The sequence below is a fragment of the Sapajus apella genome, unplaced genomic scaffold, assembly GCF_009761245.1.
Source record: "Sapajus apella isolate SASKATOON/1434 unplaced genomic scaffold, GSC_monkey_1.0 scaffold38, whole genome shotgun sequence".
Lineage (NCBI taxonomy): Eukaryota > Metazoa > Chordata > Mammalia > Primates > Cebidae > Sapajus > Sapajus apella.
The window spans coordinates 17,728,996-17,955,695 of NW_022436978.1; the positions used below are offsets into that span (position 1 = coordinate 17,728,996).

Here is a 226,700-nt window from a genome sequence, read left to right on the forward strand (position 1 = left end):
TCTGTCACCCAGGCTGGAGTGTAGTGGTGTGATCTTGGCTCACTGCAACCTCTACCTCCCTGGTTCAAGCAATTCCCCCACTTCAACCTCCCGTGCAGCTGGAAATACAGGTGTGCACCACCACGCCCAGCTAATTTTTTTCTTTATTCATTTTTAGTAGAGACGGGGTTTCACCATGTTGGTCAGGCTGGTCTCGAACTCTTGACCTCGTGATCTGCCCAATTTGGCCTCCCAAAGTGCTGGGATTACAGGCATGAGCCACCGTGCCCGGCCTACTCTAAGAGTAGGCTTTTATTTTTTCTTGAGGATTGCAGCCCATGATACACTTCTAAGTTGCCTTAGGGAGTGCTCCCCTAAGATTCTATATTCTAAACCATCCCAGGTTTCCTTGAACAGAGTATTTATAAATTTAAGTACGTTTTATAAGCTTGAATTAAACCTATATTGCAATTCTAGCAAAATGGTTTCCATGAAATGTGTGCCACCACGCCTGGCTAATTTTTTGTATTTGTAGTAGAGATGGGATTTCACCATATTAGCCAGGATGGTCTCCATCTCCTGACTTTGTGATCCACCCTCCTTGGCCTCCTAAAGTGCTGGGATTATAGGCGTGAGCCACTGTGCCTGGCCATAATTATAAATTTTTAAGTCAGACAGCATCTCCTTCCAACCCCTGGATTATTTTAGCCCCTGTTTTCCAGTAATGCTGTGTCCTTCTCGAGGCACAGCTACAAATACTATACATAATATAGTAGGTACTGATAAACCAAATGGTTTTAGAAAAGAGTCTATTAATATTTTATTTCCAGTAAATCTGTCTCAAGGTCCTCATTATTTCATTGGCCTTGTAGACAGCAGCAGCACACTAGACCTTAGGAATTAACAGCTTTTAAGCTGTGTTTTGAGCTGGGCATGGTGGCTCATGCCTGTGATCCCAGTACTTTGGGAGGCTAAGGCAGGAGGATTGCTTGAACCCAGGAGTCTGAGACCAGCCCAGGCAACAAGACAAAACATTATCTCCACAAAAAATATAAAAATTAGCTGGGTGTGATGGTGTGTGCCTGTATTCCTAGCTACTAGGGAGGCTAAGGTGGAATGATCACTTGAGCCCAGGAGGTTGAGGCTGCAGTGAGCCATGATTTTGCTGCTGCACTACAGGCTCAGTAACACAGCAAGACCCTATCTCAAAAAATAAAAAATATAAACTCTGTTTTGAGAAGCTCTAGTATTCTATGCTGCAGTTCCCAACCTTTCTGGCACCAGGGACCAGTTTCATGGAAGACAATTTTTCCACAGGTCTGGGTTGGGGGCTGGTGGAGATGGCATGATTTGGGGATGAAACTGTTCCACCTCAGATCATCAGGCATTAGATTCTCATAAGAAGCCGCAACCTAGAAATCCCTCGTACATGCAGTTCATGCTCCTATGAGAATCTATTGCGCACTGATCTGACAGAAGGTGGAGTTGAGGCAGTAAAACTCGCTCAGTGCAATTAGGCTCCTAACAGAACACTGACTGGTACCTATCTGCAGCCCTGGGGGGTTGGAGACCCCTGTTCTGTAGTAGAGAGGTTTGAAGAAACCCCTGTGGGGAAAGAGAGGAAGGAGGACTAATAAGAGGCTGATCAGACCGGGCGCGGTGGCTCACGCCTGTAATCCCAGCACTTTGGGAGGTCGAGGCCGGTGGATCACGAGGTCAAGAGATCAAGACCATCCTGGTCAACATGGTGAAACCCCGTCTCTACTAAAAATACAAAAAATTAGCTGGGCATGGCGGCGCATGCCTGTAATCCCAGATACTCAGGAGGCTGAGGCAGGAGAATTGCCTGAACCCGGGAGGCGGAGGTTGCGGTGAGCCGAGATCGCGCCATTGCACTCCAGCCTGGGTAACAAGAGCAAAACTCCGTCTCAAAAAAAAAAAAAAAAAAAAGAGGCTGATCAAAAGGGGTCCTGGTCAACATTTCCTTTTCAACTAGAGCTTTTTTATATTGGTGGTATTTAGCTGTCTCCATAGGAGGACCTATGAGACAGCAATCTTTTTTTTAATTTTTATTTATTTACTTAATTTTTGAGACGGAGTCTTGCTCTGTTGCCCAGGCTGCAGTGCAGTGGTGCAATCTCGGCTCCGTGCCACCTCTGCCTCCTAGGTTCAAGTGATTCTCCTGCCTCAGACTCCCAGTAGCTGCCATCATGCCCGGCTAATTTTTTGTGTTTTAAGTGGAGACGGGTTTCACCGTATTGGCCAGGATGGTCTCAATCTCCTAACCTCATGATCCGCCCACCTGGGCATCCCAAAGTGTTGGGATTACAGGCGTGAGCCACCGCACCCGGCCCAACAATCTTTTTAGAAGGGAGTGCTAGGAGATCAAAGACATGTGCAAAAGCGAGTATGCTGCTTTTACTTGTTCATTAATTTGAGGTGGTTTTGGAGAAGCAGATGGAGACAGGGGTAGGGGGAAACTAAAGACTCCAAGATAATCTTTGGTATAACTGCTTTATTTTCATCTGTTATGTAATAAATTTTTATATAAGATATGACTTTTTAAAAGATAGTATACAGGTTGAACTTTCCAAATCTTAAAATCTGAAATCCAAAATGCTCCAAATCTGAAACTTTGAGTGATGACATCAATGCTCAAAGGAAGTGCTCACTGGAATGATTCAAATTTCAGATTTTTTGATTTGGGATGCTCAACTAATACAATGAAAATACTCCAAAATATGAAAAAAAAATCCAAAATATTTGGCTCGTTTTGCAGTGGCTCATGCCTGTAATCCCAGCACCTTGGGAGGCTGAGGCAGGCAGACCACTTGAGCCCAGGAGTTCAAGACCAGCCTGGGCAATATGGAGAAATCCCAACTCTACAAAAAATGCTAAATTAGCCAGGCGTCGTAGTGTGCACCTGTGGCCATGGGTACTTGGGAGGCTGATGTAGGGGGACAGTTTGGGTCCAGGAGGTCAAGGCTGCAGTGAGTAGTGATGGCGTCACTATATTCTAGCCAGGGCAACAGAATGAGAACCTTAAAAAAAAAAAAAAAAAAAAAAAAAACCACCAAAATCAGAAACAGTTTTGGTCCCAAGCATTTTGGAAACTCCACCTGTAGTTGCTTTTAAAGTTTGGAAACTGCTAGGTGTGGTGGCTCATGCCTATAATCCCAGCACTCTGGAAGGCTGAGGGGGAGGATCACTTGAGCTCAAGAGTCGGAGGCCAGCCTGGCCAACATGGTGAAACCCCATCTCTACTAAAAATACAAAAATATGGGCATGGTGGCGCGCACCTGTAATCCCAGCTACTCAAGTGGCTGAGGCAGGAGAACAGCTTGAACCCAGGAGGCAGAGGTTGCAGTGAACTGAGATGATGCCACTGCATTCCAGTCTGGGTGACAGAGTGAGAGACCCTGTTTCAAAAAGAAAAAAAAAAAAGTTTGATTCTCAGGTTCCTAAGGAAAGTAAATGGTTCAGAACCCAAATAATGTATTGTTTATAAGAATCAATAGCTGCAGTCAAGAATAGTTTTCTTTAAAAATGTTAGTTTATCTACTTATTTAAAATAAAAAAGAGAAAGTAACAACACTTTGGACAAATATATTTCTGCCTGACTGGCAAAGTTAGTAAAAAGAAAACAAACTGCGTGGCTTAGAAGCTGGCCTGTCTATATCTGATGTAACTCCTTTATTTTCCAATGCTTCTTAGAATTTGGACTCCAGTGGTGCATGAGAAGACAAATGTGCTACACTGCCATGAATTTCAAATTAGGAGAACAAAATATCCATTCAAAAGTACAGTGTCATTTTGTTTATGTCTTTGGTTTATCTACTGAGGTTAGAAATGGAAGGAAATATAATTTGAATCCAAAATACCCAGAGGGAGAGTAAAATAAAAAATTCAGCTGTGGTATTTACTTTGGAAATGTACCAGCAATAGTAATAAAAAGTGGTTTCTCTTACTTTACCAAGGAGGACGGCCATTTTGTGACGCCATCTGCCTTTATTGAGAGAGGCAACTCTGATCCAAATATTTAACTGTGAGTTATAAATCCAGACATCACGGCTGTTGATTCTTCCACCTTTAAATGCAAAACAATGCACACACAATAACTTATCACGATATAGCTGTCACCAAGAGATCTATGCCACCAAGGCATAGGTAAAGATAACATGGCATTCATCTAATTCAAGAATTTGAGAATTCAGCTCAACAAGTAAAACAAAAACCTCTTGAAGTTTAATGGAAATAATTCTACAGAGTAAATTTAAACTTTGCCAATTGTTATCTTGGTAAGTGATAATTATAGATCCAAAATAATAAAATACAGGATGTGAATTTTATTATAAAAGATTGTTAATTTAAGAGTAAGAGTAACATAAAAGATTGTTAATTTAAGAGTAAGACATCAGAAGCACCCAAATAATGGTATTATTCTAAAAGTATTTTTTTTAAATCACCCATTTTTCAAAAAGCATATTATTATAAAGTATGTATTGTTATATTTATCAGTGTGTATAATATATATAATAATCTGCAAAGCTGATAAAATTATTTTACCAATTAATAGACTTCCCACCATAGATACTATAGTTATACTTTGTATAAGTCTGTCATTTTATTGTCTGCCTAATTTTAAAGGTAACATATGACATATCATAAATAAGTTCAAGTTAAGAATTTTAAAGCAAATCTTATTTCATAAACTTTGGGCAGAATTTCAGAAAACACGGGTGAATTAGAGATGCTTAATTCTATGAGTACTTCTGACTTTGCAAAGTAAAGAGGTAAAGTTTAAAAAATTATAGCATATTCTACACCCATTCAGAGCATTTAAAATGTGACATAATTAAAAGCATTTTCTGGTGGATGTTTTGTAAATCATTTTATGTCATCTTCTACCTTTTTTTATTTTTTTATTTTTTATTTTTTGAGACAGGGTCTCACTCTGTTGCCAGGCTGGAGTGCAGTGGCCCAATCTCGGCTCACTGCAACCTCCACCTCCTGGGTTCAAGCGATTCTCTTGCCTCAGCCTCCCAAGTAGCTGGGACTATAAGCACCCCTCACCATACCCGGCTAATTTTTGTATTTTTTAGTAGACCTGGGGTTTCACCATGTTGGCCAGGATGGTCTCCATCTCCTGACCTGGTGATCAGCCCACCTCGGCCTCCCAAAGTGCGGGGATTACAGGCATGAGCCACCGTGCCCAGCCTTGTACCTGTTTTTAAGAGCAAAAAGTCATTCTTGCTTTCATTTGTTATAAACTAATCTCCCTAAAGTGCAAGTATTCACATTCCACTATTTTAAGACACTGTCATTGTTTAAAATAACAAAGCTGTGTCCAAATTAAAAGTAGCTACTTTAATAATTACCTGAAACAAGAATGTCATTTCTTAGAGCACAGACTGCATACTCTGATTTGGTAAATTCTGGAAGCTTAGCCAACGACTTCCATTCTCCTGTTACAGGATCATAGCACTCAGTATATGGAAGATTAAATCCTCCAACTCGCTCACATCCTCCAACGACAACTATTACCTCAGAATAGCCAGTGGACCTAAAATAATAATTATTAGAGTACGGAAATAATATTACATTAAAATACACTCAAGATTTCTTCTTAAAACTCTAAAATCAAACCATATAATATTACAAACAGGGAAGTTTCTTCTCTGTGCATGTGCCAAACAGTACAGGCTGGAAATTACTTACTTTGAGAACATTTACAGTGGATCTAGTGATATCATTATTCTACAGAAAATTTCTATTGGTATTTTTTTCTATTGGTTTTGACCTGAAAATTGAAAAGCAGTCCTCTCTGATCTAATCCAATCAGAGCCCTGGTAATATTAGGGATGACTTTCAAATGCAGTTTTACAGTGATTCAGATATGCATAACCATACAAGGTAAAATAATGTATTTTTTCTAAATGTAGGAAAATTGATGCTTTTTCATCTGCTTGCTAATTCTAAAAAAACTAATTCATAGTATAATCCAACTATCCTTTAAATAAATAAGTATATGTACTTGTTCAGAAATTAATTTTTGGGCCGGGCGCGGTGGCTCAAGCCTGTAATCCCAGCACTGTGGGAGGCCGAGGCGGGTGGATCACGAGGTCAAGAGATCGAGACCATCCTGGTCAACATGGTGAAACCTCGTCTCTACTAAAAATACAAAAAATTAGCTGGGCATGGTGGCGTGTGCCTGTAATCCCAGCGACTCAGGAGGCTGAGGCAGGAGAATTGCCTGAACCCGGGAGGCGGAGGTTGCGGTGAGCCGAGATCGCGCCATTGCACTCCAGCCTGGGTAACAAGAGCGAAACTCCGTCTCAAAAAAAACAAAAAAAAAAAAAAAAAAGAAATTAATTTTTAAAATACCAAGTCAAGTAAATTAAGGTAATCCAACTCAAATGTTGGACAGTCACTAAAAAGACTAACAGAGTTTATAACAAAGAATGTTAAAGGAGAAAAGCAAGATGAAAAATCGTACATTAGGTATGTTCAATACTGTCTAAAAAACGTGTCCAGAAAGAATACACCAAAATGTTAAAGATAGTTGTCTCTGAATTGTGTGGCTCCCCCATTTCTATCATTTCCAAACCAATAATGAGCCTGAGCTATTTTTAGAATGCAAAACAGCTTTTAACACCACTAAAGGAATTCTAATGTTTAGGTTAATCACTGGCTTCTCTGATTTTGTAGTTCAAATTTAAAATAAGAGACAGGAATAACCAAAAGCTTATCCACAATTTTTTTGTTTGTTTACAATGTTCAATTGATAGTTTAGGAATTTTAAAATTCTTTAGCTTTTATATTTTTCACAAACACAATCTAAATATTTTATAGTTACAGCTTATGGTTGCTACAAGTCAAGTCTCACAAAGAAAAATGCCAATGATCCTTCTTCTCTTACTTAAATATAGAGGGAAAAAAAACCCACATCAGGACAGTGATTTGTAGTTTTAGTCTGTGTGCTGTTACGCAATTACAGTAGGAAAAAACAAGCAATACTGGTCATGTCTCTTTTAACAGAGTTATTTTAGCTACATTTACTCAGAGCTATGTCAACTAACTGAATTGTTTACCTATTCTATACCAGGCATACTTTTTTCATTATAAAAACAGAAATACATTTGGGAGAAAAGAATTTTCTCCATACATGCAATAAAAACTACTTTTAGGAATCCAGGAAATTATGTAACTTTTACCTAGTATTTAGTAAAACATTAACAGAAGGACCTAAATGTTATCAGTAATATTGACTATTTTCCAAGTAATTCCAAAATAAAAATATTAAAAATAAAGAAGAGCACAGCCCCAGATACTTTAGTAGTATAACTACTGACTTATCATTTTTTCCATAGAAGTATCATTTCTTAAGACACACTTAAAATCTAAGACAAATCCTCAAAAAAGGTGGTAATCCTCAAAGTCTTACTTTTTGATCAATCAAAACAAACATTGCTAGTCACTGAAGTTGAATCACTTCTAACTGTCCTAACATAAAATCCAGAGTAATGATTATATATCGTAGGATTCTGTTTTATCCTATCCTTATTGCACTTTACGTGTTTTATACTTTCCCTTTGCTTGAACGTGCTTGCCTTTTTCAAGGCTTCTTAACCCAACAGACATAGATTATCTGTTTTTGTACTTTGAAACAGAAAGGGAAAACAGCACGAAAAGCTAATTGCTAGGACATTTAGTCCCAATAAATAAAGGGTAACTTCAATGTCTACTAGAACGTGAATTTATCTGAAAGAATTAGCAAGCTGGCAGTTTTGCCTGTATTAAATATCCTATTTGCAACCAAATGGCTTTTAGCTTAATTAGATATATCTGATATTCTCATCAGATAAAAGCACTATTTCTTGAGCTTGGAGAAATACTTATCTCAGGTAGAGAGCTGATGGCCTTAAAGGAAATATGTTACTCCAGCTGATAAGGGCAAGTAAAACAAAATGGCAGGAAGATGCTAGTGCAGCATAAACAAAATGCTGGATACCCATGTAATCTACTTCCAGAGTGAATGTCATGTCCCTCTACTTCATTAATTCCTTTTTTTTTTTTAATAGAGACAGGGTCTTACTCTGTTGCCAAGGCTGGAGTGCAGTGGTAAGATCATGGCTCACTGCAACTCCAACTCCTGGCTGCAGTGATTCTCTCACCTCAGCCTCCCAAGTAGTTGGGACTACAGGCGCATGCCACCACATCCAGTGAATTACATTTAATCCAGTGAATTAATTTTTTTTTTTTTTTTTTGTAGAGACAGGGTCTCACAATGTTGCCGAGGCTGGTCTCAAACTGATGCACTCAAGCCATTCTCCTGCCTTGGCCACACAAAGCACGAAGATTACAGGCATGAGTCACCGTGCCCAGCTTCATTAATTCTTTAGGAAAACTGATTTTCTGCTATGATGCAATAATAATTATTTGTTACTTTAGTATTAATTCTCACCATTTGCTTCTATTAAAGTGTGAGAACCAAATTATCCTTTTTACAATGGTAATACATTTTTTAAAAAATCATCTTCTATTATCATTAGAGAAAATACCAAATTAAAAGTTCATAGTCTTTTATTCATGTTAAAGATAAAATAATTATAAATCCACAGGATAGGGCTGGGCACAGTGGCTCACGCCTGTAATCCCAGCACTTTGGAGGCCGAGGTGGGCAGATCATGAGGTCAAGAGTTCGACATCAGCCTGGCCAACCTGGTGAACCCTTGTCTCTACTAAGAATACAAAAATTAGCCCGGCATGGTGGTGGGTGCCTCTAATCACAGCTACTTGGGAGGCTGAGGCAGGAGAATTGCTTGAACCCAGGAGGTGGAGGTTGCAGTGAACTGAGATTGCGCCACTGCAGTCCAACCTGGGTGACAGAGCAAGACTCCATCTAAAAAAAAAATCCACAGGATTTTCTAAACCAAATTTTAAAATGTAATAATTAGTGGATTTAGTTTAAAAATCTCAAAAGGTGAAATCAAGGAATTGCTGGCTGAAATAACAGATCTACTTATAGTTAATGCCAAATATGCTAGACATGTGGACAGCGACAAAAAGAAAAAAAGGGTTGAAAAGTGATCGTGGCTAATGAGAACATCTGATATATATTTTAAAACATATACAAAAGGAAAGGAAGTGTTTCATGCAGTAAGAAATTGGAAAGGAGAAGGGAGAGATATTATTGATAGTCTGTTCACCATTCTAAAACCCAGAAATACCTGAAAATGAAACCATCAAACCAAAATAATGAACTAAAATAGACATGAGACTTTAAGCCTTCAAGAGACAGAATGGTTCTCTAGTCTGTAAGACATGCCAGTTACCAAACACAATGTATTAATTTAGCTAAAGAAGAAACTATGTATCAAAAGAAGGGATTGGTCAGTTGTAGAAGCAATAAATAAATGAAGAAGTCAATCAAAGAGTAGATGATAACCATAGAGGCAAACATTTGCTGTGCCCATTCAAGTTCTTATCTAAGGGAGAGACAATCCAAGCTAGGCTACCTTGAATATTATTGGTTTTTTGACAGGAGTATTTTCATGGTGGGTGAGACTTCCTCAAACTATACTAGCTGAGGGACTTCAGTAAACTCTGTTTGAATTCCATGCTTGCCAAATGACCTTTGAAAACTTTGGCTTCCCATGTAGTGACTTGTCCATAGTAAGAGAATATCACTGGGAAGATTGACTTAAAATATATAGCCTGCTTGTTAATTCCATTTCTTACTGCAAACAGATATATATAGACTAGGAGATGAGTTAACGGGTCTGTCATACTTAATGTTAAATCTGCCTCTAATAGTCTGATCCAGTCTTATTGTATAAAAAGAAAAAGTTCCTGAGCCTAGAGGAATCACCAGATCATGGTGAATTTACCAATATAAGTGACCCCCTTAGATGCTTGTACCAGCCACAAGCCTTAGAGCTTTTAACCTTGGTGAGGACACAGGTATCAATTTGTGTGGTAAGGCTTCCACCTGAAGCTGTAGTGGGTGGGACCGCTTCTATAAGAAAATGAGTGTACTGACCAAAAGACTCAAATGCCAACTTTTCAAATTAGCAATTATGTAAGAATGTATCATCAGAAACTAATCATAGACATGCTGAAATATGTAGCCACAAAGATGCTCATCTTACTTAATGGTAAAAACTTAAAAACAAATGTTGGAGTGGGTGGGTTACAGAATATTGTAGTAGACTTCATGTCATGGAAAGACATTTACTACATAGTAACCAGTAAAAAGAGTCTATATAGATTACAACCCCGTAAATAAAATAATAAATTCACATAGAAAAAAAGAATATACTTTGGTAGGCTAAAACAGGAGGAGGATCGCTTGAGCCAAGGGGTTTGAGACCAGCCTGAGTGACAGAGTGAGATCCTGTCTCTATAAAAAATACAAAAATTAGTCAGGCATGGTGGTGTGTGCCTATAGACCCGGTTACTCAGGAGGCGGGGGTGGAAAAATGCTGGAGCCAGGGAGGTCTAAGCTGCAATGAGCCATGATGGCGCCACTGCACTCTAGCCTGGGTAACAGAGGTAGACCCTGTCTCAACAACAAGAAGAGAAACGCGAAAGGTTTACAATGTTACCTCTTCAAGGTGAAAATACGGGTAGTATTTTTTGCTTCTTCCATTCTCTAAATTTTCTCCAATTAATATATAAATTACTCCTTCCCCACTCTCCCACAAGTTAAGAAAGAACAAAAGAAAAAACACACACACACCTTAGTATTAATGGTTACTTCTGGGCATCTCCTCAACCTAGCACGGGATGGGATTTTCAGTGACCACATTTCTGCCACATGATTCTGCTCCCATAACAATAGGTAAATATCCAGAAAATGTTGTCTGGCTAAGTTAGAGATTATGTCTCCCCAAAGGAAAGAGAGATTCATTCTCTCTGGCTGCCTGAACCTGAAATATGTCAACCCCAAACCCATGAGTGACCATATTCTGCCAGACTAATGGGAGAGAATGAGGCAGACACACAGAGAAAAGCAGAGGCAAGAGGTACGGAGAAGGCACGGGTTGGTTTCTGACAGCTTTTTAGTAGCCTGTCCTAGTTTTCTTTGAGGTTGCATTGAATTTCTGCTCTTAGGTTCTACAAGACACTGATTCTTGAATCTTTTTTGTTGTTGTTGAGATGGAGTCTCACTCTGTTGCCCAGGCTGGAGTGCAGTGGCACGATCTTGCAATCTCCGCCTCCAGGGTTCAAGCCATTCTCCTGCCTCAACCTCTAGAGCAGCTGGGATTATAGGCATAAGCCACAATGCCCAGCTAATTTTTGTATTTTTAGTAGAGACAGGGTTTCACCATGTTGGCCAGGCTGGATCAAACTCCTGACCTCAAGTGATCCACCCACCTCGGCCTCCCAAAGTGCTGGGATTACAGGTGTGAGACACCGTATCCAGCCTTCAGTATCCTTTTCATAAATTTCCCCTTTATGCTTGAGCTGGTGAGTTTGTTTCCATTTGCAATCAGAATTTGGATACCTTAGAGTTCAACGGATTGCAGATAAAACCAACAACCTACAAATGGCTTTCTAACTCAGGAAAAGATGCTGAATCTTCTACACTTAAAAAAAAAAAATGCACACTTTGGGAGACCAAGGTGGGAGGATCACTTGAGCCCAGGAGTTTGAGACCAGCATGGGCAACAAAGTGAGACCCTGTCTCTATAAAAAATAAATAATTAGTATGGTGATCCACGCCTGTAGTTCCAGCTACTCAGGAGGCTGAGGCAGGTAGGTTGCTGGAGTCTGAGAGATCGAGGCTGTAGTGAGCTACATTTCCGTCACTACACTCTAGCTTGGATGACCAGAGTGAGAACCTGATTAAAAAAAAAAAAGGAAGAAAGAAAAAGAGAGAAAGAGAGAGAGAAAGAAAAGAAAAAAGGAAAGGAAAGGAAGGTGGGTGAGAATTATAAGATACCCTCATTTTGACTTTCCAGAGTAGCAAAGATTTACAAAAACTAATATTAACAAACTACACTGGCAAAGAAGTGCAGAAATAGGCACTTTCATATTTTTGTTGAAGTATAAATTGAAAAGCAATTTTTATAATACCTGTAGAGATTAAAAATGCACATATCCTATGACTGAGCAATTATACTTCTAGTAATTCAAACTATAACAGTATGTGTATACAAAGACAATGTACAAGAACATTCACTGAGTATCATTTGCAATGGCAAAAAAAGTGAATTAGAAGCAACCTCTATCCATAAGGAGATGGATTAAATAAATTATGGTATATCCATAAATAGGACACTATGTAGCTCTTTCAAAAGAACAAGTTTGAAATTTTCTACAATAGTATTAATAATGAGATCTCTATATGATGATATAGAACAATTTCCAAGATACTTTTAAGTAGGAAAGGCAAGGTGCAGAAATGTGAGTGCTATACCCTACTATCTGTGTAAAAGAAGTAGGGAGGCATACACATACAACTATACAAAGAATATTTCTTTTTTTTTTTTTTGAGATGAAGTCTCGCTCCGTCGCCCAGGCTGGAGTGCAATGGTGCAATCTCAGCTCACTGCAACCTGTATCCTGGGTTCAAGTGATTCTCCAGCCTCAGCCTCCCCAGGTGCCCTCCACCACACCCAGCTAATTTTTGTATTTCGGTAGAGATGGGTTTTCACCATGTTGGCTAGGCTGGTCTTGAACTCCCGACCTCATGATGTGCCCACCTCAGCCTCCCAAAGTGCTGGGATTACAGGCGTAAGCCACCGCATCAGACCAAAACACTATTCCTTAAGAAAAGAATATATTTAGAACTCCCTTGGTCTTCTCATTTGTTTTCAACAGGAACTTCAGCCTTGCCCTCAATATGGCAATTAGATTCCTAGATTTATTATACAGTAACTGATTATCAGGTAAGAGATAGTAGAAAATATTAGAAGAGACAAGTACTTAATTAATGGCTGATTCCAACCTCAAAATTATGAACTTATGAAGTCTTAGCTGTCTCTATTGCTCAGTGGAGTTTGGCAAAGGGCATCAGTTTTTTTCATAGACATGAACAACTAGCCATGTATGGTCAATATATCAGAAGACACTTGCCCAGTTTAATACCATCCATGTTTCCTCTTGGGAACCTCATTTTGTAGGCAGCCCAGGCCTACAAAAATGGAAAACTAGCATCTATCAGGGGAAATGACTTTTTCCAGGGAATCATTATGGTCGGTAGTAACGACGTGGATCAAGACAGGATGCAAAAGCAGCAGCATCAGAACCACACTGCCAAGCAATCGTGAGTTTAAAAGTCTGGTATTTAGGCTGGTATGGGAAATATGGAAATCAGTATTTAGAGAAAAGCAGGGGCAAGAAACGGTAATTAGGTGTACTAGAGAGCAGAATCAGATTGTTAAACAATAGTCAGGAATGTGAAACATCAGTCAGAGGCCATAAATATCATAGTTGGTTCATGAGTTGGGATGAGGGTGGGGCAGAGAGGCCCATCACAAGCAGAAAAGTAAGTTCCTTTTCTCCAGATGAACAGGGTTGAAGCCTAGCACTTGGCATACTGAGATGGTACATAAAAGTAACTCAAAGATTTATTAGGTGAAATTTAAGACCTGCTTAAGTTAGCTACCATATTAATTCTCTATAGAGTTCAAAAGTACTCCTGAGCCCAAATATGCATATACGTATTAATATGAACTCTTTTTACCTCAAATGTTTTCCACACTAAGATTAAATTTTTGACCTAGAAACAAGTTTCCAAATCATGCTGGGGACTCAGGAAGAGGGCCAAAGGAAGAGAGGAGGAAAGAGAGGAAATTAAGAATGCTAAGGGCAGCCTGGCATAGTGACTCATGCCTGCAATCCTAGCACTTTGGGAAGCTGAGGTGGGAGGATCTCTTGAGCCCAGGAGTCAGGGACCAGCCTGAGCAATATGGGAAACCTCATTTCTACAAAAAATAAGCCGGGGATGGTGATGCATGCCTGTAGTCCCAGCTACTTGGGAGCCTTAGGTGGAAGAATCACCCAAGCCTAGGAAGTGGAGGCAGCAGTGAGCCATGATGGTGCCACTACACTCCAGTCTGGGTGACAGAGTGAGACCCTGTCTCAGAAAAAAAAAAAAGCTAAGGGTACTCTGAATAAAGGCAGAGGATGTAGTGTAGTCTTATATAGTGTGATTATTTTTGAAGAGTGTCTATTTTAAAATTTTTAATTAATGAATTTTTTTTGAGTCAGGGTATTGCTCTGCTGCCCAGGCTAGAATGCAGTGGCCTGCTCACCGTAACCTCAAAATCCTAGGCTCAAGTAATCCTCCTGCCTCAGCCTCCCAAGTAGTTGGGACTACAGGTGCATGCCACAATGCCTGGCTAGCTTTTATTTTTTCTGTATTAACAGAGTGTCATTATGTCGCCCAAGCTGGTCTTGAACTTTTGGGCCAAGTAATCCTTGTGCCTCAGACTCCCAAAGTGCTTGATTACACGTGTGAGCCACTGCGCCTGGCCTACAACCACTGTTTCTATGCTTTACTCCTTCTGTGATTAGTCTCTACTATTTTTTCCACACATCTAAGGGTTTACAACTGGCAGGGCGGATTATCAAAGCTTTCATGCTCTTAAATTGGCCTATTCCTCTTTCTGGGAAAATACCACCACACTGTTTTTAATATGAGTTTTCGGGCTTTCTCTGTCATCTAAGAGACATGTGAGTATACAGGGAGAATTTCTATGATGGGTTGAGCTCTAGACAATACTTGGCACAGAACAGATATTAAAGGACCACTGGCTGATATGGAGAGTATAACTTAACTGTACATTGGAGGGATTAGACTGCCACCACCCTAAACCAGAGTTCATCTCTGCATCAGTAATGGTGGGACACCCAGATACGCTGTGACTCCTAATCTGATGCAATATAATATACACATTACATAGGATTAATTCTAGCTATAAATATTTAACTTATATTCATCAAACTGAAGCTCGTGGAGCCAACTTCCAGTTTGCAGGAAACACAGCTAAATGATGCCAGAAGGAAGCAATGAGACTGATCCAAAAGGTAGAATATTTTTCTGGACAATTTCCCCATTGACAAATCAGAATCATGAAAAAGAAACTGTTTTGAAGTAAAAGAGATTTCATAGAAATAACCGGATATAATGAGTAATCCCAGACTGGATCCAGGCCTATTAAAGTGCAGTTTGGAAGACTGGGGGGGTCTGAAAACGGATTGGGTATTAGATGCGATGAATTATCATTAAGTGTGCTAATGTTATTTTGCCTGTTATTTTGAAAAGATGCACAGTCAAGTAAAAAACACATGTAAAAATTTAAAAAGAAATATACACCTATAATAAAAAATAAATAAAACATATAAAATTTGAAAAAGAAATATGAATGAATGAAAGAGAAGATTCTGGGCTGGTTTGGTAGTCAACAGCATGCATGGTAATTAAAACCATGAAAATAGATGAGATAAGGTCACCTAGGCAAGTACATAAGGGAAGACAAAGAGATGTGAATCATGCAGATAATATTTCAGACTAGATGTAGGAGTAAGAACAATTAAGTTGAAAAAGAGTAACTAGAGAAATAGGAGGACCATGAGGGAAATGGCATTCTAGAAGCCAATGGAGGTACTTCAAGATGTATAAGGCAACTAATAACATCAAATTCGAAAGAGCTCAAGCTGGATAAAGACTGAAGAGAGGCCAGCAAATAACAAATAGAAGGTCAGTGATGACCTGATTGAGAGGAGTTTCAGTAGAGGTGACTGGAGCAGAAGTCAGAGGAATGAACTGCTGTTGAAGAAGTGGAGACATCACTCCTCTTTCAAAGAAGTTTGGAGTTTCTCAGAAAGACGAGAACCTGTACAAATAATACACATTGTTCAGATAATGAAATTCCTAGTGATTAATGCTAACATGCAGTAACAGATAAGTGAAAGATAGATCTAAGGGACAGAAGGTGATGGCAGAGTTATAAAATAAAGGATCCCTCATGTAATGCCCACATAAAATAAATATCTGCTCTTATATTTTTAAGTCTGTAAATTCAGTTATCTATAGTTTGATTTTTATACTTGTCTCCTAAAGAAAGGTGATACTGCAATTTATAAACAGATGTTTCACTGTGGAAATAGATTTGTTCCCTGAAAAACCGGGTATAAAATACATTTTCGGAAATCAAATAATTCAGTAAATTAGGACAAGTGCCTCTTTAAAGGAGTGATGGATCCCTTAGGCTGCAATCTGATTGCATTCAGGTTATGTCTTTACAAAGATTAGTAAGAAATGACTTATCTTGATTTTACAACATATAATCCTTGGTTCCTACTCTGCAGGCTGCGTGTTACTAGCCCCACCTGACCTCAGGCCATTTTGTCTGTTACAGGGGCATTTGTCTTGGAAAAAGGAGTGATTTTTCCTTTAGAGGGATACTGTGTGTCCACAAAGTTCTTGAAGAGCTAATAATCACACAGCTCTGAAGCTGTTTAGTTTTCTTAATTAAGCTCAGCTCAGGGTCTTAATGATCCTTAAAGAAAAAAAAAAAAGAACTTAAAATCAGTATATTTATAGATGGAGATTTTATGTTTTCTGTCCTTTGTTAAAAGACTAGGAATAAAAATGTTTTACATATTTATTTCTTTTAAAACAATTAATTTTAACTAAAGTCAACTAACTTTGAAGAAAAAAAGTCCTCTTACGTTTACAAATAAATATTATGTTTTTTGTAATAATAGTTATCCAACAGTATAGTTTATAGAAAGTTCAGACTTTCAGGTACTGGAGTTTTCTTAAAGTGGGGCAGGCCTACATTATACTGTATAAATAATAATAGCTAAAAATAATAATAGCTAATAATCATTAAGCACTTTCAGTGTGCCAAGCATTATGCTGGTGGGTAAGAATTATCACATTTAATAGTTTCAGTGGCAAAATCTGTGATATAAATAGTTTATCATCATTCTCATTTTATGTATGAGGAAATATATTAAATCTTACTATATTGAAACTAGTATAAATTTTAAAAACAAGCTATCTCACAATATGCTGAATTTTAATCACATTCCAAAAAAATGATTGATAGTCAAAATTTAAGGTAAAAATGTGGTTTGTGAGCTATGCTATAGTAAATTTACAGAAAAAAATGGAGATGGCTTAATAATAAACCAATAAACTAATAAAAATACTAATATCACAACAATGTGAATATACTCAACATTACTGAACTGTATAATTAAAAATGATTAAGACAGTAAAATTTGTTATTTTTTACCACAATTTAAAAAAAATCAACACCATCATTACCTTTGTTAGAAAAATATTAAAAGGATAATTTACTGTAATATTTCTCAACAGGCATTTTTTGCTTATTCACAATAAAGTACAATTAACAGTATTCCTTCCACTATTAAGGCATGAAAATTATTTTTCTATAGTTTATGAATTTAAATCTATAGGTGTCTTATAGAAATAATATAAGAAGGCACAAATATACTACACTATTTAACTGCATTCTACCCCCAAACACATTTTCCAAATTCTCTGTAATGGCAATTTTCACATTCAGAAAAAATATTTTAAAATTGAGATTGACATTAAATATAGTAACTGTGGCAATTAAATAAGATTTGAGGCCTGGATTTTACATTTGAGAATTCATTCAATGTATACCAGCTCATTTACTTCACCTCTATATTTCATGCTTCTGTGTTAGGACAAAGGTCAGTCTACAGATGTGCAAACATGTTTTTTTTTTAGGGGGGGGGGACAGACTTTCACCCTGTTGCCCAGGCTGGAAAGCAGTAAGAGCATGGCTCGCAGCAGCCTCAAACTCCTGGGCTCAAGCAATCCTCCCACCTCAGCCTCCCGAGGAACTGGGACTACAGGTACGTGCCACCATGCCTGGCTAATTATTTTTAGTAGAGATGAGGTGTTGCTATGGTGCCCAGGCTAGTCTTGAACTCCTGAGCTCAAGTACTCTACCACTTTGGCCTCCTAAAGTACTGGGATTACAGGTGTGAGCCCCTGTGCCCAGGAGCAAATTGATTTTTTAAGTAGAGGCAGTCTAAGAGGGCCTACTAAAGTCTTAGCTACCCTGTATCCAAAGACTCTTTGGAAAGAAAAGTGAAATGGTTTGGGGCCCTACAAAAGTTAGGAGAAATTTGTAGAAACATGTTGAGATATGCACAGTTGCAAAGACCCTTTGCTACACTGTTTGATAGCACAGAACGACAATAACAAAAAAAATGCTACTGTTGAATGTAGAATTCATTAGGAGACATTTACACAATCCAAAATAAATCTAAAATTATATAAAGCCACAGGTAGACAGTGCATACTACATTGAGATTGTATTCAGGAGGTTTAAAGATGTATTAAAAACTTTTGCTAACGATATTTGAAAACAGTCTTCTCACCTGCGTGGCCTTGTCCTTGGGGACATCATTTCATTCCCAAGTATGTGGTACCGCCTTGCTTCATGCAACAACTGATAACACTCGGGAGAATTCTGGATCAATTGGTCCACTTCAACTGTTTGAACAAAGTAGTTGGGATGCAGCAGAGGGAGTCTCACATGTGTCAGGAGCTCATGTAACAGTGGTCTTCTCAGATCAACGGCACGATAGACCCAACGCATGACGGCTTCAAAAACCATCTCCTCTTTACCAATAACAAGTTCATCACTACAAATATAATCAATAAGTTCATCTTTGTCAAGCTCAAGAAATTCTTCATGCTGCGACACATCCTCAAAAGTCTGTAATGCAAAAGTTTTGCATTTTGTGAAGAGTGTTTTGAGAGAATGGGTATCAGCAAAGCGCTGGATTCCTAAGCAATTACAAGGATCAAGCTGCTCCTCTAAAAACTTGGCACATGCATCACGGAGAACACTAATCTGAAAGAGGCTCGATGTCTCAAAGAGATATTGTACATTCTCTGTAGTGATCTTCACTTTTCCAGTATAAACATACTGCAAAAAACATTCCATAGCTTCAGCTAAAATACCATTGATCTCAACCAACATTTCTCGGCTTTCCCTGTGGTCGTTACAAAACATAGCTCTGAAGTAGCTACTACAGGCTGAGAGCACAGCTCTATGGCAAGGAAACTCTTTTCCTTCCACACAAATGATAACATCTGTGAATAAGCGGCTATCTCGAAATTCATTAAATATCTGGAGTATGTTTTCAGCATGGGATGATCCTGAAGAGAAGTCAAAAAACTCATGACCTGTCAGAGATTTGGGGTCCATTTCAAAAACTTTACGCTTCGTTGCTGGGGAATCACGCACCCCAAGATCCTCTCTGTTTAGTCTGCGTCCCAATATTAGTACCATTGTTACATCAGTTGACTATATAATTGTTGAGAAATGACTGTTAGGGATCTTCTTTATATGGCTAAAAGTAAAAAACCAAAGGAAAACATTTCAATGTGCAAAAAATTCAGTATTCAAATTGCAAAATTTCATTTTGATAGAAACACTACAACAAAATCACATAATCAATATATTTCACATAGGTACACAGCACTATCTCATGTTAATAAAAACTGATAAAAATTCGCATTTGTACAACTAGAACATCAGGGGTAATTTGCAATAGTACTCCTTAAGCTCCCCTTTTTTAGCTGAAAGGACAGGGTCTCACTCTGTCACCAAGGTTGGAGTAAAGCGACATGATCATAGCTCATTGTAACCTCAGACTCCTAGGCTCAAGTGATTTTCCTGCCTCAGCTGTGAAAAGCTGTGAGTAGCTGTGACTATGTGTGCATACCACCATGCCTGGCTATTTTTTTTTACTTTTTGTAGAGATGGGATCTTGAACTCCTAGCCTCAAGGGATTCTCTCACCTCAGCCTCTCAAAGTAATGAGCCACCATGGCTGGCCAAATAATTATTATCTTAATAAATAATTCCTAGAGAGAAATTTAGCTGTATCTATCAATACTCTTTAAAGATATGTATATTGTTTGACCAGCAAGTCTATTTTTTTTTTTTAGCACTCTCTCCTAAGGAAATAATCAGAATTATGTGGCAAGGTTGATCTATACAGATGCCCAATGTCGTATTAATACAAAATACTAAAAGCAACCTAAATGCCCTATAGGAGGGGACTGGTTAAACCACAGTACATCTTCTGGATAGAACACAGTTTATGCAGTCATTAAAAATTATATAGATTATTTAATGACATGGGGAAGTAGTAACCACACAGTAAGTGAAAAAGCAGATCACAAAACATATGCCAACAGAAAAAAATAATGTATCGGTGAATCTAGGGATAAGATGTACATATGCCAAAATGTCACGTGATTTATTTATCTTCATTTTCCACCAAAATTTCTATTATAAAATGTAGTATTCATTTAAAAAATGTTCATGCATGTTATCTAGGTCCCGTTCCCTTTCACATCCCAAAACCCCCTCAAAAATGACTAACAGCAAGTAACTGATGAATAGAGGCACTCAGCTATAGCCATCAATTCTCTCTTTCTCTGCACCTTCTTTTGGAGACAAGGTCTCACTCTGTCACCCAGGTTGGAGTACAATGGCGCGATCCTGGCTCACTGCAACCTCCAGCTCCTGGGTTCAATTGATTCTCCTGTCTCAGCCTCCTGAGTAGCTGGGACTACAGGCGCGCACCACCACGCCCAGCTAATTTTTGCATTTTTGGTAGAGATGGGGTTTTGTCATGTTGCCCAGGCTGGTCTTAAACTCCTGGCCTCAAGGGATCTGCCTACCTTGGCCTCCCAGAGTGCTGGGATTATAGGCATAAGCCACGGCGTCTCGTGCAATTCTCTCTAACATTAATTTTAAGGTGATTCTTCTTCTCTCTTTCCACATCTCCAGAAGTTGATAAGTGATTCAGAATGTGTGAGTAGTTGGTTTAAGACCACTCATAGTAACTCTCATCTATTGCCACACCCTGAAAATTTCACACACATCCCTTCTAACATACCCAGCTTCTTGAAATATTTCAGGTCAGACATTCAGGCCTGAGTATGGCAGCAAAAAGAAAGCAACTAAAGGATATCAGAGACAATGTAATCCAAAAAGTCAGATGCCGTCCTACATTTGCAAGCCACAAATAAAACTGAGACTTGAAAGTTAACAATCTTAAGACTATATTTTGTGTACCCTGTCACATATTAAATTGTACCCCACTTTTTAAGTCAAGTGACACAAAGAGAACTAAAATATGTACTATCAAAATCAAAAAGCAACTCATTATCTGATATACGGCAGTCTCTTCTTTTTCATGTTCTTATTTATCTCCATCCTCTCCTTAATCACTGTAATGCCCCACATATCCTAGCTCCAATACTCACTAGATACTTCCAACTTTCATGAATTCTCTCACTGAATTTACTTAATATTGTAGCTTCTACCATCATCATCATCAACAAATATTTATTATATGCCCACTATTGTCAAGCTACTATACTAGGCCTAGGGTTTACAGAGATGTAAGATGTAAGATACTGCTACGGGAGTTTTTTGTTTTTGCTTTTTTGAGACAGGATCTCCTTTTGTCACCCAGGCTAGATTGGAGTGCAGTGGCATGACCTTGACTCACTGCAACCTCTGCCTCCCGGGTTCAAGCAATTCTTGTGTCTCTGGGATTACAGGTACATGCCACCATGCCTGGCTAATTTTTATATATTTTTTAGTAGAGACAGGTTTTGCCGTGTTGGCTAGGCTGGTCTTGAACTCCTATGCTCAAGAGATTCTCCCGCCTCGGCCTCCCAAAGTGCTGGGATTGAAGGCATGTCACTCCGCCCAGCCTGTTTTGTTTTGTTTTGAGACGGAGTCTTGCTCTGTCGCCAGGCTAGAGTGCAGTAGCGTGATCTTGGCTCACTGCAACCTCCACTTCCCGGGTTCAAGAGATTCCCCTGCCTCAGCCTCCTGGGACTATAGGCATGTGCCACCATGCCTGGATAATTTTTTGTATTTTAGTAGAGATGGGGTTTCACCATATTGGCCAGGATGGTCTCGATCTCTTGACCTCATGATCCGCCCACCTCGGCCTCCCTAAGTGCTGGGATTACAAGTGGGAGCCACTGTTCCCGGCTATTTTTTTATTAAATAGAGTTGCAAAAAACATATTCAAACAAGATAAATAATAACATAAGGCAGCACGGACAATATGTCACATAGGTACACACAGCCTAGTTCCTCCTTAAACGTCTATTACATTTTAAAAAATCTCTTCCAATCTATTAGCACTTAACCTTCCTGAAGTCTAGGTGATAAGATTTTCTCTGGGCAGATGTACACCAGGTTATTCTGATCATTCGGGGAAAATACCTGGCTCTAACAACATCTGAAGGACACCTAAATGCTTGCATGCTATCCAGGACATTTTCTGTTTCTCTGTCTATCCCCGAGTTGTGCAGGTAAAGTCAAAAAAATCCAAGCAATTTTATCAGTCAAATGGAAGAAAGACTAAAGTAAAATAAATATTATTTTCAATTGAAATCACTAGGGTGGAGAGTCAAAGGCACTATGTTGATATCTTTTTCGGTTTTTGTTTTTTTCAGATGGAGTCTTGCCCAGGCTGGACTGTAGTGGCACAATCTTGGCTCATTGCAACCTCTACCTCCCAGTTTCAAGCTATTCTGCCTCAGCTGTCTGAGTAGCTGGGACTACAGACACACGCCACCATGCCTGGCTAATGTTTGTATTTTTAGAAGAGATGGGGTTTCACTATGTTGGCCAGGCTCGTCTCGAACTCCTGACCTCAAGTGAGCCCACCTGCCTCAGCCTGCCAAAGGTTGGGATTACAGGCGTGAGCCACCACGCCCAGCCACTCTCATTTGTAAGTTAAAAAAAGAAATCAGAAAATTTCAAATGTGCAAATATCCATGCATTTTCTAAACACATAACAAAGCTTTGTGATGTAATACAATAGTTAACGGCAATGGAAGTTCATGGAGAAGGCCTATTTAAATGAACACACATAAAGGTAAAGGTAACATATGACAAGGCTCACTAATGGCTGGTTTTGGAATAAATGTCAACAAAGTAACTCCCACAAACTTAGGAAAATTAGTTTCTCTTAAATTTGAGAAAATATTTTCTGCTACATATATGTTATGGTCCAAACAAGTTAGATGTTTGACTTTAATCCAATTACGTTTTGCAGATTTTAGGTAACAGAGTTGCCTGAGAAGAAAATAAAAGCTCTATTTCCTTTTGTTAATTTTAATACCTAAATGAATAAAAATATATCAGAGTTTAAAATATTTTATTAGTTTTCAGTTTTATTATCACTCACTAAAAAAAGGGATTTCTTCCCATCTCTTTTAAGACTTTTCTGATTACTCAGAGAAGTCATATTTGCCTCATTACTGATCATCCAGCTTGGGTCAGAGTGCCCATGTATATGTGTGCGTGCCTGGATGCATGCACACACACAGCTTCACATTTAAAACTCCATTTATAATGCACAGAATGACTTTCAAATTCCAGGCTCCCACACGCGAACAGCAGCATCTCTAACAAATACGCTTTTAATTTGAAGTTATCTCAATAACAGTTCTATAAACAGAAATCTATCCCCCATGGCAAGATAGACCACTACTGTGCCTGAATGTCAATTTTTTGTTGTTTTTCAAACTTCAGAAAGTTCAATGTATGTAATATCACAAGTACTTAAAAAACGGAACATTTCAATTATGATAAACTGTGACGACATGGACTATAACTCATATTTTAATCTTAATGTCTTACTAATCTAGATTCAAATTATGGTTGAATTAGCCACAAGTCAGGTACCCAAATCAAAAACCGGCTTATCTAATTTAAATTCTATTATTCATTCTGGCTTATCTAATTTAAATTCTTATTACATATCAGGTTCAAAAAATTCACACAAGTGGTTGTGACTTTGACTAGTGATACAATTATTGGTATTAACAATGACAAAAATTATGAGGTTCTTCCTGCATACATTTTCATTTTCTCAATGTTTAAATGAAAATTTGTTCAGAATACAAAACAAAATAGCACATTGTAAGAACTAAGAATTTCCCTTTGGTTAGAATGGACAAGTAGGAAAACATATATGAAAGTATACTTCGTTTTCTGTATTCAATGATCTTACTCTGTCTAGTATTTGTTAGATAAATTTGGGGATTGTAAGTTAAGTATTAATATAAAGTTGATTAAACTTTGTATTGATACAAATTAATCTTTGTATCAACTGATCAATTAACTTTGTATCAATATCAAGTTTCTGCCCCTATTTTCAGAGTTTGCTCCTTGATTTGTTTACTGACCAAAGAGGTCTTCCTCTCCACTACTTTTACCCCATAAAAAATGGGAAATCCTGGATTAGAACGCCTATAAAATCACTTTGTATTACACAGTCTTCAAGAGCAATGAGATATTTGTTCACTGCTCTGTATGTAAGAGAGACTCTCTCTTGCATCTTTCCAAACAGCCTTAGCCTGCTGCCTCCTGGCTGGGCATCTTGACTTTCTCTGGACTGAGAACTCTCCCATTACCAGTCTCCACAAGTGCACCAAATGTAAACATTTCCTATGTGTAAGTGATTTGCACCAGGGCATCTTAGGAGTGTGAGACGCATTCAGGATATATCTTTTGGGCTTCCAGATGTAAATTACTAGCTTTTGCCTTCCCATTTTATACAATCAAGTGTTTTATTTTAATCAGTAATGGTTAAAAATGTAAACAAAAATGGTATCATATCTCAAAGTACAGTGTCTAACATAGGTTCAAGATTGATCAAAATGAACTCATAATGCATAATCAAGCAAACAAAATACAGATTGAACCATTATAACATTTTTGCAAAGATCACAGTAGAATTATTCCTATCAGGAAAAAGTAAACTAAGCAGGAATTTCTAGACAAAATAAGTAGGAAAAGGTTCTTTCCAAAGGAACATAATGACTGAAACCTATATCTACATGAGTTAATGGATGTAAGTTGAACAGACAGGAATGAGGCTCTCAGGAAGAAGGCACAGAAAAGAGCAGGTGAATATTTAGTAACAGAAATGATTGTCACACTGCTGTCTTTTGTATTGTGCCTTGTTCCTCTGACTGGTTTAAGTGATCCCTGGTTAAAGAAAGGAAAACGGTTTAAATTCTGTAATAACAATGTTTAGATACTTTATAAATACTATAAATATACCTTTTTAGCATTTGCTTGATTAAAGCACCAGTCAAAATATGTGTGTTGTTTTAATTTCCACACCTAAAATAAAGGAAGAATAGCAACACGTACATCAGATAGTTGTCAGTTCATGTACAGCTGGCATTATTCACTAACATACTAAACAAAGTTTTTAGCAAATTCTAGTTTCTGACTGGAAGTTCATTTTTGTACAAAAAATAATTAGTGAACAACATCTCCTTAAAGCAAATTAACAATTTAATATTATTTCACATAACTAGTTTTCTTATTTATCAACTTCCTTACTTGACAATTTTATCCTGCAGTAAGATTTCTTGAGTGAAAAATGAGTAAAAGAAAATTCATGTTAATAGCAAGCTAATGGTAGCACGGATAAAACATATACTCTGTGATAATTCTGCATTGGATATTTGAAGAGTATCTGGAAATTGATGTTTCATCCAAGTTTGGGGCCATTAAATAATTCTAAGAGTTGGTCTATCAATGTTAGCAAAAATAAACCAGTTAAGTCCCTATGTATTAGCTAACAATGGAATCCGTTTGAGAAAAATTTCAAGAATTCTGGGTAATTCAGAAAAAAGTCTATTTAAAAAAATCCTTATGTAGATTTTCTACATAAAATCTCAAGCTTAGCAAATAATTATTTTTACCTTTTAATATATAAATGGATATTTCTTCTGCCTGGAATCTTATAGAAACTGAATCCTCATAGAAACCAACTAATGTGGCACAATTCCTTTTTTTTTTTTTTGTGGAAGGGGAGAAGAGGAATGCTTAAGAGAAAATACCAAAACCTTGAGCTGTGTACAGAATAGCAATAGTATTTAAACACAAGTGGTTCTGGTTTCTAGCCCAGATATCTTTAAATAGAACTTGTAAATTCTTAACAAGTTGAGACAAATTCAAACGTTGATTCCAAAACCAAATAGAAACGACTTTTTTTTTGAAGTATGCACACAAATACATCTGTATACCCTGACTGTGTTAGGATCATGAAGTGAGTGCTATCTGTGTTTCCTTACTTTCAGGAGTGATCCTAACTTGTATGTGCCCTCAGTAAAAAAATTTTGCAACTAGGGCAAATTTGGGAATTGTTACTCCTAGCTAAGTAAGTCTTCCTTCCCAATGGACAATAAGATAATGAATCAATGTAGGGATTCAGGTCAATTCATGAAACATTTATAAAGAGCCTAGTCTATGTCTGTCACTGGATGGCAAATACTGGATTCAGATCCAATTTTAGACTCTGTGGTGTTGGCTAAGAGTAGAGTCAAACAAGAACCCCAAGATTGGTGCTAAAATAGACTCAAATTCTCAGCAGGTGCAGATTGGAATAGAGCCTGTCATAACCGATCTGTTCTAGAATTATACCTTATGGGGTAGAAAGCATAAGGCAATTCAACTGGGCATTTTCTATGGATTTTTAGGTATTACCCACCTAATTGATAAGGAAGGGTAAGGGATGAGAGAGAGAGGGTACAAAGGCTAAAGGAGATGTGTAATATCAGAATTAATCTACAGTGTGAGTGTACCGAAAAAAGCTTATGTTTCCTCTAGAATGCAGAAATTCTAGACGAAGAGGTTACTCACAGCCTTAAAGACAGTATGGATTAATGAGGGGCTTCTAAAATCTATATCAGAAAATGAAGGAACCAACAACATCCTGACTGGCAAGGCCCTACGACCTATAGTAGTGAACTGCTGCATGCTATGCTCTACACTCCTCCACCTTCTCAAGTTTAACCCTGAAAGACCACAGCAGACAAGAACGGGGAACCAAGAGGTTTATCTTGAAAAATATGTAGTAACTCAAAAGAAGGAAAGTCAGAAAATAATTGCTATAAATATTTTATTTTTAAAATAACCAGAAAATTATATTTAATAAGGTACTATACAAAACCAAGCAATTTTTATACATTTCAGATATTTTCACCGTATAGTATCAAAAGCTAATTTATTTGATGATCACTTTTTAAAAATTACAAACTTGCACTACTGAAATTTCAGTTTAAAGCATTACTCTGCAGCAGTGGTTCCTGAACCATGTTTTACCAATGAAATGTTTAAAGTCCAGTCTTCAAGCTATTTTCAATATTTCCAATTTCTTAATGGAACCACCAAGACCATATTTACCCAGCACCACAAGATAACAGAAACCAGCTCGGCACGGTGGCTCACACCTGCAATCCCAGCACTTCGGGAGGCCGAGGCAGGCAGATCATGAGGGTCAGGAGTTCAAGACCAGCCTGGCCAATGTAGTGAAATCCGGCTTCTATTAAAAACCCAAAATAATTACCCAGGCGTGGTGGTAGGCACCTGTAATCCCAGCTCTGGAGGCTGAGGTTGCAGTGAGCCGAGATGGCGCCACTGTACTCCAGCCTGGGTGGACAGCTCGAGATCCTGTCTCAAAAAAAAGAGATAACAGAGACCAACGAAAATCTTGAGTTTCTTTGGCTAGAATGATAGCAGCTAGTGGTTCTCCCATGTTTACTAGAACCTCAAATGGGCGATACACTATATGACTTTGCTTGATGAGAAAGAAAGAAAACAGATAGCTGTTGATGACAAATTTAGGAGAGCTTAAACAATGTGTCAGACTAAACAATATGATTCTTTAACGAAAAAAGAAGACCATTGTCTTTTAAATTACAGGAAAAAAATAAAACTGAATTTCTCCATCCCTAGACTTAAAACTTCTGGCTACTGATAATCCCCAACCCTAAAGGAAGAAAAAAACTTGCAAACCATCAGACAACACCTGGTATACCAAGCTGCCACGCTGAGTCTACCCATGCTTCTGACTAGACTTGATATATAAACTTAATGTTGTCTGGTTTTATCTTGCTAACATGTTTCTTTTAGGTATTTAATGCATTGTTTTATTTTACAATCAAAATACCTATAGAGTTATGATATAGCTATGTTTTCTGTTAGCAAAATGGTTTTGGTTTTTTATTTTTTTAAACGATTTTTATTTTTTTTTGAGATGCAGTCTTGCTCTGTTGCCCAGGCTGGAGTGCAGTGACACAACTTCTGCTCACTGCAACTGCGTCTCCCGGGTTCAAGTGATTCTCCTGCCTCAGCCTCCCAAGTAGATGGGATTACAGGAGTGTGCCACCACACCCAACTAATATCTTTTGTAATTTTTTTTTTAGTAGATATGTGGTTCCACTATGTTGGCCAGGCTGGTGTCAAGCTCCTGACCTCATGATCCACCTACCTCGGCCTCCCAAAGTGCTGGGATTACAAGCCTGAGTCACCGCGTCCAGCCAGGTTTTGGTTTTTTAATTAAAATTAAATCTGTAAGGATGCCAGCAAGGCACTTGAACAAATTTGAGATCTAGTATTTTACATGACTTTTCTATGAATAAAAGCACATAGTCAGTGGTTTATATTTACCTTAGTGGTGACAGGAATTATTTACTGATTATTAACTTTTAGAAACCTCAGTAAAGAGTAAAGCCCACTTTTTTTTTTTGAGACAGAGACGGAGTTTCGTTCCTATTGCCCAGGCTGGAGTGCAATGGTGTAATCTTGGCTCACTGCAACCTCTGCCTCCAGGGTTCAAGCAATTCTCCTGCCTCAGGCTTCCAAGTAGCTGGGATTACAGGCACCTGCCTACACATCTGGCTAATTTTTGTATTTTTAGTAGAGACAGGGTTTCACCATGTTGGCCAGGCTGGTCTTGAACCCCTGACCTCAGGTGATCCACCCGCCTCGGCCTCCCAAAGTGCAGGGGTTACTCATGCGAACCTCTGTGTCAGGCCAAAGCCCACTTTTAAAACATCAGTTTAGTAGTCTTTAAGATGTGCCAAATGTTGAAAAATTTTAACTCCGGGATGAATATAGGCAGAGTGCCAAACTCTTCAATTTAAAAGAGTCTGCTTAGCTATTGTTTTATTGTGTTTTGAGACAAGGTCTCACTATGTTGCCCAGTCTGGTCTCAAACTCCATGGCTCAAGAATTTTCCTGTCTCAGCCTCTGAAGTAGCTAGGATGACAGGCAAGCGCTTAATGTGTTTTTAATAGGAGAAAGAATAGGGGCTTTTAAATGTCAGCAGTTGTCAAGTGGCTACATACTCTCTAGTTGTTTTAGTCACACCAGAAATAAACTCATACAAAAAAGTATTTTTTATATGTATACTTGTGAGGATATTTACTTTCATTTTTCCATTATACAGTCCACACCCAAATATTTATTGAAAAATGTACCCCAAATTTCTAGAGAAAAGTATAGACAAAAATTTTGGTCACTTATTTAATAAATAGTATTTATTTTTCACAGGCTTCACCTTTAGGTTTTAATGAAATGGCAGAAAAACAAGGAAGTTAAAAAAAAAAGTTATTGAAGAAGCATAAAGGTTTAACAACTTGGACAAACATCAGGCAAGTTTAAGTGAAGCTTGTAGTCAAAATATTATTTCTTCTTCCTGTTTAGAGACTTAAGCTGCTGGCTTTCTTTGAATAAGCAAGCCTTACTGAGTGATGGTTTTATTTTTTCAAAAGGTTAGACGGTCGCATTTGATTTAGACACATTAAATACCCTCAATGCACAAGTAATGAAGCGCCTCTGATCACAGGGGCTACTCATTCCAGTAGCTGGAATTTCAAAAATATATTAAGAATGCATTACCAATAGGAACTGTTCATATTTAATTCCTGCTTCACCCAGGGGAGCTCAAGCTTCCTTCTACAAAAATGTAAGTCTTTGCTGATTCCAGCACTTTGGGAGGCTGAGGCGGGTGGATCACCTCAGGTCAGGACTTTCGGGACCAGCCTGGCCATCATGATGAAACCTCTTCTCAATTAGCCAGGCATGGTGGCAGGCGCCTGTAATCCCAGTTACTCGGAAAACTGAGGTGGGAGAATCGCTGGAACCTGGGAGGCGGAGACTGCAGTGAGCAGAGATGGCCTGGGTGACAGAGAGAGACCACTCCACTCCAGCTGGGTTGACAGAGTGAGACCCTGTCTCAAAAACAAAACAAAACAAGTGTATCAAGTCTTGGGTAATCCTACATCTGCAGGAATTCTACATCTGCCGGAGAAGAAAATCTGACAAAACGCAAATACTCTCTTAAGAGATTAGAAAAACCATTTCCAACACACTATGGCTAAAAATGATTGGTCTTGAAGATTTTATTATTGTCACCTTAATTTACAATTTTAAAACGACACAGTCGCATCCCACTTCTCAAACATTTTCAATTACCACGGGAATTAAAACATAGAAGTGTGTGACCTAGAATCCCGCAAACAAGGAAAATAACTCATCCAAGACGAGTATGGAGGGATCTTTACCTTTTAGGGGAGTATCTTCAAACTATCTTTTTTAAATAGTAGAAATTTGCTTTTAAATCTCAGCCAAAGACAGGCAGATTTTAAATGTATTTTACTACCCTAATAAAAACCAACCTCTTAGCTGGTGGATCCAGTCTATCGCTGCAAATTCAAAGACTTGATGTTTGAAAAGCTGCCCAGAAGTGCAAGTGATTCATCATTACAGTCCACTAAAATCAACTGTGAACAGTTACTGCTTCAGGGGTGACCGTGAGGCCCAGTAACACAGGGCACTGTGGTCTATATTTAGCTATCTAAACACGTTTACACAACTGGCAACAACGAATTCGCATGACTTCCTGCGCACCACCGCGGCAGACAACGCCACACTAGTTAAAGGGTGTTAATTGGCAGGGCTCGGTGGCTCACGCCAGTAATCCCAGCACTTTGGGAGACCGAGGCGGGTGGATCACCTGAGTTCAGGAGTTCAAGCAGTCTGCCTAAAGTGGTGAAACCCCGTCTCTACTAAAAATCCAAAAAATTAGCCGGGCGTGGTGGCGCGCGCCTGTAATCCCAGCTACTCCGGAGGCTGAGGCAGGAGAACTGCTTGAACCCGGGAGGAGCAGGTTGCAGTGAGCCGAGATCGCGTCATTGCACTCCAGCTTGGACAACAAGAGCGACACTCCGTCTCAAAACAAAACAAAAAAAAGGGTGTTAATTTTCCGGTCCTCGGAGGGCGGGCCACGGTTGCCGACCGCTGCGAACCCAGAACTGCCTGCAGGATCAGGCAGCAGCAGCCACCGCGGCCACCGAGGCTCCCAGCCGCCCCCAGCCGGGGCGAGAGCGCGCGCCTCCGGGACCCGCGCCGCGGGGCTCCACTCGGGCCGCAGATGCAAGAGCAGCGAGAGCGCGCGTCCTACAGATCACCTTCAAGGGGGCGGGAAGAACGGCCCCGGGCGGGCCCACCTAGTGACAAGACGTCTGCCAATAAAAACTCGAATTCGCTCTCGGGTCCCGCCCACAAGCAGCCGCAGGTGCCCAATCCCCGCCGCGCTAACAGTCTTCGCCCCGGGTGTCCAGAACATGGGGGCGGGTCCATTAGGGACTAAATTAAGAAACCAAGGCCTGGAGTGGTAAGAAGGTGGGGAGGTGAGGCGGGGACTGCGCCCGCGGAACGCCCGCTCCCCCGCCCGCCCCGGCTCCCCTGGGACGGCCGCAGCGGGCCGGGTGTCGCGATCGTGGTAAACAAAGGCTGGCGGGGGACGGGGGCGGGGGTAACGGTCAGGTGACAGCGCGGAGAGCATTTCGCAATCGCTTTAATGGGGCTTCGCTGGCCCGCGGCCCTGGGGACCCCAGCTTGACCCCGCCATTCCTCCCGGGGACAGAACCAACGGTCGTCCCACGGAACAGGAAGGCTGGATCCGAGGCGGTCGCACTCCCCCGCGCTTCCTGAAATAAAAAGCGGCGCCCCGTTCGCAGCCCGGCGGCAACAAGCAGGACCCGTCCGCCCAGCCGCGTCGCCCCGCGGCGACCAGGCCACCGCAGCTGCGGCCACCCCTAGTCCCGGCGGCCACCCGCTCCCACCCCGCCCCCGCCAGGCCGCGCCAGCCGCGCCGCGGTTCCGGGCCGTGGTGCAGGAAGCGCGGGCGCCCTCCCTCAGGGCTGTCGCCGACAAGCGGGGCAGGAAGACCCCCAGGTGAGCCCCGGAGGCCCCTCGCCTCAGAAAAGGGTCCCGCAGCGCAGCGGCAGCCTCTCCGCACACCGCCCGTCTGGCTCCGAGAGGCCGGCCGCCGCTGGCTGCCCTCCCGCGGACACCCCCTGTCAGGACCGCTGCCGCCCCTCCGCCCCGAGGACTCGGGCTCTGGCCGGTTCCGGAGCTGCCACCCCCGGTACCTCTCGGCGAAGGCTGGAAGCGGCCAGCAGCGGCGAACCCCGCGTTCCCTCAGCGGCCGGCGGCGCAGCGCACTCCCCGCGCCGGCGTCTGCTGCAGCCACCAGCCTCCGCGGCAGCTCACAACAAAGGAAACATGTGACCGTCAGGGCCAAAACACTGAGCGTCACCGACCCCTGGCCAATCCGGGTGGGCGTCCTCCGCCGCGGGGCACCCCGGGAGTTGTAGTTCCCGCTTCCCGGGGGCCTCCGGGGCCACCTGGGGGTTCCGCCATGGGGATGGGTGTCGGGCGCCCAGGAGGACGAGACCCACTCCAAGGGCTTCTGACGCAAAAACACCTGGTTTTAGGTAGAGACAGTTAAAGAAATGCATCTTGTATAAGGACCCGAGTGAGAAGCCAGAGTCGTTTGTTTCTTGCCCTCAAAGGCCCCTGCCACGTCCCAAGGAAAAAGCCCGCGACCAGCTTGGGTCCAGGCTTAGAGATCTTTTTATTTGACCCTTTGATATACAATCGGAAATCAGGCTTGAGGGTCTGAAGGGTGAAAGAGATGAAAACCCTAGTTCCTTGAAGGAGCAAGGAAAACCATCTCTTTTTTTTTAAAAAAATCTGTTACTGGTATCAAATCCTAGGTAACCTTTTTACGTTAAACGCACAGGCACGTGGACCAAAGCTGTCACAAATCCGTTTTCCAAGGTAGACGGAGTCCCTAAATGACATTATTTTGTCTTTTTGTGTCTGCAAGTTTTTTGTTTTGTTTTGCTTGAGACAGAGTCTCGCTCTGTTGCTCAGGCTGGAGTGCAATGGCGCGATCTCGGCTCATTGCAACCTCTGCCTCCTAGGTTCAAGCGATTCTCCTGCCAGCCTCCCCAGTAGCTGGGATTACGGGCGCCCAGAACCTGTAATCTCAGCTTTTTTATAATATAATTTTAAAAATTTGAACCCGGGAGGAGCAGGTCAATTATAAAAAATTATATATTTTTTAGTAGAGACGAGTTGGCCAGGCGGGTCTTGAACTCCTGGCCTTAAGTGATCTGCCCACCTCAGCCTCTCAAAGTGCTGGGATTACAGGCGTGAGTCACTGCGCCCAGCCTGCAAATACTCTTTTAAAGGATGAGTATGCCTCCTGATTTTGCAGCCATTTAACTAGTTTTTGGTTTCTGATACCAAATTTAAAAATCTGTATTTTCTATATGTCGTGAATACAATCATGCCTCTATTAAATAAGGGTTGTGTTCCAATGACCAAAAGTGGAAACAATATGGAAGACCTATATACAGGCCTTTTAAACATGCTTTTTAGGCCTCTTTTCCATCTCTTATTCAATTATTTGAGCTATTTCTTCTGGTATTTATATATTTCCAAATAATGTATGACTATTTCCCACTAAGGAAGCTATCTTTCTCATAATCTGGTTAAATCATTACTGTTCATGCTAATGAGACTATGTATTTATTATTCATTGTTGAAACAAATCGTATACAATTTCCTATCTTGTATGGTTTTTGGTTTTCCTTGGAGTTTTAATAATTGCCCTCTTTCTTTCCTTATTTTATTTTTGAGATGGAGTCTTGCTCTGTTGCCCAGGCTAGGGTGTGGTGGCACAATCTCAGCTCACTGCAACCTCTGCTTCCCGGGTTCAAGTAATTCTCTTGCCTCAGCTTCCTGAGTAGCTGGGATTACAGGCGCATGCCACCACACCCAGCTAATTTTTGTATTTTTAGTAGAGACTAGGTTTCGCCATGTTGGTCAGGCTCGTCTCGAACTACTGACCTCGTGATCCACCCGCCTCAGCCTCCCAAAGTGCTGGGATTACAGGCAGGAGCTGCTGCACCCAGCCCTCTTTGTTTATTTTATTTTGTATCTATTACAATGTCATCTCAATTTCTCTAAAACAATAAAATGCTTTCAATACAACTCCATACAATCAAACCCATCAGACAATCCATCGTGTGTGTGTGTGTGTGTGTGTGTGTGTGTGTGTGTGTGTGTGTACTTTTTTTCTTAGAGTCATTGGTCCTTAGGTCCTTTTTGGGAAGCTTGCTTCTCTGTCTTGGATCTTCCTTTCTCCAGCATCTAGCATTATCTTCTGTGATTTCTAGTGTTGCCTCATATTTTGGTAGAGCACATTCCTCTTAAATAGCTTCCTGAGAAAAGGTCCACGAGAAGTAAATCTTTTTGAATTTTTCATGTTTAAAAATATCATTGCTCTACTTTTACCTTTGAATGATGATGTTGCCTAGGTATACAATCTAGATTATAAATTATGTTTATTCAGGATTTCAAAGATACTGCTTAATTAACACCTTGATTCCGGTATTGCTGTCAAGAAGTACAATGCCATTCTTATACTGATCTTTTGTATTTGTTGATGTCTGCTTAATAATTCCCAGACCTCAGGGGGTAACTGCTGAATAGGTTCACGTGGTCTTCTCTTAGCCGCTCCTTCACTTATGAGCACCCCGGATTCACGGATTAGCCTTCTTCAGTTTTGTTATACCTTGTGGTTTAAGACAATTTCTGGACTTTGGAACTTTTATTTATTTATTTATAATTTGTTTTTATTTTTGAGACAGAGTCTCGCTCTGTCACCCAGGCTGGAGTGCAGTGGCAGTCTTGGCTCACTGCAACCTCTGCCTCCTGGGTTCAGTAATTCTCCTGTCTCAGCCTCCTGAGTACCTGGGACTACAGGTGACCACCACCACACCCAGCTAATTTTTCTATTTTTAGTAGAGATGGGGTTTCACCATATCGGTCAGGCTGGTCTCGAACTCCTGACCTCAGGTGATCTGCCTGCCTCCCCATTCACTAAGCTAGCTCTAGCTCCTTCTTCTGGGAGGCAGCTTGGGAGCTCTTCTGGGGAACTCTCCTTTTCCCCCTTATCCCCCCGGGCTAAGTATCTTCCTTCTATCTTCCCGTAGTAGCCTGTCCTTACACAGATCACACTCATTGTTCGAGTGTATTGTATGGTACGGTACGGTAAGGTACGGTACTGTACTGTACTGTACTGTATTGTATTGTATTATTTTTTAGAGACAGGTTCTTGGTGTCTTACCCAGGCTGGGGTGCAGTGCCATGATCTTGGCTCACTGAAGCCTTGAACTCCTAGGCTCAAGAGATCCTCCTCTCTCAGCTTCCTGAATAGCTAGAACTACAAGTGCATGCCACTTTGCTTAGATAATTTTTAATTTTTTTAAAAAGATGGGGAGTCTTGCCATGTTCCCAGACTGGTCTCAAACTCCTGGCCTCAAGTGAACCTCCTCCCTCAGCCTTCCAAAGTGTTGGGATTACAGGTGTGAACCACCTTGCCCAGCCTGTCCAGGTTTATTTATGTGCCTTTCCCAACTGAGTACCCTTTGAGGTCAGGGATCATCTTATTCATTTTGTATCCCAGTGCACCTAACAGGTGTTCAATATGTATCTGTTAACTGATGCAATGATCCCTACTTCTTAAAGGGACCTGAGATACAGAAAAAGTGCCAGTAGACCCTTTGGGATCAGCTTGGAGCCCACTTACATGCTGAGGTCCTCAGATTCTCTTGGGGAGAGTGCAGGATCATCAAACACAACGCTGACAGAGGGAGGGAGAGGGCCCCAATAGGCAGCCTTGGAGACAGGAGGACCTGGGGCACACGCAGAGCCTATCCAGTGGGTGGGGGCGCCTCAGGCACCCAGAATATGGGTGGTCCTGGCATTGGTGGAGGGCCCTGGGGTGATGCCTATCCTACAGTTCAGTCAGTGTGGTTGGGTAGCAACCTTTTCCTCAGCTGCAGCTGGAACAGAATCAGAGCTGTCAAGTCCAGAGCGAATCTGCTGAAATTGAGTGAGATGAAGCCATCATGTGATGTATTTTGTGCATTGTTTACAACCCAAGTCTGCCTGGAGGTAGACAGCTGGAGTCAAGGGAACTAGAAGGTCTTCAGACCTATTTCCTCTCCTTTCAGGGATAGAGGGTATCATGCCATATTGAGTCTTCTTGCAAACCTCTGAGAGTCGTCCTTGTTTTGCTCTCCATAGCATCCATGACAGCCCTTAAGATTTGAAGGTGGCCGGGCCGGACGCGGTGGCTCGTGCCTATAATTCCAGCACTTTGGGAGGCTGAGGCAGGTGGATCACGAGGTCAAGAGATTGAGACCATCCTGGCCAACACGGTGAAACCCTGTCTCTACTAAAGATACAAAAAATTAGCCGGGCGTGGTGGCTCGTGCCTGTATTCCCAGCTACTCAGGAAGCTGAGGCAGGAGAATTGCTTGAACCTGGGAGGCAGAGGTTGCAGTGAGCCGAGATTGTGCCATTGGACTTCAGCCTGGTGACAGAGTGAGACTCTGTCACAAAATAAACAAAAAAAAATTATTTGAAGGTGGCCAAGCATCCCTAGTTCCAGCCACTCATTTCTTCCCCATGCAGTGATCTCAGCCATTTCCTAGACATCCCATATACTTGCAGACCTCGCTGCCTCCCCTCTTGGCCTCCAGCTCTTGGGGTCTCCCCTATCCCAATTGTAGTAGAAACGCTGGTCATCCTTTAAGGCCCATCTCTGGTGCCACCTCTTTGGTGGGGTCTTCTCTGATTCACTCCTCTCTCCCTGACTTGCTACGAAGCAGTGTACACCTTCCAGTCCTTTAGAACGTGACACCTGTGCTGTTTTCACCCAGGGTCCTTTCACGAGCTACAGGGTCAGCGCTTTGAGCTCCTTTCCCATAACAAATCCCAGTCAAAAAGCGCTGGTGAATAGAGATTGTACTGAAGGCTTCACGAAGAGAATTGTAAGGTGTATCATGCCACAGAACTCCGCAGCAATCCCGCCTCTGCTCCCTCACCTCGGGGCCCCTCCTTCCCCACTGATCCCCTCTCTCCGGGCCTCTCTCCAGCCACACACTTGGGTTTCCTCCCTTTGCGTGATCTCTGCCACCTTCTTCCCAGACACACTCCCTCCTCCCATCTCTGCTTCTGGAATATGTATTTTCACCCTCATCACCTTGCAAACAAGAGAGCTCCCCTCTTCAGAAGACAGAGAACATCGTAAATAAATGATCCCTGTCCACCCCCCCCACCCCGTTTTCCTTCGACCATGTTTAACATCTCAGCAAGCCTGCTATACAATACTCCCCTCTCCAGAGTGTTGAGTGAAGGGGAAAGCAAACACACTATTTACTCAGGCACCTGGGCCTCTGAGGTCTTGAGGGCCACACCCCTCCCTGCCTCCCTTCTTCTCTGGTGAGGTCAGGTGATGCATTTCTGAAGCCCTGTTGGATGAAGAGGTCTGACCCTCCCTAGCTATTTAGATACCAAGAAAAATTTGAATTGCCCTTCTGGGGCCCCACTCCCACTCCAGCCCAGCCACTCATGGGCCCCTCTAGGCAAAGCTTGTGATCAGAGATACCAGCATTAAATTTCAAGAAGGAAAGACATAGCTGGAAATTTTGCTTTGAGATCTGGGTAAAAAGGAAATCTGCCGCCTGGAAGGCGAGCCCCCCCTACTCCTTCACGGAGCCTTTTCCCTCATGGGTGCCATCTGCCTCATGGTGTCCTTCGTCACAGTTGAAGGAAGAAGTGGGCCTTTCCATCTCATGGGAAGTGGAGGGAAGTAGCAATCCTTGGTTTGTTCCTAAAACTGTCCTTTGCAGGTTGAAGTTGATGAGGTGCCAGGCGATCGGTGCCTGCGTGGCCTCAGGATTTTCTTTGTGACCAAACCTACCCAGATGCAGATAAGGTGGTGGTCATCACCAGCCGCCCCGGGTTCTGACTTCAGAGGGGTCAGGCACACCTGCATGCTTCCTCCACTGTGACGCCAGGCCTAGCTACACCCTTTTATTCTGCCCTGCGGACATCTGCTTTCATCTCCCTGTAGAGTGCCTGCTGTTGCCTGCATGACATTTAGGAGGCATGTACTAATGTGAACTGATTTTTCTGTGCTGTGCCTGGCACTGCTCTCCTTCCAAGTGCTTGGAGTTTCTGAGAGTGTGTCTGGTCCACCTGTGGTCTTGGTTGCCTGGGCAGCCCTCCCGGGAATCCTGCAGTGGGTATGAAGATATCCAAGGGTATCTGCAGTAGACCTCGTCTTCTGTTCTTGAAAGACCCCATCCAGTTTCTTAACAAATCAACTGTTAAGGCTGAAACAACAGTCTCTGGCCCAGGAATGATCAACGTAGTAATCTCACCTGAGGCTGTGCTCGTCGGAGGCTCCCTCTGAAGCACCCATTCAGAACAATGCGACCGCCCGAAAGCTGCAGTGCAGATCACAGAGCAGTTTCCACATACTGATAGTCCAGGGACTAAGCTCAGCAATGGGACACTCATATCCTCTCTCTCCCTATAAAGACTTAAAATTTCAATGTTCCCAGTTTAGCTTTAAAGTTGAAGAGCATCGTTTCAAAATGTACACTTACTTCTGGTAGCTATACGTCTTCGAGTAAATGAATCTTTTTCAGCCTCAGTTTTCTCATCTCTAAAATGGGATAAAAATGCTTCATAGAATTGTTATGAGGATTAAATGAGAAAAACTGTGTATACATACCATGCTTGGGATATAACAAATGCTCAATAACAGCCAGAATTGTTGTGGTTGTTACCTTCTCCTCCACCAATTCTGTGTCCCCTAGGATTTGTCCTTTGCTTTAAGAACAGGAGAGGTAAAGAAGGAAAGAAATGAAAAGTAGAAGAATACGTAACCTCTATGATACACATTTGAAAAACAACCCTGGAGAAATGAAATGATTTTAAAACCTAGAAACCAAAGCCAGCTTTTCCAAACGCCCATCCAGGATTCTATCCTCTAAAGATTGTCAACCAAGTGGAGTGAAGCAATCTGCCTCTGTTCTTGAAATACATACACTCAAAGGCCAAATAACTGAGCTTAAACTTCATTGCCTCTGGGTTGCCGAACAAGAATTGAGGAATGAGGAGTCATGGACTGATGAAACCTACATTTCTTTCACTAACCTTTTGACATCAAAAAGACAGAGAGAGAAGAAAAGAAAAAACAACTATGTGCATATTGTACTATTCAAAAATTTTAAGAACATTAATGATTTGTGATCGAAATGAGCACCTGTGTTCGCTATTACACAGCCTCTTTTGCTTCCAGCCCCGGAGTGCTCAGAGACTGGCCTAGTAAACAAGGAGGCCTCCCAGGTCACCAGCACACAGGGACAGAGCCTCTTGACCCCGCTTGTGACAGCGTCGCAAGCACATGCCTGACATACTTTGGAAGGCCTGCCTGGTTCTATTGCTGGTACGTGAAAGTTTTGCTCCAGCAGCAAATCTCTAAATTTAGATGCTTTTCAGGATGAACTCTGAGTGATCTTTGTCCCGAAGACTAGTGAGAAGTTGGAGGGCACTTTGCTTTCATGTATTAATTCAAATGCCAGAGTCGATAGTTTATAGTGCAAGACTTGTGAAGGTTACCGTATTAATGGAAAATCAAACAAACAAGATTTCTGCTTTATAGTTCTCACAAAAATTTTACCCTGGTTTTGTTTTATTTGATGTGAGTTAGCAAAGTCTTACCATGATCTCTTATTATAATATGGTAATACTTTGCAAAGTCAAGTGAAATAAAAACAAACCCAAAAGTTCTTTTCCTATTAACTCTATGGAAGTGTCTCAGATTAATACAATTTAGGAATTTTACCTCTAATATAAATGTCTTGATGCATGAAATTTGCCATTTTGATTGAAGAAAAGATACTTTCCCAATAAATTCAGAAGAAATTAAAGACAGAACCTTTAAGGAATGCTGCATATACTTTAGCAAAGAACTGGCTCCAGGCAAGGCCAGCTCCACCAGTGTGTCTTTATGGAGAGTCAAGAATATACCTTTGGGGCCGGGTGCAGCAGCTCACACCTGTAACCCCAGCACTTTGGGAGACTGAGGTGGGTGACCTGAGGTCAGGAGTTCAAGACTAGCCTGGCCAACATGGTGAAATCCTGTCTCTACTAAAAATACAAAAATTAGCCAGGGGTAGTGGCGTGCTCCTGTAGTCCCAGCACAGGGAAGCCTGAGGCAGGAGAACCACTTGAACCTGGAGGTGGAGGTTGCAGTGAGCCAAGATCACACATTGCACTCCAGCCTGGGCAACAGAGCGAGACTCTGTCTCAAAACCAAGGGAAAAAAAAAAAAAGAAATAAAAAGAATAATTCAGATCCTGGCTCTGTTAAGGTAATGTTGGGTGGTTTATTTAACTGCTTTGATTCTTGGCTTGTTTGTCTGAAAATAGAATCTAGTAACACCTTCTTATTGTAAGAATTAAATGATAGCTTATTAAAAAAGAGCACCTAGCTCTCAATAAATGGTACGAATTATTCAGTGAAGACGTAATGGTGAGTGTAACTCCATCAGAATGTAATGGTTAAGTGCTATTGTGACAGGCCCTAACACTGCATTGACATAGCCTAGCAAAGGAAGTTTCTTATCAGAGAACATTATGGAGTAATGGAAGAAGATACACAGAAGAAGAGAGGGTCTCTGGGGAGCCCCACCAGAACTTTCTCAGCCACTCAGATACCCTGGACAAATCACCTAATTCCCTTGGTTCCTAGTTTTGTCATATGTAAAAGGAGCACTGTTCCTTGCACCTGAGAGAGTCTCAGGCTAAACTGCTTCCAAAGGTCTGTGAGATTTTGGAAGTACTGGGTACTTATAAAGTACTGCTTTATAACCTCTCTTGGCAGATATTCAACACTTCGTTCAACTACCCCATTGGTTTTAAATACTGATGTTGGTGGTTTTTTTTCTCTCTATTTTGGTAGAGAAAACTAGCCTCGCTCTGTCACCCAGGCTGAATGCAGTGGCGCAATCTTGGCTCACTGCAACCTCTACCTCCTGGGTTCAAGTGATTCTCCTGCCTCAGCCTCCCAAGTAGCTGGGACTACGGGCGCCTGCCACCATACCCAGCTAATTTTTGTATTTTTATTAGAGACAGGGTTTTGCCATGTTGGTCAAGCCGATCTCGAACTCCTGACCTCAGGTAATCCACCCATCTTGGCCTCCCAAAGTGCTGGGATTACAGGCATGAGCCACTGTGCCCCACCCAGTCCTGGGTAGGAACTTTGGTGGAAAAGTTATTTTGGTCCATGAAACACCCAATTCAGGACATACCTGGGGGCACATGAATTCTTTGGGAAGGAATAAGGTGGACATCAGAGGTTACAAATGACCAGAAATCGGGTTCCAGTTCGGGAAGTGAAAAGCCAGCTTTCTAGGTAATGGGAGATGGGGAGGACATAGCTTCTTACTTTAGGATCAAACTGAATGAAGCCGGTTCCTACCGCGAACCTTTACAACAGCTCTGCCACTCCTTAAGTAATGCTGTCCCCAAAGGCCTTCCAAGCTGGGTCCTGGGGGAGCACCTCTTCCTATGCAGATCCTATTGCTCAGGGACAGCCCTGAGCCAACCTGCCTCGCTCCAAGCCATCCCACTCCTGTAGCCAACTGAAGTTTGCCCTGCTCACCACCCTTTTGGTGGGACACTTTGCCTCCCCCAGTTCTGCCCCTAGCTTTTTCTATTTTTAGCTTCCAACTCTGGGACGTTTTAGAATAAACAATCACATGCACTATGACATTTGTGACATTGCTGGCTTGTGCATGCTCCCTGCTGTCTTCTCATTAATTATCCCTTGCTCTAAAAAGAAGAAATTAATAGTTTTTAAAGTCCCTTTCCCCTCAATTTGAAAGTATTACACAACAGTTGTAGAAAAATCTGTAAAGCATAAAGAAGAAATTGGGTATCATCTATGATTTTCTGAGCCAAAGTCACCTACCATTCAGTCCTTTATATCCATATTTCTAGTTTTGCATATTTGAGCTTATGCTACACGTATAAAATAAACCCAGGTCAGTATTTAGTATGTGGTTTTCTGTTCCCTTCTCTCTGGTCTGTCTGGATCGGCTGCCTCTTCCCAGTTCCAACAACATCGATCTGCAGTTTGGAGCTAGCTTCTATCAGCATGTTATTAGCAAATATTGAGATAAATGAGGGGTTTCATATGCTAAAAAAAAAGTCCTTCTCCAAGTTGAAGATGGTTTAGGCTTGTCAACTCTGCCGATATGATTCCTAGGATAACTTTATTTTTGCTGTTTTTAAAATTTCTTTTTTATTTTTTTATTTTTAGAGACGGGGGTCTCACTACGTTGCCTAGGCTGGAGTGCAGTGGCTATTCACAGGCGCGATCCCACTACTGATCAGCATGGGATTTTGACCTGCTCTGTTTCTGACCTGGGCCGGTTCACCCCTTCTTAGGCAACCTGGTGGTCCCCCGCTCCCGGGAGGTCACCATATCGATGCTGAACTTAGTGCGGACACCTGATTGGCATAGCGCACTATAGCCCAGAACTCCTGGACTCAAGCGATCCTCCAGCCTCAGCCTCCCAAGTAGCTGGGACTACAGGCACACGCCACCACGCCCGGCTAAAATTTCTTAATATATAATTGCTTCTGGTGTTCCCCTACATTTTCATTTTTATATTCCCCTTTTTTCCTTTTTTATGAAAGAGAGATCTGTAATAACATTAAAATAAATATTTCATTAAATATTATTCATAATGACAGTGCTATCTATTTAAGTATTTCACATATATTTTTCAGAGGGTCAGAACTTGTCTACATACTGCTTTATGTTGTTGTTTTTTCATTTAAGACTGCTAGGAACGTTTTTCATGTTTTATTAGGTCCACCCAATCATCCCATTTCCTTGACCTCACATTGATAATAACGGTAATGGCCCACATTTCCTGAGCGCCATCGTAGGTGCTTAAATGCTTTACCTGTATTATCTTAATCTCCGCACAACACCATGAGGTAGTGACTACTGTTAGCTGCCCCCAGTTGACAAACAGAAAAACTGAGAGTTGGAATCCTTAACTAGCTTGCCCACAAAGTTGAAGTTAGGAAGTCTGACTCTAGATTTGGTGATTTCTCTAATCCAGTATAGAGTTCTGTTTGCTTTACAACGTCCCTTGGTAGATATTCTACACTTCATTCAACTACTCAAGTGGTTTTAGATACTGATGTTGGTGTTTTCTTCTCTATTTTGATAACTCTGCAAGGGACATTTACGTGCACACACATAGTTTTGTTGCTTCCAGTGCCGGATTTTCTTTTCTTTTTCTTTCTCTTTCTTTCTTTTTTTATTTTTTTATTTTTGAAACAGAGTCTTACTCTATCACCCAGACTGGAGTGCAGTGGTGCCGTCTCGGCTCCCTGCAACCTTCGCCTCCCGGGTTCAAGTGATTCTTCTACCTCAGCTTCCCAAGTAGCTGGGACTACAGGTGCACACCACCACACCTGGCTAGTTTTTGTATTTTTAGTAGAGACGGGGTTTCACCATGTTGGCCAGACTGGTCTCAAACTCCTGGCCTCAAGAGATCCACCTGCCTTGGCCTCCCAAAGTGCTAGGATTACAGGCATGAGCCACCACGCCTGACCCCAATGCTTGATTTTTTTCATGGTCAATTCTAGGAAACGGAAAGGGAGAAACATTTTTTTCAAAGGTTTTATTTTTATTTTATTTTATTTTGAGACAGAGTCTTGCTCTGTCACCAGGCTGGAGTGCAGTGGCACAATCTCAGCTCACTGAACCTCTACCTCCGGAGTTCAAGAGATTCTCCTGCCTCAGCCTCCTGACTAGCTGCTGTTTATAGGCGTGTGCCACCATGCCTGGCTAATTTTTGTATCTTTTGTAGAGACGGGGTTTCGCCATTTTGGTCAGGATGGTCTCGATCTCTTGACCTCGTGATCCACCCGCCTCGGCCTCCCAAAGTGCTGGGATTACAGGTGTGAGCCACCGCGCCTAGCCTCAAAGGTTTTATTCTGAAGGACTTTATTGAATGAACCAATGGGAGAAGACGAAGAGAATTTAGCTCTTTTTCCATAGGCTGGCTTCCTGAGCTCCACACTATGGAGTTAGGGGAGGGAAGGAGAGGCACTGAGGAATAGGGTCCCTTCTGGGCTGCTTGGGGCCTCTCCCATTATGGAATAGCCCTGCTGTCATAACATTTACCACAGGTTTTGTAACTTATTTCATTATGTTACCCACACTTAAATAAAAGGACTGTTTTTCTTCTTTGTACCCTAGGGCTTAACATAATGTGCAGCTCATAATGGGTGCTTAATAGATGCTTGTTGAATGAAGAATGAAGGGTGGAGAAAGACCTCTTTTAACTGTGAACTCTCATTTTCAATCAGGTCAACTGTGATAGGAGCAATACTTAGCTGGGGTGTGTAAGCATGTCTTTTTATTCGGATGCTTTGGCAGCTTGGGGTCTTGTGGATTCCCAAAGGAACTCCATATCGGGGTTAGGGACTTCTTAAGAGATAGCAGTCAACTTGCCCAGGAGCACGCCTTTCGTACGCAAACCAACCAATCCAAGACCGTACTGTTGCAGTGTTGCTAATGTATTCAGATGTGACAGCTTTTTGTTGTTTGAGATAATACCTGGAATTTTTTGTTTTATGTTTAAGATGATTAAGAAGCTTAGACACAAGGGTGGGGTTGGAGTTAAAGTTTAGTAAGTGAAAGAGGAAAGCTTTGTGCAGCAGAGAGGGGGGCACACTGTGTTTATGCCCACAAAGGAGAAGAAACTTTTTCAGGGGAGCCTACTGATTATACAAAGGGCTTTCCAAAACCCCTTCCTTTGCTGTCTACCTAAAGCAAACTAGCTAACTCCTCTCAATACCAGCCACGTCCCTTACGAGAGCTAGGTAACAGGCAAGTCAGGACAACCCTCACGTTCTAGAGCCCACTGAAATTGTTCAAACTAGCCGACCCTAAGCCTGCTTGCCCTGCCTTGCCCATGCCGTCCTGTGAGTACCATGATACAAGCTCTTGCCTGTATTTTCCCTTTGCTCCCACCGGCTCGTGACCAACCCTGGCACTTCCCCATGTGGCCTTGCCTGGCATGGTGTGGCCTCTTAGGAACTGTGAGTAATGACCTTTTTTTTTTTGGTGGATTGCAGGTTTTCCTGGGTGAATTTTTTCTTTTCTTTTCTTTTCTTTTTTTCTTTTCTTTTCTTCTTTTCTTTTCTTTTCTTTTGAGACGGAGTCTCTCTCTGTCGCCAGGCTGCAGTGAGTGGTGCAATCTTGGCTCACTGCAACCTCTGCCTCCCAGGTTCAAGCAATTCTCCTGCCTCAGCCTCCCAAGTAGCTGGGACTACAGGCTCCCACCACGCCCAGCTAATTTTTGTATTTTTAGTAGGGGTGGGGTTTTACTATGTTGGCCAGAATGGTCTCCATCTCTTGACCTTGTGATCCACCTGCCTTGGACTCCCAAAGTGCTGGGATTACAGGTGTGAGCCACCACACCTGGCCTATTTTCTTAAATTTTTTTAAAATTTTGATTTTAAGTTCTGAAATACATGTGCAGAATGTGCAGGTTTGTTACCTAGGTATACATGTGGCATGGTGGTTTGCTGCACCTGTCAGCCCATCATCTAGTTTTGAAGCCCCGCATGCATTAGGTATTTGTCCTAATGCTCTCCCTCCCCTTGCCACCTTCCCCCCAACAGGCCCCGGTGTGTGATGTTCCCCTCCCTGTGTCCATGTGTTCTCATTGACAAACTATCTTTTTGATGGCAGTCATTTCATCCACTGGCCTCACTGTACCTGAATTATGACAATAAAACCTATTATTTTTTGAGACAGAGTCTTGCTCTGTCACTCAGGCTGGAGTGCAATGGTATAATCTTGGCTCACTGCAACCTCTATCTCCTGGATTCAAGCAATTCTCCTGCCTCAGCCTCCCCAGTAGCTGGGACTGCAGGCATGCACCACCACGCCCAGCTAATTTTTGTATTTTTAGTAGTGATGGGGTTTCACCATGTTGGCCAGGCTGGTCTCAAACTCCTGACCTCATTATCTGCCCAACTCGGCCTCCCAAAGTGCTGGGATTACAAGCGTGAGCCACCTTGCCCAACCCAAAACCATTTTTTTTTTTTTTTTTTGAGACGGAGTTTCGCTCTTGTTACCCAGGCTGGAGTGCAATGGCGCGATCTCGGCTCACCACAACCTCCGCCTCCCGGGTTCAGGCAATTCTCCTGCCTCAGCCTCCTGAGTAGCTGGGACTACAGGCATGTGCCACCATGCCCAGCTAATTTTTTGTATTTTTAGTAGAGACAGGGTCTCACCATGTTGACCAGGATGGTCTCGATCTCTTGACCTCGTGATCCACCCACCTCGGCCTCCCAAAGTGCCGGGATTACAGGCGTGAGCCACCGTGCCCGGCCCCCAAAATCATTTTTTAAAGCAGAGTGCTACAGTTGACAGTGACTGAGGTGGCGGTGTGTAAAACATTGTGACAATGTAGGGGAACATTGCAGTAGGCTTGCAAGATGTAAGTGACAGTCACAGCAGCGTTATCTAACAGAGTATAATGTTAACAGCCCGGGAGACAGCACCATAATTATGATCATTAATAGCAATTCATCTTATAAGCGTAAGGCTTATTGCTTCACAGAACGGTTTACGCATGTTATCTACTTTGTTTCTCACACGATGTGCTTTTAGATAAGATTATTATTCTGTCTGATGATAGAATGGGAGAGGCCTTCTAGTGGGTTCATAGGACCAGAAATAAAGTTGGAGATCACCTGATCCAATCTTCTCAGAATACAATTGAGGGAGCTGAGGCCCAGTGAGTGGAAGGGAGTCTGGCTTTGTCTGACCCCATCTCTCCTGGCTGTGTTCACAGACGGTCTCTGTTGATTAAGCACAACCTGATTAAGGAGCCATCTCATAGCTTGGCAGGAGGTAGCGCTCCAGCAGCTAGGGGTTTTGAGGCCAGTCCTTCAGGCTTCTTTCCCTCTGAAGTCTGGCTGATGCCCCTCGGTTACCACCCAAGGTCCACCATCTCTGGCTTGGGCCCAGGCTAAGCCAAGACCCCAGGCTGGGTCCTTTCACATCTGCTCACAACACTTTACAACAACAGCGCCTCTCATAGTCCCTGTGACAGTGACTGAGAAGGACCTGGCCCTCCTGCAGGGTAATTGCCTTTACGTCCTTGGGATGCCAGGCTAGTCTGGCATTAGGGACCCAGGCAGGAGATCCAGGTCACATGTGGTTTCATGGCAGTGGTTTGCTTACAAGTCATTTCCATTCCATAAGCCAGTTCAGAGTGGAACTAGATGCAACACCAGGGATAGGAGACCTGAATTACTCCAGATGCCTCAAATTGCCTGAAAATGAAATTCGCCTTTGAGCCTAATGGTAGGTGGAATTTGCCACCTAAGGCATTGGAGATAAAGTTTAAAGTCCTCTGGGCAGGGAGCTGGCAGTGCTGCTGGAGACATTTCCCTCTGATTTCACAAGCACCCACACATATGAAAGAACCACTGGGAGCTGGGGCATTTAAGGCACAACTGATGGATCTGACTCTATTCAGAATCCAAGAGCTTCCATTTGAGACAACATTTAATGGTAACAGCAAAGCTTGGTGACAAAAGAAGGTGGCCAGTGCAGTCAAAGAGACAGAAACAGCAACAAATAAAAAGCACTTGAATTGTCTGAGCTAGTTTCTGCATTATGAACTATGGCCAGGACCAAGTCAAACTCCTGCTGATGCCGCCACCAGTAATAAAATCTGACCGCTTCCTCTGGATCACCACTTTCACCAACAAAACATCGTGCTGTACGCGTGCTGAGGACAGGGCCCAGAGCTGCAGTGACAGTGCTGGCTTGTGGGAGCTCCAATCTGAGAGGTGGTGGCTAGCAGGGTAGAGACCAGGGAGGGAGGCAGGAGCATGGTGGCCAATGGCTGGGTCACCAACCGGCTCAAACAGGATCCGGGTGGACTGTGGGCATAAAGAACTATCAGATCAGTTAACGACAGAAGGAAACTGCGTTTTCTGATTTACAAAGTAATCCTGAACTGGGGAAGGGGGTAAGGCAGAAATGAACGCTGCGGGTCCGAGACAGCACCAGGAAAGTTCCGAATTCCCCTGACAGGAGCTCACAGCCCAGTGGCCTTGGATCTGGGATGGCTCAGGTTTTTAAAAATAAAATTCTAAATCAAATTTTGTGGATAGCTTCACCTGCAAGATGGTCTTTCTAGGCTTTCAACGGACCAGGTCTCTCAGGGAAGCCCAACGCCCACCTCCGTCCTTAGTTCCCAGAGGTCCAATGTCCGTGACAGGTGGCAGTGCTGTGGCATTGGGCACGGGGGATATATCTGAGCCTCAGTGATATTCTTTGAATTTTTCCTTCAGGATCCTGCCTCCCACTTCCCGGGATGAGAGCAAGGGGTGGGATTATAGAGAAATACATAGCAGTATGAGTAATTGGAATAAGCCACCCACGATCCCTCTAGAGGCAACCACTCTGCTCCTTCATCTGTGACATGAACGTAGTTCTTATAAAGGATTGAGAGAGAAGCTATTTTAACATTCGGCGTATTCCTTTTTTTTTTCCTTTTGAGACAGAGTCTTACTCTGTCACCCAGGCTGAAGTACAGTGGCGTGATCTCTGCTTACTGTAACCTCTGCATCCTGGGTTCAAGTGATTCTCCTGCCTCAGCCTCCCCAGTGGCTGGGATTACAGGTGGATGCCATTACCACCATGCCCACATAATTTTTGTATTTTTAGTAGAGACAGGGTTTCACTATGTTGGCCAAGCTGGTCTTGAACTTTTGGCCTCAAGTGATCTGTCTGCCTCTGCCTCCCAAAGTGCTGGGATTACAGGTGTGAGCCACCGCACACTTGGCCCCTTTCTTTTATAAGCATTTAAACATGATTAGAATCACAACGTATGGTAATTTTCATATCTTTTTTCTTAATAATTATCATTTACCGTTCTTGTAATCACAAAAATACTGTGTGTGTGTGTGTGTGTGTGTGTGTGTGTGTGTGTCCCAATGAAAGCTCACTGGCAAAAGACATAGTGGGCTGGGTTTTTCCTGTGGGTGGCAGCTTGCTGACCTCAGGTGTAGAGAGTGCACTGCGCTCAGCCCCATCCTGGTACAGAACAAGGGGCAGCATTGATAAACCATGATTCACAGCAATGAAAACAATGCTCCCTCCTCTGGGATGCAGAGGTGAATTGGTCACATCTGTACCTGCCAGAAACTCACCATCTAGGACGTGCAGGGTGCTGCGGGGCAAGCGGCTGAGAGGTGAGATTGACACATCACTGCTTTCTGCTTAAATCTGTTTAAGCCCCATTCAATTTGGAGTCCCCTGGACTCAGAGTTAATCCCTAACAGAGGGCTCAATTCCCTGAGAGAGGAAAGCTAGGACTTTAACTCCTAACTGCGATTGCCCAGGAAGCCCCAGTAGAGGTGGCTAAGTTTTGCCCTCTGCCTCACAGGCTGGACTAATCCGGACCTCAGCCAGTCCAATTGACCTGAATGACAGTCACTATCGCTTTACCGAGGTGGCTGGAGTTTTCCGTCTTCTAAAATCAACACCCCTGTTCAATCACCTTGAGGTAGTTTCTTGAGTATTCTCTTAAGGATGGAGACCAAAGTGGCTGTGTGAAGCTGCCACGTTTCTGTTAGGTTCCATCTGAGGAGGGTAAACAGGAGAAAGTACACCTTTCAAATGTTTTTTTTTTTTTTTTTTTTTTTTTTGAGACGGAGTCTCGCTCTTGTTACCCAGGCTGGAGTGCAATGGCACGATCTCGGCTCACTGCAACCTCCGCCTCCTGGGTTCAGGCAATTCTCCTGCCTCAGCCTCCTGAGTAGCTGGGATTACAGGCATGCGCCACCATGCCCAGCTAATTTTTTGTATTTTTAGTAGAGACGGGGTTTCACTGTGTTGACCAGGATGGTCTTGATCTCTTGACCTCGTGATCCACCCGCCTCGGCCTCCCAAAGTGCTGGGATTACAGGCTTGAGCCACCGCGCCCGGCCACCTTTCAAATGTTAATCAGGTGCTGTAAACAGCAGTCGACCTCTCATTTACAACGGCAAAACACTTTATTTTAGCAACTTTCTTATGTAAGGAAAAAAGAGGATTTTGATGGTTAATGCTACATTTTAAACACATTATCTCCACAGCGACTATCTTAAGAAATAATAGTTTTTGCACTTGTGTCCGCCTTTTTTCTTGAATTGGCCTGTCCTCTAACCAAACTGACCGGCAGGGAGTGCAGAAGTTGGACAAGATAGTCGGCGTATCTCTGTGGCTGGGGTGGAGGGACCGACTTGTCCAAGAAAATATTCTTTTGTTCTGAGTCAGAAGAGGGACGAGAAGGAGGAACACCAGAAATCCCAGAAATCTCTTCACTCCTGGGCACATATGAATGGTCGGAAGTGGATGGGCATGCTGTCTATAGAGGTTGCCTTCTGGATGTATGCTTGGATTTCCTGGGCACTTTTATTCCACATAAATTACCCGTAGTTATGGGAGATGTAGAGCTGCGGTCCGTCCTTGGGAGATTATTCTCTTTCTGTAAGAATATTTGGGATATTGTCAGAGTGGGACTTTCTACTTCTCCTGTGGGAATGGTGATGAGATCTAGATCCCCTCCCTTCACAATGGTACACCCAGGTCTTGTCACTCACAGGACACTGCCTGAACTTGATGTTGTAGTTTCCATTGTCAGTGACATCAGCTGACCTTCTGAGGTCTGGACTGAGACTTGGATTGCCTGAGTCCTGGCAGATGTACCAGTTTTTCTTCAGGCATGATTTTTTTCTAGACAAAATTCTGAACTTGGACACTTTAAGGACTCTGCAGTTTGATGCAGCAGAGTTCAAAGTTTCCATACTGCTGATTTGCTCACAATCTTCTGCCTCCGTTTTTTTCAGAGTTTGCAGAGAATATAAGGATGACCTCAGCTTGCTTCATCCATCCACTGAAGCTACTGTGATGTTGGACAAAGCCAAAGAATCCACAGAATCTTGAGCATGTTGCTCTGGTTTCAAGTCCGACAAAAACCCCAGGGGATTTTCCTACGCCTGTGTCTGATCATTAGCATACCCTGAAGGCCCATGGTCCAGATCCAATTTCTGGAGCCTTCTACTGCTTGCAGGGCCTGGGTGGTTGCCGTGAGCAGAAACACTGTTCGTCTTGTGCCCAGTCCATATCAGGTCAGTAACTTTTACTTGCAAGACTGCTTTAGCTTGTTCTTATTTTCAAACATGCTATCAGATACCCAATGCTGATTGGCTGGAATATCCCTCTCACCGGGCTGCTGCTGAAGATGCTTTTATCACCAAATTTGAGGAAGAACTATGTCATGTAATCTTCGCGCCCACCCCATCCTTCAGGGTCTTCTAGGGATTAACGCTCTGCTCCGTCTTTCCAAAATTCTTCATTGATAAAAATGTTCCTTGCCTGGAGAGACTCAGATTATCCAATTTCTGAGAAAGGGTGTCATCAGCATCACCTGAAAGGCCAGAACACTTGTGGTTCAAAGCAGGGCACAAGAGGAGAGACTGTCTACACTGATCTGCTGACCACCTGCTTTTGTCCATTCAGATACTTTTTCTGGTGTTTCTTGATCAAGCTGATCGAAATGCATAACTGGAAGAATTAGAGGCATGGATGTCTTTACTGAGGCTGCATATTTTTGAGTAATAAATCTGACTTTGGGGAAGAAGAGACATACAACAAGAAGGATTTATGCTAGGCACGAGAAAAGCATGCTTCTGCAGCACACCAGCACTTCCCATCATAGGTCATCTGCACACGGTCAACACTAATATGTTCCAATATGTTCCCACAGATTGCATAGCACTCTGCGTAGACAGGCTCAAAATGGCCACAGCAGAATGGGTGGCCATCCTTCGTAACATACCTTGTCTTTTGGGGACCATTTCACGCTCTAGGCAGCGGAAGAGTTTCATGTGCCAATGGTGACTCTCAGTTTCTGTGCAAACATCAACAAAATTATCTCAGCGTATGCTGAGCATCAGGGTTTGAGCAATTCAGCATGGTGCCTGCCACAGTGAATTTTTTCATCCTGATAAAAATCGACGAGGTTGACCAGCAGCTCTTTATATGTGAACCAGACAAAACAGAATAGCACCAGCACACCCCAGGGCCCGCTCGAGGGCAAGCACTGCAATTTTACCTCCGTTGATCTTCAACCCACGTTGCGCACACACAGCACACAATACTGCTCTAGACAAAAGTTTAACCATGCCTCTTCCGAGTGCTTCTTTCTGCTGCTAAGCACTGACCGCTTGGAATTTTTCTCATCTTCATTCACTGACAATACTATACCTTATTATCATGTGGTGGCAACTGGTTTACAAGCCCTTTATCAGATGTTTCTCTCCAGGGATGTTAATATAAGGACATTTCCTCTGATAAGCAAGCAACAGAGAGCTGGATCTGTTCTGGTCTAAGGCTCAGGGGACCTCGGAGTACTCCTCCCATGCACAGCTGGAATCATTATCTGATAGGGAACATCTCTCATACCTAAAGGCAAATTTGCTCATTTCGGGCTCCATCTCCAAAGGCATAATAATAAAGTCAAAAAGTCAGTTTTTCGGTCACGGGACATCAAACGATGGCTGCTCGCTCGGCATGCTCCATTCCCCGGAGTCTTAGTGAGGGGAGCTGCTGAAATGCCTTCACTTCTTTATCTTGAGCTGTTTTTCCTGGAAGCAGCGGGCTGCCATAGAAAACTCACTGGGTTCTGGAGTCAGAGAGAACTGGGTTCAAATCCCAGTTCTGGTACTTACTAGTTGAGTGAGGTTGGGCAAGCTCTGCAACCTCTCAGAACCTCAACTTCCGTATTTGTGAAATGGATATGACATTAATAATATAGCTGTAGTAAGGATTAGATAAGAGAAACAATGCGAAGCATAGGGCTGGTGTATACTCTGTTTTTTCCTGTTCTATTTTTCTGTTAAACAAGAATCGAACTAGGTCTGGTGTTGCCATCTCTGACAGGCACTAGGATCACCATTCTCATATTTGGAGTATAGCTTGGACAAGACCACATTCTCTCCGTGCCTTTGTACATGTTCCTCAGTCCAGAGTCATGATTCTCAAACTTTATCATTCATCAGAATCACCTGTAAGATTTGCTAAAACTCGCATTTCTGGAACCCACATCTAGAAGTTCTGACTGTAGGTCTGGGGAAGGGTCTGAGAATTTGCATTTCTTTCTTTTCCTTTTTTTTTTTTTTTTGAGACAGAGTCTTGCTCTGTTGCCTTGGCTGGAGTGCAGCGGCATGATCTTGGCTCACTGCAACCTCTGCCTCCCAGGTTCATACGATTCTCCTGCCTCAGCCTCCTGAGTAGCTGGGATTACAGGCACATGCCACGACACCCGGCTAACTTTTTGTTTTTCTGGTAGAGATGGGATTTCACCATGTTAGCCAGGATGGTCTTGATCCCCTGACCTCATGATCCGCCTGCCTCCACCTCCCAAAGTGCTGGGATTACAGGCATGAGCCACCACATCCAGCTGAAAATGGGATCTTGATTCAATTCATTTGTCCTTTTGGATGAAAATGGATGAAGGTCAGTCTTCTGTAATTGCTTCCCACTGACAATGGGGCAGTGGTGGTTCTGTGGGTCTTGGCCTCTTGTTAGCTGTCAGTGCAGGAGGGTGACTGTGAGTCAGTGAAAGTAGTATCTAGCCAGGTCCGAGGGAAATGGGCAGGGTTTCGGCTCCTTCCTGTCCCACTGATGGGCGGTCTAAGGGTCCCCTATAGAATGGTGGCTCTGGAATATTGAGAGGATGATATTCCTTACTGAGAATTGTCTGGAGCTTGGTGGCCTGAAGGTGAGAGGAGAGACAAATTGGGTTGTTAGAATTAGAAGAATGTTAAATCAAGATAAGAAGGTGAGGTCAGCTTCAAAAATTCTGAGGCTGCTGACATGCCCAGGTAACTGGTGGCTATAGTCATGCTTGCTAAGACTTGGGTGCATGGGGCTGAGGTAGCTAAATCTTAAAGTATGAAGTATGTTCAGGTGCAGACTTTAATATACTATGCCTGGAAAATAAATAAATTTAGTATTAAAATGCTTTAATATTACTGCTTGGTCTTTTGGCTAAGATCCAGTGCAAGATGCTTGAATAGCTTGTAATTCCAGCTAATGGAGAGCCTGAGGCTGGGGATCGCTTGAAGCCAGGAATTCAAGACCAGCCTGGGCAACACAAGGAGACGCTGTCCTAGCTACTCAGGAGGCTGAGATGGAAGGATCACTTGATCTCAGGATTTCAGTTCTGTAGTGAGCCATGAGTGCCACAGCCTGGGTGGCAGTGAGATCTTGTCTCTAAAGATAAATACATAAATGAAAATTAAAATATGTTTTAATACGAAATCATTAACATTTTCAGGCATGATTTAGTAGTTTGGATTACTGTCTTAAGTGAAAAAAATCTCATTTCTAATGTTTCCAGGTAAGTGCAGAGATTTTTTAAAGTGACTATATATTGTTTGTTTCTTTTTACTTATACACAATCGGAATTTTAGCCAAAACTACATTGGTAGAAAATGTTGTTATTGAACCAAACTGGGGCCGGCTTGCTGGACACAGTAAGGCCAAAACATCCATGCTGAGGTTTGCAGTGAGAGAAAAGAAGGAGTTTATTTGCAGGGTGCCAAGCAAAGAGAAGTGAGTAGTTTATGCTGCAGACCCAAGCCCCCAGGTGGCTCATAGGTAAAGGTTAAAGGTAGGGAGGCAGAGGTTACAGGCAAATTCATCAATCCATACAGGCTATACATTGGTTTGGCCTGAAAGGGAAGGATATCTTGAAGCCGGGGCTTACAGGTCACAGGTAGGTTCAAAGATTTTTCTGATTTGTGATTGGTTAATGTATTAGTCTGTTCTTGCTCTGCTATCAAGAAATGCCTGAGACTGGGTAACTTATAAGAAAAGAGGTTTCCCTGGCTCATGGTTCCATGAGCTGTACACGTAGCATGGCTGGGGAGGCCTCAGGACACTTACAGTCGCGGTAGAAAATGAAGGGAAGCAGGCACATCTTACATAGCTGGTGCAGGAGCCGGAGAGGGGGGCGGGGAGGCGCTGCCCCATTGCTAAATGAGCTCTCATGAGAACTCACTACTCACTATCACGAGAACAGTACCTAGGCGCTGGTGCTAACCCACTCAGGAGAACTCTGCCCCCATGATCTAATCACCTCCCACCAGGCCCACCTCCAATACCATGAATTACAATTCCACATGACATTTGGTTGGGATACAGATCCAAACCATATAAATTAAGGGTATGCTAAAAATTTGGGATCAGCAGAAAAGGCTGTTAGCACTGGCTTGTGGTGTGACCTCCACCAGCACCCTGAGGAAGAAATTTAGAACAAAGAAGGGGCGTTGGAGTTCAGTCCTCATTTACCCCTTGTCTGAGGTTCACATGTCAGTGGATCTATTAGGTGGGGGGGTCAACGTTTCTGAACAAAACTCAGGGACGTATGTTAAGATGTTTCAAACACCGCATGTTCTCACTCATAGGTGGGTGTTGAACAATGAGAACACATGGACACAGGGAGGGGAACACCACACACTGGGGTCTGTTGGGGGGAAATAGGGGAGGGACAGCGGGGGGTGGGGGATGGGGAGTTGGGGAGAGAGAGCATGGGGAGAAATGCCAGATATAGGTGAAGGGGAGGAAGGCAGCAAATCACACTGCCATGTGTGTACCTATGCAACAATCTTGCATGTTCTTCACATGTACCCCAAAACCTAAAATGCAATAAATAAATAATAAATAAATAAAATATATTTCTGTTGGAAAGCAAACATTCTCATGACTCTAACTTACTTGGTTACTGTTTTAATCTACCGTTACCTTCTTATTAATTTGCTCATTTACTTTTCAGCGTCAGCTAGGTGCCTGGAATTTTCCTTAAAGAAACTCAAGATTTTTCTTCATTTCCATGCTTGAGGGGCCCACAGTCCCCTATGAGGGGTCTCCACTCCGTTTCAATGTCATAAAACAAGGCTTGGTGCATCAGTTTGAATTTAACCAACAGAGGGAGCCAGTTTTAGATGTTTAAAATATTTTGGTCAATGTAATGTTTTAGTTAACGAATTGTTGAAATTTCATAAGGAAATGAAACTCAGTTGTCTGGCTTTTACCAGGTGTTTCTATTTGAGTGTACATAATTGTACCTCACAGCGTGGGTGCTAAACAGTTTCGGCTAAATACCTTCTTGTACTGCTACATGAGGAGGGGAAGTGAAATATGGAACAAATCGTGACTCTGGACAGGAAGTAATAGAAAGGCAAATCAACATGGTTCTTGACCCGGTCCTTTGCACTGTTGTCATGGTTCTACTGGAAATGCTTCACGGCAATGCCTTTGTAGATCATTATTTAGATGTGCAGTAAATATGTTGTCTGATATAGCTCATGCCCCAGCGGAGACTGAATGTTTCTGTTCCCCTGGGGAGAGACCTTGTACCCTGAGTTAATTTGCATGTGAATTCAAGTGGCTAGGAAAGTGGGAGAGCTGCTGACTCAAGTCAAACTTCCCATCTTTGGGCGAGAGGGTTAATATTCCGACAGGCATAGATGTATATATTTTTTTGTGCAATCATAATTGGGAAGTAGAATGGTAAGGGGAGGGTTAAGTGAAAACAAACTTCATTAGGCTGAGCTGGTCTGCAGCCCCACGCGAAGTGGGGCTTGGGACAGGTGCGCTTGGAAGGCAGACCGAATAACTGCAAGCTAGATGCTTGGATAATCTGTATTTCTTTGCGCGGGGAAGTCACAATTTATAAGATTGGGCATTTCTTAAAAAAAGCCTCAAGAGAATAAAAAGCTGGGCTCCTGTCAGCCCTCTGGAGCAGGGGTTATCCTGGAGATGTAGCTCGGCCCTGCAGGGAGCAGCTACTGCCTCTTCTCCAAAGAAAGAGCTCAGAGATGGCTGGAGGGATTCCGTCCACAGGTCACCGGGGACGAGCTTGCAAGCAGTGGTAGTCACAATGGTGTGAAAACTGGCAGCTCTTCCTTGTAGGGGCATCAGCAGGATCAGTGCAGAAAACTCCAGGAAAGGATGACCAGGCTTGGTGGCTCACACCTGTATCCCAGCACTTCAAGAGGCCAAGGTGGACGGATCACTTGAGGTCAGGAATTCAAGCAGCCAACACGGTGAAAATCTGCCTCTACTAAAAATACAAAAATTAGCCCGGCACGGCGGCGGGCCCCTGGAAACCAGCTACTCAGGAGGCTGAGGCAGGAGAATCACTTGAACTTGGAAGCGGGAGGTTGCAGTGAGCCAAGATCTCGCCATTGCACTCCAGCCTGGGTGACCAGCCAGACTCGGCCTCAAAACAAAACAAAAAAAGAAGACTCCAGGAAAGGCTTTGCACTTTCAGTGAGCGGCAAGAGGACGCTTTTTCCTGCGGCTGTGTCCTCTCCCGCTTCTGTGGGCTCCTTCCCCCTTCCTAAAACCTGGCTGCTGTATCTCTCGTCTTTAGAAAAGCCTTCACTAGCGCCCTCGCGTCCCTCCAGGCGACAGACCATGTCTCTGTCCCTCTTTCCAGAAAACCAACTCAGAAGAATTGCCCTGCCTGCACTTCTTTACCTCCCTGCAGCCTACTCGTTATCTGCGGGTGCTTCTGGCGTTACAGAGAACTCTGAATCAACTGCGGAAAGGAAGATGGGGAATTCATTGGCTCAAGTGACAAGAAGTCCACAGGTGGGGCAGGCTCCAGACGTGGGCTCTGGCAATTCTCTTGACTCCGCCCTCCTCTAATGGGGTTGCCCTTATCCTCAGGCTTGTGCCAAGATGGTTTCCACAGAACTAGGGGTCACAGGCAGAAATGACAATAACCGATAGAAGGGCAGAGATCTTGTGTCTCTTTCGAGACCTCCGGCCGGGCACCGTAGCTCATGCCTGTAATCACAGCACTTTGGGAGGCTGAGGCGGGTGGATCACCTGAGGTCAGGAGTTCCAGACCAGTCTGGCAAACATGGAGAAACCCCATCTCTACTAAAAATACAAAAATTAGCCGGGCATCATGGTGCCTGCCTGTAATCTCAGCTACTCAGGAGGCTGAGGCAGGAGAATTGCTTAAACCTGGGAGGTGGAGGTTGCTGTGAGCCAAGATTGCGCCACTGCACTCCAGCCTGGGCAACAGGGCGAGACTCTGTCTCAAAAAAAAAAAAAAAAAGAGAGAGAGAGAGCTCTACAGAAATCCTTCAACAGACATCCCCTCACATCTTGTTGACCAGAATGGCAGGATGGTACCACATGGCCACTGCCAAAGAAAAGTGGATCCCAGTGTTTGGTTTAAGCCAGTTAGGATTTACACTGGAGCTGGCAGTAGGGATTCTTTTTGCAAGGAAAAAGGGATGAACAGATTCTGGGAAGTACCTAACATTGCATATACCTTTTGTTCCCAACACTACATTGAAATGGAACTGCACAAGTCTTCAAATCCAGTGGGCATTTCTTCTTCTTCTTCTTTTTTTTTTTTTTTTTTTTTGAGGCAGAGTCTCAGTCTGTCTCCCAGGCTGGAGTGCAGTGGCACAATCTTGGCTCACTGCAGCCTCTGCCTCCCGGGTTCAAGCAATTCTCTTGCCTCAGCCTCCTGAGTAGCTGGGATTACAGGCACCCACCACCACGCCTGGCTAATTTTTGTATTGTTAGCAGAGACGGGGTTTCTCCATGTTGGTCAGGCTGGTCTCGAACTCCTGACCTCAGGTGATCTGCCCATCTCAGCCTCCCAAAGTGCTGGGATTACAGGCGTGAGCCACCGCGCCTGGCCAGTCACCTTCAATTTTGTTCAAGGGGCAGGGAATAACTAGTTCCATGGAGGGGGTGGTTTGAACAGGTAGCGGAGGAAAAGAATCAAGTGCTTTTCTGATTACATTGCATGCTTCCCTCTTGCTCCATGTACTATTAAAACCCATGATTTCTTCTTCTAGCCGACCTCTGAATGAACTTACGCACCAAGTCCTGCCCTGGGTCTTCTCTCTTTTTCCATTTCATAGCTTTAACTTCTTCTTACGTGGGTGACTTCCAAACGTGTACCTTTAGCCCAAATATTTCCTCTGGGTCCCAGAATCATGACCGATTGCCACCAAGAGCTCTACATGGATATCTAATGGCATCTTCATACGCCCACACTTCCCTGCCCCATCTTCACCACCTGTTTTTTTGCAATTCTTTCCATATAATTTGTTAATTTATAGCATAAAGAGCATAATCTTCCAAACAGTTGCTTAAACCTAAAGGAATCATTTTAGATTTCTCCCTTGTCCTTCCCCGCTGCATTCAGCTCATGACCAAGTCTTGCCAATTCTACCTGAAGAATATGTCCCAAATGCATCCTCTTCCTGCCATCTCTGCGGTCACTCCCCAGTCCAAGGCACCATAATCTTTTGCCTGGACTGCAGTCAGACCTTCCTATCTGGTCTCCCTTCTCCCACTTCCCTCCCTGTTTCGTCTGTTTTCTACATCACAAGAGTTAATTATTATTTTTTTTTTGAGATGGAGTCTCCCTCTGTCGTCCAAGCTGGAGTGCAGTGGCGCAATCTTGGCTCACTGCAACCTCTGCCTCCCAAGTTCAAGAGATTCTCCTGCCTCAGCCTCCCCGAGTAGCCGGGACTCCAGGCTCATGCCACCACGCCCAGCTATCTTTTTTTTGTATTTTTAGTAAAGACGAGGTTTCACCATGTTGGCCAGGCTGGTCTCAAACTCTTGACCTCAGGTGATCCGCTGGCCTTGGCCTCCCAAAGTGCTAGGATTACAGGCATGAGCCATAGTGCCCAGTCATGAGTGGATTTTTAAACATTTAAATCTAATCAGGTATGTCACTGCCCTACTTAAATCTTCTATAATTTTTCTTCATGTAGAATAAACTTCAAACTACTAACCATGACCTACAAAGCCTCCACAGCCTAGCCCCGTCTTCCCCTTTCGTTCCATTGACCTCTCTCTCTTGCTCACTCAGCTGCAACTGCTTTTGCTGGACTGTCCCAGTTTCTTGCCTACTTTCTGTTCTCCCTGCCTAGAATATTCTTCTACTGACTCTAGAAGCCTGGGTCTTTCTCAACCTTCAGATCTCAGCTCAAATATCACCTTCTTGAGGAGGCTTTTTCTGAGCAAGCGTTCTTTCCTCTTTTCTTTTTTTCTTAGAGACAGCGCTCTGCTCTGTCACCCTGGCTGGAGTTCAGCACACCATCATAGCTCATCGCATCCTTGAAGCCCCAGGCCTCCTACCTCAGCTTCCCAAGTAGCTGGGGCTACAGGTGCACACCATCATGCCTGGCTAATTTTTCTTATATTTTTGTAGAGACGGCACCTTGCTATGGTGTCCAGGCTGGTGGTGAACTCCTGGCCTCAAGTGATCTCCCTGTCTTTGGCTTCCCAAAATGCTGACATTACAGGCATAAGCCAGCTTGTCTGGCCCTGAGCACTCTTTCTAAAGCAGGTTCTCCTGCACCCTCTGTTACTCTCTATCTGATCACTATATTTCTTTTGTCCATTGCACTAGTCAAACATTTAAATTATCTTACTACTTGTTTAATTATTTTATTGTCTATCTTTTTTACCACAATATAAATTTCATTGAGATAGGGACCTTTCCGTCCTATTCACACAAGTATTCTTGGCACCTAGAATAGTATCTGGCAGATAGTAGGTGCTCAATAAATACTCAGTGACCAAATGAATGAAAGGGGCAATATCCAACCACGTGTAAGAGTCCTCTGGAGGAACCATGTAGGCCAAGTTAGGCGAGCCCAGAGTGAAACCACAAAAAGCTTGTTCAGGGAGAGGATGTTGCTTCAAAGTGTGGTTTCCTCCAACTGAGTGAGCCACTGCCCTGCACTACGATGTTACCTGGGAAGAGAAGGACAGGGGAATGTTCAGGGTCAGGGGAAGCTAGATGTTAACAGAGATTCATTTTGTTTTCTTTTGAGTTAGAAGATAAAAGATAAGAAAACTTCTCAAGGCGTGGGCAGCCCGTCTCCAAGAAAATCCTGCTAGAATGGCAAGAAGGGCAATACTTTAAGCATGTCACCCTTTGATGGCCATACAGAGTGACAATCCATTCCATGCAGAGGACCCAGGTGGAGACCTTCCTCCTTGTGATCAGAGCATGTACCTACACTGGAGCCCTCAAGACCTCCAAAGGCTGAACATGTCTAGTGTACACCCAACTAATAGAAGATCCAAGGTGACTTGGATGAGGTGCTGTGAGTCACAGAAGCAATGAGAAATTTGGGGATATCATAGTGTGTTTGTAACCCACATTCCCTCCTTCACAAGCAAATTCAAATTGTAAATAGCAATAGATGCCAAGGACCATTTGATCAATGTGCTATGATGGAAAACACATGGGCTTTGGGGGTCAGACACCTGGGCTCAGATTTAATCTCTGTAACGTATAGCGTAATGATCTCGGGAAATTTGTTTAACCTCTCTGAACCTTAATCTACATCTATGACAAAATTACCCTTTTGGAAAGCTGTTTGGATTCTGTGGTTTGAGACGTGGAAAGTACCCAACAAATAGTGGTATGATCATTAAGGTGGCAGATTTTTGGCTTTCAGCTCAGCATGCTAAGACACTTCATAGGCATAATAAAATGCAAATTCTGCCTCACTGTTCTCTCCCTATCTCTGTAAACCTTAGAGGATTTGAGCTTTGTAAAGAAACCAAATAGTTTAAAAGAAAATGTTTAATTTCAAGTGAATTTTGGTAAAGGTTGATATCCAATGTGTCAGTTTGAGTTGGGCTTTGTTACTCAATGCAGCAGGAATCCTAATACCACATATAATGCAACGCTGGACCATGGCGGCAGCCCTCTCACGGATGGTTGCTGTTATGACTGTTGCCTGGGCCCATGAAGTCCACGAAGATCCTACCACCAGCCTCACGGGGGGCATTCCTGAAACTCAGTCCAACTGTCCTTAAAATATTTGCTATTGGTTCTATCCATAGAGTACACCTGTTTCTACTTCCCTGTCTTATTCATCAAGTCAGCCATTGATCCATTCATTATGTCCCAAACTCGGAAAAAGAGTTTCCCGCTAGTGAAATCATCAGATAACAAGAGACACAGGGGTTCTTCAATATCCCCAAAAGAGCCTTCAGTCGAAGCCAACGGGGAGTGAGACGGGGGATCTGGCGTTGGTGCTCTATGAGGGAAGCCTTGCTCTGTCCCTGCGGTTAGCATTCTCTTACCTTTGGACAGTGCTTAGCCAGGCTGTTCCTGTCTGTTGTTGACAGCTAATGGTCTTTTACAGGCCTGAGCTGATTCATGTCCTGCCTGACCCTGACTGATTCTCACATCAGCCTCCTGGACTCGTCTGTCCTTGGCCTAACTTTAACTATTCAGTAACAGCTGCTGCCTCCTTCTCAGCCCCAAGCTGGGCCTGGCTTCCAGCTGGCTTGGTGAGAACAGGCCTCCAGCGGGGCTGGAAGATAGATTCTGTGTGTCTTTGCAGAGGAGTGTTTTCCCTGATAGCATATCCCCTTGGAGTGGCAGAGAGTTACTTTTCTGCAATCCCTGCCATTCGCAGAAGAGTTGTCTGTGATCTGCGCTCGCTATTGCCAGAGAAGGCCGGAGAAGCAGGGTTTATCACATAAGGAAAGTGGCCTTGGATGTGAATCACCCTCATCCGGCAGCGAACCAAAAACACCACTCATTCTGCCTCTCCTGAGAACCAGAGCCATGGAATTACAAACTGCATTAATGTGCTAGAAAAATACCCCAGCAGAGGCTTCAGGGCAGGGAGTGACTGGGGTCAGCCCCATGTCGTGAGTCAGGTCTCAGTCGGCAAGGCTGAAGTCTCTTCTTTCAGCAGGCTGTGGGTCCAGTAATGCTGGGAATGTGCCTCCATGGTGTCAAGAAGGTGGGGCGAGGGACTCAGGGAGGAGTGAGTGCTCCTGGGCCTGGGACTGAGCATTCCAGGTGGCCCGGTGCCATTCTCAGGACTGGAGATAGTTCTACTTGCAGGAGTGGAGCCAGGGTACAAGGATCACGGTCAGGTCAGACGGGGGAGGGCTGTTTGCTTGAAGCAACCTGATGCCACGTGGCCAGGGTGGGGAGCCGAAATCACCCCCAAAACAAGCAGCGTAAGCAGAATGGAAGAAAGTGTGAGGAATGGCCGCAGAGGCTGGTTCCACAGGAAGGTTGTGGACAGCAAATCTGTGAGGGGTTTCCTCCCCGGTGGGGCTGGTGTGACTCTGGGGACGGGTGTGAGGGTTTAAAGTAGCTGCACAGGGCACAGCTGGAAGGTTGAGCCTGGAACCCGGTGGCAGGGGACTCCCTCAGTTTCCTAGGGCTGTGGCAGCGTAGGGTTGGTCCAATTCCTGGCATAGCCTGCTGCTCTGACTGCAAAACTGTCTTCTATGGGTCTGTAGGATTTTTTTTATGGTGAAAAGATATGCATATATTTAGAATTAGCCAGCTGGACTCAGTTTAGATGATCCCAATTTTGTTGGCAATATCCAAAGCAACGTGATCAGGAGCCAGGGGAACATATGCCTTCTTCTCTCCATCAGGCTGAATTAGGGTGTCGACTGTGGCCACATCAATGTCACAGAGCTTCTGCACAGCCTGTTTGATCTGGTGCTTGTTGGCTTTAACATCCACAATGAACACAAGTGTGTTGTTGTCTTCTATCTTCTTCATGGCAGACTCTGTGGTCAAGCTTGTTTCTCCTGGGGGCGCTCTTCCGAGGATATTTGGGCTGCCTCCGGAGTCGCAGTGTCTTGGGCCGCCGGAAGGTGGGTGACGTGCGGATCTTCTTTTTTTTGTGGCTGTGGACACCTTTCAACACTGCCTTCTTGGCCTTTAAAGCCTTCGCTTTGGCTTCGGCTTCAGAAGGGGCAGGAGCTTCCTTCTTCGCTTTTGGCACCATCTTGCCGATTTTTTTTTCTTTTTTTTCAAGATGGAGTCTTACTCTGTTTCCCACGCTGGAGTGCAATGGCGCAATCTCGACTCACCGCAACCTCCGCCTCCTCAGTTCAGGCAGTTCTCCTGCCTCAGCCTCCTGAGTAGCTGGGACTACAGGTGCATGCCACCATGCCCAGCTAATTTTTGTATTTTTAGTAGAAACAGGGTTTCACCGTGTTGGCCAGGATGGTCTCGATCTCTTGACCTCATGATCCACCCGCCTCAGCCTCCCAAAGTGCTGGGATTAGAGGCGTGAGCCACCGCACCAGGCCTGATTTTTTTTTATTTCCGTGATCTGTGATAATGAGGTGTGGACTATTCTCATCCCAAACGTACCTATGAAATTTGCAAGCCTATATAAACAACCACCCCGACGTTTTAGGTGCTTTTCTCAGGTCCAAGATGAAGGCTTTGGTGTCTCACCCATGCTGAGCTCTGGGCTGTCACAAGATGCACACTTGCTCGATTGTAGGGAGTCTCCGTCCTCCTTCTCAAGATCAGCTACGGCCCTGCAATCTCCTGATCCACAAGTTAGGGGGCGATCGTTGCTGTCTGTCTTCGTCTTTTCTTTATATCGATCCGTGATGCCCTTCTCAAATATTTTTTGTCATGCCATCTAATCGTTTTGTTGTCTACCAGCAGAAAATAAAACCTTAAATGTTTTTTAAATGTGATTTTGTGTGTGTGTGTGAACAGAGGAAATCAGAGAGAGCTGTGATAAACTTGAGAAAGACAACAACATTTTGAGGAATATCTGACCATTGGCTGAATTTGAACAATAATAATGTGATGGAAATAGCAGCCAAGAGGGCTCCAGTCCTATCTGAGCCTCCAGTTAACAGCATGACCCCTGAAATCACTCAGCCTCCCTGGGCCCCATCTGTCAAATGAAATAGTGACTAGGTCACGGCTTCTCAAGTTGTATCATGCACACAAATTACTGGGCTTTGTTAAAATGCAGATTCTGATTCAGGGGGTCTGAGATCTGTCCTGAGACTCCGCATCCCAGATAATGCTGTTGCTGCTGGTCAGACTTGCCTAGCAAGGGCTTAGAGGACCTCCAAGTAGTTCTCAATCCTAGACATACATCAGTATCTCCTTGGGAGTTCTAAAAGTACCAAGACAAAACACACTTGCCCAGGTCCTACTTCCAGACAGAAGGATATCAGAAGGATATAATTGGTTTGGGATGGGATCCAGGCATCATTCTCTTTATGGAAGTTCTGACCAGGCACCGTGGCTCAAGCCCGTAATCCCAGCACTTTGGGAGGCCAAGGTGGGTGGATCACCTGAGGTCAGGAGTTCGAGACCAGCTTGGCCAACACGGTAAAACCCCATCTCTACTAAAAATACGAACATTTGCTGGGTGTGGTGGTGTGCACCTACAATCCCAGCTACTCGGGGGGCTGAGGCAGGAGAATTGCTTGAGCCCGGGAGGCAGAGGTTGAAGTGAGCTGAGATTGCACCACTGCACTCCAGCCTGGGTGACAGAGCAAGACTCCGTCTCCAAAAAAAAGAAAGTTCTTCAGGTGATTTTAACATGCTGTCCAAGGTTGAATATTACTATGCTGAGCTCTAGGAGTCTATGAACACATGTAAATGCACATACACATGTATGCATACATATACATATGTGCATATATGTGTATGAATGTGTACATACATACACACATGAAAAATGAGTGTTTAATTTTTTTTCAGAGAATGTAGAAAATTAGAATCTGCTCTCTTTTGGCTTTTGATGTGTGGGGAGGGAGGGCAGAGAAGGATCAGAGGAAAGGACAAAATTACTGTCCAGCCATAAAGGACACAAGGGTGACAACGCCAGCCACTTGCCCTGCTTGTAAACCACCCAGTGTCCAGATGGCAGAGCTCCTGAGACAGGCTGACACAGAGCTTGTCAACCAAATGGGGTCTGTCACACCTTGGGCTGCCTGGTCTGACCAGGATTTTAAACTAAAACCCTTTCTGTTTTTATTTATATTTTTATTTTTTTGAGATGGAGTCTCACTCTGTTGCCCAGGCTGGAGTGCGGGCATGATCTCAGCTCACTGCAACCTGCCTGGGCCTCCCAAAGTGCCTGGATTACAGGCGTGAGCCCCTGCCCCGGCCCCCTTTCTGTTTTAAACCTAATAGCTAGCACTGTAAACCAGTCGGGCCAAACCGCTGCCAGTTTGTAATTTCAGCAGCTTATTCTAAGCTTGGAAAAGTTGAGGGCACTTACCAGTCACCTGCAACAGAAAGGCTGGGCAAGGGGAAGGTTTCCATTGTTGATTGAAGGTGAAGATTTTGCCCGAATTTCATTGTATCATTCATCAGTAAAGCAAAAGCAAAGAGTCAACGGCTCTTCGAAATGGCAGCTGTCTTCCGGGAAGACAGCCATTAGAGAAAAACCGCTGTGAAGTCAAGGCGTCTCCTTGAAGGCCAGCCCGGGTGACCCGGACGGAGGAGCTGAGTGGCTCATCTGAAATCCTCAGGCAAGTGTGCAGTTGAGGGTTGGTGGTGACTGAAAAGAGAGGAGAGGAGAAGGAGGGAGAGAGACCAGCAAGGCCCGGGGCCCCAGGCCAGGGATGGGTGGTGAGGGATGCCCACTTCCGGATGTTTTTGCAAAAGGACTTTTGAGAACGAGTCATCTCAGGAGTGTCCGAGGGGGTGCGGGGCAGCTCCGTCTGTCTCTTGCAGCAGCAATCTGCAAGTGAAAGGGCTGGTGCTGCTGTTTACAATAGCAAAGACCTGGAACCAACCCAAATGCCCATCGACGATAGACTGGACAGGGAAAATGTGGCACATATGCACCATGGAATATTATGCAGCCATAAAAAACGATGAGTTTGTGTCCTTTGTAGGGACATGGATGAACCTGGAAACCATCATTCTCAGCAAACTGACAGAAGAGCAGAAGATCAAACACCACATGTTCTCACTCATAGGCGGGTGTTGAACAATGAGAACACATTGACACAGGGAGGGGAGCACTACACGCTGGGGTCTGTTGGGGGGAAATGGGGGAGGGACGGGGGGTGGGGAGGTGGGGAGAGATAGCATGGGGAGAAATGCCAGATATAGGTGAAGGGGAGGAAGGCAGCAAATCACACTGCCACGTGTGTACCTATGCAACAATCTTGCATGTTCTTCACATGTACCCCAAAACCGAAAATGCAATAAAATAAATAAATGGGAAAAAAAAAAAAAAAGAAATGGCTGGTGCTGGAATAACACCAGCACCAAGATAAAGGAACAACCCCAGGGCAGAATGGAGAGCCCCAGTGCGGGGTAGGTCGGGAACAGCTGAAGAACGTGTGCGCAGTCCTCCCTGCCCTGTCCCGGCTGCAGGAATCTCAGGAAGAGCCCTGGACTTTCCACAGGACACAGGGTTGGGATGGGAAACTCTCTTATCTAGACCTTAAAGGAGCAGGGCTGCTCCAGCTGACACAGGCCATATTTCAAGTCAGGTTTATTGAATGATGTGATGGAGGAAATGCTTAAGATACTGCATTTTCCTTCTGCCTGCCCTCTGACCCATTGCCAGTTCATGGACACGTGGAAGTAGTTGAACTCAAAGTGTGTAAGAATAGCTTATTTTAACATAGCGAGTGACCAGCATGAGGGGACTTGTTGACCTGCTTCTTGAGAAAAGGGACTTCTTGGGAACATAAGTCTAAGGCACTCAAAGGTCAGTAGACTGCATTTCCTTAGCGATAGAACCTTGGGAAGTTTTCGGAACGCTGAGCTTGATACTTATCCAGTGAGGCGCAGGGCCTCGGTTTCACACCGCCCCACTGGAGGCGCTGCTCATCTTCCACTTCTGGACTGCCGAGAGCTCGGTGAATCACAGGTTTTGAAGAGTCACAGAGTTATTTGGAGGAAATAAGTTGCCATCTTGGAAGAAGTTTCAGGAGTTTGAATCATGCTTAGGTTTCTGCGGCTGCTGCCGGAATCTTAGGAAATGATTTCCATACAGCTCAATAATTTCCCAGAAAGCTGGCTTCCCTAGTTCTGAGTGTTAATTTACAACACCTGCAATGTAACTGCACGGATGGATTTTGCGCCCAGTGAGTGGGCCTGGGAGTGGGTAGCAGCTCTGCTAAGGGGCTGCACGGAATTCAAATCTGCCCACTGAGCTGTGAACCTTTGACTGGGCTGCATCCTGGGGAAGGAAGGGGTGGCTTTTTCTAACACACCAACCCCATGGTCCCTCTCCCAAATTTGCCCAAGGGTGGCATCTAAGCAGGCAATTGAAGGACCTTAGTAAATGATGCCACAGGAGGGTGGGTATCGCTGTCTCCCTTTGGCCATCGTCACATGATAATGGGGGTGGGAAGGCCCTAAGCAGCTACTCACATAGAGGGAGGCCAAAGAAAACTTGGACGTACCTTCATGTGGACCCCTCGGGATTGATCAGTTCTCAGCGGCTCTGGGAAAATTGAAATATTTTGGCAGATGTTATTTAACTTTGGAGGGCAAATTCCCAGCTGTTTCTGACTTAGCATGTGCTTACCTTATCAATGTATTACATTTTCAAAGATAAAAATGTATTATTGTGCCTTTGGGAGGCAGAGGTGGGTGAATGACCCGAGGTCAGGAGTTCGAAACCAGTCTGGCCAACATGGTGAAACCCCGCCTCACTAAAAATACAAAAATTAGCCACACCTGTAGTCCCAGCAACACAGGAGGCTAAGGAAGGAGAATCGCTTGAACCTGGGAGTCGGAGGTTGCAGTGAGCTGAGATTGTGCCACTGCACTCCAGCTTGGGCAACAGACCGAGACTCTATTTAAAAAAAAAAAAAAAGTATTATGCCCATGAGGCAGTCTCAGCGTCTCTGGGGCTTTAAAGGTGAGTAGGTGCCAGTGGACATTGGACTCTAAGCTCCGCAAAGGTACGGGCCTGGCTCTATCGTGCTGTACCGTAGTATACCGGGAGTATGCACTCAACACGTATCTTTTGAATGGAAATAGGTACAAATGGGGCCCCGTAGAGGTGGATCTGAGCGGAGAAGAGAAGGAAAACTTCATATAGTCACTGACCAGAGAGAAAACCACATCTATTTGGGGCACATATAAAAGCCCTTCTTAAAAAGAACTTTTCAGGGGCTGGGTCAAGTGTAAGTAGTGGAGCTAAGACTCAATAAGATTTTGTAAAATTACGTGTTGATATGTTCACAAGTAAGTATCACAGTGACTGTATTGATGATCGAGTTGCCTGAGAAACGTGTCCAGGGCATCCACTCTTTTCGTTATCAGATTTTGTTGAGCATCTACTATATGCCAGACACTGTGCCTGATGCTGGGGAGAAACACATGTCCAAGACACAGCTCTGCCCTCACATTGCACTTGGTAGTAGTAGGGGAATGGCCACTCCAACAGATATTTCCAGTGGAGTGTCAAGTGCCATGACAGAGAAGCTCAGGGTTCTGTGTGAGCAAATGGGAAACATGCCTCACCCATCCTGAAAGGGGTAAGGGAGGCGAGCTTCCTGGAGGAAGTGGCCTTCTTGAATCTACCTCAATAGATAAGGTTACTTTGGGTTGGGTGGGTTGTGACTCTCCTGTTCTTCCAGCCTCCAAAGGCACAGTCCTGCTCAAAGTTGTCCAGGGCTCCAACACCCCTACCTCCACAGAAAATAGCTCACACCCAGGAAAGTCCTACACCTGAGCGAACTCTGTCACCCTCCTCCCCAGACGCTGCTGCTCAACCCACCGTGCAGAAGACTAGAATTTCATTTAAATCTCTGTCTTCCAACAAAGGCCAAAATTTGTGAAGAAGAGGTCTGTGTGTAGGGCTCTCTGAATTAAAAGTAATCACTCATTACAGTGTTCTACCTATAATTTTTCTCACTCTGATGCTGCCACATTCTCAGATTAGGAAACCTGATTTCACATTGTGGAGCTTACCGTTTTGCTTTGAAGAAATAAAAATGTAAATAATTGGTGTTCCAGTCTGCAGTGCTCAGTTTTGTGAAGAGTAATAAGACAAGCAACACGTTACAAAAAAAAAATGGGACCCTTGGCTGGGCGTGGTGGCTCATGCCCGCAATCCCAGCACTTTGAAAGGCCGAGGTGGGTGGATCATGAGGTCAGGAGATCGAGACCATCCTGGCCAACATGGTGAAACCCTGTATCTACTAAAATTCAAAAAACTAGCCAGTCATGGTGGCACATGCCTATAGTCCCAGCTACTCGGGAGGCTGAGGCAGGGGAATTGCTTGAATCTGGGAGGCCGAGTTGCAGTGAGCTGAGATCGCACCACTGCACTCCAGCCTGCTGACACAGCAAGACTCCGACTCAAAAAAAAAAAAAAAAAAAAAAAGGAAAAGGTGGGGGGACTCTCTATTCCGGTTGGTGGTAGCAAACTAAAGAATAAAAATTTGGTTTGGGTTTAGAAAGTACCCGCCAATTGAATAACAATTGTTTTTTTTTGTTTGTTTGTTTTGTCTTTTTTTTTTTTTTTTTTTAGTTTTGCTCTAGACGGGGTTTCGCTCTTTTTACCCAGGCTGGAGTGCAATGGCGCGATCTCGGCTCACTGCAACCTCCGCCTCCTGGGTTCAGGCAGTTCTCCTGCCTCAGCCTCCTGAGTAGCTGGGATTACAGGCACGCGCCACCATGCCCAGCTAATTTTTTGTATTTTTAGTAGAGACAGGGTTTCACCATGATGACCAGGATGGTCTCGATCTCTAGACCTCGTGATCCACCCGCCTCGGCCTCCCAAAGTGCTGGGATTACAATTTGTTTTGTTTTTTTTAAAAAACTAATCAAATGAGAAAAGCCACAATTGTTTCATTTCAAATTGAGCGAGAGTACATACACAATTGCCTATTGGGTGTACCCACATCCTGTTCTCACTTAGGATGAATTTTGGGGAAGAATAAATTTAAATGTATTAGTTATTAAAATGGAGGCTAATAATATCCAGACAACAGGTGGTACTCAAAGCACTTATTGGCTGGTTTATGGAGAGCTCTGCACCTTAGACAGGAGGACCTTGGTCACTAGTTAAGGGGGAAGCAGACGTGACGGCTTGTAGAGAATCCAGTTACCTCTGGTTCTTCCCCATCGCGATCACCCCATACACTTCAGACTCAACCCATCAAAACCTAAACCCGTATCTCCTTCCCCAAACTTGCTCTGCCTCCTGCACCCTCGTCCCAGTAAAGGATATCACCATCTGTCCAATACCCAAAGCAGAACTTGGATGTTTCCGTGACTTCTCTCTTTTTCCTACCTTGCCCCTAGCTCTCCAGGTTCCTCATTGACTGAATCCTGTCGGCTCCACCTTTTAAAGATTTCTTGAACCCGTTCACTTTTCTCCATCCCCTCAGCCTCTTCCCTGCTTCGGACCTCTGTCTTCTCTCATCTGTGGACAGAGGAAGCAGCTTTCTGATTTCCTCACCGCTTGTCTTACCTCACTTCAAGCCAAGGATCTTAAATGTACATTTGATTGTCACTAGTTTTTTTTTTTGAGATAGAGCCTCACTCTGTCTCACAGGCTGGAGTGCAGTGGCACGATCTTGGCTCACTGAAATCTCTGCCTCCTGGGTTCAAGTGATTCTCCTGCCTCAGCCTCCCAAGTAGCTGGGATTACAGGCACCTGCCACCATGCCCAGCTAATTTTTGTATTTTAAGTAGAGACGGGGTTTCACCATGTTGGTCAGACTAGTCTTGAACGCCTGGCCTTGTGATCCATCCACCTCGGCCTCCCAAAGTACTAGGATTACAGGCGTGAGCCACGGTGCCCAGCCTCACTGGCTTTCTTAAAGACCAGTGCCCTACACTGCCCTCCAGTTCATGCCCAGGATCCTCCAGCTCACATGTCCCTTCGGGAACTGGCCCTGGGGCCCTCTCCAGTTTTATCTGCTGGCCACCCCAACCTCCACGCCACAGTCAGCTGTCTTTAGTTCTCTGGATGCTCCTCCTACCCTCTTGCCTCCAGGTTTTTCTTTTTCTTTCCTGTTGGTCCCTTTGTTTAGAATGTGTGTCTTTCAGCTTTCAACTTCCACGTAACTTCCTCTGGCTTCCTCAAGTCCAGTCAGGTTCCCCGATTACAGGCTCCCGGAGCATCTGGTGTGTCCTCCATCACAGCCCTCACCCTGCAGCATCTCTGCTGCCTAAGTCCACAGAGAGATGATGAGACGCTCGAAGGTAGGGCTGTGACTGTCTCAGTGTTATGTCTCCAGCAATTGCCATATATATGGCTGGTACTCAATAAGTATTTGTCTATAATTGAGAGTCTGTAATGGATGATTGCCCTCAGAAAGATTTGGTAGCAAATATATTATGATTAAAATAATTTTTAAGCCGGGCGTGGTGGCTCACGCCTGTAATCTCAGCACTTTGGGAGGCTGAGGCGGGCAGATCAAGAGGTCAGGGGTTTGAGACCAGCCTGACCAACATGGTGAAACCCGGTCTTTACCTAAAAATACAAAAATTAGCCAGGCATGGTGGTGCACACCTATAATCCCAGCTAGTTGGGAGGCTGAGGCAGGAGAATTGCTTGAACCTGGGAGGCAGAGGTTGTGTGAGCCGAGAGCGTGCCATTGTAGTCCAGCCTGGCGACAGATCGAGACTCCATCTCAAAAAAAAAGAATTTTTAAAGGATTTTTTTTCCAACTTCATCTCTCTTCGTGTTTGCAATTTCATCCTGAAAATGCTGTAAAGTTTTGACAAGGCGTGCATGCATGGGCTTGCCTGGTGTGACAGAAACAGCTCCAGACCTGGAATTTGAACAATGGCCATTTGTTGAAGTCTCACTCTGCGCCAGGCTACGTCCCAAACTCATTACATACGTCACCTCCTTTAGTCCTCTCACAGCTCTGTGGGACAGCTGCTCATCTTCATTTAGCAGACAGGAAACAGAGGCGCAGGACTCAGCCCTCCACTCAGATCCCTGCTCTGCCGCGTGCTGGCTGCAGGACTTGGGTGAACAACCGCGCCTTCATTTCCTGAGCTATAAACTAGAGGGACGACTGGCTGAGTCTTTGACCCGCACATTTTGTTTTCTTACATCACGTCCATATCACACACGCATGTTACATGCTGGCCTTTCCTAGGTCAATTTTGAAGCCACTGATAACGCTCCTGTGACCTGCCGCACAGCGATGTTCAGCCTGCCAGCCACTGGTTCAGCTTCAGCAGTGTATGCAGCGTGTGTGTTCAATTATTTAAATGATTGACTGCACCTTGCCCATATTATATTATAAAAACGTGTGTAATGGAAATAAAATTCTGATACTAGCAATTAATGAGAATAACTAGCGATTATTGAGCACCGTGCCAGCTATGAAACCCTTGCCTCTCAGCTTCAAACTCTTGTCTCCCACTCTTGTCTATTTGGCTGTGACTCTGCAAAGTACGTTTTTCCTTTGTCCCCTTCTTCCTGTTAGGTGCTATTAATAAAGGCCATTATCGGGAGATGGCAGGACCGGAGGAGAAAGAAGGAACTGTTTCCCGCTGGCTTTCCATTATTTCGGGTTGATTTCCTGTGCCTGTCACCATCATCCAGCAATGCTGCTGCTCCCCTCTTGCAGAAGCAGTTCAGTCCAGCTGGCGGTTTTTCCGACGGGCACAGCCAGCCTCGCTGCGTCTCTGGAGAGATGGCTGACAGCCAGCCGGCACCTCATCCTCAGAAGTCTCCGTCTCAGACCCACGGGACTCGCTTCTGAGCTTCTAAGTCTTAACGGCAACCTCTTCCCTTTGTTCCCGCAGCCCTCCAAGCTGCTTCCTGCAGTTCTTACCTCTGGGATAGCTCATTGTTCTCTTTTTGCCTTTTCAGTTACATCGTTAGCAATTCATTACCTCGTTAAGCATTCTCTGTATTAAATTCTCTCTGTATTAGATTCTCTCTGTTAAAACAACTGATCAGTTTTCATCTCCTAATTGGACTCTGACTGACATAATCATTTATCCAATTCACTTAGTTCTAACACTAATCCTAAGAAATAGCATATATCTATCTATTGTAATTTTTAAAAATTTAAGTCACTATTATTATTATATTTGTACAAGTAGGAAACTGAAGGACACAGTGGTTGGGCAACCAGCTGCAGTTTACACAGCCAGGAAGCAGCACAGCTTGGCTTTGAGTCCATGCAGGCTAGTCCAGGGCGCTCCATCTTAAACAGTGAGACAGCGGTTCTCAACTTTAGTGAGCATTAGAATCACCTGGATGTCTTCTTGTCTTTCCTGTCTTACTTTTCTTTTTTTGATGGCGTCTCCCTCTGTTGTCCAGGTTACAGTGCAGTGGCATGATCTGGGCTCACTTCAACCTCCGCCTCCCGGGTTCAAGCGATTCTCCGGCCTCAGCCTCCCAAGTAGCTGGGATTACAGGCACCTGCCAGCACACCTGGCTAATTTTTGCATTTTGGTAGAGACGGGGTTTCACCATGTTGGCCAGGCTGGTCTTGAGCTCCCGACCTCAGGTGATCTGCCTGCCCCAGTCTCCCAGAGTGCTGGGATTACAGGCGTGAGCCACTGCGCCCTGGCCTGAATGGTTTCTTAAAACTTGAGTTTCTGGGTTTCATCCCCAGAGTTTCTGATTCAGTGGGACTGGAGTGGGGTCCGAGAATTTGCATTTTTAACAAGCTCGCAGGTGATGCTCCTCTCAGGAGCAATTTGAGGACTGTTGCACCGGGCTACAGGTATCAGGTTCAATGCAACAAGACAAAGATGGAAACAAGCAGGCTAGACCTTGTGACTATCTCATCCTCGGTGTAAGTTTACTGGACTTAAATCTGTCAAGCGTATATTATAAAGGAAAAGAAGTAAATGTTTAACTGAAGAGTTTGTCAGTCCTGTGAGCCAGGTACCATTACCATCAATGTTATGTTACAAATGAGAAAATGGAGACACAGAAAGTTTAAATAACTTGTCCAAGATCACGTAACTAGTAAATGATAAAGACGAGATTCTAACTCAGGCTGTCTGACCCCAAGCACCTTCTCTTAGCAATTGCACTGTGCTAATTCTCGTAGGAGTGAGAAATAACAGTGTGTCTCTGGGGGAAAAGACCCAACTTGTTTTTTATTTTTAGAGATGGGGTCTCGTTTTGACACCCAGGATGGCGCACAGTGGCGTGATCATAACTCACTGCTGCCTCAAACTCCTGGGCTCAAGGGATGCTCTCGCCTCAGCCTCCTGAGTACTTGGGACTGCAGGTGCCTGCCACTGGGCCTGACTAATATTTTTATGTTTTGTAGAAATGGAGTCTCACTTGGTTGCCAAGGTTGGTCTCCAACTCCTGGGCTCAAGCGGTCCTCCTGCCTTGGCCTCCCAAAGTGCTGGGATTACAGGTGTGAGCCATCACACCCAGCGGGACACAATTTATAATACTAGGATCGTCCTGGGAAAGGTTGCTGCTTTCCTCTGCGGACCAGCTTCACCAGTAGAGGGTCACTCAATGCATCCTCCACTGGGGAACTTTGGGGCAGCCCAACTCAGCAGCGCCCTGCAAACTGTGTCTGCAGCTGTGAGTGCAGTCCTGCCCTGTGGCAGGTGAGTGGACCACTGGAGAGTTCCACAGAGACCCTTCCGGCATAGCCTTCTCTAGACGGAAGTAGGTACCTCTCCTCTGGTGCTAGTAGCACTCGTAAATTTAACACAATTTAGACAAAGACCATCAGTTCTAAGCAAACTGAAAGTTGTAGCTTTTGTTTTCTTATTTGAATGTACATTAGACATAAGTCCATTTGCTGAGGGTTTGATTTTTTTTTTTTTGAGACGGAGTCTTGCTCTGTTGCCCAGGCTGGAGTGCAATGGCTCAATCTCGGCTCACCACAACCTCTGCCTCCCAGGTTCAAGCAATCCTCCTGCCTTACCCTCCCGATTAGCTGGGAAAACGGGTGCCCGCCACCACGCCCGGCTAATTTTGTATTTTTAGTAGAGACTGGGTTTCTCCATGTTGGTCAGGCTGGCCTCAAACTCCCGACCTCAGGTGATCCACCTGCCTTAGCCTTCCAAAGTGCTGGGATTACAGGCGTGAGCCACTGTGTCTGGCCTGAGTGTTTGATTTTAAGAAAAAGAACTAAATTGAAGACTAGCATAAAATGCTGAAAATATATAATTAAAGATTGGGTCTAGGCCGAGCACGGTGGCTCACGCCTGTAATCCAAGCACTTTGGGAGGCTGAGGCAGGAGGATCACCTGACGTCAGGAGTTTGAGACCAGCCTGGCCAACATAATGAAACCCCATCTCTACTAAAAATACAAAAATTAGCTGGGTGTGGCAGTGCACGCCTGAAGTCCCAGCTACTTGGGAGGCTGAGGCAGGAGAATTGCTTGAACCCAGGAGGCGGAGGTTGCAGTGAGCCAAGAGTGCCATTGCCCCCCAGCCTGGGCAACAAGAGCAAAACTTCGTCTAAAAAAAAAAAACAAAAAAAAAGATTGGGTCTAAAAGGCTTCGTACAATTTAGGACACTTTATTTTCTCCTAGTAGTCTGGATGTTCCACGTTCTATGAGAGTTTTTCTGCTCACAGGTTGGGTGTAAGAGGCTGGAAGCGCTTTGAGAGCAGGGCTATTCACCTGTACATCCCCTTGTGTCTAGCACTGTGGCTGGCGCATGCTTGACATTTGATAAATATTGTTTAAACTTCAATTCTGGAAAGGGACCAGCTTGAAAGTCTTCTTTGTTCATATTCTCTTGGACATGGTGATGACTCAGAACAAAGCCCACAGAGAAAGGGGTGGCCTGGTGAAAGGGGTGCACTTTGTCCAATTTAGACATAGAAATGACTTTCCGTTAAAGTGGGTTATTTTGAGAAGGTTAGAAATGATTTACATGTCAGGCAGTCGGTAGCCAAAATGGTTTTCATCATGTCTGGAGGAAATGTATGTCTCCGTTCTTCTTTGCCTAGGGTTTGAAACTGTGGTGATACATTAATAGTTGCTATTTATTTAGCACTGCTGTATGTCAGGTGCAGCACTAAGAACTTTCCATAATGAGCTGTCATTTAACAGCCATGACAGTGTGATGAGATAAGTAGCCCATTTTATAGATGAACAAACTGAGGGTCCAAAAATGTAAGCAAATTCCCCAAGGCCTCGCTCTGGTAGATGCTGCGTGTGGTGTTCAAATTCAGGCCTGTCTGACCCTAGAGTCTGTGTCCTTCTGGTGGCCATCGACCTGCCTTCCTGGTTCTCACGTGGAGCCCCAGGACCCCTAAAATACGGTGATGGGTCCTCTGGCTCTCTCCATGCTAGGATTTGCTCCCAAGTCTGAGCACTCAAAATCCCAGTGATCTCTCTGAGAACGTGACGGCTAAATTTTTCAGTCTCCAGTTTTGAATCTGATGTGTTACCGTCACCTTCCCATACCACGCTGAAGTAGCACTTTGCAAAGTGACTGGCGGTGGGACGGTCAGAAGTGACAGGGGGCTTTCAGTCCTGCCACGCTCAATTTCTCTTGCCATATTTACACCTGGAAGGATTAGCGTGATGATAAACTACATTATGGATAAGTCATTTTGGCTACTTAGGCATCTTTGAATAACGTTTTCTCATACATGCTGTCTACAACGCTGAGCAGCAGTGCTGTTAACCCTAACTGGGGCTTGTCTAAAAATCTTCCTTTTTTTTTTTGAGATGGAGTTTTGCTCGTGTTGCCCAGGCTGGAGTGCAATGGCACAATCTTGGCTCACTGCAACCTCCGCCTTCCAGGTTCAAGCGATTCTCCTGCCTCAGCCTCCCGAGTAGCTGGGATTACAGACGTCTGCCACCATGCCCACCTAGTTTTTGTATTTTTAGTAGAGACGAGGTTTTACCATGTTGGCCATGCTGGTCTTGAACTCCTGATCTCGAGATCTGCCCACCTCAGCCTCCCAAAGTGCTGGGATTACAGGCGTGCACCACTGCTCCTAGCCTAAAAGCCTTTCTTAAATGGCTTTGGAATGTGTTAAAATGCTTCTACATATTTTTTTTCAGAATTATAAAACATCAGAGCTACTGTGTCATATTTATTATATCAGGTTTCAAGATGTTAAGTCTAGAAGAACTTTGGTTAATTCAGCGATCTCTGCATGATGTAGATGTTACTCCCATGGAAATATTCGAAAGCTTTCCTTGAAATGGAGAGTGAAAAAGCTGATTTTATTAACCTAGTAGTTTCCTCATTTTCTCCTCTCTCATCTAAAAGTATATTAAAATTCTGTAGCTTGAGATTTCAGACAGACTCGAACAGATTTCTTTGCTCTAGATGAAGTGTCTTAAAGATGGAAAGGCCGCTGACTGCTTCACAATGAGACTGACTAGAGGTCCCTGGCCTCTAACTTCCTGCCCTGTGCGATACCTTGGTCTCGTCCTTAGCTGATCAGGTTCACAACATGAATTCTTATTGCACCGGCGCACCCAGAGGTGACCATCACTTGGAGGGATTCAGTACTCAGTTGGAGGTCGTTGTAAGATCGAGTTCTTGGGGAAGCAGTGACAGTGGGTGTAGGTAGCAGTGGCATCCAGTGACCCGTACCAGCAGGGTCAGTGGTGCAAACTGCAGCATCTCATATTGGGGTGTGATGAAAGTGGTATCCTCGCCAGGCAAGTCCTTGAGAGTGATTTTGAGCCTTGTTCTTGGCCGCGTCTTTCAAGTCTAGTTCTTTCTCCATGCTGAATTTTTTGTGAGACCCCCATGTGATCCCTCAAGTGGACGGGTGCAGTGGCTCACGCCTGCCCTCCCAGCACTTTGGGAGGTCGAGGCAGGTGGATTACCTGAGGTCAGGAGTGCGAGACCAGCCTGACCAACATGATGAAACCCTGTCTGTACTAAAAATACAAAATTAGCTGGGCGTGCTGGCACGCACCTGTAGCCCCAGCTACTCAGGAGGCTGAGGCACAAGAATCACTTGAACCCGGGAGGTGGAGGTTGCAGTGAGCCGAGATGGCACCATTGCACTCCAGCCTGGGCAACAAGAGTGAAATTCTGTCTCAAAAAAAATTAAATAAATAAATAAAATAATACTATAATGAGATCCCATCTATTCTTTGCTTGATGTCTCTTTTTTTATTTTTTAATAAAATATGTCCTTTTGTTGAACTGCTAAAAGGTAAATGGCAGACGTTGTGATGCGTCACTGCTAAAAGAGCATGCATCTCCTGGGAACATCCTCTGGCATGATCACAATGCCATGATCACGTTCAAGGAACAACCTTGACACAACGTCACCGAATATAGTGTTCATATTCAAATTTCCCTTCTTTCCCCAAAATGTCCTTCAGGGCTACTTTTTGGGGACAATGTAATCAACCTTTTAATATCACTTTTATAGCAGATTAATTCACACATAAATTGAAAATGTCTTAGATGGCTTCAAATATCCCAGTACTCAACTTTCATTCATATTCAATGGTAAGTGCAGACCCACATTCAATACGCTTCATCTTAGGATATTTTGAAACACACACCTGACATAAATACTTTTGGGACTCTGGAACACCCCTTGCCTAGTATTTGCAATATGTTAAACCTAGAATGAAAATTCTTTTTCTTGGAGTGAAATTATGTTCTTTGCAGCAATGCGGGTGCAGCTGGAAGCCATTATCCTAAGTGATTAGTGCAGAAAAAAAACCAAATACTGCACATTCTCACTTACAAGAGGGAGCTAAGCACGGAGAGCACATGGACATAAAGATGGGAAGAAGAGGCTCTGGGATTACTTGAGGAGGGAGGGGATCTGTGGGCTGAAGAGTAGGTATTGGGTCCTACGGTCATGACCTGGGTGATCAGCTCATCATATTCCAAACCCAACGTCACACAGTATACCCATGTAACATACCTGCACATGTACTCTCTGAATCTAAAATAATAATTGAGCCGGGGGCAGTGGCTCACGCCTGTAATCCCAACACTTTGGGAGGCCGAGGTGGGCAGATCACAAGGTAAGGAGTTCAAGACCAACATGGTGAAACCCCATCCCTACTAAAAATACAAAAAATTAGCTGGGTGTGGTGGTGGATGCCTGTAATCCCAGCTACTCAGGAGGCTGAGGCAGGAGAATCACTTGAACCTGGGAGGTGGAGCTTGCAGTGAGCTGAGATCTCACCACTGCACTCCAGCCTGGGTGACAGAGTGAGACTCTATCTCAAAAAATAAATACATAAATAAAAGTCGAAATTATTTTTTTAAAAAGAAAGAAAGGTACTTTTCTTTAGCTGATTTTTTTAATTAAAAAAAAGAAACCAACATTTTAAAGTGCAGGGATTGGCAGCGTTAGATTACATACACATTGTTATGCAGCTGGTCTCCAAAACTTTTTTCTTTTTCTTTGTCTCTCTCCCTCTCTTTTTGAGACAGGGTCTCCCTCTCTCACCCAGTCTGGAATAGCTGCAGTGGTGCGATCACAGCTCACTGCCGCCTTGACCTCCCAGGCTCGAGCGATCCTCCTGCTTCAGCCTCCCCAGTAGTTGGGACCATGGGTGCACGCCATCACACCCTGCTGACTTTTTTATTTTTTGTAGAGACGAGGTCTCACTATGTTGCCCAGGCTAGTCTTGGGAACTCTTGAGGTGAAGTGGTCTTCCTGCCTTGGCCTCCCAAAGTGCTGGGATTACAGGCATAAGCCACCGAGTCTAGCCCAAAACATTTTTCATCTTGCAAAACTGAAACTCTGTACAAGCTTAAGACCCATCTACATCTTTTCAGAAATAAAAAAAAAATTGAAACTCTGTACCCATTAAACAATACCCATTTCCCCTTCCTTCCAGCCCTGCAGCCACCGTTCTTTCTGTCTCTATGAATTTGAGAACCCTAGGTCCTTCACATTAGTAGAATTATGCAGCATTTGTCCTTTTGTGTCTGGCTTATTTCACTTAGCATAATGTCCTTCAGGTTCATTACGTTGTAGAATGTGTCAGAATTTTCTTTCTTTTCTTAGAACCTGGAAAGGAATCCACATGCCCACAGTGAACTCATTTTTGACAAAGTCTCCAAAAACATATATACAGTGGGGAAAAGAGCGTCTCTTCAGTACATGGTGCTGGGAAAACTGGATATCCATAGGCAGAAGAAGGAAAGCGGACCCCTAGTATCTTGCCATATAAGAAAATCAAATCAAAGTGGATTAAAGGCTTACGTCTAAGATCTCAAGCTGTGAAACTACTACAAGGAAACATTGGGGGAAAATCTCCAGGACATTGGTCTGGGCAAAGATTTCTTGAGCAATGCCCCACAAGCACAGGCAACCGAAGTAAAAATGGAAAAATGGGATACCGTCGAGTGAAAAAGCTTCTGCACAGCAAAGGAAACAATCAGCAGAGTGAAGAGGCAACCCGCAGAATGGGAGGAAATATTTGCAAACTCCCCATCTGACAAGGAATGAATAACCACAATATATCAGGAGCTCAAACAACCCTATAGGAAAAAGTCTAATAATCACATCAAAAGCGGGCCAAAGATTAAAATAATAATTTCTCAAAAGAAGACATACAAATGACAAACTGGCATAGGAAAAGGTGCTCAGCATCACTGATCATCAGAAAAATGCAAATCAAAACTACGGTGAGATATCATCTCACCCCAGCTAAGATGGTTTATATCCAAAAGGCGATAAGAAATGCTGGTGAGGGACCAGGTGCAGTGGCTCACGCCTGTAATCCCAGCACTGTGGGAGGCCGAGGCAGGTGGATCACTTGAGATCAGGAGCTCAAGACCAGCTTGACCAACATAGTGAAACCCTGTCTCCACTAAAAATATAAAAATTAGCCGGGCATGGTGGCGCATGCCTGTAGTTCCAGCTACTCGGAGGGCTGAGGCAGGACAATTGCATGAACCTGGGAGGTGGAGGTCGCAGTGAGCTGAGATCATGCCACTGCACTCCAGCCTGGGTGACAGAGCAAGCCTCCGTCTCAAAAAGAAAAAAGAAAAAGAAATATTGGTGAGGATGTGGAGAAAAGGGAACCCTTGTACACTGTTGGTGGGAATGTAAATTAGTACAACCACTATGGAAAACAGTTTGGAGGTTCCTCAAAAAGCTAAAAATTGAGTTACCATAGGATCCAGCAAGCCCGCTGCTGGGTGCGTACCCAAAAGAAAGGAAAGCAGTACATTGAAGGGATAGCTGCAATCCTGTGTTTGTTGCAGCACTGTTGACAACAGCTAAGATTTGGACGCAACCTGTGTCTATCGACAGATAAATACATAAAGAAAAGGTGGTACATATACACAATGAACTGCTATTCAGTCATAAAAAAGAATGGGATCCAGTCATCTGCCACAACCTGGATGGAACTGGAGATCATTATGTTAAGTGAAATAAGCCAGGCTCAGAAAGACAAATATCACATGTTCTCACTTATCTGTGGGATTCAAAAATCAAAACAAGGCCGGGCGCGGTGGCTCACATCTGTAATACCAGGTAGAGAAATCCCATCTCTACTAAAATTACAAAATTTAGCTGGGCGTGGTGGCACATGCCTGTGATCCCAGCTACTCGGGAGGCTGAGGCAGGAGAATCACCTGGATCTGGGAGGCGGAGGCTGCGGTGACGGAGATCGCACCACTGCACTCCAGTGTAGCCTCTCCCACAGTGGGGCTTTGCCCGTGCTGCGACCTCTGCCTGGACAACTCTTCCCTGCTGTTCATGTGGGTGGTGTGTATTCACCCATCATATCTGGGTCATCAGACAGGCCTCCGCTGATCTCTGACCACGTCAGATTGGCCCTGATAAAGGTCCTTCAGCAAGTGCAGCTGCCTTAGAGCATTTAGAATGATTGCAATGTGTGAGCTTCTTTCTTAGTGTTGCTCTCCCTCACTGGACTGCATGCTCCTTGAGGGTAGGAACTATGTTACTTTTTGTTCATCATTGTATCTGCAGAACAGATTTTTGTACACTGTTCTATCATTAAGTATTTGATGAATGAGCGAAGGCCTTTCCTTCTGGTCTTTATCATACATATATATATATACATATACAGAAACACACTCACTCATATTTGCAAAACTGGCAACATAATGTACATTACTTTTTGTTTTTGAGATGGCGTGTCACCCTATCACCCAGGGTTTACTGCAACCTCCACCTCCCGGGTTCAAGCAATTCTCTTGCTTCAGCCTTCTGAGTAGCTGAGATTACAGATGCCCACCACCACACCTAGCTAATTTTCAAAATTTTTAGTAGAGATGGAGTTTCACCATCTTGGCCAGGTTGGTCCTGACTTCCTGACTTCAAGTGACCCGCTTGCCTCAGCCTCCCAAAGTGCTGGGATTACAGGTGTGAGCCACCGCACCCGGCCACGATGTACATTGCTTTTTTATAGCTTTCCTCCCCTTAGCAATAAGTGAACATTGGGGGGCTGTCCTTATTGACAAAATCCACGTTTTAGAATTTTGCAGTTTCCCGTTTATTCTTTGACTATTCATTTGCAAGTACACTTCAGATTTGGATACGGATAGCAGATCTCAATTAGCACTGGCTGCGGCTGTGACATCTGACCCTTTTCTAGGGCCCATCTTGCTCCTGGCTACAGCTCTGGTCTGTGGAGGACAGGCGCGCAGAGGACAGTGTGTGGGGTCAGATGGATGAACTTCACACCACTGCTCTGCTTCTGTTCCAGGGAGCCACATTTGGATGAAAGGAACAGTCTCAATCAAGCCACTTTGAGAAAAGTGGGCGCCAGGCAGAAATCTGTCTAAAGTCTACGAGCTGAACCCTAGCTGGAGCAGGAGCGTGGGTCCAGAACCACGGTGGCCTCAGGACTTCATCAGCAGGAGCCCATCATCTTTCTTCCACCCAGCTCAGGGGCACCTGTCTCCGCCACTTCCTGCATGCTGGCAGTCTCCTTGTTATGCCTTCTGGGTTCCTCTGCTTCCTAACAGTTTCTGCTTATTGGAAGTTTGGCTTGCACAGGGCTTTAGCTTGTCATGGCTCTGACTCTGTCTTGTGGATCTTGATGAATCCTTTTGCCTCCTGTTTCTGCTGCCAAATGGCAAACGCTGTGCTCCTTATTTCAAATTTCACAGAGACAGAGGGAGGCAGAGAAAAAGAGAGCGAGAGAGAAAGTCCAATGATTCTATCTGATTTTTTTTTTTTGAGACTGGGTCTTGCTCTGTTGCCCAGTCTAGCGTGCAGTGGTATCTGATCATGGCTCACTGTAGCCTCCACCTCCCAGGCTCGAGAGACCCTGCCGCCTGAGCCTTCTGAGGAGCTGGAGGCATAGGCGTGCACAACCACACCCAGCTACTAAAAAAATTTTTTTATAGAGCCATGGCCTCCCTATTTTGTCCAGGGTGGTCTTGAACTCCTTGGCACAAGCTGTCCACCTGCCTTGGCCTCCCAAACTGCTGGGATTACAGGCACGAGGCACCAGGTAAGGCCGTATCTGATATGTCTGAGCCAGCTGTGCGTGTCCGTGAACTAACCCCTGTACTTGGCTGTCTTTGGGTGGGGCACTCACTCTAGTTCAATTAATAAGAGGAAACGACTGAGTCGTGTGGCACTGAAAAATGGCTTTCTGGGCGATAGAGGATGTGGGCTGGTAACTTTTCATTAAATAGGACATGGGCAGCCAAGTACTACTACTGACTTACCTGGTATACCTGTGTGACCTGGGACAGAACAGCCAACTTCAGCTGTAAGCCTTGGTTTCCCCAGTTGTAAAAAGAGGAAAGTCATCTATTTTATCAAGTTATCAGGATAAAAGGAAATAAAATGAGGAAGGTTACACAGAAAACTTAATAACAGCTCGATAAATGGTGCTCTTAGTACTAGCATCATCTGTAAAAATTTTTTTTTTCAAAATGCCTCTCTAATTCAGGCTCCTTATGGGAACATTTTCCAAGATGGAGAAATCCTTCTATGGATCGTTATGACTCTGGACAGAATAACGTTTCTGATGCAGAGGGTGGGGTGACAGAAATCTTTATTTCCCTGGGGAGGTGGCGGTGTATGCGCCCGTCTACACTGACTATGTGAAGTTGATCCAAGATAACATGGGAAAACAGACGGCCTGTAGATACCAACAAAGGGCATTGAAGGGTTTTTTGGTCTGAAGCCAGAAGCCCGATTTAGAATGAAATGTACACACTTTTTTTCCACAGGAGGGTTTGCATAAAAATAGCTAATTCTTACGTAGTGCTTAACACATGCCAGCCATTGTTCCAAAGGCTTCACGAACTTCCTCATTTCTGCAACACATTGAGGTGGATACTATTATTACTTCCAATTTGTGGGTATATGGAACAGAGGCATTGGCCTGGTTTTTTTTTTGAGACGGAGTTTCGCTCTTGTTGCCCAGGCTGGAATGCAGTGGCGTGATCTCGGCTCATTGCAACCTCCATCTCCCAGGTTCAAGTGATTCTCCTGCCTCAACCTCCCAAGTAGCTGGGATTACAGGCATGTGCCACACGCCCAGCTAATTTTGTATTTTAGTAGAGACGGGATTTCTCCATGTTGGTCAGGCTGGTCTCAAACTCCCGACGTCAGGGGATCCACCTGCCTCGGCTTCCCAAAGTGCTGGGGTTATAGATGTGAGCCTCCGTGCCCGGCCGGTATTGATCTGGTTTTAAAACCCTTTCGAGAAACCATCATCAACCGACCTTATGCTCGTCTGCGGTCCTCGGTTCTCCAGCACCATGGCTTGTGTTGCTGTTCCTCCAGGACTGGAGTCTTGCCTTGCTCCTCCCCCTTCCTCCCAGAGACAAGGTTCTTCCATGAACTCCAAACCGGAGGGCTAGTCCCCTTAGGGCTGCCACCAGGCCCCTTAATAACTTGGGCAAGCCTGGCCAAGAGGCGAACCAGGACACACGCCATGCTGGGACGGCAAGTGTGAGGCCACATGGGATGGTCCAAAAGTTAATATCTGTCGGGAAATCCCTGTATGAGAAAACTAGATTTGCCCCAGGGCAGGTATAGAAGCTGGAAGGTGCCACGCTGGGCTGTAGAAGTGGCTTCATTTTTACTTTATTTTTTTTGCCCACTGTGGCTGCTGGGAGCAGATGTGGCTTCTGTCGTGAGTGTTTGGAGGTGAGGGCCACAGTGGGGGCTGCAGAGGAAGGGTGGTGCAGTGGTTAGTTAGCATGTGGGCCTGGCAGATGAGCGTCACAATGCTGCTCTGCCTCTGCTTTGGGGAAGCTCATCTGCATGTAAGGAGCAGAGACACAATCAGTCTAGCTCACAGAAAGGGGGTCAGGCAGGATCTCTCTGAAATCCAAGAGTAGAGCCTGAACTGGAGCTAGGGGGTGGCGCACATCCACGGAGGCCCCAGGACCTTGGCAATCTAAAAAGGGGGGTGGGTCACAGTGGGGCGATAGTGAATGTTCAACAGCTGACTCTCAAGGTCAAAGCCCTGATATGTAGCATTTATCAATTTCTAGGGTGTAAATATCCCTATCATGGCCAATTTCAAGGACAAGGTCCTGATGTGTAGCATTTATCAATTTCTATGGTGTAAATATTCCTATCATGGCTAATTTCAAGGACAAAGCCCTGATGTGTAGCATTTCTCCTTCGCCTTCTCCTTCTCCTTCTTCTCTTTTTCGAGGCTGGGTCTTGCTCTGTTGTCCAGGCTGGAGAGCAGTGGTGTGATCTTGGCTCACTGCAGCCTCCACCTCCAGGGTTCCAGTGATTCCCCTGACTCAGCCTCCCGAGTAGCTGGGACTACAGGCACGCACCACCACGTTCAGCTAATTTTTTTGTGTTTTTAGGAGTGATAGGGTTTTACCGTGTTGGCCAGGCTGGTCTTGAACTCCTAACCTCAAGTGATCTGCCTGCCTCAGCCTTCCAAAGTGCTGTGATTACAGGCGTGAGCTACAGCGCACGGTCTCAATCAATCCTACCTCAGCCTCCCATGTAGCTGGAACTACAGGCACGTGCCACTATGCCCTGATAAGTTTTGTATTTTTGGCAGAGACAGGCTTTCGTCATATTGCTCAGGCTGATCTCGAACTCCTGAGCTCAAGTGATCTGCCCGCCTCAGCCTCCCAAAGTGCTGGGATTACAGGTGTGAGTCACCGCTCCCGGCCTTACTTCCACCAATTTGTGGGCATTGTTTTGAGGAGAGGTTGCTCAGAACCACCTGGAAGGGTTCTTGGGAACGCCTGGCTTTCCGTAAGATCAGGGCTGCGGGGCACATGCCAGGGTGACACTCAGGGACCAGGCTGGGTGGTCCCGAATAGAAAGTTTAAAAAATTATAACTCATATATGACAAGCCTTTCACTCTGCTGGCTAGGAACATTATGCTATGGAAAGTGTATGTTGTATGCAGAATTTATAAGAGGAAATAAAGCCTTAACACTGATCTTTTAAGAAGGACCCCCTCTGGATTAAGTTATAAAACCCTTGGCCGGGCACGGTGGCTCACGCCTGTAATCTCAGCACTTTGGGAGGCCAAGAGGGGTGAATCACCTGAGGTTAGGAGTTCAAGACCAGCCTGGCCAACATGGTGAAATCTTGTCTTTTTTTAAATAAAAAAAAAAATAGAAAACCCTCAGCCTCAGCTCTGGGCTCTGCTTTGTTCTTGGATTTTGATGTTTGGCCTCACCGCTTAGATCAGCCTTGCCTTTCGCCTCGGGCGCCTTTCCAGCTTCCTGTTTGGGATTCAGGCAGACCCCATGTCATTGTTTTGGATGAAAGCATTTATCTTTCATGATTATTATGACAGGATGTGCTGGCAAGAGGAGTTGGCCTGAGGAGCCTAGGGCCAGCCACTTGATGGGCAGGGCCTGGGGGCGCTGGGCACCCTGGAATCAGGCAGAGGGAGAGGCCAGGTCAGCGGTGTCTGCAGGATGCGTGGTCGGGAGAGGCCGGCGCACTCTACCTGGGAGCTGAGGAGCCTCAGAGGAGCCCTGCCCTGAGTTGAAAGCTGTAGCTTCTCTGTTTTCTGGGCCCTCAGGTATTAACCAGAACCAGAAAGAGGCCACAGGATGGCAGGCAAAGCTGCTCTTGTCCAAGGCTTGGGTGGACGTTTCATCTGCCTCACATTTACCAGGAAGACACAAAGCCCTGAGGGGGCCACTTCAGCACGGGGCGGGGCTCAGCACCGGCTCAGGACCTGGGGTCTGGAACTGTGGTCCCATTCAGCTGCCAACTGGCAAAGCCCTGGCATCAGTCCAGGCTGACTGTTATTGTTATGCTCGTTGCTACCATTTTGTTGTCAAATAAAACATGGAAAATGATAGAAACCCATGCACAGTTTAGTGAATTAGTATAAGGCACACAATACCTCTGTAAACGCCACTAAGCCCAAGAAATTGAACTTTGCCAACCACCCCAAATCTCTTTCCTGCGTCCCTGCCCAAACACAGCCCGGCGAAGGAACGTGTTTGCTGTGCTCCATCCAGATGTTGGCTTGGGATGTATTTAGTTGGAGGATGTCTCAAATGCCAGACCCTCAAGTTAAGTCAGCAGCTGGTTACCAGTATTGATCTCGTTCTTGTAGCACAGAGCCTGGAGGTAAGCCGAGTTATCCAAGCCTACGGATAATCCAAGTTATCTCTAGGCTTTGTGCTGTAATAATTAGATAAATATTGGTTTCCTATTTGTTTAAACATCATTGCAACCATCAGAAACATTAAGAAAAGATGGCTATTTCCCAGAACACAGAAGAAGAGGCAAAGATATATTAGGAAAAGTAAACACAAAGACAGCAGGAGTGGTGAGACACACTACAGACAAATAAGAAAACCATTTAAAGAAAAAAATTAACACGATAAAAAGGGCCATTTAATACTAACAAAAGGTACAATCGATAGCAAGGATAAAACAACACAGCACTTTTTGTTTTGTTTTGTTTTGTTTTGAGACAGAGTTTTGCTCTTGTTGCCCGGGCTGGTGAGCAATGGCACGATCTCTGCTCAACACGGCCTCTGCCTCCCAGTTCAAGAGATTCTCCTGCCTCAGCCTCCCGAGTAGCTGGGATCACAGGCATGCGCCACCAAGCCTGGCTCATTTTTTTTTTTTTTTTTGTATTTTTAGTAGAGACAGGGTCTCTCCATGTTGATCTGGCTGGTCTCAATCTCCCGACCTCAGGTGATCCACCCGCTGTGGCCTCCCAAAGTGATAGGATTGCAGGCCTGAGCCACCATGCCCGGCCAGCAAAGCAGTACTTTGAACACAGATTCAGAGCATTAAAATATATACAGCAGAGGAGAGTGACCAGGGAGAAGGTTGGACGGCTATGCACAGGAGCAAGGTCACAGCAGCTGCGGCTGGGGTGAGGCGTGGGGTCTGTGTTGGTCCTTCATGTTTCGGTGAGGCCCCCTTAGCCAAGCAGAAGGCCACCAGCTGGACTAAGTGGGCATCCTGGGGCCCAGCTCCGACGTATGCGAAAATCCTAGACGGTGTTGCATTCCCGCCTTGTTCCTCTCACCCTCTATCCCGTCTTACCTAGTTCTCCTTCATTCACCTGGCTTCATCTCTACTTCACCTTGACACTGAAGTCTGACGACTGGAGCCTCCATAGTTGTCCTGAACACAGCTCAACGGATGGCTTTTTTTTTTTTTTTTTTTTGAGACAGGGTCTTGTCCTGTTGCCCAGGCTGGAATGCAGTGGTGAGAACATGGCTCACTGCAGCCTCTACCTCCTGGGCTCAAGCAGTCCTCCTGCCTCAGCCTTCCAAGTAGCTGGGACTACAGATGCATGCCGTCACATCTGACTAATTTTTTTAATTTATATTTTTTTTGTAGAGATGGGGTTTCGTCATGTTGCTCTGGCTGGTCTGGAACTTCTCGGCTCAAGGGATTTTCTTGCCTCGGTCTCCCCAGTGCTGGGATTACAGACACAGCCACCACACCTGGCCTAAGCATGTGAGTTCTGGAAGCTGACCTTGGCCATCTGCCAGGTCTCAATTTAAATTCATGACTATTAATCTCCAAAGGGCTGAGAAAGAAAAGGTCAGGTCGGAAAGTAAAAATCTGCCCTCCCATTCATCAGGCTAGGAAGCCAGACAGGGATGAAATGTTGAAAAGAAAGAAACAACCTTTCTTCAAGCGACTCCTTGCAACTATAAATATGTCATCAGAATATCCTTCTTTGAGTGACTACTTATTCTTACTGAGAAACATGTTTTCTAAAAATCGCATCAGAAATTTTGCCACTGGATCAGTGAGAATGAGACATCTCAGCCGTCTGGAAGATCCAGATCACTTTGACACTGGGACGCAGTCTCAATTTCCAACTCAGATACGGGGCTTCTGAATACGACATTCCATATTTATCTCAATTTTGTAGTTTCCAGGGAGAAAAGACTCTGGGTCCACTTTAAAGTCTATTCCTAATGTTTATCCTTTTACATATGGTCCCACTGAGCTTTGAGCCTATCTTGATACCATTCGTTTAAATTTAACCTAAACTTGGGGCAGGTGTGGCGGCTCATGCCTGTAGTCCTAGCACTTTGGGAGGCCGAGGCGGTGGATCACTTGAGCCCAGCAGTTTGAGACCAATCTGGCCAACATGTCAAAAGCCCCGTCTCTACTAAAAATACCAAAAATTAGCCAGGTGTGGTGGTGCTTGCCTGTAGTCCCAGCTACTTGGGAGGCTGAGGCAGGAGAAGCCTTTGGACTCAATTCTTACCCCAGTCTCCCCTCCCGCTGGGTTCTCAGGCCTTTGGCCTTGGACTGAGAGTTACACCATCTTCCCTGGTTCTGAGGCCTTTGGACTTGAACTGAGCCCTCCGGGGCCTGTCATGCGACTTCTCAGCCTCCATGATCGTGTGAGCAGTTCCCCTAATAATTTTCCTCTGCTGTCTCTCCCCAGGTATCCTTTTGGTTCTGTCTCTCTGGAGAACGCTAACTAATACGCTCCTATAAATTCCCCAGGATATCATGAGATTTTAATAATGACAGTAGCCTGGGAGGCGGAGGTTACAGCGAGCTGAGATCAGGCCACTGTACTCCAGATTGGGTGACAGAGCAAGACTCTGTCAAAAAACAAAACAAAACAAAACAGAAAACCTAAACTCCAAATTTTCTTGTAATTTTTATTAGAGTAAAATAAACGTACAAATGCATTTGGAAAGAACTGGTCCTTTTAGTAATATTTAGGCTTTCCATAAAGGAGCTTGGTATATTTGTTTAAGTTTTCTTTCACATCTCTTAGTGGAGTTTGACAGTTTTCTCTATGTTGCTGGTTGCGGTGATCCCTAGGCATTGACATCTGTTTTATTACCATCATGAATGGTATTACTTTCCCGTGGCATTTTCTCACTGACTATGGCTGGTATATGGGCTCTCAAAATGGCACTGTGTTGCAGTTGCTGGGGTCTTCGGGGTGAGTAGGACCCAGTACCAACCCCCTTGCTGCAACAGTGCAGTTGTGTGGACTCCAGGCTCCGTATCGGTTCCCCATATCAGGCTCACGGCCTGTGGGAGCTAAGGAGCTCCCTTGTGGCTAGAATCAAGAGCATCCAGGGTGGGGATGTGGACTGCTAGGGGACCTGCTGCTCACCTTTTCTCCACAATGGAGAGTCCGTCTTGGCTCTGAGCCAGTCTCAGGCAGCAAGGCCATCTGCTTTACTTCCCAGCTGTTTTCTTTGCCTGCCTCTATGGGTCTCTGTTGATTTCTTGGGGAATTCCAGTGCTCTCTCTTAGAGACATCATTCAGTGTGTGGTTATCTGCTTACTGGTTTGGTTGTTCTTTGTGGAGGAGGTAAGTGTTGGGCACTTCTAGTCAGCTATCTTGATGACTCTTCCTCCTTGGCTTCTTAGCATGTGAGATTCCTGTTGGTTTAAACGACTTTTGATGGGCTATTCCATTACGAAAGCAAAAGACATGTTAATTGATACAGCTGTGGATAAAGGACGAGTTGGGGTAATATCAAAGATCTTGATTGTAGGAGTAATGATCCATGGAGCAGAACTGAAATTCCTGGAGGGGGCTTCAGTCTCCACTGAGCAGGTTGGAGAAAAAGGCTGAGACTGTTGATTGGGAGGACTGGTGGTGCTCCCAACCCCTGGAGGTGGATGAGAGCAGCACCATACTGAATCAGCCGTTTCCACGACCTGATCTGCCCTGCCAATACGTGCGGTCTGTCAGGTTTCTTTATATGCTCCGTTGTAAGCTTACGGGACTACAATTTTATATGCAGTCCATTACCGACTGAAATATCATTGTGCTAGACATGACTGTACTTGTGACGGTTAATTTTAGATGTCAAGTTTACTGGGCTAAGAAATACCTAGCAACCTGGGAAAGCGCTTGTGTTGGGCGTGTCTGTGAGGTTGTTTCCAGGACAGCTTAGTGTGTGAGCCTGAGTGGACTCGGTAGAGAAGATTCACTCTCAGTGTGGGTGGGCACCGTCCAGCCAGCCAGGGGCCCGGAGAAAACAAAAACAGAGGAAAGCTGAATGTCTCTGCCTCCAGGAGCTGCACACAGTCATCTGCTGCACTGAGCAACAGAATTCCAGGATCCCCCGCCTTGGGACTCAAGATGTACCCCAGTCTCCCCTCCCCCTGGGCTCTCAGGCCTTTGACCTTGGACTGAGAGTTACACCATCTTCCCTGGTTCTGAGGCCTTTGGACTTGAACTGAGCCCTCCGGGGCCTGTCATGCGACTTCTCAGCCTCCATGATCATGTGAGCGGTTCCCCCAATAATTTTCCTCTGCTGTCTCTCCCAGGTATCCTTTTGGTTCTGTCTCTCTGGAGAACGCTAACTAATACGCTCCTATAAATTCCCCAGGATATCATGAGATTTTAATAATGACGGTAATTACTACTTAACTGAGACCTGCAGAGGTAATAAAAAGACTTCAGGATCCCCCATTAGACGCATGGTCAGTGGACGCTGGGCTAGTTTGAGACTTGCTGGGGCAACTAAGTGTGGACCTACCTTGACTCGTCTTCTGAGAAGATGCTGGTGATGGAGTTTCAGAAATCATTTCTTTTGTGTCCCCAAAGCATATCTGAAACAATAGACTTTTTTTTTTAGATGGAGTTTTGCTCTTGTTGCCCAGGCTGGAGTGCAAAGGCATGATCTCAGCTCACTGCAACCTCCGCCTCCCAGGTTTAAGCAATTCTCCTGCCTCAGCCTCCTAGTAGCTGGGATTACAGGCATGCGCCACCATGCCTGGCTAATTTTTGTATATTTTTAGTAGAGCAGGGGTTTCTCCATGTTGGTCAGGCTAGTCTTGAACTCCCAACCTCAGGCGATCCACCCACCTTGGCCTCCCAAGTGCTGGGATTACAGGTGTGAGCCACTGTGCCTGGCCTAGACATTTTTCTGTGGGGAGAAGACATTCATGTTTGCCATGACATTGATTTTCCCTGAGCAGGGAGGAGGAGGAAGGTGCATGATCGGCAGTGCTGCGGGAAATGAGACTGCTAGGGATAAGTGGGGCTTTCCAAGGTGTGCAAAGGGCAGGGGTTGGATCATTGGGGGGTTTCAGACCCCTGGGAGGATTATGGAATGTCTCCTGTCCATCCCCTCATTGATGACTTGGGTTATGGAAGCACCACGGGTGGGCATGTCCTAGCCACCAACGGAGGCTTTCTGCTCACGGATGTGAGGTGGGAGATGCACCAAAATAAACACACGGCACTCACAGGGGACTCAAAGAGGCCACTCCTCCTCCAGAGCCCCCTCCCACATGCCTATTCTAAGTCATTTCTAACCCTGTGATTATTCACAGAAAGAAGAAGAATAGAAGTTGCTGGCATTTGTAGTAACAGGATGAGAAAGTGCGAGACTTCCTGTTATGCGTGTGTGACAGCTGCTGCTAAGTGGGGGGCCCTGCACAGGAAATCCGCTCAGCTTCTGCAATGGGGCCTGCCTGACACTTGGGCGCTCCTTCAGAATCCATGTTGACGGCAGGACAAAGGGGCGCCTGGACCATGGGTGACGTGGTAGAGAAGAGTTTGGAAGGGCCCCTGGCGCCTTCTGCAGATGAGCCCTCCCGGAAGAGGGGAGACTTGGTGGAGATCTTAAATGGGGAAAAGGTAAAATTTGATGACGCGGGACTCTCCTTAATTCTTCAGAATGGCCTGGAGACTCTGCGAATGGAAAACGCGCTGACAGACGTCATCCTCTGTGTGGACATTCAGGAATTCTCCTGCCACCGCGTGGTGCTTGCCGCGGCCAGCAACTATTTCAGGTTAGCACGCCTAGGACTGGAGTCAAACTGGGTGCAAGGAAGGGGCAAGGAAGAGCTGTGTTAGCGTGAGAACCCACTCTTAAATAGCTGGCCGTGATATTTATGGCTTACACATATATTTTTTTTTTTTTTTTTTTTTGGCTTACACATATATTAAGGCTTGTGTGTTTACTTAAAATATAAGAATGGACACAATCACACTTTAAATTTTTAGGATTCAGGCCACATTAAAAGAGAGACTGGCATCATTTAAAAAGCAATATTTATGTTTTACGGTAACCCTTCTGTGTATATTTCCTTGTTCCAAAGGATGGAAAATCCCTGAAGTCAGGGATTTTTCCCCTTGGTCTGACTAATGTGTTGGAAGCATAGTGTCATCTTCGTTAATCAACAGACATAGAGAAAAAGGATGTGGCCCTCTCTTGGAGTTATCAAAGGACTTGTTACAAATTAGGGGCTTCTGTGTGCACAGGCAGAGTGCAGAAAGGGAAAGCAGTTACAACGATGCTTTAGATGCGAGAGACCTCCAGCTGCAATAAACTGGTGGCCTCACAGTGGGAAGACCTGGAGTCAGGAGACCCGGTTCCTTCTCAACAGTGAAACTTTAGGCAAGGCACAGTGCTCTGACTGGTTCGTCATCTGTAAGGTGAGGACAGTGGTGATCACCTCTCAGCATTGTCATCATTAAACAAGAGCACAGAAGGGGGCTTACCCAGTATCTAGCCTATAGGAAGTAGATGCTCAATGTATCTTCCTTGGAATTCTTTTCCTGATTCTGCTTGGTTCAGCTAAGAACGATTTATTGAGAGTTTCGCATGAGCACGTCCCCGGGGTAGGAATTTTATAGTACCAGGAGCCCGGTGAACGCTTCTGGATCCAGTGTTCTCCATGTCAGCACGGACACGGGGAAGCAGCCTGCAAGGGCAATGTGGATAAGGAAGAAGGCATTTTGGTAACTTGAAAAGAAATACCCTTATAATTCTTCTTAATGAGGTTCTGCTTAGCTCTTGATTCTGGCTGAGGAAATTGAAAGCCATTGGCCTATGAAAGTATTATGGAAGGTGTTCTCTTTCTTTTTTTTTTTTTTTTCCTGAGGTGCCTGGGGAAAAACCTTTCTTTGTAACTCCCAGAGCAGGATCGGCGGTTGTGGCAGGACTGATGAGGTCTCCGGTGCTGATAAGGCCAGGAGACAGCTGGCTTTGGGGAAAGCAGTGGCTGCTGTATGCCAGACAGACATAGTTACCTGATTTTATTTTTATAACAGCATGATGAAGGTGGCTGATATCTTCTTTCACAAATGAGGACATGAAAGCTCAGCATTACATAGCCAGTCATTGCTGGAGCAGGGATGGGGTACATTCTGGAAATCCTTGTTACTGCAATGCAAGCTGCCACCAGGTTTGGGGTTTCATTCTGCGGGAAGTGTGTAAAATGTAAAGCGTCAACACAGCCATCAAAATGGGTTGATAGAAACACCTTGCTTTCTCCGCCAGCCTCAATCACATGCTTTACGTTGATTACGGCCCTTTAAGGAGTGAGTAAAGTCAGGTTAGTTCAATGCCCTGGGTACTCGCATTTAGGTTTATTCTTTTGTATTCCTTGCTATCGTGAAATGCATACCTGGTAGCAGTTTTGTGGGTTGGCCTGGCTGTGGACCAGGTCCGCTGGCTGTGGGGCCTTGAGTTCATCACTGGCCTTCTCTGGTCCTCGGTTTTCTCATTCTAAACGGGTATTTGGGCTCAGGTCCTTTAAGCCCTGCTGATCTATGGTTCTTAGGAGTCTCTGCCAGTCATCAGAGGAGGCGATAGCAGTGAGAAGCTCAGAACTCGCGGGCGTAGGTATCTCCTGCGTATGCGGAGCCTCTCCCAAACTGCCTGAGCATGAGAGGAAATTCCTTCAATTCTTCTCCTCAGAGCAGTGACTTTTGCCTCTTCTCTTGAGATTTCCAACGTGACTTTCCTTCCACAATGAGTACAGTCCTGGAGACAGGATTCTTTCTTCCGGTGCTACTATTAATATCAGCTCCTGTGTGTGGAGCGCTTATGGTGGGCCAGGCCCTGTAGCTTCCGTGTCACACACACTAGTCCACTCCATCCCCACAGCAACCCGACGAGGCCGGGAGTCTCATCCCCATCCTACAGATGAGGAGCCGAGGGCCAGAGTGTCACGGTGAATCAAAAAGTAGCCAGCCGGGCGCGGTGGCTCAAGCCTGTAATCCCAGCACTTTGGGAGGCCGAGGCAGGTGGATCACGAGGTCAAGAGATCGAGACCATCCTGGTCAACATGGTGAAACCCCGTCTCTACTGAAAATATAAAACATTAGCTGGGCATGGTGGCGCATGCCTGTAATCCCAGCTACTCAGGAGGTTGAGGCAGGAGAATTGCCTGAGCCCAGGAGGCGGAGGTTGTGGTGAGCCGAGATCGCGCCATTGCACTCCAGCCTGGGTAACAAGAGTGAAACTCCGTCTCAAAAAAAAAAAAAAAAAAAAAAAAAAAGTAGCCAAGCTGGGGTCTAGACCTTGGGCTGACGTTAAATCGGATGCGGTCTCACTGCCTCTCTTGCTTTGTGTCTAAGGTTTCAAAAGGGGTTCTTCTTATGCTCAGGTTTAGGAAGGTCAGGGAGTCTGCTCTATTTGGGAGGCTCTTTTCTTTTCTTTTCTTTTTGAGATGGAGTTTCATTCTGTCACCAGGCTGGAGCGCAGTGACGCGATCTTAGCTCCCTGCAACCGCTGCCTCTGGGAGACTTTTGATATAGCTCTCTGTGCTTCCGAAAGCCTGGAAGCCGGTTGTAAAATTATGTCATTTTTTTTCCTTTATTCATTGAGAAAATAAATGCTTTCCACTAAGGGACTGAGCATACTTTATCAAACACTTCCCCATTGACAGACATTTGGATCATTTCTAATCTACATTCTGCTATGATAAACCATGTTGTAATGAATGACCTTAAACGTAAGTCCTTTTCCTGTGCATGTCCTGAAGAGGATTTGCTGAGTCAAATGTATCTTCTGTCTTAGTGATTATTGCATCTTCTCCTTGATAGGGGTTGAATCATGTTGCATTCCCCACAGCCTTACCAAAAGAGGGGGTCATCCAACTGCTGAATTTTTACCAATCTGATAAACGACAAAGAATATCTCAATTTAGCTTGAATTTGTGTTTTTCTTTCTTTTTTTTTGTTTTCGGGCTAGAATGCAGTCTAAAAATGGGTATGCCTATAATTGTGTTTAATAATAGAGACATGAAAAAAAATAAAACAATGAGGGAAGAAAATAACTAACAAGCAGCCAATCAATATTTCATTTAAACCTGTAAATAGGTGTGATGTGGTACCGATAAGAGTGTATATTTTGTGTATTTAAAGTGGAGAGTTCAATAAATGTGAATTAAGTTTACTTGTTCCGGATCTGAGTTCAAGTCCTAGATATCGATGTTAACTTTCTGTCTCACTGATCTGTCTAATATTGATGTTGAAGTCTCCCACTATTATTGTGTGGGAGTCTAAGTCTCTTTTCTTGTTTTTAGGTAGATCAAACGTCTCTTCATATGTTTAAGGGTCAGCTGCTGTTCTTTTTTTGTGAACTGTCTCTTCATTGCCTTTCCATTTTTCATGTATATTTTTTATTACAGATATGTGTGAGCCACCGCGCCCAGCAAGGCTGCCATTTTCAACTTCTATTTGTTTCTCCTGGCATCAGGTCTACATTTCTACAAAATACGCTGATACTGCTCTTTCTTGATTTTTCCGTGTTAGACATCGTTTATTGATTTCAGATGACGATTTAGCATCTCTGCCTAACCCTCTCGCCATATGCTTTCCTTCCATGTAATCTTTCAACATAATGTTACCACGACACGCGTTTCCATGATTATATTCATGAAAACATTGTTCTCTGTTGAGCCCAATTGCTCAATGATGACACTTCCTTTCCTGTAAATCTTTTTGTCTTTCCTGAAGTTATTAATTCACTCAAATGAAAAATCTGCTTTGTCTTTGGGGTGTCTTTTGTTCACAGAAATCTTTTATGTGGTCCAGTGCTTCAGAGAATCTGCCAGTTCCATTTTCCTCGGGATCTTCCTCCCTTGCACCGTCTGACACGTGTTCCCTGGATTTGCAGGCTGGCCAGGACTCAGCTACTTCTCCATCATTCCCGTGGCTGTCTGCTGTGCTGAATAGAGCCTTCTCCCATCAACCCCTGTCTTGTTTTCTGGCTTATGCTCTTACCCCGATAAGCACATTCTCCAATAACTTCCTAGGAAACGGTGCATTGGAAGTAAATTTTTAAGGCCTTGCATATTTTTTTTTTTTTTGAGACAGGGTCTCACTCTGTTGCCCATGCTGGAGCATGTATCTTGATCATGGCTCACTGCAGCGTGGAAGTGAGCCACCCCCCACCCTGCCCCTCGAGTAGCTGGGACCAAGGCATGTACCACCACGCCTGGCTAATTTTTGTATTTTTTTTTAGTAGGACGCGGTTTCACTATGTTGGCCGGGCTGGTCTCGAACTCTTGACCTCAGGTGATCCACCTGCCTCAGTCTCCCGAAGTGCTGGGATTACAGGCATGAGTCACCCTGCCCGGCTTTTTTTTTTTTTCAAACATTTAAAACATTTTGATATTTCTCAGTGATGTGCCTTGGAGGTATGTGTGTGTATGTGTGTGTGTATGTGTGTATGTTTGTGTGTGTGTGCATGTGTATGTGTATATGTTTGTGCCTGCGTGTGTGTGTATGTGTGTGTTTGTGTGTGTGTATGTGTGTACGTGTGTGTATATATGTGTGCGTGTGTGTGTATGTGTGTATGTTTGTGTATGTGTGTATGTGCCTGCGTGTGTATGTGTGTGTATGTGCGTGTGTGTGTGTATGTGTGTGTTTTACTCCAACCATTATGCTATGCATTTGATGAAATCTTTTGATCTGGAGAGTCACAGCCTTTAATTCTAAACATGTCCTCATATTACTCCCTGGTAATTACATAGTCACTTTTTCCTTGTTCTCTATTTCTGGATCACTTAGTACATGTGGCCTTCTAGAACAGTCCTCCAGCCTTCTCATCTTCTCTCTCCTGTTGTCCATCCTCTTGTCTTTCTGTTTTACTTTCTGGAAGGTTCTTCTCAATTTTATCTTCCAACCTGTTGAGAATCTCAGTTTCTGATTTCCAAGATTTTTTTCTTATTTTATTTGTGAAGCTTCATTTTTATAACATCCTGTTCTTATTTCATGCAGGTCATAATTTTGCTTGATCTCTTTGACGTTTATATTTTTTAAAAACTCTCTTCTGCTTTTGTTTGCTTGTTTTTGTTTGTTTCCACTGTATTTATTTTTTTCTTTGTTTTAGTCTCTTTTATTTTATTTTATTTATTTATTTCCTGGAGACAAGGTCTATCTATGTTGCCCAGATGGTCTCAAACTCCTGGGCTCAAGGGATCCTCCTGACTCAGCCCCCCAAAGTGCTAGGATGGCAGGCATGAGCCACCATACCTGGCCTCTGTCTTTTATTTTACAGGCTATCCTTAAATATCTGGTAGTCTTTAGGTATCTTTCATATTTAAGAGTCAAGCACTAAAGCCAAATGGTTTCTGGCGGGGGATGGGGTGAAGGCTTTGCAATGGGGTCACTGGATACTGAGCTCACTTTGTTATTGGAAATTCACAGATGCCGGTATTTTCAGGTCTTTGCCTTGGTACCTTTCAGTATTTCCTTGGGTCTTATTTTCTTCTTGTTCTCTTGTGTATGATAACCCCTGATTTTTGCAAAGACCTACTTCATTAAAGAACAAGGAAAATGCAGAGGAAGTTTGTGGAAATAGCTATTGTTACCCAGTGACGATTCAGTTTTTTGTTAGTTAGAGAGACAATGAAACCAATGCCCTGTGTCATTTTTTACATGAGGGAGAAAACCTGTTTGGCCACTGGTCATCCTGTTGTCTCTGCCACAAACTACCTCAATCCCCAACCACACACACAGAAAAAGCAGTTTCAAGCATGTATTTGTGGTGTCAGAGGACTATGGCATGGGACTATGTCAACCTAGAAATGTCACCATGGTGGCCGTAAACAGGAGAGGGCTATCTTAGTAACTCAGACAATGCATTTCCCTTTGGGGGCTTATTTAAAAGTCTTGAGTGGAATGAGGGGGTTAGGAAAAATGTACAGCTGACACTGAGAAAAGGATGAGGGTTAACAAAGCTTAAAGAGTCATCCAAAACACGTTTAAATGTCAAACAGCCAACGTCAAGGTATTCAAGTATTTTCACAGCAGAAAAATTGAGGAAAGCATCAATTTAGCATTCATTATATATTTATATATATATATACACACACACACACACACACATATATACACATATATGTATATATATAATGAGTGTTAAATGTTATATATATATGTATATGTGTGTGTATATATATATATATTTAAGTTTATTTATATATTATTTTTTTTTGAGATGGAGTCTTGTTCTCTTGCCCAGGCTGGAGTGCAATGGCGTGATCTTGGCTTACTGCAACCTTACCTCCCAGGTTAAAGCGATTCTCCAGAGTAGCTGCTACAATTACAGGTGTGTGCCACCATGCCTAGCTAATTTTTGTATTTTCAATAGAGACAGGGTTTTATCATGTTGGTCAGCCTGGTCTCGAACTCCTGACCTCGTGATCCACCTGCCTCGGCCTCCTAAAGTGTTGGCATTACAGGCATGAACCACTGTGCCCGGCCCGTAATATATTTTCAAATTTTATAAGACTTCTCATGTCTCTTAGAAGTCTACTAAGAAAATGCCCTTTGTGTAATGCCTTAGGCATGTGCCCAAATCAAAGTCATTGGAGGAGATTGTGCATACTACACACCGAACCTTGCTTCCCAATGATCTCCATCTAAACCACTGGTTCTCACCATTTGGGGAGCCCAACTCGCTGTAAGCTGTGGTACACTCCATAAGTGACAGTGACCTGTGAGGGCAGCCGTGCTGCCATTCCCAGGGCTAGCAGAGGGAGGGAGTCATAGTGATGAAGGAAGGGGTTATCAGGCTTTTCTCTGTCCTGTCTCATGATGGGCCCTTCCTACATCCATAGAAAAGCTTCCAGGCGAGGCTGAGCCAACAGCAGGCTCCTTTGTTGATGCTGGTGCCTGGAAACCTTGTCTGGACTCTTAGCCCTGTCTTGTACCCCAGTCTTTAGGTCTGGTTCCTTGAGGCTATACTGAGAGGACTTTGCCCACCAGCTACAAAAATCAACATGAGGCCAGGAACGGGAAGGGTATTGTGAGCAAAAACTATGTACTTGTTAATCATTATTATATATTAACCAGTTTCCAGATGGCAGAAAGTGGGGCAAGAGACTTCTCTTAATCCAGGTGTAGATGTTATAATCCTGAGATTTTTCTCCATAATGGGGTAAGATGTCAGAAAAGAGCCAGCAAGTCCAGGTGATAGAATAAAAATGCCAAAAACATATACACCATCAAATACTATGCAGCCATAAAAAGGAATAAGATCATGTCCTTTGCAGGGACATGGATGAAGCTGGAAACCATCATTCTCAGCAAACTAACACAGGAACAGAAAACCAAACACCACATGTTCTCACTCATAAGTGGGAGTTGAACAATGAGAACACATGGACACAGGGAGGGGAACATCACACACTGGGGACTGTCGAGGGGTGGGGGTCAAGGGGAGGAAGAGCATTAGGAGAAATACCTAATGCATGTGGGGCTTAAAACCTAGATGACGGGTTGACAGGTGCGGCAAACCACCATGGCACATGTATACATACGTAACAAACTTGTACATTCTGCACATGTATTCTGGAACTTAAAGTAAAATTAAAAAATTTTTAAAAAAGTGCCAAGAAAAACAAGAAGGAGTTAAGGCCATGTAGGTCTGGATTAGAATCTGGCTAAGAGCAAATGTGTTGAGGATTGCTGCTGCCGCAGCGGGTACACTGTGAACTCAGGTGAAGCTGATGATTCTAACACCAGGGTCAGGCCTTGCATTTTCCACCTTTAATGGTTTCCAATATTGTGGATCAGAACCAATATGATGGTGAGTATTTCAGATTACATGTCTATAATCCCTTATCTGCAGTTCCAAAATTCCCAAAGTGCTGATAAATGAAAAGTTCTTCATAAGTTATTTCATGGCCAAATCCAATGTGAATGGCACTCATTAGGTCGGGACACCTGTCCTGAACTGGGGTGAAGCTACTTTCAGGGTCTTTATTGATTCCACTTAGGGCTACTATTCGTGTACTCACTGCTGAAGTACTAAGGCATTCAAGAGTGCTGGAGGTGCTATAGAATATTTAAGATATGATAATATCCAAAGAATTCTGAATCCCAAAGCACATCCAGCTACCAGATTTTTGGGTGAGGGATTATGGGACTTTCCGATAATGTTAACGGTTTTCATTTTGGTGTTATTTGTCTAGTGTTCTCACATGCATATCTTTCCATACTTGTAAACATAGTTTACATGCAATTTTGCATCTTGCTTCACTCCCTTTTTTCATTATAATATTTTTCCAATGGTGCTCCATACTTTTCATAATTACTGTTTATTATATTGCTACCAGTTTCAACAGAGGCATACTATGAAAATCATTCTCACTGTGGACATTTAGGTTGCTTCCAGTATTTTGTTGTTTTAAGTGATGTGGTAATCGTTGTATTAAGCATTTTTCTCAGTTTGGAATATGGATGGCGAACACTTTTTCAGGCACTTTGCTGGATTCTTTCTATTTCATTCAATCTTCATAATATCAAGTAGATAGCAAGGTGTCCATTTCATCTTTGGGGGAACTCACTTTAATGGGAAGAATCGTTTTCCCATGGTCTCTAAACTGAAAACAGGCCTCTTCATAGGGAACAAAAATGTGGCTAACAGGGCATTTCCTATGACCCCTAAGCTCCCCAAGACCTTTTGCTAGTGTAGGCTACATAAGCTGAAAATGAGGAGGAAATGTAAGTCAGAGTCTCCATGCGCTCATACACACAGACACAGGCAGGATACTGTTTGAATGTTCATTCCAATTTATGTCCAGGGGCTGAGCTGACAGACCCCTGTGGCAGCACGGACCCGTCATGCCATAGGACATCAGTCTGGATCAAAGGGTTAAAAAAGAAATTAGGAAGCAGGGTCAGGGTGTGCAAGGCGAAAAGATAGTGTGCTCTGAAAATACAGGGCCTCAGGAACCTATGCGACATCACTGTGGCTAGAACCAGAAAACTGCTTGGTACCGCAAAAACAATTTATGGTACTGGGCGCGGTGGCTCATGCCTGTAATCCCAGCACTTTGGGAGGCCGAGGTTGGCGGATCACCTGAGGTCAAGAGTTCAAGACCAGCCTGGCCAACATGATGAAACCCCATTTCTACTAAAAAATACAAAAATTGTCTGGGCGTGGTGGTAAGCGCCTGTAGTCCCAGCTACTTGCGAGGCTGAGGCAGGAGAATGGCTTGAACTTGGGAAGTGGAGGTTGCAGTCCAGCCTAGGTGACAGAGCGAAACTGTCTCAATAAAAAAACAAAATAAAAAAAGGAAAGAAAGAGAGAGAAAAAACTTCCAGCACTGAAATTTAAGTCCAGATTCTGCCAGTTACTGGCTCTGTAAATCTTGGAGGAATTGCTTGGCTTCTCTGAGGCTCAACACCAACATCTACAATAGAGTGAGGCGAACAGTTTATGTCCACTGGTCCCAGCGAGTTGTGAAATGCACATAGTAAAATGGATTCACTTATTAATTTGTTTGCCTCAACACTTTATGCATGGTAATAAATCAGATTTCTTAGTTCTGAGAAACATAAATAAACTCTGGCTTATTTGAGAAGAGGAATTTATGTAAATGATAGTAGGAACTCACAAAATCCCCGCAGAAGTTTGGAGAACCAAACCCAGAAGGCAAACAGGTGCAAGGGAGGCCAGACAGGGGCCAGGACCGCAGCCTGAAGCCACCCAGGACGCATGTGGGGAGGACTTCCTGCTGCTGTGCAATGCTGGGGCCACAGCTGCACAGATGCAGCCACAGGCCCTGCTGTCGAGGCTGTCTCTGGAGGCTGGAGGCTGCTGCTGCTTGTCCCGCCTCCACCCAAGCAGGCTCTCCTCCATCCGGGCTTCTGGTATCACTGGCCTCCAATTCAAAACTATTTGCTAGGCCTGCAACAGGTGCAGAATAGATGTTAACGTATCATGAAAACTACCCAGTTATGAAGGAATTCCATGACCCTTGTCACGTAGGCATCAGAAATATGGATCCTGAGACCCAACTAGGCAAGAAGGTAATTATTGGCGCTTTCACTCCCCTGCTCCCTGCAAGACTTTGAGTAGCCCTGGATACACCCTTGGATGCTTTCTGTGGTCTGGCACAGAGACCACAGAGGGCATGTGTGGCGTGAAGGCATCATCTGGCATGGGTGGACTAAAACCAGGTTGAAAATGGAAGCCCTGCGAAGGCAGTGACCACCTTATTGTTCTCCTTGGTGCCATTGCAATGGCTGGCATTCAGCAGACGCCCTGTAAAGGGCTTAAGTGAATGAAAACTTGGATCCAGTCACTGATGAAGCATCCTGGCTGGAGCAGGAAGTCCTCACAGAGCTGGGCGGGAAGCTGTTGTGCAACTTCAGAAAAGGGAAAAGAAAGATGATAAAATGTGGGTATTACGGGAAAAACGGGAAGGAGCAGTTACAAAACCCAAAATGCCTCAGAATATTATGGATTCAACAGGTTGCTCATGTGACCACCTGCATATAGATGTGCCATGCAATGTAACTCTTGCAGTCCTTTTTCTTTTGCACTGGGAGTAGGAAGGGGGTTCTGCATCAGGGCAGAAGTGCGATCAGGTACTCTGATTTTTCAAGGAATTGTCTCTGTCACCCCTACCCCTGGTGTCTACAGCATGGGGATCTTCTTTCAATCAAGATTCGAAATCTATTCTTTAATTTTAAATGACCTTCTATGGCGCTCCCAGCTAAAACAAAACAAAGAAGTAGTGTCATCACTCATAGCTCAAGTTGTGAGCTTCATCCCTGCTCAAATCCATGGATATGCAATTGTCCCTTCGTGAAAATGTTTTTTTCCGGACAAGATTCTAACACGGTAAACACCAAACGGTCCATGAGGAGAGCTGGCCACCTGCAGAGCATTTGTGTTTTTGGTAAAACATCCATCTGTGCTGCTGCATCTGCCTTTAACGGTGAGCATTCTTTTGGTTTCAAGGGATAGGAAATCAAGTCAATCTGCTTCGGCAGAGAGAAGGGTCTTGGGTCACATTACCAAATCACAGGAAGGGCTGGGATGCAGCCTAGCCCAGGGGGGGAGAGGACCCAGGCCTTGGCATGCCGTCGGGCACTCTTTCCCCACCCCTCACTTGACTTCTCTCTCAGGCTGGATTTCTCAGGTTGGCTTCTGCCACACTGTTGAGGGTTTGCCTGTTGGCTGCTGTGGGACTCCTAGCATTGGCTCTGGCGGGAAAACGAGGGACTTCCTCCACGTGGCTTGAAAAAGCCCCCTACGAAAGATTCTGATTGGCTCAGCTCCATTCAGTCACCCAATCCTAGGCCAATCACTGTGCCAGGGAGGTGGGGCACAATGATCAGCCCAGCCTAGGTTTGAAGTCCACCCTTGGCCGGAGAGTTGTGCGCGTGCGAGCGTGCGTGCGTGCGTGCGTGCGTGCGTGCGTGCGTGCGTGCGTGCGTGACGGAGAGCGAGACCGAAGGCGGACACAGAGACAGACAGAAGACAGCGGGCGGAGAGGTCTGTAATGACGTGAGCGCTCCGGCCCGAACCACATGATTTGAGTGGGGCCTGGGTGGGGCGATTTCTGGCAATAGGCTGATTTACTCAGCCTCAGGGCTTTTTCCTGTGTTACACTTCCGTCATGTTATCCCAGAGCCTTTAGTAGTAAAGTCTCGTTACACTTTTATTTTATTTTATTTTGAGACGGTCTCACTCTGTTGCCCAGGCTGGAGTATAGTGGCGTGATCATGGCTCACTACAGCCTTGACCTCCCAGGCTCAAGTGATCCTTGAAAGATAAAGTCCGCTAAAGAGGGGTAACAAACACTGCTTTACTTTCTTATCAGCCAATTTCGCCTTCGCGTTGGCTGTCAGGAAGCTCCGTGCACTAATTTTCCTTAGCCTGGGTTTCAGTGACATAGTCTCCTGCGACTTTAATTTCTTAATTCTTGTCTTTTTTTTTTTTTTTTTTTTTTTTTTTGAGACGGAGTTTCGCTCTTGTTACCCAGGCTGGAGTGCAATGGCGCGATCTCGGCTCACCGCAACCTCCGCCTCCTGGGTTCAGGCATTTCTCCTGCCTCAGCCTCCTGAGTAGCTGGGATACAGGCACGCACCACCATGCCCAGCTAATTTTTTGTATTTTTAGTAGAGACGGGGTTTCACCATGTTGACCAGGATGGTCTCGATCTCTTGACCTCGTGATCCACCCGCCTCGGCCTCCCAAAGTGCTGGGATTACAGGCTTGAGCCACCGCACCCGGCCTAATTCTTGTCTTCTTATTTTCGCTGTTACTGTTTTGTGTTTTATGATACCTCTGCGTCTTTTGTATAAGCCTTCTTAAATTCTTTTGGTGAGGTCATCTCCGTATAAAGACAAGTCTCCTTTGCTGTGAATGAATATCATTTAGGCAACCTACCTGCCCTCTGCCAGCTGTAAAGGCCAGCATTCTTTTATTGTATTTAACTTCTATGGAAAACTTGAAGGCCACAATAATTACAAGAGTGCTGATACTGCTATGGCTTTAAAATAAAATTAAACCAAACTAACAGGTTGCATCATGGCCCCTTCTGAGGAGACTCTCTGGGATCTATGGTAAATAATAGACACTCTGCAGGTTTGTGCATAATGATTCAGGTCCAGGGTCAAGTGAGACCTTATTGGATTGAAAGATTATGTGTCTTCTAGAGTAAGCTCAGGTTTTCGGAGGGCTGAGTGTCAAGGTGTTTTGGTGTTGGGGGAATTATGGGAGGGGCAGAGGTCCAGTGGATAATTCCTGGAAGGTGGAATTTTACTGTGTTTTTGTGTATAGCGGGCACAATACAAAAAATAGAACAGAAGAGAACAGAGATTAGGGAAAGTTAGGAAAGTGTCAGGTGACTAGCAGTGTCTTCAAAACTTGGGATAGCAGGCTGGGTTGGCAGATGGTATCTGTCTCATTTGCAGGTGGGCCTGGAGTTGGAGGGGGAGAGAATTCTTAGTAAATGCTATGAAAATCCTCCTTCCTCCCATGCTCCTCCAGTGTGCCACCGATGATTAGCAGGCCTTCAGTTCAGAAACACTGTGTAGTATTCTCTCTTTTTTTTTGAAACGGAGTCTCGCTTGTTGCCCAGGCTGGAGTGCAGTGGCATGATCTTGGCTCATTGCAACCTCCATCTCTTGGGTTCAAGTGATTCTCCTGCTTCAGCCTCCTGAGTAGCTGGGATTTCAGGCCACCACACCCAGCTAGTTTTTGTATTTTTAGTAGAGATGGGGGTTTTGCCATGTTGGCCAGTCTGGTCTTGAACTCCTGACCTCAGGTGATCCGCCCACCTTGGCCTCCCAAAGTGCTGGGATTACAGGTGTGAGCCACCGTGCCTGGCCAGTATTATCTCTCTTAAAGTGCAAATACCTGGAGGTTGAGGAATGCAAAATATTTAACTTTCAGAACTACATTGCTGAGTGGACTTAGTGAATGTCATCCGTTCATCCGTCTGTCCATCCATCCATCCATCCATCCATTCATGTATCCATTCATCCATTCCTCTATCCATCCACCCATCCATGTATCTATCCATTTGACACAAATTTATTAAGTTCCTACTCTGTGGCAGACATAGGGTTTACAAAGATGAATGATTTATGGTTCCTGCTTGACCTGGAAGTCACAATCTAGTTAGGGGACAGAGACAAGTAAATTGATGTCTACCGCACAGGGTGATAAGTGCGATGATTGGTGGAGCTCTGCACAGGGGCTCTGGGAGGTTTGCTGTATGGGAGCTATGGGAGCTTGCAGAAGGGCATTAAATCAGACTAGAGGAAGAGCAGTCTGAGAAGGCTTCCCGGCAGAGGTGATATCTGAACAGAGTTTTGAAGGATGAGTAGGTATTGGCCAGAAGTGGCCAGAGGGGAGAAAGGAAAAGAGAGGAGCATTCCAGGCAAAGAGAAACACACCTGGGAAGGTGCCACATAGTGTAACTACAGGTACAAGAGTAGATTGAATTAAAGGATATGCATGGGCCCATAAGGCTGAGAGATGGGCGTGGTTCGACCAGGAAAGGCTTTGCTGGGTGAGGCTGAGGAGTTTGCAACATATCTTATGGATAGTGGGAAGCCATGCGAGAGTTTTTGTTTGTTTGTTTGTTTTGTTTTGTTTTTGTTTTTTGCTCTGTTGCTTAGGCTGGAGTGCAGTGGCACGATCTCGGCTTGCTGTAACCTCTGGCTCCCGGGTTCAAGTGATTCTCCTGCCTCAGCCTCTTTGAGTAGCTGGGATTTCAGGCCCACACCACCACACCCTGCTAATTTTTGTATTTTTAATAGAGATGTGTTTGTACCATGGTCACGAACTCCTGACCTTGTTATCTGCCCGTCTCGGCCTCCCCAAAGTGCTGAGATTACAGGCATGAGCCACCAAGCCTGGCCAGAAGAGTCTTTAAGCAGGAAAGAGATGTGATCCAAGATCTCCATGAAAATAATCCTTTGCACTGTGCGTATGGAGGGTCCCTTCAATCTAGGCAGAGCCTCAGGTAAGTTGCAAGAAGTTGCAGTTAAGAGGAGATGAGGATTGGAATGAACGTGTAGGCAGTGTGGTTGGGGAGAAGGCCCCCAGCAACATTCAGAGTCCTTTCTGCCGGCTCTCAGGGCAGCCAGAGCACAGAGAGCATCAGGGAGAGGCAGCACTGCCCAGCAGGGAAGGAAGGGGAAGTGAGGTCAGGAGGGCTGGAACATGCCGAGGGCCAGCTCTGAGCCTCAGGACTCTTTCTCTTCCACGAAAGAGAAAGCGGTGTAACCTTATCAACCTTTGCTTCCCAGGCTATCCCATTTTAGAGCAAAGCTCAGAAACAAAACAACTCAAATTCTGAACTTGCAATTTTGAACACCTTGGAGATACATGCCACAGCTATTATTAAAATATGTTCCCCTCTCTTATCCACGTCTCTGACAGAGACCACTACTGGCTTTTAGGGTGCCTTTGTTTTTTATTTTTTGTTTTTGTTGTTTTGTGTTTTTTAAGAGTCTTGCTATGTTGCCAGGCTGGACTTGAACCCCTGGCCTCAAGTGATCCTCCTGGCTTGGCCTCCCAAGTAGCTGGGACTACAGGCATGTGCCACCACACCTAGCTTCTTCCATTGAATTTAAATAAGTTACCTGGGAGGACCAATTAGACATGGGGGCTCCTTTCTCAAGGACTGTTGCAGTGGAGATGGGATTTCACCGTGTTGGTAAGTGTAGGGGGCACTGAATTTGAGCTCAAGTCAAGCCCGGCCCGTGTACCCTGCGTGTAGCCCAACTGTGGCAGCTTCTCGTTCCCGTCTAGACTCATAACTGCCCCCCTTCCCTAGCTGGAGGAGCTCCTGACTTCCTTCCCTTTCCCTTTGGATTCTGTGTCATGAAAGCCCAAGGGACAGACCTGGCAGTCCAGATTCCTCTGTGGCAGCTGGCAGAGGCAGCAGCCTAGAACACAATGCCATCTTTGCCCTGTCACAAGGGATAACTTTTATGACTGGAGGAGCCTTAGCATTTGAAAACCTTGGGGTTAAGATTGGGACCAGTGCCAACTTGCAAGTTTCTGAGCGGTTAGAACCAGGGAACACTCAGAAAAAATCTTTAGGTAGAGGCTGATCCATAACTTCTGGACAATGACATAGGGAAGCCATGGGGTCCTGGAGGTGGGCCTGGAAAGTGTTTGGGAAAAGGGGGTGATGTGGAGCCTCTGGGCAACAGCCTGGTCAGGACATGACAGTGGACACTGAGCGCAAATGCGGACCCTGCTTCCGGCCCAGAGGGGAAGTGAGAACCTGAGCTGACCTCGCTGGGCTGTGAGGGAAGTGGTATTTCGTTAGGGGAAGCCAGGTTTCATCTTTAGCAGGAGGTGGAAGATGCGTAAAAACAAAAGCAAACAAAGGTAAAGAGTAACCACCATGTTTTGTAAGTTAAACTCTCAGCACTCCAGCCTGGGCGACAGAGTGAGACCCTGTCTGAAAAAAAAAAAAAGACTCAATAAGTGTATAGAGAGGGTCCTGTCTGCAGCCAAGGGTGCTGATGGGAACAAGGGCATGTGCTGGAGACTGTCCATAGCTGAGTGCAGCCGCGCTTAGGAAGGAGAAGGGATGACACAGTCCGGACTGTCAAGGGCCTTGGATACCAGTGTTGAGAGTACTTAAACTTTTTTTCTTTTTTGAGACAGAGTCTCCCTCTGTTGCCCAGGCTGGAGAGCGGTGAGGCAGTCTTGGCTCACTGGAACCTCCGCCTCCCAGGTTCAAGCGATCCTCCTGCCTCAGCCTCCTGAGTAGCTGGGACTGTAGGTGTGCACCACCATGTTCAGCTAATTTTTATATTTTCAGTAGAGTTGGGTTTTCACCATGTTGGCCAGGTGTTGGTCTTGAACTCCTGACCTCAAGTGATCCACCTGCCTCGGCCTCCCCAAGTGCTGGGATTGCAGGTGTGAGCCACCATGCCCGGCCGAGAGTACCTAACACTTCCTTTTCCTGACCTAATTTAATTAATCATTGGCATTTGGGCCCATTCGCTGGTCAGGGTTTCTTTTGTCCAGTCGTATCCTGCTGCCCTGCAAGTGGCAGCCGTTTAGTTCACACTGGTCCAAGCATGAGGGGGAAAAGAATAATGTATTTGCTCATGGAATTAAAAGAAAAGTCTAGGGGTAATGGCTCTAGGTATAGTTGGGTCCTTGAGCCCAAATGAATGTTACCATGACTCAGTTTCTCTCTCCTTCTTAGTTCCTCTTTCTTCTGTGTGAGTTTCTCTCTTAGGGAATGCCTTCACACGTGGGGCCAAGCAGGTAGCCAGCATGTCCAAACTTTCATTTCTACCAGCCCAGCAATTCTAGTGGGAAGACAGCTTCTCTTTCTCAGTAATTCCAAGGAAAGTTCTGGAATTGGCTCCAATTGAATTGGCTTCTTCCTATTCCCATCCCTGAACCAATCACTGTGGCTTGGGGGACGTAATATACGAACTGGACGGTGCTCACCACTGGTCTAAGAGGCGGGGCTGGCTTCACCCATATCTCTCAGCCTGATTTTGGAGGAGGGGTAGTTCCCAGTGGAAGATCTGGGCATTCCTACTAAAAAAAGCAGGAGTAAGTTGGGCAGACGAAACAAAAACTGTCCATTGTATCTTTGCGACTGTATCGTCACTGAAGCCTGACCACAGGTACCTGTTGTAACTGATGTTCTAGCTCGTCTGATCTTGCAGGATGGAACAAGCCCTTCTTTCTGCCATCAGCTTGGATGGTGGACTTTCATGGCACGCTGAGACATCAGCAATGGCCCAGTGGGACTTAGAGGGATTCTGCTTGCCTGGGAACATGGCCAGAGTTTTCATCTCCACAGGGGCTGTGGGCAGTGCTCTTGAGGAGTGGTGAACTAGGGCAGGAAGCTTGGCAGGAGGGAGTTCTTTTGCGGCCTGCTGATGCTTAGAATCCAGAAGGGGCAGCTCTGGGGTTCTCGCTCCTCTGTCAATTTGCAGCAAAGCTGGCAAACGGAATGAGATTGCCACTCGATTTGGGAGGCAGCCCTAGGCCTCATGGAATTCTAGGAAGACTGCGTCTCAGAAGATGAAAGGAAGGCTCCATGGTGAGGGAGGACTTTCCAGGGACATATCTGTCCCAGCACTGTGGCCAATCATTTCCATGACCTTGATCTTCATTCAGTCCCCTTCTTAGGAGGAGGACTGTATTGGGAAGTAGGGGTGACCTCTTTCTAGGGCAGAGATTCTCAGAGTTTGTTTTGCAAAGGAATTATGGGTCGGAGCCAGGGACACCTAATTAAATATGTACCTCCAGGCCCCCTGCTAGGGAATTGGCTTCAGCAAGTCTAAGGTAGGTGGGGTGCAGGATTCTGTGTTCTGAATAAGCACTCAGAGGTTCTGATGAGGCTGGTTCAGGGAATAATACCCTTTGAGATCCACCTCTTGAGGCTGGAGTACCTGAGGCCAAGGATGTAAGCCAGACTCCAGTATTGAGATGGGGTCCGTATGATAAAACTTAGGGGACCGCTTGAGCTCAGAAATGGGGTGAGCCGAATGTTTATGTGCTTCCCTTGGTTAGCACTGGCACAGGTTTTGGTGCCTTGGACTAAGAGGTGCTGAGGACCATAGAGAGAGATGCCATGTCATGCTGGGTCACACTTGCATCTGCTGACTCCCTGCTTTCTCTGCAATGGAACCCCCTTTGACTGACTTCATTGTGTTTATATCCAATAATCCTTTCTTAACAATAGTGTTCATTGTGTAGTACATGCTGACTTGTTTAAAAAATGTTTAGACTGATTGTATACATATGGACAGTGCATTCTTAAGTAGAATTTAACACATTTTGCAACTGTTAAAGCCACCCCAACACAGAATATCTCAGTGAAACAGAGGAGTTAGTTCCTGGTGTAAATGCGGATGGTGAAGGAATAAGAGGAAGGACAGAACGGGGGCAGATGGGTGGAGCCGGTGTGGGAGTGAGATAGTGGGGGTGATGGGGTGGGTATTTTTCTATAGGGTTATGATTAGTGTTACAGGAGGCAGGGAGTTCAGAGGCGTGGAGTTCTAGGGAAAGGGTCAGTCACAAGGGCGTTGGGCTCGGTGAAATATTCTGAGTTGGTGAAGTTTAGGGACTACAGGAGCTTGTAGAACTCATTGAAGTAGTGCAGGTAAGTCGAATGCTCGAGTGTCCTCTCCAAGCTCTAGGCCCTGGACTCAGGAGTGTGATAGGCATTCCCTAGTGGGGGTGGAGGGCCTCATCCTCCAGGGATGTTTGATAATTCTTGGGGGCACAGATTCTTAACAAAAGCAAGTGCGAAGGGACTAGGAAGGCCAAGTTGATTGATCGATTCATTCATTCACTCACTCTCTCTAGGGACCGTCCCTCCTTGGTGGTGGGCACTGCTCTGGCCCCTAGATACAGCGCTGAGCATGGTACACCCTCACTCAGCTGGTATTCTAGTGGGGTGACAATAATTAACAAGTAGACATGTAATATAATTTTAGGATGTGCAGAGCCATGGAGAAAAATAAAGGAAGCGAAGAGATGAGGGAGTGGCAATTTCAGATTCGGGGGAGCGTCGGGGAGAGCCTCTCTGAGAAGGTGATGGTCGACAGAGACCTGAGGGGCGGAGGCAGCCCGGTGGACACTGCAGAGGCGGGCAGCCAGGCCTGACTGCATGCTGGGAGATTGTTGGGCCTGTGGATATTTCATGACTGTGTGGGAGACAAGCTCACTGGCTCAGGCTCTATTTTGGGGTCAGCACTGACTCACCACCCAAGTGTTAGGCAGCTGGTACGCGGCGGTGAGGTTGTTTCTGCTGTAAAATGAGGATCCTCGTAGTTACCGCTGTTTTACAAGAATCTCATGAGAATTGGTCAGTGTCTTTCTAGAAAGTGTTTTTATTACACAGTATCTTACATGTATGCCACGGGGTAAATTGTTAGCAACCAATCCAGCTGTCTTCTCAGAGAGCAAAGTTTGGGCTGGTCTACTGAGTGCTGACACTGAGTTGACCCCCCAGAAAAGGCCTTGAACGCCTGCTGATTTTTGTTGGGGCTACTACTTGCGGGAGTCTGTCCTGCAGACTTTGACTTAGTAGGAGTACTCCTACTAAAAGAGGCAGGAGTAAGTTGGGCAGACGAAACAAAAACTGTCCATTGTATCTTTGCGACTGTATCGTCACTGAAGCCTGACCACAGGTACCTGTTGTAACTGATGTTCTAGCTCGTCTGATCTTGCATGATGGAACAAGCCCTTCTTTCTGCCATCAGCTTGGATGGTGGACTTTCATGGCATGCTGAGACATCAGCAATGGCCCAGTGGGACTTAGAGGGTTTCTGCTTGCCTGGGAACATGGCCAGAGTTTTCATCTCCACAAGGGCTGTGGGCAGTGTTCTTGAGGAGTACACTGACACACAGATATTATGTTTTGCCAGTTTGGCTGAGGGACTGAGTGGTTTATAGTCTCACTGGAGAGTGCTGTAAACAGCTGCAACTACCAGCCTTCCTTAGGTGGTGAGACTTGCACTTTGGGAGGCCAAGGAAGGAGGATCTCCTGAACCCCAGCATTCAACACTAGCCTGGGCAACAGAGTGAGACCTTGTCTTTACAAAAATTAAAGAAAAAAATTATCTGGGTGTGAGTATCTATAGTCGTAGCTACTGGAGAGCCTGAGGCAAGAGGATTGCTGGAGCTCAGGAAGAGAGAGAGAGAAACAGAGAGAGAGAGAGAGAGAGAGAGAGAGAAAGAAGGGAGGGAGGGAGGGAAGAAGAAAGGAAAGAAGGAAGGAGAGAGAGAAGGGAGGGAGGGAGGAAGGGAGGAAGGAGAGAGAAAGAAAGAAGGGAGGAAGGGAGGGAAGAAGGAAGGAAGAAAGAAAGGAAATAAGGAAGGAAGGAGGGAACAGATTATTGATTTCCAGAGATAAATAGGAGGTGTTGGATAGAGATGAGGAGCACGACTGAGGGGCGTAATCCCCTCGGTGTTGAGATGGAAGTCCTAGTGTTGGGAATCCATCACCAGAGCTCCACCTGGGCCTTCACATTTCAAAGACTTGGCTGGGAGTTAATGGCTCCCTAAGGCACATGTTCATGTATCTGTAGCTCAGAAAGTCCAGTGACAAATGTTTGGAGACATTCCCTAGCTTTGTAGCTACTGCCTCAATCAGTACATTTTCTGACAAAAGGCTTCCACATTGACACAGCCTCCCAGCTCTTTTTGGGTTCATTTGATACTTGACTCCAGTGGCGCCCATCACCTACAAACTAAAGTGAGAACACATCTGTTAAAAACGTTCTCTGTGAGTCCTGCCTTTGCTCCTATGACCTTTAGTGGCTCACCATTGCTCACTGAGTAAAAACCTAAATTCTTCTCCGGTGCCCTCCACAAGCAGGGTCCAGCATATCTTGCCAGACCGCCTTCTCTTCTCTCTCTCTCATATCTCCTGAGCTCTAACTGATTCCATATCAGCTAGTTTCTCTACGTGTTGAAATGGAAGTCCTAGTGTTGGAAATTCCATCACCAGGGGCCTTCGCTGACTTTCAATGACTTGGCTGGGCGATAATGGCTCCTAAGGCACCTGTCAGATACCACATATCTGCTAGTTTCTCTACTGTCCAATGCTCTTGCACCTTTATGGCTTTACTCACTGTGCTTTTTACCTAGAAATCCTACCCACAGTCTTCACATTTCAGAATTTTCTTTCTCCATGAGCAGCCACTCCTGGCCTCCATGGCACTTTGTAGCTCTCTATGGCCCTCATAGACTGTTATTTGGGCATCACTGCCCTTGCTGGGTTGTGAACCACATGTGAGGGTCTGGGGTGGGTAGAGACTGCTGGTATTAGTCAGCGTGGGCTGCCATAACAAAAGCCTTAGCGTGCGTGGCTTAAACAGCAGAAGTGTTTATTTCCTCACAGTTCTATGGAGTCTGGAAGTGTAGCATGAAGTTGCTAGCATGATCTGGTCTCTGGCAAGGGCTTCCTTCCTGGCTTGCAGACGGCCGCTTTCTCACCTTGTCCTCACACGGCCTTTTCTTGGTGCGTGAGCAGGCGTGGTGGGGTGTATGTGGAACCTCTCTCTTCTTATAAGGACACTAATCCTTTCAAATTGAGACCCATCCTTATGATCTCATTTCCCTTTACCTCCTAAAGATCTTATCTCCGAATACAGTCACATTAGGGGTTAGGGCTTCAACATATGAATTTTGTGGGGGACATAATTCAACTCATGACATTCTGTACTTGGCCCCCAAATTCATGTCCTTCTTATACGCAAAATACATTCATTACACCCCAGCAGCTTTCCAAGTCTTAATTTATCCCAGCATCAACTCTGAAGTCCAAATTCTTGTCTAAATCTCATCTAGGTGAGATATGGGTGAGACTTGAAGTACAATTCATCCTGAAGCAAAACTCCTCACCAGCTGTGAATCTGTGGAACAAGACAAGTTATATGCTTCTAAGACGATAATGGGGCAAGTGTGGGATAGACATTCCCGTTCCAAACGGGAGAAATGTGAAAGAAGAAGTGATGTGTCCCAAGAAAGCCCAGAACCTAGGAGATAAAGTCCAGTAGAGTTTAAGGCTTCAGAATAACCCTTTTTGGTTTGTCCTACCTTCCGGCCCGCTGAGGAGGCCATGTCACCTCCATGGCTGTAGGTGAGTCCTCCCAACAACCCCTCCCCCGACTCCGAGGCATCTCATGGAGGCTATCTGGCTTCTTGAACTGAGGCAGTGGCCCTGATTATTTCTGAATCACCCTTACGGTCATTTTTCCCTCTTAAATAATAGTGCGAGCCAGGCGTGGTGGCTCATGCCTGTAATCCCAGCACTTTGGGAGGCCGAGGTGGGTGGATCACCAGACATCAGGAGTTCGAGACCAGCCTGACCAACATAGTGAAACCCCGTCTCTACTAAAAATGTAAAAATTAGCCAGGCGTGCTGGCAGGCGCCTATAATCCCAGCTACTCTGGAGGCTGAGGAAGGAAAATTGCTTGAACTTGGGAGGCAAAGGTTGCAGGGAGCTGAGATGGCGCCACTGTACTCCGGCCTGGGCGACAGAGTGAGACTGTCTCAAAAAATAAAAATAGTGCATGTTCACAGCTGAGCAACTCATTGTTTTTTGCTGTGAGGTCCAAGCAGTCTGACAGCCTTCCTTCAATTGTCTTGTCTCTTCCCCTTCAGTTCAAACTGGCAGTGTTTCTTTCTGTTCCTATAATTCCATAAGCATTTTATTAAGTGATGGTCCAGCCACATTTTTGGTGTTCACTTCAGAACATCCTTCCTCATTTTTCTCAGTATGGGTAGGCTGAGAATTTTCCAACTCTTTAATTTTTGGTTCCCTTTTGCCTGAACATTCTTTTTCTAATTCATCCCTCTCCCAGGAGGAAAGAAGCTGCTTTTTCCACGTTTGCTCAGAAGTACCCTCAGCTAAATATCCAGTTTCATTGTTTGCAAGTCCCACCTCTTGCAACACAGCAGACCACAGTTTAGTCCAGACTTTGCCACTTTATAACAAGGATCAGTTTTCCTCCAGTTTACAACACATGTTCCTCATTTCCATTTGAGACCTCACCAGAATGACCTTTAATGCCCATATTTCTGCCAACATTCTATTCACGGCAATCTAGACTTTTTCTAGCATTCACCTCAAAAGCTCCTCTAACCTCTACCCAATACTCAGTTCCAAAGCCGTTTTCACGTTCTGTAGGTATTTGTGACAGCAGCACCCCACTTCTCAGGACCAAAATGTGCCTTATTCAGCTTGGGTTGCCGTAACAAAACACCATAGACTGGATGGGTTCGCCACGTTTACATTTGTTTTCTCAGTTCTGGATGCTGAAAGTCCGAGATTGGGCTGCTAGCCTGGGCGGGCCCTAGGGAAGTCCCTTCCTGGCCTGCAGATGGCCACCTCCTCGCCCAGTTCTCACATGGGGCAGAGCGATCACACAGGAGAATTCTAGTCTCTCTTCCTCTCTTTATAAGAACATCAATCCTATCCGATTAGGACCTCAACCCTATGACCTCATTTTTCTTAATTACCTCCTAAAACCCCTATTTCCAAATAGAGTCACACTGGGGCATTGGGGGTTAGAGTTTCTTGTCTTTTTTTTTTTTTTTTTTTTTTTTGAGACAGGGTCTTGCTCTGTTGCCCAAGCTAGAGTGCAGTGGCTGAATCTCAGCTCACTGCAACCTCTGCCTCCCAGGTTCAAGCCATTAGCCACACCTGGCTCATTTTTGTATTGTTGTAAAGATAGCGTTTCACCATGTTGGCCAGGCTGGTCTTGAACTCCTGACTTCAACTGATCCACCCGCGTCAGCCTCCCAAAGTGCTGGGATGACAGGCATGAACCACCACGCCCAGCCCTAGAGTTTCAACATACAAATTTGTGGGGCACACAATTCAGTCCAGAGTACTGTCTAGAAGAAGATTTAAATCTCTTCCGGAACTACCCAGATGGGTGCTCTGCAAATGTGGGGTCAACTGAAAGATGTGGAATTACAGAGCCTCCAAGGATTTGTTTTTATAAGCTCTGCTGCCCCAGCTTACAGGATTGCTGAGGTCTCACAGCCTCTGGGAGGGTACGCAAGAGTGAACAGGATTTGGGGAGTGGGACTAAAGGAGCTGTCTCAGCTGTATCTATTAAAGACCGCCCTCATGAGGTGAGAATGTCGTGAGGCTATTGTTCAGCCCATCTAATTTTTAATGCCAAGAACAAGAATAATTATTCTGAGCATTTGGATTTGTTAGCATACACACACACACACACAGAGTGAGGATTGTGAATTGTGTAACTGGCCATATTGTCTCGGATGCACTTGGTCAACCCCCCTATAAAGACAGTGTAGCAGCCACGTGGCGGGCATTGCTAGCCTCATTCATAGATTACCTTTATGTTCCCACTCTTGTTTTTCTATCTTTTCCCTACCTACTTTTTTTTTTTGAGATGGAATTTTGCTCTGTCATCTAGGTTGGAGTGCAGTGGTACAATCTTGGCTCACTGTAACCTCCGCCTCCTAGGTTTAAGAGTTTCTCCTGCCTCAGTCTCCCAAGTAATTGGAATTACAGGAGCGCGCCACCATACCTGGCTAATTTTTTCTATTTTTAGTAGAGACGGGGTTTCACCATGCTGGCCAGGCTGGTCTTGAACTCCTGACCTCAAGTGATCCTCCCAAAGTGCTGGGATTACAGGCATGAACTCCCACGCCCGGCCCCCCACCTACTTTTAATTCATGCATTCTTGCTGTCTTTTGGGTGCCATTCAGGTTTCCAGAATTCCAGAAATATTTTCAGAGCGTGGTTAGGTTATATACACTTTAGCAACGTTTTTTCCTGACGTGGAATCTCACACTGTCACCCAGACTGGAGTGCAGTGGCATGATCTCAGCTCATTGCAGCCCCTGCCTCCTGGGTTCAAGCGATTCTCCTGCCTTAGCCTCTCGAGTAGCCGGTATTACAGGCATGTGCCACCATGCCCAGCTAATTTTTGTGTTTTTAGTAGAGACAGGGTTTCACCATGTTGATCAAGCTGGTCTCAGACTCCTGACCTGGTGATCCGTCCGCCTCGGCCTCCCAAAGTGCTGGGATTACAGGCATGAGCCACCATGCCTGGCCTACATACACTTCAAAAATAAATAAAATTGCTCACTCATTCCCTGGGAAGGGCCAACAGTTTAAATGTCAAAGTCGAAGAAGTATGATAAATTTACGTCTGAGCCTGGTGTGGGGTTAAAAAAAAATCTCTCTATCTCTCTTTTTTTAACTTTGGTTTTAAGTTCAGGGTATATATGCAGGTTTGCTATAAAGGTAAACTTAGGTCATGGGGAGTTGTACAGATTATTTCATCACCCAGGTATTAAGCCTATACTCATTATTTTTCCTGATCCTCTACCTCCTCCCACCCTCCACCCTCCGATAGGACTCAGTGTGTCCTGTTCCCCTCTATGCGTCCACTTGTGCTCATCATTTAGCTCCTACTTATAAGTGAGAACACAAGGTACTTGGTTTTCTGCTCTTGGGTTAGTTTGCTAAGGATAACGGCCCCGAGCTCCTTCCATATCCTTGCAAAGGAATGATCTTGTTCTTTTTTATGGCTGCATAGTATTCCATGGTGTTTATGTACCACCATGGTGTTTTCTTTATCCAGTCTACCACCAGTGGACATTTGGGTTGATTCTATGTCTTTGCTATTGTGAATAGTGCTGCAATGAACATACGCGTGCATGTGTCTTTATGGAAGAATGATTTATAGTCCTTTGGGTCCTACTCCTTACAATAAACTTAAAAAATAGCTATTAAAATCCCCATTCCAGATAAGAGAACTGAAGGTCATGGAGATTAAATAACCTGTCCAACTCTGGGGTTGGTGGAGCTGGTGTTTGAATCCTGGTCCATCAGATGCTGTAATAGAAACTACACCCTGTTTCCCTGCTTCCACGATGGAGGCTAAGCATCTGGAAGTCCAGTCCTGGGGAGGGAGCAGGAAAGGCAGAATCCAGAGGTGAGATGGAGTCCTGGAATGAGGGAATTCAGGGCTCGCACATGCATCTGGGAACCGCGGACATGAGGTTCAGTGTCAGGTGAGAGGCAGCTGCAGGGCCACTTGCACTTCTGGCAGGTATTGGGGCCTCAGCTGTGGCCAGGCTCCAGGCCAGCAGACAGCTACTGTGGGAGTCAGAAGCCCTGTTTGGGTGCTGGGGGAAGAAGAAAAGATGAAGCCTGGGGATCCTACAATGCCCTCACATGAATCACCTGCGCTTTGGGCCAATAAAAGCCAATAAAATAGATCTGGGACTGACTTCGGGGATCACAGTCGGGCATGGAATTCTGTTCAGCTTGGTGAGTTCTGATGGAATGTCTGACGTGTAGGGGCTGCTGGGGAGCAGAGAGCCACTGGCCCAGGACCTGACCTTGGGAAACTCCCTGTTCTCTGAGGGTCGAGGAATCTGAAATGGGATCTCTTCAGGCCTGGAACCTCGGGTTCTGGTAGGATTCACATTCACACATTTCTCTTCCAGGGCCATGTTCTGCAATGATTTAAAGGAAAAGTATGAGAAGAGGATCATTATTAAGGGGGTTGATGCTGAGACCATGCACACTCTCCTGGACTACACGTACACCAGCAAGGCGCTGATCACCAAGCAGAATGTCCAGCGGGTCCTGGAGGCTGCTAACCTCTTCCAGGTGTGTCAACAAACTGGCTCAGTGCTCTTCTGTGAAGCAGGTGAACGCAGTGGTTCTCCAGAAGCCAGGCCTGTGCCTGGGACAGGGACACACACACACACACACACACACACACACACGCACACACACCACACCACACACACACACGCACCTGCTAGCTGGGCTTGTGCTTACTTGAAAGCTAGAAGATGCTCATTTGGACATTTCCTAAGAGGTGGTGAGGTGGGGCACTGACTCCTCAGTAAGATGAAGCCAGGGGAGCGTGGTGCCCAGAACCTGCGCTAGGGCCCTGACTCTAAAACCAATGACTACAATGTGCAGAAGCTTAACTGGGGCCGGTGGCTGCAGCCAGCACTTCCACACACAACTTCTGATTCACAGCACAATCTGGGGAGGTGATTATTTTCCCCATTTTACAAGTGGGGAAAGGAAGGCTCATAGAGAAGAATTGGCAAGGCTGTGACATGAACCCTGGGCTTGCTGAGTGCAGGGTCCACATGCTGGCCGCCACACCATGCAGCCTCCTGGGCAGCAGGATCGAGGTCCTGGGGGAGGCAGGACCTTGTGTGGCCAGCACTTGGTGGTGGCTATGAAAGAAGGTCATTGAGAAATAAGGGTGTCATAGAAGGTGAGGGAGAGACCCATAGGATTAAGGTTTATTTTACAATCATGTGTATTGCTTCCATTCAGCAATGTTTGCTCCAATCTGATTATAATAATTAGATATAGCTTCATAAAAGACCCATACATTATGTCAGTTGCACCCGCAGTCATCACGGGGATCCCATCCCAAGTTACCATCTTGGTTTAGGTCTGAGATTACACCACTGAACCTGATTCCACTGGATGAAGACAGAGATTGTTGCATTGCCTGGATGTTGGGACTTATGCAAATCAGGGTCCAGGCAGAGGCCAGGTCATTCCCAGAGACCAGGGCACACATCAGATCTGGTCCATGGTTTGGGATTTGGGGAGGTAGTGTCCACTTGGGTCATCAACAGGTTTGGGAGTTGAACGGAGTGGAAAGTCAGTCTGGAAAGGTAGGGAATGAGGGGTCCAGGGTCTAAGACCATTGGCCATGGGGTTAGGTTTGTTGAGGCTGGAGTCAGGGCAGGATTTATGAAGTCTGGCAAAGAAGGAAGAGTGGACAGAGGAAGGAAAATCACTGCGAACAAGCTCTGTTGCATTCTGAGTGAGGGGTTGCTGCAATTTTAGTCAATTTCATGGGCTTAATTTCCCCCAGGACATCCTAAAGATACAGAGCAAGTATCTCTATAAACACCCACATACCGACACACTGTCTTTTCTCTGTCCTCACCTGCTTACACCCTCAGCCTCATTGACTGGCAGGAAAACCTTCCTTATTATGTGAAGAAGGGACTCACTCAGCACGTTCATGTCGGCAGCATCCTCTCGTCCCCTCCTTAGACTGCCACTACTCCAACAGTCTAACTTCAGGGAAATCCTTTTCATATCAGAGGGTATGGGTTTTTTTTTCCTCCTAAACTTTCTAGAAAAGGCAAATATCCCCACTCTTAACTGCCTCCCTGAAAAAGGCTCATAACTGGAGCGGAATCACCCCATTCACCATTGTTTAGTGAAGCCACAGCTGCCATTGATATTTTCACGCTAATCTTTACTGGGGCCCAGAGAGGGTTGCTAACTTGTTAAAAGAGAAGTAGCACTGACAATAATGATAGTAATCGCACTTACTGCTTTACGTAAGGTTTTAACACCAAAGTAGATGCTCAGTGAATACAAATTTTATTCAGCATTTATCCACATGCCTTGAGTAACAGAGCTGGGACTAGTAGCCAAGTCTCTAGATTTTCCCACTAGCTGAAAGCAAGTCTTATACAATAAGCTAAGGAAAAGGGCTTTGGTTTTCAAAATCCAGTTTTTAGTGTTTTTAATTGGAATAGCATTACAAACTTACTACAGAAAAATTAGAAACCCATGCAAGTAAAAAGACGTAAAAATTACCTACAGTTCCTTCCTATCCATAGATAATACAGCAGCTCCCTTGGTGTATACACTTACGGGTTCTCTCCTGTGCACTGACACAGACAGAGGCAGCTAGGAGGGTGGCTAATGACACAGCTTTGGGCTCGGCCTGCTTAGATTTAAACCCCAGCTCCACCACTCATGGTGAACTTTGCAAAAGTTTCATAATTTCTTTGTGCTCCAGTTTCCTTTTTGGTAAACAAGGATTAAAGTAGAGCCCATTACACAGAATTGTTGTAATAATTATGGAATGTTTAAACAATGCTTGGTATATGATAAATGCTATATAAATGTTTATAATATTGCCTATTACATATCCTTTAGGAAAAGTGTCCCATTAGATACACTGTTTTTTTGTTTTGTTGTTTCGTTTTGAGACAAAGTTTCTCTCTTGTGCCCAGCCTGGAGTGCAATGGTGCAATGTTAGCCCACAGCACCCCTCTGCCTCCCGGGTTCAAACAATTCTCCTGGTTCAGCCTCCCGAGTAGCTGGGATTCCAGGTGTGCGCCACCATGCCCGGCTAATTTTTGTATTTTTTAGTAGAGATGGGGTTTCACCATGTTGGCCAAGCTGGTCTCGAACTCCTGACCTCAGGTGATCCACCTGCCTTGACCTCCCAAAGTGCTGGAATTACAGAGTGAGCCACCCACCCAGCCTGGATACACTGTTTTTAATCCATTTATTTTACCTACATTGTAATCACTTCTCATGCTAGATGCATTTCTGTAATGAAACATTTCCGTAATGACACATTTCCGTAATGACATAATAGCTTAATGGAATTAAATAATATAATAATTTAGTGAATCAGTTTCTGTGGCTGAAAGTTTAGGTTGTTTTCATTTACTTGACTATTTAAAACAATGTTTTCATAACATCATTTTCCTTTTATCTTATATGGATGAGATAAATGTCCTAATAGAAATAAAATGAACTAAGGACATGAACAGGTACTTTACAAAAGAGGAAGAGCAAATGGTACATGAATATATTTTTAAGTGCCAAACGTCATTAGTAATCCAAAAGGCACATTGAGTCAACAATAAAATAACATTTGTGTATGATTTTGGCCAAAAGTGTGTACAATATAATGTGCAGTGTTTGCAAATAGAGACTTCCATTCATTGCTGGTAGAAGTATACATGGAAATCTCTCTCTGGAAGTCACCTTGGAAATAGATGCTAAAAACTTTTAAAATGTACATGCTAAATAAATAAGTACAAATATTCAAAGTAGTTCATATATATAGCTTTGTAGTGGGTTGGACTGTGTCCTCTAGAAAGGTACATCCACGTCCCAACCCTGATTGCGGTGAGTGTGACCTTATTTGGAAATAGGGGCTTTGCAGATGTAACTGAGTTAAGGACCTTGAGATGGGTGCCTATTGGATTTAGGGTGAGTCCTGAGTCCAGTGAGTGGTGTCCTTATAAAAGAAACGAGGGGAGATTTGACACAGAGACACAGAAAGAAGGCCATAGTTGCCAAGCTTGTGTTAATTTGTTAATGACAGTCCTAGGAGACTAATACAAACTTAAAAAGTCAACTATAGCTAAAAGCTTTAAAACAATCTTTGTTCCCATGCCCTCTTCCAGTTCGCTCTTCTGGGGCAATGAATTTCACTTGTGTTCGGTATTTCTTTTATTTACTTCTGTAGTTCTGAATGACTTGTGTACACTGCTGTCTCCTGATGCCGCGATTTTAGATAACTGACTCCCCTTTGTCCTCCTCTCTCTGAACTGGCTGCCCTCCAGGCCCGCTGCCAGCTGTCTCCCTGGCTCTTTCCTTTGCTGTTATCCTGGCAGTTCCTTTTACCTATTTTGTATGTAAATTTTCTGTTCCTGGATCCCATGTGCAATGGACTGTATATCTGTGTTCCCCTAAAATTCACACTAGAATCCTAACTCTGAATGTGATGGTACTAGGAGATGAGGCCTTTGGGAGGTAATTAGGTCAAGAGCATGGAGCCTTTGTTAATAGGATTATTGCCCCTATAAAAGAGGCCCGGGTGATCTCTGTAGTCTTCTTCTGCCATGTGAGAATACAGCAAAAAGTTGACAGCCTGCCGCCTGGAAGATGCCCCTCACCAGAACCTGACCGTTCTGGCACCCTGGGCCTCCAGCTTCCAGAACTGTGAGAAATAGATTTCCATCATTTATTATCCTGTTAGTCAGTGGTAATCTGTCATAGCAGCCTAAACTAAGTCACCATGTCTTCTTTCTTTTTTTTTTTTTTTTTTTGAGACGGAGTTTCGCTATTGTTACCCAGGCTGGAGTGCAATGGCGCGATCTCGGCTCACCGCAACCTCCGCCTCCTGGGTTCAGGCAATTCTCCTGCCTCAGCCTCCTGAGTAGCTGGGATTACAGGCACGCGCCACCATGCCCAGCTAATTTTTTGTAGCTTTAGTAGAGACGGGGTTTCACCATGTTGACCAGGATGGTCTTGATCTCTTGACCTTGTGATCCGCCCGCCTCGGCCTCCCAAAGTGCTGGGATTACAGGCTTGAGCCACCGCGCCCGGCCCAACCATGTCTTCTTTCTTGTACATTCCTTAATTTTAGTAAATCACAACCTTTAACAGCTTACCATTAAAGAGTATGTGGGAGATGAATTTTTGGAGACTTTTATGTCTAAAAATGTCTTTTTTTCTACCTTTATACTTGATTGATAGTTTGAGTATAAAATTTAAGGTTGATTTGAGTATAAAATTTAAGCACTTTGGGAGGCTGAGGTGGGCAGATCATCTGAGGTCAGGAGTTTGATCAGCCTGGCCAACATGGTGAAACCCTGTCTCTACTAAAAATACAAAAATTAGCCGGACGTGGTGGCAGGTGCCTGTAATCCCAGCTATTCAGGAGGCTGAGACAGGAGAATCACTTGAACCCTGGAGGCAGAGTCTGTAGCGAGCTGAGATCATGCCATTGCAGTCCATGCTGGGCAACAGGAGCGAAACTGTCTCATATAAATAAATAAATAAAATGTAAGGTTGAAAATCTTTTTCTTTGGGCATTTTGAAGGCATTGCTTCATGTTATCTGTTGCATATCTTATAAGAATGGGTTCCTATTGGATACTTGGTTTTTAACCTGTTTATTTCCACCTGTACTGTATTATAATCTTTTAAAATGTCCATTGATGCATTTCTGCAATGGCACTTACAATAGTCGTGGTCTTTCCCCATTCATGGTGTTTGACACCATAGGTTATTGCAATTTGGAGACTCATGTCTTTCAATTCTGGGAAATTTTCTTGTATTATCTCTGATTCCTTCGTTTTACTCTTTATTATCTCTTCTGGAGCTATTATTAGTTAGGTGGTGAACCTCCTGGACTTATTTTTATTTTTTGTATCATCTGTCTCCTATTGACCTCTCTGGCTTTTCTGCTTTATTTTCTAGGTGATTTCCTCAACTTTGTCTTTAAACTTTTCTGTGAATTGTTCATTTCTGCCACCATAGCCTTACCTTCTAAGAGTCTGTTATTTTATTAGACTCCTACTCTTGCTTCTTATTTTATTCTCTTTGAGGATATTATATTTGAAGTTTCTGTCTGCTCTCACTCTTCCTTTTGCATTTATTTATTCTGTTTGTTTGCTTAGGTCGCCAGCTTCCAACTCAGAGCATGGATCAGTTTCCTGAGGTTGCTGTAACAAGTCAGCGCAAAGTGGGTGGCTTCAAACAACACGGGCTTATTCATTCAGAGTTCTTGAGACCAGATGCTCACAATCAAGGCACCATCAGGCCTGCACTCCTGCTAGAGGCTCTGGGGAAGAAGCTTTTCTTTGCCTTGTCCTGTTTCTGGTGTCTGCTTGCATTCCTTTGCTTGTGGCTGCACCACTCAGATTCCTGCATTTGTAGCCACGTTCCCTCCTCCTTGTCCGCAGGTCTTCTCCTCCATGTGATTTTATAAAGGCATGTGTGATGACATGCAGGGCCCATCCAGATCATCCTGGGTCAGCTCCTCCTCTCAAACTTCTTACCTTAATCACATCTTGCACCATAGCAAGTAATATCTACTCTTTTGCCATCGAAGCTAATATTCAGAGATTCTCAGGACTATGACATGGACGTATCTTTTGCGGGGTCACCATTCAACCCATTACAGTAAGTTTCTTCAAATACCTTTTTGATTATTTGATCCTTGGCTGTGGAATTATGTTTAAGATGGAGTTTGATGCTTGGTGCACAGGGACTAGGGTGAGAGGCTAGAGAACTGGGGGATTTTAGCAGGGCTGTTGGGTAGCTTGCCAGTTTTTTTGTCGGGGAGGATTCCCAGAAGTCCGTGTTGATTGGATTCTTTCCCTAGGTTGTTCAGTTTCTCCAGATAAGGATCTTCAGGTTCTTGCGTGGGGATGATAAGGCAGCTGCATTGTATCCTGGACTGGGTGTGTGAATGTGGATGCGAATCTTTACCTAACCCCTTATCAGTATGATGTCACAGGTGTCTTCCTCCGTTTTTGGTGTCCCTGAGTCTAGAACCTTTTCTGCTGCCTTCTCCAAAGAATAATCCATCTTCTCCAAAGAGCTTGAGAGTGGGATTGTTGGACTGCTAGACGTGGGAGGAGGACAGGAGGTTGAACTTCTTAAACCAACCCCCTGCCACCAGCCCCACCTGCCATTGCCTTCCTGCTTCCTTGAGACTTCACTATTCCCATGATTTTAGTCTGTGGGAGGCAAACCCCTTCCTCTTTAGGCACTTGATCCGACCTCCCTCCTCTCAGCAAAGTCACGTGCCAGCCTTCATCTTCTGTGGTCTGGGGTTACTGAGGTCTTTTGGTTTTATCGAGGGTGGTGTTTATGTTTCTGTTTTTCGTTCCCCTTTCAGTTTTGGGTGACATTTCAAAAGAGCTAGAAAAACTTTTTAAATAGTAAAGACTATAATCTTTTGTAATGTATGTTTCAGATATTTTCCTCCTAGTCACTTGACCCATCATTTTAAAATATAGCTTTATTAATGTACAAAAGTTGAAAACTAGTATTTAGTCATAGCTATTGATCATTTTGTCTTCAATGTGAATTTTAGCTTTCCCCATTGCTGAATCATATCCTTATTCACTTATAATTTCATTTTGTCTTGTTATGTTTACAACATTAATTTTTTTTTTGAGACAGTCTTACTGCAATGCCCAGGCTGGAGTGCAATGGCATGATCTTGGCTCACTGCAACCTCTGCCTCCCAGGTTCAAGCAATTCTCCTGCCCCAGCCTCCCAAGTGGCCGGGACTACAGGCATATGCCACCAAGCCCAGCTGATTTTTTATTTTCACTAGAGATGGGTTTTCACCAAATTGGCCAGGCTGTTCTTGAACTCCTGACCTCAAGTGATCGGCCTACCTGGGCCCCCCAAAGTGCCTCAGCCTCCTAAAAGTGTTGGGATTACAGGCGTGAGCCACTGTGCCAATCCAACTTTAATATGCTCAGAATCTGTTAGCATCAAGTATTTTTATTGTTTTTCTCCACTCCCCTGACGCCCTGCCCCATTTTTCATTTATTTTCTCCCAAGTGATGAACTTCCACAGAGACGTTGGTTTTAATCAGAAAAGTGGGAGAGGATAGACACAGCACAGAGGCAGGGCAAGCTTTATTTATTGTTAATTTCCCTATTCTGGTAGTCCCTTGCCTCAGAAAAAAACCAAATATCTTTTACTTTCTAGGCAAAATTTAGTAAGTTTCTCTCTGAAGCAGTTGTACTCGGTTTCCTTATGACTGTCAATTCTAGAGAAGCTAAGATCCTCCAGTTCCTTAACCAGACCATCTGGCTTCTGCGTCGTAGATAAGCAAGCCAGCCCCAAACTACTGACCTGGACAATGACTGGAAGGACTTGGGCAAATTTCTCCATCTTAAAGGAGAATGATTTCTTAATCAGGGCACTGCCATGTTTGTTTAAGAAATTTGCCATGTGTGTTACTTTCTTTTTTATTATTAAAAACTCATGAGGCAGGGCGCTGTGGCTCATGCCTGTAATCCCTGAACTTTGGGAGGGTGAGGCAGGTGGGTCACCTGAGGTCAGGAGTTCCAGACCAGCCTGGCCAAAATGATGAAACCCTGTCTCTACTAAACATACAAAAAATTAGACAAGTGTGGTGGTGTGCACCTGTGAGTGGACGTCCTGTTTGTTGATGATGAAGTTATTTCTTTCTGTTTCTTAGTTTTCCTCCTAACTGTCGGGTCCCTCTGCTGTAGGACTGCTGAGGTCTGTTCCAGACCCTGCTTGCCTGGGGCTCACCTGCAGCAGCTGCAGAACAGTAAGGGTTCCTGCCAGTTTCTTCTTCTGCTATCTTTGTCCCAGAAGGATACCTGCCAGATGTCAGTCTGAGCTGTCCTTTACGAGGTGACTCTTTGGATATATGGGGGTTGGGGAGCTGCTTGAGGAGACAGTCTGTCCTTTATAGGAGCTCAAGTGCTGAGCTGTGAGCTCCCTTGTTTCATTCAGAGCTGCTGGGCAGGTACATTTAAGTCTGCTGCAGCAGAACTCATAAGTCTCTTTTTTCCCAGGTGCTCTGTCCCGGAAAGGTAGGGCTTTATTTATGTTTCTGTCGTGCTGCTGCCTTTTTTCAGGGCTGCCCTGCCCAGCGAGGAGGCAGCCTAGTCACTGTCTGCCTGCAGAGGCTTTGCTGAGCTGCTGTGGGCTTTGCCCAGCTGCCGTGTGACTTCCCTGCAGTCCTGTTTATAGGGGTATAGTTAGAACCACCTCGGTAATGGTGGCCCACCTCCATAATGGTGGACTCTCTCTATAATGATGGACGGCCTCTGCAATGGCGGGCTGCCTCTGTAATGGCAGGCTGCCTCAGCAATGGCGGACTACCTGGGTAGTGGTGGACTGCCTCGATAATGGCGGACACCCCTCCCCCACAGTGCTGGACAGCCCCGGGTTCAGCTGTGCTTGCTGTGAAACTCTCAATCCTAAGCGTTTCAGATTGCTGCTCTTTGTGGGGGTGGGACCGGCTGTGCCTGATCATCTGGCTCTCTGCCTTAGACCCCTTTTATTTCAGTTGAACGGGTGACTCTGTCTTCCAGGCATTCCAGTCACCAGTTGAAATGGTGCCTGGATTGCGCTGGGGCTCGTGGCGCTTTTTCCGCCCAGAATCTCCTGGCCTGGCTCCCTGTTTCACTCCCCTTTTTTTCAGTTGAATGGGGGACTTTGTCTCCCAGACGTTCCAGTTGCCAGTTGAAAAGGCACCCGGATTTGTGTGAGATTTTGTGCGGAGACCCACTGCGCTAGCTGAAACAGCTGTGCTGGAGGCAATTTTCTGCCGGAATCTCCTGGCCTGGCTCCCTATTTCAGTCCCCTTTTTTTCAGGTGAATCGGCGACTCTGTCTCCCAGGTGGTCCAGTCACCAGCTGAAAAGGTGCCTGGACGCATGTGAGTTTTTTTTGTGCAGAGACCTGCCGTGCCGGCTGAAACAGCCGTGTTGGAGACCCATGGCACTCCTCTGCCCAGGGACTCTCCTGTTCTGTGGGCAATCGGCGACCACTCACCCTCCGTGTTCTTGCTGGGAGCTGCAATCCTGAGCTGCTCCTACTCAGCCATCTTGGATCTACTGGTGGTGCGCACCTGTAATCCCAGCTACTCGGGAGGCTGAGGCAGGAGAATCGCTTGAACCCGGGAGGTGGGAGTTACAGTGAGGCACTGCAAGAGAAATTACTTGGTTTCCTTCCAGGGAACACTAAGAAGCCCAGTCCTTGCCTCCAGGGTGGGAAAAGCTGGCTTTTGCATTATCATCCATTCTTCCACATCTCCTGTTTCAGTATAAACTTTCTGCCTAGACTCTTGAGAATTCTGGCTTTTGAGGCTGAAAGGGCTAGGTTCTTGCCACTAACTGGTATTTCTTTCAAAACTCTTTTCTGGTGTAAGTTCTGAAAGCCTATTTAGAGACTCAAAAGCCAAGAGTGATCTTTCGTCCACGCTCTCACCCTCTCCTGAGTAAGCCTGTGCTCAGTTGCTGCATATAGCTTATAAAGTACAGGAAGTGGGGTGCGGGATTTTAATCATAATGAAAACCCATATTGCTACTGGATTCTGACTTTAACTGCTCCTTAACAACCACAAATTACTAAGCATGTTCTAAGTGCAAGGTGATTTGTGAGAAGCTGTGAGGAGAAAATAAAGATTACAGATGTGGAGTACAGGTCACATTTATATAGCAACTCTGTCTCCTCCACATCCCGTTTGATGTTGACGATGACTCTGTGGGTGAGCAGGCCAGGTAGTACCCTCACAATCAGCCTGCAAGGTGGGTTTTAGGTTCTCAGCACTTCCAAAGGAGAAAATTGGCTGAGAGAGAGACGGGGTGGGGGTGGGGTGGAGTTCAGCTCATCATGTGGTGGAGCTATGGGTGGGGTTCTGCAAGAAAACCCAGAACCTCCAACTCCATCTACCCACTGCCCTCCACTATCCCTGAAAGATTCCCAATGAGCCTCCAGCCCACTGGACAAACCAAGTAGAGCCCAAGGCAGAAAGGAGGGGACATTGAATTGGACGTCATAGAATGGGTGGCAGTAGGGTGGGGAGAAAAGTATTCCAGGCAGAGAGAACCTGGCAGTAGTCTTGTTTCAGCCTTCCGCACCCACGGCCGCCCGCATTCACGGGCTTGCTTCTCAGCACTTGGCTTCCGCTTCCATGCCTGCCCCTGTGCCCTCCACACACATACCCCACACCCTGAGCATCAACCATGTCCCAGACACAATCATTCCACCTCGTCTTTACAACGGTGTTTCTCGCTGGTCTTTACCTTGTCGCTGGGCAGAATCACTGTGCCCCAGCCATGCCACCTGCCCCTTGAATATGTGGCCGATACATGTGGCCCGTTGTGTTCTGCCAGCCTGCTGGGGCCACCACCATCCGTCGCCTCTGGAAACTTGGGATGTTTACTGCTTGATCCTTGACTACGCTGGCCACAGTGCGGGTCTTTTCCCTCTGATTCCACTTCTGAGGTCAGTCCACTTCCACAGTTGCCTCAGCCCCCACACCTGCCCTGCCTTACTGACAGGTCTTTTGCAGGTCTTATTCCTCCCTTTTCTTCCCACTCCATGAGGCTTCCAGGAACCAGAAGATTTCTCAGCCAAATCTAGAGCAAGGACTGAAAGGAGGGAGCAGAGGATGTCCCTCCTGAGGGCCGTGGGGCACGCTGCCACAGGATTGAGACTAGAGCGTCGACTGGGAGAGGGGGAGAGAGATAAGGAGGGAAGATTGGGATCAATGGCAATTCACAATTTCTTAGCATGAAGACCCCTTTTAAACACCGAGACAGACCTCACAGGAGAGGAGCTTTACTTTTAGTATCTATTGCCTGAGAAGAAAAGTGTTGACAAAAAATTTACAATTGGCCAGGTACAGTGGCTCACACCTATAATCCCAGCACTTTGGGAGGCCAAGGCAGGTGGATCCCTTGAGGCCAGGAGTTCAAGACCAGCCTAGCCAATATGGCAAAACCCTGTTTCTACTAAAAATATTACAGAAAAATTAGCTGGGCATGGTGGTGCGAGTCTGTAGGCCTAGCTACTTGGGAGGCTGAGGCACGAGAATTGCTTAATCCAGGAGGTGGAGGTTGCAGTGAGCCAAGATCACAGCATGCACTCCAGCCTGAGTGACAGAGCAAGATTCTGTCTCAAAAAAAAAAAAAAAAAATTACAATGAATTCAGAAACACTTTGAAATAAATTTAAATTTTATTCATCTCATCAATTTGCCCTTCACACATGCTGATCTGTCAGAGCTGAAGGTAAGAATATCAATGTCCTTATAGAACCTTTGCAGTAACTCCAAGGCCACTTGGACGCCATGATCCATGGAATCGCTGATGTAAACTAAAATAGGATTTCAGTGATTCTGAAGTAGATTTGAAGGTGCCTTGCGGGAGATGTGGAGTCACATGGGTGAAGTCCCCTAAGAACATCAGGGAGAAGCAGAGGAGGGCAGTGGAGGTGGGAAGCAGGCAGCGCGTTCTCTTGGAGGCAGATGCTTCTCAAGTGTTTTCTTTGGTTGTATTTTTAGCCTCCCTGTTTGAGAGTGAGGTGCCTGGCTGCAACCTTATGCTCACATGTCCCCCCAAACAGGAAGTTGGCTGTCTTTCGCCATTATCTGTCATCTCAGCTCTAACTAACAAGTTCGTGTGTCATCGGGACAGGCTGAGACAGAAAACTTAGTTTTGAACAAACTTGAATATGAAAAAGCAAAAGCATAGTCTGTAATCCCAGAACTATAGGAGGCCGAGGCAGGCAGACCACGAGGTCAGGAGATTGAGACCATTCTGGCCAACATGGTGAAATCTCGTCTCTACTAAAAATATAAAAATTAGCTGGGTGTGGTGGCACACGCCTGTGATCCCAGCTACTTGGGAGGCTGTGGCAGGAAAATCGCTTGAACCAGGGAGTCGGAGGTTGCAGTGAGCCAAGATTGCACCACTGCACTCCAGCCTGGCGACACAGTGACACTCCATCTTAAAGGAAAATAAATCACTTCTGGTTCCCACAATTGCCATGCACATCAACAATTTCCCAGCCATTGGTTGGGATCATGTGATGTTGCCTGACACCCCTCACACTCAAAAGTGTTTATTAAAATATATTTTGGGAGAATTTTGGCAACTTGGAGATCCCCCACCTACCCTTGTCCTCATAAAGCCTCTTCAGACCCCCCTGGCATTTTGTTAGCTCAACAATGCAGCAAGTTACAAAGGCGGTGGGATGCTGACTGGAGCATCACCCGTACCACCTCCTACCAGGGTGAACGTGCACGGCTCTTTACATTCTTTATTCGTGCTTCTCTACAGATGCCAATTCTAACACCTCCCCTTTTTTACCTGTTAAATAAAATAGACTTGTTAAAAATAAAATTAGTTAGGTGAAATCATGAATGGGAACGTGTCTAGCACAGATGTTGGTACCTGGTAGGTGATACACAGGTCCTTCCTCTGTCTCTTCTTTTGCCAGGCTCTGTGCTAGATGCGGCTAGAAATAAATACACAAACATGACCTAGAAGCTGCCTTCGAGATGCTTGTCTCAGCTGACCACAGTACAAGACAGAAAAGCTCTGGGTGCTCCACAGATGGGGCAAATGAGGTCCCCATGGAGCACAGAGGAGAGGGATTCCATGTTAGAATCACTAGGAGAAGCCATCAAGGAAGAGATAGCTTTTAGGAATTAACTTCATGAATAGGTAGGATTTCTCTACAATTCTTCCTTTTCCTTTTTATTGTATTTTAATTTTTTAGAGACAGAGTCTTTCTCCAACACCCAGGCTAGAGTACAGTGGTATGATCATAGCTCACTGCAACCTTGAACTCCCAGGCTCAAGCGATCCCCCCTCCTCGGCTTCCCATGTAGCTGGGGCTACAGGCATGCATTGCATGCCAGGCTAATTTTTACGTTTTTGTGAAGATGAGGCCTTACTGTGTTGCTCAGCCTGGTCTTAAATCCTGGGCTCAGTCAGTTCTCCTACCTTGGCCTCCCAAAGTGCTGGGATTCCAGGGCTAAGCCATTGTGCTCAGCCCTTAAGCAATTACTGACCCAGCAGTTTATGCAGAGGTGGGGTTCCAACTGCAGACTCATCAGGACCCTGGCTCCCTTCCTCTCTGGCTCTCCCCTCTTGTGTTGGTTTTTGTCCTCAGGTGGATGGATACCAGGGAATAACTCACCTGCCCCTGCCAACTAAATTCCCAGAAAAATGCCACATGTGCAGATGTTCACATATTATTGTAGGGGTTGACAGACTCTCTGGATCCATCCATTGATTCCAGATGTAATAACTCTGAATCAAGAAAATAGCCCTGCCTGGGCGCAGTGGCTCATACCTGTAATCCCAGCACTTTGGGAGGCCAAGGCAGGTGGATCACTTGAGATCAGGAGTTCGAGACCATCCTGGCCAACATGATGATATCCCGTCTCTACTAAAAATACAAAAAAAAAAAAAAAAATTGCTGGGTGTGGTAGCGGGTGCCTGTAATCCCAGCTACTCGGGAGGCTGAGGCAGGAGAATCACTTGAACCTGGGAGGCAGAGGTTGCAACGAGCTGAGATCATGCCACTGCACTCCAGCCTGGGCAAGAAGAGAGAGAGTCCGTCTCAAAACAACAACAACAACAACAACAACAAAATTTTAAAAAATAAACAAAGAGAGAAACAGCTCTATGTGAAAAGAGTCACGGCTGTAAGATTCACGTTCTCTTTCTTGAGGTAAACTTGCATGAGGATTTCTCTGTTGAAAATGAGGTGGGCGACCCTGAGTCTTTCCTTTAAAAGTTGGGTTCTGGAGTCGGACTTGTCTGGGTGAGGGGTACAGGATTATAACAGATGGTGACGATGGGGAAAGGCAGCCAGGCGGAGGGACGGCAGGAGTACCGGAATGCACGGCAACAGGGCAGCTTCGGGACTCCTTGGAGAAGGCGAGGAGACGGGTGTGAACGTAGCTGGGGTTCTGTCCGGGAGAGTCCTGGTGAGGACTGACAGCCAGACTGTGGGAGTTGGAAGGGTGGGAGTGGGACTGCCCCTGGTTTCAGGTGGTGGAGTCCCTGCCTTGGGTGCGGAGCCTTTGTCTCCGCTGTTGTCGCACTCCGTGTTGTATCACTTGGTTAGTGTCTGCTGCCTCCACTCGTCTGCCGGCTTCAGTGAGCACAGGCACTTTGGCTCTGCTCACCTCTGTACTCCCAGCACTAGTTGGAAGCCGCCTACATAATATTAATAGATGCTTGCAGCCATAAAATGAATGAGTTCATGTCCTTTGCAAGGACATGGGTGAAGCTGGAAACCATCATTTTCAGCAAACTAACCCAGGAATAGAAAACCAAACACCGCATGTTCTCACTCATAAGTGGGAGTTGAGCCATGAGAACTCATGGACACATGGAGGGGAACATCACACACCGGGGCCTGTCCAGGGGTGGAGGGCAAGGGGAGGGAGAGCATTAGGACAAATACCTAATGCCTGCGGGACTTAAAATCTAAATGATGGGTTGATAGGTGCAGCAGACCACCATGGCGCATGTATACCTAGGTAACAAACCTGCACGTTCTGCCTGCACGTGTATTTCAGAACATGAAGTAAAATAAAAAAAATACACATGCTTGATCCACATTTGGTCCATACACAGGTGGCTGGAGGGGTGAGTTGACAGGTGGAGGGAAGAGACGAGTTTGGGTCAGTGCTTCTGACAAACGCGCGCTTCAGTACTTGGTTGGATTCTCCTCTGTGGTTTCCTTCTTTGCTCATCAATAGCCATCAAGCAGGACTAGGAACTGGCTGGTCCTTTCTGTGCCGGGGCAGATCAGGTCATCTGAGCTGCCCAGTGACTTGTGCAAATGACATTTGGCATCTGGCAAACCTTTGCCCGCCACGTGCATTATTTGACCTGAAGCAGCTTGAAAAATAATATAAAAAACATGCGTTTTTGGAATCAGAGATGACTGGTTCAAACTTTAGTTCTATCTTTGATTAACTGTAAGCCTCTGAGGAGATTAGTTCTCTGGCTCTGGCTTCCTCAGGGATGATAAGAAGTTCCTCTTTCACGGTGTTGCGGTGAGAATCGAGTAACTCTTAGAGTGTCGAGCTGGCCTACAGTTAGTGCTCTCTTCGTTTTCACCTTTCATTTTTTTCATTGTGTCCTTTAAAATCACAATAAAGTGTTTATTTTACATATTTTTTCCCTGAGTTTACAATGTTCATGCTCAGTATAGTAAACTTGGTCATACAATAAACTCAAACAATTAAAAACTTTATAACTGCTAGCATTTTGTATGTTACCTTCTAGTATTCTCTCTATAAATGAGAAAATTGGATGGGAATTACAGGTGTGAGCCACTGTGCCTGGCCTCTGTGACTTTATTCTATTTTTTATAAAAATAGGATCATAATGTGCATATGATTTGTGAAGTGCTTTTCTCATTTTATCCACAAATATTTCAGTTATGTGTCTAAAAGATAAGGATTCTTCTTAAACACAAACGTAAAACCATTATTGCACCTAAAATGAGTAATAATCGTTTCATCACCAACAGAGGCAATCACTGTTATCAGGTCTTGTGCGGGCTCCCAGAGATAGTCGAAGTACCTGGAAATATCTATGTAGTTTTTCCCTCATGCAAACGCTGGCATGATGGTCGTGGTATTTCGCACTGGGGGCTACCATTGAAGTGAGTTTCCTTTCAGCTCGCATAGATGTCTCTGTGAACAGGGCCAGAGAGGGCTCTGGCGTCCGGTTTGGAGGGCTCAAGGGGCTTGGTCTTGGTTGCATGTTTTTACTCTTTGAACTGAAAAATCTGCTAACGACCAAGCAGGTGTTAGCAGCCTCAGTCTCAACCGTTTCCATGGTTGCTCATGCGAAGAACAGAGCTGCCGGCGGTGGAGGCCAGCAGACACGGGCCCTGAGGCAGAATTCAGGCCTTCTCCAACTTTGCGTCGACCCTCAAAGAAATGCTTTTATTATTTACCTACTTATTTTTGAGATGAGTTTTGCTCTTGTCACCCAGGCTGGAGTGGACTGGCGCGATCTTGGCTCACCGCAACTTCCACCTCCCAGATTCAAGCAATTTTCCTGTCTCAGCCTCCCAAGTAGCTGAGATTTCAGGCACCTGCCACCACACCCAGCTAATTTTTTGTATTTTTCATAGAGACAGGTTTCTCCATGTTGGTCAGGCTAGTCTCGAACTCCTGACCTCAGGTGATCTGCCTGCCTTGGCATCCCAAAGAGTTGGGATTACAGGCATGAGCCACTGCACCCAGCCCAAGAAATGCTTTTTAAACTGTCAATTCTATGTGGTCTGACACAGAAAATATTTTGCAATAGAGATTGATCCAGAAAGTCAGGGATGTGTTCGCTGGCATGCTCTGGAGTAAAGTCCAGAGCCTGGGTCACCTTGGTCTGCTCTTAGAACCAGTCCTGCCCACCCTCAACCTTCAGGCTCCATAGCCCCACTCCCCCAGCTCCTGCCATCCCTCCGCAGTCAGGTCTGTGCCATCCCTACTCTCACCAGAACCTGCCTTCAGAAGGCCTCCCCCACCAGGCTAAGGTCGTGCCGCCTTAGCCTCCCTTTTCCTGTCCTCCCATTAATCGATCAATCCATGTACATCACGAATGTGACCCTATAAGGAGTCCAGTCGGCAGGGAAGGGAGCTAGGAGGCTGAACTTGTTCAAAGCTAAGCTCCAGGGAAGAGCAAAGAAGAATGAACCAATGCATTGGAGACACCTCATCTGTAAAATGGATATTAAAAAATACAATGCATATAACAGCACTCTGTCATCTGTAAAGTGCTGTACAAGCATAAGGGACTTGAATTTTTTTTTTTTTTTTTGAGATGGATTCTTGCTCTGTCACCAGGCTGGAGTGTAGTGACACAGTCTTGGCTCACTGCAACCTCCACCTCCTGGGTTCAAGTGATTCTTCCTCCTCAGCCTCCTGAGTAGCTGGGACCACAGGTACATGCCACCATGCCCGGCTAATTTTTTTGTATTTTTAGTAGAGACAGGGTTTCACTGTGTTGGCCAGGATGGTCTCGATCTCTTGTCCTCGTGATCCGCCCACCTGGGCCTTCCAAAGTGCTGGGATTACAGGCGTGAGCCACCGTGCCCGGCCGGGACTTGAATTTTTATGAGAATGCTGATAACTTAAAAATAGGATCTGACAGCCAATCAATGATTTTATAAATTAATTTTTAATGACAAAAGTGGTACTCGTTCATCTTAGAGTATATAAATAAAATATATAAATAAACCAAACTAGAAAAATTCTCATAGTCTTATTACCTTCGTTATCTGTACCTTCTGTTATCTGTATAGTATATTCCCTGTCTATCCCATGATACCTGTTTCTCTGGGAGAACTGTGGTTCCCTTGATGACAAATTTTGCCATGTGACTTACTCTGGATGGTTTTGCATAAATGAATGTAGCATGCGCCCCATCTGAGCAGAAGTTTTAAAAACCTTTGTGTGGTTCTGCCATCTTTTTTCCCCTTCTGTCATGAGACCGGCATACCTCAGGTAAGGGCCTTTCCACATTCCTGGGCCCTGGAATGAGGAGCCCTGGGAAGAACATATATGGTGTTTTCCAGTCTGGATTTTGCTGATCGTGTTCCCATGGCGTCATTTAGCAGGTTCCTCTTTCCTTTGTATTTCCCATAAATTGCTGATTAAATGTAGAGTCTTAATCAGATCCAACAAACAGATTTAAAAACTCAATACATTATAAACATTTTCCATTTCATTTAATATTCTCCTGCTACGTTTTTTAAGTATCTTTGGCGCTGTCGACTGTGTGAATGTATTACATGTGAGAGAGAAGGATTTATTGTCGTAAGCCCCTGAGACGTGGGGGTTGTTTGCTACTGCAGAATAATTTGCCTTAAGATACCCGATAACCTATATCCTTTAGTCTTTTTTCTGTGACTTTATTCTGTATATGTTTTCTTTATAAAAATAGAATCCTCATGTACATACGATTTGCAAAGTGTTTTTCTCATCTTATCTGCAAATATTTCTGTTATATCTCTAAAAAATAAGGATTCTTCTTAAACATAAACATGAAACCATTATTGCACCTAAAATGAATAATTGTTGTATTATCACCAAATATTAGTCATTGTATACATTTCTCCAACTTTAAAATATATATATATATATATATATATATATATGTAGTTTAAATCAGGAATCCAAATAAAATCTGTACTTTGCAATTGGTTGATGTGTCTTAAATCTCTTTTTATCTTTAGGTTCTCCTTCTCCTCTCTCTTTTTTCCCCTTGTAATGTTTTTGTTGAAGAAACTGAACAAGTTGTTCTGTCGAGTTTTCCAGTTTTCGAGTTTTCTGGATTTTGCTGATTGTGTTCCCATGGCGTCATTTAGCAGGTTCCTCTTTCCCCTTATTTCCCATAAATTGCTGATTAAATGTAGAGGCTTAATCAGATCCAATGAATGGATTTTAAAACTCAATACATTATAAACATTTTCCATTTTGTTTAATATGTGTTTACAACATGTGTTTAAGTATCTATAGAGCTGTCAACTGTATGAATGTATTACATGTATTTCAGTACTGTTGGACAAATGTTGTTTCCAGTTTTGGGCTACTACACACAACTCACTGATAAACCTCTTGTGAACTCATCATTTTCTGGCCTCCTTTCCACCCTTTGTGTTCCATCAGTTCCTGCGGATGGTGGATGCCTGTGCCAGCTTCCTCACTGAAGCCTTGAACCCAGAAAACTGTGTTGGAATACTGAGGCTGGCTGATACACACTCGTTGGACACTCTAAAGCAGCAGGTTCAGAGTTACATCGTTCAAAACTTTGTGCAGATTCTGAACTCTGAGGAGTTCCTTGACCTACCCGTGGACACTCTGCACCACATCTTGAAAAGTGACGACCTTTACGTGACTGAGGAGGCTCAGGTGTTTGAGACCGTGATGAGCTGGGTCCGGCACAAGCCATCAGAACGACTCTGCTTACTCCCCTACGTCCTTGAGAACGTGCGCTTACCGCTTCTGGACCCCTGGTACTTTGTGGAGATGGTAGAAGCAGATCCTCTCATCAGGCAGTGTCCAGAGGTCTTCCCGCTGCTCCAGGAAGCCAGGATGTACCACCTTTCTGGCAATGAGGTGAGTCAAAGATAATGGATGCTATATTTAACCAGTGAAGTAAGGAGTTAGCTAGGGACTCATAGAGATGCAAGTGAAGCGGATTCAAAAATCCTTAGGGCATTAAGGAGAAAACACTGCCCTGCTCATTGCTGAGTCAGGCAGTTCCAGAATCCCTGATTCCCGATCTGTGAGGCCGATCCCATGTGTTCAGACAGTTACTGAGAGGATTAGGTGACATGTAGAAATCACTCATCCGCACGCCTGGCCCATGCTTCCTCTTCCCAGCTGTGGAAGGGTGGGAGGTTGGGGCCACACTGCACACACAAATAAGAACATGCCCTGGGCCAGGCGCGGTGGCTCACGCCTGTAATCCCAGCACTTTGGGAGGCCAAGGCAGGCAGATCACAAAGTGAAGAGATTGAGACCATCCTGGCCAACATGGTGAAACCCCATCTCTACTCAAAATACAAAAATTAGCTGGCCATGAAGGCGCGTGCCTATAGTCCCAGCTACAGCTACTTGGGAGGCTGAGGCAGGAGAATCGCTTGAACCCGGGAGGAGGTTGCAGTGAGCCAAGATCGCATCACTGCATTCCAGCGTGGTGACAGAGTGAGACTCCATCTCCAAACAAACAAAACAAAACAAAACAAAAACAAGAATGTACCCTGTCTATTCACTATTCCATGGGGGTGCTGCTCGCCCTCGCCCACTCTGATGAAACCTTGCATCTCTTGGATTTGGACTTTCATCATCTAAATTTCCGGAAATTTCTCAAAACTCATCTCCCTGCCCCAAGTCTGGCCTCCCTCCAGTTTATTCACCAGCTGGAAGATCTGAAACCCAAGTCTGATCCTCCTGCTCCTGGGCTTGCCTCCTTCACTGGCTCCCCATCACCTTCAGGATAAAGCCCATACTTCCTGCCGGTGTTCCCAGAGCCTGGTCTTGCATCATTAACCTCCCGCCTGCCTCTTCAGCATCCTCTCCAGCCTTCCGCTTCTGCTGCAGTCCTGATGCACTGCTTGGGGTTCCCCAAAGTAGATGTGCTTTTTCTGCCTCCAGGTCAATACGAGTCAATACGAGTGTTGTTCAAATGCTTTCTCCTCTTCTTCATCTGGCTGACTTCTACTACTTCAAAACCCAGTCTACACATCACTTTCTCCAGCGACTTTTCCATTTATTTATTTATTTAAGATGAGGTCTTGCTTTGTTGCCCAGGCTGGAATATAGTGGTACAGTCATAGCTCACTGCAGCCTCGACCTCCCAGGGTTAAGTGATCCTCCCACCTCAGCCATCCAAGTAGCTGGGACTATAGGCATACGCTACCACACCTGGCTAATTTCTAAATTTTCTGTGGAGACAAGGTCTCACTATGTTGCCCAGGCAGGTCTTGAACTCCTGAGCTTAAGTGATCTTCTTACCTCAGCTCCCAAAGTGCTAGGGTTACAGGTGTAAGCCCCACACCCAGCCACTCTCCATGTTTTCACAGCACTTGGTGCATTGCTCTGTCAAGCACCAATTGCTGCACAATAACCATTTGAATTATCATCTGTAAATATCTCTAGACTGGGAGCTTGTTATAGCAGGAAATGTGTCTTACCATACTTTTCATCTCCAGATCTTAGGAGAGAGTTCTAATACTGCTATATAGTGAATCAGTAATTAGTAAATGCTTGTTGAATGATTAAATGGGTACTATGAATGGTGAATAAACATATCATTTGGATCTACCTGGTTCTCCTTAACGATTCTTGAAGATTTTTATTCAGAACTTCATAAAGACAAGAACACATTTAGTGGAGAGGAATTAATGATATAGGAACAGCTTGTTAACAGTGTGTACACATGAACACTCATGCCTCACTATGCAGTGGTTCTGGGATTAGCTACCAAGCCTTCTTCATTAGGCCATTGGTAGAAGCCTTAGCCAAATGTGGCCCAGGGATTGTCTGAGTTTCTTTTGGAGTTTCTCCCTTTTTCTGTTGTGTTCTTTTCTAATTTTTTTGGTTGTCTTTAGAGGCACTGTTCATTCATTCACTCTGCAAACATACCCTTAAATGTGTAGTAGAATTTACCAGAGTGGTGCTTTCTTTGTGGAAAGTTTTTAAACTATAATGTATATTTCTTTAACATATAGGACTATTTAGGATCTCTGTTTCTTCTAGCATGAACTTTGATAGTTTGTGTCTCAAAGAACTTTTTCATTTCATGTAAGTTGCTGAATTTATTAGCATAAAGTTGTCCATAGCATTTCTTTATTATCCTGTTAATACCTGCAGAATCTATAGTATTGTAACCTCTCTTATTCCAAATATTGGTAATTTGTGTCCGCCCTGCTTTTTTTTTTCCTGATCAATCTGGTTAGAAGTTTATCAATTTTACTGATTTTTCTCAAACAACTAATGTCTGGTTTCATTTGATTTTCTCTATTGTTTTTCTGTTTTCTATTTCACTTATTTCTGCTCTGATCATTATTTTCTTTCTTTCTGCTTAGTTTGGTTTAATGTGCACTTCTTTCTCTAGTTTCTTATGGTGGAAGTGGAGGCCACTGATTTGAGACTTTCTTTCTAATATTGGCTTTCATGCTATAAATTTCCCCCTAAAAACTACTTAAACAGCATCCCATGTATTTAAGGATGCTATGCCTTCATTTTTTGCAAATAAATTCTGAACACCAACTATATGCCAGATATGGCACCAGGTACTGCAAAACCAGTCTGTGTGTCAGAGAAGATGGAACATTTAACAAATGAAGAATTATGAGTGGATTGATAGGGAAAGCCTAGGAAACCACATAGGCTCTATTCCATGCTGGATGTCTAGCAGATAGCCTGCATATAATTGCAGACAGGTCTTAGTCTCTGCAATGGCCCTCAGTTTGGCATTTATTCCGAGTCTCCCGTGGAATACTACACAGTCATAAAAAAGAATGCTATCATGTATTCTTTGCAGCAACATGGATAGAGCTGGAGGCCATTCTCCTAGGTGAACTGACACAGGAACAGAAAACCAAGTGCTGCATGTTTTCAATTCTAAGTGAGAGCTAAACATTGAGTACACATGAACACAAAGAAGGGAACAAAAGATACCAGGGCCCACTTGAGGGTAGAGGATGAGAGGAGGGTGAGGATTGAAAAACTACCTGTCAGATACTATGCTTATTGGATACGGATGATGAAATAATCTGTACACTAAACCCCCATGACACGCAATTTACCTATATAACAAACCTGCACATGCTCCTGAACTAAAACAAAAGTTAAAATGAATAAATAGCACTTTAAAAACAATTTAAAAATAAACAGTGCCTTGCTCAAGTATACTTCCAATATTTGTGCTATTTTTATTTCTGCTCCCTATTTTCTGAGTCTTTGAAATGCAGATGATAAAGGCTTTTCTCTGGCATAAAAGGTCCCTACCCTGTCATCTGCAAAATTGCTACAATGAAATATTTTCATTGCCTTTTGTATTTCCAAGGTGCTGGGGGCAGAGTCCGACATTATAAACTTTAGATTTAGGAGGAGACAGAATTCTGACATCTGGAAAATTCTTCGGCGGTGGAACCTGGGCTTTGAGTCAGGCAGAGATCTTGATGGCACCATTTATTTACAGTATAACCTCAGGCAATTACTTAGCTACTCTAAGGCTCAGCTCTGATCTGTAACATGGGATAATCATACCTACCAACTGACAGAACTGTTCCGAGAACCAGGTAATGAATGGATGCTCAGTACAGTGTCTGGTGCACGCTGAGTGTCCCACAAATGGAAGCTGTTGTCATTGCCATTGGATCCTTTGTCGTTGCTTCATCTCTCACAATCATTTTTCTTCTCTGGGGCTAAAATCGGTCTTTTCACTGTGTCCCAGGATTTTGTGGCCTGATTTTCCCAAATCCTTCTCGAGGTGCTGTCTCATCCTCATTTTATAGTTCGGGCAACTGAACCAACCAGCCAACGACCAAGGCCCTCCCAACTGGGGTCTCATTGCCAGTTGAGACCCTGGGAACCCAGTCTGCTCACTGCTGGCACGGCCTTGGGCTGACTCCTGTGGCAGCAGAGTGAGCCTGAAGGCTGCTCTGTGAACACCCTTCTCCCCACCCTTCATTCACCAAACTCTAACCCTCTTAGCCTATCATCACCTTTCTTTTTTAACCTTGCCTGTCCTCTACATGGGCGGTAATGACGGGAAATTTTAGAACACCAAAAGCAAATGTCAGTCTCCATTTGATTTGGGAGTGGTAGCTGGAACCTTCACTGAAGAGGTCTTTGGGGACAGAGGAAAGTTGCCTCTTCACTTAATTGCCTCCTACGTTTTCAGTTGGTCTATAGCAAAGGTGACTCTGATGTATGTGATATGGGAAAGGGGGCAGAGGCTCCAGCCCAATGACATCTTTGCTGAAACAATATGATCACTCTGTCCCCTGTACAGCGTCTGCCGAGAGTGCACAGGCACTAAGGTACAATTATCTGCTCTGTTTTGAACAATCTGAAAGTAAACTGGTTATGCCTGATCGTTGCATGCAATTCACTGGCAAACACTTCTGTGTCTGCAACAACCTGGCACGTCTCAGACTTCAGATTGACATTTGTCATGACTTTGGAGTTAATATTTTGCCAAATGTAGCTGAATTTACAATGTGGTAATGGTGCCACCACTTGGCAGTTCTATGGTGCAGAGTTCTAAGGCAGGTTCCATTACCCCAGCCAAGCCCATCAGCTAGATGATTGTTAGTTATCAATTGCTGCATAACAAATTACCCCCAAACTGAAAAGTTTAAAATAACAAACACTTACTATCTAACAGGCTCTGAGTGTCAGGAATCTAGGAGTGGTTTAGCTGGGTGCTTCTGGCTCAGGGTCTCTTAGGAAGTTACAGTAAAACTGTTGGCTGGGGCTGCAGTAATCTCAAAGTTCCAGTGGGATTCAAGCTCACTCACTGGACTGTTGGCAGGCATCAGATCCTTGCTGGCTGCTGGTTGGGAGCCTCAGTTTCTTGCCACATGGGCATCTTAACAGCTGGCCTCCCCCAGAACAAATGATCTAAGAAAGATGGCAAGAGTAATCTGGATGCAAGCTGGAAATGCCTGTTACAGCCTCACCACTTCTGCTGTGATCTGTTGATCATAGAGACCAATTCTAGAACAGTGTGGAGGGAACGACACAAGATGTGAATACCAGGAAGCAGGGTCACTGCGGGCCGTTGTGGGTGCTCACTACCACAATAGTTTAGACTGAGTTACCTCGCTTGCCCATTCATTCACTCCTCCATTCACTTTTTGTTTTGTTTTGTTTTTTGAGATGGAGTTTCGCTCCTGTTGCCTAGGCTGGAGTGCAATGGTGCGACCTTAGCTCACCACAGCCTCTGCCTCCCGGGTTCAAGAGATCTTCTGCCTCAGCCTCCTGAGTAGGTGGGATTACAGGTGCCCATAACACCCAGCTAATTTTTAAAAAATTTTTAAGTGTTTAGTAGAGACGGGGTTTCACCATGGTGGCCAGGCTGGTCTTGAACTCCTGACCTCAGTGATCCACCCACCTCGACCTCCCAAAGTGCTGGGATTACAGGCGTGAGCCACTGCGCCCAGCTCATTCACTCGTTTAGTCAGTGTTTACAGACGTCCATAAGCTCTGGGTACTATCCTTGGTGCTGAGGATCCACTGGAGAAAAAGGGCCATTCCTGCCATCAGGGTCTTACAATAAATTACAATGAAGCATGAACAGTGCCGTTGTGGGGAAATTCAGGGTTATGGGAATGTGTGCAAAGTTAGGAATGCTTCCTGGAGAAAGGGACAAAGTGTTACATGGTAAATTACTCACCATGCCTTAAAGGGTAAGTGGGTTGGGGTGGTAGCATGGGGAATTGAGAATAGAATATTATGGGGAGATCCAGGTAGCAGTCAGGAACCCAGGGATTTCAGTCAGTAGGAAGAGAGCCTTTCATTGGTCAGGACCAAGGAACAAGGTGCCAGCCCTGGGGGTCATGGCTAGTCCAGTTCTCCTAGTGGCCTCTCAATCACTCAACAGGTTACTGGGGCAGGAGAGCAGGCATTGCAAATAAGATGGGGGAAGCTTCAAAGTGAAGGCCGAGGCCTGGTTCCCAGAATGGAAGAAAGTGTCACAAGGGAATCCATTCTGGGTGGCCCGTGCTGTTTTCAAAGCATTGCCTGCAACACCTAAATGCCCTCTAAAAGAGGACCAGATTGGTGCTGGAGGCTGTGCCTCAGCTGTGGGGCATGGGGTTTAGGGACAGGAACCAGGGCTGACAGCTGGAGAGAAAGTTGCAGAGCAGCAAAGCTTGGCTTTGGTGCCATTGCCCAGACCTTGTCCTGCCAGCTTGGTGCTCTCATGGTGCCTCCAGGCTCCCTGGCCCACCCCTTCACCCTTCCCCCAGTACCATTCTGCTGTCCACACCCTCGCCCAGTCCATTGCCTAGGCTTTGTCCCCCAGCCACACCCGTCCCTGACCTGTAAGGAATAGCCGCCACAGATGTTATGGCCATGGTCCAGCCTCAAGAACTGAGGATGCAGAATTCACCGTACCAGGCTCCGAGGCACAGAAAGCTGACCAACCGAACAAAGACTGTTATAGAGAAGTCGAGGCCGGGAGTCGGCTGGTCTGATTATTTGTGGCTCCAGGTTGCATTCACTACTTGAGGGCTCAGTGTTTGCTACTGTAACCCATTTGTCACCACCTGTGGGCAAAATCGAAGTTCTGTAGTCTGTATTAGGCCAGCCTAATTTTGTAGGTAAATGGGTGACTTTGGCCATCTGGGAAATGGTGGCTGCCTCTCTGCCTCCCATCAGCACTCCTATGGAACCTTCACCATGGAGCCCAGGGGGCCAGTGGAACCAGGGAAGGGCAGCTCTTCCTTTTATAGCAATATCAAGATGGCACCTGCCACTGCTCCTACAGGCATGACTGTTGAGGAGCCAGTATGTGCTGGGTGCTCTGCTCACACCTCCACCTCATGGCCTTACGAATGCTCACAATCATCTGAGAGCAGAGAAATGAACAAGCAGTTTACAGAGGCTGTGTTGCTTCTCCAAGGCCACATGGCCATCGGTGATAGGACCCTGGTACCCTTGACTTGCAAGCCTGTGCTCTTTCAGCGGAGTCCAAATGCCCATAGCACGGATTTCTTCACTTGTCAGAAGCTCTGCGAGGTCATACACTGTGTGTTGGAACCAGTCTTCCCGCCTTCCTGGCCACACCCCGATTCCTTCTAGTTCTTGTTTCCTGAGTCTCTGAATGCTCTATGTGTCACTGTCCGGGATGTCTCTTCCAGAAGGCTGACGGGGAGCAAAGTCTGAGATCTCATCAAGAAATTAAAGGCAAGGGGGAAAGTCCAAAATGAAATTCCAGGATTTAAGGTTTCAGACCAGGCAGGAGAGGAAAGGCAGGAAGTGCCTCTGATGGTATAGACCCCAACCTGTTAAAACAGCAACAAAAACAGGTAACATTTATTGAGCACCTATTATGTACCAGGCCTGAGTGAAGCACACTACATACATTATCCCACTTCATCCTGGAAACACACCTACGAGGTAGTTACCTCTAATACCGCATGATACAGATGATGAAATCGAGGCTCAGGGAGGTGAAGTCACGTGGTCATGCCGTGGCAGGTGTGGGAATTGGAGCCTGCTCCTATTGGCTTCGTGGCCTGAGCTCTGAACCATTGTGTTGTCCTGCCTTTATGAACCCCTATTGATTTCCAGATCATATCGGAGCGCACCAAGCCCAGGATGCACGAGTTCCAGTCCGAGGTGTTCATGATCATTGGCGGCTGCACGAAGGATGAACGGTTTGTGGCAGAGGTGACCTGCCTGGACCCCCTGAGGCGCAGCCGCCTGGAGGTGGCCAAGCTCCCGCTAACGGAGCACGAGCTGGAGAGTGAGAATAAGAAGTGGGTGGAGTTTGCATGCGTGACATTGAAAAATGAGGTCTATATCTCAGGTAAGCAGGAGCCACGTGAGGCCAAAGCCAGCCGCCAGTAGCACTATGTATGTTGCTGAGTGGCAGCCCGGCAACCATCCTAGAAGAATGACTGTGACTTGGTGATGATCTGGCTCTGAGTAAGACGGGATGTGGACCCAGGAGCTCAGGTGGTCTTATCGTGAAGGCACACTGCTACTCAATAAACACTAAACTGTGAGCAGCATTGCACTATTTTTTTTCTTTTTCTTTTTCTTTTTTTTTTTTTTTTTGAGATGGAGTCTTGCTCTGTCCCCCAGGCTGAAGTGCAGTGGTGCGATCCTGACTAGCTGCAACCTCCAACTTCCCAATTCAAGCAATTCTCCTGCCTCAGCCTCCCAAGTAGCTAGGATTACAGGCACCTGCCACCATGCCCAGCTAATTTCTGTATTTTTGGTAGAGACGGGTTTCACCTTGTTGGCCAGGCTGATCTTGAACTCCAGACCACAGGAGATCCACCCACCTCACTCTCCCAAAGTGCTAGGATTACTATAAATTGAACCACTGTGCCTGGCCCAATTTTTTTGTATTTTAAGTAGAGATGGGGTTTCACCATGTTAGCCAGGCTGGTCCAGAACTCCTGATCTCAGGTGATCCGCCCGCCTCAGCCTCCCAAAGTGCTGGGATTACAGGCGTCAGCCACCGCACCCGACCCACATGTTATTATTTTGTGAGAAATGTGTCGTTCGCTTTTTAATGATACAAGCAGAACCTGAAAGCATGCTTGTTATACACGGTTAAAGAAACAGAAACTTGTCCTTCAGTTAACAAAATAATCTAGACCTGAGGGCATGCTGGTTTAATGGAGATACATATTGAGTGAGATAGTTACCACATGCCAAGCACAGCGTCCTGCCAAGCACGTGGTGGGAGCTTCATTACACTGGCCGGTATCATCGCTACTGATACGCTTTTTACCAGCTATATCACAGTCTACCAAATGGATGAACCAAGATTGTTTCAGCTTTCTTTGAAAAACCTCTTTAAAAAATACTGCAGTAGGCATTCTTAGACACATATATTTTTTCATACTTGTGCTGCTACTGGAAAGTTTCCTGGAAGTGGTCATATGTGAACAGGCAATTTCGTATATGTTGCAAAATTGTCCTGCAGAAAAGTCAGACCAATTTACAGTTCAATCAGTGATGAATGGTGGTGCCCATTTTCTTTATCCTTGGTAACGATTTTTATTATTACTCATTTAAATTTTTAATAGACTAGAATGTTTAAATTTACATTCCTAGGTCATCAGTGAGGTTGAGCATGTTTTATATATTTACCAGATAATTGTATTTATTTTTAAAATTATCTGTTCATACCCTTCGACAGTTTCTATCAGATTTTTGTCTTTTTCTTACTAACTTTTTGGAGCTCTTACTATTTATCCTTTGCTATTTGCCTTGTGAATATTTTCTCCTAGACTGTGGTGGTTTTTAAACTTTGTATTTACATAGTTTTCTTTCCTATACAATTCTACATTTCCTGTTATGCTTAGAAACCCCTCGTAACCCCACGGTCATTAACATAATCTCCTATACATTCTCCAGTTACTTCTAGAGAAGTAACATTTGAATTTTGCTTTAAATGTAATGTAAAATAAGTATCTAACTCAATTTTCATCCAAATGAATAACCAATTGTTCTAATAACATTTATTTAATGATCTGTATATATTTTAGTCTGTTCTGTGCTCTTGTCAGTTTGTCTAGTACTGCACTGTTTGTATTATAATAGCCTTTTAGTATATTTTAATATTTGATAAGGAAAGCCTTCTTCTTCACTTTTCTTTTTCAAAAGTTTCTTAGAAATTTTTCCAAACTTAATCTTCCCAGTGAAATTTAAAATTATCCCATCAACTTCCCCCCAAAAGTCCTGAAGGCATTGTGTATATAGATTACCCCAGGGAGGGCTGACATCTTCACAATAATGTGTCCCATTTATGCACACAATATGCTTTCTCAAGTTTTTTTTTTGGTCCTAAAATAAAATAATAGGTTTTCTTCTTTTTCTTTTATAAACGTTGCATACATTCCTTTGAAATTTTATAGTTATTTTATACTTTTTGATGCTACCTAAATGGGGTCCGTATCACAGTGTTTTGAATAAATGGAGACCTCTGAAAGGTACCCCACGCAAAGAAAAATGGCCAAACTATGAACAAAAGATTCATGGAAGAGGAAGCAGCCTCCCTTGTAGTGAGAAAAAACAAACTGACATAGTTTTTCTTTGTCAGACTCAATTAAAAAAATTTTTTTAAAAGACAGAAAACAAAACCACCACCACCCTCAAAAAGTGGGTATGAGGAAAAGTCGCCCAGCACAGCTGTGGAGGGTGCTTTGGTTACACCTGTAAAAGTTCAGGTGCACATGCCTTTGACTTAGAAAACCCGCTTCCGCGCTCCACACCAGAGAAACGCCCCGACACGGTGGCTGGTCAGCAATGGTCATTTCTGCACTATTGCGCATGTGTAGGTCTGCAAAGTAAATCTTTGCTTCCAGTCGTTGGTGGTACTCTATGGGAAAATGGAAAAACAGAGCTGTGAAATAGTTGATTAAAATCAGAAAAAGTCAGTTCTCCCTTTTCTTTGTCTCTTCCCCCAGCTGCTGAATTACATATTTTCTGTTTTTTAGGAGAGCTGTCTTCAAGAAAATATTTACCAGGTCACTCTCAAATGATCTGTTAGGGGCATCTCATACTCCTCTAACAAATTAATTTAGAAATAGGATCAGTCTCACTGATCTTTTTATATAGATCAGAAAGACAAACCAAGAGAATGTTGTACGATTTCTTGGTGATTTTTGCAGGTCTGTATCTTTGCTTTTTTGTTTAAATAAATAAGTCAACATAGAACTTAAGCTGCCATGTAATTTGCCTTCTGGACAAAGCCCACTGTCCCTGCCCAGCCTTACTTCCTGCTCCTTGTGAGCACAAACGCTGAGCCCAGGCTCCCTCGGGCGCCGACCCACCCAGGCTGACTTGGGGCCTACCCTCTGAAGCCTTCCTGGGACACCGCTCACTTAGCCACCTCCTCTCTGAACTTTGCCTGCACTGAGGTGGCACATGGCACCGTGGGGCGCACGATGCATTCTGTCCTTCGCTGCCCCCCGCGTTTGCCTTGTCTCCCACACCAGACTGCACACACCTTCAGGGCTGTTTTGATCTCCCCGCAAGCTGGGGCTGGCCGAGGAACCCGGCATTTTTGGACATGCGGGATGTTATGGGAGATGCTGTATTTCTGACATATCTGGTGGTTTCTTAAATGCTTTTTATCTCTTGCAGGTGGCAAAGAAACACAGCATGATGTTTGGAAATATAATTCTTCAATCAACAAATGGATTCAGATTGAGTATTTAAACATAGGCCGCTGGAGGCATAAGATGGTGGTGCTGGGCGGTAAGGTCTATGTGATCGGAGGCTTCGACGGCTTACAGAGAATCAACAATGTGGAGACCTACGACCCCTTTCACAACTGCTGGTCGGAGGTAGAGGAGATGATTTCGTTTTTCTTTTCTTTCTTTTTTTTTTTTTGAGAGGGAGTCTCACTCTGTTGCCCAGGCTGGAGTGCAGTGGCACGATCTTGGCTCACTGCAACCTCTGCCTCCCGGGTTCAAGTGATTCTCCTGTCTCAGCCTCCTGAGTAGCTGGGACTACAGGCGCCCACGACCACACCCAGCTAAGTTTTATATTTGCAGTAGAGATGGGGTTTCACCATGTTGGCCAGGCTGGTCCTGATCTCTTGACCTTGTGATCTGCCCGCCTTGGCCTCCCAAAGTGCTGGGATTACAGGTGTGAGGTATCGTGCCTGGCCAGGAGATGATTTCTATGACTAACTGTCTGTATTATTTCTTCAATGTTTTTTTTTTTTTTTTTTTTTTAATGCTTGGGAATGTACCTACAGTGGTGGCCAGCTTTCTGATCACATTACTTCTGAGGAGAACATTTTTGGTGGCTCTGAGCTTCCCTCCTTCTGGAAGCCCATGCTTTTTGCTGATTAAGTCACAGAAACAATATCTTCCAGGTGGTGAAGGTCTGTGTGGGCACCTGTCCTAATCCGGCCAGAGCCCCAGATGTGAGCAGAGGCTCACGCTGTCGTGCACGGCAGCTCTCTTGGTCTGCATGTCCTGGCCTAGGGTCCTGTCCCCTCAGATGCCTTCTCTCCTATTCTTCTCCATACTGGACACATGCAGATCACTTTATTACACCATTTGTGAACCCAGAGTTATTCCATCATGTTAGAAATTGTCCCCTCGTTATTTTCTCATCCATGAAGAGCCACTTACAGGCCTGCATGTCAGACTTTAGCAGCACAACCTCAGGCATATATCACACCAGGAAAAGAAAAGCCACCTGATCTCATTTCCAGGCTATTCCCAATTTCCAGTTTTCTTTCTCCTTATCAAATCAGATGTCCGAGCATGTCCCAGCTTAATGGAGAGTACAACACCGTCACTGTAGGCACAAGCAGAGGCAGCCAGGTCACCACATCATGTAGTCAAGACTGTCAGCCTGAAAAGTGCTATATGGACAGCTCCTAGCATTTGCGGGGACCTGCCCAAGATCTTCTCAAAACAACTCCTATCCCAGAGCTGCTCCATGATCAAAAGGGTCATGTAACTGGGCAAGAGGCTCCTTTAGTGTCCAGGGGTTCCCAGGGTAGAAGCACATGTCTGACTTAATCTCAAAAGCCTCAGTGTTGCCCTGTAGTGGAAGAGCCCACTTACCTGTGGCCACCTTAAACCCATATACCAGCTTTTCTTCCTCGACATAAGCACCGAGGAAAATCAATGCTGGTACACAGTAGGCACTCCATAAACATTTTTTTGAGTGGATGAGCACATGAATGAATATGAACATGCATGTATAAAAAAGTCATATTCCTGAGCTGGGCGTGGTGGCTCACACCTGTAATCCTGACACTTTGGGAAGCCAGGGCAGCTGGATCACCTGAGGTCGGGAGTTAGACTCCAGCCTGATCAACATGGAGAAACCCTGTCTCTACTAAAAATACAAAATTAGCCGGGCGTGGTGGCTCATGCCTGTAGTCCCAGCTACTCGGTACGCTGAGGCAGGAGAATCGCTTGAACCCGGGAGATGAAGGTTACAGTGAGCTGAGATTGCCCCATTGCACTCCAGCCTGGGCAACAAGAGCTAAATGCTGTCTCCAAAAAAGAAAAAAAAAATCATTTTCCTCCAACATTGGCTGACTTCATCTGTATAAACTTATTCGTGCCTATCCTCCTCCTTCCCTGAGAGCTGGACTCTGGGAGAGGCTGGCACATCCCAGCACACAGCTGGCTCTAGATTGTGTGGAGCCTGGAGGGAGGGTGGGAAATGCATGCTTTCATTCTCGCTGAGTCTTAAGAGGAGTGCAGCGCATGGGCCTTGTGACTTTAGGCAAAAGCTGCCCAGTTCTGTGTCCTGGAGCTCCGTCCTGCACCCTGGGAGCTGCTGCAGCAACCTGGGCAGTGTGACTGATAGCTGCTTCTTGTGCCCTGTGCCCCACAGGCCGCGCCCCTCCTTGTCCACGTCAGCTCCTTTGCAGCCACCAGCCATAAGAAGAAGCTCTACGTGATTGGGGGAGGGCCCAACGGGAAACTGGCCACAGACAAGACGCAGTGTTATGACCCATCAACCAACAAGTGGAATCTGAAGGCGGCCATGCCGGTGGAGGCGAAATGCATCAATGCAGTGAGTTTCCGGGACCGCATCTACGTTGTTGGTGAGTAAGGGCTGCTTATTCATCTGCATAGCTTAGAGCTGGATTCCTGCCTGGCTGCAGCACAGAAAGAGTGTGTCGCAGTGTCTCCAGCGCTGGCCACTCACTGCCCCTGGGACCCGCTCTGGTTTTCAGAGGAGCCATCAATCTACTGTTTCTCTTGGGAAGAGGGGAGACATGGCCTAACCAGAAGCTGAGTTTTAGTGGTTCAGAGCGAAGAAAGCAGAAACTGGAGGGATGCCCACCATGTTCCCTCCCTGCCCTCAGGTGGAGCCATGAGAGCGCTGTATGCCTACAGCCCCCTGGAAGACAGCTGGTGCCTGGTGACCCAGCTCAGCCACGAGCGGGCCAGCTGCGGCATCGCGCCCTGTAACAACCGGCTCTACATCACCGGCGGGAGGGACGAGAAGAACGAGGTCATCGCCACCGTGCTGTGCTGGGACCCTGAGACCCAGAGGCTGACGGAGGAGTGCGTCCTGCCCCGGGGTGTGTCGCACCACGGCAGCGTCACCATCAGGAAGTCGTACACCCACATCCGCAGGATCGTGCCTGGAGCGGTGTCTGTCTGAGCGCAGGATGGGGAGCTGGGGAGCCGGTTGGACCCTCAGCGCGCCCGCCTCACCGCTTACCCTCCTCCAGCCCCACTGCAGGCAGCAGCCTCGAGCTGGAGACCGTACATCGGGGGCTCACTTTGGGGGAATCTTGGAAGTTCCAGTCTGGGGACACTTAAGACCAGCCAGAAATGTTTGCATGACCTACCTCAGAAGGGGAGGTGAGGAAGGATGACAGCGTCTCAGGACCCACCTACCCTATGCCAGCTCTGTGCCAGGCACTTCCTTCTATCAGTTCATTCAACCTGGCGACTGGCTTTTATCACTTCTGGTTCCCTCGGTGAGGGCACCGAGTTCACAGAGGCTAAGTGGTGTCCTCTGGTCACTCAGCAAGTACCTACCCGAGTCTAAAACCCAGGTCTTTCAGCTTCAGAGTCAATGCCCTTTTCACCATGCTGCCTATCTCAGAGCAGGAAAAACCAAAAACCAAAAACCAAACCTGGTTCATGCCGGGCCCGGTGACTCACGTCTGTAATCCCAGCACTTTCGGAGGCTAACTTGGGGGGGATCACCTGACCAGCTTGGTCAACATGGTGCTACCCGCCCCCCATCTCTACTAAAAATAGAAAAATTAGCCAGGTGCAGTGGCAGGCACCTGTAATCCCAGCTACTCGGCAGGCTGAGGCAGGAGAATCACTTGAACTTGGGAGGTGGAGGTTGCAGTGAGCCAAGATTGTGTCACTGCACTGCAGCCTGGGTGACAAAAGTGAAACTCTTGTCTCAAAAACGAAAACAAAAAATCTGGCTCATTTCTTTTTTCGGCAAGTCTGCTAAAAGATTCACTCAGCAAGGCAGGGAAATAAAGGTGTTTCCTGTTTTCCTTCCTTTTCTTATTCTGCATCCCCCCTCATCCCCCTCCTTTACCAAAATTTAAACCAAGGAGTCATTTGGGCTCCTTGTCAAGAACATCTAATAGGTTCTTCCACTCGAAAGGTCTGGGGGGATGGGCTTGGGAAGGCCTGTTTGCTTTGAAAGAGATGAAATACTTGTGTTCCGTCCTCCTCCCATTGAAAGCCTTTTTTTTTTGAGACAGTCTCACTCTGTCACCCAGGCTGGAGTGCAGTAGCGTGATCTTGGCTCACTGCAACCTCCGCCTCCCGGGTTCAAGTGATTCTTCTGCCTCAGCCTCCCGAGTAGCTGGCATTACAGACACTTGCTACCATGCCCAGCTAATTTTTGTAGTTTTAGTAGAGACAGTGTTTCACCATCTTGGCCAGGCTGGTCTTGAACTCCTGATCTCGTGATCCACCCACCTCAGCCTCCCAAAGTGCTGGGATTACAGGCATGAGCCACCGTGGCTGGCCTTTTTTTCCTTTTAATGATCATAAGATGACCCATTTTGGACCAGAACTGTCATTGCCAGACAGAATTGTCCCTTTAGCATGGTCTGGTGCCCTGGCCTCTTAGCGTCCACCAGTCCACCAGTCGTACTGTAATGTAGCAAACATGTTTCTAGAGACTCAAACTACTGTTTTATTTAAAAAGTAAACACCCGAAGACAGCTGGCCTCTGCAGGAACGATAGATACACTTGCTAGTTTTTACACAGTGATTTAGATCCATGTTCCTGATAGCCCATCCTCCTGAAACCTTAGTTTTCAGGACTTTTTAAAAAGCATTTTGACTTGGTTTTTTGATCAGTGTCGCTCAACTGTGACTTAAGGAGTAGAATCTGTCCTTCACTGTAAGAGTTAGAGCTCAAATGAGCTCACTGGAAACGCCTTCTAATCCCCAAGCTGGAGAAACAGGTTAAGAGATCCTGTTTCATATGCTGTATTTAAAAAGCAACAATGATAGCAACATAGTGACTGCATTACCCAATGGACTTTATTTCATCATATGATTTCAGTTCTCTTTATAGAGTTTATTTCATAGCCAGAGTGGCTTGTTCCTCTCAGGAGTTTGGGAAGTTAGAGTATTGGAGTTGACAGTGAATTTAATTTTCATTAAAAAGTCATGGTTAGAAGCTAATATCTGAAACAGATTTTAAACCCTTGGAAACTTACAGGTGAGATTTCTGTTTATGCCAGATTGTTGAAGATAAATATAAATGTTTATTGGTGTGTGAAAGGCTCTGTGCCTTAGAGGCATGACAGTTCAGCTCTCTGCTGTGAAAAGTAAGACAGGGCAATATAAGCATATTTGTGGAAATTTAGGACAAACTATCACTTACTCATGAGCACTATAATAGCCATCACAAAGCTCCCAATGGAAGCAAACATTCATGGAGTTCTTCATGTTTTTCAAGCCTTGAGGACACCAATGAATGACAAATCTCCATGCTAGACACTCAATACGGATGAATAGGCCACTAGTTATATTCTTATTTTTCTTTTCTTCAGGTTAGCTAAAATTAGATCACATGAAGTTATGAGGCTGGATCCAAGTCTCGGTTGCCTTTAAAGGGGTCAAGGTGGTAAGCAGTGCAGTAAAGTCACCCAGCGGCCATTGCTTACCTGTTTGTCTTTCCGAGGTCACCACCAGAACCATTTGTGAACTACAGGAAAAAAATCTGTGTTGCTCCAAACACTACTGCAGGGAGGAACTTCGGAGAGGAAATCCAGTGACAGCAGTATTGGCACACACAGGGAGCCTCCCCTCAAAAAGAGAGCGCTCCTTGTCAGGGAGTGGATGGCAGGCCTTTGATAAGACCTATTGGCAAACTTTGAGCCCATCAACAGGTCAACCCTATACTGAGTTAGGTCAGTATAGGTCAATCCTATACTGGGAAAGTGAGAATTTGGGATTTCTGTGCTCTAAACCTGATTCTAAATGTAGGACCCAAGTTTTCGGACTACTTCAGAATACCTACATGAATCATGGAAGCAGTCTTTATGATTTCTTACGGCACCAGATATGCAGGTGAATTGTGGAAAATTTCATGTAGCTGGCACTCAAGAAATAGGGATTGGCATGGGGTAGGGAACAGATACCCCTATTTAGAAGACCCAGGGTTCTGTATTTGAAGCTGCCCTTGAACTCAAAGCCAGTCTGTAGTTCTTAGAGAAAGAAAGTTCAAGTCATTTGGGGGAAACTTAAGTATAGTCATCAGGGTTTTCGTTTCTAGGCACTTGCCAGGGGTGAGAGCTTCTAAAATCCAAAATCCATTCCAAGAAATAAAGACAAATACATTTACAGGAAGGTAACTGTTATCACCCCACCCTCAGTTGGGGGAAAGCCAAGCTGGGAATTAACCCAGAGACAAAGAGCCCTCAGACTCAGGCAGGACGTGGCAGGGTGTCCCAGCACAGCAGACTGGATGTTAAGGCAGATCCTGGGAGTGGACGGAGCACCCCAGGCTGGGAAGACACAGATAGGGTAGGAGGAGGTCAGCTTCCAAGGATGCAGGTCTGGAAAATGATATGAGGGGCCCTGGAGTTTGTGGGCTTGACTCTAGTCCCAAGAAGGGTAAGGGAGAATTCCAGGCCAGGAAATAAGGAAGGAATCCACTTTTTAGAGCAGAGGCACAAGCTGGAGCAGGCCCGGCATTTGGGCCCACTTGCTGTGGAGCCTCTGAGCTGCTCAGCTGGGTCTCCTGTCCTAGAGAGAAGGTGGCCCAGAGTTTTGGTGGAGCAGAATCTGTAGATGAGGTTAAGGGACCCTGGTTGCCAAGGCTGATCTCAAACAGCAGGGAGCTAAGCTTGTCACAACACCAGCAGGTTCACGTTCTTAGTTTTCATCTATTCCGATCTCAATAGCTTCAGGAAACACACACATATACCGTGCCCTTGAACTCAAAGCAAACTGTGCACTCAGGGAAATACAAATATCATGTTCTTATAGCTGTCAAGTATAGCTTAGCTGTTTATAGCAGTCATTGAGGTACTGTTGTTAGCTATTTACTTAGCCTGTTTTATTTTGAAAAATAAACATACTCAATAGAATTTTAAACTTTGTAACCACCACAGGGATTTCTTGTGTAAGTCCCAACTTGGGGTTGCAAAATCATTTTTTCCCTTAATATCTAGGTGTTATATTACATCTTATAATTTTAAGAGTCAATCTTTATAGAAATCCACACATATCTCAAATACGGCTACTGCAAAACCAGTTTTGACAGGTCAGATTTTCATATGTATAGGTATAAATAGTCAACACTCAGTGAACAAAACCCTTTAAGCATTTTGGTTACATAAAGTTGTATATTTTAAGTGATCAAACAAAGATGAAACTATATTGTTTATAGGTTTTAAAAACCAAGCCAATAAAGTTTTTATTTATTCAATAAAATATGCACAGAATGGCTGAAAATGTTTTCTATACAATCACAAGGTTATGTATATACATGTGTGTATATATATATATATTTTGCTGTTTTTGGTGTATATAAATAAGTGATGTCTGAATAGAAATTAATTTAGAGGACAGAAATTTAAATCAGTTCAGTCAGTTCAAGGGGTTTTAGATAAGCTCACAGGTTAAAATTCACCAGGCTTGATTTACAAAATGTCAAAGAGCAGACAGCGTTTCCCTCCCTAAAGAGGCACTGCTTGGCTGAGCAAGCTTTTACCAACCTATAGCAAACTGTGTGACTCTCCTCTTGCCCGGCCTCACCTCTTCTTACTGGAGACTCCCTTCTAGGCTTTTGATTGCGGGTCTGCCTCTCAGTTCACCTCCACCATGGCTCCTGTGTTGTCTCTGAAGCCCTCCCTCATCTGTGCTTCTCAAATTGGGACACGTGTAACTTGGGGTATGAGACTTCCCTCTGACCACTGGAAACCTTGTCATCAATTTAGTTTGTTTTGGTTGCAATGCAAGAGTCCTATGTATTTGAAAAGGAAAATTGAGGCTTTAAAGAAATCTGGGGTTCCATGAATAGCTTCAGACCTTTCCCTCTGGGCCTCCCCAGAGGTAGCTGTTCTGCCTTAGGAGTTCTTGGTGGAAACCTTGGGAAGCACAGGCCCAGCTCCCTCACTGGATGGGGGGTATTCTGGGGTGATCTTGGGCCCCGGATCTGACTGCCAGTGCACCAACTCTGAGTCCAACGGAATTTTGACCTTAACTTTGCTGCTGAGCCTTCCAATTTCCCCTCTGGGTCTAAGTGATAATCTCGTGTCTGGGCAGCTTGGCCAGGGCTGGGCATCTGCCCAGCTTTTCTTGGTGCCTCCCGCTGCACCTGCTGCTCGCTGCTGGGGTATGGCACCTCCTGCACCAGCCTCCTTTTTGCTGGACGTGCAGCCTTCATACAGGACCCCAGTTCTCTCCCTGCCCTCTGGAGGCCCATGCCTCATTTTTCCGCCCTGCAGGTGGCCATGCTTAAAAGACTCTTAGTGTTAGGGACGAACCCAGGCCTGGCCCCCATCCCCAAGCTCTCTGCGCTCGGCCTGCTGCTTACCCATCACCCTGCTTTTCACTTCCATGTTTGTATACCGGCACCTGGGGATTTTCCTTTTCTTTTCACATGTTCAGATATCTGCTTTGCTACTGATTCCTGCTTGAAACACTGCCTCGAAACCCACGTCCAACCGTCTCTACTCATCTGCCTGGATAGAGAGCATGCGACTTCCTGGTTACAAATTCTTTAGGAAAGGTAAAACCAGGTAGAGGGAAAGAGGGTGGCCTCTGATGTGTGAGACAACTGGAAGTCTCCCTTCAAACACGAATCTGGTTCCTCCACATCTGGCAGTAGAAGCTCCCAGTGGGTACAGAAAGTTGGACCTCATAGCCCTCGTGCTTGTCCCTGTAAGGAAAGAGCCCTGGACACAACTCTTCATTTAATTTCCTAAGGGACATCTAAGACCAGGCTGGAACAGTTAAGTAAAATTTTACCTGTGACTTAGAGATGACACAGAGGATAAACACAGGAAGGGAAAATACTCTAGATTATGAGGAAGACAAGAATCAGCTACCCCTGAGAAGCAGCATTTGTCTTGAGAAGACGAATGTGTGTGTGTACGTGTAGATGTGCGTGTACATGTGTGTGCGTGTACATGTATGTACATGCTTTAAAAATAAAAATGAACACGCCGCATTAGTTTAAGCAGTGAAAACAGATTTTGTTCAGTAACTGCTGACAGTAGGGGAAAGAGCTGAGCTCCATTCTGATTTGTGCAGAGGTGATGACTGGGCCTTTTAAAGGGAGAATGACGAGTCGGGAGGTGGAGCCCGCAGGGTTCAGGTAGAGTCAGGGAAGTGAAAGATTACAAAGTGTTGGGCAGTGTCCGTGTGATGAGGCCAGCTGTGTCTGCTAGCTGGCAGTTCTCCAAGCTAGGATCCTCTTCTGGAAGCTAGGACCCTCTCCCCCGACGGAGCCTGCGAGTCAGAGGCTCTGTCCTTCCTGATAATGACCTTGAGAGGAATGGCTTTCAGGTCCTTGAGAAAGACACTCCTGAGCTGTAGGCGACACATACACAGTAGCTCGGAGCCACAGAGGAAGGATTCACAACAGTGGGCCGCCTTTTTTAGCAAAGGGTGGTCAGGGGCCTATTGTCAGATGTTGGAGGAACAAACTAAATTCTTTTGACAGCCTTAAGCTTTTCCAGACAGCAACTGGAAAGGGAGCTGGGCCAGCCCTGGGATGCGGCCTCAGGCTGCCGGAGGCCATGCTATGGCTTCGAGGAGTCTCCGAGGGCAGGGTGTGAGTGGCGTGTTGGGACTGAGAGTTTCAGCGTCCCAGGTATACTTGCCTTATGAAACAGATACAGTTAAAAAAACAGGTGTGCCCACCACCTACACTGCTGTTGGCAGCATTTGAAAAGAGTACTGACCACTGCCATTCTCTACAACCCACACGGGCCCACTGTGGCAGGCCAGGAGTGCCACAACCCCTCCCTCTAGAACCCGTTGAAGACAGCTAAAGAGAAAAACAGTACTAAAGATTCTTTGACCCATACAGGCCAGAGCAGTGCGTTCAAACTTTCTTGAACATGTATCAAAGTAAGAAACACGTTTTCTGTATTTCCTATTCTATTTTTTTCTTAAAATGCTGTTCACAATCCGTCAAGTTTATTTCATCACCCACTAATGTGTCACCCAAATCTGAAAGGTACAAGGTGGAAGGCATTGAGCTGGGCACACAGGGCAGGGCCAAGGGGAGGGGAGGCTGGCAAAGCCTTGTGTATTAGTCTATTTTCTTTTCTTTCTTTTTTTCCAAGACGGAGTCTTCCTCTGTCACCCAGGCTGGAGTACAATCTCAGCTCACTGCAACCTCCGCCTCCTGGGTTTGATTCTCCCGTCTCAGCCTCCTGAGTAGCTGGGACTACAGGCATGTGTCACCATACCCAGCTATTTTTTTTTTTTTTGTATTTTTAGTAGAGACAGGGTTTCACTATGTTTTCCAGGCTGGTCTGGAACTCCTGACCTCGTTATTCACCCACCTTGGCCAAAGCGCTGGGATCACAGATGTGAGCCACTGTGCCCAGCTAGTCCATTTTCATATGCTACGAAGAAATACCCGAGACTGGGTAATTTATACAGGAAAGAAGTTTAATGGACTCACAGTGCCACATGGCTGGGGAGGCCCCACAGTCATGGCAGGAGGCAAAGGAGGAGCAAAGGCACCTCTTACATGGCCTCAGGCAAGAGAGCATGTGCAGGGGAAATGCCCTTTTTAAAACCATCAGATCTCACGAGACTTGTTCACCGTCAAGAGACCAGCATTGGAAAAACGCGCCCCCATGATTCAATGACCTCCCGCCAGGTCCCTCCCACGACACATGGGGATTATGGAAGCTATAATTCAAGATGAGATTTGGGTGGGGACACAGCCAAGCCATGTCACCTTGATTTAACAAAGTGGTGCTACATAGAAGGCAGAGGGAAAAACGTGACTGTACAGAGAAGTCTATAATTCTGACCTGAGATAAACAGGATTTTTGTGGGTAAAATTCTGTTCTTTCATAATAAAAATGTAGTAACAGGAGCATCTATTGAGTAATTTCCCAGAAACACGAGACCCAGCCAGAAATAGAAAAAAAAACAAAAACAAAAACAAAAAAACCCAAAAGATTATGACAGTGATGAAACTCGTCTAGGTAGAAACACTGAGGTTTTTAATCATCAAAGTGCATCCTGGTAGAATCTCACATTCCCGGAAAACGTCACTGGAGGAATCTGGAGGAAAAATGATGTCTTTTTTTTTTTTTTTTTTTGAGATGGAGTTTTGCTCGTTACCCAGGCTGGAGTGCAATGGCACGATCTCGGCTCACCGCAACCTCCGCCTCCTGGGTTCAGGCAATTCTCCTGCCTCAGCCTCCTGAGTAGCTGGGATTACAGGCACGCGCCACCAGGCCCAGCTGATTTTTTGTATTTTTAGTAGAGACGGGGTTTCACCATGTTGACCAGGATGGTCTCGATCTCTTGACTTCGTGATCCACCCGCCTCAGCCTCCCAAAGTGCTAGGATTACAGGCGTGAGCCACTGCGCCCAGCCAAAATGATGTCTTAGACTTTGTTCTAAGTAGACATTAGTGAAAGAATGAATGGGATGAGTCTTCGTGAAGCAATGCAACGAATATTCACTGAGGGCCTACTATGTGCCAGGCGTGATTTTTGCCCATCTGTGAGCAAAACAAAGCCCCTGCTCGCATGAGCTAACATTCTAGCAGAGAGAGACAGGCAGGAATCAAACAAGCACGTGATATAATGTCAAGCAGCGAGAAAAGGCCAAAGAACAGGAACTCAGGGAAAGGGTGACGCATGCCACTTGAGCTAGGATGAGCAGAGGCATCCTTTGTGATGGAGACACTTAAATAGAGGCTTGAGTGAAGACAGAGTGAGAGGCCCCAGAGTGTCTGGGGAAGCTTACTCCAGGCAGAGGGAAGAGCTAACGCAAAGGTGCTGAGGCAGGAGGCTTCTTTCTGTATATTTAAGGAACAGTCATGGCTGGATGCAGTGGCTCAGGCCTGTAATGAGTGTCAATCTACACTTCAGGCTAAGGTGGCAGACCACTTGAGGTCAGAGTTTGGGACCAGCCTGGTCAACATGGTGAAACTCCATCTCTATCTACTAAAAACATAAAAAAATTAGCCAGTCATGATGGCACATCTATAATCTCAGCTACTTGGGAGGCTGAGGCAGGAGGATCGCTTGAACCTGGGAGGCGGAGGTTGCAGTGAACCAAGATTGGGCCACTGGACTCCAGCCTGGGTGACAGAATGAGACTTTGTCTCAAAAACAAACAAAAAAAGTAACAGTCAAGAGGCCTATGTAGCCGGAGTGAATTCATTCAGTGCCATGGTAGGTTCCGAGGCCTCTGTAAGCACTTTGAATGTCATCACAGTAGGGTGATAGCTCTTAAGACAAGTTCAGAAATGCTAAAGACTCACCAATGTTCCATACCCAAGCTTGTGGCTTGCAAATCCAAGTCAGCTATGTTCGCAGAAGGTGGCTAACAGCAAGGAATTGCTCCCTGAGCCCAATGTTAACCCAGCGTATACTGAGTTTGTTCTCCAAATCCATGCTCTGTCCTGGGCATGAGCCTGTCCTGGGCACTCCTATTACGGTGGGCTGGGCCTGGCTCTCCAAACTGCCTAGTCACACACCCTCGGGGTGTGGGGGAAGCCTCTCCAGGAGCTACGATCCCCCACTCATTCCCGTGTAGGTGGAAAGCAGTACTCTATCATATGACTGCTTATCCATTCAGCATCCTGGTGGTAATGGAAACATCAGTGCTGGTGTTAGTGGGGGTGAGCAAAAGGGGACAAAAGTCAGAACCTTAAATTAGTGGCCCAGTTAAGTTTTGAAAAGATCTGACTGGCAGCCTAAAATAACGTGAACTGAGATTCAGCACATTGAAAAACAAACTAATAAAAATTTCAATGGCTAAATGCAAAGCAACAAACTATTTTTAAAAACCTGGCTGGGCGTGGTAGCTCACACCTATAATCCCAGCACTTTGGGAGGCTGAAGGAGGCAGATCACAAGACCAGCCTGGCCAATATGGTGAAACCCCATCTCTACTAAAAGTATAAAAAATTAGCTGGGCATGGTGGTGGGTGCCTGTAATCCCAGTTACTTGGGAGGCTGAGGCAGGAGAATCACGTGAACCCAGGAGGCAGAGGTTGCAGTCAGCCGAGATTGTGCCACTGCAGTCCAGCCTGGGCAAAAGAGAACTCTGTCTCAAAACCAACCAACCAAAAACACCTGTAAAAAATGTGTGGCGATTCAGACGCAAGCTAGAAACTAGGTGCTGAAATTGTTGTATCCAATTTTAGAGACTTCATCTTCCTGGGAGGTGGGTAGCAATCCTTAGTAGGAAGAAAGGCTGAAGATGTGCTGAGGGTTAGAGAAGGGCTCCGTTACTCACCTCCACTCTAAGTCACCTCATCCGAAAGCAGAGTCGTCATAGACCATGCCTCACAGAGTCTGGGTGAGGGTTGGACGAGATCATACATGTGGAATGCTTAGCTCATCGGCCGACAGACTGTAAACACGCTGCACTTGTTAGCTGCTGTAATTGTCCTTACTTGCGTGAAGGCCCACGGGGCTGGGGGCTATTTTCTTGCTGGTGCTTGTATCTATAGCACTTAGCACAGGGCCAGGCACACAGTGACACTCAAAGAAAGTTACTACATCAACACTTGTCAGGGGTAATATATGGGTAGGGTCAGGGTTAGGGTGGTGGTCCTGAGAAGCTGCCACCCCAGTAATTACCACTACCATTATTTATTTATTTTTATTTTTTGAGATGAAGTCTCGCTCTGTCACCCAGGCTGGAGTGCAGTGGAGCGATGTCAGCTCACTGCAACCTCTGCCTCCTGGGTTCAAGCAATTCCTGCCTCAGCTTCCCAAGTAGTTGGGATTACAGGTACCCACCACCACACCTGGCTAAGTTTTGTACTTTTAGTAGAGACAAGGTTTTGCCATATTGGCCTGGCTGGTCTTGAACTCCTGACCTCGTGATCTGCCTGCCTCAGCCTCCTAAAATGCTCGGATTATAGGTGTGAGTCACTGTGCCTGGCCACCACCACCATTTTTAATCATGCCTTGGACACTTGGCACACACCAGAGACTGAACAATGAAAACCACAGATGTCTTTTTGGACTGTGCCATATTTTTTTTTGAATTGGCAATACAGGGTCCATCCTCCTTCTTCACTGGACAGAAAGGAACAGGGACTGTGCCCTTTAGAAATGGGCTGGTAAGTCTGGTTTGCCAGTGTCCACTGACCTGGTTGGCCCCAAAGGTGCTCGAGTTTGCAGTCTCTGACATACACCACCTTGTTTAATTCTTGCTTGAACTCTGTGAAGTAAACTGATGCTATATGGATGAGGAAACTGAGGCTCAGAGACTTCCCAGAGTCAAGACTGAACGCAGGTGCGTGGGTCTCCGAGGCTGGCGATGCTTCTGCTCTGTGCATTGCTGCTTGCAGGGAGGGGCACGGAGAATGCTGGGAGGTGATGTCGTGGGTCTCATCTAGGACCAGACGATTCAAAGATTTTATTAATCTATTTCTTTGAGATGGAGACCTGCTCTGTTGCCCAGGCTGGAGTGCAATGGCGTGATCTCGGCTCACTGCAACCTCCGACTCCCGGGTTCAAGCGATTCTCCTGCCTCAGTCTCCTGAGTAGCTGGGATTACAGGCACTCGCCACCACACCCAGCTAACTTTTGTATTTTTAATAGAGACGGAGTTTCACCATGTTGGCCACGATGGTCTCAACCTCTTGACCTGGTGATCCACCCGCCTCAGCCTCCCAAAGTGCTGGGATTACAGGCGAGAGCCACCACACCTGGCCCATTCTTTAACTTTCTTTCTGTGGGAAATCTGTAGGTACATAAAGGAGAGTAGTTCGCTCTTTTTCTAGCAAAGTGGTGCTACTTAGAAAGGCGAAGATGAAGGGCTAGGAAAAGGTTACATCACAAAGGAAATGAGAACAAGAACTAGCAAAATGCAGGTGGCAGCAAAACATAAATGATCCCAAAATTAAGGCAGTGAAGCAAAGTCTCTTCGTCCTTGGATTGCTTCTCTTGACCCCACACAGCTGCTCCCCTGCCTTCCCCTCCTGATGGGAACTTGGGATGATCTCTGCAGCCTGGAGGAGGAAGGGCAGTGAGGATGAGACCTGGGCTGAACCAGCCAGCTGTTCTGAGCTGCCACGGGGTCTGGAATTTACAGACATTATGTGGTAACCTGGCATCTCTGTGCCTCAGTTGCTTCTGAGGAGCTCATTTCCCCTCATTGGTTGTGCTGAGGCTTAAAGAGCTACTATATGTTAAGTATTCATAACTTAAACCCGGGAGGCAGAGGTTGCAGTGAGCCAAGATTGCACCACTGCACTCCAGCCTGGGCAACAGAGCGAGACTCTGTCTCAAAAAAAAAAAAAAAAAAAAAAAAAGAAAGAAAGAAAGAAAAAGAAAAGCGGTTTAATGGCCTGTCCAGGACGCACAGCTCCAGTGTCTGCTTCTGGAGAGGACTCGGGAAGCGTTTAGTCTTGGTGGAAGGTGAAGGGAGAACGCACTTCACTGGCCACAGCAGGAGCAAGAGTGTGTGGGGGGAGGGGCCGCACACTGTTAAACGACCAGACCTCACGGGAACCCACTCACTACCTTGAGGACAGCACCAAACCGTTCATGAGGGATCCGCCCATGATCCAAACAACCCCCACCAGCCCCCTCCTCCAGCACTGAGGATTGCAGGTCCACGTGAGATTTGGGCAGGAACAAATACCCAAACTATGTCAACATGGAAATAAGTAACCGGGGAAAGGAGAACTTTGTTTTCTAAGTGGGCAAGAAAAGACAGTGACAAGAATTATATTTAGAAAAGGAAGCAGATGTCAGTAAAACAACCATGTCTCAAGAATCAATACTTATGGCCAATTAAGAAAAGCAAACGTTTGACTTCTCTGAGACCTCCTTTGTATTTCAGCCTTTTTAATGAGTTTCAAATTCTGCATAATCAGATTCGTTACTGGGAATTTTAAAATGACTTTTAGTATAACTCTTTTAGATTGGATAACACTCTATAATCCCGGTGTTATCAGTTTGCTGAGTGAAGTCAGGGCCCATCTTTGCCTATTTGTTCACTTGGCATTTCCCTGCTTTTATTTTCTCATGCCAGTGAACAGAAATCTACACCCATGTTTAACCTGTGAGGAAAGATATAACAATCTATATCTTTCAGCAACAGGTGGGGATTTTGTTGAATTTAGACAGTAGGTCTTACATTTCCAGCAGCAAGACAGAATAAAATAATTCAGGCTTCCCCTCTGCTGCACACCCAGGCTAAAACAAGAACGAATTCTAATACAAATGCTTTGTGCGTGCGTGTGTTCGTGTGTGGCCCCTAATCTTTGCCCTTGACTTGAGCTAAAGCTTCCTGGCTCAAGTCATAGCCACCAAATACCCCAAGACAGCTACTGAGTAGAATTTTATCTCTTCTAGTCAAACAAATTGGAACCTCTCAAATTGAATTAATAAATGATACAACAGCTGAGAGAATATATCATTTCCACACTTTTTTTTTTTTTTTTTAGATGAAGTCTTGCTCTGTAGCCAGGCTGGAGTGCAGTGGTGCAATCTCGGCTCACTGCAACCTCCGCCTCCTGGGTTCAAGCGATTCTTCCATCTCAGCCTCCCAAGTAGCTGGGACCACAGGCACGTGCCACCATGCCCGGCTATTTTTTGTATTTTAGTAGAGACGGGGTTTCACCATGTTAACCACGATGGTCTCGATCTCTTGACCTCGTGATCTGCCCGCCTCGGCCTCCCAAAGTGCTGGGATTACAGGCGTGAGCCACCGCGCCTGGCCCATTTCCACACTTAAAATGTGGGTTACAAATCCAAATGTTAGGTAGGTCCCTTCTTACTTAGGGGGACAGGATAAGTAACTAGTACTAAATAGTAACCATTTATGCTTCCCAGAGTCAGTTACTACAATGGATTTACTAAGAAAAACCTAAGAAGTTGAAATTATAAGCCTTCCAGTAAACACTGAGTGATTTGTGATTTTTTAAAACATGTCAGTATGGCCTCTGGACTAGTGGATAGCAGATGCATATTTGTTTAACAAGGAATAGATCACAACAAACTAAGGAAAAAAATACTTAACATGTAGAAATGGATGAAACAAAGAATTCACGGGTAGTTTTATCTCCCCCCACCCAGCTCCTTCCTTCCCTCCTTCCTTCCTTCCCTCGCTCCCTCTTTCTCTCTCTTTCTTCTTTTTCCTTTTCTTTTGATGGAGTCTCACTCTGTCACCCAGGCTAGAGTCTCACTCTGTCACCCAGGCTGGAGTGCAATGGCACGATCTCAGCTCACGGCAACCTCTGCCTCCCAGGTTCAAGCGATTCTCCTGCCTCAGCCTCCCCAGTAGCTGGGATTACAAGTGCCTGCCACCACACCCAGCTAATTTTTGTATTTTTAGCAGAGACAGATTTTGCCATTTTAGCCGGACTGGTCTAAAACTCCTGACCTGAGGTGATTCACCTGCCTCAGCCTCCTAAAGTACTGGAATTGCAGGCGTGAGCCACTGCACTTGGCCATTATCTTTCTTTCCTTTGCCACCCCGAATAAGAGCCAAGAATGGCCCTACCATGGGACTTGAAAGAGTAAAATAAAAGGTACAAAGAAACGAGATTTTTATTATGGCTTTTTATAGGATTCTTATCAGTTTATGATCATGACTTTCTATTTTTTTTTTAATTTTTGAGATGGAGTCTCACTCTGTCACCCAGGCTGGAGTGCAGTGGCGTGATCCTGGCTCACTGCAACCTCTGCTGCATGGGTTCAGGTGATTCTCCTGCCTCAGCCTCCCGAGTAGCTGAGATTACAGGCATGTGCCAGCACCCCTGGCTAATTTTTGTATTTTTAGTAAAGATGGGGTTTTGCCATGTTGGCCAGGCTGGTCTTGAACTCCAGATCCCAGGTGATATGATCATGACTTTTAAGCCTGTCAGTTTCATCTTTAATACTGATGTGACTCATGGGGCATGTTGAATATCAAATTGATTCTTTTTTTTTTTTTTTTTAAGAGATGGGGGTTTCACCATGCTGGCCAGTATGGTCTCAATCTCCTGACCTCATGATTCGCCTGCCTTGGCCTCCCAAAGTGCTAGGATTACAGGCATAAGCCAGTATGCCTGGCCCCAAATTGATTTTTAATTGGAATGCCAGTTCCATTTCCTAATTCATATGAGACTATTCAGACTAGAACAAGAGACCTAAAATTTGAGTGTCTTTTCCATAAAGACAGCGAAATATTCAGAAGAGCAGGTTTTATTATATTTTCTCAACAAAGGAAAAACGAGTCCGAATGGAACGATTAAATTAATTAATTTACTTCTGATAGTCATAGAATATCCCCCGATTACAGCCCACTGGTTTTTCTTTTTGATGGTGTTACCTACTTATGTGAACTTTGGGGTTTTTGCACTGGAGTGCAGTGGCACTATCTCAGCCTCCACCTCCCAGGATCAAGCGATTCTCCTGCCTCAGCCTCCCCAGTAGCTGGGATTACAGGCGCGTGCCATCACGCCCAGCTAATTTTTGCATTTTTAGTAGAGATGGGGCTTCACCATGGGGTTTATTTACATTTTGGCAATGATCAAGCCTTAGGATCACTTTGTAGTTGGATAGAACTCTGGATCCCCCTACTGGTGTTCTCTTCAAAATGCCGGTTTCCACTAAATGATTCATGGAATTTTGAGTTACCATCAGAACTGAAAAAAGGACGCAGGAAGACAGGTATCACGCATAACAACAGTAAACATTATTTGGTGCAACTTCGTTTCAATTATGTATCTATGAATGCAAGGTCAAGAGCACCTTTCAGTCAGAAACCTTCAGTATCCAGGAAGCTACAGGAAGCAGGGTGGAGACCAGGCTGTGCCTGAGGCCACAGGGTTCCCAGGCAACCCTTTCCAGTACAAGAACAGCTCCAGTTCTCCTTTTCCCGGTTACTTATTTCCATGTTGACATAGTTTGGGTATTTGCTCTTGCCCAAATGTCACGTGGAACTGCGATCCCCAGTGCTGGAGGTGGGGGCTGGTGGGGGTTGTTTGGATCATGGGCGGATCCCTCATGAATGGTTTGGTGCTGTCCTCACATGGTAGTGAGTGGGTTCCCGTGAGGTCTGGTCATTTAAAAGTGTGTGCCCCCCACACACACACTCTTGCTCCTGCTCTGTGCCTGTGAAGTGCGTTCTCCCTTCACCTTCCACCAAGAGTAAATGCTTCCTGAGGTCTCCCCAAAAGCAGATAGTCTCTGTCACCCAGGCTGGAGTGCAGTGGTGCAATCTCGGCTCACTGCAACCTTCGCCTCCTGACTTCAAGCGATCCTCCTGCCTCAGCCTCCTTGGCAACTGGGATTACAGGCATGTGCTACCATGTCCAGCTAATTTTTGTGTTTTTAGTAGAGACGGGGTTTCACCGTGTTGGCCAGGATGGTCTCCATCTCTTAACCTTGTGATCCACATACTTTGGCTTCCCAAAGTGCTGGGATTATAGGCCTGAGCCACTGCGCCCAGCCAGCTAGTTTAATTTTACCACAGTGAGTAATGTGATCATATTTTCTAAGAGTTCAGAAAATGAAAATGAGAAGCATTGCAATACCAAAGCTAACATGATGTAAACATCACCATAAAAGAGAGTTAAATGACTGTGTTATTTTAATGATGGATGGAAGGATATATACAACTAGATTAGGACAGTAAATAAAATGGTACATTCTGTACACTAGATAGAAAAGCATTTGGGATTCAGAATGGTGAAGAAGAGAATGGGAAAGCACTTATGAAGAATGAATCTCACAAGTCCAAGCGCAGACAGGCAAGTCCTAAATCAATAAAAAATCTCATCACCTCCCAAGGACACTTGCCAGTTGAAATGGCAGCTGCTAAATTAGTTTGGGCAGAACACCTGAAGGACCATACATTATCATTATTTTGATTGCTTTGTGAGACCGAATAAAGTCACATTCAGGTGACTGATTCAGGTTCCAACTAAAATCTCCCAAGGGTGAAAAAGGGAATTTTTTTTTTGAGACAAGGTTTTGCTCTGTTACCAGGCTAGAGTACAGTGGCATGATCATAGTTCACCACAGCCTTGGTCCTGGGTTCAAGTGACCCTCCTGCCTTAGCCTCCCCAGTGTCTAGGACTATAGGTGTGTGCCTCCATACTAGGCTCATTTAAAATTTAATGTTTAGTAGAGACAACATCTTGCTATGTTGCCCCGGCTAATCTTGAACTCCTGGCCTTAAGTGATTCTTCTGCCTTGGGCTCCCACAGTGATGGTGTAAGCCACCACACCAGCCCAGAGGAAAATTTTAATAATGGATATACTGGCCCCTTACAGTGGAGAACTGCGCCTGTCAGATATTCCTACAGATGTTTTCTACACTGTATCAAGCAGCACATCAAAGTGCAGCAGCAACTGCAGTTCTCCCTACTTTGTAGCTACCTGGCTTGAAAAATGAAGTTTGGAGCCAAGCATGGTGGCTCACGTCTGTAAACCCAGCACTTTGGGAGGCCGAGGTGGGCGGAGTTCGAGACCAGCCTGACCAACATGAAGAAACTCTGTCTCTCATAAAAATACAAAATTAGCCAGGCATGCTGGCGGGCACCTGTAATCCCAGCTACTCGGGAGGCTGGGGCAGGAGAATCGCTTGAACCCAGGAGGCGGAGGTTGTGGTCAGCTGAAATCGCGCCATTGCACTCCAGCCTGGGCAACAAAAGTGAAACTCCATCTCAAGAAGAAAAAAAAAAGAAAAATGGAGTTTGAACTTATCTTCTTTATTTCTATGAAAATTTTCATAAAATGGCAGAAAACAAAAATTGTTGCTTTCTTATCCAAATAAATACAAACTGGACTTTGACTGTCTCTGAATATATTTGGCAGATAGTACATATAATTTTGGCAAACTCGATTCTGTTTATGAACTCCTTAAGAGAATGCAAAGACCTTACCTGCATAGCCATGTATACATGACAATGTTAAAAAGGGTTGTGATCTGCTTACCGTGATACTGAGGGTTTCACAATGAAAGTTCTGGTCATTTTTCAGTGTTCTCGAAATGTGCAGAAGGACTGAATGAAATTTTGACATTATAGAAATGGAAGGAGATGGCTTCCTTAGACTGTGCCTATAAGACGGCTATCATTGCTGCCAGTCACATACTAACAGAAGTAAAGGACCCGACTGAAAAACAGCTCATCAGCCGGAACAAGCCTGCAGCTACGAGGTGGGTGGGCACACTTGGAGGGCTGGGAACAAATTCCTGCAGGTCTAAAAACCTGCTCTTGCTGCTAAGTAAATCCCAAGTACTCCACACTCAAACACTTCTGTTGAGAGGATACTGAGCTTGAAGTCCTCATGGACTGGCACCAGGAATCAGTGTAACGGGGGTTGTGTAACAGCAGCGCTGCAGGCAAAGTGAATTTTTACACGAGAATGGATTCCGTTTTTTTACTCTATAAAAGACAAGACAGATGCCCTAAACTGGCTGCAGGTAGTTAGAGAATATTATTGGAAAAGGAAACAGAAAAAGTATTCTACTGTATTATGAGCCAAAGAAAACCATGCTATTTTTAATTAAATATAGGCCATAAACTGCATGGTCCAATTGTATTCATGTTCTGTTTTTAAAAAGTGTTTATTTTAAGAACAGATTAGGGCTGGCATGGTGGCTCACGGCTGTAATCCCAGCACTTTGGGAGGCCAAGGTGGGCGAATCACCTGAGGTCAGGAGTTCAAGACCAGCCTGGCTAACATGCTAAAACCCCATCTCTACTAAAAATACAAAAATTAGCCGGACATGGTGGCGCCCACCTATAGTCCCAGCTATTCAGCAGGCTGAGGCAGAAGAATTGCTTGAGCCCGGGAGGTGGAGATTGCAGTGAGCCAAGATTGCGCCACTGCACTCTAGTAACAAAGATAATTAAAATAAGTTGCTATATCAGAGAATACAAACATTATAAAATAGGATTATATTTTTCTCACACATATTATTTGTTTAATCAGTACTAGTATTTGCCACTACTAAATGTCACAACCGCAGGGTCTAACTCTAACGGGGATAAAAACAAGAGCTTTTTACCTCTTGCTTTCCTCACAGAGCTCATGACTAATGATGGCATAAATCTCTGCCATCAACACCTACAACTCTGATCTGTTATGAGTATTCAGACAAGATTCAAATATTCTCAAAGAAAGAAACCCAGTGCACGTTGTGGTTGCCTATTCAGCATCGGCGAGCACTGCACCCCGAGCTATCTCCTCCCAGGAACTGAATGTCAGCTATGTACACTGTCGTTTCCTCCACTGCAGAAAGTCTCGGTGTCACAAAGAATCCTTTCGTCTTAACATTTATGGTCACAACTGTCTTCCCAAGTTGACCTGACTACCAGTTCTGAACAAAAGAAAAAGTATTAATCAGAATATTATTTAGCAAGTACTACATGAACTACTGAACAATCTGAGCTACCAGTTGGTTAATCATCAGTGGCTGTTTATTTGCCAAAATTATATGTAGAGTGCTTCTAAATGGCATACAAGATGCTGATCAAAATATCTAGAGAAAAAGAAAAGATTTCTTTTGCAGTCAGTACAATAGGAGTTAAGGCTCATCTGGCTGCAAAATGAACATTATTACTTATAAAGCAGATGAAAATATTGGGTTTTGGGTAGTAAAATTAAAGCCCCTATGAAAGTAGGCCAGCCAAGAGTGGGTATCATGTCAGTCTGGGGCAGATGTAAACACCAGGCACAAAACAAAAGGCACAGTTATGAATCCATTGTGATATACTTTCAGAATTAACTACAGATGTAAGCTCTGAAATGTACACTGTTGTTTAGGACTCTGCTGTCCAATAAATAGTCACTAGTCACATACGGCTATTTAAATTTAAATTAATTAAAATTAAATGAAATAGGCTGAGTGCGGTGGCTCACGCCTGTAATCCCAGCAATTAGGGAAGCCGAGGTGGGTGGATCACTTGAGGTCAGGAGTTCGAGAACAGCCTCGCCAACATGTTGGAAACCCCGTATCTACTAAAAATAAAAAAATTAGCTGGGAGTGGTGGCAGGCGCCTGTAACCCCAGCTACTAGGGAGGCTGAGGCAGGAGAATCACTTCAACCCAGGAGGCAGAGGTTGTAGTGAGCCAAGATCGCGCCACTGCACTCCAGCCTGGACAAGAGCAAAACTCCATCTCAAAAAAAAAAAAAAAAAAAAAAATTAAATTAAATAGAAAACTTGGTTCCTCAGTTGCATTAAGTGCATTTCGATATTCACATCTTATCTGTCACTCCTGTATTAGACACTATAAATATAGAAGATTTCCATCATCACAGAAAGTTCTATTGGGTAGCCTTGGTCTAGGACTTGAAACTTTTACCAGTAGAGGGAAATCTGGAAAAATGTATTGTGGTAACCCATATTTAACACCCCTCTCTGCTCAGTTCATCCCACAGACTCTAACACAAGTAACGAAAATATGTTTGTCACTATAGTTCTGTACTAAAATGGATCACACAACCAATCAAAAATATTCTTGCTTTAGGGACTTAAAATATCAAATAATCAGAACAAGAGAAAAACAAATATGGAAAGACTCCTTCTTTACCCAAACAACCTGCTGTTTTGCTTATACATCTATGTCTGAAAATCAGGCCCATGCCATTTCAGACCACAACCTTGTCATCTATTTCTATGAACTACTGCATTTTTTTTTTAAACTAAGTCATTTTTACATTGGTAACAAGGCATAGTTCAATTTACTAGTGATGAAGCCAAAAATAACTAGGCTAGGGTCACTATAAACTGCAACCAGAAAATGCTAAGAATATTCCAGTTATAAGCACAAGCCATGAGCAAACATGACTCTAAGAAAGACTGATAGGTAAGTTAAAGACAACCAAATCTAATAGGATGATTGATTTTTTCTCTGAAACATCAATGGCATATAAAGTCTAGAATCTGAGCTACATTTCACATTTGCTTTCCCACTGTGTTCTGACTATGAGTCCTCCCAAGTACAGCTTAAATATCATGTTACAATGTGACAAAATTATTCTCCTGATTCATCTGCCTGGCTGACAAAACCTTGAGAAACAATACAGTCATGTACCGGATAATGACATTTTGGTCAACTACAAATTGCATTTCCAGTGGTGGTCTCATAAGTTTATACTGGATACTGGCGCTGAGAAATTCCTGTCGCCTAATGACTTCATAGCCATTGTAAAGTTAGAGCATAATTACTTTATTTTTATATTTATTTACTTATTTATTTGAGACGGAGTTTCACTCTTGTTGCCCAGGCTGGAGTGCAATGGTGCGATCTTGGCTCACCACAACCTCTGCCTCCTGGGTTCAAGTGATTCTTCTGCCTTAGCCTCCCAAGTAGCTAGGATTATAGGCATGCGCCACAAGGCCGGGCTAATTTTGTATTTTTAGTAGAGACAGGGTTTCTCCACGTTGGTCATGCTGGTCTCGAACTCCTGATCTCAGGTGATCCGCCTACCTCAGTCTCCCAAAGTGCTGGGATTACAGGCGTAAGCCACCGCATCCAGCAATTACTTTATTGTTAAAAATAAATGTAGTGTAGCCTACATGCAGAGTGTTTATAAAGGCTGCTGTAGTTTTGTTTTTTGTTTTGTTTTGAGACAGAGTTTCGCTCTTGTTGCCCAGCCTGGAGGGCAATGGTACTATCTCAACTCACTGCAGCCTCTTTCTCCCGGTTCGAGTAATTCTCCTCCCTCAGGCTCCCGAGTAGCTGAGATTACAGGTGTGTGCCTCCATGCCCAGCTAATTTTGTATTTTTAGTAGAGACGGGGTTTCTTCATGTTGGTCAGGCTAGTCTCGAACTCCCGACCTTAGATGATCCACCTGACTCAGCCTCCCAAAGTGCTGGGATTACAGGTGTCAGGCGTGAGCCACCACACCCAGCAATTACTTTATCTTAAAAATAAATGTAGTGTAGCCTGTGTGGAGAGTGTTTATAAAGTCTACTGTAGCATATAGTAATGTCCTAGGCCTTCACATTCGCCCACCGCTCACTCACTGACTCACACAGAGCAACTTCCAGTCCTACAAGTTTCTCCACTGTAAGTGCCCTATACAAGGGTGCTGCTTTTATCATTGATATCGTATCTTTACTCTACCTTTTCTACGTTCAGATATACAGATACCATCGTGCTACAACCGCCTATAGTATTCAGTACAGAGGAGCAACGGGCTACAGCACATAGCCTAGGTGTGCCGTAGGCTACACCATCTACGTTTGTATAAGTCACTCTGATCTCTCAGAACACACCCCAGTTGTTTAGTGACACATAACATCTATGAATTTATTTCACCGGAATAAAAGCAAGGAATTCAAAGATGACAAATAATCAAACACATGGTTTTCACAAGTAGTGGGCAGATCACAGCTGATGATCACTATAGACACTACTAAACATAAAAATCAGATGTGATAGCACATATTGAAATTATGTTTCAAAAAGCAACTCCTGCACACTCTTCTAGGCCCCAAAAGAGTAATGAACTAGGCCAGGCACAGTGGCTCACTCCTGTAATCCTAGCATTTTCGGAAGCCGAGATGGGCGGATCATGAGGTCAAGAGAGTGAGACCATTCTGACCAATATAGTGAAACCCTGTCACTATTAAAAATACAAAAATTAGCCAGGCTTGGTGGCATGCACCTGTAGTCCCAGCTACTCGGGAGGCTGAGGCAGGAGAATCGCTTGAACCCGGGAGGCAGAGGTTGCAGTGAGCCGAAATCGCGCCACTGCACTCCAGCTTGGTAACAGAGTGAGACTCAGTCTCAAAAGCAAACAGAGTAATGAACTATATATAATGGCATAGTTCACTGTGGATCTTTATCCCCCTACAACTTAACTGGCAAAGTCTACTATAAACTTTTCCCCTAAACCAACTTTTGCTAGATAGATACTGTAATTAAATAAAGAATTGGAATACTCACCAATAAGTCAGTAGCAGTCAGGGGTTTGTCCTTTATCCGCATACCCTCCATAATGTTTTCTTCCTTCTGTCACTACCTGCAAAACATCACCAACCCCTAATTCTCAAGAGTCATTTGTCAAAGTCAGTACTTAAACTGGTAAACATGTCTGAGACCAAACATCCCTGCTGCTAGGGCACCACGGCAGACAGGGCTTGAAAGGTAACAGTTTTATTTTGAGCAGGGGGCAAAGACAATGCAGCACTCCACAGCTACAATGTAACTAGATCCTGCCTCAGTTTACTAAGAAAACACAGTGCACCCTTGAAGGCAACAGGTCTGAACTGGGCAGGACCACTTGTAAGTGGATTCCCTTCTGCCTCTGCCACCCTTTAGACAGCAAAAAAAAACCCCTCCTCGCCCTCCTCCTCTTTAGCCTACTTGACATGAACATGAAGAAGATGAAGGCCTTTATGATGATCCACTCCCACCTAACGAACAGTAAATATATTTTCTCTTCCTTACCATTTTCTTAATAACATTTTCTTCTCTCTAGCTTACTTTATTTTAAGAATACAGTGTATCATACACATAACATACAAAACACGTGCTTAATCGACTGTTATTAGTAGGGCTTTTGGCCAACATTGTTGGTAGCTAAGGTTTTGGGGAGTCAAAAATTATATGCAGATTTTTGACTGTATGGGGATTGGTGCCCCAGTCATGTTGTTTAAGGCTCAACGATAATCAGATATTAATAGCATCTTAATTAGCAATACTAGGGAAGAACAGCACTTATCACACCAGAAACAGACATGCTTTTTCTCAGAGGCCGGGCTATCTTTCACTCTGTGTTCTGCAAGGAACAACCTGACTGGTTAATCTCTCATCTGTCAAAAGCGCATACAATTTCCTTCCTTATAGCATTTACAAGAGGAAAATGTTAATTCATGTTAAAGTTGGAATAAAAAGCCATTTGATTTCTACACATGCCTCATCCCTACCGTTGGAAAAGACTATTCACTGATTTTACTAATTCTGCCTAAATATAGATATTACTGGACCAAATCTTAGAACAAAGTACTCTGTTGTTAAAAAAGAGGTTCAACTCACGCTGGGCGCGGTGGCTCACGCCTGTAATCCCAGCACTTTGGGAGGCTGAGACAGGCGGATCACCTGAGGTCAGCAGTTCGAGACCAGGCTGGGCAACATGGTGAAACCCCGTCTCTACTAAAAATACAAAAAATTAGCCAGGTGTGGTGGTGGCACCTGTGATCCCAGCTACTTGGAAGGCTAAGGCAGGAGAATCGTTTGAACCCGGGAGTCAGAGACTGAAGTGAGCCAAGATCACGCCACTGAACTCCAGCCTGGGTGACAGAGTGAGACTCCGTCTCAAAACAAAAATAAAATCAAACGAAAAAGAGGTTCAACTCAGTTTTTCTCCTATATGGTACAGTTGTTTAGTTGTTCTTTCTTCTTGTGTTTTCTCTCATAGCTTTATTACAAATGCCAAGAAATGATACTAGTTTTGCAATTTTAGAACAGAGCTTAAACAAGAAGGTAAATTTGAAATCCCTGGCTACGGCTTTTATGTATATCAATTAGAAAAACGTTACCATCTTTCAAAATTATTGTAAAACATTGATCCTATCAAGGGCCAATTCTTCTTTCTTCACCAGAATTTGAAATACATCTGTCAGGAACTTCTTGGTAACTTCCAACATATTGATGAATATTGAGGCAGAAAGCAATACAATCTTTAAAGGAGACCATGACTGGCCGGGCGCAGTGGCTCACGCCTATAATCCCAGCAGTTTGGAAGGTCAAGGCGGACGGATCACTTGAGATCAGGAGTTTGAGACCAGCCAAAGTGGCCAACGAGGTGAAAACGGGTCTCTGTCGAAAATACAAAAATTAGCTGGGCATGGTGGCTCATGCCTGTACTCCCAGCTACTAGTCAGGAGGCTGTGGCAGGAGACTGGGGGCGGAGATTGAACCCGAGAGGCGGAGTCTGCAGTGATGTCAAATAGCACCACTTCACTCCAGCCTGGGTGATGAAGTGAGACTCTGAAAAAAAAAAAAAAAAAAAAAAAAAGACAATGACTAATTATGCTGACAAATCAACTAGGCAGATGTAATAGTTTCATAACAATACTTAGAGAAATAATGTTTGAGACCAAGCGTCCATGTCTTACTATAGAACTGAGTGAGACAGGGATTGTGGGAAACAATTGCTTTGAGCAGGGGGAAAGGACCATATAGCACTTCACAGCTATATCGTAACAATTAACCCAACCTGCCAGCTGGAGAAAAATCATGTGCACACCTGAGTACTTGTATTTAATTTCTAGTAAATCTCATGGATTTGATCCTTAATTCGTTGGTTCAACATTTTTATCTGCTTCATCCAAAACAAACTGATCCATTTGAAAAGTTAGAAAAAAAGTTTCACTTAACTGTGAGGACATCATGACTTCCTTCCAATTAGTACAGTGTAGAAGGAGGGTAGAAGAGTTAACTTTTCAGCATAGAACCCTTTCAAATACCACCTCAGCCACGTAATCAAGGTCACCACCAACAGTCTTCACTCTCAATTTGATGTGATGAGAATCACACTTTATATCTGTGGTCTTCCTCAGATATAAAAGTCCAAATTCCAAGTCTAATCCAGAGGAAAATGTCAGTCAATTCTAACAGAAGGATATCCTACAAAATACCTCACTGTCAAGGTCCTCAAAAATAAGAAAATTCTGAGACTGTCACAGCCTAGAGGAGTCTAAAGACACATGATACCAAAGTGTAACGAATGTGGTATCCTGGGTAAGATTCTGCAACAGAAAAAATACCTTACATAAAAATGAAGAAAACCTGAATAGGTTGTGGACCTTAGTTCATAATTACACATCAATGTTGCTTCATTAATTGTGCCACACTGGCCAGGCCCGGTGGCTCACACCATATTAGCCAGGCTGGTCTCAAACTCCTGACCTCATGATCCACCCACCTCAGCCTCCCAGAGTGCTGGGATTACAGGCCTGAGCCACCATGCCTTGCCTATAAAAAGTATTTTTAAGCGGCTGGCTCTTATCTTTAAAAGCAGTATAACTCACTATTTTTTTTTTGACATATTCTGATGTAAAAGATAAAGTCACTTTGTCATTGCTGAATGTAAATAGAGAAAACTGATTTAGAAAAGTTTTAAAATTCAAATTTAAATATGAAAGATCTTCATTCTTTACCTGTGATACGTGCGTGCTACAGATATTTTTTCCCAATTCAGTTTTTTTTTTTAGTTGTCTTTTGACTTTATGATTTCTTTTATGTTTTTTATTTTACTGCCTATGGGTTTTTGAGTCATAGTTAGAAGGCCGTTTTCTTTTAGTATTTGTATTGTTTCATTTTCCACATTTAGATCCCTGATCCATTTAGACTTTTTGTTATGCTATGAGGTGTAGATCTAATTTTATCTTTTTCCAAACAGCCAACCAGTTTTGGCCCAGCTCTGTGTATTACAAAGCCCACCTCTGACCCAATGTTATATGATACCACCTTTATCTTTAACTTTCCATGTGCAGTTGGGGTTATTTCTGGATTTTCTATGCCATTCTACTTGTTTTTTTACATATTTACACACTAGTTCCACATCTTATAGAGATTTTGTAGCCTCTATCATCCTAAAACCTCTATGACTGCCTTTAGAACCTGTATAATACAGTTTTAGTTACAGAAGCTAAAGACTAAAATAACTGTAAACCAATATGGAATTCCGGCTAGTTGGCCTGTTTTTCAAAGTACTACAGGTTAGCGATTTTGAAACTACTTTTTGTATACGATTGGGCAAATAAGTGAATATCTTGTGGATAATGAGAGCCAGCTTTCTACTCTCAGAAAACACAGTTAAAATTACAGAAAGGGCAGATCTGATTGAATCCTGAGATGCTGCTTTGGAACTGAGGTAACAGTAAGAACTCAGCTGTTTTTTTAAACATACATGTAGGTAGGTAGGTAAGTACATAGAGATAAAACATATAGATGAGCCTGGACTGAAGTGCGTATGGAAGTGTGGGGGTGTGCCTGTGTACATATATGACTACACATGTATACATGCATACATACACACACATACATGAACACGCGTGTGTGTATAAATTGCCAGCGTTGTCTGCTGAGACAGTCTAGAATCAATGGCATCCTAGCAGCAACCAACAACTACACAGCCCAGATACCGGCTGTAAAATAGCATTCTCCAAAAAAGGAACACGGATCGGAGAAATGTCTGATTCCAAGGCAGGAGCAAAGCACACGATGAGCTTGGAGCATCCTTTGCCCTTACACAGCGAATGACGGGGACATGTTAAAAAGACACGGGAACCAGAAGTAAACAAATGAATACACGGGGGAGAAGGGAAAGCGCTTCCTTTCTGTAGAAAAAGGGAACGAGCGAAGCATTCTGCAGCTCGCGGGGCGGGGAAGGCAGGGGCCCGGCGGCGGGAGGACGCCCTGCGCGCGCGGGACCGGAAGCCGAAGCCCCCGACTAGCGGCCGCCGTCCCTCCTCCCGCAGGAGCCGCGTTCCCCCGCACCTGCCACTGCCGCGCCCCCACGCACCGCGCGCCGCTTTTCGCCCCGTCACCTCGGCAACAGCAGCGGGCTCAGGCAGTGCCGCCACCGGTGTCTCGCCGCCGCGGGCAGCACTGACGCTGCAGAGGCCGCCGCCATGTCCCCGGGGCCCGGCCGCTAGTTGAAGCGCGGCTGCGTCTCCGCCGCCCGCATCACCGCCGTTCGGTGTGAAAGCCTCTTGTCCCCCTCTGGCCACCGTCCAGGTCTGAACCAGGAAACGAGCCAATCCCAGTGAGCCATTCGGGCGGGGGCGTCCCTGTGGAAACGTCTCGGCGGCGCTCTGCCAGTCGGGCTGGTGCCCGCGGGGTGAGGGCCCGGCCCCGGGGACCCTCGGGGTCTGCGCCTACGCCGGGGTGGTGTTGGGGGCTGGGAGGATCTGCTTTGTCCCCAGCCTTCCTGGGCCCTGGGTGTCCCTCTCGCTGTTTGCGTGAACCGCAACGGCCCACCCTTTCGCGGGCTGCAGGGCTGGAAACCCTCCTCTTGACCTTTGATCTTCAGAGGACCGAGGTGAAGAAGCAGGGCGGGCGGGACACCGTCGTGGGATACAAAGCAGTGGAGAACAAAACAATGCAAAATTGTGTAACATTTTCAAAATGTAAAAAAAAAAATGCATTAGGAAATCCTTTTAACCGTCTCAAAACTGAAATTACTGAATATCTTAAAAATGAAAAAAAAAAAAAAAGCACTGCATATTAGTACCTGTGGGATATACCAATGCAGTGCTTTTAAAAATCAAAATAAAAGTAACTTGAAAAAATTAGCAAGGTAAACCTAAGAAAAACAGAAAGAAGGAATTCGTAAGAATAAAAGAAGAAAATAAACTAGAAAATAGAAATGGGAGTGAGAATACTGATAAGCAAAAGATTTGAAAAAGACAACAATAGGGTGGTTGGCTAACCTAATCCAGAAAGAAAGAGGAGCACAATCAAAATACAAAGTGATAAAGGGGAGATAACCATAGATACAGAAAAACTTAAAAGAATTGCATGATCAGTCAGTTTGATGTAATAAATCTGAAAACTTGAAAGAGATGGACAAGATTTCAAGAAAATATAATTTACCAAAACATTCCAGAGACAGAAATTCTAAGTAGATTACCGTAGAAGAAATCGATGATGTCGGAGACCTGCATTTCCCATAGCTGAATCCACAAAAGCACCAGGCCCAAAATATTCCATAGGAAAATTCTACTGTGAAAATTTGAGGAACAGAGAGTTGGTTGCTATTGATTCTGTCTTAAGCACAGGAAAAAAAGGGAAACATTTCAAATTCTATTTATGAAGTGAGCATAACACTTATACCAAAATCTCACAAAACACACATGCAGCATATACACATATACCAACCATAGAAATTCTTACTCATGAATATTACTGGAAAAATGCTAAATCAAATGAAAAATATCATAAAGTCTTTCTATCTCACTAGAAATAGCAGGGTATAGTGGCTTGTGCCTGCAGTTCTAGCTACTTGGGAGGCTGAAGACGGAGGATTGCTTGAGCCCAGGGGTTAGAAGCCAGCCTGGGCAACATAGTGAGACCTCCTGTCTCTAAAAAGCATTGCAAAGAAAAAAAAATTTGGCATCTTCAAGATGCAAAAAAGGTGTATGATAAAATTCAACATACATTCTTGATTTTTAAAAAAATCTTCAAAAATTTAGCAAATGATGTTGACACAACTAGGTGGCCATCTAGAAAGAATAAAGTTGGATCCCAACTCAACTCATACCTCACATCAAAATAAGTTCCAGATAAAGAGTACAGTGTACAGATTATTTTGTTACCCAGGTAATAAGTATAGTAACTGGTAGGTCTTTTTTTTTTTTTTTTTTGGATGGGTCCTTCCTCGTTACCGAGGCTGGAGTACAGTGGTGCGATCTCGGCTCACTGCAACCCCCGCCTCCCAGGTTCAAGCCATTCTGCCTCAGCCTCCCAGGTAGCTGAGACTACAGGCATGCACCACCATGCCTGGCTAATTTTGTTGTATTTTTTGTAGAGATGGAGTTTCATCATGCTGGCCAGGCTGGTCTTGAACTACTGATGTCAAGTGATCTGCCCACCTCAGCCTCCCAAAGTGCTGGGATTACAGATGTGAGCCACTGCACCTGGCCGCCCCTGGTAGGTAGTTTTTCTGTTCTCTCCTTTTTCCCACCATTTGCCCTCAAGTAGACCCTGATGTCTGTTCCCCTCTTTGTGTCCATGCGTTCTCATTGTTTAGCTCCCATTTATAAGTGAGAACATGTGGTATTTGGTTTTTTGTTCCCGTGTTAGTTTGGATACTTCAGCTCCATGCATGTTGCTTCAGAAGGCATGCTCTCATTCTTTTTTATGGCTGTGTGGTTTTTTATGGTATATATGTACCATATATTCTTTATCCAGTTTACTATTGATGGCCATTTAGCTTGAGTCCCTTTCTTTGCTGTTGTGAATAGTGTTGTAATAAACATACAGGTGAATGTGTCTTTGTGGCAGAATGATTTATATTACTTTGGGTATATCCACAATAATGGGATTACTGCGTTGAATGGTAATTCTGATTTAAGTTATTTCAGAAATTGCCACACTGCTTTCCCCAGTGGCTGAACTAATTTACATCCCTACCAGCAGTGTATAAGCATTCCCATTTTCACCCCTTGATTCCTGGACCCATGAATCCTGCCAGTGGGAAAAAGAATATCATATTTTGAATGTTAATTCAGAGCATATGCCTATCTTGCCCCAGGCCTGCAAAGTGTCCCCAACTCGCTGTTGCTATAACTGAGTCTTCAAGAAGCCATTCCAGGCCGGGCGCGGTGGCTCAAGCCTGTAATCCCAGCACTTTGGGAGGCTGAGGCGGGTGGATCACGAGGTCAAGAGATCGAGACCATCCTGGTCAACACGGTGAAACCCCGTCTCTACTAAAAATACAAAACATTAGCTGGGCATGGTGGTGCGTGCCTATAATCCCAGCTACGCAGGAAGCTGAGGCAGAAGAATTGCCTGAACCCAGGAGGCGGAGATTGCGGTGAGCTGAGATCGCGCCATTGCACTCCAGCCTGGGTAACGAGAGCGAAACTCCGTCCCAAAAAAAAAAAAAAGAAAAGAAGCCATTCCACTGTTCTATCAAGCCAGCTGCTCCAGGATGGTGGGGAATGTAAGATCAGTAAATTCTATCCTGGTGGGTCATTCCACACTTTATTTGCTGTTAAGTGAGTTCCTTGATGAGAAGCAATGCTATGTGGAATACAGTGGCAGTAGATGAGGCATTCTTGAAGTCCAGAGATGGCAGTTTTAGCAGAAGCATTGTGTGCATGGAAGGCGGATCTGTATTGAGAGTGTCTGTTCCAGAAATTAAAAACCGCTGCTGCCCCTTCCAGGATGGAAGTAGTCCAGTATGATCAAGCTGCACCAGGTAGCTGGTTGATCTCTTCAGGGAATGGTACCTTATCAGTGTTGGTCTCTGCTGCTGGCAGATTGGGCACTCTGCCAATTGCAGGTTGGGTGAATGGAAGTGCATGTTGCTCAGGTCACGATTACTCTCTGTCTCTTTCACCATGGCCACTTTGTTCTTGAGCCCATTGGGCAATGATAGGAGTGGCTGAGGAAAGAGGCTGGTTCATATCCACAAAACAAGTTATTTACTTGACTATTAAAATCCTCTGCTATCACCCTTCTGTGAGCTTTCACATGGGACACAAATATCTTCACATTTTTGCCTATTCAGAGAGGTCTATCCATATACCTTTTCTCCATATTTCTTTGCCTCTTTAATCATGTTCCTTCCAAGTTTCTGACCATTCAGCCAGACCATTGGCTACAGCTCATAAATTGGTATATAATCACATGTCTGTACATTTCTCCTTCAAGACAAAGTGAACAACCTTGTGTACTGCTTGAAGTTCCGCCCACTGGAGTTGGGGGGCGGATTTCCCTTCACTACTCTCCTTCAAGAATATCTCAAAAGGTGATGCAGAGCCGCATTTGTCCACTTTCAGGTGGCGCCTGCATATCGTGCTGCATCTGTAAACCAGGCCCAAGTTTTCTCTTCCTGTCAACTGATCATAGGGAGCGTCACGTGAGGTCATATGTGGAGGCTGGGAGAGAGGAGAGAGTGTAGCAGGGTACAGTGAGCATTGGAGCCCTTCTTGTAACTCACCTGTGCCTTCAGAGCTTGGGCCTGATCACATATGTGTCACTTTCATTTGGTGTTGGAGTGCTGCTGTTCATGCCCAGCTGCATGGCTTGGTGGGTCAGATAACACCTCACTGATGTTGCTCAGCTCAGGCTGGATGGTTACTTGGTTGTCCATGGTTAAGCACTGAGTCAGTAGCATGCCAAGAGCCATTTCTCAAAACAAGTGGAGTTGCTTGTAGAGAGTGGCCCTGCTCTGCTGAAAACATTCTAAGGGCCTGTGCTGCAGTTCACATAGGCGCCTGCCAGAGCCTCCACACAGCATCCCTGTCTGCTGTTGACATTTCAAGCACCATTTGGATCCTCCAAATCACGCGGCTCAAGTGGCAGAGAGGCTTGCACAGCAGCCTGGACCTGTGGCAGAGCCTTCTCTTATTCTGGGCCCCACTCCAAACGAGCAGCTTTTCAGGTCACTTGGTAGAAGAGTTGGAGTAACACACCCAAACGAGGAATATGTTGCTTTTGAAATCCAAAAAGGCCCATTAGGTGTTGTGCCTCTTTTTTTTGGTTGTGGGCCAGATGTGACAACTTATTCTTTACCTTAGAAGGGATATTGGGCCGGGCATGGTGGCTCACAACTGTAATCCCAGCACTTTGGGAGGCCAAGGTGGGCAAATCATGAGGTCAGGAGATCGAGACCGTCCTGGGCAACATGGTGAAACCCTGTCTCTACTAAAATATAAAAAATTAGCTGGGCGTGGTAGCGTGCACCTGTAGTCCCAGCTACTCGGGAGGCTGAGGCAGGGGAATTACTTGAACCCGGGAGGCAGAGGTTGCAGTGAGCCAAGATTGTGCCACTGCACTCCAGACTGGGTGACACAGTCAGACTCTGTGTCAAAGAAAAAAAAAAGAAGGGATATCTTGGCATGTTCTACACTACTGGACCTATAGAAAGTTCACTGGTGTGTGCATGTTCTCACTCATAAGTGGGTATTGAACAATGAGAACACACAGACACAGGGAGGGGAACATTGCACACCGGCCTGGGGAGTGGGGGCCTAGGGGAGGAACAGCATTAGGAGAAATACCTAATGTCGATGACAGGGCAATGGATGCAGCAGATCACCACCATGGCACGTGTATACCTATACAAACCTGCAGGATCTGCACATGTGACCCAGAACTTAAAGTATAGTAAATAAATTTTACAAAGGCACCAATCCCATTCATGAGGGTTCTACCATTATGACCAAATCACACCCCAAAACCTCCACCTCCAATTCCTATCACTTTGGGGTTATGATTTCAACATATGAATCTTGGAAAGACACAAACATTCAAACTATAGCAAACTTCAGTGACCACCTGATCTCCATTAGCCCCTATTTTGACTGGTGGGTCACAGTGATGTTTTTGATGTCCTGGAATTAGTGCCAGTTCAGAGTCCTGTAATCCGCCCAAAAGCCTCATTATTTCCTCTGTACAGCTACCTTAGTAAACTGCTACAGGTCCTTTGGGGGAGGCTGGGAGAAAGATTAACAGTATAAAATTTTGGCTGATAAGGGGTTCTTTCCTAAAGGGGTCCCAATTTGATCTTCATTCAAGGGCTTCTGGGACTGTAAACTGACTCAAATCCTGGAGTTAAATGAGGGCTTATGACTCTCCATTTTAAGATTCAAGTTAGACTTTTGTTCACTTGACCTAGAAAACTTTCTGCTGATACAAATCAAGTAAGAATTAAGTAGGCCTCCTATCTATTCTACTTTTTGAAAGATCATGATCAACTAGCAAATGCTGAGGTCTGCAAGAGTCAGACGGTTTCAGGTTCTGCTTTGACTCTGCCGTCCCTGTGGTAATCACATTCACCTCACCTTTGATGACCGAGTACTCCACTTGGTCCCTGCCACCCTGAGATCCAATTATTCCTGTGGCATTTCAGTTTTCCAACCCGGTGACTGTACTTCCCACTGTAAGACCTGGCCTGCAGAAAAGAATGATCACAGAGCTCTTCAAGAATGCCAGGGCTACCCTCAGATATTCCTCACAGTTGTGGTGAAAGGGTATCTCTTGTACCCTGCCGAGTGGATGAGTAGGTCTTAAATGATGAATCTGCTGCAACAATCCGATCTCCCCAAGCCTTTGAATCCCTTCCTCTACATTACCCCAAGGCAGGTCAGGAATTTCTAACTCACTTTGGGGATTACGATTTCAACATACAAACCTATGTAGAATGCATGAGCCACCTTTTTGTCCAGGCGTCCGCCAACCAACGAAACAGACTGTTCGAATTCCTTCTAACTCAGCTGCAATGTTAAAGGCAGAATCTCTGCTTTGTGGGCCATTCTCAATAAATTCAGCCTGACCAACTTTATGTTCTTTATGTCAATATCTCATGCCCTTAATTCCATTACCACATATGTTCCCCAGATTGTGTCTGTATAAATTAGAAAACTCGAGAAGTTCTTTTGAAGCATAGTATTCCCCTGCACTTTGTAACTCACCTTTGGAGCCTGCTGGGACTTGAGTTTAGTTACAGGTCTAGAAGCAAAGAAGGGTGGTGTGGGTGGATCCTGAAGAGAATCTGCATTGTCTTGCAAAGGCAACTGACCCAGGGGAGGCCATCACGGTTTCCTCTGGCAATGCAGGATTAATCCCCTCAGATGGCGGTGAGGAGGATACTTGTACTGGCAAAGAAGACTCCTAAGAATTTCAGGGCAAAATATCCTCAGCTCCATCAGGGTCTTCCCATGTGTCCTCATTCCAGCTTTCGGGATCCCATTCTTCCCAATGTGATCACTTTAAAAGTAGAACTTTTCAAGATTGGGAATTCAATGTGTGTTGTAATTAAGTCACTCGTGGGATGAGAGAAAACCACACAGGGAAACACATGGGAAGAGAGCGAGGCAGGTGCAGAGGTAGAGGCAGATGCGCAGCCCACCTCCACGTGCGTGCATGCGTGCACACTCCACCCCTACGCCAGGGTGGCAGGCTGATTTCAGACCACGTGTGCACATGTGTGCACACTCCACTCCGATGCCAGGGTGGCAGGCTGATTTCAGACCACGTGTGCACATGCGTGCACACTCCACTCCAATGCCAGGGTGGCAGACTGATTTCAGAAAACAAAAAGATGGCAGTGGAATGGCTGTTAGGATGGCGTGAGCTCATGTAACATGTCACTACTTAGGTCTGTCTATTGGAGTAAGCAGGATCTTTTCCAAGATCTTTTCAGTCTCCGGCACCAACTGGGTGTCCGGCAATTCAATTCAAATGTATTTTAACTATCTGGAGTTAGAATAGACACCACAGGCTAAGGGCACAGTCCCATAAGACTGCCCCTTAATTCAGACACCAATTACAAATCCTCAGCCTTCCATACTTCCGGTTGGCTATAAATATAGAGTTCCCCTGGCTTCCTCCTCTAGCTTAGTCATTTGCTAGAATGACTGATAGAACTCAGGAAAGTGCTTTACTTATCATCACCAGTTTACTATAAGGGATACAACTCAGGAAAACCAAATGGAAGAGGTACGTAGGGCAAAGTATGGGAGGTCATGGTACGCAAAGCTTCTGTGCCCTCTCCAGGTGTACCACCTTCCTGGCACTGGATGCGTTCACCAATTCAGAAGCTCACAGACACCATCATTTAGGGATTTATTATTATTATTTTTTTGAGACAGAGTCTCATTTTGTCACACAGGCTGGAGGGCAGTGGTGTGATCTCAGATCACTGCAGCCTCAGCCTCCTGGGTTCAATAGATTCTCCCTCCTCAGCCCCCCAAGTAGTTGAAACTACAGGCGTGTGGCCACCATGCCCGGCTAATTTTTTGATTTTTTTTTTAAAGATGGGGTTTCGCCATGTTACCTGGCTAGTCTTAAATTCCTGACCTCAACAGATCTGCCTTCCTTGTCCTTCCAAAGTGCTGGGATTTATAGGCGTGAGCCACGTGTCTGGCCTCATTTAGGGATTTTTACGGAGGCTCTGCTCTGTAAGCACGATTGATTAAATCGTTGGCCCTTGTTGTTAACCTCCAGCACTTTTCCCCTTCCTAGAGGCTAGGGGATAAGGCCGAGAGTTCCAACCTTCTACAAAGGCTTAGTCTTTCTGGTGACCAGGCTGTGTTCTGAAGCTATCTAGGGATCTGCTAAGAGTCTCTTCATTAGAACAAAAGACACTCTTATCACACTATCAGTCAGGAAATTCCTGAGCTTTAGGAGCTGTATGCCAGGACCTTGGGGCAAAGACCAAATCTCTTCCCCACAGCACAATCATACTAAGATTTGCAATCCCCATAACACAATCATACTAAGATTTGCAATCTAAGTTTGAAGAGCTATAGTCTAGGCCAGTGGTGCTCAAAGGGTAATCCCAGGACTTCAGTACCATCAGTTTTCCTGGGGACTTGTTAGAAATGAAGATTCTTGAGTACCATTCCAGGCTACTAAATCAGAATCCTGGAGGTGGGGCCCAGAAATCTGTGTTTTAGTAAAAATGACTTCTATTCCCACGTGATGCTGCTAGTTTAAGAACCGCAGATGTAGGTAAAACTGGGGGCCTTCCTGGTGCCCAGGAATCTCCACCCTCACCTGTGGCACCAGGAGCTGAGGAGGCTGGAGGGCCAGCCACTGCTATCCAAGGTAGGTCCTTTGTCATTCCTTTGTCAGAGGCTGCACTGACCGTTCACCCATGGGGAGGTGGCACCTACAGGGAGGTGGAGCTTGGGCAGTTCTTTCTGGAAGGCAGAGAATGGTCTAGGTTTTTACTACACAGTTTGGTCCTTTACAGTGGCACCTGCAAATGAGGCAGGGTGCTGTTGTGAGGCGTCAACGGTGTTCGTAAAATGTCTAACGCCATGCTAGACCAACAGTCACTTGCTATATGGCGGTGGTAGTTGCTGTACCTGATACTGCCTATCACAACCATAACAGATGTTCAGTAGATAGGAGTGATTGTTAATTGGTTCACTGGAGAAGGAAGCAGCCTTTTCCAGCTTGTTTCTCTGATTTTGCCAGCCAAGATGTCTTAGTGTATTTTGTGCTGCTGTAACAGAAAACCATGGATTGGGCAATTGATAGTGAACAGAAATTGCTTTGGCTCATGGTTTAGGGGTTGGGAGTTCTAAGATTGAGGGGCTGCACCTGGTGAGAGCCTTCATGCTGCATCATAACATGGTGGAAGGCATCACAGGGGTGACAGGAAGAGAAAAGGGGACCAAACGCATCCTTTTATCAGGCTCTCGCCAGGATTATTTCTAGATAATGGCATAATCCATTCATGAGGGTGGAGCCCTCATGACCTAATTGCCTCTTAAAGGTCCTCTTTCTCAATGCTGTTGCATTGAGGATCCAACACATGAACTTTCGGGAACACGTTCAAACCACAGCACAAATAGGCATAATATAGCCGGGCGCGGTGGCTCACGCCTGTAATCCCAGCACTTTGGGAGGCCGAGGCGGGTGGATCACGAGGTCAAGAGATCGAGACCATCCTGGTCAACGCGGTGAAACCCCGTCTCTACTAAAACTACAAAAAATTAGCTGGGCATGGTGGTGCGTGCCTGTAATCCCAGCTACTCAGGAGGCTGAGGCAGGAGAATTGCCTGAACCCAGGAGGCGGAGGTTGCAGTGAGCCGAGATCGTGCCATTGCACTCCAGCCTGGGTAACAAGAGCGAAACTCCGACTCAAAAAAAAAAAAAAAAATAGGCATAATATAAGAGATCATAATTAGGAAGGAGAAAAGCAGGCAGGGAAGGTGGGAGGGTGGAAAGGAAGAAGACAGAAAGGATGTCAGTATTCACAAAAGAAAGAGACAATGACCATTTTCTTGGAAGAACAAGGAAGGTTTGGGCTATTGAACACTATGTGGTCATTTCTTCTTTTTTTTTTTTTTTTTTGAGATGGAGTCTCACTCTGTTGCCCAGGCTGGAGTGCAATGGCTGATCTCAGCTCACTGCATCCTCTGCCTCCCGGGTTCAAGCAATTCTCCTGCCTCAGCCTCCCAAGTAGTTGTGATTATAGGTGCCCACCACCGCACTTGGCTAATTTTTGTATTTTTAGTAACGACAGGGTTTCGCCATGTTGGCCAGGCTGGTTTCAAACTCCTGACCTCAGGTGATCCACCCTCCTTGGCCTCCCAAAGTGCTGGGATTACAGGCATGAGCCATTGCACCCAGCTGGTCATTTCTTCTTAATTCTACTTATAGGATTTCAGAGCTGGAAAATGGAAGTTGGAGGTCACAGAGCTACCCTCTTACTGCCCAGGGGAAGCAGTGAAGGCCCTGAGAGAGCAAGTGTTAGAGATTACAGCAGAATTAGTTTCCAAGGATAGGCACTGCCTGCTACATCTCAGCATAACATGAACTCAGTTATCTGACATGGAAACCTTTGAAGACTGTGAAAGTACCAAAGATGTGACCAGCACTCTGGGTGTGATTTATTTCCTTTTTATCTCTTTTTGTTCTCATTCTTATTTGTAAGCTCCTCTTCCCTCTGTTCTTTTCTCCATTCCTTCTCTTCTTTCTTTTCATGATTCTCATCCATAAGGACCTGGCCTAGGCCAGGAAGCTGAGGTTACCGGATCTTCGAAGTGGCTCTGATACTCCCAGCCCAGCGTATCCCACGTCATTGTCATCTTTACAAGGTGTTGGTTTCTGCTGACCAAAACTCACAATTGGCTCTGACTGGGCACCAGGTTCTGACTACTCTCAATAGGAAACATGTCATTTGGTTGCTTGAAAATACTTGTGATCCTTGAATAGCCAGAAACCACCATGGAAATATAATTCGAAAGCTGCCTCCCCTCCTGTGGTTCTTTAACCCTTTTTTTCTGAGATGGAGTCTCACTCTGTTGCCAGGCTGGAGTGCAATGGCCCGATTTTGGCTCACTGCAACCTCTGCCTCCCATTCAAGCCGTTCTCCTGCCTCAGCCTCCCGAGTAGCTGGGATTACAGGTGCGTGCCACCATACCCAGCTAATTTTTGTATTTTTAGTAGAGACGGTGTTACACTGTGTTGGCCAGGCTGGTGTTCAACTCCTGACCTTGGGATTCGCGCACCTAAGCCTCCCAAAGTGCTGAGATTACAGGGGTGGGCCACCACATCCGGCCTTCTAACCCTTTTTTGAATCTGTTGCAAAACGTGGCTGTGAAAATGGTTGCTCTGTGGCTGGGGATGATGGCTCACGCAGGTCATCTCAGCACTCTGGGAGGCAGAAGCAGACGGGTCGCTTAGCCCAGGAGTTCGAGACCAGCCTCGGCAACATGGTGAAACCCCATCTCTAAAAAAAATAAAAAAAGGAAAGAAAAAATCCTTACTCTGCTTTGCAGGCAGAATGCAAAGTGCACAACTTCACAGGGGGAAGAACCTTTCTACAAATCTCATGTCACAGATAAACGTCATTTCTCAACCATAGCCCACACTTGTTACAGAAAGCATTAAAAAATGTCCTCAACCCCCTGGGATGGGTGGCTACTCCTAGAAATTGGATCCAGGGTGTTCACAGCTTGGCTTTTTACATATAGAAGAGGAAAGAGATGGCTGAGAACATCCGCATGGGTGGTCCCAGCACTCTGCCGGCTGAGTATTCAGGGACTCCAGCTGTAGAAAGGATTGGGGGACAACCTGACCGAATTCGCATTTGCTCAGGCGTTTCCCGTGGAGCTCTGCTGAACTGGGGTTAGTCTTTTGCTACCAGTCAGAAAGTGTCTGGGCCCACCTAGGGAAACCACGGGATAATGGGCTAATGGGGAGGAGGACCGGCATGGAGGATGCGCTACAGCCTCTCCAGAAGGTAGCACTGGCGCGCCCAACTGGTAATAGACGGAGCGGTGGCAAGGGCGCAGCTGCACCAAGGAAGAGGCCCGCGCAGGGGAGCCGACAGCGCCCAAGCGTGCCCAGCTTTGTCGGAGCGCAGCCCGCGCGCCGGGCTCCAGCGCAGGTGCGGCCAGCGGAGGCCAAGAACCGCATGGGACAACCCCAGTGGGGGGGGGGGGGGGGCAAAAAACCCCCGGGCACACCCCGGGGGGGGGGGGGGGGGCGGGAAACACACGCCAGCCGCGCCCGGGTCAGGAGCTGGGGCCTGCAGCGGGGCCTCACCCAGCCTCGCGCCCCGGGTCCTGCGGGATGGCAGCACCTCTCAGGGTCAGTCCGCTTCTCTCCGTGACTCTTCCGCAGACGCCGCGCAGGGAAGAAGGAGGGGATGAGACCCGGCCGGCGCGCGTCTGGGGATCCCAACCCCGGTGCGGCTGGAGCGCCTCCGTAGCTGCCTCCCCGCCCCACAGTTCCGAGGAAGGACCGTGAGTAGCCCCCACCCCGGGGACTGGAGCGCGGGCTCCCCGCAGGGAAACGGGAGGCCCTTGGGCGCGTGCGCGCCTCCGCGAGAGCCCCCAGCTGCCCCCGCGGGCGGGAAGAGGTGGGCGCGGGGGCGTGGGGCGTCGGGTGTCGGGAGGCCCCCGTGGGGCGTCGGGGGGCGGGGGGCGTGGGGCGTGCGGGGCGTGGAGGGCGTGGGACGGGCGGTGCCTGGGCGTGGGGAGCGTGGGGCGTGGGGGGCGTGGGGCGTGCAGGGCGTGGAGGGCTTGGGGCGTCGGGGGGCGTGGCGCGAGCTGCGCCGGGGCGTGGGGGGCGGGGGGCGGGGGGCGTGGGGCGTGCTGCGCCGGGGCGTGCGGGGCGTGGGGCGTGCTGCGCCGGAGCGTGGGGGCCGTGGGGCGTGCGGGCGTGGGGCGGGCGGCGCCGGGGCGTGGAGCGTAGGGCGTGAGGGGCGTAGGGCGTGAAGGGCGTGGGGCGTCGGGGGGCGTGGCGCGAGCTGCGCCGGGGCGTGGGGGGCGTGGGGCGTGCTGCGCCGGGGCGTGGGGGCCATGGGGCGTGCGGGCGTGCGGGCGTGCGGGCGTGGGGCGGGCGGCGCCGGGGCGTGGAGCGTGGGGGGCGTGGGGCGTGGGACGGGCGGCGCCGAGGAGCCGCTACCACCGGCCGCCGTCCCTGCGCGCTGCGGGCCCTCCCTCACCCCCCAGTCCTGGGAGGCGGCGCCGGAGACCCAGCGGCCGGGACCGCGAATCTAGAGTCTGCGGCGCTCGCCTGGCCAGAGTGGCAACTCGCATCGTTTTGCAGAGCGGTCGCTCCCCTCCCGGTCCAGCTGGGACGCTAGGAAAGCGTCAGACTCGGTCTGTCACGGGAGCCCGCGCGTGGCGTGGCGTGGGAGAGCTGGGCTCGGCGGCGAGGGACTCGTTTCGCGCCTGGAGAGGCAGGAAGAGGGCGCGGGCGGAGCATCCTCGGGCGGGGATGCCGTGAAAACATCACCACCGCAGCGGCAGACACAGTTTGGCGTTGTTTGTACGGAGTGGATTTTCAGTGACGTGCGGTCTTGCTTAAGAGAAGAAATGCCACCCCAGGAGCTCAGCCGGCGACTGGCCGCAGTGACCACGCATGTCGGTAAACGAAGCTTTCATTTTTCCTGCGTTGTATGCGTGGCGGGTGGGGACCTGGTCTCTGGGCTGTGTCTGGGCCTCGCCGCTCTGGGTCAAGCCTGCGGCGCCCAGTGAGGGGCATCCTGGGGCGCGCCACTGGTGGGGGTTGGGGGTCCGAGGCAGGCGCTATCGCCAGGTGGTTGCCGAGTCCGCTGAGCCCCAAGCCCAGGGCTGCTGGGCTGTTAGCATCCGTCAGCTGCTTAGCTCGGGAGTGGCGGGAGTGGGAAGTTACGTTCCGGTTTTGGGGTTACTGAGAAAGGAGAGGACATAAGAGGAACGAATACCGGTGCATTCGGTAGAAATGACTGCCACGCCACTGACGGCTTGTGTATGAGAAAGTGCAGGGAGAGGCAGGTTTCATGGGAGGGCCCTGCGCAGCCGGGCCCCAGGCCTGTTACTGTGCGGCCTGGAGGGGTCAGGACGCCCCTGATGATCCCCTTGAGAAACCTCTGCAAGCCAGAGAGGCTGAGCAATTTTAATCCTCTTCCCTGAGTTGAAAAGAGGAGCAAAACATGTGTTCCTTACTCCTGAAATAAGGGTTGTGATGGACCATCAGGCCCCACAGACTAAGGGGAGAGGACATCCAGAGAGTTCCCAATCAGCTTTTTCTTAGCACTTTCCTCCCCTACGCCTTCCCTGGACCTCCCTCAATAAAGACGTACATTCAGTTTCAGAGCCTTTGGATGTGGGTGACCGGAATTATGGGGATCATTTTCCCTCTTGCTGACTGCACTTAGAGGTCCTCCCGTGAATGCAAATCAGCTTTTATTGATAAAGCCATGAACTATTTGCCTTCATTTTCTACACATTTGTTAAAGCTGCTTTCTTGGTATCTGCGTGTTAAGTGTTGCTCCATGGCCGGGCGTAGTGGCGCATGCCTGTAGCCCCAGCAACTCGGGTGGCTGAGGCAGGAGAATCGCTTGAACCCGAGAGGCGGAGGCTGCAGTGAGCCAAGATCACGCCACTGCACTCCAGCCTGAGCAACAAGAGTGAAACTCTGTCTCAAAAAAAAAAAAAAAAAAAAGTTGCTTCATAATCATGCACATCTCAAATGATACACTTGTGAGGACATACTTTGTGAAGATAGTTTATATGGGAAGTCCCAGTTTTGATCATTCAGTTTTAGAAAAAAGTTTCTAGTGCCAAATGTGGACACTGAACTTTTAAGACAAAAGGCCAGTCAGATCCTACCAGGTAAAGCTGAATGTGAAATATGGCTGAAGGCAGTGAGAAGTAAGAGGAAAAAAAACTTTTTTTTTTTTTTTTGAAATGCGGTTTCGCTCTTGTCGCCCAGGCTGGAGTGCAGTGGCACGATCTCGGCTCACTGCAACCTCCACCTCCCGGGTTCAAGTGATTCTCTTGCCTCAGCCTCCCAATTAGCTGGGATTACAGGCAAGCACCACCATGCCCGGCTATTTTTGTATTTTTAGTAGAGACAGGGTTTCACCATGTTGGTCAGGCTGGTCTCAAACTCCTGACCTCAGGTGATCCGCCCACCTCGGGCTCCCAAAATGTTGGAATTACAGGCGTGAGCCACCGTGTCCAGCTAAGAACTTCTAATGAAACTGAATTTGGAATTTGAAATATGATGAAAGCTGGAATGATTGTGCTGAAACCCAGCACGTGTGAGCGACTGTGGTATAGGGAAAGAGCAGTGGGCTGGGGGCATGACCACCTGGATTCGAATCCTTCCCCGGACAAGTCATTCAACCTCAGGTTGAAAAACAGGAATTTTAGTAATACTTCCCTACCCAGCTCAAAGGCTACTGGTGAAGATAAGTGAAATACTATGGGTAGAAATACTGTGTACACTGTGATTGTACAGACATTCTGGTTTTTGGACATAGCCCTGGTCCCTCTGTCACGCACTAAGATCTTTGTTGGTTACTGGGCCTCCCTTGGGGTGAAGCCTCCCATGTGTTAAACAAGGAGGTTGACCTGGATGATTTTAAAGGACCCTGCCACTTCCCTGGAGCAGGCTGTTCTTGAAATCTGGCAGGCAGTATTCCTTGACTCACGCTTAGCTGCCCGTGGTGCCCAGGCTGTGCTGTTTTCTTGCCTACCTTGCTCCCTCCCTCCTTCTGTAGGCAGTTCCATGCAGAATACACACATGAATTTGCCGTAGTTTCTGCTCTCAACTTCTAATGACCCTTGGTTTCATGTGCTTTGCAACATTCTGTCTCCTCATACTTAATCTACTAAAACCTGTGAAATGGGTGGAGTACTCATTATCTCTTATCAGATCTTACAAATGAAATCAGATCTTACAACTCATTATTAACAGGTCTTATAAATGAAGGAGTTGACTCGGAGAGGATCAACTTTTAAGGTTTCAGGGGGAGTGAGTGGCAGGCTCAGGCCGGAAGGAAGTTCTTCATATGTCCTGTTGGGGGATCTCAAGGTGGAAGGGGCATTTCTCTAACCCTGCAACAGCCTCTGCCTCTTGGAGGGTCGCCTTGAGTAGCCAGGGAGCTTCTCAAGGGTGGATTGGCTCTATGCTTGCCTGTTCATTTCAGATATTTCCTTATCAAGTAGTTTCTGAGGAGGTGATCATGATTTGGGGAAGGTTTAAGAAGTGCTTGCAGCAAGGCTTTGGGTTAGAACATTCTCCTGGTTCTGTCCTAGCCACTTGCCAGGGTAGCCACACTGTTTTCCGTGTTCACGGGCTCCTCTGACCCTGAGTCAGTTTCTCCTCCAGCAGGCGTTTCTGCTCTTTCCACATCCCTTAGACTTGATCATTCAGTCATCCCTCCCTACCCACTCCCATATTTCCATAAATGTCTTGGGTGCTGTTGATTCAGTTTCTGAAATACCTCACAGCGTTCTTTCCTCCTGTCCATTTCCACCACTACCTGCCTCTTTCCTGCTTCGGGACTTCATTTCCTTCTAACTAGCCATGTGCAAACCTCCTGTCTCTCTGTGTCTGCCTCTGATCTATACTACAAGTCAAACACAGCACTCTGTATGCCAAAGCCTTTAATAATACCTGCACCTCGCCATTCTCCGCTGCCTGAGATGCAAGGTCTTCACTGTTTGGCCTATAAAGTTCTAGCCTTATCGCCGAATACCTGAGATGTCTGTGCCTATTGTTGGTCAGCTTGAACTCTTCAGTTCTTTGGCTCTCTCCCTTTATGCTTTCTAGCTCTTTTCTCATCTCTGAGTATTTGCACTTCTTTTCCTCTCCACCTGAACTTGTTGTGACCGAGCGAGTTAGAAGGAATGTGCCACACACTGAGTTCCAAATTGAGAGTCCTTTTTAAATTAGACAGCAACCGAGAGACGGCTAATGCTCAAAATTCTCTCGGCCCCCAAGGAAGGGGCTTGATTATCTTTTATACCTTGATTTAGGTAGGGGAGGGGGAGCCTAGCTGAAGCGGAATTTTACAGAAGCAGAAAAGCAGGTTAGAGAAAGGGGCTGCGGGCACAGGTGTCACCAAGAAGGGGGGTGTTCAGGCTCCTTCTACACAATAATCAAAGGGAAATTGTTTTCTTACAATATCAGGGAGTGGGGTATGCCAAGTAGAATTCGGTTATAGCGGTTACAGGCGTGAGGAACAGCATGCTTCAAGGCTTCTAAGTGCCGCATGACCCAGTTACGCACTCAGAGGGGCTGTGGTAGGGAGGGGGAAGCTAGGCTGGAGTTTACAGCTAAGATGGAGTCAGTGGTGCTCGCCCAGGGTAGGTTATCACAGAGTAAGTCTTTAGTGTATTTCTCCTCACAGAACCAGTAAAAACATCTTTGAAACCCAACGCAGTGCCATCTCCTTCATGGTGTCATTTCTGATCTTGCTAGTGGGAGGGATGTGATGACTCCTGACTCTGAATTCCAAAGTAAGCTTTGTTCTGCTCACAGGATGCCTCCCATACTCTCCCCATATTGTGATTACTTGGTTGGTTGTGTGCTTGTTTAACCTGCTCTGCCTCTAGACTCTTCATTACTTATCTGTGCACCCTAGATACCCACTTAACACAGGGCCTCACTCTAAGGAGATGCAGAATAAATGATTGCTGAATAGATGAATGATTGATTGTGTTTTGGATTGGAGCTGGGGTATTGAGTACCAGGCAGTTTTTACACTTTTAAGGACAGCTATAAAATATTTGTAGGTAAATATTTTGTCTCCGAAACTCCATTTTAAAGCAAACATGAAGCCTTTTGTGTGTTCTTCATGCGATGTGCTTCACTGGAGGGTTCGCCTTCTTTGGATTTTGTCCATTTGTCAGGAACCCTTATAAAATATGTGATTCACATGTGAACACAGTGTCTAGATGTGTTTTTATCCATGCAGGACACATGTAGGACCATCCTTTCCCCTTTATTCTGGACCATAGAGTCACATTGGTTTACAGAATTTCAGTGTCAGAAAAGGTTTGTTTGATCTTCCCCATCGTATCCCTTTCAGTTGTTGAAATGTCTGCAACTTTTGCTGTATTGCTGTTCGTATGTGGAGGTGCTAACTGAGCAACCTGGACTTCCTAGGCGTGCATCTCGGATTGCTCTAGGATTTTGATAGGGCTCATATGGCTCACACGGGGCCTCCAGTCACTGGAAACCCATAGTCATCAAGATGGTCCATGTCAGAACTCCCTGTAGAGGTTTTGCGTTTCCAACCTGGCTCACTTTCCACCTTGCCCCCTCATATCAGAAGCAATTATTTTACATTTTGATCTGTCATTGTTCTAAAATGACTTCATATGTTTGGCTACACCCAATTAACTGTGAAGCATAAAAGAATACCCTTTGAAACATTCCTTATGTAATCGGAGATTGGGTTGGTGGCTATTTTGGTGACAGAGGCTCTGATCTGTAACCCAGGTTGCTACTTTTGGGACACAGTCAGCATTTATAACATGTAGCCAGAAGAATACTAAACTGAGACAGTCAGCTGGTGGCTCATTATTATACAATGGAGTTAGCTGCTGAAATGTCTAGGGTCCATGCCTCAGCTGTTGATACTGAAAGAAGAGTCTGATTAGAGTGGGGTATCTGCTACTCAGGTGGGAATGTGCCCAGTGGGGTTGGCTGGACATGTTCCCCCATCTGACTACATTTGACTTTTTTTTCCATTAGGCTCTGTAGACATTGTGCCTAGTGTTCACAGACTCTTCAAGGGCTACTCAAAATGTTTGAGACCTAAAAAAAAATTGACAGATTTAAAAGTGCCAAATAAAAGTTAAGAAATGTTTACATGTCTACAGAAGCTTTCTTGCCCTTAACATTTCATTACATTAAAACAAAAAAACAAACAGTTGTGGAGTTGGAGTTCCATTTCCAGAAATGCCAGTGTGAAGAGTCCTGGGGATCCATTCCTCAGTGAAGCAACTGTACTTTGTGAAAATTATGTTTAAAACCAGCCTTCTAAAGTCTCTGGAAGTTGTTTGAAGGGCATACAGCAAATGAAAAAATACAGTTATTCAAGAAAATCTACTAAATCTTGGTAATAATAGTGAGTGTCTGTGGTACCTGAGCTTGACCTGCTCTTTCATCCCTCCCAGCTCCTCTCTCCTCAGCTTCAGTCAAGGGATGTAGTCTCTTGCCAGGAGGGGCAAGTGTCCAGCATTTCTTTCATTTTTTTTTTTTTTTTTTTTTTTTTTAGATGGAGTCTCACTCTGTCTCTAGGCCGGAGTGCTATCTAGGTTCACTGCAACCTCTGCCTCCCGGGTTCAAGCGATTCTCCTGCCTCAGCCTCCCAAATAGCTTGGACTATAGGCGTGCACCACCACACCCAGCTAATTTTTGTATTTTTAGTAGAGACTGGGTTTCACCATGTTGGCCAGGATGGAGTGTCCAGCATTTCTTATTTTCTCGAACTCCAAGTTGCAGAGGCCAAGTTCCTGCAGAGCCTCCAGCTGAGAGGTCAGGGTCTGCTTTCTTCCGTCTAGCCCCCACTCATAGGACAGAAGCTTTATCCCAGGTGCAGCGACCTGAGACTACTGAGACCTGCTTGCTTTTACCCCAGTTCCCGCATAAATGGCGGTTTGACATTGAGAGAGGCAAGCCAAGACCAGGCTACTGCCCTGGCTGAGATTTTGCTTAGAAATAGAGACAGTCTGGAAGAATTGAGCATTTGAAGCTCCTCCCAAAATAACTGGTTTTAGCTAAAACAGAGTATGGGAAAGTTAAAGTCTAAAGGCACTCTTGAATACAGTGGAGATTTTTAGAGCAAGAAATTAAGAGGAGCCTGGTAGCTTCGTGAGAGCAGCAAGCTAAATAGGCCAGCTTTTTATCAGAGAGAACCAGGGGAAGAGGCAGCTAAGAAGAACCTTACTAGAATTATAAGTAACCTAAAGATTGGCCTCAAAAATGATCTTTGCCTGAATTTAATTGGATAAGACGAGCAATTTATGTCCAGGGCATAGGTGAAAACAACAGGGCAGGCAGTAAGTAAGTGCAGGGCAGGCAGGCAGTAAGTGGAGTTTAACAGCTGGGTATGATATCAACGAAGGCAGACAGCAGAGAGATCAGAAAGGGAGCCAGGCAGTTCAACTGTGTTAAAACTACACAGACTACAGGCACAACCAAAGCAACACTGTCTGAGGAGAGACATCGGTGTCTTTACACTTCAAGGGAAATATACTTCATTCAAACAGTCTAGCTGTGTCACTAAACAGACAAGCAAACAAACAAAAACAAGCCCTAGACACGGGGAGAAGCGGAATCAGTATTCGCGATTGCTGTAGTATATTACCTAAAATGTCCAGTTTTCAACCAAAATTTATGAGACCTTCAAACAGGAAAGTGTAACCCTTAAACAAAAAGCAGGCATCAGAAACTGCCTGTGAGAAAGCCCAAATGTCAGATTTAGCATAAACTTCAATATAGCCACAATAAACATATTCAGAGAGCCCAGGTGTGGTGGCTTATGCCTGTAATCCCAAGCCCAGGCAGGAGGATTGCTTGAGGTTAGGAGTTCAAGACCAGCCTGAGCAACATAGCAAGACCTTATCTATATAAAAAACTAAAATAACTGAAATGAAAAATTTACTGGCGGAGCTTAACAGTGGATTTGAACTGGAAAAACAAAGGACTCAAGGAACTGAAGTTAGATTGACAGACATTATGCAATCTTAAGAAGAGAGAAAAATGAATAGAGCCTTAAAAAATGGGAGACACTATTAAATGCACCAATATACATGGAATGTAAAGAGAGGAGCCAGAGGAGGAGCAGAAAAAGTATCGGAAGAAAGAGTGTTTTAAAAAATTCCCCAAATTGATGAAAAACATCATACATCGAAGAAGCTCAATGAAGTTCAAGTAGGATAAAGGCAAAGAGATCCACACCCAAACACATTATTGGGAAAAAATGCGGAAAGTGAAATATGAGAAAATTTTGAAAGAAGAGAAAAATGACTCATCATGTACAAAGTAACTTTAATAAGGGTAACAACCAACTATCATCAGAAACAATGGAGGTCAGAAAGCAGCAGGATGACATATTCGAAGTGCTAAAGGAAGAAAATTGTCAACCAAGAATCTTATATTCAGCAAAACTATCTGATATGGTTTGGCTCTGTGTCCCCACCCACTGTAATCCCCACAGGTTGAGGAAGCGACCTGGTTGGGAGTGACTGGGTAATGGGAGTGGTTTCCTCCAGACTATTCTTGTGATATTGAGGGAGCTCTCACAGGTTCTGATGGTTTTAAAAGTGGCAGGTTTCCCTGCATGTGCACTCTCTCTTCTGCTGCCTTGTAAAGATGTGCCTTGCTTCCCCTTTGCCTTCTGCCGTGATTATAAGTCTCCTGAGGCTTCCCCAACCATGCAGAACTGTGAGTCAGTTAAACTTCTTTATAACTTACCTCATCTCAGGTTGTATCTTTATAGCAGTGTGAAGACAAATACAGAGAATTAGAACGAAGAGTAGGGGTACTGCTATAAAGATAACCTGAAAATGTGAAAGTGACGTTGGAACTGGGTAACAGGCAGAGGTTGGAAAAACGTGGAGGGCTCAGAAGAGGACAGGAAGATGTGGAAAAGTTTGGAACTTCCTAGAGACTTGTTGAATGTTTTTGACGAAAATGTTGATAATGATATACACAATGAAGTCCAGGCTAAGGTGGTCTCAGACGGAGATAAGGAACTTATTGGGAACTGGAGTAAGGGTCACTCATGCTATGCTTTAGTAAAGAAACTCGTGGCATTTTGCCCCTGCCCTAGAGATCTGCGGAACTTTGAACTTGAGAGAGATGATTTAGTGTATCTAGCAGAAGAAATTTCTAAGCAGCAAAGCATTCTTTTTCTTTTTTTTTTTCCCCCCTGAGAGGGAGTCTCACTCTGCTGCCCAGGCTGGAGTGCAGTGGCATGATCTCAGCCCACTGCAACCTCTGCCCCTCAGGTTCAAGTGATTCTCATGCTTCAACTTTCCAAGTAGATGGGACTACAGGTGAATGCCACCGAGGCTGGCTAATTTTTGTAATTTGAGTAGAGACAGGGTTTTACCATGTTGGCTAGGCTGGTCCTGAACTCCTGACTTCAAGTGACATACCCCCCTTGACCTCCCAAAGTGCTGAGGTTACAGCCATGAGCCACCATGCCCAGCTGCAGCAAAGCGTTCAAGGCTTATTCTGAAACTATTTAGTTATATGCATTCACAAAGAGATGGTTTGAAATTGGGATTTATGTTTTAAAGGGAAGCAGAGCATACAGGTTTGAAAATTTTACAGCCTACCTGACCATGTGGTAGAAAAGGAAAACCCATTTTCTGAGGAGGAATTCAAGCTGGCTGCAGAGATTTGCATAAGTAGTGAGGAGCTTAATGTTAATAGCCAAGACAATGGGGAAAATGTCCTCAGGCCATGTCAGAGACCTTCATGGCAGCCCTTCTCATCAAAGGCCCAGAGGCCTAGGAGAAAAAGATGGTTTCATGGGTCAGGCCCAGGGTTCCACTGCTCTGTGTAGCCTTGGAACATGGTACCCTGCATCCCAGCCACTCCAGCTGCAGTCATGGCTGAAAGGGGCCAATGTACAGCTCAGGCCATTGCTTCAGAGGGCACAAGTCCCAAGCTTTGGCAGCTTCCACGTGGTGTTGAGTCTATAGGTGCTCAGAAAACAGGAGGTGAGGTTTGGGAAACTGCCTAGATTTCAGAGGATGTATGGCAATGCCTGGATGTCCAGGCAGAAGTCTGCTGCAGGGGTGGAGCCTTCACAGAGAACCTCTGCTAGGGCAGTGTGGAGGAGAAATGTTGGATTGGGGCCCCCACATAGAGTCCCCACTGGGGAACTTCCTAGTGAAGCTGTGAGAGAAGGGCTACCATCCTCCAGACACCAGAATGATAGATCCACTGACAGCTTGCACTGTGTGCCCAGAAAAGCTGCAGGCATTCAACACCAGCCTGTGAAAGCAACTGTGGTGGCTGTACCCTGCAGAGCCACAGAAGCAGAGATGCCCAAGGTCTTGGGAGCCCACCCCTTGCATCAGCGTGTCCTAGATGTGAGACATGAAGTCAAAGGAGATCATTTTGGAGCTTTATCTTTTTTTTTTTTTTTTTTTTTTTTTTTTTTTGATAGAAATGGCTGAGTTGAGACTATGTTGTGACCTATGGAGCTTTAATGTTTAATGACTGCCCTGCTGAATTTCAGACTTGTGCGAGGCCTGTAGCCCCTTCGTTTTCACCAATTTCTCCCAATTGGAATGGGAACATTTACCCAGTGCTACACCCTCATTGTATCTTGGAACTAACTAATTTGCTTTTGATTTTACAAGCTCATAGGCAGAAGGGACTTGCCTTGTCTCAGATGAGACTTTGGACTTGCAATTTTGAGTTAATGCTAAAATGAGTGAAGACTTTGGAGGACTATTGGGAAGGCATTATTGGTTTTGAAATGTGAAAATCTCCCATGAGATTTGGGAGGAGCCAGGGGCGGAATAACATGGTTTGGCTCTGTCTCCATCCAAATCTCATCTTGAATTGTGATCCCCACATGTAAAGGGAGGGACCTGGTGACAGGTGATTAGATCATGGGAATGTTTCCCCTCATGCTGTTCTCATGATAGTAATGGAGTTCTCACAAGATCTGATGGTTTTATTTTATTTATTTATTTTGAGATGGAGTTTCACTCTTATTGCCCAGGCTGGAGTGCAATGGTGAGGTCTTGACTCACTGCAGCCTCCGCCTCCCAGATTCAAGTGATTGTCCTGCCTCAGCCTCCAGAGTAGCTGGGATTATAGGTACATGCCATCATGCCTGGCTAATTTTTGTATTTTTAGTAGATACAGGGTTTTACCATGTTGGTCAGGCTGGTCTCAAACTCCTTACCTCAGATGATCCACCCACCTCGGCCTCCAAAAGTGCTGGGATTACAGGCATGAGCCACCTTGCCCAGCCTGTTTATTTTTTGAGACAGAATCTTAATTTGTCACCCATGCTGTAGTGCAGTGACATGATCTCAGCTCACTGCAGCCTCTGCCTCCTGGGTCTAAGTGATTCTCCTGCCTCAGCTCCCAAGTAGCTGTTGGGACTGTAGGTGCATGCCACCACACCCCGCAAATTTTTGCATTTTTAATAGAGATAGGATTTCACCATGTTGGCCAGACTGGTCTCAAACTGCTGATCTCAGGTGATCTGCCCGTCTCAGCCTCTCAAAGTGCTGGACTTATAGGCCCGGCCAACAAGATTTGATGGTTTTAAAAGTGGCAGTTTCCACTGCACACTCTCTCTCAATCCTGCTACCCTGTAAAGATATGCCTTGCTTGCCCTTCACTCCACCATGATTGTGAGTTTCCTGAGACCTCCTTAGCAATGTGGAATCATGAGTCAATTTAAACTCTTTCTTCTATAAATTACTCAGTTTCAGGTAGTATCTTTATAGCAGTGTGAAAACGGACTAATACAGTATCTTTAAGAAATGAAGGCAAAGTAAAGATATTCCTGGATAAACAGAAACAGATAATTAATTGCTAACAGATCTACCTTTTAAGAAATATTAAAGGAGGTTATTCAGGCTGAAAGCAAGTAACTCAAATCCATATGGAAAACAGAGCATCAGTAAAGGTAATTATGTGATTATGAAAGACACTGTAAATGCATATTTCTTCTTTTTTCTCTTAACTGATTTAAAAAACAATTATGTTAAGCAAAAGTACAGATGGTCCCCAGCTTACAGTGATTCAACTTAAAACTTTTTGACTGTAAAATGGATTGATCAGGATGTTACTTCATCATAAGTTAAAGAGCTTCTTGTGACTTATTACAGTTAAGTTTTTGCTGAATGCATACAGCCATGCCTTGTTATCAAAGGGGGATTGGTTCCAGTACTCCCAATGGATACGAAAATCTTTGGATGCTCAAGTCCATTTTATAAATGATGTAGTATTGCATTAACCTATGCACATCCTCTTGAATACTTTAAATGATCTCTAAATTATTTTTTTTGGGATGGAGCCTCGCCCTGTTGCCAGGCTGGAGTGCAGTGGCACGATCTCAGCTCAGTGCCACTTCTGACTCCCTGATTCAAGTGATTCTCCTGCCTTACCCTTCCGAGTAGCTGGGATTACAGTCACGCACCACTGTGCCCAGCTAATTTTTTTTTTTTTTTTTTTTTTTAGTAGAGATGGGATTTCACCCTGTTGGCCAGGATAGTCGTGGGCTCCTGACCTTGTGATCCACCTGCCTCAGTCTCCCAAGGTGCTGGGATTACATGTGTGAGCCACCATGCCCGGCCTGATCTCTAAATTACTTATTATACCAAATACAATATAAATGCTATGTAAATAGTTGCTGTACTTTATATTTAGAATTTGTATTATTTTTTATTGTATTTTTTTTTTGAATATTTCTGATCTGCAGTTGGCTGAATTCATGGATACAGAGCCCACGGATACAGAGGACCAACTATATCACTTTTATACCATTATAAAGTTGAAAAATCATAAATCAAGCCATCATAAGCCAGGGATTATCTGCTGCGTTGCCAGCATTAAGTGCACTTTTGACTTAACAATTATTTTGACCTGTAACGGCTTTATCAAGACATAGCCCTGTTGTAAGTTGAGGAGCATCTGCATATACCGTAATGTACTGTTGGGTTTATAATATTCAATAACATAATATATTTAACAGCACAGAGGAAGTGGGTAGGAGAAAAGCTGCATCTGGAATAAAGAAATGACTCCAGAGCGTAGCTCAAATCCGTAGGAACAGATGAAGAGAAGCAGAAATAGTAAGTAAGGTTAATGTTACAAACTCTATAAATATATACATGTCCTCCTTTCTTGTCTCAGATTCTATAATCATAAAATTATATGACAGAAATTGTAACAATGTATTGTTCAGTTTATAATATGTAGACATAGTATCAATAGTAGTAGCAATAATAGTAACAATAATGTAACAGTAATAGTAGCAGAGTGGGAAGAGGGGTTAGCACTATAAAGAAGTAACATTTCTGTATCTCAAATTTAATTTAGTATAAATCAGAAGTAGATTTTGATAAGATCTATATGATAAACTGTGGAATAACCACTAAAACAAATATGAAATATTCTCAGAGGAATTAAAATGCTACACTGGAAATTTTTATTTAATGCAAAAGAAAGCAGTAAATGAAGAAAAATGTGAGATACAGAGAAAACAAGAAGTAAAATGGCAGACATGGATCCCACTATATCAATAATAATAAATATGAATGAATAAATGATCCAATCAAAAAGCAGAAATTGTCAGGCTGGATTTAAAAAATTAGAGCCAACTATATGGTGTCTCCTGGAGACACACTTTGTATTCAAAGATACAACTAGTATATTCAAAGATATAAAAAAGTAAAAGGATGGGAAAAGATGTATCATACAAATTGTAACTATACAAAAGCTGGGATGATGATACTAATATCAGATAAAGTAGACTTTAAAACCAAAAAAAGTCACTAGAGATAATCAAGGATATTTTATAGTGATAAAAGGGTTAGTCTATCAGCAAGATATAGTAATTACAAACACCTAAAAACAGAGCTCCAAAATATATGAAGCCAAACTGACAGAACTGAAGAGAGTCATAGAAAATTCAACTATTGGCTGGGCGTGGTGGCTCACACCGATAATCCCACCACTTTGGGAGGTCTTGGTGGGTGGATCACTTGAGGTCAGGAGTTTGAGACCAGCCTAGCCAACATGTTGATACCCGTCTCTACTAAAAATACAAAAATTAATAGGGTGTGGTGGCACATGCCTATAGTCCCAGCTACTTGGGAGGCTGACGCAAGAGAATCACTTGAACCCAGGAGGCGAAGGTTGCAGTGAGCAAAGATAGCACCGCTGCACTCCAGCCTGGGCGACAGAACAAGCCTCCATCTCAAAAAGAAAAATTCAATTCAATGATTAAATATAATAGTTGGAGACTTCAATATACCACTTTTAATAATGTGTAGAAGAAACAGGCGGAAGAACAACAAGGAAATGGAAAACCTACACAACATTATAAATCAACCAGACCTCTACTCCATTCAACAACAGCAGAATATACATTTGGAACGTTCTCAAGTGTTCCAAGGAACATGGAACATTCTCCAGGACAGACCATGTTCTAGACTGTAAAACAGCCTCAACAAATTTGCAATGATTGAAAATATATCAAGGATGTTCTTAATCAAAATGGAATAAAATTAGAAATCAACAACAAGGAAATGTGAAAAATTCTCAAAAATGTGAAAGTTAAATAGCATGCGTATAAAGAGCAAATGAGTCAAACAAGAAATCACAAGGAAAATACTTTAAGAGGAGTGAGAATCAAGACATAAGCAGTACTGAGAGGGAAATTTATAGCTGAAAATGCTTACATTAAAAAAGAACTCAAATCAATAATCCAACCTTCCACATTCAGGGCACTAGGAAAAGAAGAGCAACCTAAGTCTAAAGTAGAAGGAAGAAAATAGTAAAGACTAGAGGAAATTAATGAAATATAGAGTAGAAAATCAAAGCAGAAAATCAACAGAATCAGGCCAAGCACAGTGGCTTGCGCCTGTAATCCCAGCACTTTGGGAGGCTGAGGCAGGCGGATCACCTGAGGTCGGGAGTTTGAGACCAGCCTGACAAACATGGAGAAACTCCATCTCTATAAATAAATAAAAATGAAAATAAACAATCAGAAGTTGATTAATTGAAAAAATTAACGAAATTGATAAACCTTTATAGAGTAACAGGAAGAAGAAGACTTAAATGACTTAAGGGAATGGAAGAGGGAGCATTTCTACCATCTGTACATCAGTAAAAGGACTTGTAAAGGAATAATGTAAATAACTATATGCCAACAAATAAGGTAACCTAGATAAAGCAGACAAATTCCTAAAGATATACAAACTATCAAAAATGACTCAAGAAAGAGAAAATCTGAATAGAACTATAACAAGTAATGGGACTGAATTAGTAATTTTTTAAAAACTTTCTTCCACACAAAAGGTCAGGACTAACTGGCTTCACTGGTGAATTCTTATCAACCATTTAAAGAAGAATTAGTGCCAGTTGTGCACCAACTCTTCCAAAAAGAGTTGGGAATACGCCACAACTCATTTTATGAGATCACTATTACTTTAATACCAAAACTAGAGAAAAATGCAATAGAAAAGCAAACTACAAGTTAAATGTTATGAGTATACAGTTGACCCTTGAACAACATAGGTTTGAACTATATGGTTGACTTATATATGGATTTTTTTTCCTCCTCTGTGACCCTGAGATGGCAAGACCAACCCCTCTTTTTCTTCGTTCTCCTCAGCCCACTTAAGATGAAGACAATGAGGATAAAGACCTTTATGGCAGTCCTCTTAACACTTAATGAATGGTAAATATATTTTCCCTATGATTTTCTTAAACATTTTCTTTACTCTAGGTTTATTATAAGAATACAGTTTATAATACATATAACATAGAAAATTTGTGTTAATCCACTGTTAATGTTGTTGGTAAGGCTTCCAGTCAACAGTAGGCATTGGTAGCTAAGTTTTTGGGGAATCAAAAGTTATACAGGTATTTTCAACTGTTAGGGTGATTGGTACCCTAGCTCCCATATTGTTCAAGGGTCAACTGTAGACACAAAAGCCTCAATAAAATTCTAGCACCAAATCCAGGAACATACAAAAAAGACTATACATCATGATCAAGTGGGATTTTTCCCAGGAATGTAAGGTTGGTTCAACATCCAAAAATCAATCAATGTAATGTATATATATATATCAATAGAATAAAGGGGAAAACCTGCGTAAGCATCTCAGTAGAGGCAAAAAAGTCATATGACAAGTTTCAACGCCCTATCTTGATGAAAAACAAATGAACACTTCTAGGAGTAAAAGGAAGTTTCCTCAACCGGATAGAAGGTATTTATGCAAAGCCCACAGTTAACATCATAGTTAGTGCTGAATGACTGAATGCTTTCCCCTAAAGATCAGGAACAAGACAAGATGTCCATCCTCATCACTTCTATTCAACATTGTACTGAATGTTCTAGCCAGAGCAGTAGGAAAAAAAAAAGAGAGAGAAATGCATCCAGATTGGAAAGGAAATAAAAGGAAGTAAAACTATCTGTGTTTGCAGATGACATGATCTCGTATATAGAAAATCTTAAGGAATCCACTAAATACACAATTAGAGAAGGCTGGACATGGTGGTTCATGCCTATAATACCAGCAATTTGGGAGGCCAAAGTGGGTGGATCACATGAGGTCAGGAGTTTGTAACCAGCCTGGTCAATATGGTGAAACCCCGTCTCTACTAAAAATACAAAAATTGTCCGGGGGTGGTGGCGCATGCTTGTAATCCCAGCTATTCCAGAGGCTGAGGCAGGAGAATCACATGAACCCGGGAGGCAGAGGTTGCAGTGAACTGAGACCGCGCCACTGTACTCCAGCGTGGGTGACAGAGGGAGACCCCATTTCAAAACACACACACTATTAGAATTCACGTGGCTGTGAATTCCTGGCGGCTCCACTGACTCCTGGGGGCTCTGTATGCTCCCATTAGTCTACTGTCAGTCTTACACAATGAATTTAAAACTTACAGGTGATTGCTTCTTATTTGCTTGTATACATTTAAGAAAAGTTATGATTTTGTAGTTTATCTGAGCTCTTGTTGTTATTAGGGTAGGACTGAGGCTGTCTGTAGCATTCTGGCTTCCAGTGGAAGCAGAACATCTCCTTGGCTTTTTACCTTCTGTGCATCTTGCAGACAAAACATCATTCGTGTACACAGCCTTCCTTCATCATAGCGTTTTCCAGCGTGTTACAGTGCTTGCCATACTGCGACCTTTGCAAGCTATGCCAGAAAACTGGGTCTCAAAGTTTTTCTCTGTGTTTAGCCAGATGTCAAGGATCTTGAATGTGAAACAACTGTAATTCATTTTCAAGGATGCTAAGCTTGATGAAAATGCTTCCTGTCATTTGTTGTCCAGGAACCAGCTAAGGCAGGGATCTCTGACGTCAGGGAGTCTGGGTAGCTGGCACCTTACCAGGGCTTCCTGTACTTCTCAGCTATGGCCACAGGCTTGTGTTCCAAAGGCTCGTGTGTGTGCCCTATAAAAAAAAATGGTTCAGGTAGCCTAACATTTCTGCTAAAATTACACCTAATTAATATGGCTTATTTAAAAATCTCTGCCAGATGATCGAAATCATTTGGGATCCAAATGGAAATGGTGCTGCTTGTCTTGGAATTTTTCTTTTTGGAATTTTTCTTTGAAGGGTGAGGCTCTTGTCACATTTACTTCTCTTTGGGTGTTAGTGAATATGACCCAGCCAGACGGCCTCTGAGCCCAGATCTGGCATGGTGGACCAGCTCTTCCTAAATGAGTGAAAGTGCTCTTTCTGCTTATTGTGAGAAATGGGGATTGATTGATTTTAATGAGCCTGAAAAGGAAGACTATCTCATTTTGGACTTGTGAAGCACTTACTTCATACTGGCAGGCAATAATTATTAAAATAAACTTAAGAAATTTTGGAATTGAACACACTGATATTACCAAAAACATGTATATTGAATTCAAATTAACAAAGCCAGAAAAAAAAAAAAAAGTTCCTTTTGGAGCATCTTTCTGGTAAGTGGCAGGATCAGGATTTGAACCTAGGTGGTCTTGGCCTCAGAGTCTGAGTTCCTGACCGCTGCTACTCCATGCTGCGTGCTCTCCAGGCTGTGGAGTATCTCATAGAACCTAGGAACAGGAGGTCTCCCCTGGGCCTCATCAGCAAGGTGCACAGTCAGGAGCTAAGACAGCCGTTCTCTCTCTGGTGTCGCCCAGTCACTGTGCTCTGCCTCCTTCTTGTGTCTGTACCATTATTCTGCTTTTCTCTGCAGATCGGCTCCTTATTCAGCTGTAGCTGGGCCTTGGGATGGGGGTAGAAGTCCTCAGGGAAGAGGGCTTTGAGCTGAACAGTGACCCCAAAACAAGTCTAATAATCTGAGAAGTGCTGGCCCTATGCTTTCAACTTTTAGAATCGGTAAGAATATAAAATACTTAGGCAGTTTTAAGGGCTGGCCCTGGGAAAAATAGGAACCTTGCTCTGTGTTCAGGGTGCCACCTCCCCTGTGTGACTGCCTAGGTGCTCAGGCACCATAGCTACATTAAGGTGCCACTGGTCAATGAACAGATGGCATTTAGACAGCACCCACCACGACCAAGGCACTGGGCCAAGCATATGGCACACAAGCTGTCATGGGGAGAGAATTATGGGGAATCTGAGGTCCTGAGCTCCTAACACCAGCTGAGTCACCCATGGGTCCCTGCTTTACCCAGATGACAAAGGATCTCAAGGGTTTGAAGAGGACGCTTGTAGGCCACTGGACTGGAGGCCCAATCTGATAGTTATATTAAGAAAAACTGCAAAAAGTCACAAGCTGATGCTTTATCAATTGCCAATATGGTTGGTGCTGTGAGAGTTTGGAGGCTGAAGTTATTGTGAACTTCAGTGATTTGAAAAAGCTTCATATGAGATGTGACTCAAGCTGATCTTGAAGGAAGGGAAAGATTTAGGTAGATGGAGAGGGGAAAGCTATTTAATTGGCGGGATAAGGGGAACAGTCGCTTTTAGAAATTGGATTGGTCTTTCTGCGCTAGTTGTTCAATTTATTGTATTCTCTGCTTAGGCCTCCATGGTCAATAACCCTTCCCTGGACAAGAAAGTTCAACAGTGAGCTTTGCCTTGAAAGAAATAATGACCTCAAGCTTGAAGGCAGATCTGTGGTGTCTCACTTTTTTTCCTTCCTCACATAGATCTTTTCTGGGGGGGAAGAGATTGGAGAGGCTAGAGGATATGGAAATAATATTTAAAATGATGTTATCGGCTAGGTGCGGTGACTCACACTTGTAACCCCTAGCAGTTAGGGAAGTCGAGGCAGGTGGATCACCTATGGTCAAGAGTTCGAGACCAGCCTGGCCACCATGGTAAAACCCTGTCTACTAAAAGTACAAAAATTAGCTGGGCATCGTGTCGCAGGCCTGTAATCCCAGCGACTCAGGAGGCTGAGGCTGAGAATCGCTTGAACCTGGGAGGTGGAGATTGCAGTGAGCCAGGATCGCGCCACTCCACTCCAGCCTGGGCGACAGAGCAAGACTCCATCTCAATAAAATAAACAAACAAACAAATAAATAATTTAATTCATTTTCATTTGAATCCAAGGGCTTTATGAGCCACTTGAAATGTTGACTTAATTGTCACTTTTTTACAAAGAAAATCTGTTAGCTAAAGCTAGAGGATTTACTTTGTAGTCTTTAAACATGCAGAAGTAATAATGCATAACTCTTAGATAAGACGCCTGTTAAGGAAGAAATGCTTAGGAGTGTTGCCTAATTGCACTTCCTATGTAAGCACCAGAGTCTTAAACAAAAATTCTAATAATCTAGTAAAGTGATAACGTCCCATTATCATGGCAAGGTGGCAGCCCCACTATGTGCTTTTATTTAGTGTAGAAGACTCCCTGTATTTAGAGGACTTTACTATGAGGAGGTTGTAAGTACAGAGTATATGCAGGTGGACAAACTACAGATGTTCAAAATGTTTGAGCACAGGGGCCTGGAAGAGTTGCTTCTGGGCTGGGCATGGTGGCTCACCCATGTAATCCCAGCACTTTGGGAGGCTGAGACAGGCAGATCACCTGAGGTCAGAAGTTCGAGACCAGCCTGACCAATATGGAGAAACTCCATCTCTACTAAAAATACAAAATTAGCTGGGTGTGGTGGCACACAACTCTAATCCCAGCTATTCAGGAGGCTGAGGAAGGAGAGTTGCTTGAACCTGGGAGGCTGATGTTGCAGTGAGCTGAGATCGCACCATTGCACTCCAACAAGAGCGAAACTTCGTCTCAAAAAAAAACAAAGGTAACAAAAAAAATGAGTTGTCTCTCAGGTTTTGGTTTATGTGTCTGTTTTTTCTACGTATTGTTAGATTAGTTCACATTCATTTTAGCTTTCTTTTTCTATACCCTGGGAAGCTAGAATTAATTAAATTGCTGCAGGGAAAGAGGTCCTTCAGCCTGTTTCTCCTCATTAATCCCCAATTTAAGACTAACCACATTTCCTAAAGGCCTGCAGGAGCTGGGCAGTGGGCCAGGTCTGAGGATGGGGTGTGAAGGAGTGGGCATAACCCCTGCCCATGGCCATAGGCCCCTGAGGGCCAGAACCCGGCACCACCTCCACTGCTGCAGCTGCAGCATCCTGCACAGCTCCTCAGGTGTAATGGGGGCCTGGAGGAATGAATGAACGTTTTTCTGGAGCCTGCAGTCTACTGGGGAGATAGACGTTAAGCAAACATGATAGAGTATTTAGGGAAAGTCGGCCATCATTCCCAGGTTGCTCATGGAGTCCCTAGCCTCCCAGGGTTCTCTTTCATAGTTGGGCTGATTTTGTGGTCTCCTGGCCTCTCTCGATTACTTTGCTTTAATTGATTACTTTGGGCTGATCTTGTGGTCTCCTGGCCTCTCTACTCTGGCCTCCAGTTTTCACAGTGGCTGCCTTTCTTTTGCACTTGGCTGGTTTAGTTGTCAAATCCATCTCTTTCTCCCAGTATCTTAAAAATCATGCACGCAGAAGATGAGGGGTGCAAAAGGTAATTTTCCAAAGATGGGAGAGCAAATGTTTACCATCTAGCAACACAGACACTCTGAAATGGAGCTGGAGGCATCTTTGTGTTGAAAGTGTCCTCTGGCCACCCTAGGACCTCCAGGTTTCACAGGCCCTTACTAGGCCTCATCAATTTACTGGTACCTCCCATGCCCCGTACCACCTCTCTCTTTCCTGTTTCTTCTCCCTCACTGTGAAGAAGGTTTGGTGCGGGGCCTAGACTAGAATGACAGGCCTTATGAACGCTTGCATCCTCATCCTTCGATTCTTCATTCCATTTATTTCTATTGCAATATTTATCCCTCTGGCAACCCAAAGTAGCCTTGCTTGCAAAGGAGGAGCAGGCCTGCAGGCTGTGGAATGGGATTTTAGACCTTGACATATGGTGCAGAAATGAGAAGGAAAATTCCACTACACAAACCTCCTGTGTGAGGTGAGCGTTTTCTCCCCCAGTGCCTTGGGGAAAACTGACCCAGATTTTAAAGAGAAAGATCATGTTTCCTGGTCATTTTCTGTGGCTTTGTAGTAGAACCTAAAAAAGAAACAGAAGAAAGAGGGAGGAGAATGAGCTTTATGTGATATTTCATAAGGGCTTTAAAACCTCTGTTTATAAAACTAACGTATCATCTGTATTTAAGGCTTGGAAGACTCAATATTAAGATGTCAATTCATCCCAAATCAATGTATAAATTAAACACAACTTCAATCAAAACCTATCATGTATTTTTGTAGATATCGAGAATCAGCTAGAAGAGATACTATAGTAGGCAAAAAGAACTATAATAACAAATGTTTTTTTTTTTTTAAAGAATAAATTTGGAGGATTCACATTACCTAGTGTTAAAACTTACTTTAAAGGAAAGTAGTCAAGACAATGTGGTATTGGCAAAAGGATAGACATATAGATCAATGAAGCAGAGTAGATAATCCAGAATAGTCCCATACAAATATGGCCAAATGATTTTTGACCAAGGTATACAGGCAGTTCAATGGAGTATGATGTAATGGCAATTTCAACAAATGGTGCTGGGACAATTGGACTTCTATGTGCAAAACAATTGAACCCTTACCTCACTCCATATAGAAAAATTAACTCAAAGTTGATCATGGAACTAAATGTAATACCTAATTAGAAATCCATTAGAAAACACAGGAGAAAATCTTTGTGTCCTTAGTTGGTCACAAAGACCAAAAGTCTGATTCATAAAAGAACTTTAAGTTAGATTTTGGTAACATTGACATTTTTTTCTCTGAAAAAGATACTGTTAAGAGAATGAAACGACAAACCACCAACTGGGCAAAAAAGATTTGTGACTATGCCACACGCGATGGCTCACGCCTATAATCCCAACACTTTGGCAGGCCCAGGTGGGTGGATCACCTGAGGTTGGGAGTTCAAGACCAGCCTGGCCAACATGGTGAAACTCAGTTTGTATAAAAATACAAAAATTAGCTGGGCTTGGTGGCAGGTGCCTGTAATCCCAGTTACTCAGGAGGCTGAGGCAGGAGAATCACTTGAATCCGGGAGGTGGAGTTTGCAGTGAGCTGAGATCGCACCATGGTACTCCAGCCTGGATGACAAGAGTGAAACTCCATCTCAAAAAAAAAAAAAAAAAAAATTGTGAAGAGCATATCTGACAAAGGACTTGATCCAGAATGTATAAATAACTCTCAAACTCAATAATAAAAAAACTCAAATGACCCAATTTAAAATGAGCAAAAGATTTGAATGGATACTTTATCAAGGAAGATGTAAGATATACAGATGGCAAAAAAAAAAAAACCACATGAAAATATGGTTAATATCAGTAGTCATCAGTGAAGCTTCTTACATATTAGAGTGACTAAAAAAGTGACAATACTAAGTCATGGTGAAGACGACAAGGGACTGGATGTCTTACGTGCACTGTTGGCCGGAATGTAAAATGGTACAGCCACGTTGCTTAATTTACAACTCAGTAATCCCAACCCAAGAAAATGAAAACTCACGGTCGCTCAAAAATCTGTTCATGAATATTTATAGCAGTTTTATTCTTAATCACTAAAAATTAGAAGCAGGGCCAGGTGTGGTGGCTCACACCTGTAATCCCAGCACTTTGGGAGGCTGAGGCGAGGTGGGTGGATCACTTGAGGTTAGGAGTTCTAGATAGCCTGGCCAGCATGGTGAAACCCTGGCTCTACTAAAAATACAAAAATTAGCCAGGAATGGTGGTGCTCACCTATAGTCCCAGCTAATTGGGAGGCTGAGGCAGGAGGATTGCTTGAACCTGGGAGGTGGAGGTTGCAGTGAGCCGAGACTGCATCATAGCACTCCAGCCTGGGTGACAGAGCGAGACCCTATCTAAAAAAACAAAACAAAACCATAAGCAACTCAGCTGTCCCTCACCTGAGGAATTGATAAACTGTTGTACATCTGTCCAGTGGAATATTCAATAATAAAAAGAAATGAATTATTGATACAGATGATGTGAATACATCTGAAATGTATTATACTAAGATAAAAATGTCAGATTCAAAAGGTACATACTAATCTTTTCATGATATTGGGAAAAGGTAAAACTATATAGGAATGCAGTGATTTCCAGCGGTAAAGTAGGGGGTGATGGGTGGTTCGACTACACAGGGGCAGTCAGCTGTCTTGTATCCTGATTGTGTTGATGCTTAAACAACTCCATACCTTTGTCAAAACTCAGAACTGTATACCCAAAAGAGAGACTTTTGCTATTGGTTCAAAAAACAAATTTAAGAAGGATTAGCAAGCAAAAACAATACAGAAAAAAATAACACATTCTCATTGTTCAATATTTGGAAAATACAGAAAAGTACAAGAACAAAGTCTATAATTCCATCTTCTAATAATAATCACAGTTACCTTTTAAGCTATTTCCTTCTAGCTTTTTGTTCCTTTGGCATTTTTACATAGTTAAAATGTTTGTGATCTAGCTTTCTTTATTTGTATCATACATCTTACAGATAGAATTATATAGATTATATTCTGCTTTTGAAAACTATACTGTACATTCAATTATATTGTAAATTCTATTAAGACATCTCCATAGATAATATTTTAAGGGCTGTATAATTTTTTGCTACATGATTGTACCATAATTTATGTTGTTCATGTAGGTTATTCCCAGTTTCTCAATGTTGTTTTTAAGATGCAAGGAGCATCTTTATTCAGAAACTTTTGCACGCATTTCAGATTTTTTCACAAATAGAGTCCTAGAAAATATTATTGGGTTAGAGTGTATCAGTGTTGAGTTTTAAAATATGTATTGGTGAGATTGCCTTCTGGGAAACTTAGTCCCATCAGCAGGATGTGAGGGTGCTTGTTTTCACTTGATCTCTTCATCGGCATTTGTGATTCTGTATGCCATGTGAGGTAATGGCAGAGCTTGCAGAGCTCCTGTGAAACAATGCATGTTAAGGGAATGACGCAATACCTGTAATGTTAGCCCTCTGCTGATGCATATTTTTATTGTTTCTTATTTGAATTTTTGCTTGTTCGATAGATAAATGTTATCGTATTTTAATTGAATTTTAAAAATTATGAGTGAACGCTAACGATTTTAATATTTTTATTTGCTGTTTTACTTTTTGCTCTGTGGCTTGTTAATATTTGGCTTGGGACCAATGTGTTTGTGCATACATTAAAAAAAAATTTTTTTTTTTTTTTTTTTTTTTTTTTGAGATGGAGTCTTGCTTTGTCGCCAGGCTGGAGTGCAGTGGCACAATCTCGGCTCATTGCAGCCTCTGCCTCCCAGGTTCGAGCAATTCCCCTGCCCCAGCCTCACGAGTAGCTGGGACTACAGACGCGTGCCACCACGGCTGGCTAATTTTTTGTATTTTAGTAAAGACAGGGTTTTATCATATGGTCCAGGCTGGTCTCGATCTCCTGTCCTCAGGCAATCTGTGTGCCTCGGCCTCTCAAAGTGCTGGGATTACAGGTTAAATGTTAAAGCTATTAAACCTTTGTTAAGTTTATAGAAGGTATTTTTTCATTTTCCAGTTTGATGTTTATAATTTTGTTTTTGATGTCTTTTAACATACAAAGATTTAAAATTTTATGTAGTCAAATCTATAGATGTTTTATTTTGTGATCGCATTGTGCAGTCACATCTATAGATGTTTTATTTTGTGATCGCTTTGTGCAGTCACATCTATAGATGTTTTATTTTGTGATCGCTTTGTGCAGTCACATCTATAGATGTTTTATTTTGTAACCATCTGCTTAGCTGAGCCTCAAACCACTTTTCAAACTTTTTTTCTTATTTCCCTTTTCCTCTTTCCCTTGTTGGTTTTAAGATATAACTTTGAGACAAACTGCATGTGTGTTACCTCTCATCTTAAAAGACAGCGGCGGAACATATTGTGAACCTCCACTCCCTTTGCTTTCCCATACTATACTCCCACGCCTTAGGAGCATGTATTTACTTAAGTGCTTATTAAGCACAGACCATGCTGTCTTATCTGGTCATGTATTTCCTTAGAAGCTTCAGGAGTCAGATCCTAATAGGGACCAGGCATCTCTGGAATTGTGTCTTCAAAAAAAGATTCCTTCGAGGATGGAACCCACACCCGGCTGAAGACTGACTAATTTACAACCTGGCAGGATCCACGAAGGCACCAGCACCATTACCAAATGGGACAATAATTCAAGAGGGTCTCTGGAGCAAGTCACGCCACCCCGCGCCTTGTAGCCCCACTTGTCTCTTCTGCTTTCCAAGCTCTTTGTTGAAAAACCCCTGTGTTCCCTCCACGAATTGAAAAGTGGAATTGGTTTCTGCTCATCCCCTGCTAGCCCGGATAATACAATCTCCCTCTCTCTTATCATAATCGTTATTATTTTTGACTTCTTTCCACAAGCAGTGAGAGACCAGACCCCCTTTGCTGGTTACAGTTTCTTCTATTGCTTTTATTTCATTTTATTTATTTTGAGGAGTCTCACTGTCACCCAGGCTGGAGTGCAGTGGTGCCATCTCAGCTCACTGCAACGTCCGCTTCCCAGATTCAAGCGATTCTCCTGCCTCAGCCTCCTGAGTAGCTGGGACTACAGGCATCCAACACCATGCCCGGCGAGTTTTTATATTTTAGCAGAGACGGGGCTTCATCATGTTGGCCAGGGTGGTCTCGAACTCCTGACTTCAGGTGATCCAATCGCCTCAGCCTCCCAAAGCTGGGATTACAGGGGTGTGCCACCACACCTGGCCTCTTCTGTTGCCTTTATATTCTTCCTCAAGTAAAGAATAAGTAAATAATTATCAGGTTGGTTTTTTTTAGTATCTTTTGGTGGTTTTTTTCCACACAACTTTTAAATTTCTGATATATATTTTTGTCTATGATATGAGGTGAGACTCAGTTTCCTCAGTAGCATTTATTAAGCATTTCTTCAATGATGGGCAAGGCCTCATTCTTTACATATTGTTATTTTTGAATTTATAATCTGTTTCTGGGTCTTGTTTCATTCTTTTTATTTTATTACTGATAACATAATAACTTTAAAATATCTTCCAGGAGAAATTCCCTTTTTCTGGCAATTGTTTTTTTAAAAACTTTTTTTTCCTTGAGACATGGTCTCCTTATGTTGCTCAGGCTTGCCTCAAACTCCTGGGCTAAAGTGATCTCCTGCCTCAGCCTCTCAATGTGCTAGGATTATAGGTGGGAGCCACTGTGCCTGGCCAAAAAACCGTTTTCTTAACCCTTCTAGACACACACACACACACACACACACACACACACACACACACTCTCACTCACTCTTTTTTTTTTGTGATGGAGTGTAGCTCTGTCACCAGGCTGGAGTGCAGTGTCGCAATCTCGATTCACTGCAAACTCCGCCTCCTGGGTTCAAGTGATTCTCCTGCCTCAGCCTCCCAATTAGCTGGGATTACAGACACACGTCGACACGCCCAGCTAGTTTTGTATTTTTAGTAGAGACGGGGTTTCACCATGTTGACCATGATGGTCTCCATCTCCTGACTTCAGGCGATCCGCCTGCCTCAGCCTCCCAAAGTTCTGGGATTACAGGCGTGAGCCACCATGACCAGCCTTGTGTATTCTTTCAATTAAACTTGATAATCATTTTATCAATCCTCCTCATCCCCACAAGCTTACTGTAATTTTAGCCACAACAAAGAACAAGCTCTAATTACTCAACAGAGTCGTCTCTAATCTTAAAGTGCTTTCTAGTACAACTGCTTTGGGAAAAGATTTGACCCTTTCTTATAAGTTAAGTATATACCTACCCTTTGGCTCATCCATACCACTTCTAGATGTTTGTCTGAGAGACACATAAACATGTCTACACAGAGGCCTTTACATGAAGGTTCATGGTAACTTCATTTATAACAGCCCAAACTGAGAAAAAACCTGAACGTCCATGAGCAGGAGGATGAACAAGTGGTAGCTGTTCATACGATGACATGTAACTCAGCAATGAAAATGAATGAATAGCCGGGCGCCATGGCTCACGCCTGTAATCCCAGCACATTGGGAGGCCAGGGCAAGCAGATCACTTGAGGTCAGGAGTTTGAGACCAGCCTGGCCAACATGGTGAAACCCCGTCTCTATTAAAAATACAAAAATTAGCCGGGCGTGGTGGCACACACCTGTAATCCCAGGTACTCAGGAGGCTAAGGCACGAGAATCACTTGAACCCGGGAGGCAGAGGTTGCAGTGAGTGGAGCTCATGCCACTGCACTCCAGTCTGGGTGACAGAGCCACTCCATCTCAAAAAAATACATACATAAAAGAAAATGAATGAACTACTGATACCACTGTGGATGAATCTCAAATGCATGATCCTTGTAGAAAGAAGTTAGACTTGAAAGAATCAATACTGTTTGATTAAACCATATGAAGTTTTTGAACAGGCAATACTAGTCTCTATTGAAAACAGTCAGTAGTGGTTGCCTGGGAAGGGACTTGAAGGTATCTTACAGGGTTATGGAGATGGTCTACGTCTTGAAAGAGGTATGGGCTACGTAGATGTATTGTTTTGTCAAAGCTCATTGAAATGTATAGTTTAATATTTGTATATTTTTATCCCCCCCAATAAAGTTAAAACCTTTTTAAATTAAAAAAAAAATTTAAGTTTCTCTTTGGCCAATTGCAAGGCTTACTCTGAAATTTTAGCTTGAATGATACAAAGATGAGAAGTTTGTTCAAAAACATTTATTACTTGCTTATTGGCTATTTCACATTGTGTTCTTTCTTTAAATATGGAAGCCCATCATTAAATACCATTAAGCATGAAGAACCAAAATAAAATGCATTAGGAAAAAGCAGCCTCTCCCTGCGCAGATCATCCTCTCTGCATGGCACAATTTGAAAAGTGAACTCACTTTTCCCCAAGTGATAGGAAGTAGGATCTTGGTCACATCATGACAAGCAAAGAATATCCTTGGTTTGAGAATCTGATTGTACTTGCACTTGATTTTCAGGAGTAGTTCAGGAGACACTCTATGTCCCGTCTCAGGATCTGAGCCTTTACCTTTCGCTGCGTCGACCTGAGTTGCCTGCTCAGATAGTGAATCCTACCGGCTGCAGCGTTAAGCCCCTGGATTTTATCACTGGGGGCCTGGAGAGGTTCGAAGAGGAGGCTGGAGTTGTGGCCGGGACTAAGGTTTTTTTTTTGTTTTTTTTTTTTGATGTTGTTGTTTGTTTGTTTTTTAAGATCATCTTTTAAAAAGTTTATCCCTATCATTTTGTTTTAAATATCCAGTGGCCTGATTTGTGCCTCATGATGTGATGATGTAATACTTCTAAAAAACAAATTCTGATTCTCATTGAGGCGAGGAATGTCCCTCTCTGTCATCCCCCAGTTTTCCTTTTGTTTCTAAATGAGTGCCTCTGATAATCTGCTGGGGCTGTAATCCTGAGAGCACTCGCCAATCAAAAGGATCAGCTCTCGGCGAGGAAATGACCTTGAGTGAACTTCAGGGAGATTAACAAGGAGAAAGGATTGAACGTTTATGTGTGGGTTCAGTGCCTAGAGAGAGATGGAGAGCGAGGGAGGTGGTGCCGCTTCCTGGAATCCAGTGGTGGTGGTGTGCACGAAGTGTGAGCAGCAAGACCCTAGATTCTCACCTTACAGCTTGGTGCGGATAACAGAGGCAGAGATGAGGGCCTATCACCACTTCGTGGGAAGTTGCCTCAGGCTAGAATATATGGCAAAAAAAGGTAGTGTGGAAGCAGTGATGCATGTGTTTTATGTATGTGTTTTATTTCTCCTCATTCTTAGCATAATTATTTAACACTAAGAAATTTTACATTTAAAAAAATCTTACTTTGCGGTACTGTCTCAAGTTTTTTGTGAAGAATTTTTAAAATGACTTTAAAAATGCGTTAATTAGCTATTAAAATATTGTACATGGTCATTTATTGATATGTTAATAGATTCATAATAAGGTAAAATTTTCTGAAAAAATTAGGTTGTAATGTGGAATGTGTAAGTATGAGCTTGTTTTGAAAGCCTACATATGTCTGTTCATACATGTATGTGCACTGAATATTGTATACCAATGAGATAGCGGGTTAATTTTGGGTAAAGGAATAAGTTTTACTTAATGTTGTTTGGTTGTATTTTCTATTTTTTTTTTTTTTAATAACCTTGCTTTTGTCCAAGTGGTAGTAAGTAGGATCTTGGTTAGACCATGACAGGCAGAGTGTCACCACGCCTGCTCTTCAGGAGCAGTTCAGGAGACACTCTGCATCGTCTCAGGATCGGAACCTTTATCATTTCATTATTTCCATATTTCTTCTATAAAAATGAAAATAAGAATCCAGATTATGAAGTTCATATTCCTGAAGAGGAGTATTAAGTCTGAAGGGCTTCATGTTAGATGCATGAACTGATAACAAACTGATGGTCTCAGAATAGAGAAAGAAAAGCCCTTTCTTCCAGCAGGCTGGTCAGAAGAAACAACATTTCTAAGTGTGCTTTCCACATACTTGGAAGCCAGCAGGACAAACGTTCTCAAAACTCAAGCAGTCACTTGCTCCTAAGACTGCTTCTTTTAGAAATGCACTTACTGGTATGCTCCCATCTTTTTTTTTTTTTTTTTTTTTTTTTTTTTTAGAGTCTAAATGTTTTAATACATTTATTCCCCTTGGATCACAGGCCAGAATAGGTGATTAAAGCAAATGTCTTAGACTCTCTCATTACTCTTTATTTATGCTTGGAAGTTGTTTCTTCAAGAGTGGGGAGTTATTAAATGAAGTGTGCTTTAAAAATAATCATTGTTGCAGTAGACTTTCTGATTGAGACATGATTCATAGTTATATACCATATACTTACATAGTATGTAATGCATAAATTATATTCTCAAAGGCAAGAGCTATTATGTTTTCTACTTAGAGAAGGACAACTTGTGAAATAGATTTTGCTTTTCACATTTAAACATGTGTGCTCACCAGTGCATGCACACAAATCCTTACAAGGCCTGAATTGAAGTATATATGATTGCCCTAATTTTATTAAAATTAAATTATTGGCCAGGTGTGGTGGCTCATGCCTATAATCCCAGCACTTTGGGAGGCCGAGGCGGGCAGATCATGAGGTCAGGAGATAGAGACCATCCCAGTCAACATGGTGAAACCCCATCTCTACTAAAAATACAAAAATTAGCTGGGCGTGGTGGCGTGCACCTGTAGTCCCAGCTACTCGGGAGGCTGAGGCAGGAGAATTGCTTGAACCTGGGAGGTAGAGGTTGCGGTGAACCAAGATTGCTCCATTTCACTCCAGCCTGGGCAACAAGAGCGAAACTCCGCCTCAAAAAAAAATTAAATTGTTGCAAGAGCTTTACAACTCTGTTAATAGTGAGGAGAGGAATTAATTTGAAAGAAGAATAAGAATTTCCAGATCCTAAGCTTATAGCATTAAATATGCTATTGTTGCCTTCTTTTTTCCTTACTAAAGAAGATTATGAAATGTTCACCTATATGCTTTAGCTGTCAGTCATTTTATTCTGTGACTCAAGGCAACAATGAAAGGTTGAGTATGTTAATGTAAGTTTTGTGAGTATCTGAAAGACCTTTCTGACATTACTGCAGTGTTCACGTTCATGAGATACTGTCAGTTGACTTTTCAGACTAAAGTAACACTGATTCCTTGGGATTAGGGGAATGAAACTCCAGATGACACGCTGATAGGAATATGTGTTCATCAAGATGAATATTTTATGTAATTGTTGGGGGGTCAGGGAGAGTTGGCAGTTGGAGGTTTGCTTTTCCACTGACCGTACTCCCTCTCTTTTTTCTCTTTTTAAAGAAAAAGTATGTACATACTATTATAAAATGAATGCCTCTAAGTTAGGCTAGTGCCAGCTGCTATAACAAACGCCCAAATTTCAGTGGATTAATAGATTCCAATACACTGTCCTTGGTCAGAGAGCTGTTTTCCCTCAGCGTTTTAGGAACCCCGGCTGCCTCTGTCTTGTGGGTCGGCCATTTGCTGTCCTTGGAGTTGTCACCTGTAGCCTGGAAGACAGAAGAGAGAGTGGTGAAAGCACACTTTTTTTTTTTTTTTTTTTTAAGACAGGGTCTTGCTCTGTCACCAGGCTGGAGTGCAATGACTTGATCTCAGCTCACTGCAACCTCCACCTTCTGGGCTCAAGCGATTCTCCTGCCTCAGCCTCCCAAGTAGCTGGGACTACAGGCACATACCACCACACCCAGCTAATTTTTTGTATTTTCAGTAGAGACGGGGCTTCACCATGTTAGCCAGGATGGTCTTGATCTCCTGACCTCATGATTTGCCCCCCTCGGCCTCCCAAAGTGCTGGGATTACAGGTGTGAGCCACCGTGTCCGGCCTAATTTACATTTCTTTTTTTTTTTTTTTTTTTTTTTTTTT

General features: G+C 44.8%; 3 protein-coding genes, 2 long non-coding RNA genes and 2 other non-coding genes across 24 annotated transcripts in view; 2 read left to right on the forward strand and 5 right to left on the reverse strand.

Moving 5' to 3' along the window:
* Positions 1-32,439, reverse strand: part of KLHL24 (kelch like family member 24) — a 48,565-nt gene extending 16,126 nt beyond the window's left edge. Inside the window, exons 1-5 of one of the 4 annotated variants that reach the window (XM_032298472.1) lie at positions 32,296-32,429; positions 25,124-25,186; positions 18,382-19,362; positions 5,358-5,542; positions 3,948-4,066 (exon numbers count right to left, since the gene is read on the reverse strand). In XM_032298472.1, the coding sequence (XP_032154363.1) occupies positions 3,948-4,066; positions 5,358-5,542; positions 18,382-19,301 (1,224 nt within the window). In that variant the 5' untranslated portion in view covers positions 19,302-19,362; positions 25,124-25,186; positions 32,296-32,429. Of the gene's footprint in view, positions 1-3,947; positions 4,067-5,357; positions 5,543-18,381; positions 19,363-25,123; positions 27,367-32,295 lie in introns of those variants that run through there. The other 3 variants (XM_032298469.1, XM_032298471.1, XM_032298470.1) reach the window with 3 other exon arrangements.
* A 17,738-nt stretch (positions 32,440-50,177) lies between these two features.
* Positions 50,178-179,616, reverse strand: LOC116564963. 13 transcript variants are annotated; one of them, XR_004275174.1, is made up of 4 exons: positions 179,249-179,616; positions 177,654-177,729; positions 52,023-52,094; positions 50,178-51,811 (listed from the first exon to the last, which is right to left on the reverse strand). It is a non-coding gene; the product is annotated as an uncharacterized LOC116564963 (long non-coding RNA). The 13 variants fall into 13 exon arrangements; XR_004275183.1 differs by lacking the exons at positions 50,178-51,811; positions 52,023-52,094 and adding an exon at positions 71,104-71,412 and having other exon boundaries at positions 179,249-179,612; XR_004275176.1 differs by lacking the exons at positions 50,178-51,811; positions 52,023-52,094 and adding an exon at positions 147,266-147,917 and having other exon boundaries at positions 179,249-179,612.
* Positions 93,651-155,194, forward strand: KLHL6 (kelch like family member 6). The gene is made up of 7 exons (XM_032298474.1): positions 93,651-94,059; positions 120,763-120,928; positions 140,062-140,511; positions 148,207-148,444; positions 151,741-151,943; positions 153,967-154,180; positions 154,445-155,194. The coding sequence occupies exons 1-7, from the start codon at positions 93,767-93,769 to the stop codon at positions 154,744-154,746; spliced, it is 1,866 nt and encodes a 621-aa protein (XP_032154365.1). The 5' UTR covers positions 93,651-93,766; the 3' UTR covers positions 154,747-155,194.
* LOC116564964 lies at positions 145,094-147,185 on the reverse strand. The gene is made up of 2 exons (XR_004275187.1): positions 146,953-147,185; positions 145,094-145,530 (listed from the first exon to the last, which is right to left on the reverse strand). It is a non-coding gene; the product is annotated as an uncharacterized LOC116564964 (long non-coding RNA).
* Positions 177,798-177,928, reverse strand: LOC116565079. Its single transcript, XR_004275239.1, has one exon. It is a non-coding gene; the product is annotated as a small nucleolar RNA SNORA63 (small nucleolar RNA).
* LOC116565096 lies at positions 179,015-179,194 on the reverse strand. The gene has a single exon (XR_004275253.1). It is a non-coding gene; the product is annotated as a small nucleolar RNA SNORA81 (small nucleolar RNA).
* A 15,671-nt stretch (positions 179,617-195,287) lies between the features above and the next one.
* MCF2L2 (MCF.2 cell line derived transforming sequence-like 2) overlaps positions 195,288-226,700 on the forward strand; it is a 243,153-nt gene continuing 211,740 nt past the window's right edge. For 2 of the 3 annotated variants that reach the window (XM_032298477.1, XM_032298478.1), the window contains exon 1: positions 195,290-195,782. In XM_032298477.1, the coding sequence (XP_032154368.1) occupies positions 195,731-195,782 (52 nt within the window). In that variant the 5' untranslated portion in view covers positions 195,290-195,730. Of the gene's footprint in view, positions 195,783-226,700 lie in introns of all 3 variants that reach the window. The other variant, XM_032298476.1, reaches the window with a different exon arrangement.

Excerpts from the sequence above, each read along its gene's own strand:
- KLHL6 (XM_032298474.1), top strand. The coding sequence starts at position 93,767 with ATGTTGACGGCAGGACAAAGGGGCGCCTGGACCATGGGTGACGTGGTA. Across the intron at positions 140,512-148,206 it reads ACCACCTTTCTGGCAATGAG|ATCATATCGGAGCGCACCAA; the intron begins GTGAGTCAAAGA and ends ATTGATTTCCAG. Across the intron at positions 151,944-153,966 it reads TTCACAACTGCTGGTCGGAG|GCCGCGCCCCTCCTTGTCCA; the intron begins GTAGAGGAGATG and ends TGTGCCCCACAG.